The sequence below is a fragment of the Molothrus aeneus genome, chromosome 27 (genome assembly GCF_037042795.1).
Source record: "Molothrus aeneus isolate 106 chromosome 27, BPBGC_Maene_1.0, whole genome shotgun sequence".
In the NCBI taxonomy this organism is placed as follows: domain Eukaryota; kingdom Metazoa; phylum Chordata; class Aves; order Passeriformes; family Icteridae; genus Molothrus; species Molothrus aeneus.
The window spans coordinates 537,203-777,984 of record NC_089672.1 but is presented as its reverse complement, the minus strand read 5'-3'; the positions used below and the strand labels follow the sequence as shown (position 1 = coordinate 777,984).

The following is a 240,782-nucleotide window of genomic DNA, read 5'->3' as shown; positions in this document are numbered from 1 at the left end:
AGAGGAGGAGAAATTTGATTTTCTGGTATGTCACTCAACTAAGTAAAACTCAAATGATGAGTTGTATGTGAATGAAAAGGAACATTATGTATTGTAATGCAGAAGTATTCTGATTTTTCATCCCCAAAGTTGAGCACCTTAACGCAGCATTTACAGACCTGAAGCTTACATGTCACATACTAAGCATGCTGCTTTGTACTGGGGTATTGTTGCAGAGTAGTGTTGGCGATGACAAAAAGACTTCTTTTTCTGTAGAATAGTGGAATTTTGCTCTCACAGATATCTCCTGTGCAGGGAAAATAGGTGCAGATACAAAGAGATGCCCTTGGCTACGAAAAGTGAAAACAGAAGAGGGAAAACTGTTGGGCAGCTGGTCCCTTCAGGGCGCTGCAGAATTTCTCAGAGCTCAGTGAAGCGCTGGCCACCAGTTTCTCTGACAGATCATCATTTGCATCTCATTTACACAGGAAGCATTTAATCTCCTAACCGGCATTCCCGTGGGTTGTACCCGTGGAGATTCCCTGTGCCCGGGCTCCGGCTGCCACTGGCCCTCAGCCGAGGAGAGCCTCGGCTGCCGGGAGCGCTGCCCGCGGCCGCCAAGCCCAGGGCTGCCGTGCTCCATCTCCCACGCGAGCCTGGCTCCCCGGCACAGGGCACCACTCGCGTTTCTGCTGCTCCAAGAGCCTGGCCGGCCACAGGAGGCACGTTCTCCTCCGTCTCCTCTCCACAGAGCAGCTGGACCCGCGGCCGGGGCGCACGGGCCCTTCCCGAAGCCCCGGGCCGCCCCAGGGAGATCACTCTGTTTGCGCTGCCGGGCCCCTCCACCCCGGGCGCGTTCCCCTCTCCTGCTCCCCTCTCCCGCTCCCCTCCCCCCGGCGCGAGGTAGGCTCCGCCCCCGGCCGGCACTTGACGGACGGGCGGAGGAGCCAATGGCGCGCGGGGCACGTGCGCGCGGCAGCCAATGGGTGTCGGCGGGCGGCGCGGGGGCGGGGCCGTGGCGCTGGAGCGGCTCGTTGTGCGCTGCGGACCGATCGCCTCCCGCTGCCCGGGCCCGGCCGCCGCCGCCGCAGGTGAGGCCTGGCGCGGGGCCGCGGCGTCGCGCCTGAACAGCCCCGGCGGCACCCGCGGGGCCGGCGCAGGAAGGAACGGGCGACGAGGACCGGGCGCCCGGGCCGAGGCCTGGGCCTGGCAGGGTAGCCCGGCCTGTGGGGGGAGGGGCCGCAGGGCAGCGCGGGCCCGGGGCGGAGGGCGGGCGGCGGGGTCGCGGCCTGCGGGGCCCGCGGGGGCCGGATGGGGCACGGGCAGAGAGCGGGTCCCGAGGCCGCCGCGTTTGCGGCGGGAAGGCCGCAGGTCGCGGTGCCGCGATGCGCGGCGGGTCCGCGCCGCGGCTCAGGGCCTTTCTCCGTCCGGTTAATGGCCTCATCTTTCATGTTTATTTTTCCCGTGTCTGTGCGGACACAGCTTTTAAATCTCCCACGTTGGTTAGGACTGGCACGTCGTTGTTGACTGGCGGTACCCGAGGGTCCATGCCAGCGCGGTCAGCGCCGGTTGGCATCAGTGCCGGCCGCGCGTCCGGGGCTGGTGTGGCGAGTGCTCGGGGCCGCAGGAATCAGAACTAAAGCGGCAGCCGCTGCTGTTTGTGCTCCTGGGAGCAATTCAGTGCAGAGCGTTTGCTCGGTTTTAGCGGCTGGAGGAGGCAGGACTGTCCTGGGGGCACTTTCTCGGCAGTGGGACAGCCGTGGGGAGCCGTGCTCCTGCCGGGCTCTGCACTGCTGGGAGTGCGGGAGCCTTTGTCGGGCACTGAGTTGTATCCGAGACTTGCTGGGAAAGGAGGCACGGTTTCATGAGGACTTGCACTGGGATCCTGTGATCACTTAATGAGGCATCTGTGGAAAACAAAAGAGGAAAGAGTTGGGAAGGGTAGGGATTAATTCCTTTTGTTATATTGCCTGTTGTTGTTATATTTGATCACTTTTTGAGGTGTTTGTAGTTTTGTTCATTTTACTCCCTCATGGTGGGTGTTGACTGCTCGTGTTGCTCGACTCTCACCTCTTTACGAGTTGTTGTTTCCCTGTACTCCTGTTTTAACCACTTTTTTTTCTGGAGCTGTGTGAACCGTTCTGTGACTTGTTACATTACAACTAGGATGATGCACATGTTCCATAGTCTTTATCAAACCTGTAGAGTTGATGAGATTTCTTAGATTCCTGTTGACTCCTGGGATATGTCTATGTGTGTGATGAATAATAAAATCAAGAGTCCTGAGCCTGTAAGTCTGTGCTGCATGGGATGTTACTGTGAGTGTCCTGTGTTTTGTTCTGAAGCAGAGTAACTGTATATAATGATCCCAGTGCTCCTGTGGTTTCCATTATTCAAGGTGTTCAGCGGTCAGGAGTTACAGCTGTGGTTGCAGTAGGCTCTTTCCAGGCCTGACTGGAAGATGAACAGGAACATCTTAAGCTGGTGTGATTGTTAAATGTGTTGTGCAGTGAGTTTATAGCCCTGCTGTGGGTGGTTCTGCGGGACCAGATGAACTCCTTAGGGAGTTGTCTTGTGTGGTACCAAGTTTGTGAAAACAGCAGCAGCAGTAAACACAGTCTGAATGGAATTGTGAATGTTGTGTGTAGCAGCTCACTTATCTGTGTTTGTTGAACAGTGTTTGGTGCTGACATGAACCTAATAGGAAATGTGCTCTGTACTCTGAATTCAAGCACTATTTTCTTTCTGTTTCTTGAATGTTCTATCACTTTTTTTTCTTCTGGAAAAAGCCCTCCTTGTCTTGACCTGAGACATGCCATTTTACTTTCAGAATCCATCTCTTTCAGCTGTTGTACCAGCCTACTTTCTCTCTTGAAACTTTGGTCTCTGTCTTGTTTCTTGTTTATTTGTTGTGAGCTCCCTGAATTGATTCCCAAAGTTACTGGCTGTCACTTACCACATGTGGATAAGCTGCCTGTGAAGTTGGTAGACTTTTAGTCACCAAGTTTAGAAAGCTCAAACTTGCTATGTATTTAGACTTCAAGAAGAAGTTCAGAGAAGCTGTTCTTTCTGCACTTCCAGGTACTTTAGAAGCGGCCTGGAAGGCATTTAGGAGAATGACAAGAGAGGTGCTAAATTTTGTCTCGTGCTGAAAATGATCAGGGCACTTCTGTCTGATGAGCAGTTCTGTATTCAGGCACCTGCAAGCTTCAAACTGCTGGCCTAAATGAGCCATTTGAGTATACAACCTCGTTATATGTAGGTGATGTATGCAAAAATAGATTCTAATTTTTTTTTCTGAGGAGATAGGGTGGAAATAAGCTGTACTGAGAAGGCAGAGATGTTTTTCATGTGTGTGGGTTTGCTGCCTTCGGGGGGCTTTTTTGTTTGTTTTTAAAATTAGTAGCAGTAGTATAGTACTACAAAGGTATAATTTTCCTATCTCCTGCTGCTTCCATGGCCTCCATGTAGGAACACAGCAGCAAACTACAGTGTCTCACCAGGCCCTCAGAGATGGATTTCCAGCTAGTTGTTTTGTGCTGGTGAACAAGTTAGATGTTGTCTTTTCCTCCTGCTATTACTTGTCTTCCTGCCCCATCAAGGTGAAAGTATCTGAAGATGGGTCAATATTATCCAAGGTTGGATCAATGTGTGGAGCAGCTGTTGTCAGAAAGTGTCTGGAATCTACAGTTCTTATGTCCACTTCTTCTCATCTCCTGCCCTCTCCTTCAGAAAGGAATCATTGCCTCACAGCACAGTTGTCTCCAGATGTCTTTTGTGTAGGTGAAAAATTGCCAAAGGCAATTTATGGACAATCTGACACTGTCTAGAAAAAGGAAGATAATAAATTATTTCCTTTTTTTAAAAAATCTGTTTATCATAAATCTGTGTTTTTTTTAATACCAGTGCAGAAGGTGAGATAGTCCAGACTGTGCAAAGTTCTTTGCTGTCTCTTCCTTGAGTAGGAGTTTGCTGGTGTTAACTGGAGCATCTTTGACCCAGGGGCAGCAGCTGTGGAATCACAGAATGCCAGAGTGGCTGGAGTTGGGAGGGTCCTTAGAGACCATTTCTTTCCACCCTGTGTCACAGGCAGGGATGCTTTCCACCATCCCAGGCTGCTCCAAGCCCTGTCCAGCCTGGCCTTGGGCACTGCCAGGGATGCAGGGGCAGCCCCAGCTGCTCTGGGTACCCTGTGCCAGGGTCTGCCCACCCTCACAGGGAACAATTCCTGATTGCCAAGATCCCATCCAGCCCTGCCCTCTGGCACTGGGAGCCATTGCCTGGCTCCTGTCCCTGCAGGCCTTGTCCCCAGTCCCTCTGCAGCTCTCCTGGAGCCCCTTCAGGCCCTGCCAGGGGCTCTGGGCTCTCCCTGGAGCCTTCTCTTCTCCCAGGCTGGCTCCAGAGCAGAGGGGCTCCATCCCTTGCAGCATCTCCGTGGCTCCTCTGGTCTTACTCCTGCAGCTCCATGTCCTGCCTGTGCTGAGAAGTGTATTGTGATGTGAAACTCCGAGCAGAGCCTGGTATCCTCTATCTGTCAGGGCTGGCTGTTAACGTGGGGAGATGGGGAAATGTGGATCTGGCAGCAGATGTTCAGTGTCTCAGCCACAGGTTTCTGGTTGCCCTTGTTCCTACTGCTCAGGCTGAGAGGGGCCCCAGTCCCTGCTGGGTGTTGGACCAGCAGTGGATGGTGATTACGGCCAGTCTGTATCTGATTTCTGACAGCATCCCAATGATGATTAATTTTGTTCCTAGGAATTGAGTGCCGTTCATCAGACTGGTAAAGTAAGGTCATTGCTCTGAAGAAGGCAGCTTATTTTTGGCCTCAAATGCTTTTGTCTCTGAATGACAATACAGGCATTGACAAAAACACCTTGATGATGTTATTATATGAACATGAATAAAAACAACTAAGGGAGGCATTTAAAACCCTTCCAGACAAAGTGGATTGCTAAAACTGCTTTGCTGAAATATTAAAATTATGACAGTTGAGATTTGTTAGACCAAAAATGTGCTCAAAACTAAGTTTATGCCCAGTGTTTTTAAAACAACATTTAAAAAAATAAGCTTAAAATATGTTGTACTGAAATGAGTGATTCAGCATATGGAAATAGAATTTGTGGAAATGCAGCAGCAGATCTTAGTAATGGCCGCTTCTGGTGCTGAGCTATTTTTACTGGCAAAAGTGTTGGAATCTTAGGTGCAGTGAAGCTGAGGAGAACAAGGGTAGTGTCCTTGTTTCAGGTGTGCAAAGGGGAAAAGAATCAAAGAGATGAGATCTGTTATTACCTCTGGAAAACCCAAAGGATAGGCAAGTAGAAAGGGTTTCCTTTTTTTCCCTCATACACTGTATAAATGCTGTTCTTGAATTTAAAAGACAATCTGGATTTTGTGATTTCTCCTCCCCCCAAATGGCTTTTGATGTTTGGTCAAGATTTGAAGGGAATTTGAAGGAATAGTGCATGAATGTGTGGTGAATCAAATACCAGCAGGGCTTGCACTGCACTGTCCTTGTCCTGTGGTCTCTGTGTTCATGGAGAGGTCTGTGCTTGTGGGGTGCAATATGCAGAGCTATTGGGCTCATGAAGAGAGTTTGTATAAAGAATAAAAGGTATTTTCTTGTAGATTATGGGGAAAGGCTCTGTGATGTAGAGAGGTCTGGATTAAGTAATGGAGAGAGATGTGTTCTGAGATGTGGAGCACTAGGAACCTTTTTTTTCCTTGGGAGGCAGGTAGGCCTAGGGGAAGGTTTTCTGCTGGTGTGGCTCTTCAGTTAAAACCTATTCTGTTCCTTACACCAATTTCAGAGAAGACAATATCTTGCTTTTTCTTCCCTCAGTGTCTGTCCTACTCTGTTGTGATTAAACTCTTCCTCTCAATCCTGGTATGAAGCTGCCTGCAGAGCAAGTTTTTGCATGACAATACTGTGTTAGGTAGTTCTTGAAAACTGTTTTCCTGAAGCAGTTTAAATTTATAGAGGCTCTTGAGGCCCTTCTAGGTGTGGCATTGGTTTTGACATGTGTTCCAGCCTGGACATCTCAGCATCTCTGCACCTGCCTTCTGCATTGGTTTGGCACTTGCCTGAATGTAGTAGTGTTCTTTTTGTTCTGTTTCAGGTGTGCTCTCCAAGAAACAGCTCAGCAGCTTAAGACAAGATTGTTGCCTTGTAGTCAGCCATGGGGGGGAGGTGTGTCAACAAAAATCCTTGTGCTGGAGGAGCAGAAGGGCTCTCAACCCTAGCCTTGGGGTTCTGCTAGAAGCACCCCATTTAGATTTCTAAGTCCACAGGCAGAGCTCAAGAATAAGCCTATGAGACTGAAGTGCAAGGTGATGAAACAGCTCATGGGCAGAACTCTGCAGCATCACTGGTCTCAGGGCTCCTGATCATTTACCACTGACACCACCAACAAGGAGATTTCACCAGTTCAGGGACTCTGTCAGGCACTGTCCACTGGAGCCCTTCCTGTATAGAGTGTCCTGGGTGATCCTGACTTCCACTTCATGGCAAAGGAAGATGGAGATTTTGGGTGAGTAGCTGGGTCAGCAGCTTCAGGTCTGCATGGTTTAAGGACCATGCTGTGCTCACTGTGGCCCATTCCCAGTGCTCCAGTCAAGGTGCCATGAGCTCTGTGCCACACAAATCATTGATCCAGGAAGAATTTCCCATCTTAAGTTCTGCACTAGCTGATCCATCATCCATCCCACCTGAAGAGCTGCCTCCATCTCTGGAGACCCCAGCAGAAGAAAGACATGGACCTGTTGGAGTGAGACCAGAGGAGGCACGGAGATGCTGCAAGAGCTGGAGCCCCTCTGCTCTGGAGCCAGCCTGGCACAGCTGGGGGAGCTCACCTGGACAAGAGAAGGCTCCAGGGACACCCCAGAGCCCCTGGCAGGGCCTGAAGGGGCTCCAGGAGAGCTGCAGAGGGACTGGGGACAAGGCCTGCAGGGACAGGAGCCAGGCAATGGCTCCCAGTGCCAGAGGGCAGGGCTGGATGGGATCTTGGCAATCAGGAATTGTTCCCTGTGAGGGTGGGCAGGCCCTGGCACAGGGTGCCCAGAGCAGCTGGGGCTGCCCCTGCATCCCTGGCAGTGCCCAAGGCCAGGCTGGACAGGGCTGGGAGCAGCCTGGGACAGTGGGAGGTGTCCCTGCCATGGCAAGGGGTGGAAAGAAATGGTCTCTAAGGTTCCTTCCAACCCAGCTATCTTGGGATTCTTTAAGCATCTGTTTAAGTGTCTACATATGAATTTGTGACCTCAGTAGTGGTCTGGTGCCTTTTTAGTCCTGTGAACAAGGTGAAGGTGGACAAAGCCTCTCGCCTGATGTTGAAGACGGACAATTCTTGCCAGTGTTCTCATTTCACATGGTCTCCACAGCTCCTTACGGGTCTCCCTTCTTAGCAAACATCTTAGCAAACTTGTAGTGAAATAATTAATAGCAGTGATTCCTAGAATTCTGGATGGAGGTATAGAGTGTCATTGGGAAAAAGCTTTTATTGGTCTGTTGCCAGAACCATTAAACCTGTGTGATCTGGTGTGCTTTTGTGAGAAGGTGATTGTCATGGTCAGTGCAACATTTCTGCAAATAATGCTCATGAGAGCTTTTCAATCCTGTCCTGGGAATGCTGGCCTGGCTGAGGGTGCCTGAGCAGTCACTGGCACAGGTGGTGAAGTGTTAAGCTGTGTGGATTCGAGCATCTCCAGAATTAGTGGAAGATTCAGGCACAGCACACATGATTCCCTTTGTTGCTTTGTGCACCCTTGGCATTTTAATTTTGGGGCACCTTACCCAAGGAAGAAGGTGTCTGCTGCCTTTTCAAACAAGCTTCTGTAGCATTTGGTTATTTTAAAAAAATTGTCATTTTAGGAAGTGCAGTGCAGTGGAACATAGCCTTAAAGTTTTAGGTTTTGGGACGCAAAATGAAGGCCTGTTTTGGAAATGTTGCAAACTACCAGTCTCTATTCAGTCAGCCTTCCCAAATGGAGTTGTTGGGCCTTCTTGCCATCATCGACCTGTCCACTGGGAATATAAATGCATTCAGTCTTTTGATTTACATCGTTGTGGATTGACAAATGTCAGTTAACCAAGTTCTCACTTGCAAATAAGTGTATAGGCCTGATTCTCAAATCTGGAATATGTGCTGATAGAAGTGGATTGTTATCTCTTTGGTAGAGAAAGATCAGGGCATTTCCTCAGTGTATTTCAGTGAGAGCAGAATAAACTTGTTTTCCAGTGTAGCATTGCTTGTTTCATCCATCTTATCTTATAGCTCCTTTTCTTTTTGGAAATCTTTTCAGTATGCAGAGGTTACAGTTCTTCAGGGGCTCTTTTTAACTTTGCTGGCATGAGAACTGCTCACCTGTTGAGGAGTGCACCTGGTGCAGGTTGGCAGCAGCAGTGTGAGCTGCAGGTTGTTCTGGGAGGGGGTTCTTCAACTCTGACAGACTTGGGGCCGTGACCATTTCCCTGGGGAGCCTCTTCCAGAACCTTTTCCTAATATCCAACCTAAACCTCCCCTGACACATTGAGAAGACCCTGGACTAAACATCAGCATCAGGATGGGCACAGCCTGGGGGGGCTTTGTCCAGGGTCCCCCCCAGGGCACCAGCTCGAGCTGTTCTGTGTCCCTGCACCACAAAGGAACTGGAGTCTGGGACTGTGCTGTGGCAAACCTGGGGCCGAGCTGGTGAGAGGAGCTGCTCTGACTGGGGGACTGTGGGGTGTACAGGGACTCCCACGGGGCCTGTGGGGTCACTGGAGCCCCTGCTGCAAAGGGGCTGTGGTCCCAGCAGTGCCAGTCTGCTGACAGTGGGACCCCAGAGTGGCATCAGACCAGTGGAATGCTGGAGTTTGCTCAACACCTCACCAGCAGAGGAAGTGGTGCCCACTAACTTCCAGGCTGACTGGATGGTGTTAGTCCTGCAGCTGATTGTGGAAGTGCTCAGCAAGAGATTAGGAAGAAAGAAGCATCTTCTCTCTCAGTGCTCTGCTCCTCTAGCTCTTCACTGTGCCTTTATTGCTTCTGCATACTTGGTTCCTGGTATCCCATGGAAACCTTTGCCAGGCCTGTATGCAAGGGCTTCCTATGTTTGCTTTCTAAAAGCCTGAAGAAAAGCAGGTGGAAGCTTCCTTCCCACCTTCTGATGACTCTGAATCAGCACTGCCCCAGGCACTGCTTGAGTATCCTGAGAGGTGCAGACTGTGAGTATTGCAGATGGGTTAGAGGATGTGGGACAACGATGGAAAGTCAGCAGCCACTTGCCAAACTCTTGGCAATTCTGCTTTATGCCAGATATAAGTGTGGTAACTTGCCATCCTGGTGTGCTGGGAAGTTTTCTCTGCTTGGTATCTGACTGTGGTGCCTCCTTTTCAGGCAGCAGATATACCCTGGAGAATTAAAAAAACCCCAAAACCCCAATCTGTTCTTGAAATCAGTAGAATTTATAGCAATTTCTTAATCTCAGCAGCAGGAAGGATTTATATCATAAATAAATGGCAATAAAGGGCAAAGTTGGTTAAAATGAAGGAAATGTTAGCTTTTTCCTCTTATAGGTGGAAAAATCTCAACATTTCTTCCTTTGCTTACTAAATATTCTAATTGTGCCATACAACTTTCACTCATCAACATATTGGTGTGTTCTGCTTGTAGGGCTTGAGTTTTGTGGAGTGCAAAGGCAAGCAAAGCTGCCTTCTATTCAAATAATTCTGAAAATGTGTATTGCATGGTTTTATAACTTAGACATGGTGACCACAGATGGTTCAGCTGTTTGAGTGTTGTTTACCAGAACAGGAAACTTCTCTGAGATTGTGCTCAGCAAGTTCTGACACAGCCAGGAGGGAACGTGTGTTTAATAACAGAATTTGCAGTACAACTGAGATGACCTGGCAGCTTAAAAATTGTCTGCTGAGGGGAGTCTCTTCCCCTGCTTCCAGCTTTGCAGTGCCTCCTCCTGCTTTCCTGTCCTGTGGCAGTAGCTGGTGCTTATCTTGCTGCAAGGAAAGCAGATTAAAACTGCTGACACAACAGAAAGGGCTTCCCTCCTGTGAGGTTTTCCATTGCTTTCACAGTGTAGATTGGTTATCCCATGGGCAGAGGGTGCTGGAATAGGCTCGTATTGACACTTGAAACACAAAAATGAGGGTAGAAGCTGATCTGTGGGTGAAGGGGAACAAGAGCTGCCAGCTCTTAATGCTTCAAAACATACTGAAAAGATAAAGATTCCATTCAAATCCATACTGTGTTAAATCTCAAATTAGCATTAAGTCTTCTCATGGTTTATTCTATAATCATGTGCTCAAGGTATTTGTTTAAAAATTTGACCTTCACTGTCAGACATGAATTAACAGCAGCTGCTGGTGAGAGGCCTGGAAGTCCCTTCATGCAGGGAGCATTCCCTTTCTGGACTGAGGATTTCTGGTTGCTGTTTCTGACTTCTTCCATTATTCAACTTCTGGCTGTCAGTCATGATGCAGTCTCTGGAAAGGCTTATCCTTTAGCAGATCCAGATCTGTAGATCCTGTTGCAGAAACAGGATTTAGATATCTTGATTTTGACTATTTCAAAGTAGTTGAAGTGCTTTAAAAACTAGGATTTTGGCAAGCCATGAACAGCTTGAGTCTGGTGTGAGTTTTAGTTGTAGGTTGACTAAAACATCAGGATTCAGTCCCTGATGGTGAACTGAGGCAGAGTTTATCTTCCTGTGATAGGAATTCTCTGTTTTCTCAAGGCTTTCTTTAAAAAGCTGCAAAAGTAGAAACTGTCAAATACTCAATATGCTCCCAAGTCAGTGTGCAGCACAGACTCACCAGTTTCACACACACGGTAGAGCAGCACCAAAGGCAGCATTAAACAGCAAAAGGCCTTGAGGTGCAAGATGGACAACGTTTACAGGGGAAGACATTCAGAAAATTAATAGTCTCCAGTTGAAACACTGAACTGGATCAGATCTTGCTGCTTCTTGTTTTCCTGTCTGAAAAAGTTCTGGGTGTAAGGTTGGAATTCAGATTGAGGTGGCAGTTTGGTTGTGGCTGGTCAAGTACCTGGACATGGGGGACCTGATTTTTACTTTGGCTGTTGGGAATACTTTGGTGTTTACAGGAATGTCTTCAAAATCTATCTTGATGCTTTTTATTAATGTAAAAAAGTAGAAATCCTGAAGAGCTCTTTAATGGTACATAGTTCTGTAAAATGTCATGTCTGTGCTTTTGAAAGAATGAATTGTTCTGGAATTTTCAACAAACAGTGTTTTGTTTTCTGAGTTGAAAAAATGCATTGCTGAAGCAGTGGTTTGTTCTTAGTTTTTAAAATAAACTTTCAAACTTATTTCAGGTGGAGGAAGTTTGGTTTATGGAAATGTGAAGATCTGAACCTCACTGACGATTTTTTTCACTTTGCAGATTTATTGTAAAATGTCCAATGGTTATGAAGATCACATGGCTGAAGATTGCAGGGATGATATTGGTAGGACAAATTTAATTGTGAACTACCTTCCTCAGAACATGACACAGGATGAATTACGGAGTCTGTTCAGCAGCATCGGCGAAGTGGAATCTGCAAAACTTATTCGGGACAAAGTTGCAGGTATGATTGAGTGTTTCAGAAATTGTCACTTTGTGCTAGACTGGGTGAGCAAATACTTGATTGAATACAACTTAATCTAGAAATACGAAATATTTGTGTGTGTAATCAAACTATTGACACGTTTGCCTGGAGCTCCAGTAATGCCAGCACTGGGTATTGGGAGGATGGAATGCTCGAGGCTAAGTTAATGGCTATTGTGTGTATGGCTAAGAATTCTAGGAAGTACAGTTCCCATATTTGAACATTAATAGACAGGTCTCAAACTGGTTTGGATTTAGTTCCTGGCTAATTTATTCTTCCTACAGTCTGAGTGTTTTTGACTCCACCAGAGCTCTGAATATAAAAACAAACCTTTTGTTCTGATTTTGATCAGTAAAATAGAGGTGTGCTGGAGTTCTGAAGTGGCTGCAGGTCTTATCACTGTTGCAGAATTTAACTTGTAAGTTCCTTAAATAGGATTGGTAGTAGTAGCTTTAAAATATGAGAGGAATGAATTGTTCTGACTTGTGAAACTTAACGTTTCCTTGAAGCAAAACAAATGCTGACAGAGCAACTGCTTCCATATCTGTGTAGTTGCAGGAGGTTTTAGCTGCTCTCTGAAGAGGTTTTAATCCTTGCACTGTTAAAATACTTAATTTACAAGTTTTGGTTATTCTTGTTCAGAATTTGCAGAAATTTGGATTCAGTGAGAGCACTTGGTTGTTTCTGGAGGGGAAAAAAAGTGCTGTTAACCAGCTCTGTGCACTGGTATGTGCTGTTAACCAGCTCTGTGCCCTGGTGGGTGCTGTTAACCAGCTCTGTGCCCTGGTGGGTGCTGTTAACCAGCTCTGTGCACTGGTATGTGCTGTTAACCAGCTCTGTGCCCTGGTGGGTGCTGTTAACTAGCTCTGTGCCCTGGTGGGTGCTGTTAACCAGCTCTGTGCCCTGGTGGGTGCTGTTAACCAGCTCTGTGCACTGGTGGGTGCTGTTAACCAGCTCTGTGCCCTGGTGGGTGCTGTTAACTAGCTGTGTGCCCTGGTGGGTGCTGTTAACCAGCTCTGTGCCCTGGTGGGTGCTGTTAACCAGCTCTGTGCCCTGGTGGGTGCTGTTAACCAGCTCTGTGCCCTGGTGGGTGCTGTTAACCAGCTCTGTGCACTGGTGTTTGCTCCCAGCCTGCAGCTCAGTGGAATTCTCTGCTGCCCATGCTCAGTGTTGTATTTCAGAATCCAGCAGTACTGATCGTTATCTAATCCCTAACGGAGACTGCTCCCCAGTCTGTACAAGCTGCATGGGAGCTGCTGGAATGCATGAGAGCTCTTTGTGCGTCATCTTTAGTGCTTTATTTGCTTGAGAATACCCATGAGAACTGAATAATTAAAAACTTCAGAATTTCCCTTCTGAGTAGCCTCTCTGATTTCCATGCCTCTGGCTTTCCTGATATCTTACAGGTGAGGTATCTTGTGATGTCTCTGTCTGTATCTCTACTTAAGGGATGTATATGTTCAGTCATGGTGAAATAGTTACATAAATACTGATTTCTTTGAATGTTTTGGTAGGTGAGTGTTTGTCCTAGATGTTGTCATGTGCTTTGCAGCACTCAGAAGTTGAGGCTGGTTTTGCAAGGAATAAGATCCCTTGCTTAATGATAGCAGGTCATAGCTGACCCACACCTTAGACTGTAAAATAAGCACAGAATCACCTGTGTGTGGGGGAAAATATTTTCAGTGGGAAGCAAGAGACTTAATCAGTCTCTGAAGTTGAGACCCTGCTTCACAGGTACCTGTAGCATCAAACACTCTGGTAAAGTCTGGTTAACTTTAACTTGGAACTTGACAGTGCTGGGTAGTTTAAAGTCCAGAACATACACTTGTGTGCTCAAGGTTGTTCTTAACCTCAAGAATGAAAGGTAAAATTGCTGTTATTGTTGCAGAGAGCCCTTGAGTGCCTGTGGACAGAACATTGGCTTTTCTCTAAAGTGATTGCAGGTGCTGGATTCTGTGTGGCTGCTGTGGTCACGCCACTGAATTTTGTTGCTACCTAATTTTTCACGTGCTTGCAACACTATTAGGAGCAGTTACCAGTCATCTCCATGCTTACTGAGAGTTTGGAATATCAGTGCCAAAGAACTGGTCCTTCTGAGCATTTTTTCTTCCTCTTGATTTTGTTTCTGCCCGTTAATGTTCACATTATATTCTTTATTCTCAAACTCTCTGTTAAACACATGGATGTGCAGCAGTTCCTGAAGAGAAAAATCCTGTGGCACAGTTCTGCTTTTCTTGTGCCTCCACTTGAATTTCTTTGACCCTGTGGCAGACAGCAGGAAACTGGAGCTGCAGAAAAACCTGTTCAGCTCCCTGACCTTGGTTTCTGGTCAGATAAGTCATAATATTGGCATGTGAGGGAGAGTGGGTTGAGTGGCCTGGGCAGGAGGGAGGGAACCTTTTGCTTTTGTTTGAGTTAGACTTTTTGGATCAGTTTAGTTCTTTTCAATGAAGTCATAGCTTTTTGTGCCCCCATAAAGTTTTAATAATCAGAGTATTTTGTCTTTGAAGTCCCCTTTATTGTTTGTGTTTGCAGAGTTAAAATCCACGTTTAGTTGATAATGCTTGCTTTTTGTAATTGAGTGATACATACATTTCTTCTCAATTTATTGTCTCTTAATGAAATGTGGGGCAAAAAATACTTCTGCTTGGAATGCAGTTTTTCATGACTTACTGAACTGGCATAAGCTGTCTGGAAACTGATTACTGGGATTCAAGAACTGATTTGAAAGCCAAGTTTGGATTTGTTTGAGCAAAATATTTTATTATGATCATTCCATATGTTGTTGCATTTTGCTTCAAATGCAGCAGAGTATTGAGCAATCTGTGTTCCATGTGTTAGGTTGTGGTTATAAAATGCAGAGAAGCTCCTTGAAGCCTCCAGACTGATTACCCTTTATCTCACTACTGATGAGAATTACAGGAAGGTGAAAGTAGCAGCAAACCATAGTGTCAGTTCACATTCCTTACCAGGAACTTTTGGGCATTAATAAAGGTGTGACTGTGTGTCTGGTTTGTTGTTTGAGATGTGACAGCTTCTTTTTCTGGGTTTTTTTTGGGTTTTTTTTTTTTTCAGTACCTGTACAGAGAAACTTGTGCACAGTAGATGAGCATTAGAAGGATGCAGGGCTCCTCCTGATCATACTGGAGGAATAGAGTGCTGGGCTTTGCATTCCCCAGTTGGTGTAGTGCACTCCTCAGCACTTCCAGATATGGCTTTGCTTGACCTGTGATGAGTGAATCAGTACTGGGGTCAGCAGGCAATACTGGATTGTTACTGTGCTGCTCACTGTACTTGTGTTTATGGCGAGTTTATGTCTTGGACATCCAGGATTTTCATAAGAGAATTATAGCATTCATTGGACACTGTTCTTTCTGTCAGATCTTAACTGAGCCCCAGCCATGCCTTGGGGCTTTGAACCCTGGGGAAATGTTAGAAGGCTGATTCCCACTTCCCAATATAGTATGGCACAGTGTCCAGCCTGTGGTGTAACTTTTCACTGGTGCGTCTTCTGGCCTGTCATGATGATTGCTGAGGTCTGTGAGTAGCCATTGATCTGATTCCATCAATTAAATCCTCTCTTCCTGGGGCTCATGAGGCTGAGAGCAAGAAGTCTGGGGTTGGTCCAGTAGCCCTGCAGCACTGACTGCAGACACAGCAGGGCCAGACTTGTACTCAGCACTGATTCCCTGTCCAGGGATGTGTGTATGATGTTAAATGTCCACTTCCTTGGAGCAGCTGCCTTGTGCTGGAGGTGCTCCAACAGAAGAAATCTGTCTTGTGCTGTCTTTTGCGTGGTCAGTGTTTCACTTTGCTGCAGCATCCAGGTTCTGGGGTCTGGGTTTCCAGCCATTGTGCTGGGTTGGACTCATCTAACAGGTGAGTTTTTTAAAAACATTTCTCCTTCAGTACTTGTTAATGTAGGAATGCAGACCTCTGGGCCCCTCTGGGGTTGCTCAGTTTCTTGCAGCACAGATGCTGATGGCTTGTTGTATCAGAATGTCTGACTTTGTACAGCACAGATGCTTCTGCTCAATAGCTCTGCATTTTCCAAGAGAGCCTGGTCATCTCCAGCCTGCTGTCCATGCAGCTGGACACAGACTGTTAGTCCTTCTGGACCAAATGCTGAAGCTGAAAGTCATGTGTGTTTTAGTTTCTCTGTCTTCCCCTTACTCTGCTGAAGTATTTATAACTTTCAAACCTGACTGTCCTAAAGCTCTGAAAAGGTAGAGTTAAACTGCTTTTTTGTGGAATTATTAAAAACAAAAAGCTGCCAAACTCATGTACTATGGCAGCGCATGGTAATATTAAAAATAATATTCCTTATCGGAATAATTGTGTGAGCTATGGGGTGCTCCCACCTGTGATACTGTATGTAACTGTCCTCAGAGTGCAAGGGAAAAGAGTTCATCAAAACTACCACAAAGCTGTGTTGGGGAAGTTTAAACTGGGTATTAGAAAGAGTTTCTTCCCCAGAGGCTGCTGGGCACTGCCCAGGCTCCCCAGGGAATGGTCCTGGCCCAAGGCTGCCAGAGCTCCAGGAGCGCTCAGGGTGGGGATGTTGGGGTGGCTGTGCAGGGACAGGGGTTGGAAGGGCCCCACAAGGACCATCAATCCAACTGAGAATATTCTAGGGCTCTATTCTAGGATTCTATGAACCTTTTTCCCCATGTGTTTATGGTCTCAGACTTCTTTGGGGTCTGTTTATTGCTCCTGACACCATATCCCCGCTCGGAGTCCCTGGTGACAGGTTGCTGTGCACACCTCATTCTGTGAGGGTTCCTTCTCACAGTGATAGATTTTGGGAAGGAGGCATCCAACTTCCTGAGGGTTCCTGTTCCTTCCCTCACACCTTCTGTACTGCCTGAGCAGGGAGTGTTTTCCCTGTGGTACTCACGACTGCCTGCTCTAGGAAGTGTAGGGTATGATCCTTGACACTGTTCCAAAGGCTCTGTCTGTACCTGCCAGCTCCCCAGACATGGCCCCCTCTGTGCAGAGGCTGGGAGGGAGACCTGGCTTTCCTCTGCACTCTCTGCATTTGCAGTGTCAGTGTGAGCTCTGATGGAGGTCGCTCAGGTGATCAGCAGCTGTCGAGGTAAAGGGATCTCTCCACTGCTGCTGGTAAGTGTGGAGCAGAAAGGACATTTTGGGGTGACTTGTTAAGGTTTTATGCAGGAATTTGGGGTCCATCTCAAACATTGCTGTAGTGATGGCTCACTCTCTGCAGGTGTGCCTGGGACATGTTTCTTACCGGACCAAAAGAAGTCACCTTCAGATAGTTGCAATTCCTCAGGAATGGACATAAAATTTTACCCTTTCCCTGCCTTTTTCTTTTCATGTCTTCTCTCAGACATGAAGACTCGTTCTCAGAAATTACACAACTAAAAAAGAAATGAGTGTCCTTGTCCCTGTGAGCTTTTCAAGCAGAAAGGGGAGGCGGATTTTACTGCCCAGCTGTCAGGTGTTGCAGGGTGGTGAGTGGCTCAAGTTCATGTGTAACAACTACTACTCATTTCACCAATGCAGTGAACTCAGCCTAGAAATGGAATTCTGAAGTGTTCTTGTTTGGGGAAAATACTTTAGTATTCTCTTTGACTGAAATAGTTTCCTTTTGCATGAAAAACACCTATGAAATTGTTTATGCAGGTTTGCTGTTAACTGTGGAATTGGAATGCATCATTACCTCTGGATTTTTTTTTTCCTAGCTCTTTAATCACATTTGGTGGTATGTGATTTCTTTAAATGTACCTTCAAGAATGCCTTGTGGCAATGGTTAACTTAATGAGAAGTGCAAATGATTTGCAGACAAATTGCCCAAATACTGGAAATATGAACACCAGCTTTGCCAGCTCCACTTAATTCCTTTTGTCATAAAGGTGGCCACATAAACTGCCTCAGAGGTAGTAACTGAGTTCTCTCAAGGGTATAGGAATACAGTTAACCTAAATCAGAAAATTCTGGAATATCCTGAGCTGGAAGGGACCCACAGGGATGATCAGTACAGTCCTTGTCCCTGCACAGCCACCCCAAGAACCCCACCCTGAGCAGCCCTGGGAGCTCCTGGAGCTGTGGCAGCCTTGGCACCATTCCCTGGGGAGCCTGGGCAGTGCCCAGCAGCCTCGGGGGGCAGAACCTTGCCCTGAGCTCCATGCCAAGGCCTGGCCCAGCTCCAGCCCTTGCTGGGCTCCTGTCCCTGTCCCAGAGCAGAGCTCAGCCCCTGCCCCTGTGCCTGCCCTGGGCAGGAGCTGCAGCCCCCAGGAGCCTCCCCTCAGTCTCCTGGGCTCCAGCTGAACCAGCCAAGTGCCCTCAGCTGCTCCTCAGCCCCTTCGCCTCCAGACCCTTCCCCATCTTTCTAGCCCTAAAGCTTGCCTGGGTTCTTTCAGAAGGATCAGAGCACAACCAGTAGAAGCAACAGCTCTGGCAGCAGTTCTTGGGCTCTGCTTCTCAATATTTGGGGCAAATCTTGGGTTTTCAGTGGATTTCTGGTTCCCTTCTTATGACCCACAGTGCTGGCTGCTGTCAGGATGGGATAGCTGCAGGACACCTGGACTTTGGAGCTGGTTGCTCTGAGCTTTGTCAGGTGTACTTGACCTAAAGGAGATTTAAGTTTTTGTTCTGGTTGCCCCTGTTTGGGGACAGTCAAGCACTTGTTTAGCTGTTGCTGAAGCCAGGCCTGTGTACCAGTCTGGCCTAGGGCAGAGCTTCTGGAGCTCTGTGAGCAGGGACTGGGCACTCTGCTGTGTTTAGCCCATGTGCACTCAGGGCTGGTGATGATGTTCTGTGGTCTCCAGTAGTCATGGCAGCACCTATTCCTGGAACAGCAGAGGCCTTGGCAAAAGAAAAGCTGCCTTTGCTGAAAAGGATGGTGGAGCTGTGCAGGGAGTGCCTGGGGCCTCTCACTCAGGCTGGGCAGATGTGTTCTCAGTGAGGAGGACCTGTGTCACCAGGTGAAGGGCCTTTGAAAACCAGTCCTTGAGTTTGGGGTTCAGCAGCAGCTGGAGGGGAGCCTCTAGTGAAGTACCCCAAGGTTTGACATCAAGGGTTCTGTTAGAAATGTTGGTCAGTGAGCTGGCTGATGGTTCTGACTGCACACTGGGTGTGTGCAGTGATGCCAGACTGGGAACAGTGCCTGGTCACTGGCTGGTGGTGCTCCCACTCAGAGGGACCCTGAGAGTGTTCTCTGGAAGCTTTGAGGCAGGGCTGGCACAACAGGCAGTGACTCCCTGCAGTTTTGGGGTCATGGTTGTCCTTCCACTGTCTGGATACACTGAGAGGGTTAAATACAACCCTCCTTACCATACAAGTCAAAAAGGCCAAGAGAGCTGTACAGATCATTCCATGGCTCTGCTTCCTTTGCTTGTTTTTTTTTTTTTCCCTTATGAAGCCATGCAAATGAGCTATGTAGCAACATCTTTGGTTGTGTTTTAATAATTTTCAGCATGCTTTTAGTGGGAGTTATTTTTCTACATCTTAGAATATTTCATTCTCTTCCAGCAGGGCAGCTCCATTTCTGCAGTGTAAAAGTTGGGTTCAGCTCAGCCTGTCATTGGGGTGACTGAGCATTTGCTGAGGCTTTGGTACTGTAATGTTTGCAGCTAAAGAAGTGTTGTTATTTGAAAGTTGAAGTTTCTTCCTCAAGAGAAGGAAGAAGTGAATTTTTGAGTCCTCAGCATCTTGAACAGTCAGATTTTTTTGTTCCAACAACAGGTGAACAAATTTGGTTCTGTTTAAAGAGATGAGGTCTTGCAGTAAGTGGGCAGGCATTTTCCTCCCAGACTCCCTCCAAAAAAACAAGCCTGTGGTATTTCTATACAATTTTGGGCCTGGTGTTTTCTGTTTTCTTTTCACTTCACAGAATCTTGGATGCTGGCAGTTCATCTGGAAAAGGAGCCCTGGAGCAACTGAAAGTAAATCTCAATAGAGAAATGTTCTGGAACTAAGAGAAAGGAGAAAAAATTAGAAAAGAACATATAGAAATGATAATTATGCAGAGAGGCTTTGTGAAATAAAATTAATTACTAGAAAGCTCCGACCCTTTTCTTGTCAGGATTTAAAGCTGTTACTCTTATGGTTGAATTTTTGTAGTATTGTGGAGATGGTGAGATCCCTGTGAGCTCTCTGAACCGGGGTTGACAACAAACTTTTGTCAAGTTAGCTTTCTAGCTGTTGACTTTTTCCCAAAGAGGTGTCTGAGTTGTTTGTATTCATCTTTGTTTCAAGGCAAATATCACTGATTTTATGTAAGAAGGAGAGGAAGCTTTATTTGTAATTTGTAATGTTTTTCTGAGTTGTTTTGAAGGTCAGGCTTTCCAGACCAGCTAAATGTGCTTTTGCCCTTAAACTTCTATAAATGAGACTCTTCATTGTTGAGCCGTGAACCGAAACAGAGATTATGTCCTAAAGCCAGGGGAAGCAGTGGGGACACATTTTGGATTGGAAAGTCATTATCAATATAACTAGATATTTTCTTTGTTTCCTTGCTAGTTCCTTTCTGTTGCCATCAAGTGTCTGTTCAGTAAGATGTGCTGCTTTGAAGTCTTGAGCAGAAGTGGGAATTGGCTTAGTGTGCAGTCTGGGTCTCAGTCACAGGAACTGCCACAAAGCTGGGTTCGGGTCCTGTAGAAGGAAGATCCTGAGCTGCTGCACAGACTAACAGGAAAGGGTGAAACATCGTGGAAATGCTGACATATAAGCCTAAACTTTCAGCTCTGTACTCTGTGTAGGTGGAGCAGGTGCCCCTGAGGTGTTGGTGTGACTGACCCAGCCCTGCAGGAGCACAGTGCTCCCCAGGGCTCTCGAGGTTAGGCACAGCCCTGGGCTCTTTGCCCCCAGCCTGACTCAGACAGGACTCTGTGGGGTTTCTGTTGCTGTCTTGGTGTTTCAGGGACTAAATCGTGGGAACTGGAAAAACAGAAACTTCCACAGACACTGAAAGATTTGATCTGCAGCCTTGGGAGAAGCTGGGATTGATGTAAAAATAGAATACAAAAACATTAAGCAGAAAAATCATAAACTTATGTTTCTATAGCTGTAAGTAAGAGTATGCCTTAAGTAAGTGAGAAACTACTGGATAGTGAAGGGTTTATAATGTAGGGGTGTGGCTGTATAGAGTAAGCTAAGAGTTTAGAAGTTACAATAGAAGCATATGTGTGATAATAGCCCATTGGATAAAAGTATCCACAGTGCAGCAGAAGTAGGTAAAGGTGATAGGTTAGAAAAGCAAAAATAAACCCTGTGGCAACTGTCTATTGGTTTAAAAGGTTATATATTGTCTTGTAACAAAGAACTTGTGACTACTTTGAGCTATGGCAAACTGCCTGCCCCTCTAAAATCTCACAGCCTCTGAGATTGATGTTCATCTGAGCAATAAATTGTTCTTAGCCAAAAAATAGTCCCATCCCTTCATTAAAAGTAGCAAAAATGGTACTAAATGATCGTTTTGGGCAGCATTTATGACTTAACTGGAGATGAGGCAGATGAAAGAATTTCAGAATGATTAATTGTTGCTTCAACAAATTGTTTGGGTAAAAAAAAATATTTCCTTCCATTTGGCAGAATATTTTTGGTAGGCAAAGTAAAAGTGAAATTTACTTTTAACTGCTTCAGTACCTGCACTGAAGCCTCTGTACTCAGTTGTCTCCAGTAGTGTGTTTTCTGCAACCCACTGTGGTCACCACAGCACAAATGGTTGTGTCAGAGACAGCAGCTGCTCAGTGGTGGGGCAGATGAGAGGACATCCCTGAATTGTGGGCTAGGGGACTGGATAAGAGAAAATTTTTGGTTCAAACTGGGTTTTAGCTACAGCTTCATGTGTTTCCAGAGTAGCTGAGATGCATAATCTATACCATTAATGGAGGATTGAGTGCAAGGCTGGAGCCCCTCTGCTCTGGAGCCAGCCTGGCACAGCTGGGGCTGCTCACCTGGACAAGAGAAGGCTCCAGGGACACCCCAGAGCCCCTGGCAGGGCCTGAAGGGGCTCCAGGAGAGCTGCAGAGGGACTGGGGACAAGGCCTGCAGGGACAGGAGCCAGGCAATGGCTCCCAGTGCCAGAGGGCAGGGCTGGATGGGATCTTGGCAATCAGGAATTGTTCCCTGGCAGGGTGGGCAGGCCCTGGCACAGGGTGCCCAGAGCAGCTGGGGCTGCCCCTGGATCCCTGGCAGTGCCCAAGGCCAGGCTGGACAGGGCTGGGAGCAGCCTGGGATGGTGGAAGGTGTCCCTGCCATGGCAAGGGGTTGAATGAAATGGTCTCTAAGGTCCCTCCCAACCCAAACCATTCAATAATTCCACAATTTCCTGTATTTTAAGAAACATACTACGAATTATATGCTAGAAGTTATTCTACTTATTACTGTCTCTGTTGTGATGATGGAATTTGATCAACATAGACATGGAATGGAAAATCATGCCTTTAATTGTTAGTTTTGAAAATTGGTCATTAAATACTTCATATGTTTGTGTACAAATACAGAAATATGTTTTGACAAAAATCCTTCATGAGGCTGCTTTCTTTTTGATATAAGGACACCTTGCAGTATGAAAACAAAACCTGCTAAGGATGTACCAAATAGCAGGTCCTTGTCTCCAGAGCCAAGTGTTTCTGTCTTGTGGCTGTACAGGATGCTGTTACCCCTCTCCCTTGGGGCACTGCTGGCTCATGCTCCATACCCTGATCCCCAGCTCGTTTTCCCTAGAACAGTCTCCAGTCACTGAGTGTCCAGTCTGCTGTTGCCAGGCTGTCTTTCTCCTCATGATCAGGGCTCTGCATCTGTCCTTGCTGCATTCCATGAGGTGCTCTTGGCCTGTCCTCTTGGCAGCCTGACCCTTCAGTCTGTGCCAGGTCCCTCCCAGCCTGGTGGGATCTCCAGTCTCGGTGAGGGCACGTTCCCATCACCTCCTCCACAGCGTGGATCACGAGGTGAGCTGCAGATCCCAGCAGAGACCCTGCAAACTCCACCAGCTCCAGGCATACAATTGGGGCAGGGGTGGGGGATGTTTTTATCTCCTTTTGAAGATGGATGTGGTGCTTGCCTTCCTTCTTCCAATTTCCTGATCATTCAAATGAATGTTTTGGCAGTTTTGGCAGGGACATGAGTCTGAAGCAGTTTTGGCAGGGACATGAGTCTGGTGCCTCATCACCCTTACATAGAGCCCATTTCATTCCTCCATGGGTTTGACTGGGACCAGTTCACTCAACCAGTCAGTCCCTGGCTCAGTGTTCATCCACTGGCCTTTCTCTGGGAGCTCTTTCCAAAGTGAAGAGCCTGTTAGACTCTGCTGGTGAGGTGAGGCACAGAAAGCATCTACAGAAAGCAAATAATAAAGCCCCTCTGCTCAGATCACATATTAAATCTGCTGCCATACTTCCAGCCTTGTGCTGCTGGGACAGCAATAGAATATTTTCTTGTTACCCTTGATATTCTTTTGTTTCTTTCCATTCTTTTCAAGTCTGAACTGCATCTGAGCTCTGCCATTCCTCAGACACAGTGGACAGTGTTTCCTCCTGTTGTAGCTGTTACTCCTCCTATCTCCTGTGCTCTCTGTTTCCCTTGGAGCTCTGCCATGGCTCCCTGCTCAGCCAGGCTGCTCTGCTCCCACATCTGTGTGTTTTCCTGGCTGTTAGGAAACAGAGGATGCTGTATGTGTGCTGGGACTCGCTCAGCAGTCAGGGTGCAGTCTCTTGCTCACCTGCTCTGCCAGTCCTGCACTTCTCCCCTGTCATAGCCCTCGTGGGGAAGTTTGGTGCAGGATGGTTGTGGGCTGATGTGATTGTGGAGCCCTGGTTGTACAACAGTGTAACTGTGCTAAAGGAGCCCACACAAGGCTCATCTGAGCACTTTAATCTGTTCTTATCCTACAGCCACTGCTTTGAATTCTGCCGATGCCTGGTATTTTTGTGGTACTTCTCGATGCATTCACACCTATTTAGGCTCCCTGGTTATCACTCCTGGCACGGTTTCTAAAGCCAAACAAAAACTCAAAGCCAGCTCACGTCCTCCAAAAACTGATTCCCAGTTCAGAAAACAAGTTCTAAACTAAGTTGCCATCATGCTGAGGTGCACTGACTTAACAGGAGCCAGGTTTGATTTTGGGGTTTCTTGTGGAGGACAGGAGGGGGAGGATCTGAGTTGGCTGCTCTCAGTGAAGTGCTCTGGTGTGTATCAGACTCCTCAGTGAAGCTGGAGTTGTCAGCACTGGGCTGGGAATAAGGAAGAAGCTGGTGACTGAAGCTGTGTTTCTCAGGAGCTGGGAAAGGAAGCAGGGACATGGACAGAAACCCAAGTGATGCACGGAAAGAAAAGCAGCGCCCTCTCTCCTGAATGGGTCTTTTATCATGGAAACAAAACTTGATTCTTTCTGCTGAAGGAGTGTAGTATTTTGCTTAAAACTAGGTTTTGTAGTTACTTTGTTAATTATTTGTGCAGATAAGGACCTACTTGTTGCTCTTTTTTAGCTTTCTAGCTTGAGTAAATTTATATTTATGTACATGCAAACTTTTAAACTATCCACAAAAATATTTTGAAAACTGTTACAGCACCAATTTCTTTTGTGCTGCAGGTTTCTATAGCAGGTGGGGAACATTAGGAGAAAGCAAAATAACTTCTCTCCTTGCCTGGGGTAAACACTTGACAGCAGTCATAATATTGTGTAAATGCCAATTCCTTATATATTTCCTGTCATCCTTAGCACATAGGTAGATTGTACTGTTTTGGAGTAAAATGATGAAGCAAAGAGCATTCCTGCACAGGCACCTGTGAGGTGGACATGTCTCCTGCAGTGACAGCACTGGTGTGTGTTGGCCCAGCCTGTGTAGAGATGAACACTGGGCACTGAGTGGGAGGAGATGGCTGAGGCTGATGCTATGGGTATTTTAGAGCAAGATAAGTTAACACATGTTCTCAGTTTTGAATGGATTGGGTTTTTCTAGCACTTAAGGACTATAAGGTCATGTTATACTACTGTAGTTCAAAGGTGGTAAATAGAGATTAAAAGGGATGGTCTGCATTCTAGATGGTTGTAGAGAAATACAGGTAAGTGATAGTTCCTTAGCTATTGTCAGGTAAAAGCTAATAGAACTGTAATATTGGGGTTCAGTACAAACTTACTGTCAAATGCCTAGAGGGAATATGGGAATGAACCTCTGTGATCCTGCCACTTTTAGTCAGATCCTTCTTTTTTTAGTCAATGTCTGTTTGGGTAAACTGTGTTACGTCCCTGCCCCCTCATTTCCCAGGACATTCAAATTGTTGGAACCTGTATAAACTGAGGAACCTGTATAAAACTGGAAGTGAAAAAGATGCAGCATTTTGCTCTGACAGAAACAGTAAAGAAGGCCAGACAAAAACAGTAAAAAATGATACAGTTACTGTGTGATGGCACTTAGGGGACAGACACTTGGAAGGACGTGTGTGAGGTCCAGGATGGGACTTGTACAGGAACAAGTGGACACAGAATATGTACACCTGAGTTTATAAAAGGAAAGCCTTGGCTGGATGCTGTAGAATGTGCTTTCAGAGTGCCTGGCAGACTGCTTTTAATGTGGGCTTGTGTGTGTGTGTTAGGGCACAGTTTCTGATTCCAGGGACTGGGCCCAGGTCATGAGGTGCCTTTTTACTCCTGGGTGTCCATGGCTGTTGCAACTCAGGTCTGGTTTTATCCTGTATATAAGTAACTTAAAATTCCTTAGTCACTGATCTCAAACCGTGCATAAACTCATAACTTGTGTGATACTTTGGAAGGAAACAAAGGAGTGTGGGCAGCAGGGGAGGGTGGGATTCTGTCCCTCTGCTCCACTCTGGTGAGACCCCATCTGCAGAGCTGTCTCCAGCCCTGGAGACCCCAGCACAAGAAAGAATGGACCTGTTGGAGTGAGACCAGAGGACGCAGGGAGATGCTGCAAGGGCTGGAGCCCCTCTGCTCTGGAGCCAGCCTGGCACAGCTGGGGGAGCTCACCTGGACAAGAGAAGGCTCCAGGGACACCCCAGAGCCCCTGGCAGGGCCTGAAGGGGCTCCAGGAGAGCTGCAGAGGGACTGGGGACAAGGCCTGCAGGGACAGGAGCCAGGCAATGGCTCCCAGTGCCAGAGGGCAGGGCTGGATGGGATCTTGGCAATCAGGAATTGTTCCCTGGCAGGGTGGGCAGGCCCTGGCACAGGGTGCCCAGAGCAGCTGGGGCTGCCCCTGCATCCCTGGCAGTGCCCAAGGCCAGGCTGGACAGGGCTTGGAGTAACCTGCAGTAGTGGAAGGTGTCCCTGCCTGGGGCAGAGAGTGGAATAAAATGGTCTCTAAGGTCCTTTCAAACCCAGACCATGCCATGATCTACAATTCTGTGCCTGCCGTGTTCTCTGGGAACTTGTTGCAAGGGAAGGATACTCAGTGTACTCAAGACAACATAATAAATTTATAAGTGGAATCATTCTCTTCTTCACCCCAGTGAAGAAGTAGTCCCCCAGTCCTCCCCAGTGCAGCATCCATCCAGGCAGTGAGAGTCCTCCAGGGCTCACTGTGAGTCAAACTTAGAGCGATTATTCTTGTTTGGGGTATGTTTCCCTGGTCTTTAAAGGCCCATTTCCGTAATTTTTATTAGGACCTGGTTCTGTTCAGTAGTTTGCTGGAATATTCATGTTTATGTGACTTTTGGGACAGACTGAAAATATCCATAAAGCAGCTGTTGTTCTGAGCCTTCAGAGAAGAGCTGGACCTCTGAGAGATGTTGGATCCTTCCAATTCTTGCAAAAGTCATTGCCAACTCTCCGCCTGGTATCTTTTCCCTCTTAGCTTACTTTTGATTTCTTAGTCTGGAGAAATAAGGTAGGGTGCAGGTGCTCAACATTTTTCTAATTGCTCAATTACTCATTTTCTGGATCACAGGTAAATAATCTCAGTAGGTAAGTGGGTGGGAACCAACTGTTTTTGATGTCAATGACTGACCATAATGAAACAAAAGAAATGTTACAAAGGAATCAGAACAACCATGCTGTGGGAACATGTTAGAAACATTGATCAGAATTTTGCAGATGTTGTCTGTAGGTCTCCAGAGGATGGAGTTAAATCCTACTTGGCTGGCACAGAGCGGTTTGCTGTTGGCTGTGTTCTGTGTCTGGTGTCACGAGAGGCTGATTTGGAGCTGCTTTAACTCTGCCAGTCTCTAAGGGAACAGGATGTTGTTTCTGTGTGAGGCTTGAACACAGGGGATCTGGCTTCTCTAAGAGTTTTAGCAGACGGCAGAAATCACCTGTGAGTGTTTATACAGAGGGTGTATTAGACAGCAGGCTCTGACATTGTGTGGGTTCAGCTGAGTTACTGCTGGATTAGGTTTCACAAGGAAGCAGCCAAAGGCAGAGGCCGTGCCAGGAGCTGGTGCAGCTCTGCAGTCAGTCTGTTGGCATGAAAACACTGAGGGTTATTTGGGCCTTCCTTCCATTCCCCTGTGGATTTTACACTTGCAATCTCAATGTCTCAGCAGACTGGGCATCCTTTTTTTCTGTATCTGAAGTTAATCTACAGTTCTCTTGCAGCCTTTTTCTTCATTTCCTCTGACATTTGTGCCACGATATCATCACTGGACACCCGTGTCTGTTTTTGGTGTTCTGAAATGTCAGAAAAGCATATGGAAACTTCCTTGTCAGCTAAGACCATTGCAGAGCCAAGCAGTGTGATTAAAAAGGGCTCTTTCACCACAGAATCCTTTACCATAACAATTAGCTTTGTCTTCTAGTGTCCTTAAGCCTCACAATAGAACTTAATAACTTCAAAGTAGCATATTGTTAGAGGAAAATAGCACATTTTCCTATGCATGCTTGCAATTTTCTTTAGAAAATCCCACAGATCTGACAGAGACAAGGAGAAGCTGGCTAAAAGAGGTATGTCTTGGGTTGAATTGCAGCTTTTTTATTGTTCTGAGACAGTCTTGAAAGTATTTTAGTTATTTTTAGGCCTACACTGATAAGAACCTGTAGTTGTTAGGAAATTGCAACCCAAAATGATCTTAGTATGTAATGTTATAATTGATAGTAGCAATTGTGGAGATTGGAGGTAGAAGCAAAACACACAAGTATCCAAATAAATATCCTTTTTCTTAAATATTTTAAGGATTTTTTTATTAATATCAAATTATTCCTTTAAGAGTAAACTTAATTAAGGTAACAGTACATGGATTGTCTGCTTTAAAGATAATTTTTCACTCTTCACTATGATGCTGTGTTTGGAAAACTGGCTGCTTGTTAGCTGTATTAATGACAGATTGGAAACCTCTTTTTCCTTCTTTTCCCCAGGGATGGAGGTTGGAATAGCCAAAGAAATCATGAGGGTCTTCATTTCATACCTGACAGTTCATCCGTTGACATTTTCTCACTTTCTGCTCTCTATCCACAAGACTTTGTACTGATGAACTTGGTTAAGTCACTGCCTTTGTTCCACACCCATGAAGTTTGCAAGACTGGTCACAGTTGGTGTTTTAGCCCTAAATTTTTTCCTGTTAAAGGATGCTCTGTCCGGTGCCTGCTGTCTGTGAAGGCAGTGGGATGTCCAGAGTGGAAATAAAAGACCTTTGAATTACTCATGATGTGTGCCAGCCTTTGGAAACCTCCTTGGCTCACTGAAATATTTGCTGTGTGGATTGTGTATGTTAAGTTCACTTCTTGTTTGCATTTCCTTTCGATTTAGTAGCGATAACATAATTTTGTTGGATTAATTTTAAAAAATGTTCTTCCCTTTAGGACACAGCTTAGGCTATGGCTTCGTGAACTATGTAACTGCAAAAGATGCTGAAAGAGCAATAAACACACTGAATGGCCTCAGACTTCAGTCAAAAACTATCAAGGTAGGAGCTCTTCAGTTGTCTGTGAAAACAGCGTTGTAACAAACTTTATTCTGATGGTAAAGTTTGTGTGCTCCCAGCTGCAGCAAGCATGAATCTGGGAGGAGAATAGTGAAGTGTTTTGAAACAGCTTAGTATTTGAAGGTTTCTTTTCTTTATATTCCCACCATTTTACAGCAGTAGAGGGACCATTATAGATGGTTGCCAGGCGTTTAACTCATGCACATCTTGGAAGCTTTGTAATATTTATTGTAAATCTTGTTAGTCCACATGCAAACAACAGCCTGTGCTCTGTGTGTAGGACTCACTCCTGCTTAGGTGATTTATGCAGCTTTCTCCAGTGGTAGCAATTAGGACACAAAACTGCACCCTACTCATGCCATATTTTTATGAAGCTTTAGAAGATATACTGACAGGACAAGTTCCTGATGTGAGCTGTGGCAGGGCCAGTGGCTGAGTCAGAACTCAGGATTCTTGGTGTGGCAGAAGTGTTTGCTGGGAGCATTGGTATTGCTCTGTTGCTGTCTCCTTACAGCAATGCTAATATAGTTGTTATCACTTGGGTTAGCCCAAAATGAATGGCATTATGTAGGGACATGCCCTTTCTCCTGTTGTTTGGTTGATTTTCCCCTACTGTCTCGGTTCCATTTTTTTTAATTCCAGTAAAAATGCATGTGTTGGTAATGGGGGAGTTAGTTAAATTGGCTCATGACAATAAACTGATCTTCCCTGTTAATACCCTAAGATGTGTTTTTATTTCTTTTCAAGGTTTCCTATGCCCGCCCAAGTTCTGAAGTTATCAAGGATGCTAATTTATACATCAGTGGCCTGCCCCGCTCAATGACACAGAAGGATGTAGAAGATATGTTTTCCCGTTTTGGGCGCATCATCAACTCACGTGTGCTTGTGGATCAAACCACAGGTGAGTTCTGGGACCTTGGCTGTGGAAAACTGGAGTGTACAGCATGGATTTGGTGTTTTCTGAGACTGGCAGTACCTAAACTTCAGTAAATTAGACTTCCACAAGCTAATCATGACATCTGCTGTCAGCTGGTGATAGAATTTTGACAGGATATCCATGTTCAGTGATTTTTTTTTAAACACAGAATGACTCACACTGCCTTTTTCAGCTTACAGCCCAAACCTCAGACCTTATTAAAATAGGATTATTGTCATTTTTATCAGCTACTGATTTGCCAAATTACTTTCTTGCTCTGATGCTTGCTGGCACTGCAATGCACTGTATTTCTGGGCCTGGAGTGCTGACCTTACTTTGACTTTACACACGTGCAGCTCTTATCCACTGGTCAATTCCAGGCCATAGTTAGAGATTTAAAGCAAAACAAAAATGTATTTTGTACCAGCGTGAAACTCACTCAATTTTCTTATATTTCAAACCATGTGAGATGTCTTACAGGCTTCTGTGGTTACTCCTAAGCAAGGGAATTGATTTCCTACACTTAGTACTGCCCTGAAAGTTCTAAATATATTTTATGTATTAAAAAAGAAAAAAGAAAAGAAAAAAAAAAAAGAAAGGGGAGAAGTCACTTAGGCACTTGGCTCAGGGGAGACCAAAGTTAAGGTTTTCTTTGTGATGGTAGTTCTGACTCTGTTACAGTGTGTTTTCAGAGTTTTAAGTTCTTACCCTGTTATTTCAGACAGTATAACTGTCTGGCTTATCCTGTCACCCAGCTGTTCTGTGGTTTTACTGGTAGCCCATATGTCATGTATTAATCTGGAGAGAGCTTTTGCAAATACACTTTTTCATTGATTATGCATCTGGTGTATTAGAATAGAAGACAATCTAATTCTGGCAATTCCACATTTAACATTTATAACTGGGATGTGCATTTATACAATTCAGTTCAGAAGCAGCTTTCCTGCTCTGTGAGGAATCTGCTGTAGTTTGGAGTGGGCCACCAGCAGCTCCTTGTGGGCTCAGTCTGAGAGCAGGCTGAGATCTGCAGGGCTGTGTCCCCATCAGAGCCACCTCCTGGTCCAGGCACCATTTGCAGGTGTTTGGTCAGATGGTGCTGCAAATGTGACTGTGCATCAGAGAAACCTGAGGTGGCTTGCTGAGATCTGGGGACTGACTTGGCACACACTCCATGGCTGAGTGAGGAAAATCCCATCCTGCCTGGAGAATATTGTTTTGACCAACTCTGATACCTGTATGGCCCTGTCCCTAAGCTGGTTGTCTAGGATGCAGCTGTAATGAGAAGCAAGAAAAAGACTTGTGGAGCACAGCAAACTTAGTAATGCAAGTCTCAAAACTGTGGAGTCTCGAGAACATCTAGATTTGACAGAGCTGTAAAGTGACAGAAGTCTGATACAAATAAAATCTCCCCAAGAATAATATAGTTTTCATGGGTGTGCTGAGGCCTGATGCTGTGTAATTCAGCTCAGAACACACCACCTGCTTTCCCATAGCCTTAATAATGCATTGACTGAAGAGTGGGTTCTGTTGCATCTCACAGTTAATGCCTGCAGAGCCGGCCTTGCCGTCTCACCAGGAATGTGGCTATGCCTTGGCTTTAAGCCTGCCTTTCATATCTTGATCTGCTCCCAATGAAGACACATTTTAATTTGTATTAGCTGTACCTTCTCACAGAGATGGTACTCCAGCTTTTGGAAATTATTCTGTTTAAAAATACACTTTCTAAAATATTTACATTTTAAACGAATGCTTTGAGAAGCACTAGGATGAGCAGCATGAAAGTGGAGGAGTCCCAGTAAGCTGAGCTCTAAGATAGGCCTTGCTGAGTTCTGAGTGATGCTGCTGCCCTCAGCCTTCCCGGGGGAGCCATACCCTTCCCCTGGCACAGAGGCTGATCTCAGTGGCACCTGAGCACACAGGGCTGTCAGCTCTGCTCTGGTGAGCCCATGTGTTGTTATTTATCAAAAGGCAATCACGCCTTGTTTGCTTCAGGCCCAGGTCATGACATGTTGCATTTCCTTCTGTGAAACAGAGAAAATTATCCTCAACTATTACCAACAACAGTTTATGATTTTGTGGTTTATTATAAGATTAACTTCTGTATCTGGCTTTGAAGATGTTCCTGGATGTGAAGAAAACAAAGTATCTGATATGTCCCTTTCTGAAACAGAGCTAATGAAGTCCTACATTTACAGTCCTGGCCACAATACCTCCTTTGGAATGGCATTTAAACAAAATGTGCCCTTTTAGCTTCACTGTGATAAACCGTGTTTTCAGCCTACGGTCAAGTCACAGATAAGTAGCAAGGGGAGGAGAGGAGAGCTCACAAGGCATAACTTGTACCTCAGTCAGAAGGAAACAGCATCCAGGGACTGGGACTAGGAAAAAAATACACAAATTTTTAACAGCTGTGATATTGGTTCAGTACAGCTACCAAGAGGTAATTCTTCATTGATTTTAATGAATAAAAATAATCTATGTGCCAGCTGGAAATAGCCTATGTGAAATTCTGGTGAAATTCTGATCTCTCCATTAAAAAAGGTGGAAGTCCTTTATTATAGTCAGACATTTGTTCCCTCATCTCTGAGCCTGAATGTGTTTCTAGCATGGAAAAATGAAAACATTTGCAAAAATGTTTAAATTCTGTGTTTGCAGATGCTCTTTAGTGATAAAGTAATTGAAACTAAGGGGTTTGGGTTTGTTTTTAACCATCTGGAGTTAATTCTTTTTTTTTTTTTTACTTAATTTAAAATGTTGAGTTTTTTGTGAATGGAAATGTCAGTTGATGATGAGTATAATGGAATTTACCACATATTTTTTAAGTGTTTAGTCACTGTGGTTGTTACAGCTGAAATGAGTACGCTAATTTGTCTTTGGTTTCTTAATTTTGTACTTTATCCTCCAGCTGCCAAAGAAATATAAATGTAGAGAACTTGAAAGCTGTGACCATAGAAATACTGAACGTTTTTGGGTTTTGTTTTCAAAGTTATTTTGAGTTTATCCTGAACTTCAATTTTTTTGTTTGTTTGTTTGTTTGTTTTTTTATTGGTTTGGTTACAAGGTTTGTCCAGAGGGGTCGCATTTATCCGGTTTGACAAAAGGTCAGAAGCAGAAGAGGCAATTACAAATTTCAATGGTCACAAACCCCCAGGTTCCTCCGAGCCCATTACAGTGAAGTTTGCAGCCAACCCTAACCAGAACAAAAATGTGGCACTGTTGTCGCAGCTGTGTCATTCACCAGCTAGACGGTTTGGAGGGCCAGTGCATCACCAGGCACAGAGATTCAGGTAGGTTAGGAGGAATAAATGCATTTAAGGCTTGCTCCTGTTCCCGTGGTTGTGTGGGGAGCTGTGCCCCCGCAGCTGGGCAGTGATACCTTCACTGCAGCATGTGTGAATGAATACATAGTGCACTATGTGTCCTCAGTGTTATGTAAAGAAACTGTTGCATTAAAATACCATTAAAGAAAAATCTTACTTGTAAAATTTATATTGAAGTTAGTGTTTCAAGGTACCTGCAGTCTGGTGTCTGTTTCCACTACTGGATTACAGTGAGGGGACAGCAGCAGCAGGTTCCAGGTGGGTGTTGGTAGGTGCCTGTCTCAACAGATCCCTGTTCTGTGGTTTATATATCTGAACACAAATAGAATTTGGCAACTTTAATAAAGCTCTGAATGGTTGGTTCCAGCAGGGAGGTGTTAAAATAAGAGAGGAAAACCTTATTTCTGATGAGGAGGTTCTGTGGGATTCCTTCCTGCATTGCAGCCTGTGCAGGGTTCTGCCCTCTCTCGAGGCATCAAGAGTTTATTGATGAGAATATTGAGCAGTTGCAGCTTCCTGTCTGCTTCCAGGGCTATGGAAGACACTGTGCTTTGCCATAGAAAATTGCTTTGGTTGCTTTGAATATGAATTGCTTGAATTGGAAGTGCCTTGGGTGTTCATGGAGGAAGCTGATGGTTGGAGGGTGGTCTGGAAAATGCAATGTATTGACTGTCTTGCAGAGAAGCAATAGGCTTTGAGATGATACATGTTTCTGAGAGTAGTGGTTCCCTGTTGAGAATTTACTCCTTTTTTTTTAATGTTCTACTGTAAGGGATCCAATCAGCTCAGTAAAATTGGACTAAAGTCTCAGCCACCTTTTAGCTGTGCTGCTGTTCCAGTGTTGCTGTCTCCTGTCCACAGTGCTGTAGCTCAGTGTTTTGAGCACAGCTCTGTGTAATGGGTCTCCAGAGAAAATTCATACTTTGTAATCAGTTGTGGTTTTATACTGAGAGTGGTTGAACAGTTTGCCCAAGGAGACTGTGAAGTTTCTGTCCTTGGAGATGCTGAAACCTGGCTAGAATTGATACCAAAAGAGTTCATCTAATTTCTACTGTGCCTGTGTAGTTTTAGCAGGAAACAGAGTATGCAGGATCTGTTTTCTCAGCAAGGATGGTTGGAAGATAAGGGGAAGACATCTGGCTTAGGGATGCAGCCACAGCCAAAACAAGGACTGAACCTGGGAAACTGGGGAGAGCTTTATCGTAATGAGCAAAATATGCACGTGGTGACTGTGTATAAGCAAGACACTTGTAGAAGATCATGTGCACACAAGGTGGAGTTATCCCCTGTGCATCCAGGCCTGCAATGAGTAATGAATGCCCTTCTGAACACTACATTGGTGTTAAGGATGTTTATTTGACTGTTTTCTAGTGAGTGTCAGTGACAGGCTGAGCCCGAGCAACCTGTTCCAGGTGCCTTGCTTCAAGCAGGGGCTTTATTAGAAGATTTCCAAAGGTTCCTGCCAGCCTCAGTTGTTCCCCAGTTCTCTTCAGCTGTAGCCCAGGGAAGTCAGCTCAGGCAACTCCTCGTTTCGCTGAAGCAGTCACCCATAACTCCATACCAAACCTCCTGAGCCATGCTGAGGAATGCAATTCTGAATTGTTTGCATTTAGGTGAATTATTAAAAAATCAACACATCTGCCCTTTGTCTCAGCCAGGGCTTCAGTGTGTCCAGATCCTACTCAAATCTTTTTCATTCTTAATGTTCTTAATTTACTTGGACATTTTCATCATTGTTCTTCCCCATAAAATCAAAATGCATCAGAATAAGGAGTGCAAATAATATTCACATCCTTAATTAAGAGACCAAATACTTTTAATTCAATCCTGAAATGATCACTCAGAAACAATAAAAACTATTAATGTATTTATATTAAGAGTTGCTGGTGAAACGAAATTTTAATAACCAGTTAGTTCATTATTGTCTTAATGCACCATTTAGAGCAGCATTAATGTCAGTCGTGTGCATTTCATAGAATCATGGACTGGTTTGGGTTGGAAGGGACCTTAAAGCTCATCTCATCCCACCCTTGCCGTGGGCAGGGACATCTTCCACTATCCCAGGATGTTCCAAGCCCTGTGCAACCTGGCCTGGAACACTTTCAGGGATGGGGCAGACACACAGCGTGTTTCTGTAGGCTTGGGGTGTCACAGTGGGGGCTAAGGGAAAGAAATGTTGTGTGTCTGTTCCATTCCTGCTGCTCTGGGAGCTGTGTCCTGCTGGCTGGCTGTGCCCAGTGCTTGTTTGCCAGCACACCTTGGCTGGCTGCTGCTCCCAGTGGCAGACCTGCTGGTGGGGAAAGATTTTGGGGTCCCACAGCCTGGCAGAGGTGGGAGTAGAGTTGAGGTAAGGCTGTGCTTTCAGGAAGATGATGTGGACAAGAGCCCCCAGTTGACCTGCAGACACAAGCTCTTCATCTCTGCCTTGTCACAGACTTGTGAGAGCTCCAGCATTTACTGCAAAGCTTCCTTCCCTCAATCACTCGTGCAGGCACCTCTGTACACATATGCACAACACTTACACCATGGGGTCATGGAATTATTAAGGAAATAATTATTATTGGAAATTATTATTGGAATTATTATTGGAAAAGACGTCTAACATCAAGTCTGTCCCACAACCTTTTGTATTTTTCTTTAGTGTTAGCTGCAAGTTCTTGTAGTGAGTCTGTCTTCCTTGAAGAATGCTGAACTGAAGGAGTAGTGATTATTCATGCTGTGTTTAGGCTCAGGAACCTGAGTTTGGGCTGAGTCTTGTTTGTTTTGGTAGTGAACAAGACAGGATGAATGGATAAGCAGCTTCCACAGAGCCCACAGTCTGTATAAATGAAAATTGCGATCTCTGCTCCACAGAGGTTGAACACGTAACCTGATATTTTGATTACATTTCATCTCGTTTCATCATAATCCCTGTAAATCCAGGATTAAACCTTTAGTATCTAATTTGTAATTATTAATTTCCTACAGATATTTCTCCGACCCTTTGTTTAATGTTCTTTTAATCCTTTTGAGTTCCTGTGGGTTTGTGGCTCACATCAGGAGCTGGGCTTAGTGCTGTGTCCCACTGGATTCTGGACTAATTCAAAGACCCAGGCTCTCTGCTTCCATCCACAGGGAATGATGCCACAGCATGAGGTTGTGTCTGGAGGACAGATAAAATATCTGGGGTTTCTTTAGAGTGTAAGATTTGTTTACTTAAAGAAAATAGCAGATCTCCAGGTGCTGAACTGTGTTGAAATGGAGGGGTTTAGCTCCTGTAGCATGAGGAGGCTGCTCAGGGCCCCTGGAAGTCCTGTGCTTTTGCAGCTCACCAGAGGTTTATAGCAGAACAAAGCTGATACTGCTTTCAGACTTGTTCAGGGTTGGTGCCAGTTCCCAGTTCCTGTAATGGGCATAACTCTACCAGTATCAGCCCTTGAGTTCTGCCCTGAATGCCTGAAGGGAGCTATTTCTGATAGTTCTTTGGTCCATGGGGAAATGGCAGAAGACTGTTTAACCCTGTCAGTGATACAGTTGCTCAGACATCTTGTGTACACCTGCTTGGTATCACTCCAGTGAAATTGTTTAAATTTTCAGTTTTTAAACCAATACTTATATGTAATTTGGATGTAAGCTGTGTGTATTGAGTAGAAACCATGTATTGAGTAGAAACCATTTCATCCAGAGTAGTATTTCATCAAAGCTCTGGAAGAATATGGGAGTGAAACCCCAGTTGCTTCTCTTCTTCCTTACGTGGTTGTTTGACCCAACACCCTGATTTTTTTCAGGCTTAGAGCTTGTGTCACTGAGTTCTCAACAAGATTTGTGTTGGCCACAGCAGATCTTTTCTGTCTGTAACAAAGACAGCAGAAAAAGTTGCTTTTCAGAAGGACATTGTCAGTGTAGCTGAACTCCTGCTCTTTGTGGAACTATTAAAAAATAAAAAGCTGCCAAGCTCAAGTGCAATGGCAACACAGGCTGGGATTAAAACGAATGTTCCTGCTTATTGGCATCCCACTTGTGGTGCTGTATGGAACTGTCCTCAGAGTGCAGGCAAAAGAGTTCAGCAAAACCAGCACAAAGCTATGTTAGGGGAGGTTTAGGTTGGATATTAGGGCAAGGTTCTTCCCCCAGAGGCTGCTGGGCACTGCCCAGGCTCCCCAGGGAATGGTGCCAAGGCTGCCAGAGCTCCAGGAGCTCCCAGGGCTGCTCAGGGTGGGGGTGTTGGGGTGGCTCTGCAGGGACAGGGGCTGGATCAATGATCCCTGAGGGTCCCTTCCAGCTCAGGAGTTTCTGTGGTTCTATGAAAAGAATTTATAGGACTTACAGACCTAAAAAGAAACTGCTTTCATTTAGGAGTGTCATTTCTGAGATTACATCCTCCAGTGAGTTAATCTAATCTCAGGATCTGTTAAACAAAGCAGGCTGTCTGTCTAATGGCAGAGGGAGCAAAAGGTCATTGATAGAAACAAGAAGCTCATAAAGTAAAAAAGAGTTATGATGGAAAATACACTGTTGTTGATACCTAGTGTCCCAAGATGTTGGCGTATTAGGTTAGCGTGGCTAGAAAGAGCCATCCACAAATAACACTGGCTACAGACTCTTTGGGAGGGTTGAAAAAGCAGTGTGGAGGAGACAGCATAAAAATAATTTCAGCAGAAATGGGGACACCAGCTGTAAGTGTGCTAAGACTGAGATTGTTCAAATTACAGTATTAAAGGAATTTTAAAACCACTTTCTCTGAAGCATCCTGGATCTCTGTTGGTCTTTGTGTTTGTCATAGTAGGGCATTCTTTTAAACATCCTTAATAAGTGTAACTTCCTAAAGGTCATCTTAAATTGGCATGGCCACAAAAATCTGTCCTGGTAGGACAGAGAGCTGTGTGTCAGCTGCTCCAGCCCTGCTTATGCAGGCTGTCACCCTGAGCTGAGTGAGAGATCTGGGTCCCTCTTGTGCAGAGTGAGAACAGACATTCATCAGATTAGCTGAATAGTATTTCCTACAGGTTGGGTTTTTTTTCCAAATTACTTTTCTAATCTTTTAGGGGACTTCTTTGGTTTTACCCTGTTTTGTTTGGTTTGGGTATTTTAATAAACCTGTAACATTTTTTTGTGAGACATAACAGGAAGAGAGGACAATCTGTTTAAAGATAAGTGTTTCCAAAAGCAGAGGTACTTGCTATTTTAAATTATTTTGTCTTTAACAAGCATTTAGATTTGTTTTCTTGCATTTAACATCATTGCTCTTCTACAACTGATTGCATGGGATATGCAGTATCATGATATGGTGTTACCTGGGCTCCTGAGCAGAGCCTGAACCTTTAGAGCAGGCAGGGGCAGAGCTATACTGACTGCTGGAACCAACGTCAGGCAATTCTCAGCTCAGTGGTTTGAGAAGGGATTCAGGACTGGTGATCTGTTGAGATGGAAACTTGACAGATATTAAGATAAATTCATCCTACCAGATTATTACTCACTTGGAAAGAAGCTACAGAACTGAAGGTGTCTGTCAGAACAAGTAAGTCTATCAAGCATGCAAGCACAGGAACGTTTTTATACAAAGCCAAAAGAAATACCAGATGTGTCACCTCTTCATCAGATCACACGGGTTGGTATGTCTCATTCACCTTGTGGTACTTCTAACTGCTTTTTCAGTTTGGCTGTAGTACAAGGCTTCCCAAACTTGTTTTTTCTTAGGGCTGGCTGGCAGTGAGTTGCTGCAGCTCAGCAGTGTCCCACTGTGCTCTGGGAGCCCCCAGGGCTGCAGAGCAGCAGCAAGGGAGGGATGGAGTGACACTTGCTCTGGGGACAGGAGAGTCCAGGAGCTCAGGTGTCCAAGGCAGGGAGCTCTGGGCACCAGAGAGCCTGGGGGAGATGGGCACTGAGTGGTTCTTGTGTGTGAGTGCACAGTGTGTGTGTGTGTGTGAGTGAGTGTGCACTGCCATCCCTCTGCTCCCCTCCCTCCCCGTGCTCCTCGAGCCCTCCCTCCTCGAGAAAGGCAGCAGCAGCTCCTTGATGCAGGGCAAGAAAGAGTCAGAGGGGAAGCATTTGGCACTTACTGCAGCATTCACTGCCCAGACATCCCTTCCCTGTTTCCTCCAGGTCAGCAGAGAATCAGGATCTGCCACCGCCCTGCTCTTGGCAGAGAGCAGCTCGTGTACCGCTTTTAAGGGGTTTGCAAATCACCAGTGGTACACCTCAATTTGGGAACCCCTGGTATAGTATCATTATATTTCTATGATCACATGACCTCATATTTTTAAATAATAAATAAGCACAAGGGTTCAAAGTGAGTTTTTGACATTAACTTTCACATTTCCTGGCCTTTGAGTGCTTAGCTGTGCAACCCTAATATTGCACTAAAATATTCAGAAGCTTTGATTTTCTGGAGTTTAGGCCAGAAATAGAATAAAGGGGAATTAGAAATGTGGGTTTCAGGGAAAATAAATTAATACAAAACGAGACATAAAAAGGAGAAGATTTTTGCTTTTTGTTATGCATGAATCCTGCTGAGGTATTGTGAAGGAGGCAGGATTCAGGAAGAATGGGTAGGTGATTTAAAAAATCCAGTTCAATAAAGTCAGATCTGAGTTTTCCTGGAAAAATTATTAAAACCATCCATACACACTGGAATAATAAAACTGCACTGAGCCTGCTCATGTTGTGAGTGTTTGCCTGCACCTGCTGCCTTTGGGTGGAAAGGGAGTAGGTTTTGTTCTGCTTCACAAAAGAAGAAATTAATACATACAATCTCTACTCCTAAGAACCCAGAACACTCATCCCCTGCCCCAGCAAATCCAAAGAAACTCTTTGACTTAAAGAGTTTCGCAACATGTTCTTTTAGAGGCAAGAAAAGGAGCATGGGGTGAAAGAAAATCTCCTCTTGTGAAATAAGTGGGAGATGCCTGGGGGTGTCTGGGGCCTCTGGGAGGTGCTGCCTGTGCCCCTGAACTCAAGCAGTTCTGCAGCAATGCCCTGGACACTCGGAGCAGCCTGGCTGAGTTCAGGCATCCATCCAGGTCCCCTGGGAAGGTCATTATGTAATCTTGCCTTGCCTGTTCCTTGCCTATTTCTAAGGATAGTTCCCTGTTGATAAAGCAGTTGGAATACTTAACTTTTTTTTTTTCTGGCAGCTGTCAATTTGATTGTCAATTTGAATGGGGAAACATTTATGTGGCGGTTTTGATGTGCCATGTATAAAATATTCATTCTCAGTTGCTTCCCATTCAAGTTAATTTGCTTAATTGAACATGAAATATTGTGCTTTTTATTTGCTAGGTTCTCTCCTATGGGTGTAGATCACATGAGTGGGCTTTCTGGTGTAAATGTTCCAGGAAACGCATCTTCTGGCTGGTGTATCTTCATCTACAACCTTGGTCAAGATGCTGATGAGGGAATCCTCTGGCAGATGTTTGGCCCCTTTGGTGCAGTTACCAATGTGAAAGTTATTCGAGATTTCAACACCAACAAGTGCAAAGGTTTTGGTTTTGTGACCATGACAAACTATGAAGAAGCTGCAATGGCCATAGCAAGTCTTAATGGCTACCGCCTGGGGGACAAAATCTTACAGGTTTCCTTCAAAACCAACAAGTCCCACAAATAACTTGCTCGTGCTTTTTGTATGGAATAGATAATGGAGTGACAGAAGTTGAAACATTTTTGTTAGTGTAAAACTCATTTTGCGCCAATTTTCACAAGTGTTTGTCTTAGTCTAAATGAGAAGTGAAAAGGTTTTATATTCTGGGATGCAACTGACATGTTCAAATGTTTGAAATCCCACAATGTTAGACCAATTTTAAGTTCCTTTAAGTTATTTCATTTAAAACATGTTAAAAATCCCCTGAAATCTTAAGTAGATTGCATTAACTAGACCCTCTGGATGGTGGTAAAATTGAAGCATGCTTTCACTTATGAGACTAACATTTGTTTCATTGAATGTTGTCTGCAAAAACTGGAATTTTCTGAAAAATATCAGGCTGAATTCATTGATTTTCTTTGGTTTTATGTTGTTCTTCCTACCCATCCCCCTGTCCTTTTGTTCCCCCTCAGTTTCAGTAGTATGGAAGAAAAGTTGAGAAATACTAATGTTTTAGTTGACAGTAAATTGTTTGATAAATTAATATTCATTACTCTGTGTCTAGTTGAGGATCAGGCTTTTTAAAGTCAAGGTCTTGTAAGTAGTAGCATGCCAGCCTAACTTTAACACCATTGAGGAGGTAAGTTGCACACTGAGCAGTGGCCAAGCTGTCCAATTCACAGGTTTTAGAAACGTGACTTTTAAAACCCACTTTGAGAGGAATGGACCAAAGAGTTTCAAAGAAACTCCGGGAAGATTTCAGAGTCAAAATGAAACTCCAAAAAAGCGAGTGTGAATATATGTTGCTACTTTATCAGACTGAATCTCTTCTGTCCAAATATTTAATGCATGGTGCACTACTTACTGGTACATTATAATGCAGCAAGATACTTACTCATTTTCCAAGATCATTGTAGTTGGAATTCCTTTGGCAGTTCTATTTTGTAAAGAAAAACCAGTTATAAACATTTGAGCATTGTATTTCTCGCATCCCTTCTAATGAGTGCTAGTTTTTCTATTTTAATAGGATTTTGTTTTGACAACTAGCTTTACTTACTGAACACTCAGCAGAAAAGTACTTACAACTTGCAAGTTAGATATTAACCAAAAAACCCCTTTGATTTGTAGATTTAAAGATTAATCCCCCAGGTTTTCTGCAGACTGCCTTGAAACTTTGAGTTGTTCTGTTTCTGTTAATTTTCTTTTGCTTTTTTGTGTTTTTTGTTTGTTTTTACTTTTGCATTTAAGAACATTAAATTTGATTTTGTTTTGCTCAAATTTTGTTTTGTTTTTTATTTTCTGTTCTTTTTTTTGCTAAGTATTGCACAAAGTGTCCAGCTTTCAGAGTGCTGTTTAAGGAACTGTAGCTCCGCTTTAAGAGAATTTTAATTTACTGCTTTGACAGATGAGTAGAAGAAAAGAGTTTTGGAACAAGCACCACAATAAATCTGAAGCACATAGAAATGAGTGTCACAGACTGATGTAACCCTCAGGTGTGCTTGGGTAGGAAACTGGGAAGGCTGACCATGCCTGTACAGGTGTGTGAGCTGCTGTGCACAACTAGAGACTTGGCTCTGGTGTTTATGTAGGTAGGGCAGGTGTGGAAATGAGGTCTGTGGCAGTTTAATGCAGTCTCCTTGTTTTGCCTGATTCTCTACCAGCCCCAGAGTTCATTTCCAAACTCGAGAGGCCAGTCCATGCTGCCTGCTCGTCTCACTCCATCCCCAGCTGACCTTGCCTTCTGCTTGCCGCCATTTGTCCTCTCCTTGTCCTCTCCCTGCCATGGGATCTGCACAGCCTGAGGGCTCCCTCAGCCTCCACACGTGGCTGAGCTGGTGCCCTGCTCCAGGGAGGACCTGTGGCAGCTGCTGATGTTCCTGGACCTGCCCAGGACATATCTAAACCCTACAGATAAGCCTTGGCCCAGTGAGCAGCCTTCTGCTGAGTTTGAGCTTGTGTGCAGTGAATGCAGGTGGGATTTTCCTGTTAAAGCATCCAGCCTTGCTTCTCCTGCCAGTCTCTTCCCTCGCCACCTCTTGAGATGCTCGGTGGAACAGTGACTGTGACACAGCAGCCAGGCCATTCCCACCCCCCAGAGCTGCTCTTGGCTGTCACCAAGTTGATCACCATCCATTTATCACATCTATGATTATTTCCTTTCTGCATACAAGGAGAGCCTGGGAAGCGTTCTGGGCATCCTCCCAAGTTAAAGCTGTGTAGTACAGAGAAGTTCTCTTACATGTCCCATCATTGTTAAACCCTGCACTGTGCTGTTCCACAGGAGTGGGCTGTAGTCATTCCCAGTTCCTGTCATTCTCTTTTGTTTTATTCCATTTAAGATAAATTTGCTGCTAAACTGAAATGGGAGTTGCTGTTTATCACAATATTTAGTGGGGGTTCAGACTTCCAGCGAGTGCCCCCTAAACATGACTCTGTCAGTACTGGTTCCAAGCACACTGGCCATGGCAGCAGCACATTGCTGTGCTGCCATTTTTGAAGAACCCCCTTCTCTTGAATGCTTTCTGGCATCACTGTTCCTTTCTTTTTCCACTGCTTCCCTATTTTTCCATCTCTCATTCTTTGCTAAGTAAGAAGGAAATGCAGGATATGGTTTTGTACTGCTACTACAACAATTTCTTTTAGGAAAGGTCTGATTCCAGCTTTCTTTGATAGTTGCTCTGATAATAATTTTCAGGCAATTGGTATGACCAAAGCACTGCTGCTCAAGTCAGGAAAAGAGGAAAAACTCCTGCTAATATCCAGAGCTGAAACCAGAAGTAGTGTATGATTTGTGCTATTCTAACAGTCAAATCTTGGCATAAATAGCTGAAGTCCAGAAAAATTGTGTATTTATACTCGATGCTTTTGGTCCTAAACCAAAATGCTTGTGCATCCTACTAGTAAAGACCAAAAGGAAGCTTCTGGGGTTGGAAATTAAATTCTAACAAGACATCTACCAGGAGTTTTTCTGCCCAAAAGGTAGGAGCAACTGGTTTCCTCCTCACCCTGCTTTGAAGCTCTCACTTGAACAGACCTGTTTCAAGAGAGTTTTTGGCCTCTTAATTCTCAGAGTGCTCTGCTTTTTCATCCATCCATTTGGTGGAAGCCAGGTGTTTCTATCAGGTGATGCCTCTGTCAGTAAACACTTAAAGGATCTTAGTAGAACCAAAGGCTGTCTCAAAGCAGGGTTCTCACATTGCTTGTGAGATTCAGTGGTCTCATTGAGGTAGAGAGTTCTGGAAAGTCTTCATTGCTGGACTAGGATGTGATAATCAGATTCTAGAGACCTTAATTTTTTGGTCTGTACTGTGAGATGTGCTACAGGAACAGCTGAGATGGGAGTGTTTTGGGGTCCTTTAGAGTAGGTTAAGAGTCTCCTGGGACAGCCCCTGATGTAGGTTCTGAGGGACCAGGTGTAATTTCTGCTGAAAACACAGTTGTTCGTGCTGCTGTCTCAGGTCTCATGCGTAGATGCTGAGGGGAGTCACTGCATTTGCTTCCCAGATGTCCACATGAATGGAATTGACCCCAGTGCAGAACACTGGCCATGAGCCTCAGCACCTGTGAACCTCCTGTTAACCATTAGCAGATAGGGAAATCCCACATAAATATGGAAGAGGAATCTCTCTATGTGCTTGGTTGTGAGCTGGCAAAGGCACATGCAGATCCTTCAGGTGAGGGGATGGCAACACCAGAAATCCAGACGTGAGCAGAATCAGAGCAGGTCAGTGTGTTCAGTTCTCAGTGATTCCCTGTTAGATGGTGTCTGTGCACTGAAGTGTTGGATTTATTTTATTTTATTCTATTCTTCAAGCTGCATTATCATAAAATTTGGTTTACTTGAGCTGCTCCACTCTCCTGTTAGAGACTGGCCAGTGCAGTTACTGTTGCCTCCTGAGCCTTCCTCTGCCAGTCCCTGCATCTGTTCTAGCTCTGGGACTGGGAAAGGCTTCAGGATCCAGCTCTTAGGGTGAGGGGAGAAGTCACATCACCACAGTGGTGTGTGTGGCCACACAGCTTTTCCTTCCATTTGCTTGGATATGTTTTTTGTACATCTGTATCATGTGAGTATGAAAACCATGGAAAATCCAGAGACGAGTCACTGGAGCAGGATAAATTGTCACCACAGTGAACACTGGTTGGTCAGTGTTTGGTCACTTGCCCTTGTCCAGATGACCAAAGGGTGTTTGCATGGAGAGGACACCTATTTTTGTAGGGGGATTGAACATTGCAGTAACCTTATTTATAAAAAGCAGTTAAAAATCTTTTTTAAAAAAGTTTTTTTAAAAAACTTGGTATCATTTATAGAAAGAATATCCAGCAGTCAAAACCAAAATGATGAACTAACAGTAAAAGTGATCCATTATTTTAAGGCTGAGTTTGGAAAATGAATAGTCCTTAAGGTCCTTCAACATTTGTTACAATTCTATGTTGCTTTAATGTTCTGGGTAAGGTCAATAAAGTAGAAATTCTTCAAATATTTCAGGAGAGATTTTTTTTCAGTGCATTTTAAACGGCAATAACTCAAGTTCCTTTTTGGATAGTTTATCATTACATATGTGCTTTAAAAAAACAAACTTGGAGAATGTCCCCGCGTTTACTTTTCTAACACAATATACAGGTCATGTGATAAACTGTGTATTTAAAGTAGCTCCTCTGATAGCTCTGCCTGCAGAAGGTTAGAGTTTGTGGGAGATTTTTAACACACAGCTCTTGTGAGCTGCTGCTAGCCTGGTTCAATCACATAAACATGGAGCAGTTTGTCTGGAGGCTGCCTCTGTCAGAAGGTCACGGTATTTTTTATTTCCATATTGAAGAAATGTGTCCTTTTTAACTATCAATGAAGCACCTTATTGTTACATTTCTACGTTTAGGCATCTACAAATAGCTTTAGAGGGAAGGGACCAAATTCACCTTTAGCATAAAGAAACACCAACCCCTTGAGCTCTCTGAGTGGAGCTGCACTTGTGTTTTGGCTTTTTCTCATTTTGTTTTTATTTTCCAAGAGCTGAATTTGTCACCTGAGGTATTGTAATCTCTATTTGGAAGCAGGAGAGTCTTTTTGTGCCTTCGGCAAGTTCCTCTAACGTAGCTCTGCACTTCTCAAGGTTGGCTGCTCAGCACAGTAGGATGGATAAATCCAGAGCTCAAGAGGCCAGTGGCTATTTTCTCTGATTATTGTGTTTATTATTTCTGGGTTTCTCCTCACTAATATAAAAAATGAAAAATGTGGAGTTCATAAAAAGGGTCTCAGTTCCCTCCCTCTCGCTCGGAAGAGGCGGTGCCTCCATGACAAGCAGTGGATTGAAAATCGCCGGTCATTCCTGAGCGGCCGCTCGTAGGTTGATCAGGTACGGCGTCATTTCAGTGCTTGCTGTTTGTAGTAGTCTCATGTAGTCAAACAAAACCAAACTCACAGTGTTGCTTTCTCATCCTACATGATTTAAAACCAGTCCAAGTCTTTATGATCTCTAAAGCAGAACTCGCCACCCCATGGGTGGGTTTGACATTCAACTCTGGAGATTCCTTCTAGATCACACTCGATGCAACAGCAACAAAGGTTTAGAAATATTTTTCTGTTGAGTGGAGTTTTCAGCACTGAAATTCTCTTTTGTTGCTAATGATGGGAAAACAGTAATGGTAGAACTGCCACCTGAAACCTTGGAAAATTGCTTCTGTGTTCACATTTTAGAATCTCAATATTCTCCTACTGTTGTTCCTTATTTCTAAACATTTTTGAGCAAGTTTTTAGTGGTATGGCTGAACTTTTTCACTTGGTCATTGAGAAGAAAATGACTTGAGACATTTGAAACATAAGTTGGGATAAACCTTTATTTGATGAGTAATTTGAATAATACTGTACTTCTAGTCTTTTTATTGATTTCCTTTCCTTTAACTTATGTAATCTTTTGTTTATAAATTAATCTGTTTGTGGGACAGAAGGTTTTATCAATTGCTTTCCATACTGTACAGTATATGGTTACACATTTTGTATATTTAGTGTGTTTTTAAGTTATTGATTTGTTTTATATCAAATAATTTATTTTTCAGGTACCATTTTCATTTAAACTTTGTTTTTACATGGGTTTACTTTAAATAAAGTATGACACTGCTTTCCAAATGTCGAAAATGAAGTTGAATCCCATTGTGTTATTTTGAGATGATTTATGTAAATTAACTTATTTTAGAAATAGCTGCAAAAATGTACCAAGTTCATACTTTGGTTGTGCTTCAATTCAAGTGCTTGGAAATTCTCTGCAATGATTTTTGAGCAGTTTGAAAAAATTGAGTTTTCATATTGAAACAGTTCAAAGATTTGTTGATGAAGCAGCAGTTTTGTAGAATCCTGTGGATGGAGTTATGAACATTGTTTTCTATATGGATTTTCAAAATTAAATGAAACAACTCATAGATATTTTACACTGGTGTTAAGACTTAAATGACATTATCTATGTTAATAGTGCAAAGGAGTTTTTGTACTTTTGCCACATGTTCATGGCTGGTTTGTTGAGCACTTGTTTGGAACATACTTGGGATGCTTTTACTTGAGCCCTGTTGAAGGGTGATGTACTTCAAAATAGAATTAGGCTTTTACGTAATTGTTCATATTTTGTCTTTTTTTCCCTGCAGGAATTGGATTATTATTGTGCAGTTTGGAATTTGACATGTTTTCAGAAGAATCTGAACTGTGTTCAGGAATAGGCCAATCAAGGTTCCTCCACTAAAGATTCTGTAACTTGTGGCCTTGTTAGAAAGATGGAATTAAAAGAAGGGGCTTAGTTTCCTTTTTATTTTTCAGGGAAAAAATTGTTGTCTTTATCTTACATTTTTCTTCCTGATTAAACCAAACCCAAAGCCCAGCTATACTGTTACTCAGAAATGTGTGTGAAACTTCTTCAGGGAGCTCCTGGGGAAGCACCTCATGTTGGCCCATTGGAGGTTTAGATTGGATGAAGATTCTCTGCAGGTTGTGCCAGGGTTGTCAGGCCTGGCAGAGGCTGCCCAGGGGAGTGGGGAGCCACCATCCCTGAAGAGTCCAAAGCATGTGGCTGTGGCACAGGGGTCCTGGGCCAGTGCTGGACACGGTGCTGCTGCCAGCTTGGTGCTTGGGCTTCATTGCCTTAGAGGGTTTTTCCAGCCTGACAGCTGTGATTCCATGGGACGGGACCATCAGGGCAGGTCAGGCTCCCTGGTTCCTTGGGTGAGGCTGGGGCAGGACAGACACCCCAGGTCAAACCCTGGGGGAGGTTCTGTAAGGGGTGTTTTCCAGAAATACTTCTGAGACCACATCCTTTTGGTTGAAGGATCGCATATAACCCTGCTGGCTCTGCACAGACTGGGTTTCAGTCTTAGTCCTTTCTTCACCAAAACAAACTTTTAGTTTTGGTAAGCTGAAATCTGTCCTGCTGCTTTTCAGCAGGTGTCTCCTGTCCTTTAGTCACAGAAATAATCCCTCTGAGAGCTGGGCTAATTGTTGTACCCTTGACACATTGCCTCTGATTTTTCTCTTAAAGACTTACTCAGAAAAATGATGTAAAGTAAGAGATATAGATAATGTTTAATGTATGATGTCATGGAACGTGTGGCAGTGCTGCCTCAGCTCAGGATCTCTTCCAACTCAGGAGTTTTTAGATTTGCAGTTATTTTTTCTTTGATGGGAATTTCTCAGTTCAGCACTGTTCACCATATGGAATTATTTGTTGAGCTAAATTGGTAAAGAGCAGAATTGAGAATTTCTGTTCCTACCATTATATCAGTGGAATGTTGAATGTGCAGCATCTGGTGTATTCAGGAATGCTTCATCAAGACTTAGACCTTTCCTGGGTTTTCCTTTGCATGGAGCTGGAACACCTTCTCCACTTTTGCTCCCACCAGAGTTCATCCCATGTGGTTCACTTTGCTCATGTTCATTTTGACCACTATGGTATTTTCCATGTTTTTCTTCTATGAAAAATCATGAGGAAAAAATATATTAAATTCCAAAAAGCTTAATAACGGACATGGCCATGTGAAGTTCTAGCCCCTCAGAAATGGCTCTTTTTTTGAAAGAAAAACCAAAAAAGTTTGTGTAGACCCATTTACAGCCAGACAGGGACTCTGGTTCTAGCAGAATTCCTGGCAGACTCCCTGGCTTTTGACTGTTCCCCCGCCTTGCTCTGCTCTTGTGGTATCCTCCCTCCAAATGTCACCCCCTTCATTTCCAGAACAGTGAAAGAGGGAGGGGGGGAGAAAAACGGTGTTAAACTGAAATGTCCAAGAAAGATGTCGGAACCCTTTTCTCTGTATTTCCTATCCTTTAAAAAAAAGGGAAGAATCTGGCTGTAAGAAGTGTCCTGGGTCACGCTGCCAGTACACTTGCTCCGGATTCTGTCCCAGCAGTGGCAGTGAGCAGCTATTTAAGGAAAGCTTGGCTGCCTTCCCCCCCTCCCTTCATTCCCCTTGTGCTTCCCCAGCTCAGTGTCAGAGGGCCCCTAAATACCTCCTCTTCTTTAGAATCCTGATTTTTGACACTGCCTTTTTCCTTAAACTGTCCTCTGCTTCTTCCTGTACTGACAGCAGGAGGAGGGAGTGGAGCATTTGGGAGTGGTTTAACACATCTGTGTTATCTGAGCAGCTGAATGAAGGTGAATAAATCACAATGTTTTGCTCTTTGCACTGTGACACACTTCCTTTTTTTTGTCTTTTGTTTTTTGTGTTTATATATAGAAACAGTGATGAGCAAAATGAGACACTGAACCTAGTTTGTCAGAACATAACTTGTGCTAACATCTCATTAGCAAATAATGTTTCATTGCATCAAAATTAATTTAAACCAAATGTGGCACAGTTAAAATACAGATTTTCTTTGAATTTTAAGTGTGGTTTATAACATTCTGAAGGTTGACCTTTCCAGAATGAACTGACTTCTCCCTGCAGGGCTGGAGCTCCATGCTTACAAAGGAGCATGTGCTCAAGCTAGAGCTTACAAAGAACTGAGTTTAATACAAATAAGTTTGAGGCTTCCTGTGTTCTCGGTGTAGGGATCAGAGGACCTGTTAGACCTACTTTAACAAACCTGTTAAACCTACTGTTTGAATGTGTTGGAACAGATTCTGCCCCAAGAGAAGGCTCCTAGAGGAGAGCAGAGCAGGAGTGGTTTGGCTGGGGAGCAGATTTGGGGCAGTGTGAGCAGTGCTGAGCTGCTTCCTGCCGTGGGCTCCAGCTCTGCTGTCATGGGAGGAGGAGGCACTGGCAGGACTCCAAGGCTGTCCTGCAGCCCATGAACAGCTGTGGTAAGTAGCTTGTGCTTCTCAGTCTTGGCGCAGAGGGGTTTGGTCTTGGTCTAACCAGACTTGCAGAATTTGTGATTAAACACTTTTGTGACCATGTATCCTGCTTTACCTTGCTGTCCCAGCTTGTTCCTTCTGCTTTTCATCTTTCAAGAGACAGAGTGCATATATGTTTGTATGTGTGTCTACATACACATGTAATACCTGTGTGAAATAAAACGTGTAGACTGGAATGACACATTTAGAGTAGGTACCCATTGCTGTCAGTTGTGTGTCACTGTCTCTGCTGTATAGGTGCTATGTATAGCACATGTGGAATGGCACATCTGCACTGTCCCACATCCTGCACAGTGCAGAGATGTACATCCTTGAAAAAACAAGCTCATGTGAAGCTTTCTAAGGCATTGGTCACAACTCTACAGTGATGTGAGGAGCAAGCTGTGGAGGTTTAAGAAAATTAATGCCCATCTTAGAAAGAATTTAGCTTCCACATTTTTCTAATTCTGGAAAACTGCCCTACCTGTGTGTTGTGTCTCGGTGTTTTACAGCAGTGGTCCTGAACTGTACCATATCACTGCTGCTCAGGGAGCACCTCCCATTCCCTTCTCCCTGTGAGATACAGTGCTGTCACTGTGGGAGTCAGTGACTTCAGTAACTTTGTTTAAGCCACCTTTACTCTGTATTTTCCCCCTTTCTGTGTTTTCTATATTCCATGGGTCTTAATGTTTTAATCTTTTCTTACTGCAGGAATGGAGGAAGGAAGACAGTTCAGCTGCAAGAAGGACTGTGGCTCTAGAGGGATGGCAGTGCCTGAGCTGCGCCTGCCACGGCACAACAGCCTGGGCTGCATGGCCAGGCCCCCCTGCCCCCTGCACTGCATTCCCCGAGGGACATCAGGGCTGCTCGTGCTTTTTTAGATAAAACATGGCAAAGCTCTGTTCCAGTGTGTTCAGAGCTGCTTTTCTGAACAACACAAAGTTCAGGTTTGAGGTTTGACTCACTGTGATGTCTGTGCCTTGTTTAGTCACTCAGGTAGCTCATAAAGACTTGCACCAGGTGTTTTATTCCAGGGCAGTGGTGCCTCTAACACTGTCATAGTTTCTGGAAACATTCTGGCTGCCCTGATTTGCATCTGATCTTACTTCAACACAGTGATGCTCAAAGGCAGAACAAGAGCTGTGCAATGGATACTGGTTGAGAAGCTTTGTGCTTCTGTTTCCATCTTGGTGCTCTGTGCTCAGCTGTGCACATGAGAGCCTCATGTCCTGTTGGATTACTGGGGGCCTTGAAGAATGAATGTTTGCAATGGAATATTTGCTCTTATTTTAATCTTTCCACGTTCATATGACAAATCTTGATGTTACAGAAGAACATCTCTAACCTCCACTCCGTGGCATTGGATGTCCAGCTTCTTTGTCATTATCCATTCTGGGTTTGGGTGAGGGAATAATGAGAGCTGCTTGTATCCAAGAAGGAATAAAACAAGAAAAGGACAGACTTGTTGAATTGGTGAGATTAAGGCAGCCTGGTGTAATTTTTGAAACGTGACAGGAAGGATCCCTGTTGGGAGCGTTGGGGTCAGCACGGGGTAGGGAATTGATTGATAGGAACTGTGTCAGCCCTTTGCTCAGTGAGGATGGTGGACAGCCTCTAGTCCTAACAGAAGGTTTGCTTAATTTGCTGCACAAATGAAAGGAGGGAAAGAGGTGTGATGTCTTAAGGTGGGCAAGGATGAAGTGATTTTGCTCAGAAATACTTTGGCATTTGGTGCTACAGCTGGAAGGCAGTGGGGCCTGTGGGGCAGTGCTGCTGACTGAGGTGTCAGCTGGGCACTGTCCATCTGCTGTTCCTTATTGGAGATGGAGGAGGAGTTCCTTGCAATGGGTGCATTTTCAACCTGTGTGAAAGCTTAACAGGTTATTAAAATAATGTTACATGGTACAGCTTCATAAATGTTTTTGTATTAGAAGATTTTAGATATTGAGGTCCTAAAAAAAACCCCATAATTATAATAATCATCATCATCAAATGTCTTTGAAGATGTAAATAAGGCTCCAAAGGTGAGCTCTGGGTATGTTTTAGGTGCTGGTGTTGCTCTGGTGTCCAGAATCTTACACCAACCCTCCACCAGCATCTTACTTGTGCTGATAAAACTGTTGGTAGGCATTTCTTTAGTTAAATGTAAGTCTTGCCAGTGGTTCCTTTAAACCTGGACCAGTTCTTGGATCTGGTTCTCCTGTAGTCCCCATTCCAGCCATGCTAAAGGGGCAGTTAAAGGGTTGGGATCAGGCTGTGTAATTTGGCACTTTTATCAAAAGGTGCACTGGATTGCACTTGGGGTCAGCTGGGGGCTCAGGAAAACAATAGGAATTAATTATTTTGAAAAGCCAGCTAGACTAGAGTGTGGACTGTGGACGTGAAGGACAGTCCTTGGAGTCACTTCTTAGTCAAAACTGTTGGTGTCATCATCAGTCCATGTACCTGGCAAAAGCCAAAAATCCTCCACTGGCAAAAATCCAATTCAAGGTATTAAAATCACAGTAAATGCAGTAGTGGAGGACTGGTGAGAAAGCAAAGGTATTTTTCAAAGGTCAGGAAGGAGATGAGCTGTTTGTTAGCTGTGAAGTGGGGAAGGAAGCAGCTCCACGTTCAGCCAAAGGGAGAATGTGGCGTGTTGGTTACCGAAGGTTGGGCAGTGGAGCTGCAAGGACCTGCAAGGTGCAAGATAATGCCCACACTAAAACCAGGAGAGATGTGATCTTGAACAGAAGAGTTCTGGTAGGAAGTACATCAACTTGTCCCTCCTGGCAGTGTCTCCTGTGTGGAAGATCTCCCATCACAGGCAAATGTGTATTAGCAGTGAATGGCATGGGCTGGTACACCCCTGTCAAACTGATCCCTGTGCTGCACCATGTGTTTCCATAGACAGGACACTTACCCCTGCAAAGTGCTGAAGTAGGGAGTGAAGGCTGTGGCAGCTTCTTCCAAGGGGCTCTGAACTGAGGAGGCTCCATCTCACCAAGGCATGGTCAAAAAACTTCTCTAAAGCCATGTGCTTCAAATTCTGAATAACAGAATTTAAAGATACAGAGCTAAATGAAAATGTTCAGATACCTTTTGTCACAGAAGAATTAATTTGGTAAGTTACTTTGAGAATAGTAAGTAAATAGATTTTTAAAATTCAGTAACTCCCATTTACATGGACTTTTGTAAAGCATTTCACAAGGTGTTGCATACCACTAAATAAACTTTGGTAGTTACAAATACAGGAAATTTAGGGTGAGAGTTGCTTTAAAGAAGGAAGGCAGCATGGAAGGGTTAGCAGGAGGTTTTCAGCTGGTGGGATAGTACTAATTTCCCAGATCTTTGGGATGCATTTTCAGCATTTACCTATGTTGAAGTATCATGTATGTGCTATGGCATCCTCTGCTGGAAATTGTGGAGAGATGCTGTAGCTGTTCCCTGACTTGCCCATTCCCACTCTCCTGTATGAGGAGAGGTTTTGGAGAGGCAGGAGTGTAAATGCTCTGGCCCAGAGTGTGGGTTGGGCTTATGCAGAGTGCACAGACAGGTTCAGGAGCTACAACAGGGGTAACGGGTTGTGGGACACAGCTGTGAGAGGGAGCTTTGGGTGCAAATTGTTCAGGGCTTGTGGGAGTAGGAGAGTCCATGTGAGTCCTGTAGGCTCAGTCATGTGCTTTGTAGCAACTTGTGACACAGGACTGAAGCTCTCCAGAAGAGCTTCTTGCTGGGGTAGTTCATTTACAGCTGTGTGTGCTACCAGTCTGTATCCTTTGGCTGGGAGATGCTGGGAGTGGGGAAATCCTTCCAGGACAGGATCTGACAGTCCACTGGCAATATTGTCACTTGTTTATTTATGAAAATGCAGTGGATGGCTGTTGATGAGAAGTTCAAAATCTTGAGGCATCTGTTGTTCAGGGGTTGGTCACACAGGTGACATAGGAGTCTCACAATGGGCAGATAGTGAATTCTTTCTCCCAAAGAAGCTGGAGTAGAGAAGCTTTTTGGATGTCCTGTTCCCCCAGGTGCAGCATGTGGCACTGCTGTTGAGCTCTTTTTGCTTATGAGAAAATAGATGGAGAGGCCCAAACCTTGTGATATGTGTTTGTGCTGAACTGAGCCATCCTGCCTTGCTTATTGTGTGGTGGTGTTTGCAGGGGTCTTAGGATGAGGGAAGAGACAAGAATGTTGACTCTTACGTTTCAGAAGGTTTGATTTATTATTTTATGACATATATTATATTAAAACTATATTGAATAGAATAAAGGATTTCATCAGAAGGCTAGCTAAGAATAGAAGAGGAATGATAACAAAGCTTGTGAGTGACCGAGACAGTCTGGACAGCTGGACTGTGATTGGCCATTGATTAGAAACAACTACATGAGACCAATCACAGATGCACCTGTTGCATTCCACAGTAGCAGATAACCATTGTTTGCATTTTGTTCTTGAGGTTTCTCAGGAGAAAAACTCCTAAGGAAAGGATTTTTCATAAAACATGTCTGTGACACTTACTGTGACAGGGAACCAGCTGAGCAATTTGGTGGTTTTCCTCATGGGGGTGGGAGATGAGGGAAGTGTGTTGTGTAGGGTAGCGATGCAGTGATGAGAATGGATTGTGCACAGCAGAACCTGCTGGTGACAGCTTTGACCAGCTGAGCACATTTCTCAGGTGAAGCCAGTGCTGGCTCTGCAGTGATGATGGACACAGCTCTTTGCTGTCCAGAGCCAGCCAAGGACTTGTGGGGCTTGTCACTGAATCAAATCCTCCTCAGAGCAATCTTTGCAATCCTGGGTTAAAGCAGTGTGTTCCTGCTGGCTGCAGGTGAAATCCAGCTGAGGGGTGGTTTGGTGAGGAGGGCAGAGCTTACCTGCTGTGTGTGGCTGCCAGGAGCATCAGGGCTGTACAGCCAGGGTGGCCCCATGAGCTGCACACACAGGAGGGGATTGGCTCTGCCCTGGGCTCACTGCCACAGCTCTGTTGGTACAGGCACCCAGCCCTGGCTTCTTCCTTATGAAACAGGGTCTTGTTACCTGGCCATCTTCTTTGGGCACCAGGATGTGGTGGTCCTTGTCCCCAGCCCGACTCAGAGCAGGTGAAGTCATGTGGCTCTTGGTGCTGGCAGCAGTGGATGTTCCTGGTGGGTGCTTTTTCTTTTCAGCTGTGCTTGAGTGCTTGAGAGTGCAATGGACAAGGGAAAAGGAGTCCTGGTTGTTCATATCTGCCCATTTGCAGGGTTCTTGTGTCTCTGGTTGTTCTATATCTGCCAATTTTGGGGGGTTTAATGCCCCAGTAGAGCTGTTGGGGGGACGCGTGGTGTTCACCCTGAACAGTGGGACTCACCAGGTTTCTGTTCTCTGCTGCTTGGCTGTGTCACTGCTGAGACTTACCTTGGCTCCTGCCTTTGCTGGATCATGAGGGGACAGGCAGGTCTTATGATTGTGGCTTCAAAATGTGAAATAATTCAGGTCCATAGGTGAACCCAGAGCCTGAGTACTTCCCTGTGTGGTTTGTATCTGGTTGGGAAGGTAAGAGGGTGAATTAGAACAGAGTTCTTCTTTGGTAACTAGTTGTGAGCAAATGGGTAATTGCTGCTCTGGAAGGATACATATGAATGTTTTGTTTCCTACTTAAGGCTTCATGTCTAGGAAATGCAGATTGGTGCTCAGGTTAGAGGGAAGCATGGTTGGGAAGAGCAGCTCATAACTCTGAATAGCAACTGGGTGGATGCTGCATCCTGTGGGGAAGAATCACTTGATTCATGAGCAGTAAAACACAACAATTAAAGTTCAGGATTTGCATTTTGTTGGCATTAGGAGGAGAATTGTGAAGAAGTTAGCCTTGCTTGAGCTATGACACCACCAGCAGATGTCTGCCAGGCTGTAAGTGCAAAGAGCATGTGCTTTGTCTGTCTCTAGTGATTGCAGCCTGTCAAAGTAAGTAATTGCTGGGGATAGAGAAAGCAAGACAGAGAAATGGACTGAGATGTCTAGAGACAACACAGTGTTCTGAAGTTGGGGTCATGATGCTGCTCTTCTCAATGTTTTAGCACCAGAATCTGGTTTTAAATCCTGCTTTGCAGGTGGTTGAAGACTCCAGGAATATTGAAAGGGAAAGGAGGAGAATGGCCAAATACCCATTTTGTTGTGTTTCCAGGAAGGACAGTGTGTAGAAGATCTCTGAGGTGAAATGGCCAGGTAAGTGGAGCAGCAAGTTTTGTGTTGGGTGTAATGTTTCAGCCTTACTGTTCTTTCCTGTCTGTGTTGAGCTGTGGTTTGCCTAAGTCCATGGCTCAGGGTGAAAATTAAAATATGGCCTTTTGGAATTTGAAGGCTCAGGATTCTAAAAATAGGTCTCTTGCTCAGACATGTAATTTAGGGTGGGATTCACCTACTGACTCAAGCTATTAAAGTCTTAGCACCCAGTCCAAACCCATCAGTAAGAGCCTTCTGAAGACATCTACTCCTAAAGCCTGAGATGTACTGCTCAGGAAGGTGCCTGGCTCTCACTGTTGGCTACAGGGCACTTCATCTGTGTAGTTAAAATGAGAAATGAAGCTTCCAGATAACAAAGGTGAGTGCACATTGCACACCTGGGTGCCAGGACCTCTGCACCTGCAACAGTCTGTCCACTCGTGACATGGATGTTGGAGCATCTTACAGAGGGATGTTACAGCTTCCTCCACACGCTGAATCCTGTGAAGTTTTCATCTGGACAGCCTCCAACACGGTGAGGTGGAACACACTGCAGAATTGCCCAGGCTGGTGGAGGCCCAAGGTAAAGAGTCCATGGGGCACCTCTGCACCCTGTGCATGGCTGGGGGCTGATGGGGTCTGCAGCGCACTCAGGGGAGTCTAAACACCAGCCCTAAGGGCCCAGCAAAGGTGCAGATGCAACTTAGAGGGAACCTGCAAGAGACCCAGAGAGGGACTGGGGACAAGGGCCTGGAGTGCCAGGACAAGGGGCAGTGGCTTCCCACTGCCAGAGGGCAGGGTTAGATGGGATATTAGGAAGAAATTCTTGGCTGTGAGGTGGGGAGGCCCTGGCACAGGGTGCCCAGAGCAGCTGGGGCTGCCCCTGCATCCCTGGCAGTGCCCAAGGCCAGGCTGGACAGGGCTTGGAGCAGCCTGGGACGGTGGAAGGTGTCCCTGCCTGTGGTAGGGGGTGGGATGAGATTCTCTGCATGTGAGCATTGAATGGCAGTTTATGAGCTAGATCTGAACTGTTTACTCCTGTACAGTTTGCAAATGGTCCATGAACACAGGGCCTGATGTGCCTCGCTGTGCTCTCGTAGCACCACGTTCTGCCCTGACCTGGCTGTGCTGTGTGGAACTCTGGGTGATGGACTGAGCTACACCTGCCTGCAGGAGGGACTGAAATAATTCATTCAGATCTTCTAGAAAGTTTTATTATCATGTCAGACAAAATTAGGAGTTCCTCAAGGAAACAAATGCATGCAGTGAATTGGAAAAGGAGAGGCAGAATCCCCAGGGAGGCACTCACTCTTTAGAGGAGCATTGAGCTTTTAGTGGAGGTTATATGCTGTGATTGTCAAAAAAAAAACTTACTTGAGCCATATCTGTCGTTCAGAGATGCTTTGGAAATCTGGTTTTACAGAGAAACCTGGGGTTTTAACAGATTTAAATAATTACCTTCAAAAAATTTTGTGGAAGGGTCTTTTCAAATTTTTTCTAGAAAACTGGCAGACTAATTTTGAAATGGATAGTATTTTAAATTAAAAGAGAGCTTTGGGCTGGTTTTCACATCTGTTGTTTGGATTGTATTTTGCCACATGCTACAGCATTGAATTATTTTGGGGTTTTTTTCAGTTTTAGTAAAACACAAACCGAGGCACATTGTGATCCAAAGGAAGGCTGTCAGCAGTGCTCTGCTGACAGTGCCCTTCCAACTCCATTTATACATCCTAAAAAGGTGTGAAAATAATATAAAAGCGAAAGTCTCTGATCAAAACTCATCATTTTATAAATTCAGATATGTAAAAATAATTTGTTCTCTGGAAGACAGCTGATGCACAGAAAAGAACCAATCTGTAGGATTGAGGTAATTTATCCATGGGTTTGTAGGAGCCAATGTCTTTTGAATAAAGTATACACTCAAGTCATTCTGTTCCATGAAAATTCACTTATGCTTAATGTTTATGGCCAGTCACATCCTCAGATTCCCAAATATCATTGCAGAAATGTCATTCCCCAGCCAAGGCTCATGTGGCCAACAGGTGGGTTTTCTGTCCTGCTGTCTGGGAAGTGCCCCAAAGCCAAGGGCTGCTTCAACTTTTCCTTTTGCTTAATAACCACAGACCCCATAAATATCTTCCACATGGATTTTAGTTCAAAGTAGCTTTCCTTCAGTGTTTTTTTCCTTTTTTTTTCAGTAAAATAACATTGTGTAACAGCCAAATTCCTTCACCCAGTTGCTCTCCAACTTTATTACAATATTATACCCAGGGATCACCTATATCACCATAGCATCTGAGATTTTTGTTTGTGAGGAAAACAAGGATTTCCAAGGAAGAAATACAGGTTTGAGCTTGTGTGCTTTCTGTACACCATATTTTTGTGCTGTAGGGTGTATGCCTTGCACTGCCTGCACTTCTCTAATTGCATGGAAATAACACAGAGTTAGATTTTCAGTGCTAGAACAGAGAGAGGCACCTCTTCTTCTTACAGGTGCCTGGGAAAATAGTTTATACGACTTTGAAGGTGCAGTGTGTCAGTCAGTAGAATTTATTACAGAACCACAGGATATCCTGAGCTGGAAGGGACCCACAGGAATCATTGATCCAGCCCCTGTCCCTGCACAGCCACCCCAAGAACCCCACCCTGAGAGCTCCTGGAGCTCTGGCAGCCTTGGCACCATTCCCTGGGAGCCTGGGGCAGTGCCCAACTCCCCTGTTTTTACCTTTTTTGAGGCTGTATAGATGGGTTTCAGTTTGCCAAGCAAGACACCTCAGGTTTCCTGATGTGGGACACATGGAACTTCACCTCCCTCCCATCCTGGTCTCCTGAATACAGTTGCTACAGAATAAAACTCCTCCTGGTGGTGCCCAGTGACTTTGTCCAGAGCCTGCTACTTCCTCGTGTTCTAGAAATCTCTTGTTCCTTGCCCCTGGTGAGCTTGTGTTGCTCTCTACCAAAGCCCTGCTGGCATTCTCTGGTTCCATGGGTGTCACCAGCTCTCAGGGCTGGCACAGGTAGGCTGCTGTTCCCCCCTGAGCAGCAGATAAACACTGGTGTCAGTGCTTCCCCAGTGGCAGATTATTGAAAACACGGGCAGGGTTGGGATGGTGCCATCCCAAAGGCATAGCCTGGGACAGTGGGCCCCTCACCAGCTGAGCCATCCCATAAATCTGCTTCATTTACTTTTCTGCAATTTCCACCCTGTTAAAGGTGTTCAGGTGCCTCTCCTGTGCCTGTGTGCAGTGCTGAAGATGGATTGTCCTTGCTGCCTTTGGGTTTTCCCCATCAATAACAATGCCTTCCCTCTATACCAGACCACAAAGAGATTTTCAGAAGCACCTGAATTATTTTTTCCCCTTGTTTTATCCTGTTAGAAGGGCACAATGATGACAGCCCAGTCTTGAGGCTGCTGGACTCAAAGGTCTCCCTTGCTGTATTTTTCACAAGGACAAGGCTATGTATGGACTCCAGCATGACACTTGACCTTACTAGCACCAAAATACTTCCTGCTGATTTCCAAAATCAAAACATCTCACCAGATAGTAAGAGATGTTAGCAACACTTTCAAGGCCAGGTTGATCAGGGCTTGGAGCAGCCTGGTTTAGTGGATGGTGTCCCTGCCCATGGGAGATGAGCTTTAAGTTCCTTTCCAATGCAGCCATTCTGGGATTGATAAAGCACAGGACTTGCAGCTCCTGGGGTGAGTTGTACAGGTGGGATTAGCTTCACCAGCTCTAGATTTATTACTGAGATATAATATTCATTTTTTTCAGTAATTTTTTCTTTGTTGCAGTGAGCTCCAGGATGTGCTGTTGAAGTTGTTTTAGTATGACTTGCAGTTTCTGGGGCAGGGGATAAGGTGGTCTGGTCTGCAGCAGCCAGAGCCCAGTGATGGGAGTGACTGCCCAGAGGCTCATCCTGCAGCCCCAGCACTCACTCAAGGGCCTTTGCTGTGGTTGTTGCATCCTGCCTTTTGTGGTAGGGTTAATTGTGTGCTGTAATATCCAGAGCTCACTAATGAGACGAGAATGGATGTGAAAGTGGGGCTCGTCTCTGCTGCCTGTGCTGGTGTCTGTGCTGATTGGCCTGGACCCATCCAGTTAGGGATGTTTTAATTACTGTGTTGGAGCAGTCTGGAGCACTGGAGGTGTCTGTCCAGCTTTGTCTGCGGGGTGTGGGTATCTTGCACAGGACAGGGTGCTCGGGTCCTTGTCCAGAGCTGGGGCTGCCTGGAGCCTCCCCGGGGTTCACCAGCATCTCCCAGGGGAGCTTGGGTGCCTGAGCTCACTCCTGCTATAGAGGAACAACCACAAAGCCCTTCAGAGCCAGTGATGCTGAACCAGCGTGTGATGTATCAAGGTGATCATAAATGATATGGGAAGGAGGCAGGGATGTCTGGGGAAGCTGCAGAGATTCATTTGAAGTGTGGTTATTTTGGGTTTGTGAATGATGCGAGTGCTCCTTGAAGAGCAGTTGGGCTGTAATGTTTAAGAAGGTTTTAATTAACCTCACCAAGGAGAAAGGGTGCAAAAGGCCAAAGTTAGCAGCAGTGTCTCAAGCTTATGTTGCCCAGGATTCTAATTATGTGAAGGCTTTTGTAAGTTAAAAGAAGACAATTTTTGTGCAAAAGCTGGTTTATGATATTTAATAGTTCCTGCTTTTCATTTGGCAAAACTGGAATGAATATTTCTTCTAAATTAGAAAATTTTTTACAACCTCTGACTTCAGCTGGAAAGAATTCTGCACAGAAAATGTTTTATGTACAGTTGGAGAACGGTTCAGTGATGTGTGTGGGGGTCTGAGCTGTGTTACAATTCCCATTTCTATGTCAGGAAAGATCAAGAAGGAGAAAGAGAGACAAATTTTGAGAGACAAACTAATTCACTGACATGATTTGTTGATATAAAAGGCTTTTGTGTAGAAGGCTGCCCTGAGAAGCCTGGATTTTAAGGCTGTAATTGGAATTTGAGCTTGGTGACAGATCCTTAGCTGGGAAAATCAACACAGTTGCAATTGGGCCTGGTTAATTAGTTCTCTGTAATAAAACAGCTGTAGAAACAGGTGTACAGCTGGGCCTTCCTTCCCTCCAGCCAGTGGATCCCACTGTCCCTGAGAGTGCAACAGCTCAGCCGTCCTGTCTGTAACCTGACAGCTGGGAAATCCAGTTATGTCCAACTTGGATTTTAAGCTCTAGACAAAAAATCACTTAATCTTAGTTTTTATATCAGAACCCAGTAGTAAAATAAAAAGCATTGATTAAAAAAATAATCTCTATAATAAGGAAAACAAAAGCTTCTGGAGCACAGCCTGGCCTCCAGGGAAGAGCTGCTGGCCAGAGGGTTCAGTGTTATGTCCCATCCCTACTGCATTCCCACCAACTCCAGTCTGCTGACACCTGCTCACCTCCCTTGCTTTCAAAAACAGGTGAGCTTGGAAAAATGGGAGTTATAAATCCTTCAAACCCAGCCATTTAAGACAGGGCAGCGAGCTCCCAGCTGTGTCCTCAGGCGCAGGGAGGAGCTGGCTCCCTGCCCCAGTGGCAGAGCCATGCTCTTTGGGTGCCTGCTGGGAATCCCACGGCCTTCAAAGGGTAAGAGAGGAGGGGTTTCCCACTTCTTGTGCCAAGTAAGGCCTTTATCTTGCAGAGCATCCGCATGCGACACCCACAATGTCAGCGTTTAGCACCAAGATGCCATTTCTGGGAGCAGGAATGCTGTTACCTACACCTGGCAGATGTTATAGTGAACTCCCGTCTGATCCAACAGGGTTTCCTCAGTCATTTCAATCCCTTTGTCTTTGGGATGCAGGTGTGAGGTCTCTGCAGAAAGAAACTTGTCTGTGTTGCTCACTGGGTTTTGCTGCAAAAATCAGAGCAGAGTTTTGATTTCTGGAGTGAGCAGGTGCCTTGTGCCTGTCCTGCCCTGTCCCACGCCCCCCTGCCCTCCCACCACGCTGCACGTACCGGGGGGGGCTTTGGGGCAAAGTCCTTCTGGCAGACGTGCGCTATGATGCCGGCAGCCAGCGCGTCCCCGAGCACGTTGGTCATCGTGCGCAGCCGGTCCCTGCGGGGAGACAGTGCCAGGATGCAGGGGTGCACACAGCCAGGGTGCCCGGGGTGTTGATGGCCCTGGGACACATCAGCCCCCGTCCTGAATGTCCCTCCCACTGGTGTTGCCAAGTGCTGTGTTGGTTTTGGAGATGCAGAGAGAAGATGGTCCCTATGTGAGTCCCATGCTGGGGCAGCATCTGAGTGACCCTGCCTGTGCGAGCAGTGCAGGGACCTGCCAGTGCCACCTCCCAAACTGGGACAGGCACTGTTGTGCTAAGTGCAGGGAGAGCTGCCTCAGCAAGTCATACAACTCCTTGAGATGCTTCTCGAGGAGAAATCTTGTAGATCCAGCTACTGATAGTCTCTTGTCTACCCAGGCACCTCTCACATTAGTAGAAAGTGCCAGCAGTGCTAGGTACCCTATGGTGCTGAAAGGTTAAACTGCTGGTGTGTTAACCTTCCTTTGCTGGGGGAAAGAGAAAAGGAGGAGGGAAAGAGAAAAGCAGCCTTGATACTTGGCACTGTTCCCTCTTTTCCCTGGGGGCATGGAAAGTACAAACCAGCCACCCACATGTCACTTCCCTAACTCAGCATCTGCTCTGTGGTTTCTCACCTAATGACTCACGGTGTTTTTATCTGAGTACTTTAGAATGGCACATTTCACAAGCTGTGAGTTTATTTGTCTGTGACAAGTGTAATCCAGCATCAGTTTGTGTCTTGAGAGCAGTCTGGTTTCATCCATCAAGATGAAGATACAGCACCATGAATTGACACGGGGCACTGCCCACAGCAGTGGCCTGGAGAGCACTTACAGAGCCCAGTCGACGGCGATGATGAGGGTGATGTCCTCGGTGGGCAGCCCCACGGAGGTGAGCACGATGACCATAGTGACGAGCCCGGACTGTGGGATCCCAGCAGCCCCAATGCTGGCTGCTGAGGCCGTGATGCTGCAAAGAGAAGGTGGCTGTGCAACTCAGACATGCGTGTTTGCATGGCAGAGTAAGTTCTTGCTGTGGGGAAGGACTGGATTGGATCTGACTTCCTCCACCTTCCTGTTCCCAGGTGCTATCACTAATTCCTCTGTGCACAGCAGGGGCTGGCAGCCTGTGCCCTGGCTCTGTGCTCCCCCTTGCCTTCAGGGTAGGGACTTCCTCATTAAAATTACTAAATATTTGCAAACGTACTTAATTATTATTTAGTTACATGCTTTATTTCCCTGACTATAAAATGAGAATATCCCACTCCTGAAAGGGAGTATATGACACCTGCACAAATCCTTCTGTGCTCAGCCCTGCAGTGCTGACCTGCTCCAGCCACATGTCTGTGCACCTAGGCTTTTCCCTACAGGCAAAGTCCTTGACTTGCAGCACTTTCGGGGGCGCAGAGCCAGCCCAGCTTTCCCTGGCACACAGCACAGGGACTGGGAGATGCTGCTCCCCCCCTGCTGCTCAGCTCCCCAGCAAAGGTCACTCTGCATTAACCAGATCTCTGCAAACAGAAAAAATGCAAGAGGCTGTCCTAATGTCCATAAATAGGAATAGAGAGAACTAATCTAGCTGCTGCAAAGAAAGTTGTACCTGATAGTTATAATTTGTCCCAGGTCCAGTTCATACTCGTTGACCTGGGCGATGAAGATGGCAGCGACGGCCTCGTAGAGCGCGGTGCCGTCCATGTTGATGGTGGCCCCCACGGGGAGCACGAAGCGCGCCACGCGTCTGTCGATGCCATTGTTCTCCAGGAGACACTTGAGGGTGATGGGCAGGGTGGCTGAGCTGCAGGACAAGAAATGAGCAGGAATTGCTGTTTGTATTGAGCTTTGTAAGTCAGAGTCAGTGTGATGGGACAGAAATACCAGCCCTCCTGGGGGTGGATGCCACAATGTCACACAAATTGCTGCAGCAATGAAAATCTCTTCAGCTCTCACCACCCGGGGAAACAGAAGACATTATCAGCAAAGTGAGCTGCAGGCTGAGAGAGAAAATGTCAGAATGTCATTTCAGTGGCTGAAGGCACCACTTTAACCACCTGTGTGCCATGGCTGCAGCTCTCTTGACCATCCCTGGTGCCCACGTTAATCCTGCAGCACCTCCTGGAGCGTGAGACAGTGTGTGCCAGCACTGGCTGGGTTGGGGTCCAGCCAGACCCCCATCACCCTCACCTGTCTCCTCCATGAGGGATGCCTGCCTCAGCTTCTGCAACCCTGACCTCTCTCTCTTCTTTCTGTCTAGCATGAAGATGACAACTGTCCCACAGGAACTGGGATAAGGAATGGAGGAAGAACAGGTTGAAGAAAGGAAACCACAGAAAAGAAGTCCATGGATTACAACAGACTCTGGGAGGCGGGGACTGCATTTGAGAAGGGCTCTGGGTGCAGAGCAATGGCCCCAGCCCACAGACCATGGGGCTGGGACATGGAGCAGGGTGTTCTCTCTGTGGCTGGTCTCCCTCCCTTAGCTGGCTGCAGAGCAGAGGCAGGAGAAACCTGAAGGAGACAGAGCTGGAGATCCAGGTTCAGGATGAGACCAGGTATTAAGAGTTGCAGAAGCAACAGTTGCAGCAGTGGGCATTGGGGAAGGGAGGCACAGTCGAGGTGGTTTTATTGGGATTATGTGGAGAAGCAACAGAAAGGCCATAAAAACCCTTTGCCTGGTCAAATGTGCTCCAGGAAAATGTTTGGATTTGTGTCTCCTGGAAAGGATGCTAATTTATAGTGTGAAGTTTTTTTCATTGTTCTAAGGAATGTATTTCAATGAAAATAGAATAGGTAAATATAATCTAAAATGATTAAAATCTTTTCAAAGTAGGTAAGATTTTTCTGTGGATGAACTTGGGATACACTGTACTTGATTTTAGATTGTCAGTAAAGTGTTCAGAAGAGCTTTTGGTGTTTTCAATTAAACTCCAGGATCACAACCCCATGCAGTTTATAAAGCACTTACGACAGTCCTAGTTTGAATAATGGAAAGAAAACTGCAAGAATGGAATGAAGTGTGCACACACACACAAAAACATTGCTGGTTTGTCCTGGGAAAACCCTGGGAGAGGGTGAGTAGAAGAGCACCAGGAGCTGCCCAGGTTGGCTGACCCGGGCAGGGCTGAGCATCTGCTTCCTCCTAAAAGCAGGAGCATTCCCATTTCAAACAGTGCTGGAGCATAATTTTCTTTTGAGTTACACCTGTCCCCCCAGAGCTGACCTGGCCAGACACAGCCACATCTCCCTGGCTAAACCACATCCCTGCTCTGCAGTATCCACACGTTCCGGCCACGTTTTCCTACCTGGAGGATGTAGCTAAGGCGATCAGCAAGGCTTGCAGTATCCCCTGAATGAAAGCAAAGGGGTTTTTCTTGGTGATGAGCACAAAAAGCAGAGGTAAGAGGATGATTCCATGCACGGCAAGCCCTGACACTACTGTAATGACATACAGTCCCAGCTTCTGTCCAATAACCGATGGATCTTCCATCTCCAAGATCTTTCCAGCTATGAGAAATACAATGCCAAAGGGGAAGTACCTGCAAAGAAGAAGCATAAAAAATTATGAGGATGCAGCAATCACTATAGCACTGCAGATAGACATGGCAGTGTTTGGTACTGTGCAGTACAGTTGTACAAAAACAAATTCAGTGCTCACAACAGACACTTGCAGACGTGTGACTGGCACTGCCATTAGATAGAAGGAAAGAAAATCAATCATTCAATGAATCAATCAAAACCAGATTTACCAAACAGCCATCGAGACAATTTTCATAACTGCTTCATTCAGACACTGGCACACGTTTACCAGGGGGGCTCCTCGCTCGCCCATTTTCCCCAGGAGAAGTCCTGCAAGCAAGCACAGCACGTTACTTCACTTGGGAGCAGCACAGAGCAGCACCTGACAGGCCAAGTGTCTTGAGGGTCTGGTGGCCACAGAATGGGGGTCACCAGGCAAAACCTGATTTAGTCCCGTTGCCGTGTGCTCTTACAAATCGGAGCCATTCTCTGTCCCAAGCAAACACAACCATCTGGCCTTTTTTCACAAAGCCCCACCAGACCCAAATCCAGGATTTGGACTCTTCCTTGCACAGAAAACAGTTAAACTTCACTGCTGCTCAATGCTGGAAGAGTCATTTCCTGAGGTGGATAAACTGTGGATTAGCTGGATTTGTGGATATCTGGATTGCTATTTGGTAATACAAGAATAATGACCTCTGGAAATAAAAAGGGATTTCTTTTAAGGATAAGGTGTGGTAGGGCTCTCTGTAGCCGAGGATGTGATGCTGTCCTGCATCCCTGCCCTGCTGTGGAGTGAAAGGGGCCCCAGCAGTGCTCAGGCTCCATGCCTGGTTCCCTCCTGGGCTGGTCTGTTTGTTGGTGGCTCACAGGCTGTGCCATGGTGGTGACAACACACGTGGTGTACAGTGTGATGTCAGGAAGGATCTGAGTGAGTTGCTTAGATACAGGCATTAAGCCTTCTCTCCTAAATCTGTTTTTTTCCTTTGATGTTGCATTAACCTAATCCAGTCTCATTTTCTGTTGAAGGAATACTAGAGCAGAAATACAGGCTATGGTTTGAATGGTTGGAGAGGATATGGTGCTGTCCTGTCTGCCAGTGCTAAACCCCATTGCTTTTACTGGCTGGGAGGCTTTCCAGGAACCCATCAAGCAAAGGGAAAAGGAACCTTTGAGCATTTGCCCATCTTGTTTCCAGCTTGGGGCAAGTCCTTCTTCCTGTGTTGGCTAAAATTAATTTTGAAGCACTGTGCAGGTGTCTGTTTTATCTTGGAAAAGAAGAATATAGACAGGATCTTGTCCTGCTTATCCCTCCTCAGTCTTCAGGTTGAGGACTCCAAGAAGCCCTTGGTTGGTGGTTGGATCTCTTGCCTTGCTCAAAAGAAGATGTGAGGTGGCATTTGCCAGAAATGAGACAAGGCTTGGCATGTTTAAATCTCAGCTCTGTGGACAAATCCAGTATTTGGTAGCCACAACAACTGCTTTGGAAGAAATTTCTCTTCAGGTCCTGCAGAGCTGATTTGGGACACATGGCCTGAGTAATCAGAGAGATAAGGATCTCAAAAGCTCTGCCCCCTCATGGATTTCAAAAGCAACAGAGACGCCCTCAGTGACAGTGAAGAACTGTCAGAGCTGGGGTAGCTGTGTGGGGTCACCCCTCACAGCAAAGTCACTCTGGGTACCTGGTGGGTGCTGCATGGATGCCTTGGTCTGAGCCCCACCGGCTGCCTAGTTTTGGTGTTGGACACAAATACACTTTGCTGAGAGCTCAACCAGCTTCCACCTGTCCCCCACCGTGCTGCGTGGAGGTGATCCCTATTCCCAAGGCATGGCGCTGTGCCTGTCCCTCTCCTGTTTTCTGCCAGGCAAACTCTGTTCAGCCTCTCCTCATAAGGAAAGCCCCCTGTGGATGTATGAATGCCCTTTATCGAGCTGCCTGTGCCTGGTGCAGGTGATGCTGTGCCAGTCTGTGGCTTTGTGGAGCTCTAATCCTGGGCAAAACATGGGAAGTGCAGGTGGTGGCTGAGGCTGGCTCAGGTGATCCCCCACTGCCTCCTAACTCTGACTGATCCCACTCCCACGCTGGAGGGGTTGTGGAGTGTCATCTTAGAAGAGAAAAGCAGCTTCTCCTTGCAGGTTTGGCAGGGCTGGAGGGGGCACGTGTCCTGTGGGCAGGAGCTCAGCAGCTTTCCTGGGTGTCCAAGGTGTGCAAAGGCTGTTGGTTGCTGGGACAGGAGGTTGCCAGAGACACCTTCTGGCTGTAGGGATCTGTCAGTGGCTCTGGCTCTGCCCAGTTCCATTGTGGCCACCTCCTCTGAGGTCTCACATTTGGAGCTGGCTGCTCCCCGAGGCTCTCACAGCACTCCGGTGCTGTGCTGGCTGTGCTGCCTCCACACCTCAAATCCTCTAATTGGCTTTTTGGTTCCTTATACACAAAGTTCAAGCTCCTTGCCCTCACCTCCTAATCTACACATAATCCTACCACCATGCTCATCTCACTGCCTCCTACTCTTTTTCCTTTCTGATCCCTCCTTCTTCCCTTTCTCCCTCAGCCTTGCACCTGTGTCCTCTTATGCTTTGAGGCAGCTTCAATTCCTCCTTTCAATGACTTTCTCCCCTTTAAACCTCCTCTCTTACACGTGTCTCTCCACAACCCCTGCTCCTTCTTCCTTCCCAAAATTGCTGCCAAGCACCTTTTCCACACAGGACTGCAAGCTGTTCAATGCAGGATGCTGCCCTTCCTCCTTCAGAAAGTCCTGTTGGGAATCCCCATAACAGCCCCACATCTGACCCCGCTGTGACATCCTGCCCGCTCAGGGGCTGAACACTCAGCATGAAGAGTTTGGGGCTTTGTGGTGAGCTGTGTCCCAGGCAGCCTCTACAAAATTACACCTCACTTCAGACTTCATTAAAAGGAATCCCCAGCTGATGTAACTGTTTGAAAACCCTCAGGACCCGCACGTGTGCTGTGAGGGATAAAACCAGCCTTCCCCATGCCTCCAGCTTCAGTGAGCTCCAGCACAGTTGCTGCTGGCAGGGCCTTGGGACGAGCTCTGTGCTGGGCCCAGTTCCCAGGGGCTGGGGCAGTTGAAGCTAAAAGAACCTTGTCCCACATCTTTCTCTCTGTAAAGCGTGGTGATGCAGCAGTGGCACCCTGGGCTGCCCTGGCCGTGGAGGAGCAGGTACCTATGGTTGCTGAGAAGATGACAATGCCCAGGACATTCATCTCATTGCTGGTCCCAGCCAGGGTCCTGTAGGTCATCTCGGGTGATGGTGTCAGCTCAAGGAACACAGGCCGGTGGATTTCAGGGTTTTTGTCATCAGGTGCAAAGTAAATAAAATTGACAGGTTTTCCTGGGATCTTTGGAAAACCAGGAGATTTCACCACCGGGACAAGAACAGTTCGGTACTGGAAGAGAAGCAAAGGGGGAGGTCAGTGTGTGCTGGCATGAGCTCTGTCCTGCTCTCAGCACGGAGGCCAAGCCAGCCCTGGGCTGGTGCTCCTGGAGGTCAAGGTTGGGTTTCCAGGCACTGAAAGGCTGGTGGGAACAAGGACTGAGAGTCGGGCAGGGGGAGCTGTGGCTGTTGGCTGCAGACCATCCTCGGCAAAGGCTGCAGAGCAGACTCGTGGTGTTGGTGATGCCAGCACAGCGCTGGGGTCCCTCTGTCCCTCCATCCCTCCTCCCAGGAGCTTTACTGATGCTTTCGCAATGCCAGGAGTTTGTTTTCCCTGTCCCTCCAGCCAACCTGGCCCCTCTGGCTGTCCCCTTTGACCACTCTACCTTCCTTCAGGGGTCCCTTCTCTGTGTCCCTTTCCCTGCCTGTGCCCACCCCATGGCCGTCCCTCCCCTGCACAGGAGCAGGAACTGAGGGGTTTGTGCTGCTTCCTTGGAGAGCCAGGCAGGCAGAGGGCAGGCACGGGGGTCCCTGTGAGCTTGTGCCCCCCCGGCACCCTCCCACCTTCAGGGGCCTGCCCTGGGTGAGTGTGGGGGGATGCAGAGGAAGGGAAGGAGAAGTTCAGGGAGGGGAAGGGGCTCCTATCCAGGCTGTGGGTGGGCAGAGAGGCAGCCTCGTGTGGAGCTGAGCACCAGAGGGGTCAGGGGAACTCACCTGCTGGAACGAAGCTTCAACCAGGTTAGAAGGAAACATGTTTCTGTAAGAGACCAATGACACAGGGTTAAAGTGTTATGAGAGCACAGGGAGCATCCTGGGAAGCACTTCTGGTGGGCACAATGTCCAGAGGAGGACATGAAAGCCAACAACAGCTTATGACAGCCGTGCAAGCTGAGAGCAAAGAAAGGCTGGAAGGTGAATGCAAAGCAGGACTGAGAGTAAATGGGTTTGGTGGAGAGCCTGAGCCTGGGATGGACAAATGCCATCTGCAGCCCCCTGCTCAGAGCCTGGTCCAGTACCTCCAGAAATGGAGATTCTCCCCCAGCCCCTGGGTATTTGCTGCAACCCCTCCCCAGGTAACCCCATCCACTGCCTTAACCCAGCTCTGGGCTTGGCATGTCCCAGCTGGGGCTGCAGAGGAGAATCCAAACCTGGCTGGGAACACGACTCTGCCTGATCTCTGCTGCAGGGCATCTCCTTGCTGATGGCTTTGGGAGAGCAGCGGCAGTGCCAGAGTGGCCAGGGGCATGGCTGGGAGGAAATGAACCCTGTGTTGCTGGGCTTGGAGGTAACAGCACCTGGCCATTGGTTCTCCTGTTCCCCTTGAGATCTCAGGGTCTTCTGGGAACTCAGAACCTTCTGGGAAGATTTTGTTATCACAGCCTTGGCTCTGCTGAATTCCTGTGACACACCTGATTAAATCCAGTAACGCGTCGGCGGAGCTGAGCACCACTTTCCCCACAGAGTAGTTGTCCTTCTGGGCAGCTGCCCCAGGATGGATGCAGACCACGAGGATGATCCCCACGGTCACTGCCATGAAGGTTGTCCAAAGGTAGTAGGTGATGGTGATCACGCCCATCTTCCCACAGGCCTTGGAGTCCATGGTGGCCAGCCCAGACATGAGGCTGCAGCACAGAACAGAGTGGTCACTGTCTGCTCCCCAAACTGCACAAGATGCACCTGATGGGCAAAATCTCCAAGGTGGGAGGGGTTCCTGTAGGTTTTTTTAAACCAAAGCCTAAGGGCATCACTGAGCTCTTGCCCTTTCCTGTACCAGTACCCACAGGATCTCACACCCAGGATGAGATTGTGACAACCCAAGCTGAGCTGTGAAGGGCAGGAGACACCTCCAAGCCTCTTCTCAAGGTCTGGCTGTGTTTTCTGTGAGGGTTAAGAAGTTTATTTTCTTAGTCATTCTAAGTTGTTCTAATGTTGCTCCTTTTTTTATGATGCTGTTATCTTATTTCTCCATTGCCTCGTGCCACTGCTGTGTGTCATTGTGAAGAGCAAAGGAAGGTACCAGCAAGATTCATAAAATCCTTCTGGGGATGGACCCCATGCCCCCAGGAGAGACCTGCAGGTTCAGATTTCATGCACACATAAGCTTTCCTAAGAAGTAACCCATAAGCTACTTCTCAGCAAAACTGGGCTAAAAATAGAGAGGGCATTACAGGCTGCCCCAGCAGGGAGAGCAGTGCTGCTGGTGGGGACAAGTTGGGTGCAGGACGGGGTTTGGTGAGGCCACTCACTTGGGAGGAACTGCTGACATTCTCAAGGGCAGAGAGGCCACACAGAGAGACCCTGACAAATGTGAGGACTGGGAAATCCCCAGCCGTGTGGTGTTTAACAGGGCAAGTGTTGGATCCTGCCCTGGGATGGGGCAGCCCTGGCTGCAGGGACAGACTGGGAATGAGAGGCTGGAGAGCAGCGCCGTGGAAGGGCCCTGGGGGTCCTGGTCAGGGGCAAGTTGGATCTGAGTCACTGCTGGGCCCTGGCAGCCCCAAGGGCCACCCTGTGCTGGGGGCACCAGGCCCAGGGAGGGATTGTCCCACTCTGCTCTGCCCTGGGCAGCCTCACCTCCAGTGCTGGGGGCACTTTGGGCACCACGAGATCAGAAGGACCCAAAGCTGTTGGAGAGTGGCCAAAGGAGGGACACAGAGCTGGGGAAGGGCTGAGGAGCAGCTGAGGGCACTTGGCTGGTTCAGCTGGAGCCCAGGAGACTGAGGGGAGGCTCCTGGGGGCTGCAGCTCCTGCCCAGGGCAGACACAGGGGCAGGGGCTGAGCTCTGCTCTGGGACAGGGACAGGAGCCCAGCAAGGGCTGGAGCTGGGCCAGGCCTTGGCATGGAGCTCAGGGCAAGGTTCTGCCCCCCGAGGCTGCTGGGCACTGCCCAGGCTCCCCAGGGAATGGTGCCAAGGCTGCCACAGCTCCAGGAGCTCCCAGGGCTGCTCAGGGTGGGGTTCTTGGGGTGGTTGTGCAGGGACAGGGGCTGGGATCAATGATCCCTGTGGGTCCCTTCCAGCTCAGGATATTTCAGGATTCTCTGAAATGTGAGTATTTGGGGCTGCAGTGTGCCCCCCATGCACAGACCCACACTGAGCCCCTGCAGAACCCAGCCAAGCCCCAACCCTGAGGCAGGACATGATCGAAGGCTGCAAGGGTCAGTGCCAACCCTGGGGACACACAGGGGGGCTGAGGTGGTGGTCAGCCCATGGATCCCATTCAGCAGCCACACATCCAGGATGAGAAGGGCCTTGGAAACTCAAGAGAGTCCAGAAAAGCAACCCTGGCATAGGTGGTGCTTTCCAGCTTAAGGCTTGGGGATCTCCAGAGCTCCATCCCCAGAGCACCCCATCCCCTCTGGGATGGTGTATAGAGGGAAGACACCACTTTATAGCAGGCACAGGGACTGCAAAGGCCCCGTGGAGGGCAGAGGCCTAAAGATAGGAAATGCCAAGTCATGGTGAATAGCAAGAAGCCCCTCTTTCCTCCTTTCAGACCCCAGCTTATCTCTCTGTAAGCCCATAGGTCACTTCCCCTTAACCCCTGCTATTGGACAATTTCTGATCCCCCTATACCCTATATACTGGGCTGTTTTAGCCCGGTTCTGTAGAAGAGCTGTCACTGGAACCCTTCACAGAACACCCAGTAAAGACATCTCTGTGGAACACCAGGACAGCCTTCTCCTCTCTCGCCCTGTGTCTGCCTGCCTGCAGCACCAAGCAAGCAAAGAGCTGGAATCACAAAGAGCTGATATCCCTTAAGCTTGCTATGGTTGCCAGCCACTGAGAGCTGCCTGGGGACTCAGGCAGTCTGTCCCCTAAAGGACTGAGCTATCTGGCCCGTGCAGCCTGCTCAGGGCAAACCTGCACCCAGCAGGAGGCTGAATTACCACTTCACCATCATTCAGTAATTATAGAAAAATCCCTGGTTCAATCCAACATGAAAGAAAACTCCCAGGAGGCCTCTGCAGACCCTGCACCCACAGACAGCAGAGTGATCAGAGGAGAGCACTCAGCAACTGAGCTGCAGGGAGGGCTGAGAGCAAAGGGAAACCCCCAGGCACCTCAGGGAGGGATGTGAGGTACAGTCCTCCCTACAAGGGCTGGTCCTGAACACATCAAGTGTGGCCAGGGTAGAGACCACTGTTCTCAGAAATGAACCAGAGACAAATGGGACAACAAGCAAACTCTGACAAACAATAGAGAAAAGACACATCCTCGAGGGAACAAGGACTTGATCATTCATGTGTCTGATGAGCACATGCCAACATATTGTTTGCAATATGTTAATCCATACAAGGTTTTCAAGACTTTGCTTAGACCCCAGTAGGACTGCTGGCTCTGTTCCTTATTTCTAGGTCTGATGGGCCAATAAAATGGGAATTTGCAAACACAGACACAGCACTGGGGAATACTTATGATTTTTTTACCCAAACTTTCTCAAATCCCTCTAAGAGAATCTGCTTTGAGGTTAAGCAGCCCATCACAACTGCCCAGAGATGGTCCTGGCATCACCAGCTGCCCAAAAGAAGGGAAACACCCCAGCCAGTGCAGGTATCTGAGATGGGTGCAAGTGCCTACCAAATGCAGGTGAGGATTTGTCCTGGGCTGCTGCTGGGAAATCAGGGGATGGACACCAAGCCATTTGCTTGACTGCCAGCTGCCTGGAGCCAGGATTATTCTCACCCCATGCAGTTTTCGGGTAATCTCCTCACTGGGGGGTTGCAGGGTGATCTTTTCAACGTGATGGAAAGATGGTGCTTTAGAGCAGAGGACGATGTCTTACCTGGAGGTGATCAAGGGCAGGATCAGCATCTTCAGCATCCTCATGAGGAGCTCTCCAGGAAAGGAAAAATACTGCTTCTCCTGCACATAGAGCAGAGCATGTGTCAGGTAAATGATTTCAGGCTCAAACTTGATCAATTTGCCTTTTTTTCCCAACCAGACCCAGCTCTGAGCTTGGTTCTGAACTGGCAGCCCCTCCTTGAGGCCATTTCTCTGCTGTCCCTTACTGGGAGTTGGCTCAGGGATGGGGAATACTGGCCACATGGCAAACCTGCGATAAACAAGGGAGGAGCATGTGGGGGTTGGTCCCCTCCCAAAACCATTCTTGATTCTGTAGCCTTCTAGGGAATGGTCCACATGCCCCCACCACTGGCTCCTCCCAAAAGTCATTGCACTCATTACCAGGGAGCAGAGGCTTGGCTGCATCTGATTTGGGGCAAAAGTGCCCCAAAGCTGTTGGCAGCAACAAAAGGTGGGATTTATCTCATGGCTGCAGGTGGAAAAGACAAGTTCAGGGAGAGCCCAGGTGTCTGTCCCATCCATAGGACAACTTTGGTGCCATGGCATCTCTCCACCCCCTACACCCCTCACATGGACACAGGGAAGAGCTGCAGAGACATCCCCCAAAGTCTGGATCCCACAACCATGACCAAGGGGAGAGTGAGGGGTCTGTGGGACCAGCAGCCTGGCCAGCATCCATCCCTCCTTCCCTCTATCCCTATCTCTACCCACCATCCATCCATCCATCCATCCATCCATCCATCCATCCCTACATTCATCCATCCCCTATCCATCCATCCATCCATCCATCCATCCATCCATCCATCCATCCATCCATCCATCCATCCATCCATCCATCATCCATCCATCCCTGATCTCCCTATTTCACTGTGTCACTGTAGAGGTGTCAGGGAGGGATCTGAGTTGGCCTCGGGTACTTTTGGTTTCTACAAAGTAGCCACCACCTCTTGCTGGGGCTTTGAGGGGTCCCAAGGCAGCTGTTCAATTGTTCCCCTGTGCTGTCCCTGCACTGTCCCAGTGTGTGACCTGGACGTGGCTGATGTCCCCAGGGAGCTCAGGCAGAGCAGAGCTGCAATGGGCACAGCTGAGTGCAAGGGGTAATGCCAGAAATGAACAGCATCTCTTTGCCAGGGGGTCTCTCAGCTTTGTGACACTTTCCCATGGCAGGGAGGAAAGCAGGGACTGGCCACCCCTCCAGCTCTCCTCCAGATTTTGTGACAAAAGTCTTTACTAGGGACAGTCTCCAGTGGCTGCCAGGCCCACAGCAGAGCTGTGGCAACAGGGCAGGATGGTCTGGAGCAGAGGATGGATAAACTTGATGCATGGCAGGATGAGGGGCTGGAGCCCCAGGACTCTGCCAGCCTCATGCCCAGCACGGGTGTGTGCACTGGGAAGCAGGGAGATTACACCCAGCTTCAATTAAGTAATGAGATCATCCCTGCTGCGCTGATGCTGAAGGGCCTAATTGAAATGACAAGACTTTGCTAAATCCTAGTGGGCAACACAGGGATGTTCCAGCATCAGCTGAGCTCTCCCGAGCGGCATTCCCCCTCCTGGCTCAGCAGCCTGGCCCAGGATCAGGGCTGAGCCATGGCCCAGCTGCCCCCGGGCAGAGCTCTCAGCTCGGAGCCTTTCACAGCGCGATGCTCCTGGAAGGGGCTGAGCCAAATGTGCCTTTCTCTCTCGTGTGTTTTCTCCAGTGCATTTGTCTCCAAGGCTCCTCAAAGGAAGGTGACTCCTCAAAGCCCTCCAGGCTCCCCACCAGCCCTCTATTTATTTGCCGGGTCCTCTCCAGAGCATGGAAATGTGCTTTGATTATGCACAGCTGGGGAGAGTAATGGGAGGACCCCATCTCTTGGACCCCATCCCTCAAACCCCATCCCCTGGACCCCATCCCTCGAACCCCATCCCCTGGACCCCATCCCTCAGATCCCAGTGCTGCTGGTGGTGTTGGAGGGAGCCTGTTTACTGAGCATCTAGCCCCTGAGTAAACATTCCCCCCTTTCCCATCCTCATCCCACCTTGAGCTCCTGCAGCCCCATGAGGTCCAGCCCAGAGCTCCCCACTCTCATTGGAGGGAGGCAGGATTTGTCCTATAGCTTGGGCATTTGTTGGCACCTTCTTGGAAAAAAAGGAAAGAAAAAAGAGAAAAAAGCCATGGGCAGAAACCTGCCTTGAGGTGTTTTTCTTGGGCAGGTGCCCTTGCTTTTGGGGCTATGCCCATCTGGGACCCGTACTGGCACCAGGGCTTGCCCCCTGCCCCACTCCATCCCCCTCACTCCCATCACCATTCCAGCCAGGCTCACCAGGTCTGTCAGCTCCAGCGCCCGCAGCAGGAACCCCAGGAGGCATCCGGTGACAACCGAGAGCATGGAGAGAGTCAAGAGGCCATTTTTGTACCAGAAAGCCCGAAGCCACTTCCAGAGGCGCAGGAGGGCCGTGGACAGCGAGTGCAGCACAGCTCTTCTGACCCACTCCCACATGGTCACCCTCAGCTGCCCAGATGCTGCCCCTGGGAGCAGCTCCCAGCCCCGCTCATGGCCACGGCCCCGTAGCACCAATGGACCCTGCTCTGTGCCCGGAGCTGAGTGTGCTGCTGCTTAATCCCCAGAACCAAAAGCTTCAGGGATATTTGGGAGCCTTTCCCATAATGGAAAGTGACGTCTTCAACGGGTTAATCTGGGCTTGGCATCCCGCCGTGAGGTGCTGAACCCTCCCAGTTTAACCCTCCAGCCCCTGGGATGGGGGCCAGTGACTGAGAGCAGGGACTCAGCCCCAGAACTTCTCACTGTTCCTGATCCAAAAGGATCCACCAAAAGGTGCATCCTGCCACCAGATCTGGGTCCTGCACTAGATTTGTGCTCCCCACTGGCTGTGAGTGCACCCCAATCCTGCCCCCATCTGTGAGGGCTTCATGAGGGCAGGGTCAGCAAAAGGAAACTTTGTCAGTAAATGAGAGAACATCCCATGGCATCTGCAGACATAGCCCAAGGCACCAACAGGTGATGCTGAACATTCCCACACAAATATCTGCCCTGACAGATCCAACTTCCTGCCAGCTCTCCAGGGAAGCTGCCCCATGGCCATGAGATGCTGCTGGAGCACCTGTTCCATAATTCATCATATTTTAGAGTATTTCTGTGTCCAGTTTGCCTCTGGTTCAGGCCACGAGTGCCACTGCGGCCAGAGTGTGGTGCAGAACAAAAGGGCAGGTGGGTCTCAGGCTGAAGATGCTCTGGGAATGGGAAAATAATAAAACCTTTATGGGCCTGATTTTACCCCTCTCTCCCCACCTCATCCCCCCCCCCCCCAAAAAAAGGGCCATAAAACCCTCAACCAGCCATAAAACCCTCTTGAACTGGCCATAAAACCCTCTTCAACCATGGCTATATTTTACACAGGCAAAACAGAGCTACAGTGATGGTGTGACTTGGGGATCAGGGGCCCCCTGCCCCATGGGACAGGATCTGTGCAGCCCCACGTGCTGAGCAGCCATGCTACTGTTCTGTTCTGGCAGGGACACGGTGGTTTTGCAGTCAGTCTCAGAGGAAGCAGAGCTCCTTCCCAAAAGGAGCCTGGTGTCTGGTGCTGTTCATGTTTCAGCCCTTGGGGTCTCTGTGGTGCTGTCTTGTGCTTTGGCCTCAGCGTGGTTGGCTCAGCCTGCCAGGATTAAGCAAAGTGTGTGCTTGTGGGCAGAGCTGAAATACAGTTGTCTCTATTCAGCTCCATCTTCAGAGCCAACTGCCAGCCAGGGATGGAGTTTGCATGTCAGGAGAGAGCAACTGCTTGGGAAAGGGAAGTCTGAATTGTCTGGGGGATCAGGGACACCTGAAAGGACATTGAAGGAGCCATGGGGCTGGCAGCAAGTGGAGGGAGCAAGCTGAGAACAGGGTGCAGAGAAGTCCAAATAATTGGGAACAGAGGAACATGAAAACTTTTAGGGAACTGTGAGTAAGTAAAGGATACCTCAGGGAGAGGAAGAGGAATTACACAGAGGGAAGAGAGAGAGGGAAGGCAGCAAAACAGCAAAGGGTCAGGAGGAGGGGAATCCTGGTGCTTGGTGTGGTGGTAACTGTGGCCAGTGAAGGGGTATGGCAGCAGTTCTGTGCACCTACCATAAATCTCAACGTCATCATAGATGTCAGTATCCCTGCAAGGACAAAGACAGGGTGCTGTGGGCAGTGTGGTGTCCCATGTTCCACCATCTCCCAACCCCGAGGCAAGGGTCAGCTCCTGCTGCCTGGTCTGTCTCAGCTCCTCCTGACCTGTCTGTGGACTCTGGTGTCCACCTGCAGCCCTGTTTCCCCCTCCCAGTGCTGTGCTCTCCCTGCATGGCTGGGACCATCTGCAGTGGGGTTAAGATGACTCTGGCCCCTCTCAGGATGGTGGCTTCATCCCAGGCTGCCAGGAGCTGCAGACCCAGCTCTGCAGAGAGGCTCCTGTCCCAGCAGCAGCCTCTGAGCAGTGTCTGGGCAGGTCCCACACGAGGGACCACAGCCTGGGGAGTGCTTCCAGTGTCCCAGTGACAGAATCTCTCCTCACACCAGAAATGGCAGATTCCACCCCAGGGGAAACTGCTGGTGTTAGGCTTATGGTCACAGCCTGAGCTGGGTAGCTTTGAGTTGTCAGCCAGGGCTAGTTTGGTACTGGCCACTCATGGAGCAGCTGTTGTAGCTGATGGAGTGGAGATGAAGGGGCTGGGAAAGGATACTCACAGAGGCAGCATCACGGCCCGGGGCACGTAGCCATCTGCAACAGAGTGGAGAAAAACATGTCAGGTTGTGTTGGGAACCAGGGCATGAGCAGGAATCACCCCAGCACCTGCCCCTGCCCGGGGTTTAGCAACACCTCACATTCCCAGAAAGAGCAGGGACAAGGAGGAATCCAGCTCTGGGCAGCCCAGCTGGAGCCTCAGCAGGAACCTGCTCGGGGCAGAGTCAGGAAGGAGCCTGCCAGGCTGAATGGCAGCTGGCAGGGAAGAGCCTGAACCCTTCCCCTCTGCCTGAGTGATCTCCAGCCCATTCCACCTGGAGGCTTCAAGGACAGCAAAAGCTTTTAGCAGAGGGAAAGGACAAGCCCCGCTCACAGCAGAAATGCTGCTGCTGAGTGGAAGGAAGAGCAGGATATTTGTGCAGAGAAAAGTGGGAACCTTCTCGGGATAGCAGGGTACCTGTCAGATCTGTCTAACAGGTGGAGGAGATCTGTCAGAAGGTCTGTCAGGGGATGTTTGCACGAAGAAGCTTCTTCCCAAAACTGTGCTGTGCTCCCTGCTGTGGGCGAGCCCCATCCCCCTCCAGACTTACACCTCCTCTGGCTGTTCCGACAGAGGATTTGCTCCTGATTTGTGAACTGAATGACATCAAGGATTTCTCCCGGTCTCAGTGGCAGGTTCTTCGCTCCGCCCCTCTTCTCTGTCGCTGCAGGGTCGACCATCATCTGAGTCAGGACCTTGATGCTGCCTTCGAACTGAAACACAAACAGCAGCGCCCACGGGGAGTTGAGTCAGGCAGGTCTGACCGCTCTCCCTCCTTGAAAAAGAACAGATTCCTCTCTGGCCAAAGAGTCTGTAGGACTGGTCTGATCTGGGGAAATGGGGCAGGTGTGACCTGGGGGAACAAGCCAGGGTGTGATCTGGGTATCACTGGTCCCTGAGGAGCACAGCTCCTTTCTGCCATTGCACTGCACCCTTCCCAGAAGGGGAGAAGAAGCTCAAAGGGAAAAGTGATCATTCACTGCTGCTCACCTTGAATTTCTTCTGAAACCCCCTGTCCATCTTCTCTTCCTTCTTGCATGCCTTGAGTGTCATGGTCTTCATCTTCTGGGAGACCTGGGATTCTCTGCAGCCATTGAAAGCCACGGGAAGGTTCAGATTACCCCACCCCATGCTCTGCTCCCTCCCATCCCCCTCTCCCTGCTGGCTGCTCCCCATTGCATTTCCCTGCACCGGCCCTGGGGCTGTGGAGGCTCTCAGGCCAAGGTGTACAGCCTGCAGCTTGTGCTCTTCACCACAGACCTTCCTATTGCAAGCCCAGCAGAGACCATTAAAGCAGCAGCTTTGTCAGAGCAGCAAGGAGCCCTGGCCATTTTCGGACCCTTAGAAAGAGTAAAAAAGCCCCATTACCTCTGTGTAGCTGCCAGCAAGGTAACTCTGTTAGAGGCTCGGCCAGCATTTCCACCTGTAAAACCAAACCCGGGGAGAGGTGCTGCCATGAGGCTGCTGTGAGGTGAAAACACTTGCCAAAGCAGGATACAAAGAGCAGCAGGTCTCCTCCTGGGACCAAATCCTGAGTTTGCCCCCAAGTGTGGGGGGATCAGGGCTTCCTGTGCCCAATTCCAAGAGGAAGGCACTGCCCTGCTGTGTGGGGGAGCAGCAGGCTTAGAACAGACCCTGCTGCTGCCCACGGCTCACTGGGGCCTCGCAGCTCTCAGAGCTGCAGGTCTCACCCCAAACAGCATCCAAGCCCCTGCTGTACTCACCTCCTCTGGGGCAGGGACACACAGACAGCTGGGACACAGAAGGCAGCAGAAGGCCTGGGCTTCTCCTGGCCAGCTCAACAGGCTCAACATCATCGTATATCTCATCTTCATCCCTGCGGGGAGGCAGAGCACGGTTAGGAGGTGCTGCTGCAGTGGGGGCTGAGGGCAGAATTGGGGCTGCCAGGAGGAGGGTGGGCTGGCCATGGACTGGCCCTGGCTCTGGGCCAGAGCTGGAGAGCAGCTCCCGTGCCCGGCGCCAGCAGCTCCTCACACAGCTGATGTGGACAGGCAGCAGGGTGCAATGGCCACAGTGAGGTAACACAGCCCCAAGGGATGGCCATACTTCACACTGTGGGAGCTGCTTCCACACCCTGGGCTCCAGCAGCAGGCAGGAAAACCCAAACTTCTTCTTGCTGTCACATCTTGTGCCCTTCCCAGCGGCTTGGCACAGCCTGGAACAGCAGTGCTGCCTCAGTCCTTACCCCGTGCCACTCGGAGCATCCTGCAGTGGGAACCGTGCAGGCACTGATGCAGCACAGCCTGGTTGCAGGTGACCTGTGACAAACAACAGAGCAGGAGGGAGCAGGGAAGGATTATTTCATATTTTCTCCTCAGCTCTATCAGCCACCCTGAGGTCAGAGCCACTCTGGGCTGGATTTAGTGCAGGAGGAGGTGGGGAGATAAAACTGACTACACATCTTGATAGAGCAAGGAGTTTTTTACTCCATAGCTCATCCAGGGATTTTCTTCCAGCACACCAGTGCACAGCTCATCAGATTCATCACTGAGGAAGGACCCTGATTATGTATTTTCCTGTTTGCATATTTCTAATGTTACTTTCTTCCTGGACAAATGATAGAAGGAGAGGGGAAGAGGCCAAAACAGGTATCATGAATATGGAAAACCCCTAAATTTCAGATATGTACCAGAGTCAGGGCAAGTCCTGGATATGTCCACATGCTCAGGAGCATCATCAGTCAGAACATACTGCTGCCCCTTTTAGGATTGCCAGCATGACCACACCCCTGCTAACAAGCCCTTATTTGTGTCACAAGCCCTGTCTCCAGCCTGGTCGACCAGCCCAACCAAAAATGGGCACAAAGACTTGGGTACAACATCAAATCTCTGCTGGTTTACAGTACCAAGTAATACACAATCAGATACTTGGCCCTAAAAATCATAAGATTGCCCTAAAAATAAACAAAAATGATCAAATCAAGGCAAGTTGTGGTTCTAGATGTTGCAGCTTGCCACAGGACCCATGAGACAAATAAATACTTGTAGCCAGTCATGTGAGAATCTCCCAGCACAACAGCATGGCCAGCCCTGATAACACCTTATAATTAAAACATAGACCAGCTCAATTTTTCAGTTCTCTTAAGGAAAGGAAGGGAAGTCTACTCTCATGGTTAGAGAAACTGAGCAAGAAATGGTATTTGAAACAGCTTTCATCACCTGTGGTGTGGATTAGCAGAAGAGCAACTGTGAGAAACCACCACAGCAGCCTGGCTCTGGAAGGCCACTGTGGAGCGTGCTGGGGCAGTGTCTGACTGGCACCTCCCCTGCTGCTCCTGCCCATCACCCCAGGCCTGCCCTTGGGCACCTCTGGGAAGAGTCTGGCCCCATTTTCTCCCTCTTAGGTAGCTGTGGGCAGTGACATCTCCCCTTCTTCCCTCTCCTCCCAGCTGAACAAGTCTGGGTCTCAGCCCTTCTCTCTCCATGTGCTCCAGTCCCCAGCCATCTTGGGCTCACTCCAATTTGGCAATATCTCTCATGTTACATACTCCAACTTCCTACAAAGACTCCAGAGATGGAAACTTGTGCCCAGCCAGGGACAGGGCACTTTGTTTCTTCACCTGCCCTCCTTCTCTCTCATTCTCATCCTCATGTTATTGCCTATAAAGGCCCCCTTGGTAATAAAAACCCCCACCTCTCCATAAGCCCTCCCAGTATTTCCATCCCCCAAGAGCTGCAGGCTGTAACTGGGGAGATTTTCCTTCCTGAATGAGCAGTGCCCTTTCCTGAGGGGCTTTTCTGTGCCTGGCCATACCCAGCTGAGCACTCCTTGGTGGTTCTGTGGCAGGACAGATGGATGTCCCAGGACGTGCAGCTGCTCTGAACTTTGCCAAATCCACATCAGGAGGGCGCCGGGGCTTGCCTGGCTTCACTCCCAGTGCCCCAACATGTGGCAAAGGCTTCCTCCGGGGCAGAGCTGGGTGCTCCATCCTCTGGGGGCTTCCCACAGCGAGCAGGGGCGCTGCAGCAGCTGCACCTTTGGCAAGAACCACTGGAGCCCTCTTGTCTTTGCCAGGTGGCCGTGTCTGCTGGGCTGGCTTCCTATGGGGAGGATCAGAGCTGGCTTCCACCCTCTTGTTCAACACATCTCCTCCCGGCTTTGCAGGCACTGGGTGGAAGTTGGCACCTGGAGCCGTCCCCTTCTTCCGACACACCGTTGGCGCTGGGGTCTCGCAGGCAGAATGAGGTGAATGCTGTCCCAGACTCTGACCTGTACTGTCAGGTGGAGAGGCCCTGCTGCCGTCCCTCCTGCTCCAGGGGGCCTCCTGAGGAGGATGACCCTTGGAGGCCATGGCAGAGGTCTGTCCTGGCTCTGGTCCATGAGAGGCTGCAGGGTGACTCTCGGGCCAGCCACCCACCTTGGGAGGTTCTTTCCTGTTCTGTTGGAACTTTGCCCGAAGGTGCCTCACCACGGCATCTCTCCCCTCCAGAGGCATCTGCAACCATTAAGAAAAACAGTTCCAGTTGAAACACCATGGAGGAAAATGAGTCAAAATTCCCCCTGGGGAATGTGGTACTCCTTCAACATGGTCTCACACTAAGTCTTCTCCACAAAACAAGGTCTTTGCTGAAAAAGGTCTTGAATATATCTGAGTAAACAACATGGGGCTGCATCAAACTAGGACCAGGTAACCCCACAAGGGCATCCAGGAGACCTTTCATGGAGTCTTTTGGTCTGAGCCACCCTCTGTCCACAACCAAGGACCATCAAATCAGAGGGACTGTGTGGCATTCACATTCTCTGAACAGAGAGAGAGAGATCATTCTCTCTTGCAGGGTTTTCTCCTGGAGAAGCACAGAGAGAAGAAGAGCAAACAATTCTTATTTCTACTTGCTGCTCCTGTTGTTTTTACACATGTGGAATGTACTAGGAAGATTGTTTACCTGAAGGGATTTGTCAATTGATTCTGCTGAGGATTGTTATGTTTCCTTGGCCAATCACTCAAAGCTGTGTCCTGTCTACAGACAGTCACGGGTTTTTCTTTAATATTCTTTATAGTATATTATCTTTATTCTAGTATAGTATAATGTAATATAGTATAGTTTTAATAAAGCAATTATTCAGCATTCTGAATCAATGGAGTCAGGTGCCAATCATTCCTCACCTCAGGGGCGCCCTACAATACTACAAGTGGTGATCTCCGATGTTGGCTGAAGAACCAGGACCGGGATGGATTCGCAGCCGAGGCTGAACACGAGAAGGTTTGCTGCACACTCACGGGAGTGTGTCCGGTGGTCCTCTGGTGAGTCATGAGATGGGAAACACCCCTCAAACCTTGGCTTAGACCCCTCGGGACCCTGCACAACCCACTTGTAAGCTGACACTGGCTCCACCGAGAAGGTACTGTTAACCCTTCCCCTCCCAATGATAACAATTCCACAGGACTGGATGGTAGTAGCAAAGCTCCTCAGGGCAGAATCTGAGATCCAGAGATTCCCAGGGATCAGATGGGAGCAACCTGCCTTGCCCTGGTCCTGTTTTCCGGGATGAGTTGGTGGGAGAGACTGCCCAGGACCATTGGATCACTCCCTGGAGGAAAAGCAGGGATGGCACTGCTGGGACTCACCCACCAAAGGCTGCGTGCAGACAGAACAAGGCCAAGAGGCGGCAGACTGCCCTACTTCTCTGCCATGTGTCTTTCCTGTGTGGTTCACACTGTGCACACACAACCAGCACACATCTGCTCCAGCACAGAGCTGTCTTTAGCTTCCTCAGTGACCAAAATTCACCTTTCTCTAGAGCCTCCAGAGAAATGCTGCCAGGAGGAGGCTGTGAACGGCTCCTGCAAAAAGACTGCCAGGTTGGAGGTATGGCACAAAGCTACGGGATGGGGCTACATTTTTCCTGATCTTCTCAGATGGACGTTGTGAGAGGGGAGGGATCACCTTACCCTCTCCATCTTTCTCCCATGCCCCTGTCCCCACACCACAATGTCCCTTTGCACTGGAGCTGGCTGCCTCGCTGGAGCTGTACGCTTTGATTTGGGAGTTTTTATCCTTCTAGGATTTCAGTTTGGGTTTGTGATTGCATAATTTTTATTTTCAGGGAAAAAATTAAAAAAAGGGAAAGGCTGATTTGGAAAGAAGCTGATGCAATATTTTTAGACATAACTGATCAACTGTATATACACAGACTTACAAAAGTGCAAATTCCCCAGGCAAACACCCCAGTTTTCCTGGTAAATCCTCAAATGCAGCACTTGGTATAAGCAGTGCTGAAGCAGCATGAATATGTCATTTCCTGTATACCAGCACTGGGGCTTTCACTCAAATTAGTGAAAAATCAATGTTTTCCAGATTCCCAAACATGCTGTTGGGATTTTTGACACCTGAATGATTTGGTGGTTTGTAATGATCATTTTTGGGCCTGTTCCATGAGCTGGGACTTGTTCAAAGCCTTGGATGTACAGCACTGCCATCACTGTGATCAGTTCCAGGTTTTCCAATCCATTTTGTGCTCGTGGGGGCTCTCCTGGACTTGGTGGGAGTGTGGCCTCCTCCTTTCACAGATGTTTATATTCAGCCTAAGTTCACCCAGCAAACCTTCCTCTGAGCTCAGAAACTGCTCAGAGACCTTTGAAGCTCCATCCCGCTCAGACGTACAGAAGGACTTTGCCTTTCAGGAGGAGTGAGGTTTTTTTGTTGGCCAGATCCATCCCCAAAACCCTTACAACCAGGACGTATGGCTCCCAGTGTGCCATCCCCATCTCCATTCTAGCCCAGGTCTGGTTGTTACTCACCATCTTCCATCAGTGGATGCTTTCCTGTGTGCTCACCTCCTTGCTGAAGACCACCTGAAGCATTCTGGACAAGCCTCTCTGAGGTGCCCTCCCTTGAAACCAGCAGCTCTTTCCTAACAGCTGGTGAGGAGCTGTGTGCAATGCCAGGAAGTTGCTTTTGCTTGATGAGACCGCACAAGGAGGAGGAGAAAGAGGAGGAGGAGCAGCTCTTGGTACACTGCTAGTTTGGCTCTGCTGCTGTTTGACACTTGCATCCCACCAAGTCCTGCTGGCCATAAGAGGAGAGCCCCAGTTTTGGGAAGTGACTGTGGGATGTGAGGAGATGGGAGCAGGAGGGTGGGCAATGTCCTTGTCCGGTGGTGGCTCAGGATTCCTCTGCAGGTCAGGTCTCAAAGCTGCACAGGACTTGCAGGGCAGGGAGCTGCAGAGGGTGCACAGCTGAGCACAGAAAAGCTGGGTGAGGGCCTTGGCTTCCTGGAATTAGGCTCTTCATGGGGGACATGAGCTCGGCTGAAAAGCCTAATTCCTCTGGGAAGCAAGGGGAAGCTGTGCACTGCAGGGTGCTGTGTTGGGCCATCACAGGGTTGAACTGTCCTAGTGTCACCGTTTACTGCCTCTGAGGCAGGAACGGTCTGACACCCTGGCAGGGGTGCTTCGGCCTGCTGGTTGGTGCTGGTGTCCCTGCTCCAGATCTGTGCGTCCCTGCAGCCCTTTGGGACAGTGTCCCACCGGCAGTGCCCGAGGCGGCTCCTGCCTGCAGATGGTTTAAGGATAAAACACAGTTTGAGGACATGGGGAAGGCTGGGGCAGGCACCTGTTGGCCAAGGGAGGTGGTCCTGAGGGTCCTGTGGAGGGTGGTGGGTGCCCTGGGGAGCATTGAAGGGCTTGATCTCACCAGCTGGAGATGGGATGGAGTGGGGGTGCTGGGAGGCCCCACAGGGCACCCACGGGGAGCTGACTCTGGGGCACAGCACGGACAGACAGCAGTGAGGGCCACCCCCACCTGCCCCACTGCTCCTGCCGCTGTCACGGGGAGGGCACGTCCCTGTCCGTGCTGGGCCACGGGGACGGCAGGGAGGCACCGAGGGCCCTCAGTGGGGAGGGCCGGGATGGGGCTGTGCGGGCTGTGTTATGGGACATGGTGAAGGGGAGGATGAGGGGCCGTGTGTGGGGCTGGGATGAAGGGGAAGATGAGCCGCTGTTTGGCGCCGGCCCGAAGCGGAGGAGGAGGGGCCGCGCTCGGGGCCGCCAGCGCTGCGGGGCCCGGCCGAGGCTGCAGCGAGGCCCCGCCGAGCCCGGCCCGCGGCCCCGCGCAGGCGCAGCGCTCGGGCGGGATGGCAGCGGCGGCGGCCGTGCCGGGGCCAGGGCCGGGGCCGGGGCCGGGGCCCGCGGAGCCGGCGGCGCCCGGAGAGGAGGCGGCGGCCGCGGGGCAGCAGGGCCCGGGTCCGGCCCGCCTGGCCCGGCTGCCGCTGGCGCGGGTGAAGGCGCTGGTGAAGGCGGACCCGGACGTGACCCTGGCCAGCCAGGAGGCCGTGTTCGTGCTGGCGCGGGCCACGGTGAGGGGCGGCCCCGCGGGTCCTGGGCCCGGGTCGCTGAGGGGATGCTGCTCGGTCTTGCCCAGGAGGTTTTTCCTTCTCTCAGGGACCCGCGGGGCGGCTGCGGCCGGCCCGAGCTGGGAAAGGGTCTGGAGCTCCAGGAGCAGCTGAGGGGGCTGGAAAGGGGCTCAGCCTGGAGAAAAGGAGGCTCAGGGGGGCCCCTGTGGCTCTGCTCAACTCCCTGACAGGAGGAGGCAGCCGGGGTCGGTCGCTTCCCCCAAGCAGGAAGGCACAGGACAAGAGGAAATGGCCTCAGGCTGCGCCAGGGGAGGTTTAGGATATTGGGAAAATTCCTTCATGGAGAGAGGTGTCAAGCTCTGGCACAGGCTCCCCGGGGCCGTCACCGTCCCTGGAACTGTTCAAAAAATGTAGCACTTGGGGACATGGGATGGGGGTGAACGTGGAGGTGGTGCCGGGCTGATGGTTGGACACAATGATCTTAGAGGTATTTCTCCACCTGAAGGATTCCATGATTCATCTCCAGAGCACAGGACACCTTTCCCCCTTCAGAAGGTGCCCTGGGAGCCCCTGGTGTGGAGTGGGTCTCCCAGAGAATGTGGGAGCTTCCCAGCTTTCTCACTCACTGCTTGTCCTGTGCATCACTGTCCAGCCATTTCCTTTGGTATTTTCAGACCTGTTTACTAGGAATGGTAATGTTAGGATGAAGATTCTGATCTAATCCTGAAGCCTTGTAGGACCTTTCTTTCTCCTCAGGATATTCTCTTTCTCCTCTCCTGTGTGAACCTGTCCTGTTTTGCCTTCCAGGAGCTGTTTGTTGAAACCATAGCCAAAGATGCTTATGTGTATGCCCAGCAAGGAAAAAGGAAAACGCTGCAAAGAAAAGACCTGGGTATGGGAGCATATTCTGTGCTGTTCTTAGGAAAGGGTTGCTCCAATGGGGGATTTGTCCACCTGTCTGGAGGTGCTGAAGTAATTATGGATTTATTCTTTCTTTCCCTGAAGATGGGGGAGAAAAACTTCTACCAAAGACTACACTAATAATTTCAAATACCATCTCCAAAACAAATAAATCTCTTTGAAATTGGTCACTGTGCTCTTATGTAATTTCAAATGCTGTAGTTTGAAACAGATGCAAATATGGAGTTGGTTTATGTATTTTGATTGTTCTCAATTTGCTTTTCAGATAATGCCATTGAAGCTATTGATGAATTTGCTTTTTTGGAAGGTGAGTTTCTACTTGATTTCAGTATTTTGTGTAATAATCTACTTAGGGGAGAAAGAACTGAATAATTTGCGAAGCTCTCTGTTTCCACATCCTCAGTAATTCCTAGTGTGGCTTGCAGAGCCCCTCTGAGCACTGGAATGGCTCAGCTGGACCCTGAGGCATGTGTAGTAGTTGGGTGTTTTATTTTTGCTGGATTTGGTTTTACTCATGTGTGATTTGCTTAAACTTTAAAGTTACTGCATTTTCTTTTGCCAGTTTGTAAACAAGATTTATTTGTTCACAGAACTGCACTTCTAATTCTTGAGACTTTAATGTGTTTTTTCATTTTCAGGTACTTTGGACTGAGCTGGACAGAAACAGAGCTCTCCGGAGAGACTGCAGAGGTGGTGTGAGATGGAAAACAGGATGCTGAGAGTTCAAAAATAACTCCTAGAATTGAGACATGGCAACCATGATATTTTTTATAAAGTTGAAGTTGTTGTAAGTTCTTTATTTAAAATGGATATTTTTTCATAACTATTTTGTATGTCCCTTCCCATGTGGCTGCCGTGCAGCTCTCTGCTCTGGCCAGGTTACACAGCAGTTACTCCCAGTAGCAGTCCCAGCCTCTCTGGATACTCTGCAGCACCATGGAGCTGTGAACAGAGAGTGGCTTGGCTCAGGTGCCCAGGCACAAGGATTTTTTTTTATTTAAATGTGGATTTTGTTAATATGTTTGTCTCTTAACACAATTAAATTGTTGATGTTGTTGCTGTTGAGCAGCTGTGCTGATTCCTGCTCTGGGCTGTGGTTCCTGTAGCCTGGTGGGAAATGGTTTAGTTTTGATAGGATGCCTTCTCTAGCATTTTGGTTTTGCTAATTTTTTTCTCAAGGCATCCATTCCAGAGAAACCCAGCTGTCCTCCAGGAGCTGGGGATGAGCAGGGGAGCTCGGCTTGGCCCGAGGGCTGTGCAGCTTCTCTAAGCGTCTGTGACTGTTGCACTTGTAAGTAATTGTAGGAAAAAAACCCAACCCAACTCCCCAAACCTCATTTTGAATGCCAGGGGAGTGTCCATGCTGCCATCACTGTTCTCTTGTGTGCTCTCACTCCTGAGTCTGGCAAAACGTTTTCCCTGGGCCCTGGATCTGTTCCCTGCCCTGTGCCTGGAGGAGTTGGTGCAGAGACCCTGAGTTCTTGGTGAGGAGCTGAGTCCATCCTTGTTCAGGAGCGCTGCTGCCACCAGCCCTGTCTGAGAGGCCCTGGCAGCACATGGGCAGCAGCCCTGCCAGGACTCTGGTCACTGGAGCTTTCCCACTTTAACTGGAGCTTTCCTGCCTGGAGTTAACAGCAGAACTGTGTGGCTGTGGGGGACATGCTGCCATCACTGCTGGGACATGTCCTGCTGTGTTCCCAACGTTGCCCAAGTGCCAGCTCTGACTCTGCTTGGTGTGGGTTGTCCCCAGATAAAACCATTGAATGGGATGAAGGAGGATGAAGGATGCATGTTCTTTCCAATGAGGGTATTTGAGAGTGGCTCCCAGTCACCACAAACTTAAATTAGTTTGGAAGTGGTGATAAGAACAAGGACCCCTCAAGGGAGCTTCCCCAGGCTGTCAGCAAATCCAGTGGCTCTCAAGAAACACTTAGAAGTTTGCTAAGAGCCTGATCCAGGCTGGGAGCACAATCCTGATCATGTGGGAGAGATGCTCATTTCCCAGGGCCGAGGTGTTTGTTCAGATCACAATCGGGACATTGGCCAGGATGTGTGAGCCTGTGTGGCTCAGAGCTGTTCACCTTCTCACCTGCCAGGGAGGGCAGGTATATGTGTCAGAGGGACTGGAGACTTTCCTGTGCTTCCCAGGGTGCAGCACGGCAGGACCCACGAGCTGTGGGTCATCCTCACAGGGCTCTTGCAGGCTCCCATCTTTGCCTGTAAGTTCCTTTTCCCTTCTTGGCCTTGGCACTGCTTTGGCCTCTGGCTGGGAGGGCAGGGGCTGTGCTGTGGGGCTGTGGTGGGCTCTGCTCACACATGCTGCTGCTGTGGTTGGTCTGTGCTTTCCTCAGTGAGCAGCACAGAGGGGGGACTGCCCTTGGCAGGCAGTGTGGGGTTTGTGTCAGAAGCTGCTGTGCAGGAGTCTGCGGGTTTAGTGCCCATGAGCTCCTTTGTGCTGTGGGAGGGGACTCCTTTCACCCCAGTCTGCAGTAAGGTAGAAATAAAGAGAGCAGATGAACAGTGAGAGAAACAGTGCCAGAGTGTTTTCCTGGAGTAACTAAACAGGGTGTTCGGCCCACCCAGCCAGGGTCAGATGTGTCATGTCTGTAACAAAATTTCTTCTTTGTGCTGCAGCCATTTTGTTCAGGATAAGGAGCAGCTGGACCTGTGCTGGGCATTCAGTGCCTCATCCCAGCTCAGGCAGAAAAGAAGGAGAATTGTACCTGGGGTAATGCTGGGCTCAGTGGTTTGTGAGTGCAGGTGCAGGAGCTGTCAGCAGAGTGCAGGAACATGGGAATCTGTTTGCAGAGAGGGGCTGCTGCAGGAGGCAGAGCCATTTCCTCCATGTTGGGCACGGTGAGTTCCCAGAATCATGGAGTTGTTTGGATTGGAAGGGACATTAAAGCTCATCTTGTTCCACCCCTGTCACAGGCAGGGACACCTTCCACTATCCCAGGTTGCTCCCAGCCCTGTCCAACCTGGCCTTGGGCACTGCCAGGGATGTGACAGCTACAGCTCCTCTGAGTTCCCCTTCACCCTCCAGAAACCAAGGTTCTTGATGCTTCCACACTCACATCCTGCCCATCCCTTGGCTTTTTTATGTTGGAGTTTTCCAACTGGCTTTTCCCTTGGGGGATTAAGGACAGAAATGTGCTGGGGACCTGTTGCCCAGATAATCCAACACTTAAAACATCTTTTGTAGCACAGGAATTGATGAGTAGCCTGACCCCTGGGTCTGTTCCTTTGCACAAAGGGGCTCAGTTCCCTGGACCTGAGCTGCACCATGGTTGATCCTGTGTTTGAATTCCCTGTTTATTGCTGCATAAGTTCAGGGCAACTTCAGGCTTTTGCTTCCCAGGATTGATGTTGTAAGTGCTATCAGTAGGTAAACAACAAGCTGCCCTGTAAAAGTAGAGAAAGCAGATGAAGTAGAAGGGAGCTCCATTTGTTCATCAGAAAAAAGTCTGTGGTGTTCAGCAGCAGTCTGTGGGCCCTGTTCCCCTTTGCAGTGGCTGTAAGGACACAAGATTTACTCTCTGAGGTTTCTTAGGATTTTTCAGTACACAGGAGCACCACTTGCACAAATTTAACCTTTAGTGTTTGCCAAATACCAGCTCCTTGTGTACAATAGGAATGATAAAATTATCCAAATTAAGAGCTGTTACAAGCAGTGACAGCTTGTCAGCTCCAGAGACACCAACTTTAGAAGAATAAATAATGATGAAAATGTAATCATAGAATCACAGAATATGCTGAGTTGGAAGGGACCTGCAGAGATCATCAAGTGCAACTCCCTGCCCAGCACAGAGCCATCCCCAAGAGTCACATCATGTGCCCCAGAGCATTGTCCAAGTGCTCTGGAGCTCTGTCAGGTTTGGTGCTCTGACCATTCCCTGTTGCAGTGCCTGAGCACCGTCTGGAGGAAGAACCTTTTTCTAATACTCAGCCCCAAGCTCCCCAACATGCCTTCAGCCCATTCCCTTGGGGCCTGTCACTGTCACCACAGAGGAGACATCAGTGTCTGCCCCTCCTGTTCCCCTCACAAGGAAGGTGTAACTGCAATGAGGTCTCTCTTCAGTCTCCTGCAGGCTGAACAGACCCAGTGCCCTCAGCTGCTCCTCAAATGGCTCCTCCTCAAGCCCTTCACCATCTTTGTTGCTCTCCTTTGGGCACTCTCCAACAGCTTTGGCTCCTTCTGATCTCGTGGTGCCCAAAGTGCCCCCAGCACTGGAGGTGAGGCTGCCCCAGGGCAGAGCAGAGTGGGACAATCCCTCCCTGGGCCTGGTGCCCCCAGCACAGGGTGGCCCTTGGGGCTGCCAGGGCCCAGCAGTGACTCAGATCCAACTTGCCCCTGACCAGGACCCCCAGGGCCCTTCCCACGGCGCTGCTCTCCAGCCTCTCATTCCCAGTCTGTCCCTGCATCCAGGGCTGCCCCATCCCACTTGCAGGGTCTGGCATTTTCCCTTGTTGAGCTGCATATGGTTGGTGATGATCCAGCCCTCTGATTTCCTGAGGTCTCTCTGCGGTGTCTCCGTGCCTTTGAGGGAGTCAGCAGCTCCTCCCAGTTTTGCATCGTCTGTGAAAATGCTCAGTGTCCCTTCCAGTCCTGCATCCAAGACATTTATGAAGCTGTTGAAGAGCACAGGGAGGATGGAGCCCTGCAGAACCTCACTGGTGACTTGTGCCAGCCTGATGTCACCCCAGTCACTGTCACCCTTTGTGCCTGACCCATGAGCCCATTGCTCACCCATCCCATGATGTGTTTATCTGGCTCTGGGATGGACAGTTTGTCCAGAAGGATCCTGGGAGAGACAGTATCAAAAACTTTACTGAAATTAAAAAAGATTACATTAACTGGCTTTCCTGGGTCAACCACGTGGGGTCAACTTGTCATAAAAGGTATGCGAGCAGTTTTGATGTGGGTGTGTCCCCTGGCCCTGCCCTGTGCTGCAGAGGAGAGCCCAGTGTTCCTGCCCCGGGGGTGCTGTGAGCTGCACCTGGGTGGTGGCTCCAGTTCCTCGGAGGCCTGAGGGAGGTGGGGGTGGTAGAGGTCTGCCACTGCAGCACCTGCCCTGAGGGATGGCTTTGGCTCCTGGCCCTGAAAACCTTTCCAGACTCTCCTTGGGAGGTCACAATTAACCTGGGGAAATGCTCTGACCCAACCTACAGTGCGGGGAGAGCTCCTCTTCCTCCCTTGCTCCCTCCCTCCCTCTGGGAATATGGGAACAAGCCCTCTTGTGTGACCAGCACCAGTGTCCAAGCTCAGGGCACCCAGTCTGCTGAGCAGAGCCCCTGCCTTTGGGAGAATTGGGGTTGTGTTTTGGGGTTGAGTTTCCTGTTGCTGGGCCTTTACCACACAGGTCTGCAAGCACAGTGATAATTCTCTGCTGTGTGCATGGGTGAGGATGGGGATACAGGCACCTCATATACAGGGAAAGGTCCTCTAGCCAGAGAGCATGGAATCAGAGTAACCCAGGCTGGGAGGGACCTCGGGGGTCTCTGCTCCAACCCTCCCAATCAAAGCAAGGAAACCAACTTGATAATAAAAGCTCTGCTGGAAACAGTGCACTGGAAAATTCAATTTCCTTACTGACACTCTAAAATGCCCTTTTAGTACCAGTGAATTACACTGCTGGTTCAAAAATCACTTGGAAATGGAGATTCCAAAAGAAATCATTCCAGATGGGTCAAAACCTCCCCCTGGGACAAAGCTGAACTCATTCATTGTGAACTGGTGAGCTGTCTCGTGAGTTCACCCATAAAATAACCCAGACACGTCAGTGGAGATGAACTGATTTTCTCAGAATTGAAAGTGGTGTTGAAATGATTTACCACAATTGTTTGACAAATTCCACAGTCCTGGAATTTTCTGATGTAATTTTTTGGCATTTCTGAAAGCCAATCCGTTCAAAGCTCCCGGCAGCTGCTGCGGCCGGGCTGTGGCAGCGCCGCTAGGGAGGGACAGAGACCGCGGCAGTGCTGAGCTGAGCCCAGGGAGCGGCGCAGGGCCCGGGAATTCATTCCACGACTCCGGGAGCTGGAGGGGCCGGGAGTGGCTCTGCCTGAGGCCGGGTCCCCTCCTGGGCAGCGCAGGAGGCGGCACAGCTGCAGCAGCTGCTGCTTATCCCGCCGCAAGTGGAAAAGGCAATTAGGCAGCGTGAAGTGCTTTCTTCCAGAGCTGGGAGAATCAGCATTTACTTCCCAGACGTGTTAGTGGAAGGTGCTGGACAATTCTGTTGCCCCGGGGAGGGGAATTAATGGAGTGGGGAGGGAGAATCTCAGTCACAGTAATAGCTCAGGGCTGGCAAATGTGGACTGGCCACCAGCTTCGCCTCTGCCCTGGAGCAGTCTCTCCACTTTCCTTCTGCATCTTCCCGCATAAAGTCGGGCTGATACTTTCAGTGTCATGGTAAAAATTTGGAATCATCAGAGGAATGGGGCGGGGGTGGGGGGACGGGGCGGGAGGAGTATGCTAAAATCTCACCCAGAATCACTGACGTCCAGAAATCCATTGTCATTTTGTGTCCCACCCAGAGATACTTGCTTTCAGAAATCACTTTTCCTTCCCCTGGAAACAGCTCCATCCTGGAACAAAGAAATCCCCTCCAGCAGCTGCTGTAGTATTTGTGAGGGGGCAGGAAACTCTCAAAACCCGTTCAAAGCCAGGAGCCAAACAAACCCCGAAGGATGTACACCCAAGGGCTGGGGCAGGGCAGGACCAGGTCCTAGATAGAGCCCAAACTCACTTGGCCATCAGCTCAGCCATCCTTCTCCCCCTCCTCTAGCTCATGCAATGCAGATTTTTAACCCTAATTTACTTGGTGAAGGGAGAAAAGCCAGGAGATTTAGCACAGAAACAATATTGTTTCTTTCTGCAGAGAACATCAGCTCAAGGCTGAGCCACGCAGGACAGTCAGTGCCTCTGCCCTTCCAAGGAGATGTCGGTGCAGCTGGAGACCCTTGTCCCTTCTCTCCAGTTGCTGAGGCCCTGCCTGGGCCACCCTGCCACGGTGGCATGTCCTGGTGTGGTGGTGAGCACACAGATGTGGCTGTTGGTGTGTCCACCCAGAGCCCTCTTCCCCCCTCCTCCCCCAGCTGCCTGCAACCAAACCGGGAATGTCAAATCCAGACAGAACTGCTTTAGTGCCCTGGGAATTTTTCATTGAGTTAAAGCTGGAATAGGGAAAGAAAAGGCAAAGCAGGATTTTGTTCTGCACCCCCAGAGCTGGGGTCATTGTCCACCTCCCCCTTCCACCTCTCTGCTACCAGCCTTCCTTTATCCCACACCCAGAACTGGGGCATTCCATTCCCTTCCCTTCCCTTCCCTTCCCTTCCCTTCCCTTCCCTTCCCTTCCCTTCCCTTCCCTTCCCTTCCCTTCCCTTCCCTTCCCTTCCCTTCCCTTCCCTTCCCTTCCCTTCCCTTCCCTTCCCTTCCCTTCCCTTCCCTTCCCTTCCCCACAGTGGCAGATGCCACACCTGGAGCCCATTCAGAGCAAACCTGTGCAGATGCCTGGGGAATGTATCTCCAGGAGAGCCCCTGACCCTGGCTCCAGCATCTGAGAAGCCCATTCAGGGCACAGTCCCTGGCAAATCCAGAGGGAACTGCTGAATGAATTAATGCTAAATCCCATTCCCTCATCCCTGGTGTGAGAGTGTGGCTCTGAAAAAGTGCTGCCATCAATATTTTGTGTTCAAATACAGTTTTTCTCAGAGATAACGTGCTCACTCCCCACAGCTGGGGCTTTCACAGGATCAAGGACAGCAGTCACAACTTGCACCCACAATAACGTCCCTTTCCTCATGGTCTGAAACTGGTATGGAGGAACAAAACCTACCACTAAGGCCCTGAGCTGGTGAAGGAATGAGCCCCAAACTCCCAGCTGGGACCCTGACACAGAGAACAGCCTTTTGGCACCCAGAGGGTGCTGGATGCCTAAAGCTGGGCGGTCTGAGCTGCTGCCACAGGAAACTCGGGTGCAGCTCCAAGTTCATTTTCCATCTTGTTTCCTTGCAGATGGACTTTTCTGAGTGCCCACAAAATTCAGCACTGCTCTGGTCAAAAACCCACGTGGTGGGGAGATGGTTTAGACCCCGGAGAACTGCTAAATGAAGGAAAAATGCAATTGTGTCTCCCAGGTGGAATACTATGAAGTTGTCCAGAGCTCTGCAGGACACAGGGAGGAACGGCTCAAGGTGGCTTTCCAAGGGTTTGGCTCCTCTCTGGTGGGCTCAGCTGGGCCCTCATGTGGGGTTTGAGCTCCTAGGTGATGCTCTAACATCGGCAGCTTCACACTAGCATCAAACTAGAGTGGTAAAACCCTCACATTTGTATTCTCTTATGCTATAAAATGTATTGTGCTGCCACTAATTTGTGCATGTGTCAGGGCCATAAGGGAACAAATGGCTTTTTCTTTGGAGTGAGGATTTCTTTAAAAAAGTAACTAAGGAACAATACTATTTATTTTAAAAAATATTTATTTGTTAGGTATGTCTTCAGTTTAACAGAGACCCGACTGTCTAGTTGAGTATACCTTTGTGCACAGGGGTTTCTGACTCAAAAACCACTGCTATGCCCCCAAAATACTTCTTGACAGCTGTGCCTTGCTGCTGCCCTTCTTTGGGGATGAATGAAGAGCCTGAGGCTGGAGGGAGGGTGGAGGGTCCTGAGGTGTCCCTGCTGAGGTGCTGCAGGGGATTTTTGTGCCTTTGTTTTGCAAATCTTTGCAGGAAATCGATGTGGGAAGGTGCTTGGGCAGCTGCTCCTCGGGGGATCCCTGCTTGCTTAGGTAAGCACAGCTGCCGGGCTCCATCCGCTCTCCTCCCGCACATCCGCACCCGGGCCAGGTGGGAGCTGCTCCCGATCCTCTCACCCAACGCATCTGCGGCTCCCGGGTGGGGGAACACGGAGCAGGGTTTGGGGAGCACCCCCAGCTCACCCACCCCAGCAGGGTTTGGGGAGCACCCCCCACGCTGTGCTGTGCCAGGGGGAGAGCTGGACCTGCTGCGATGGGGCTGAGTTGGGCAGGTGGCTGCAGAGCCTGTGGTGTCCCGGGACAGCAGACACAGGTCCTGACAGTGGCTTCTGCAGCCTGGAATGTGCCACTTGTGTCCCCCACCTGCTGGCAAAGCTGTGGGGCAGGAAGAGCAGGGGGTTGCTGGGGCAGGGTGGGTCCAGGCAGGTGTTTCAGGCTGAAGAGGCAGGACTGTGTGTTGATTGTAGACATAAAAAATATGTGTCCCCAGCACAGGAAGGACATGGACCTGTTGGAGCCAGAGGAGGCCATGGAGATGCTCTGAGGGCTGGAGCCCCTCTGCTCTGGAGCCAGCCTGGCAGAGCTGGGGGTGCTCACCTGGACAAGAGAAGGCTCCAGGGACACCTCTGAGCCCCTGGCAGGGCCTGAAGGGGCTCCAGGAGAGCTGCAGAGGGACTGGGGACAAGGCCTGCAGGGACAGGAGCCAGGCAATGGCTCCCACTGGGAAAGGGGAGATTTGGAAGGAATTGTTCCCTGGCAGGGTGGGGAGGGGCTGGGATGGAATTCCCAGAGCAGCTGGGGCTGCCCCTGGATCCCTGGCAGTGCCCAAGGCCAGGCTGGACAGGGCTTGGAGCACCCTGGGACAGTGGAAGTTGTCCCTGCCCATGGCAGGAGTTGGGATGAGATGGGCTTTAAGGGCTTTAAGGTCCGTTCCAACCCAAACCATTCTGGGATTCTTTGCATGCAAAGGGAAGCAAATCAAACCATGCAGGAAGAAAGAGCTGCTCTGCTCAGCCAGGGGGAGGTGACAGTGGAGTTACTCCAGGAGTAAGGAACACATGCTGTAGGAAAAAGCTGCCTCCCTTCTCCCCCATCCTACTCCAGAGCATCTGCCCTTCTCCTGAGTGTGAACAGAAGGTCTGGGATGTGGGGGGCCGGGGGGTACTGGGGGGCTGTACTGGAGCTGTACTGGGGATGCATTGGGGCTGCACTGGGGCTGTACTGGGGATGCATTGGGGATGCACTGGGGATGCATTGGGGCTGCACTGGAGATGCATTGGGGCTGTACTGGGGATGCATTGGGGCTGCACTGGGGATGCATTGGGGCTGCACTGGGGATGCATTGGGGCTGTACTGGGGATCTGGGGATGCACTGGGGATGCATTGGGGCTGCACTGGGGATGCACTGGGACTGTACTGGGGCTGTACTGGAGCTGTACTGGGGCTGTACTGGGGATGCACTGTTTTTTCTCTAACTGCAGGGAGTTCCAAGACGGAGAGGAACGCCTGGTTTGGGCACAAGCTGCCCCGGGACGCGGTGCCTCTCACGGCTTTGACAGACACAGGTTCCGGACCGAGTCCGCACGGTCGGTGCCATCCGGGAGTGCCGGGGGTAGCGGGGCTGGAAGCTGCGGGTGGGGCTCCTGAGACCCCGCCAGACTGTCTGTAGGATATGTAAATGAGAGAAGGCTATTTTTTTTTTTTTTTTTAATAAAAGCTACTTTAACCAGCGGGTATAAATGAACCCTCTACAAAATGTTTTGCAGCTTGTAAAATAAACATCGTGGGCAATTTGCAGGTCCTTGGGGCTCCGCTGTGCAGCTCCACGGCCCCTCCGCATCCAGCATTCCCGGAGGATGCAGCCGTCTGACACGGGCTGGGGGTGCACGAGTTGGCTGCTCCCGGCTGCAAACTGTGGAGCCGGAGACAGGAGAGGGAACCGGGAGCTGAGCGTGTCGGGGCAGAGCTGTGTCCTCTGCAGGCACCCCCAGATATCCTGTGGGACATGCTGCTGGTGAGCTGGGAAGAGGAGGGATAGCATCTCGGGGATACAGATAGTTTCCTCTCGCCATTAACTCCAGCCAGTCGGTGCCGCCGTGCCTGTTCTGCATAATTAGCAGCCCTCTGGGTTGGAATAAACTGTGGGCACCGCTGGACATTAGCCTTCACCTTGTCTCCCATCAGGTGGTCCTAGCAGGGCTTCAGCCAGTTGATGAATTAGTTAATTAATGCTAATTTTTTCCGTTGATTCCCATGGCAGCTGTACCGTGTGTCATGTCCACCTGCACCAGCTTAGTTTCTCTGTGTGATTATGGAATAAGACTTAAAGAATTCGCTTTTATTCCACTACTCGGATATTCGTAAAGTTCAAGTATTCAGGAATTAGCAGCAAATGCCTTTTAATTCCCCGGAAGCCAATAGCCTCTTAAAAAAAAAAAAAAAAAAAAAAAGGAGCTGGCTTAGGGTGCTGCTGCTGCTGCTGTTGCTGCGGTGTGAGCCCACACAGAGCTCGGGGCCGCAGCACCGCCGGGTCCCCTGCTGGAACCTGCTCTGCCCCGTGGCCTCGGCTCCTGGCGGGACGCACAGCCTGGGCTGCCCCCACCCTGCACACTGACAGGGACATGGTGGGGGACACCAGGGTGGCACTGAGCCCCCGCCCCGATCCTCGCTCTCAGCACGGCTGCGAGAGGGGCAGGACCGGCCCGGGCAGGGGATGCTCATCTTGATGGGCTGCATTCCTCCACACAAAGGTCCTCCGATTTGTCCCATTAGTGCCATCATTAAAATCCAGTTAGTCTCCTACGGAGAGCAAATGCAGCCCAGCCAAGGCCCTGGCGAGGGGCTGGTGGCCCCAGAGCCCCGTTTGGCTGGCAGCCTTGGGAGTGCCTGGTGAGCCGTCCTGCCTCCCGCTTGTGTACTGGGGCTAATTGATGCAGGGGGCCCGGGAGCCGGGCTTCTCACCTTGTTAGCATGGCAATTAGCTCTCTTTACTCTCCTGATTGCTCCTGTGCATATTTCACTCCAGTCCAGCTTTCCAGTGAGTTATAAATGCAGCGCCGGGGAGGCCGGGGGAGTTGTGCAGGCACAGCGAGCACAGAGCCATGCTGCGGACTGTGCTGCTGCTGGCCCTGGCCCACACGGCGAGCCCGAGCCCAGCCAGCGTGGCCATCCGGCGGGCTGAGGCGCTGAAAAAACTCCTGGAAGTCTTTGGCATGGAAGACCCGCCAGCCCCTCCAACTCACTTCAAGCAGCCGCCCCAGTACATGGTGGATCTATTCAACACTGTCGCCAACGCGGATGGTGTCACCAAGAACCCTGACATCCTGGAGGGCAACACCGTCCGCAGCTTCCTGGAGAAAAGTAAGGACGGGGGTCGTCCCCCTGGTGCCGGGATGCGTCTGTGGGGAGGGGCTGAACGCGGCCGGTGGCGGTGCCGCCCCTGGTTCTCCTCTCCTCAGCACATCCTTCTTTCCAGCTCACAGCGAGGAGATGCGGTTCCTGTTCGTCCTCTCCAGCGTGGCCAAGAACGAGAAGATCCTGACGGCAGAGCTGCACCTCTTCCGCCTCTGGCCGAGGGTCACAGAGGGGCCCAAACGACACCACTTCTGCCAGGTGAGGAGAGGGATGGGGACCAGGTGGGGATGGGGATGGGGACAGGGATGGAGATGGAGATGGGGACAGGAATGGAGATGGAGATGGAGATGGAGATGGGGACAGGAATGGAGCTATTTCCCACCCTGTGCCCAGGGGTGCCACTGGCACACTGTGGTCACTTGCCTGCAGTGGGAACACAGCCTGGCTCTAGGATCACTTGAACAAATGTTTCACAGATAATCATGATGATTTAACTGTGGCAGGTTCTTAAATATCCTTCTGGCTTGTGCAAACATCAGCAAAGGCACACCAAGGTTGTTACAAATCCATGCTTACAACTCCCCATCTCCCGCCACGCTTCTGTCCAGGGTCAACCCCTCAGGCAGAATACACCGGGGTGACCACCTTTGCCTTTCCCAGGTCAATGTGTACCAGGTGCTGGAGAAAGACAAGCCAGACACCCCTGGAGGGAAGAAGCTGCTGGCAGCACGGCTTGTCTCACTGCAAACCTCGGGCTGGGAGGTCTTTGCCATCACGCCAGCTGTGAGTCACTTTTCCTCTGTTTTCACCTTTCAGGCTCCAGTGTAGTTCCCTGTCTGCAGTCTCTGCAGTGATATGGGGGATACATCCTCTGGGAGGGGGAGGAAATAGTCCTGCCAAGAGCCCCGGGGCTGCTTCATCCTTCCCTGAACTTGTCTCACTGCTCAGCAGGGTGTGCTGGTGCTGGCTCCTGCCACAGTGTCCCCTGTGTTGCAGCCCCAGAGCAATCCCTTCCCATGGCACACAGAGTGTGGCCTCAAGGGGTCCCGGTTCACTATGTCCTGCTGCTGGCCTGGGACCTGCCTGTGGGAACACCGGCGCAGTGCCTGTCCCGGTCCATGGTGACACTGGTTTGGCTCCCCAGGTTCGCGACTGGACCGAAGATGAAAGCAGCAACCAGGGTTTGCTGGTGACAGTCCAGAGCCTGGGGGGGGGCCCACTTGACCCCCCACCGCTGCAGTTTGCATCTGGCCGGGGCCACCACGAGAGCAAGAAGCCCATGTTGGTGCTTTTCACGGACGATGGGCGCCGCGGAGCGTCGCTGCCCACAGCCGGCTTCCCAGGTGGGTCCCACACGCCTGGCACGACTCCCTTGGTGCCAACATCCCTTCTCAGGAGGTGTTCACACATGTGGGCTCCTCAAATCCAAACCTCCTTCCCTGCTGTTAGGAGAGGCTCTTTCCTTTCTGGTGTAGCCTGCTCAGGGGTGTTGCCTGCTTGCAAATGTGAAGCTGGATTTGAGTTTGGCCGTGAGGCTGAGGCTGCCACCTCCTGCTGGCTCTGTCTGGGCTGGTGACAGGCTGTGACCAGAGGGTTGCAGACAAAACCTGTGGGGAGGGGTGGCTGAGGGGCCTGCAGTATCTTTTCCCTCCACCCAGGCTCACGCAGTGGCCAATGACATCGGATGCTCCTTTCTTACAGATTTAACGCCTCAGGCTCCCGATCTCCCTGCCAAGATGCCGGTGCCCCAGCTGGGCAGGTCACGCAGTACACGCTCGCTGGGCCGGCTCCAGCCCTGCCAGAGGCATCCCTTGTCCGTGGACTTTGAGGAGATTGGCTGGTCTGGCTGGATCATCTCACCACGGGGGTACAATGCCTTCCACTGCAAAGGCTCCTGCCCCTTCCCTCTGGGCGAGAACATGCGGCCGACCAACCATGCCACAGTGCAGTCCATCATCAATGCCCTGAAGCTGAGTGAGGGCGTCAGCAGCCCCTGCTGTGTGCCCGACAAGCTCTTCTCCATCAACCTCCTCTACTTCGACGATGACGAGAATGTGGTCCTCAAGCAGTACGATGACATGGTGGCCGGGAGCTGTGGCTGCCACTAAGGCAGGAGGAGCAGGGGCTGGAAACACCTGCAGGGGCTGCAGTGGGGCTGCACCCACTCCCTCCGGAGCATCAGTGGGGTCTCTGTCCCACAAACCCTCTAAAAGAGACTGGGACGAGCAAAGCAAGGGGGTGCTGGGCCTGCCCAGGACGGTGTCACCCCCTGACAGGGCCAGCCAAGGAAGGCTCAGGGCCAAGCTCTGATTAAGCCAACCCGAAGGAGCCCGTGTGAACCAGCAGCCCCAGGGCAGCAGCTCCATTTTGGGGTGCCCTGTGCAGGGCCATGAGTGTCTCTGCCCATGCAAAGGCTCCTGTGGGCTGTACTATATGTATATAACAAGAGCACTAATATATGACGGAAACTGCCTGTACAATGTCCTGTAAATGTCTGTACATTCCTGCATTGCTGTGACTTGTAAAATTAATTCAGAGCAACTATTTAAAGTGCTGTTCTCCAAAGGCTGCCTGTGGACTCTGAACTGCTGCCAGGAACAGGGCAAGGAGACATCTCTCAGGCACAGGGAAGGGGGTGCACATGGAGGGATGAAGATCCAGCTGCAGTGCAGTCTCCCGGGGCAAGGGGATGGGGTGGGTGTCCCCATTCCTTGAAAGCTGAACGATCTCAGGACCATCAGCCTGCAGCTGGGGGTGCAGGGAGATGAGCAGGCAATGGGGGTGCTTGGGGGAATGTGGTGACGGGATCTGGGGTGGGATAGGGGGATCTATAGAGGTGCCTGGAGATGATGCTGCGGGGGCGGGTGAGTGGTGGCTGTTGAGGTTTAACCCCAGGTGGCAACTAAGCACCATGCATTCACTGGCCTCCCCCTCCACCCTGGTGGGATGGGAGGAGAATCAGAAGAAAAGGTAAAACGTTTGGTTTGAGACACCCAATTGAAAATTCAATAATGGAAATAAAATACAGTAATATTTAACAATATTTGTAATGAAAAGGGAGACATCAAAAGGAGGGAGTCATAAACCCCAAGACAAATGATGCCCAATACCCAGTTGCTCAGCAGCCACTGATCTGTGCCCAGCCTGTCTCCTAGCAGCAATTGGCTGCTGAGAGACCAGTGTGTGATCAAGAATATTCTCACCCTGAATCTAAAATACAGCATTGTACCAGCCCCTGCCAAGAAAATGAACAATATTGCAGCTGAAACCAGGACAGTGGGGCAGGAGAGCTCTGGGGGGAGATGGTCAGAGGAAACTGCTGTGCCCAGAGAGAACGTTCCTCATAGAAGAGAAATGAGGTGGAACCAGAGCCGCCCAAGGCTGTGGGGTCAGGTCAGTGCTGGGGAGGTGTACAGAGGGTGGGATCAATGTGGGTTACTAGGGAGTGGATATAGGTGCTGGTGGTCAGCGCAGGGGTCCCCTCACACCTGGTGGCACAGCCCCCTTGTCCCCTGCAGTCCAGCTCTCAGTAGGAGTGTGGCTGTCCCTGCCAGAGCACTCAGCTCCTCCAAGTCTCTTTCCAAATTCCCAACATCAGCAGCCTAGCCACAGCCCCAGGTTGATACCAGGAGTCCCCTGGCACCTCTGCATCTCCAGCTCACTAGTGAGTGAACTGTACCCTGGCCTGGCTGGCACCAGTTTCCTCCCCCTGCTCACCTGGAGCAGCAGCAGCAGCTCTTGGCCCTTCCCCACACCAACCCTCCCCGCAGTCCGAGATCCCTCTCTCCATCTCACCCAAGGGAAGGGTATATCCCTTCAGGAAGCCCTTTCACTGGACATGGTCACACAGTGGAGGGCAAACCCTGCCCTGTGCCCCCCAGATATGTTCCCCACTGCCTCCCATGATGTGAATACAGGGCAGAGCCAATCAGTGTGTCCTGATCATATGCATATCCCAGCTCCAATTCCAATGCACCCAGGCCCAGGTACCTCATTCCAAAACTAATGTATAGACAAGCTCATCTGCATCCCTGAGAGCCCTGTCCTTGCACTGAGGGAGTTGTGAGCCCTGGGGAGATGTCCTCTCCTCAGCCCAAATGATGAGCAGTTTACTGAATCACACACAGTGGCTGGACAAGAATCCATGACAATGAAGGTTTGGGCCTGGTTTATTAAATCCTTTTCCTGGGGGTGCTCTGGCTACAAGCTCTGTGTGCCAATAGTGCCTGTGGATCCCATCACAGCAGCACCCCAAGTCAGGACCCAAACTCCAGGGCAGTGGGAAGAAGAGCAGATTTGGCTGGAAGGATGCATGGCTGCAAGCCTTTCCTCCGGGCCTTCACTCAAATCTGCACACTGGACTAGGCCTGGGCTGCTTGGCTGGGAGAGAGTCCCGGGGCCCTGGGCAGGGGGAGCCTCTGTGTGTCCCACTCAGCAGGGAATGGAGCAGCACCTGCACATGAGTCACACTGGGCTACCTGCCTCACACAGGTGACAGTTCAGTCCCATCCTCACTCCCTGTGATGTCAGGGTGCCCCTTGCCTCAGCCCAGGGCAGACAAAGAGCCCTGACTGACCGCTCTGCAGGACAGCATTGTCCAGCAGCAGCAGTGAGAGAGGTCCCAGCTGGGAGCAGCCCCTGTGCAGCAGCAGAGCCCCAGCACTGTTGTGACTCTGCCCATAGCTCGGAGCCTCCCTGGGGGACAGGACCTACATGGAGGATGGCCAGGACAGGGGATGTCTGGGGTGGGGAGCCTGTGGTCAGCGGTAATAGCGGGGGTCAGCTCTCCAGCACTCTGAGAACTTTCGCAGGACTCGCTGCTTCAGCTGGATCCTCCTGGAAAGCTGAAGTGACTGGCTCATCTCATGGGCCTTCAGCTTGGCATAGTAGTCAGAAAATTTGTTGTAGAGGATGGAGATGGGCATTCCATTGAGGATGATGCCGAAGGAGATGCAGACAAATGCCACCATCCTGCCGAGAATTGTGTCAGGCACAGTGTCTCCGTAGCCCACAGTGGAGAGGCTGACCTGTGCAGGGACAGGAAAGGATAAAATCCCATGGCAACAAGCCCAGCAGACCCCACCGGCTGGCGCTGGAACTCACTCCCTCCCACCCCTCTGTGGAGCCACCTGTCCCCTGTGACCTGTGCCACACCCTGACCCTGATGGCAGCCAGCTGAGCTGTCCCCTCTCCAGAACCTGCACGGCCAGGGCTCCACTGACCAGGCTGTGCTCAGCAGGCCTGCAGAGACGAAGGAAAGGGCTGGCTGAACCCAAGAAATACAGATCAGAGGCCACACCCTGCTCCCTCGCTGCTTTTCTGTGTGTGTCTCTTCAAAGGCAGCTGGACACCCCTGAGCTGAGCCTTCCCCAGCAGTCAGCATCTGCAGGAGCTTCCTTCCCCCTCAGAGCCGTGGCTCCAGAGCTTCCTGGCTGTGAGCTGCCTGGCCCCAGACAAACAAAGCTTCCTGGAGCCTCCCTCCAGGAGAAACAGAAGCATTGCCTGGGAATGAACCATGTTTAGTAAATGGGGAGCAGGGCTAGGGTGAGATCTGAGGCCAGAGAGTTTTGGGCTTGGCAGAGAGCTGTGCTCCCAGGGAAAGGCTCAGCCTGGGATGTTTAAATGCTTGAACCTGATGATGTTACTCTTCCTTGAGGAGGGATGAATTTGAAGCAGATAGCCTTCAGTGGCCAAAGGGGATTATAAGAGTAGAAGTGATCTGTGGGATCATTTAATCTGTAAATCAAAATGTCCTCATAACCTGTGGCTCTCAAGTGCTTTAGCTGCTCCCCATCTCAGAGGTAATGCCAGGTTTATAACAGCGCTCAGCTCTGCAGAGCTGCCAGCTCCTGGCACAAGCAGGGCAGTGAATGGGCAGCACACCCCAGTCTGTGTCCACTCTCATGACATGGGCTGAGGAACAGTGTGACTGTGGGTGCTACATGCAGCCATTGTCACACTGTGGCTATGGGTTCCCCATCTCAGACCCACAAGCTCTTGTACCCCTTGAGCTCAGTGGGGCTGCAATGCTGCCCAGGCCTTAGGCTGTCCAGGGTGGCTGTCCCCATACCCACAGGCTGCATCCACTCAGTGCTTGGGTCCCATGACAGATAAAGCTGAGTTACATCCCGCTTGTTCAACTCAGCCCTGGAGGTTCCCAAGACACCACCTCTGTCCCCCTATCCACCTCAGCACCAGCTTTTGAGCCTCTGGGCTCAGTCCAAACCTCTGACTCCTTTTCTCAGAACACCAGGGCACTCCCACCATTACTGAGCTGGTGGGAAGGCTGGGCCCTCCTGCCTCCTGCCCAGCAGCAGCGGTGAATCCCCTGAGCACTGGGGCAGCCCCCACCTGCAGAGCCTACCCCACCCCCTCTGCAAGAAGCTGCTCACACCTTACCGCTGCCCACCACCACGCGCAGGGGATGCTGGTGAAGTCAGTGCCAGGGACATCATGTTCCACCGAGTGTATGAGAGCAGAGAAGGTGAACACTCCCATGGCAATGAAGAGGAGGAGGCAGCAAACCTGCTGGTAGCACTGGCGCATGGTGAAGCTGAAGGCCCGGAGGCCAGTGGAGTGACGTGCCAGCTTGAGGATGCGGAAGATCCTCATGAGCTTGATGAGCTTGAGGACTTTGCCCAGCTTGCTCACATTTTCCACCTTGTGCAGCTCCTCATGGTATTGCATTTCTCCATCATCCAGATTTTCAAAGAGGATCTGGATGTAGAAGGGCAGGATGGCCACCAGGTCTATAGCATTAAATGCTGCCCGCAGAAAGTTCTTGAAGCTGGAGGCGGATATGAGCCGCATGAGGTATTCAGAGGTGAAGAAGATGGCACAGATCATCTCCATCTGCTCCATCCACATTTTCCCTGTCTTGTTTTTCAACTCCTCCACTGTGCTCAGTGTCATGCCCACAATGGAGATAAGCACAAAGAAGCTCGACATGACAGCGATGATCTTGGCTGGGACAGAAGAGTACGGGTTCTCAATGAGGTTCCAGACCATCTTCCGAAACTGGCCCAGAAACTTGCCATCAAACTGCGTCCCTGACTCCAGGGGCTCCAGTTCTGCCTCCAGTTCCTTCTCTATTTTCAGGTACTCACTGAGTTCATCTCGCTTTTCCTCTAACAGGATCCGGCAGCAGCGTTGGGAGTATTTTAAATGGATTCCCCAGTACTCGATTTCCTCCACAAAGTTACTGGGGCACATCTCATCCATCACCCACAGGACCCCACTGCGGTAGAAGTGGAAGATGTAGTGGAAAATTGAAGGATCTCTATCAAAGAAGTACTCGTTCTTCTGCACCAAGTAGTCATCACAGAGCTGCAGCTTCTTCGCGGGGTCTGTACAGAGTGCCAGCTTCCCAAGCCGGGTGATGGGATATTGGGCAAGTACCTTGTAAGCTATCTGGAACAATTTGCCACCCACATTAATATTGAGCAGATACTTGTTCCTTTGGATGGGAGTCTGGCCCTTCTCCTGGTTACCATCTGCCACGTTCTGCATGGAGTTCCATTGCCTTACCAGGCTATCCTGTGCAAATGGGATGTAGGATTCCTCTTCCTCCGGGTTCCGGCAGCGGCCCCGGTGATCCCCGATCTTCAGGCTGGCTGAGAGACTCGCGCGCCTGGTGCGCTGCTGCCTCATGGTGCCCAGCCTCCTGCAGCAGTGACTCCTGCTCCCGGCCACAGGACAGCAGCTTCATGGGAACGCTCCCATGGCCACACACTGACTGGGACAGTGCTGCAAGCCTGGGGCGGTCAGTGGCTGCCTGAGGGGCACAGCTGTGTCCCAGTGCCACGTGGCACCTGCCGGGGTCCCAAAGCCGATTGCTGATCTGATTGGGGTTTGCATCGGAGCAGTCGGAGGCGGCCAAGTGCCCGCTCCTTAAGACACTAATAAGATTGAGGCACTAGGCCTTTATGTAAGGAACTATTTCTAGCTCTGCACTTCTCTTTTCCCTTATTCTGTTCTTTATTAGCTGTTTGCATTTGCTGGATGCTGTTTCCTGGAAGGACATCCATGATAGCAAACTGGAAACAGCACAAACTTGTCTCAATTTACCCTCTGTTGATGGGACAGGAAGGTGCAGACATGCAGGATTTGTACTGGCTTTGTATCCCCACACCAGATGCTGCTCTTGGCACCAGCCCTTCGTTAAAGGCTAATGCAGCTGCCCTGGCTGTCAGCTGTCACAGCCAGGGAAGGGAGATGGTCATGACCTCTCAGCTCATCCCTCAAGTCCCACAGTGCAGATTTAGAGGGGATGAGGTGAAGGCACAACCTCCACCTCCACAGTGTCCGAGAAGATTCCCTGAGGGACAAGCTGCTGCTGTGACCCTGCCCTGTGCCGTCACATCAGCCTTCAGCCCCACAACTCACCCAGGCAGGGACAGGAACAGGGAACAGGACACTGGAAATGCAAGTAGGCAGTAAAAGTTCCTCTGAAGTATTGGAACTGAAAAGGAGGAAATAATCCTTTGGATTTGCAAGTAAAAGGGGAACAAAAATTCAACAGGCTGATCTTTGAGGTCTTATCCTGAAACATGATCCTACTTCAACATGTAAAACATCACATTGATCTCCATGAACTAGTCTAATTAAATACAGAGACACGGAGCACAAAGATGCTCCTGGCCTGAAAAGCAGCTCGGGCTCCACTACAATTGAAGTCTCTGAGCCTGGGGATTAGAACAACAAAAACAATTCCAGCACCGGACAGAGGAAGGGAAATTGCTGTCAGAAACACAGCCCCGAGTTTCGGCACAAATCCATAAAATGTTTTTCTTTCAACCCCGAAGCACTCAGCTCAGTGAGCAGAAAGCAAAACCTGCAATGTCTTGTGAGTTTGCCCCAGGGCCTCACTCCCCATGGCAGGGAGGAAGCGCTCTGCCTTGTACCACAGAACAGCCGGGCTCAGCTCAGCAGCTGCAGCTCAGAGCATGGTCTGGGACTGGCTGCTGACAGCTGACCTTGGCCACATGGCCCTGCCAGCACCAGCGCTTCAACTGGCCCCAGTCAGCCCTGTCCTGCCAGGACTCCTGGAGCCCTTCCTGCCCCGCAGTGCTCCCCACTTCATCTGCCAAAGAAGGGACAAGTTCAAGTATTTTTTTCACCTTGTTTTTGGCTGACCTCCCCACTTGTCCACGGTTCAGCAGTAGCAGCAGAGGTGCTACTGTGCCATCTGTTCTTCCTGTCCCCACCCTCTCTGCTTTGCTCCTGTATTTCATTTTCTCTGCTACAGCTGGTGTGTGCTGGAGTCACATCTGTCCCAGGCAGGCACAGCAGCACTGGCTTCCTCACAGCATCCCCATGCCAGCCCACCCACCCCAAGTCCTCTTTCCCAGGATGTGACAATCCAAAGGTTATGCAGCCCTTGGCTTCCCAAATACAGAATCCATGCAAATGCACATATCCAGGAAAAATAAAAACTCCAGAACTTGTTAATTTTACATTCTTTATTCTCCTGTGTCAGTCACCACAGCTATCTCTGTCTGTCCCTATGGAAACAGAAGGTTGTGTGTGCCCTTGCAAATGACTCCTTGGTACTAAAAATAGCAGCCCTGGAATAACTCAGGACTCCACACCACATATAGAAGTTACTCCCCTGGGGTATGGCAGCACTCACACACTATCCAGGAGTGGAAGACTCCTACTCCAAGGCTGGTGACTGGTGTCTGCTTGGCAAGCCAAGTTCCCATCCTCAAGGCACAGAGGTCAGCAGTCAAGGCAGCAGCTTGGCGCACTCAGTGATCACTTGTGCGAGGTACACGTGGCCAATGCTGAACCAGAGGCACTGGGCACTAATCTGCCCCTGCAGTCAGTTCTGAGAGATACACAGCACTCAGTCCTTGGGTCAGACACTGTCTGTGTGGCACGTGGAGCCCTGGCCAAAGACATGACTTACTTCCAGGGACACCTCCACTAGACCAAGACGCTCAGAGCCCTGTCCAGCTTGGTCCCAGGCAGTCGCAGCTGCTCTGGGCAACCTGAGCCAGGGCCTCACCATAAAACCCTCCTTCATGTCCTACCTAGGCCAGTTTGTCAGTTTGTACCTGCTGCCCCTTGTCCTTACAGGTCTTGGTGAAAAGCCCCTCTCCATCTTTCTTACAATCCCCCTTTAGACATGGACAAGACACAACAAGGCTCCCTGGAGCCATCTCTTCTCCAGGGTTTGCCCTAACAAAAGTGCAAACTGAAGGTCCCTCCGGATGACATCCCCCTCCCCAGCTGCACTCCTCAGCCTGGTCTCACCCTCAGACTGGCTGAGGGTCCACCTGATCTCACTCTACACACCGATGAAAACACGGAATAGCGCTGGTCCCAGTATGGACCCTCGAGGGACACCACTCATGTCAGAACAGTTTTAAGGAGATGCCATTAAGAGTGTTAAGAGAAGCCCCATGCAGCATTCAGCACTGGGGTGGGCAGAGCAGCTCTGCCAAGCATGGAGATGTAGTGGAAGGGAGTGTGAAAGGAGCTGCCAGCCCAGGGCCGAGGAGCTCCTTGCCCCACACGGGCTCAGGTGACTGCACAGCAAAGCCAGAGCAACTGTCACCCCCACAGTGGCACTGTGAGTAAAAGCCTCTTGTGCAGGGGACTGAGCAGCATCAAACAGTAGTGCAAACATGGAGTATTTGTCTGACCTGCGCAGCCAGTGAGTGCCTTTGGAAATAGGTGAGAAAGTTCCTGTTCCCTGACAAAATCCAGGGGGAAGAATGGGACAGATGAAAAAAGGCTCTTGGCTGGAAGTGGAAGGAGGCAGTTGAAGAGCACGTGGCATTTCAAGGAGAAAAACATCTTCAAGTCCAAGGCCACAGTGGTGGGCATAAGCAGTAACAACTGTCATGCAGAACAATGAAGGCATTTCTGACACCTTTGGGAGGGCTGATGGACAGTGCCAGGGAAGGCCTTGTGCTATTTCTGGAGCCAAGGCAGTCCTACAATCTAAGACCCATTTACAAAGGCAGCATCCTCTTGGTATTCCAGTGTAACAAACAGGATTTGAGAGCTGATGTCCAATTCAGTCAGGCTCTGTGGTGAGCAAGAGACAGACCAGGCTAGTCTCACCTTATCACCTTGGGATAAGGATCCCTGTTACAAAGCCAGAAAAACACCTGGTTATTGACAGTCCTTTGGGAAGAAACCTAGTTTGAATTCAATTTATGCAAAGTGGAGGAAAAAGTCCCACACTAGGAGATCAGTATCTCAGCAGGACTGCTCCATGTCCTTGGCAGCAGGGAGGAAAGGGGAGAGTTCTGCTGCTGCAGGGCAGACCAAAACCCCATGCCCCTGGTTGACAAGCATCAGGGAAGCTGGGAAAACCTACCCCTCTTCCAAGGGGAAAGCTCTAGAAGCCAGAAACACAAGGCAAGAACAAATTTCTCCCTTGGGCACTTGGAGCACATGGGATGCAAAACACTTACCCTTCAGGGCAAGGAGCCTTTCTGGCCCTTGCCAGGCATCAGCTGTTCCCTGGAGGCTTTTTCAAGACTGGAGGTGTCAGATCTGCGTTTTGCTTTGGACAGACCCCACACAGCCACAGAACTTGCCACCACCAGGATAATCAGGAGCCCTAGAGAGGAGAGTGCACAAGCAGAAACCCACTCACTGCTCTGGTGTTGGGACAGGGCACTGCTGCTCAACACCATGAGCCAACAAGCAGAGACAAGCAGTGTCCCTCGAGGGCAAGGGACAGACAGAGAGGAGGTAAGCTAGTGCCAGATTGCATGGAATGCCCTTTCCAAGGACACAACACACCCAAGGCATGGCAATAGCTAAGCTGTGGTGTCAGGCCTCCCTTAGTCCTCCCAGTGCAGCAAAAGCAGCTCCTGATAGAGGTCTGGAATTGATCCCATCAGGATACTCAATTTATAGCCCAAGGTAGGTAGGTCCAAGACCATGTAGCACCCTTGAGTCTCACATACCTACAACAATCAAGATCCATGTACTCCTCGATGGCACAGAGGCCTCAGGCGTAGCTGAAGGCTCTGTGAGGAAAGAGAAACAAGTCCATGAGGCTTACAACTCACCTTATGGTCAGCACTCAATGCAGTCTTCAATCTACACCTGCCTGAGTTCCCAGCTCACCTCAAGAGCACCAAAAGGCCTTTTTCAATTTAAGCAAAACCTTATCTGCCACTATTGGAGGAAAAAAGTTCTACAGGAAATGCATAGCAGGGAAAGGTGGGAAATTTCCCATCTGGAGCTGGAACTGCAGCATCTCAGCCTGTTCTCGTGGCACTGAGAAGACACAGGTACAACCAAAATGCAGCTCTTCACCTCACCTGCCAATTGAACAGGTGCAGACATCAAACCCAAACCCAGTCTCTCACACCTGCAGTAATCCCCCTCCTCTCCACAGCCTCGGAAGCCCCTGGGTGAGGGAAGCCAGAAATGCCTTCCCAAGCACCCCAGACAGCCAACGGGTCTGCCAAAGGATGCTCCAGGGCTCTGGTACCGACAGTACTGGGGTGCAGACACAGCTGGACACAAGCCCAGACACTGTGTCTGCAGCTCCTGGCCAGCCCTGATGGCCCAGACTTCCTCCTCATCCTCCTCCCTTCAGCCTGCCCATTCCCCAGAGGTCAGAGGAGCTCGGGAGGTGGAGAGATTCCAGTGTCTTCTCGAAGGAGTTGCTGGGAATTGCATGTTCTGGAAGAAGGAAGGATGTACTTCAAAGGCCCTTCCCGAGGGAGCCCTGAGGGGCGTCACTGCCGTTCCAAAGGAAGCTGAAGGTTCGCGTCCCCCACAGCGCTTCCTCCACTCACAGTGACCCGCGGTGACCGCAGCTGCCCGGATCGGCCAGAGACGGCGGGGAACAAAGGCTTCGGTCCGGCTTGCCGGCCCCCCCGCACCCCGGGGCCCGTACCTGCGCTGCCGGTGGGCGGCACCGCCGAGCTCCTCGGCAGGGTCACCGCGGGGCCGCCGGGACTCGGCTCCGCCGCGGTCGCGGTCCCGCAGCTCCACTCGTCTTCGCCGTCGTCACAGTCGGGGTGGCCGTCGCAGCGCCAGCCCAGGGGGAAGCAGGGGTCGCCGGGCGTGCACTGGAACTGGTCCGGGCCGCAGTGGGACGGGGCGGCTGCGGGGAACGCGAGCCTGAGGGGAGGCGGGGGGGGGCCCGGCGGGGAGAGCCCCCCCGCGCCCCGCAACCAGGGGAGCCCGCGCGCGTGGCGCACGAGGGCTCCAACCAATGAGAGCGAAGGGCGTGCGCGGGGAGCCAATGGGCACCGCCCGCCCGGCCGCTCCCCCAGCTCACCGTCGCCTGCAGGGAGAGGCAGCACCGGCAGCGCCAGCAGCAGCAGCAGCACCGGGAGGCCTGGCGGCAGCAATCGCGGACCAGCCATGCCGCAGGCCCGCACCGGAGGGACTGGCTGGGGTCGCCGCGCCGCTACAAACGCAATGTGCAGGAAAAGCGCGTGCGCTCCACCCCGATTTCCACCAATGGGGTGCTCGCGAGGGCGGGGCGTGGGCGCGCGCCCTTGAGGAAGCCCTCCCACCTCGGGTGCCCTTCGGGGCGGGGTCACGTGACGGGGGCGGGGCCCGACCATGCCGAGCGGCGTTGCCGCAGCACCGGCACCGGCCCCTCGGCACCGGTCTGCACTGCGCCCGTGCCAGCCCAGCCCCTTCCCAGCTCGAGCAACAGCTGGGCCCTCCCGCAGCTCCCTGGAAGTCCCTCAGCACCGGGGCCGGCAGTGACCCGCTGTCCCCGCGGAGGGCCGGACAGCGCTCTGCCGGACAGAGCAGGGGGCAGTCACGGCAGGACAGCGGCACTGGCGGTGGGGGCCGCTGCCCCACGGCGCTGAACTTTTCTCGCAGAACCTGGACCCAGAGGGAGCCCTGTGAGCGAGGCTGTGCTTTACTCAGCTCTGCTCTTCATTGACTGACTACAGCTTACAAACGCTCCTGTCCCATGTCACTATTCCAACCAAATACACTGGTATTAAAAGGCAGTAACTTGAATAAATCAAATAAAATACACAGAATAGGGGGGGTAATAATCACAGCTTTATATACATTTATTAATCAGACATCAGCACCCTCCAGCAGCTTAGAGCCACATCCAGCACAGCCTCCCCATCAGAGCTGCTCTGGAACCACCTGTGCCCATCATGCAGCCTCAGCTCACTCCCTGCTCACAAGTAGGGCTCGTCCCTGGAAATTTCCCACTTCCTCAGTGGTGGTCCTGGTGTCACTGGTTTCTTCCCTGTTGTTGTCACTGCAGCATCTGAACTGTGGTAGAGAAAGGAAGAGAGAGAAGAGGCTTTAGCAACACTCTGGAAATCACACTTGCATTTCATCAGAAGTTCAAGCTGCAAAGTAGTGCTGGAGGTGTTTGTTAATCAGAGTCCTAGAATGGTTTGGATTGAGTGGGACTTTAAAGCACATCTTGTTCTAGCCCCTGCCCTGGGCAGGGACACCTTCCACCATCCCGTGTGGCTTCAAGTTCCATCCAACCTTGAACACTTCCAGGGATGGGGCAGCCCCAGCTGCTCTGGGCACCCTGTGCCAGGGCCTGCCCACCCTGCCAGGGAACAATTCCTGATTGCCAAGATCCCATCCAGCCCTGCCCTCTGGCACTGGGAGCCATTGCCTGGCTCCTGTCCCTGCAGGCCTTGTCCCCAGTCCCTCTGCAGCTCTCCTGGAGCCCCTTCAGGCCCTGCCAGGGGCTCGGAGGTGTCCCTGGAGCCTTCTCTTGTCCAGGTGAGCACCCCCAGCTGTGTCAGGCTGGCTCCAGAGCAGAGAAGCTCCAGCCCTCAGAGGATCTTTGTGGCTTCCTCTGGACTCGTTGCAACGGGTCTGTTCTTGGAGGCCCCAGAGCTGGACACAGATGATGCAGGTGGGGTACTGCCAAAGGAGAGTGAACTCCCTCCCGCCTCACTTATTTGCAAGAAAATATAAACTCAAACAATCTGTTCCACAGTCTTCTGCCAATCTGGATAACTTCCCACTGCCGCTGGGCGCGTTCTGTGTTCCTGGTACAAATCAGGACCAAGGCTGACCCTGCTCCGCCCGCATCAGACCTACCTGCGGGCCTGTGCCCCCGCGGGCAGGGTTCTCTGCGCCGTCGCCACCACCACGGGCGGCAGCGACTCCCGGCGCCCATCGCGGCTGCAGTAATAGTTATCGGCGAGCTTGTGGCTGGGGCCCACCGGGAGCCGCGGCGGCGGCTGGGTCCTAGGCAGAGAACGACCCGAGCGTCAGCGGTGGACCCGGGGTGGGGGCGGCCCAGCGCCCCGCCCGCCGCCCGGCCCGGCCCGGCCCCGGCACCTCTTAGCGATCTCCTCATAGCGCAGCTGCAGCTTCGCCTGGAGATCCCGCTGCAAGGCAAGGCCAGAGCAGCTCAGGCAGAGCTGCCGCCCTGCGCCGGAGGCTCCGCGGAGCCGGAGGCGCAGCGCAGCGTCCCGCGGGGCAGAGGAGCCCCGAGCCTGGGGCTGTTCTTACCCCCGCCAGGAAGTTGCGGAGCCGCTGGATCAGACGAGTCGCCGTCGCCATCTTGGCCGCGGTGAAGGGCAGGGGCGCGGGGGGCGCCGGGAGCGCGCGCGCGGAACGCTGGGTCTCGCGAGACTCGGGGCTATATAAGGGGACGCGGGGGTTAGCCGCCCCTTTCCGCGCCCCGGAGCCGCCATGGATACGAGCCGCGTGCAGCCCATCAAGCTGGCCAGGGTGGGTACGGGGCCGGGGGGCCGCGGCAGCCGCGCCGGGCCGCAACACCGCGCTGACTCTCCGCTCTGTCCCCGCAGGTCACCAAGGTGCTGGGCCGGACCGGCTCTCAGGGGCAGTGCACTCAGGTGAGCGGGCGGGGCCGGGCGCGCGCGGTGCCGCGGGCCGGGCCTGGCCAGGCTGACGCGGGCCCGCCCCGCAGGTGCGTGTGGAGTTCATGGACGACACGAGCCGCTCCATCATCCGCAACGTGAAGGGGCCGGTGCGCGAGGGCGACGTTCTCACCCTGCTGGAGTCGGAGCGCGAAGCCCGGCGGCTGCGCTGAGCTGGAGCCGCCCCCCTGCTGCCGATCGTTCGTCGGGGATGGAGCCTGGCGCAGCTCGTTCGGCCGTGGGCGCGCGTGGGGAGGAGCGTGGCGACCGAGTCACTGCAATAAAGGGTTTTTCCAGTAGCCCCTTGCCCGGGTTTCACTCATCAAGCGCCACCCGACAACTCTGGTTTGTCTCACACCTGAGCACCTGCTGCTTTCCTCGGGTTCAGTAGCAACATGCCCTGCTTGTTACTGGGGTTACATATAGTGTCTGCATTGTAATATCACTGCTATTGCACCTTTATTGACCTGTCACAACAAAAATAATTCTGTTTTTATTACAGTAGTCTTAATCCTGACTTTCCTTTTAAACAATTTTCTGTATGTGATGCTGAAGTGGCATTAGAAGCTTACTGGACCTCAGTGGAATTAAATCGCAAGTTAAAAGTCAAGCTTGGTACCAGCTTTCAAAGCAACAGCCTGCTGCTTCTGTCTGTCTGTTCTCAGTAAACTGCTCAGTGAATGCTGCCATAAATAACACCTACTTGTTGTCCTTCCTGGCAGTCATCCACAGCAAGTGCTTGTCACCCCTGTTGACTACTGCATCTCCCTTTCTTTGGCTTTCCCTTCCACTACAAAGTCAGTTAGCAAGATGTGTTGTTTTAGGATATTACATAAATCAAAAGTAGGGCTGAAAAGTTTAGAATGAGCCATAAAACTGCTGGTTCAAGGGCAGGTTTTTAAGGCTTGGCATTTTTTATCTGCTTATAGAGTGGTCCAGGTTTGTGGTGTGTTTGGGCAGTCAGAGCTGCAGCCTCTCATGTTTGGTCTCTGATGGGAGTTTTGTCTACAGAGTCCTGAGCTTAACTGAGGCAGTTCAGTGGCAGGTGTGACTGAGGATTTGGGTGTCCTAAAGCTGAGCAGAGCACTGCTGGGACAGATGTGCATCATGTTGAACTGGAGCAGGCACTGGGGATTTTTATAGGGCTGATGTTAGAGTGTTTGTGGGATTTGTCTCTGCTGCCAGTTTTAGTTGTGCCCTGGGCAGCTCATGGGCAACATGAGGTGAAGAGCTTGTGCCATGGAGAAAGCCCTTGTGTTTGTGCTGTTGCTTGATGTAGTTTGTGATTCTTTGAGGGTTTCAGTTTCAGAGAATTAGCACAAGGCTCTGCTCCCTGGCTTGTGTGATGCACCAGAGCTCGGAACTGGGGGGGGTGCCTGAAGTCCTCTCAGAGTTCAGTTTTGTGGCTGCTGTTCATTCCCCCACTTCAGCTTCACCAGTGACCCAAGAGTGTTGGCTCTGGCCCCTGCCAGCCCTCAGTGCTGGGTCACTGGGACAGAGTGGCTTTGAGAGTTTTGGAATATCCCTGTGGGGTCAGCCTGGTCCCTGCCCACCTGAGGTGGGAGACAATTTGCATCTTCACACTTGGTCTGGTGAATGCCCTTTAAGGATGCAGTGTAATATCAGCACCACAGAGAACCAGGGGTGGTGCAGGGCTGCAGAAAGAAATGGGCAAAGACACTGCTGCAGCTGCTGGGACACTCCAGCAGGAAGAAAACCAGACAGGGATGTAGCCAGTGCATAAAGTTGCAGTGAATGACTTGAAACGTGGGGTCACCTGCTCAGGTCAGGGGCTGTGCCTCTGCTGCAGCTCTTGCAGGGTTTGTTGTGAGCCAGACAAGAATGCAGGAGACTGCAGATGTCACTGTAATATTTCAAAATAACTTTAAATTTTATTTATATCTTAAAAATAAACATCAGTATTAAAATACCGGTAAACAGAGTAGTGTATTAGGGAGTGGCAGCAAGCGCTGTATATGAACTCCAGTGCAAAGCTGAGAGCAAGTTTCTGGGGAGGGCTGTGGGGCTCCCCAGCTCAGAGCAAGTCAGGCAGGGGCAGAAGTGGGGAGGCTGGGCCAAAGAGCAGGGATGGGGCCACAACACTCTACCTTTGTGAAGAGCTCAGAGCAGAGTGGCATTGCCATGCAAAACCCTTCTTCTGGTCCTTGTCCTTACACTGTTCCCACCCCTCATGGTGCTCACACACTTGCACAGGCACGTTCTCTGACATACATGTTCTCCTTTGCAGCCTCCACGTGTGTGCTCTGAGCTCTTCTGGCCCATGTGTTTTTCCTGGTGTTGTCTTCAGCTGCTCTTCCTTTTGGGATGGAAAGTGGGCAGAGAGGGACTTTGCTGTAGGCTCTGGCTGTCTGCACAGTCTGTGGGACTGGCTAATTAGGGAAATGTTTAGGTGGTAATTGGTCTGTCTTCCTTTGGAGAAGGACCTGCTCCACTTGTGGGTTACAAGATAGGCAGATTTAGTCCCCAAATGCATCCTCAGCCCCTTTTGTCACTTGGCTGCAACCCTAACTGCTCAGGTTTTGCTCCCATTGAGCAAATCAAATCCCAAGTGATTTCATGTTGAACTTCATCCCTTGGCCAAGCAATATAATTTTTTTGCTTTGTATGCACGTGCTTGAAAAGAGGAAAAAAATCAGATTTCAGCCAGGAAAGGAAATGCCAGAAAAGAAGGGTAAGTATTTGAGTCTGGAAATACTCCCAGCCCCTGTCCAAGGCAGCATTCCCTCTCCCATTGCTGTACAGGATGTGCCTGCAGAGCACAGTGTCCCTGCTGGGGCCAGGACCTGTCGCTTGCCCTCCTGGCTCCATGTCACTGGCACTGCTGCCTTCTCAGAGCTGCCAGAGCACAAACTAGGTGCTGTTTCTGCTGGGTTGGTTCTCAGCTGTTCCTCCTTGCTGAGGGCTCAGAGGTGGCACAGCTCCAGTGGTTGTGGCAGGGAGCAGAGGGGATGGGGTGGCTTCTGCTCCCTGCATGTCCTGCCCCGAGGTCACTTGGCTCCAGTCCCTTGGTGGTGAGGTGGCCACGTGTGGGCTGCATCCAGTGGAGGAGACAGTGAGGGAGGCCCAGGGATGGTGCTTGTGACAGGACTAAAGCTGCAGAGAGTGGTTTGGCACAGAGAGGTGGCAGGTGGGGAGATGTGAATCACAGCCCAGTGCTGATGGTGGCCCCTGGCTGGATCCCAAGGTCACTCTAATTTGGTTTCTTCGGACTCCCAGGGCTCTTTGTGGCTGTTGGTGAAGTCCCCTGCTGCAAAGAGAGCAGTCGCCTGAGACCCCTCCCGTGACTCCTGGTCAGGGCCAGCAGGGCTGTTCTGAGCACGTGGCACCTGAACCGCTCTGCTCTTGCTCCTGCAGCCTCTTCTTGGAGACACCTGTCTGTGTCTCGGCCCTCTCCCCTCCCGTGGGGAGCAGTGTGGTACTCACGGGTACCTGTGCCTTTGTGCTGTTGAGGTGGGTGTGGAGGAGCGCAGCGATGTCACTGTGACCAGCCTCCAGCGCGATGGCAACAGCATTGTTACCATCCTAGAAAGTAAGGAGAGCATGCAGAAAGGGCTTTGGGCACAGGGGCTGCCCAGGCCCAGTGGCAGAACCTTACACTGTCCACGATGGAGACGTCGCAGGTGGGCTGAGCCAGCAGCAGCTTCACGGTCTCCAGGCGGCCGTGCTCGCAGGCACACATCAGCGCCGTGGAGCCCTCCTCGTCCTGCAGGTTCACATCGGCCCCGCAGGCCAGCAGGGCTTCCACCATCTCCTGCCGGCCGTGGCTGACAGCCAGCATCAGCGCCGTCTGGCCAGCCTGCAAGGAAGGGACACTGCCAGGCCACCCCCACCCCTCTGTGCTACCCACTTGTCCCCACACCACAGGACCACTGCTGGGACAGCCCTGCTGCCAGGCAGGAGGAGCTCCTAAGGTGATGCCCTCCCCATGCACTGACACCTCCAGGTTTTGGAGCCATTGTCCTGCCCTCAGAAGAGGTGAGCATGGCTCTGGCATCTGCCTGGGGGTGGGAGGATCAAGATGTGGTGGCCCTCAGACTGCACCAACCTGGCTGGCCTTGGCGTTGACATTGCCCATGCTGAAAAGCTTCCTGACCACATTCATGTCCTCCTCCTGCTCAACAGCTGCCAGTGCTGCCAGCATCAGGGCGGTGTACCCAGCTTTGTTCTGGTGGTCCACGTTACAGATACCTGTAGGAGTGGGCAGAGGGGGCTCAGGATGCTGCAGGGCTGGTGGGAGACATGGACCAAGCCATATGCCTGGCTCCCCCCCACAGTCCTGCCCAGGGTGCTGTGAACCTTCCCACAGGCACAGAACTGCTGATGGATCTCCCCCATGAAATCTGGGCTCCCAAACAGGCTGGGGTGACTTCTGACCCCCACAGCTATGAGCAGACACAGCCCAGGGTAGCTCTCCTCGCCCTCTGCTGCCAATGCCTTTCCCCTGTGCTGACAGGGCCAGGACATGTTTCTGGGGCTGGGGGGCACTGACCCGTATCCAGCAGCAGCCACACGATGTGGAAGTTGGAGTGGGAGACACTGTAGTGCAGGGCTGTGTTGCCATTCCCGTCTGCCAGGTTCACCACGTGGGCCAGGAGAGCCGGTGAGACCTCGGCAAAGGCCAGGAGGTGGTTGGCAACCGTGTCAGGGATGGACGACTTTTGGCTGGACAGACGGAACCACTCCTGAAGGACCAGGCTGCTGCTGGCGAGCTGTGGGCAGAGAGCTCCCCCTAAGCCTCTGCATGCCCTCGCACCCTGGCACCCACCCCCTGCTGCCAGCCCAGGTGGCAGGGAGCAGAATCCCTGCTCCAGAGGGGGTGGGTGAAGGCAGGACCCTGAACTGCCCAAACCCATGCTGGGCATAGCCTGAGCTGAGTCCACATGGGTTTTGGGGTTTCTGGACAAAACCTGGAGCAAATGGCTGTATTTTGGGTGAAGGTGCTGAGCCAGGCTTTGCTGGCCCCTCTCTGAGTAGGGCCAGCTCTGGGGGATGTTGGCAGGGGCTGGGCAAGCCATCCCACCCCAGCGCTCCACTCACCACCTCTTTGCTCTTGGCAGCACCTGGATGGCCCAGGTGGGTCTTGACAATGAGGCAGGCCTCCCTCATCCTGGGGCTAAGCTCGAACCTGTGGAGAGCATGAGGATGTCCCTGGTGTGGGGCTGCATCACCCCACCAAACCTGTGAGCTCCACAGTGCCTGTAACTCCCCACAAGGTCCCCAGAGTGCAACCTCCAGCCCGGTGGCTGCACCCTGGCTGCTTCAGCCTCTCCAAACTGCCATAGAACAGAGCCTTATATGGATGTGCTCAGGCACAATTCGCCCATTCTTGGGCCACATTTTTTCCTTTTGTTGAAAAATGCTATTGAAGGCTGTTGGTTATTTTGTCCTCCAAATTATTTTCTGCAGCAAAGAAGCATCTGGGGCCTCTCATCCTTTCCTTAGCAGACCCAAGAAACTGGAAGGATTGTTCCTGATGGTCTCTGCAGCTGAATGGGTTTTTCCCAGTGGCAGCACTGAAATTGGGGCAGATGGCTCGACCTGGCAGGGCCAGTGCCATGGCTCCCAGCTGACCAGGGAGCAGGGAGCCTTCTCCACTGGCACTTACTTTTCCTTCACCTCAGGGGGCTCCAGCAGGGTCACATCAGTCCCCTTGCACTCCAGTCTGGGCTCACACGTGCCTTCTCCAGCCTCCTCTTCTGAGGTTTCGGTGTCTCCCTGCTCTGAACTGTTGGAGCTGTCAGCCGAAGCCTTCTCAGAGGAGCTGTTGCCTTCTTCATCCTCCTCACTGGACGTGCTCTCATACCTGCACAGAGGGAGGATGCTCAGTGGCAACACAGCACCAGTCTGGCCCCCTTCAGGCCCTGCCACTGGCCCTAGCCCAGGACAGGGATGCAGGGGACCAGGATGGGCTCATGGGGGTGGCAGGAGCCCCTGAACACGTACTCCCCGTTCAGCACTCCCACAAACTGCAGGCTCTTCTTGCTGCCCTCTGCCTCGCTCCGGGGAGGACCATCCCGCTTCTTCATGATGGACTTCAGGGCTCCTACAGGGAAACAGATGGATGCCAGGAGCCAGTGAGCAAGAATCATAGAATTTTAGAATCATGGAATGGTCTGGGTTAGAGGGGACCTTAAAGATCATCTCATTTCAACTCCACTGCCATGGTCAGGGACACCTTCCATTAGACTAGGTTGCTCAGAGCTCCATCCAACCTGGCCTTAAACATTTCCAGGGATGGGACATCCACAACTTCTCTAAGTAACCTGTGCCAGGGCATCACCACTTCATAGTAAGGAATTTTTCCTAATATCTGATCTAAACCGACTGCCATTTTGATACCACTCCCCCTTGTCCTGTCACTACATGCTCATGTCAACAGTCTCTCCTGGAGCTAGCCAAGCATCCCAAACCCACCAGACCTCCATGCGGGCATGGAAGGGACTGCTGGAGCATGGGTAGCATTGGCCCTGCAGGCATTGTCCCCAACAAGGCCATCCTCTCCCTTCCTGCAGGAACATTCCAACCCAGACCCTGGCATCATCCCTGGTGACACTCACCGGCTGCAGGGCTTGGGGCAGCTCCACTGTCCTGTGCTGGGGCTGGGTCCCAGTTGCTGTCTGTTGTCTCCAGCACAGCTGGCCCAGGGCCTTTGCTCTCTGGGCACATCCCTGCCGTTGCTCCTGCACCCGGCACCGAGGGGCTGCTCAGGCCATCACCCAGGCCAGGCTCCATCACCTCACCTGCACCAGGCTCCTTCTCCTCTCCTGCCAGGACAACGCTGCCCACATCTGTCTGGCTGCCCTTGTCATCGCAGCTGGCAGCTGAATCGGGTCCGACTGCCACGTCCTGCCCGTCAGGGCGGCAGCCCACGGCAACACAGGAGGTTGGGGGGCAGCACTCCACACCTGCCTCCGCTGTCTTTGGGGGGTCACCAGCTGCCCGGCTCTGTGTCACTACCACAGCCTCCACCAGCGCCTCGGCCACCTGCGGCACGGCCATCACCTCCTTGTCCACCTGCCCGCGGGGCCGGCGGGCACACACCTCCAGCCGCAGCTCCTCCAGCTCCCGCGTGGCCTCCTGCAGGTGCCCCTCCATCAGGGTGATTACCTCCTTCTGGTGCCCTACCGTCTGCTGCAGCAGCTCCAGCTCCCGCTCTGCCTCAGTGGCCAGCCCCAGCGAGGACTCTATCACCCAGACAGCCACATCCCTGCGTCCCTGTGTGCCGCTGTCTGGCACGTCCCCACTCTCCTGCTGCGACCGGTAGTAGAAGACGGCATCTGTCATGGCCCGATCCTCACCCACTGCCACAGAGCGGCACGGCCTCTCAGCCACCCTGGGGCTCTTGCCTGGCCAAGCCCTGACGTTCCGCTCCGGCACAGCCAGCTTCTCTGTCAGCTTCCTCAGCTCTGCAATTTTGCTCGTTCGCCCCTTCACTGGCTCTGCTTCACTCTCTGGCCCTGTATGGGGCCCCTCCTCACCCCCTGCCCCTGCCTCAGAGCCAGAGGGGTGATACAATGCCTCGCCAGGCTCTGCCGACAGCTTCTCCAGCAACTTTGCCTTCTCCCTCTTCAACTCGCAGATCTGCATCTGCAGGAGTGGGATGGTTTTCACCTGCTCCTCCAGGTCCCGGAGCTGCCGCAGGGCTGCAGCCATCTGCTCCCGCACGTGCTGCAGCGGGGCCGTGCCGAGCCCTGCAGCAGGAGTGCTGCGCCCTGAGCTGCCAGGGCTCACCCGGCCCCAACCCGCCTGGCCCTCGGCGCCCACTGGCACCCAGTGGGGTGGCTGGCCCAGGGCACTCGGCAGGCCAACGTGGGAGGGACCACCAATATCCTGCAAACGGCCCTGCTCCTGCTCCAGCCTCCTGCTTGTCTCCAGCAAGGTTTTCTCCACCCGTGGGTTTGGCACGAGGCACTTGCGGGTGGGAGGTGGGAGCAGCCGCACTGGCGGTGGTGAGATGGGGTGGGAGGTTGGCTTGCTCGCAGGCTCCAGGGGTGCTCGCCCGTGCGGGGACAGCAGCAGTGCAGTCCTGCCCTCCTCGCTGGCCGTGGAGGTGAGGGACTCGGTGGAGGTCCAGGCGCTGGTGTGGCTGCTGGGGCTGCGCAGCGTGCTGGGCGGTGCACGGGACCCTTTCACCCTGCGAGGCAGTGGCACTTTCTTGAGTGTTTGGCCACTTTCAATATCATCAACATATTTCAGGAAATCAAGGTCCAGCAGGAAGCCATAAGGGGTTTCCACAGAATATGAACTCTTCTCTCCATCGTCCTGGTCCCGATACAAGAACGGGCCCCCAAGATCTGCAAGAGGAGAAGGGACGGTTAGTGGAGACAGGATGGCTTTTCTAACTGGGTTATACTGGAATTTACAGCCTCCAGACCCATCTCCTCCATGATGTGCAATGTGTCTGTCTCCAGCACCCTCAGTGCCATAGGGTATCACAGGGCACACAGTCCACGTCAGGGTTGGTGCTGGAGTGAGGAACTCCACTGGGATGGGATGGAACAGCTCACCCCTGCCACCCCCCTTGCACCCCTTCCACTGTCATTACCTGGTGACAACCCTGGTCTCTTTACCTGGGAGGTTCTGGTTCAGGGGTGCCGGCTGAGCCATCTTCTTCCCGGAATGCTGCTGACCAGAAGACCATCAACCTGCAACGAGACCATGTCCAGCCAAACCCTGTAACCACAGGGCTGGTGAGCCCCAGGCAGCCACACAGCCCTGACCCCCACCTGGGAGAATCCTGTGGCTGCCCCCTGCCATCTGCCAAGTCCCCTGGCCTCCCCCAGCCCAGGGGTGACGCTGGAGCTGGTGGCTGGGCGAGTGCGGTGCTGCCTGTGGTGCCAGGATTGTTTGTACATTTAAGGAATGCTCCACAGCTCAGCTGGGATGGCCATGCTGCCAGTTCTGAGGGTCACGAGTTGGAGCTTGGCCATACAGTGGGAGCACGCCAGGAAAGAAAAGAGGCTGAACCTGTATAGGTGCAATACTCAGTGCGAAGTTTGCTTTGGATAAAGGGAAACGATGCTTTGGCAAAGGCACGTGATGGCAGGGAGCAGCCAGCACCTGTCACTGCTGGGTGTGATGCCCATTCCTGCCACCCAGGGTGCCCCACAAGGCCTCAGGAGTCTCCTGAGGGGCCAATGACCCCCAGGAGGGACCTGACTGCTTTCCCCTGTCCATAATATGGGATAAGGCAGAGGGGAATAAAATGGGAGTCTGGTTTTCCCAGGAGCCAGGCACGGACACACTGGAGGAGGGCCAAGAGGATACGGCTGTGGTCCAGAAGTGAGCTTATGGCTGGGGGTGCAACCAGCTGTGAGCACTGAGCTAGGACCTGCTGCAACATCTGGCAGCATCTGGATGCTGAGGCCCAGGTGTGAAGTGCTCCTGGCAGGAGCAGGATGGGACGATAGCACCTTGGGAGCACCCACTGCTGCTGTGCATGGCACCAGAGTTCTGATGGCTGTGCCCATGGGGCACAGGTGCCCATGGGGCTGAGCAGCTGTTGGTGGGCAAAGCATTTGGCACTGGGCTATTTTCAGAAGAAAGCAGGGGAGGAGAAATGCCACAGAGGAAGGGTGGCTTGGGCACAGCCCTCAGGGAAGCTGAGGCTCAGAGCTGCCCAGGGAATGGCGCAGGATGTGGCCTTGGCTGCACAGAAACACCCTCGTCTGCCCCTCACGCCAGTGCTGCAGCCATGCCCCAGCCCTCAGCCCCCCTGGCCCCGTGGAGCAGCTGAGGCAGCACCAGGCCAGGCTCGGGCTGGGCACTGAGTTCAACTGGGCAGAGATAAAACACTTCCCACTAGGACAGATTCTGGGGCTCTCCCACTCCTCTGCCAACCCACCCACAGCTGATGCACATCCCAAATTCTACCTCCCTTGGAATCATCCCACCTTCGAGCAGGCACCCATTCCACCTCCCTGGTAACATCCCACTCCATGCCGGCATCCACCATTCCCAAGCTGCTGGCTTCATGCCCAAGAGGGCCCACACATCCCCCACCTCCTCTAATCCCTCCCACCCTGGGAAGAGTTTGGTTTCCTCCTCTGCATGGCCCTTGCTGCAGGTAATTAAACAGTGCTGGGGCCAGGACAAACTTCCCACTGGGCTCCACGCACGTTGTAAATCAAAGAGGAAGAGAGAGCAACAGGAGCCAGAGCCAGCGGGAGCGTTTCCTCGGGGGGAAGTGGCCGGCAGCTCCCTTCCGCCGCCCAGCCTGGGTATTGTCCTGCCTGGGGACAGGAAAAGCCTCCTCTGCCAAGGCCTGGAGACCTCCCACACCACTCCAGCTGCAAAGGGGCCCTTTGCACCAGCACTGCACTGGTGTCCCCTCCACTGAGCTGGGGACAGTCTGCTTGTCACCTGCCACCTCCTATGGCCCCTTCAGCCAATGTCTGCAGTGCATCCCAGCTGTGGGGGACATCCTCCCACTGCTTCCAGACCCCATTTCTTTTGGTCTGATAGGATGGGCTGGACCAGGGCACGAGTTTCTGTCTTCACCCAGCTCCAAAAATGGTGATGGGACCTGCCAGCTACCAACCATGTCCAAGTGGCCCCAGGAACTCCATTGACGTTCAAACCCTCCTGCAAGGAGCAAAAAACCCCCAGGTTCCTTGGGCTGTGCAAACTGTCCCTGGGCTGGGGAAGATGTGTGGGGCTGGACTGGACAAGTGGGGGCAGATGGTCCCAGTGTGCAGCAGGTTGAGCCCCCACACCTGTGGCCCAGCCACTGTCAGCACCAGTTGGACCTGGCTGCCACACCCATGGCACCACACAGGCAGCCACTCTCCACCCGGGCTGAAGTCTTGCTGGGGCCAATTATACCAGCCACTTTGGTGCCAAAGGCTGATTTTCAGCACCTTCAGCTGCTCCCTTGGGCACTGGTGCAGGTTGCTGAAGGGCATGGGGACATGGACACACTGTGGGGAGCCCTTACATGATCCCAGCTCTCTTTGGAAGCAATTAATGTTGTTTCTAGCGCTGGTGTTTCAACAGAAAAGCAGGATGGTACAAGCAAAGGACTGGTAGGGAGGCTTGGCAGTGAGGGGGAGAGGAGGAGGATGCGCAGGCACCCAACAACCCCCATAGAGGCAGGGCTATGTTTTGCCCTGGGCTCACACCTGTATTTCCCCCTCATGCTGTTGTACCACGGCCAACCATGCTGTTGTACCAATGGGAAAAATGGGGCCAAAACTGGAGCTGCTCTGCTCAGTTACAATCAGAAGTCATATCAGGGATGAGGGAGACTGGGCACCTTGGCACAGCCCAGGTACCACCCAGGCCTCGTGCCCCAGCCCCAGCTGCAGGCAGCACTGTGTGACCCTGGCCTCATGGGGCAATTTCCCCTTGGGGTTCCCAAGCCCTTGGACTGGCAGAGGAGAGGTCTGGGAGAGCTGATCCTAAAGCTTGAGACCTTTGTGCCCTTTTTCCTCCCCAGGGCCACAGCTGTAGCAGCCCTCAGCCCGGTTCAACCACCTGCTGCAGCACAGCCCAAGCTGCTCCACTGACGGGGCCAGGCCTGGACACAGAGAGGGCTCTCCCTGGCTCTCCTCCTGAGCCAAAATACTGAGGTCATGAGGAATGTGAGAAGAACAGAGTCCAGAGCAGCCCTGGCCAGCACAACTTGATTTATCTCAGCCAGGCATGCTTCCCTCGTAGCTGAGCAGGCGATAAGCCCTGAAGTTTGGAACTGAGGCTGTTCCAAAGTTAAGGGGAAACCACCGAGCAAGCACATGGCTTCTTCCACTGCCAGCAGCCTGCCAGGATTCAGGCTCCTCACACAGTCAGCTGCCACCTGTGCTTGTCACCTGCAGTGTTACCTGCCAGCACTTTGGCTGGGTGCAGCAGTAGGTATCCAGGGCTCAGGCCACCTTCGTGTCCCTGTCCCCTGCTACAGGGGCTGTATGGCAGAGCCTGTGCCTTTCTGCCCAGGCAACTGTGGCCAGCTGTCTGTACTGGAGCTGCTCCTGGAGGAGCTGGATCCAGGTGGGTGGGTGCACAATGCTGACACAGGGAGAGAAACGGAAATGATCATCTCAACAGCCTAATTTCAGGGTTGGACTGTTATTTCTGGAGTTGTCGTCATCGATGGCCCGGTTGGCTGGGAGGCCAAAGGGGCTGCCCAGGCTCTGCACCCACTCCAGCCCCTCAGGGACCTCCCTGAGCTCACACACAACAGGTGTAGAGTCCACACACAAACTTACCCACGTGGGATCAGCTCTACCAGCCCCCTCACACCGACAGCACTATAGGCTCCCTACAGCTTCACTAGAGAACATCAACCCCTTTCCTTGCTGCCCAGCAGCACCTTCCACCAACACCTCCCGATTCCCTCGGGGCTGCATCAGCAGCGATGGCCTGGGCTTGTCCTGCTGTGAGGAGGGGCTCAGAGATTAAACTAAATTTACACGCGGGAAGCCCAGGTACAGCCGGGGTACACCCAGAGCTCCGTGCACAACCCAGGGGTGGGATCTCCATGTGCTCCAGGAGCACCCCGAGCACTCCTGTGCCCTTCAGCACCCCAGAGGGGCCCGCAGCAGCCCGGGGTGCCATGTCCCACCACCGGGGAACCCACAGCACACCCAGCCTGAAGAGGTCCCCAGGACCCCAGGGTGTCCCCAGAGCTCCCAGCCCCGCAGTTCCCACCAGCATCCCCAACCTGAGGGGTTCCCGGCACCCCTGGGGGATCCCCAGCGCCCCGGGGCGCCAGCAGCACATTCCAGGCACCCGCACGTCGGGGCGACAGCCCGTGCCCAGCCCCGGGGTCTCCCCGCCGCCGCCACCGGAGGGGAGCAGTTCCAGCCGGGCCCCGGCCCCGGCCCGCTCCCCTCCCGCTCCCGCCGCCGGGGCCGCTGGGGCGGAGCCCCCGGGGCGGCGGATGCCGGGGCCGCCCCATCCCGCCGCGCTCCCGCCGCGTCTGCAGGGCTCCAGCGCGGCCCGTCCGGGGCCACGGGCGGCGGCGGCTGCGGGGCCCTGCGGGGGCCGCCACCGGGACGAGCCCGCGCCCCGCCGCCGCCGGGCCCGCCCGGCCGGTCCCGTCCCGCCCGGTCCCCGCTGTCCCTCACCGTGCCGCCGGGCTCCTGGGCTGCAGCCTGGACACAGCCCCGGGCCCGGGACTCTCGGGCTGCTCCGCGGCGCCCGGCAGCGCTGCCCGCCGCAGCCCCGGGCCGAGGGCGGGCGGGAGCGGGAGCGGGAGCGGCCGGGGCGGGGCGGGGGCGGGCGGGGACCGGCCCCGGGCCCGACGGGACGGGAACCGCCCCCGGCCGCTCGCCCCCGGCATCCCCGCCAGCTCCCTCTCCGCCTGGGGAGGGGACATCGCTGTCCCCGGGGCCGCCTGGGGTGCGATGTGCCCCGTTCCTGTCACCTGGGGGGAGGGGTGTCCCCTGCCCTTGTCACCCCCAGGCCCCCTGTCCTGATTACTCTGGGGATGGGGTGCTCCTACTGCAGTCACCCTGCGGACGGGATTCTCCCTAACCTGTCCCCGTCGGGGATGGTCACCCTGCAGAAAGGGGGATCTCCTGCTCACTTCGCCCCGATGCTGGGGTACCCTCTGCCCTGAGCTCAACCCCGCTGCTGGCGGGTGGCTGGGGTCCAGCTCCTGCACCACCGTGCTCCCCCAGCACAGCCACCCTCGCACGTCTTGCCCTCGTCCCACCCGCGGCCGGGAGCAATGTGCCTCTGGGCCTGGCTGGGCTCCCCGGGCCTGGCCCCGCTGGGTTCCTGGCAGCCCTCCCTGTCCCAGCAGCGGCTGTCTGTCTCCTTTTCTTGCCAGCTTTCTTCCCCGCCTGCTTCCCGTGCTGCTCGCTGAGCTGCGAGCTCTGGGCTCTCTCCCATCCTGTAAGGACCCCGGCCATTCCCCACCTTGGAGCTTGCCCTCACTAACTGCTGCGGACCTTTTCAGCGCTGAAACCCTCAGCAAAGATTTTTGCTTCTTTTTCCTTCCTTTTCAGCTCTGAACTTCACGGGTATTTTTCCATATCTGGCACTTCTGTAACACTACTCACGGGAAGAGCAGGAGAAACAAGATGTGCTTCCCGACGTCCCTCCCAGCTGCTGGCAGGCAGTTTGGGGACTTCCTGGGAAAGGGTTTGCATCCGGACGGAAGTACCTTAATAGCTCTAATGAATCTACCTCCACTGACAGACCTCGTCCCTCTCCAATTCATTTGCATACTTGGCCTCCCCAGCATCCTGTGGTAATGAACTTGGTGATTTCACGCCCTCAGTTGGTCTCCAAAGCAGGTCTGGAATAGCACGGCTCTTGCCGATTCACTGACTGCTTGGAGAAGAAATCACTTTGGTGCCCTGCACAGTGTGGCTTTACCTTCTCTGTCCAGGTCAGGAAAGGTGAAGTCTGGGGCGATGAGCCAGGTCCCAGCAGTGCCCAGCTGGACTGTGGAGGTCATGCCCTGCATCCCGGCTCAGAGTTCCATGATGGGCCCACATCCAGGTCCCTCACTTCTGCTCTTGGACATCCGACAAAAATGTCACCCACCTCCAGGCAGCAATTCTAGTTTCCTCCCTGCAAAGGGAAAAAAAACAGCAAAGGAGGAGTTGAGGAAACATGAGCTTGGGAAAGTGATGTCACTGCAGCTCTGTGGGTGCCAGACCCCCACGTGACTGCTGCCACCCCAGCACGAGGGCTGAGCTGTGGAAGAGTGAGGAGACTAAAAACAACCCAGCATCACCAAAGAAATACAGCCCTGGGGCTGCCTGAATGTGGTGCTGGAACACAAAACTGTGTGAGCTCAGAGATATTTCCAGGCTGAGACTCACCAGCAGCCTTTGAACAAGAGGGATGGCATTGTTCCCTGCAGGGATCAGACTCCTCTGGCTTTAAGTTCTGGTCACTGAGAAGAATCAAACCCAAGGGACAGCCCTTGTTTCTAATATTCATTGTTTTCTGCAGAAACTACATGGGACTCAAATATGAGGCCATGGTCAGAGAACTCACCTAGGCTGGTTGATGTTCACACCCCATGTAAATCCCATCTGCATCCAAGAGCAGATCACTTGGAGCAAAGTATTTCTGCAGCCTCAGCTGGCCACCAGGGTGGTGGCTTCACCCCACACCAGGGATGCCGAGCCAGGACCTGCCTGAGCTGTGGCACCAGCTGGCCCAGGCTGGTTCTGCCCAGCATGTGTGGCTGAACCCAGGCTTGGAGGCAAATGGCAGAGGCTGCAGCCACACCTTTGCCAAGGTCTGGGTTAACCAAAGTGTAGCTGTGAGGGTGTGGGTGTTAGGACTGGTGTCTGTGTGGGTGAAAGAAGCACAGATGCTCACTCTGGGAAAGGCTACAGGTAAGGACCAGGGGCTTCCACAATATGGGACCAAGCTCTTGCTTTCAGCATCTCTCCCATAACCCTGCATGGAGGGGTGGGGAGGACTAGGGCAGTTCTGCCAAAAAACCCTTGGTGGTTTCCTGGTGGTAGAGTGTTGTCATTCAGCTGTCTGGGCTCTGCTGACTTTCATGGCATCATTTTTGGGTCTGGCACAGCTGTTTCTTCACAATGGCCATTGATATCAGCCCTGACCCTCCTAAGAGTGTCCATCTGAACAAAAAGCTCAAGGAGCTGATGAATTTTCATAGATTCAGATCTACTGAAAAGCTTTTTTAGTTCAGAAGAAGGTCTCAAAAAATTACTTTCCTTGTGAATCCCAATCCTTTTCTCTCTGTCAGTCCCTACTGGGACTGTGAATGCGATCGTGCCTCTTTTCCCATCAGAGCAGTAGGAAATGTGTGTGCACCTGTGTGCATGTGTTGTGACTCACACCAGCACAGCTGGTGCTTCTCCACAGTGTGCTGGGAACAGAGCCCCTGGAGCTGGAGGTGACTGCAAACTGACAGAACAGGCTGCATCTCTGTCCCTCTGCACACAGCACAGGAATTGGGTGGTGCTGGCACATTAGAAAACACACAAAGCTTGTCCAGGCTTTTGGCAGGCTACAAGCAGGCATTTGCTGTCATTCTGTGTCATTCAGATGGCTCCTGGGTGGAGACACCCTGAGAAATGCCCTGGGGAAGGGCTGCAGCCCCATGTGCTGCAGCATGAGCCATTCCACTTGCTGCAGCTCTGGATGGCTCCGTTTGCTCCCTGGGTAGTGGGATCCTGACCCCTGGGCACCCTGGTCTCCCCCATGGGCAGCAGGAGCATTCTGGTCCTTTCTGAGGCACTGGGCTCCAAAGTCCTGGGTGTCCAGACTGGCCAGTGGTGGCCCATGGCAGGGAGGAGCAGTGTGTGCTCTGGGCACACCTGGGAAACAGATGATCAGATGTGTTCCAGCCATCTCCTGGCTGCCTGAGTTCATCTCTGCTTGCCCCAGCTGCACCAAGCCTGCCTGAGCCTGGCTCCTGGCTCCACCACCCCCTCCATGGCCCCCTGAACGAGCTGGCCAGGCTGGGCAGGGTGTGAGACCAGAGGCAAAAGCTGTGAGGCTCTGTCTGGCTCAGTCCCTGTAGGAAAGGGTGTTAATGCCAGCATTATCCCAGCCCAGCACGCTGCCCTCCCCACAGGCACAGCGTCCCTGCCCAGCCACCCCAGCAGGATGTCCTTGTTTTCTGCCTGCAGGTTTGGGAGTGAACAGAAAGCTTGTTTCCTCTCATCACCTCTCTGCTCAGATCCTTCCTCCCTGAGATGCTGCAGCAAAACAAACAGCCCAAGAGTGGAGCTGGGGCCACTTCCCCAGCAGTGTGGGATCTGGGGAAGGGTCCCTGAGAAGCTGTGGGTGCACACATGGTGCTCAGACCTGGCTGAGCTGGCAGGGAAGGGTTGCATGAGGGCTGAAGCCACTGGGGGAAGCCAAGCCCTGGCAGCAGGACAACCACCACACAGCCTCCTTGCCAAAAGCCTCCTGCCTGGCCATTTCCCAGCACTCATCACCTCCTGGAGACCCCTTCGAGCCCAGGGTAGAGCTGTGCTGAGGCACCTGCACCAAACACAGCCCACCCTCAGTGACACCCTCTCCCTGGAGCCCTCCTGCTCCATGCCACCTCTGCTACCTTCCACTGAGGTACGTGACCCTCTTGTCCCCAGCACAGCCCTGCAGGCCCAGCCCTGGTCCAGGTGCAGGGTGCCCTCATCTCCTGTCCCCAGCCCATGCCCCCTCTGATCTAGCCGGCCGCAGGTGACATTGTGTGCCTGTGGGCACAGCAGGCGTGGGCTTTTATCTCGGGCAATCCTTGATGTGCTTGGCATGGCACTTGGCCAGCCCGGGGAAGGCGGGGACAGCTTTTTTGTGGCTGCGATTGCAGCTCAGCCTTATCCGTGCTGAGGGAAATGCCGTGCGGGTTTCCGCAGCCGGGGTTTGCCTTGGCCCCGGGCCAGCCCCGCCGGAGCGCCCGGGGAGCTGCCCCAGCCCTGCTGAGTGTGGCCCTAACACACCCCAACGGCCAGGGACACCCGGCAGGGGGACCTCCCGCCGCTGGGACATTCCAGTACCAGGATCACGCTGTGCATGGAGGATTTGCAGCCTGGGTTGCCTTGAAGATCTGTAATCTTGGCTGAAACACTACACTCCTTCAAAATGGCCATTTTCCTTTAGGGCCTCTGGGCCCTCATGTCCTCCTGTAGCCAGCAGGCTGTAAAAATGGGGTTTGAAAATAGCTGCCCAAGCTGATTGTCCCCAAAAGGGGTGACTCCTGGAAAGGGGGACACCTGCCCCTGTAAATTCCTGTAACTTGGCTCCTGCAGTAGGGTGAGGTCCCAGCTGCAGCCCTGTCCTCTGTGGAAAATGCTCAGGGGCCGCAGCCCCAGCCCCTGGTGATCGGCAGGGACACCGGCCCGCGTGGGGACAAGGATGTCGCCATCACCTGGCGGGTGATGTGGTCTCAGCTCCACCCACGGATTTCCAGCTCGACCCTTCACCCTGCAGAGCAGGGTGGGCTGACCGTGAGCACAAACCAGCCCCCAAATCCCTTCTGCTTCTGTGCTCTCTGCCCTCTAGCACCCAGCAAAGTTGTCAGCGGAGTCCTTAGGACAAAGAGGGAATTTCCTACCCAGCAGATGCCTCTCTGCGCTGCACAGCCAAACTCAATTTTTCCCTGGGGAGTTATTTCCAGCTGCTTTCAGGTCTCCACTCTCCCTGCCCCAGCGTCACTCCCCCCGCCGCAGAGCCCTCGGGCTGACATTTCCAGCGGAACCGGGAGAGGCTCCACACAGAGCGCCCTTCTCCGGCCGGCGCCCCGCGGGTTCCCGGCTGCCGGGGATCTGGCGAGGGCCGGGGGGCGCAGCGGGACCTTCCCGACAGGAATGGCACAGATCTGTCATTGAGAAGAGCAGAAAAGCCCCTCTGTGCCGTCGCCCGAAGCCGCACATCTGGTGCCGGCAGACAATCGGCCCTTTGAGCTGGCACTGGAGCGGGGCCAGGCAGAGCGGCTGTGCCCTGCCCGCCTCCGGGGCGGGTCGGAGCCGGGATCCTCCTCCGGGCAGCCCTTCTGCCATCGCTTTCTGCTCTCGGATCTCCGCAGGGAACTTTCCACTCCATCTGCAGGACAGGAACACACTCCCCAAGTGTGGATCCGTCGCCACCCCTTCCAGGAGCGCCCTCCTGCCAGACTCTGTCCAGGAGCCCCAGCGTGTCCAGGCTGGCCCGGTGCCAACATCCAGCTGGTTCCTTCTTTGCCAGTGAGCAGTGAGAAGCTGGAAAGTGTCCGATTTACGGGAGTTTTTCTTGCAGATGCTGCACAGTGTAGGTGGTACCTCTGAACTTGCTGTTCTGAGCCCGCCTACCCTGCGGGGACAGGGACAGCCCCGTGGGAAACAGCCAGGCGTGTGGCACCTGCACCTTCTCCCTCGAGGAAGAAAAGAGGAACAGCGCGATGCGGTTCGGTCCGCCAGGCACTGGACATGCGGCAGGGAGCGCTCCTGGCACCTGGGGACATCGGGGCACCGTGGGTGGCAGAAGTGCTGCTCCGGCCCCCGGCACTGCTCCAGACACGTCTCCTCTGAGAGAAGGACAGACACCTGAAATGAGGGATAATTGTTTATGATTCAGTGTGTGTTTGAAGGCAGCACAGGCCCTGGGTGTCGAGGTCGGGCAGGGTGTGGGGGAGTGCAGAAGGAAGTGTCCCTGCAGACAGATGAGGATTCCGGAGGTGCTGAGCCAAAGCCCGAGCAGCTGGGCCGTGGCTGGTGCCCGTCGAGCTCTGAACAAGAAGTTGGTGTCGCAGGGGCGCCAAAGGAGCCCAAGACCCACCGGGCAGAGGGGAGTGGAGGCAGTGGTGGCTGGAGAACAGGGCACTGCGGCACAGCTTGGGCTGGGGGACAGCAGGAAGAGATGCGGGGCTCGCTGCTGAGGTGGGCAGCACATTGGAGTCTGCCCAGCGTGAACCTCTGAGGCTGGGCCTGGGGGAACTTTGGGAGCAAGTCACATCTACCTGCGGGAGCAGCCGTGATGGGGTGACAGGCTGACAACAGCCGTGGTGGGGTGGCAAGGTGAGGCACTGTCAGGGTGATGGGACTACAGAGTGACGGGATGAGGGGGTGACAGGGTGGCAGTGACCCCGAGCTGCACTCCCGAAGCTCCGTCCCAGCCCAGTCCCCAGCCCAGTCCCAGTCCAGTCCCAGCTCAGTCCCAGTCCAGTCCCAGCCCAGTCCCAGCTCAGTCCCAGCTCGGTCCCAGCTCGGTCCCAGCTCAGTCCCAGTCCAGTCCCAGCCCAGTCCCAGCTCAGTCCCAGCTCGGTCCCAGCTCAGTCCCAGTCCAGTCCCAGTCCAGTCCCAGCCCAGTCCCAGCTCAGTCCCAGCTCGGTCCCAGCCCGGTCCCAGCTCAGTCCCAGCTCAGTCCCAGCTCAGTCCCAGCTCAGTCCCAGTCCAGTCCCAGTCCAGTCCCAGCCCAGTCCCAGCTCAGTCCCAGCTCAGTCCCAGCCCGGTCCCAGCTCAGTCCCAGCTCAGTCCCAGCCCGGTCCCAGCCCGGTCCCAGCCCGGTCCCCCTCCAGTCCCAGCCCCGTGTCCCCGCCTGCCTGCCCTGCTCTGACCGGCAGGGGGCGCGTCCGCCCCGGGAACCGGGGAGAGCCCGGGATTGGTTTGGGATGGGTTTAGGGATGGGTATGGGATGGGTATGGGATGGGTTTAGGGATGGGTATGGGATGGGTTTAGGGATGGGTTTAGGGGATGCGTTTAGGAGGTCGGTGCTGGGGGTTCTTGCTGGAGGGTGTCAGGGCAGGTGCCCCTGAGGTGTGGGCATCAGCTGGGGGTAGGGAGCTGCAAGGCTCTGGGGAGGTGGGGGAAAAGCTTGTTACTGGTGGGGACAGTGACAGGACAGACAAGAGCTCACATGGCCCAGGTCAGCACAAAGGGTTTTTCTTCCCCCGATCCCCGCTGACCTATGCAGCCCCTCAATGGCTGCTCCCAATCATCTGCCATGCCTTTGGATGAGAGATGGAGTGATGGGAGGAGAGCACAGGAAGCCTCCACTGCAGCTCTCACTCAAGCCTGCAGCCCTCCCCTGTGCTGCTCAGGCTGGCAAACAGCTCCCCTGAGACCCTCCCAAGACACCACTCGAGAGTAGAGAGTCCTGTTCCCACTGGTGTTGGCCACAACAGGCACATCCCAGGGCCCTGGAGATGCTCCAGCACCTAAAACACCTTCAGCACACCACCAGCAGCTCTAGAGAGCTAATGGTGCCTTTTTGGGAGTCACTGCTGTGCTGGTTTTTCCCCCAAGATGACGCCCAGTGCAGCACTGGGGGTGGCTGGGACAAGGACATGCTGGTGGAAAGTGAAGCTGGAGCAGCCTGAGCTCTTCCTCGGGGTGCAGGGGGCCTCAGCCATCAATCATTTAGTGCTGTGAATTTTTAATGTGTAAAAATCTCTTTAAGTGAGGAGTGGAGCACAGAGTAAGGCTGATGATTAATTCAGGGAGTGGTGCAGGGAGGGGAGTGCTGGCCTGGCCACAACGGGTGAGGGTCCCACTGCTGGGGACCAGCCACCTTCAGGTCAGGGTGGTTGGGAAGGGATGGGCCTCCCAAGGGCTGCTGGCACAGGGCCATCAGCCAGCGATGCCACAGCGACAATTCCCACCCAGGACATTGCTGACACAGCCCCAGAGGAGTTGCATGCACCTCTCTGTTTGAGTGTTTTGGAGGGTTATGAAGCTGGGAGCTGCCCAGAGTGGGGTCCCCCTGCTCAGCTGATGCTGCTGGTGGTGCTGAGGCCGGGGTCTGGCAGCCCCTCACACCACTGTCCCCTTGGAGCCCCCACCCCATTTCCAGTCTGCAGCTGGGTACCAATGAATGCATAAACAAATAATAGCAACAGGAACAGTGCAGGGCTGGTGGAGGTGACCAGCTGTCCATGAGGGCCACACTGCACCTCCTCAGCCCTCTTGTCCCCTTCAGTGGGGTGAGAAAACCCCAATCCTCCCACAATGGCCTCAGGGAAGATGAGCCAAACCAAGAGACCCTTAGGGTACGAGATAAGGGTTAGGATGGCACACCAATAGCAGGATGGGGAAAAAGAGCAGTGGCCAGGGGTCTCTTGCTCCAGCAAATGTCCTCGTCACACTGCTCCCACTGAAGTACAGCACAGCATGGGCAGGGCTGCTGCAGGCACAAAGCCCTGGCTGTTGAGCACCCAGCAGGTTCAGGCATGGCAGGAGATGGAGATGTGTCAAAGCTGTCTGAGTCACCCCCTTCCCTGGCTCCTGTGTCCTGCCAGCACCCCCAGAGCTCCACCAGACCCTCCCTCTTCAGCAACATGGGGAGCAGGGAGCTGGGCCAGCAGGAAGAGACACGTGGTGATGCTCAAATGCAGCTGCCACCTTTCAAAAGTAGACAGAGAAGGTGTAAATGTGCATCTATTTTATTGAAAACTGCATTTCTCCAACAGTGTTTGAGCCACCAGGTTTTAACTTTGCGTATTTGGGGAGCTGGGCTGGTGTTCCTATGTTAAATGGCAATTAACTGAGCATGTCTCATTAGAGGGCCAGGGAGGGGCTCTGCCCTGCAGGGAGGTCTCAGAGGTGCTCTCAGCTTTGCTGAGGCTGGGCATGGAGCAGCAAGAGAGTTTTCCAGCTTGAGCCATGTCAATACAGCTGCAGTGCAGGGACATCTTGCCCTGCATGCTGCTCTGGGGGAGAACCACAAGAAGAGCCATGGAAATGATCAAAGGTGTGGGGGGAAGATCCTCAGCGTTCGGGACCCCAGTAAAAAGCTGCTTTACTCTGCCTTGGCTCTGAGGTTTCCATGGCTGAGGCCTCTGTGAGTGTGGCCTGGGGCCAGGCTGGAAGGGAGGGGGGGAGGGAGCCTGAGGAAACCTTCTGCTCTGCACGAATGTGGAGAAGTTGAGTGGATTTGCAAGTCCCCGAATTCCACATGCATTTCAGAGGAAGGAGTGATAATGGAAGGACTCTACTTTTGGGAAGGCGAGTTTAAATAATTAAGAGGAATAGTGAGGTGGAAATGAATGTGCAGAAGGTTTGGGGCTCCCTGGAAAGAAGCAGAGATGAAAGGAACGGCCTTGCTACAATATTCATAAAGCTCTGAAGGCAGCAGCACGAGTGCCTGGAAGAAGGGCTGTGCGTGAGCTCGGCTCCTCCGGAGACTCCGAGCAGCTGGCACAGGCGTGGGAGGAGGATGTGCTCAGCCTGTGTGTGTGTGCTCAGCCTGTGTGTGTGCTCAGCCTGTGTGTGTGCTCAGCCTGTGTGTGTGTGCTCAGCCCATGTGTGTGCTCAGCCCGTGTGTGTGCTCAGCCCATGTGTGTGTGCTCAGCCTGTGTGTGTGTGCTCATCCTGTGTGTGTGTGCTCATCCTGTGTGTGTGTGTGTGCTCAGCCTGTGTGTGTGTGCTCAGCCTGTGTGTGTGTGCTCATCCCGTGTGTGTGCTCATCCTGTGTGTGTGTGTGCTCATCCTGTGTGTGTGTGCTCACACTGTGTGTGTGCTCATCCTGTGTCTGTGCTCATCCCGTGTGTGTGTGCTCAGCCTGTGTGTGTGTGCTCATCCTGTGTGTGTGCTCACACTGTGTGTGTGCTCATCCTGTGTCTGTGCTCATCCCGTGTGTGTGTGCTCATCCTGTGTGTGTGTGCTCAGCCCGTGTGTGTGCTCATCCTGTGTGTGTGTGCTCACACTGTGTGTGTGCTCAGCCCGTGTGTGTGTGCTCAGCCCATGTGTGTGTGTGCTCATCCTGTGTGTGTGTGTGCTCATCCTGTGTGTGTGCTCAGCCCGTGTGTGTGCTCATCCCATGTGTGTGCTCAGCCTGTGTGTGTGTGCTCATCCCGTGTGTGTGCTCATCCCGTGTGTGTGCTCAGCCTGTGTGTGTGTGCTCAGCCTGTGTGTGTGTGCTCAGCCTGTGTGCTCAGCCCGTGTGTGTGCTCATCCTGTGTGCTCATCCTGTGTGTGTGCTCATCCCGTGTGTGTGCTCATCCCGTGTGTGTGTGCTCATCCCGTGTGTGTGCTCATCCTGTGTGTGTGCTCATCCTGTGTGTGTGCTCAGCCTGTGTGTGTGCTCAGCCTGTGTGCTCATCCCGTGTGTGTGCTCATCCTGTGTGTGTGCTCATCCTGTATGTGTGCTCATCCTGTGTGTGTCCTCATCCTGTGTGTGTGCTCATCCTGTGTGTGCATCCCATGTACTCATCCCATGTAGTCATCCCGTGTGCTCATCCCATGTGCTCAGCCTGCTGGGGGGAGCAGCTCTTGTTGCTCTTTGTGCCACGTGTAGGAGATGCCTTAGCCCTGCCCAGCCCCAGGCAATTGAGGGCCTCCTGTCCACCCCCAGCACCTTTCCCTTCCTTATGGATTTAACGAATTCCTTCTCCTTTGTCAGGGATGAGAAACTTGGAGTCTGTGCATGAATGGGTCACACCCTAAACTGCTTTAATTGGACCAAAATTTGGGGCACCAATGCCTCATGCACTGGTGCTGGTGCAGGGTCTTAGTTCTGTGCATGGTGTTGAACATCAGCACTTTTGTGCTGGGAGTCAGCATTGGGTGTGGGGGCTTGTACTGAGGGCTGGCACTGGGAGTGGCACTGGGTATTAATCCTAAATCCTGGTACCAGGGATGAGCAGTTGGTGTTGGTCCTGGCTGTGGGATGCTGGTCCTGGCTGTTGGTGGTTGCTCTGATGCCTTGTGCTTTCTAAGCCCTCAGCAGCATCCTGGTCTCCTGTTGGCCAGACCTGCCTGCACTGTGTGGGGAGCACTGTTCCACCATGCAGCCCCAAAATCCAGGTCCCCCATAGGCAGCTGTGAGTCCTGGGCAGTCAGGAATGTTACATGGGAAATGACACTTCATTTTAGTATTGTCCACCTTGGACTTTCCAGCAAGGTATTGCCAAGAACCAGGTGTGTTACAACCTCTGGTGCATCCCTGGTGTCCCAGTGTGAGCTGCTTGTCCCATCCCAGTGGGAAGAGGGGTCTTCAGCCCTGCCCCAGTGGTACCCCCTTTCTGATAGCCCCAAGGGAAGAGTCTCTCCCAAGACCAAAGGAACTGACCCCAACATGAGCCTTTTGATGTGGAAAGAGCAGAAATTTCCCCATTTAGCAGTGGGGAAGTGCTGCAGAAACTCCAGCTCTCCGTCTGGGACTCATGGAAGTGTCCTAAGGATCCAGGAGTGATTCATCAGCGAACAGCAGAAGGAAGGAGGGTGAAGGATGCTGACTCTTTGCTGGGACCTGGGGCAGGAGCTGGGATGCTCCCTGGAAGGTTGTGGGAAGCTCACAGAGGCCTCCTTGAGCACAGCCCCTTGCTGCCACCCCAGCTGAGGACAGCTTTGCGGATTTTCACTGCCCCTAACCAAACTCAGAATTTCCCTGGGCACCATTGACCTCACTCCCAAAATTCACTGATTTCCTGTCCAGACAGAGGGGTAGAAGCTTATGCAGACCACAAAGAGCTGCTCTCGCCTGCATTTCTCCTCCCTATGCATTCCTCAGGGAGGGAGGTTTGGCAGAGCACAACACAAAGCAGGGAGATATGAACATCTGGAACATTTCTTAGCTGGAAGAGCCTGATGTGCCTGGCTTGCTTGGCTGCTAACTCACCGGTGAGCCCAGGGTTTGGCTTCTGAGGGGTTTCCATTCCCAGCACTGCCATGGGATGCTGCACCCACAAATGGATGCTGGAGTTGCTACTTTGTGCTGACCATCCCCTCCTCATGGCCCTGGGTCAGACTGGAGCACCACAGCTGTTCCCATCTTACAGTGCATTGACACACGCTGGGTATGACAAAAGTGAGAGCTGTTCTCCTGATGGCTGGTGGCTGGGCATGGCTTTAACTGTGCTATCTTTGGCCCTAAATCTCAACGTGGCATTTGGGGACATGGTTTAGTGGTGAACCTCACAGGCCTGAGTTAATGGTTGGGCTCAATGATCTTAGAGGTCTTTTCCAACCTTAATGATTCCTTGATTTTTTGATAAAAAGCCTTGGGAACTGTGTGTTTTTCAAATGTGTCCTTGTCTGTAGTTGCATTATTTCAGAGGAAATCCAAATCAGCTGCTGCCTTTGCTTCCCAGTGGGCCAGGGAGGGGTTTTGTTGGTTTGATGTGCCTGCAGACATTTATCACTGTGTTAATGTGAAGTTTGGCACATTTCACAGTGGCCACTGGCTCAGAAAATCTCCCCAGTGGGTGCAAATTCACTCCCCACTCACAGGCTCTGCTCCACACCAGCCTGCTGGCCACTGGCCACCCCAGTTCATGTGAAACATCTGACTATTATTCAGATTATTCAGTGGCTGCTGCCATCCCAGAGCCCCAGGGAGTTTCTGCAGCAGAGGCTCAGCAGCCTGGCTGGCAGGGGGCTGGGGATGCAGCAGCCTGCTGGGGGGGGTCAGTGCTCCCCTCTCCCTTCCCAGGCCAAGCTTTGCTTCCTGGGGGGCTGTGGGTGGTTCAGGGCAGCAGAGACCTTCAGGGAAAGGATGGAATGCTGTCAGAGGTGGAGGGGCTGGGGCAGTGGGAGCTGCTGGCCCTGTATGACACATGGACATGTGAGAAGCACCAAGCTGCCAAAATCTTGCAGTATATTTCAGGGACCAGCAGCAAACTCTGGGCTAAAGGGGGATCCCTGCTGGGAGTGACTGGAAATGTGGAGAGAAGGAGGAGGGGAGAGCAAAGCAGCCACAACCCTGGGAGTGGGCAGTGAGATTAGTGATACCAGAGAGGAGAAGGGCTGTGGCATGAAGACAGCCCTGGTTTTCCTCAACCCCTGTGACTGCCCAGGCTGTGACCGAGCAGCATGCCCATGGAGATGGGCACTAGTGGGGCTCGGATGTTGGTGGGGTTCCCAGGCACCTGGGCACCCTCCTCCCACTGTGAGCCAGTGCAGAGGCCATGCTGTGCCTGGCAGCAGCCTCAGGGCTGCCCCTTCCTCACCCCATGTCCCAAAGCCCTTGGAAAGAGGAATCCCCAGAGCCCAAGGGTGCCCTGAGGGCAGACAGGAACCCTCTCTGCCACTGTGCCCTCAGCAAGGGAGGGGGTGATGCCAGGGGTCAAGGAGTGTCACACCAGGGGACAGAGGGCACTGTGCCACATCACCAGGGCACAGCCAAGGTGGACACCCCCAAATTCACACTCTTCTCCCCCAGATCTCCCAGCTGGGGACAGGACCTTGTGGAGGAATCCAGGAAGGAGTCCACACATGTCTGTGGTGTGGAGCCCTTTTCCCAGGCAGGGGTGAAGATCCCAGGGATCCAGTACCCACACCTGGGGCCACGCTCTCCCTTAAACCCCTGCTGAGGCCAACCCCGGGGCTGAGGGTCCTGCCAGACAGGGAGCCCTGGCAGCTGCCTCCTGCAGGTTTCTGTTCCCTGCCATAGCATCCCTCGTGCTGCCAGCAGTCTTTGGCTGGAAACAGCACACCCACAGTCTTTCCCTTCATCAAACCAGGAGGACAATCCTTCTCCTTGGGTTTACTGCCCTGGATGCTGGGCTCTTGAAGCTGTCCCTTGTCTTCCAGTGAGCTCTGCTCTTTAAACCATGACAGAGATTCCCAGGGGCATGTCATAAGGAAATCAACATGCAAAACTGAAATATAGTGGAAATAGCCTTAAAGTCCATGGTAATTAAGCAGAGAAATGGTGTCAGTCTATTTATAGAAGAGTCTTGCAGTGGAAACATGGCACTTACTCCTCAGCCCTGAGGAGTGCCTGATGCTGGGGGGACCAGCCTTAAACCCCAGTTCCCAGCAGGCCTCCTACCCTGGAGCAGAGGCTGAGCCCTGTGGCTTTGGGAAGGGAGACTCCAGGGGCACAGCTGAACTGGAGATGTTTAAGGGGGTGTCAGAGCCTTTACCAAAGCTCATGCCAGTCTTGGATGGTAGAAGCCCTTCATGCTGCTCTGCCCCAGCCCCAGCAGATGCTCAGTGACCAGGGTCGGGATGGAGCCAGCAGTGAAACCTCCAGCCAGGCTCGTGGGGCCTTCCCTCCAGGGGCTGGGTGTCCATGTCCCTGCTTCCTGCAGGCAAGGGGGTCCTTGATGATGTGATGCCAGTGCCAGTGTGCCCAGGGCCCTGCTGACGTGGGGGTTTCACAGACACTGTCCATGCCTGAGTGGGGCTGCCCGGGGGTCTCGGCAGTGAGGGGAATGAGGGATGGGGCTGCAAAAGCTGCTTAAGGGATTTGAACTCTTAATCCCCATTACAAATTAATGTCCAAATCCCTGGAGTGGGGGCAAATCCCACCCCAGAAATTCATTTTTCTTCAAAACAAAAAGAAACACAATTTGTAGTGTGTAAGATCAGCAGCCCAGGAGCGGGGCTGGCCAGGGTCACCCCCAGCCCAGGCCACCCATGGCCAGGCACTGTTTGGGCACAGCTGCCCTCAGCTCCCTCTGGGTGCTGGGACATTTTCTTCCTGGCTGGCTGTTTCAAAGCCTGGGAACACAGCTCGGGCTCATCGTAGTGACTGCTCTTCCCTCTGCCACCTAGCCATTACTGAATCCCCAGAACCCTCCTCCCACATTTTGGGAAAATATTTCCCCTCTTCTGCAAAGCAATAGCTGGTTTGAAAATGGTCCAGCTCCTGGGAGCCTGGGCAGGTTCCATTGCTTTGGAGTCAATTCCCATCTGAGGGCTAAGCTAATTTTACACATGACTTACTTTCACACCTTTAGCAAGAAGCAGTTTCTTTCTCGATGAACAGTGCATATGGCAGTTAAATTGATTATTCATTGGGCAAGTGAGAACATACAGCACAGAAACTGCATTGCATACCCAAGGTATTGGAAAGGGGCTACAGAGAGGCATGGAAAAGTGCAAAGATGAACATATCCAAACCCACTGAGTCTCACTGACAGGGATCACATTTTGTGCTAAAGCTGGTAAAAAAAGTCAAGGTGTAATTTAGTTTTAAAATCTGGCTCAGCTGGCCTTTCCCTGGCATTTCCTGCCCTTCAGCAGCAGTGTTCCATCTGCCCACAGCCACAGGAAGGGGCTGCACAGCTGTGGGGACAGGAGCACCATGGCAGGCTCAGAGCGCTGGGGCACACAGGCTCGATTCTGCTCATGCCTCAGCTTCCACTCATTCCACCTCCACTGGAAATCCCTGACACAGGGCACAGGGACTGCCACTGGCACCCCCCACACTGCTCCTGGTCTGGGAGCCCTCAGGGATTCTTGCTTGGAGGAGGACCTCTGCAAAATGCAGGACCCTCCACCATTTGGTCACTCACAGGGGCAAAAGGCTAAAAGCAATGCTCCTTGACCTGGCCACGCTCCTCTCTCCCACCAAAAGGATTCCTCTGTATTTCCACTCACCTTTAAGAAAAACCACATCTTAGGCAGGAGACAGTGGGTGCAGAGAGAGGGAAGGGTCCATCACAGCCCCATGAGCCCAGTGGCCATGGGATGTCCTTGCTAGTCAGAGGGGGCCAGCCCCAGCACCAGGTCAGGATGGCCACAGCATTGTGCAAACAGGTTTGGAAACCCCAGGCAGGGATGGAGATAGCCTGTGGCTCTGCAGCCCATCCCAGGGCTGTATTTCTTCCAAGGAAGGGGATTTTTGGTGGGTCCCACACAAACCCCATGCAGCTACTGCATCACAGACAGTTTTTCCCCATCATCCCTAGGCTGGATGGGGGTTAAATCCCCCTGGCACAGCCCCTTGCTCCTAGAGGATCAAGGGGTTTTGCATCTGCTCCTGTTTCCAGCAAGCTGCATGGGAATAAACTCTTTGCCATTATCCCAGCCCCATCCCAGGTTTGTGGGTCCTGCTGGTGGATCATTCCCAGACCTTGGCAGTGCAGGAATTTTCCTGTAATTTCCTTGCCCAGGTGGTAATCGTAATGAACATCCTTGCCGCAAGGAAGCCCAGCACTGTCAGCTCAAATGATGCTTTAATTCAGGTTAATTAATGGGTTCAGGCAAGAACAAACAAGCAGACAGGCTCCTGAGAGCAGGTGATGGAAGAGCTGAACCCGAGCTGACAGCCGCCCACGGGAGATGGCCACTCCGAGGGGTGCTGGGGAGGAGACTCCTGCTGGAGCTGCATGGGGCACAAACCCAACTTGTCAATGCAGGCACCCAGGTCACCATCACAAGACCCCAAATCACCCCAGCAAGCGGACAAAGGTCCCAGGTCAGTCCAGGACCTGGCAGGTGCCCAAAGCACTGAGCCAAGGAGGTGTTTCTGCAGGACAGGTCTTTGCAGGATGTCCCCCCAGTGCTGGGGCTGTGTGGGTTCACCCCACTCCACTGCATTTGTCTGGGGTGGGGGCCTGGACTGAGCCCCAGATTTTTAATGAGGCGTGAGGTGAATTTGCTCTGACGGGCCAGCAGCTGGGGCTCAGGACCAGACAAGCCTTCTAGGCTGAGACAACCTCCATGGAGCTGAGCTTTCTGTGTGCTCTCAGCACCCACCTCAACAGGGATGGCTTGTGCCAACCTGTCTGTGGACAAGCACAGGACAAGTCCTAACGGTTTGTCCTAAATTTTCTGAGAAAGCAGGATTCAGTGCCTGGGGAGGGTTTTCCTGTGCAGCAGTACAGGGCTCAGGCTGGGATGGAGGAGGCTGCTGGGCTCTGTGCAGAGTGTGCATTGCTCCTTCCTTTCACTGTAAAACTGCTGCTGAGGGACACACTCATGAAATATAAATGTGAGACCTGCTTTAAACGGGCAGAGCCCAGAGATGAGCAGCAGCTCTGAGCAGGCAGCAGCTCACAGCCTTTCTCTTCTTAGCTGCAATTAATAATTTATGCTTTTCATAACACGAGCTGTGATCTGAGAGCCCAAAAAGCCCTAGGGGCTGGCAGAGCTGACCCCACAGCTCACTGCCACCAGTGCTTCACCTTCACAGACAAGCACTGTCCCCCACAGCCTCCCATGCACTGCCACTCCCATGCAGGGTCGGGCCACACTTTGCCATCACCACAGGGGCTGTGTCTGCTGCCCAGTGAGGGTGGGTGGCACTGATTGGGAATGGGTGGGCAAGGGCCAGTGATGGTTTGGTGGATGGTGCTGGCTGGTGCTGGGTTAGTGAGGGATGGTGACTCCTTGGTGAGGGGTGGCAGTGGGTTAGTGGTGGGTGGTGATGTGTTGGGGTAATGGGGATGGATATGGGATGGGTGGCAACAGATGGTGAGGGGCTGGTTATGGGTGGCAATAGGCTGGTGATGGTTGATGACAGTACCATAAAACTTTACAGTTTGGGGGACCACAGGGGTGAGAAGAGGAGTAATAGCCTGCTGAGGGGCTGGGTAAATCTGAATGCAGGAGTAATAGCCTGCTGAGGGGCTGGGTAAATCTGAATGCAAACCTGTCTTCACAATCATCCCTGGGTGAGACCCTCATTTTTTTCAATGTCATTGTCTTCTGTGAGAAAGATGACCCAGAATAGTTAATTTTGAATGAGCTGACACTGTCCATGCCCAGGAGATACCAAGTGCTGGGCCAAGGTTCAGAGCATCGGGGATCAGCTTCTGCCCGTGTGAGGCCAGCACTGAGCCAAGCTAGGGTGAGGTCAGTGCCTTACAGAAGGGACTGTGACACAAGCGTGGCTCCTGCAGCAAGGGCACTGCCCTGCTGGAGGATCAGGACAGGGAGGGACTGTGAAGGGTCCAGGAGAGGAGATAGCTCCAGGCAGGTTGCCCAAAAGGCAGGGCACAGGTACAGGCAGTGTGTTGTCATACAGACCATGCTGGACCCGGAGCCTGGCTGAGCATCCTTTGCCACTCTTGGGGGAGCAGTGCTGCCGGGGCCACCATCACCCCCTGTGGCCAGGGACAGTGGCCTGAGTGTGTTCCCAGGCAGAGACTGGCTCTGGGCTAGGGTGGGGGTGGCACCAGGGCCAGCTGAGTTTTCCCAGCTCCCACATGCCCCTGTTTGGGCTGAACTTCCCCCTCCCGGCTTCTGCTCTATTTTCAGCTCAGCTAGCAAAAAGCCCTTTGGAGTTGTTGTTTTTTCCTTTGTTTCCTAATTTAGATGGTCTCAAGGCTCCACAGGCAGATAAAGACAAGTTTATTGCTTCTCTGTGTTTATGTCACTGCTGGAACACACTGCTCCCACAAATATTACATCAAGAGAGCGTGGGGAAGGCCCAGTGTCCCCAGCACGGCTCAACCCTCACCTCCATCTGCCCATCACTGCTCACCCTGCCGTGCCACTGCTGGCTCCCTCTGGGCTCCACAGCTGTGGCAGTCCCTGTGTCACCCTCGGGGACAGCCGGTGCCCTCACCTCCTGCTCTGAACCGTGCTGGTGCCTCGGCTCCTCCCGTGACTTGTGAGAGTCCCAGAGCCAGGATCACATGGACCCCATGGACCCCATGGCTTCATGTTGGCCTCAGGCCCTTCTCCCGTGCCTGCTGCGCCCACAGGGAGTTTAGGGGCAGCTCCAAAAGGCCCCTAGGGGATCAGCTGAGGGCCTCCATGTCCCCAACAGCCCTGCTCTGCCCTGGGGGCAGAGGAGAGACAGGGCAGAGCAGGTGCAGAGACTGGCAAGGATGGGACAGAGAGAAACAGGGCACAGCAGGTGCAGAGATCGGCAAGGCTGCCGGGACAGCACAGAACCCCAGCTGAGCTCATCCCGCTGTCAGGAACGGAGACTGATCAGGATGCAGGTTGCTTGTGTCCTTCCTTGGTCTTGGCAGCCACAGCACAGTCAAAGATCACCCCTGAGGGTGCAGGGACGGTGTTTGCACCAGAGGAGCTGCCCCTGCCAGCCCAGGCTGTGGCAGACACGGCGGGGCTGTCCCTGGCTGTGTGGGCTGTTGCAATGGCACCACAGGCTGGGCTGTGTTTGTTTGCTGGGACAGCGTGTCACCGCCACCAGCACAGCTTGCATCATGCCACTGCAGAGGGGAGAGCTGTGCCCAGCCTCCATCTGCTCCATGGCCACAGGCAGGTGCCATCCTGGGGGGCTGCAAGGGGAGGGCACAGGCAAGGAAGGGCCGAGGATGGCAGTGGAAGGGCAGGGGGGACAGCAGTGAACTTGGAGGGTTTCTAACCTGTATGAAAGGAGCTGGGGGTTCGGGGAACCCTGAAGCACTGGAGGGAAGGGCTCAGGGCTGGGGCTGGAGGTTTTAGGGGCTGTGCTTTAATGCAGCCAGAGTTACCCACACAATGCTGGTGAGAGAGGGATGCCTGTGAGACCTCTCCTGTCAACAAAAGTCCAGAGACAATGGCACTGGGGATGTCAGTGTTTTTCAGGGAGGAGGTGTGATGAGCCCCAAAGCTGCTGTCATAAGCACTGCCCTGGCATGCTGCCAGTGCCTTGCCTCTTTCCAGGGTCTGGCAGAAAAATGAACTCAAGATCCCTCTTTGTGGGATGGCCAGATAGGCAGAGATCTCTCCAGGCTGTGGTTGATGGGGCCCATTCTCCCTGTCTCTAGCCCTGAGACACGTTGGCTGTGGTGTAAAGCCAGTGGGGTCAGATCCCTTGGGTTGTTGGCACCTGGCACAGTGTCCTTACCACCAAGATCTGACTGCAATGCAAACCCTGCCCTGCTTGGTCTGGCTCTCCAGAGAGGTCCAAACCCCCTGGCCAGGCTCAGCACTTCCTCCCAAGCAAGCATGAGACACCAGACTGGCACTGCCTTACCCAAGCTGTGATGGTCACGCTGGGCACAGCGCTGACCACACAGGGCTGTGGATGTGTCCCAGGCAGGCTGCAAGGGGCAAAATTCAGGTTGTCTGTCACCATGGGAAGAGAGAGGGAACTCTGTCCCCTCCATGCTCTGGCTCCATGGAAAGGGACATTATTATACCCTGAAATCAGCCTGGAGGCTGGGGAACATGTCAGCAGTGAGGTCAGGGATACCTGGAGAGGAGCTGGACCTTGGGGAATGGTAGTGTGAGGACAGCAAAGGAAATCAGAGATAGGGACAGGAAATAACAAAAGTGAGTCAGCTGAGAAGCACACAGGCAAGGACAGCTTTGGGGAGCTAATCTGCAGGAGATAACACTGCCAGGATGGAGGAGCCTTGGAGACAAGCTCATGGAAAGGAAGAGTCAAGGCACAGAGGTGTCTGAGTCTCCAGTGGCCAACACAGTCCTGTGCACTTCACTCAGCCACTTCCCCGAGGAGCTGGGGGAAGTGTGGGATCCAGCACCCAGCCTTGGGCACTCAAGACAGCGTGTACCCTTTGGGATGTGTTTCAGCCTCCAAAGGTTTCCCTGAAATCCTGCACTGGGTGTTTATCCCCTGGCAGACAGGACTGGCTGTGGGTGCAGCCTGTCTGCTTTTAGTCTCATGGAGATTAAGCCCTCCAGGGCCTAATGGCAATTCTTTTGGCAACCGTTCAGCAGGCCTTAATCCATCTTATCTCTGCTCTGAAAGGATGAATTAGGCGCCTCTCCAAGCACTCCATGGGGAGCAGGAGCAGCAGGAGCTCTGGCAGTGAACAAGCTGCTGCAGGCACCCCGGGGCTGCCCTACATACAGCAAAGAGCACTGGAGCCACCAGCTCCCAGGCAGGAGCTGGGGCAGTCTGGGATGTGGGGAAGAGGCAGCACTGCAGGATGGGCAGCACTTCCCTGCACCCAGCAGAACCCTCTCACCTTGCTCCCCCTCCACACCCAGCTGCTGGCATCACCAGGAGTCTTGGCCTGAGTCATGAAGGTCCCAATTCCCTTGGGATTTGCCTGGGTACAAGCCAAGAGCAGTTTCTTGGCTCATGGGGAGAGACTGGCAACAACACGACCCCACTCATCCTGTGCAAAGCTCCCATGCCTGGCCCAGTGCCTGTGCAGCCCATCCAGCCCATCTGGCACCGGGGATGTCCTTGCTCCCACTGCTCAGATGCAGTCACAACTCCCAAGTGACAGAGAGGACACCAGTGTCATCTGGGATTTGCTCTCAGGCACAGGGACTCTGAACTTGCCTTTTTCAAACCTGTCCTGACATTGCTAATAATAACTGTGTTAATTAGGGAGCTCTTACAGCCCTGCATGATTTGTTCAGTCAGTTATGGGGAATATTGTCAGGGTAACACAAATGAGGGCTGGCAGTTGCCTCTCCAGCAGCCGTCTCAAGTGCTGCAGCCGTGTCTGAGACCCAAGGCACTCAGTGCACAGCAGGGTGACCCCCTTGGTGCCACGGGCAAGGACACAGCTCAGTCCCACGTGGCTGCTCGTGCCCATCTCCACACAGGGCACTCAAAGGTGGGGTTTGGGGTGAGCAGCTGTGCCCCATCTGCCCCAAGCTCACCAGCTGGCCCTGGCTCTTAGATCACTGCCCATCACAATGGCATCTTGCCTTCTCCAAGTCCCTTCCAAGTGAAATCAGAGAGTAGAGTGTCACTGTTCATGGGCCTTGCAGAACCTGAAATCTCCCATTTCTCTGCATTAAAGTGCTGCTGTAGTGGGTAACTGGGGGCTTAATTTCTTTTTGGCTGTGGTATCCCTCAGGTGACAGATGGCCTGGTGGCTCACTTGGTCACTTGTTGTCCACCCAGCAGGGTTTAGCGCCACAGCACGGCACTGGGACAGGGTCTCTCTGAGGCTGCCAGGACTGTGTTACCCGGAGATCAGCTGGGGACAGCTTGCAGGACTGTGAGAGAGCCCCTGTGACATCACCTGGTCTCATCCTGCCTACACTCCGCAGATGGGAAATGCCTTTAGAGGGGTGGTTTCCTTCTTTGCCACGCACAGTAAAGGTGGTGATGGGTTTGCTGCAGGGCTGCTGCCAGCTGGCACCCACTGGTGCTGCCAAGGGCCCCATGGCCCCTGGATCACCCTGTCAGGGGCGGCTGGTGGGTGGTGCCACCTCTCAGCAGCGCTGCCATCCGCTGTCCTTGCTCCTGACCTCAGCCTTGTTTGCTTTGGGCCAAGCTGTGCTGCCCATCAGTCCCTGCTCGAGGTGGCCAAGGTGGCTGTGGAAGCTCTCCAGGCACTGCCAGGGTGACAGCCTGGCCATCAAACCCAGCCCACCCCCACACTGCATCAGAGGCTCTGTGGGACCCTGGGCATCCCTCCTTCACTGGAGGGTCAGGAGGGTCTTTGCTGGAGGATTTAATCAATGTCTTGTTTCTCTCCTTGATTCTAAAGCTCCTTTTTGTCTCTGGAAGAGGATAAGAATTAATTGAGCAAGAATGAATCTAAAAGCAGAAAGATGCAAATTTTCAAACGAGACATCAGGTGCTGCAGGTCCTGCCCTCTCTGTACTTTGGTTCCAACCTCAGCTTGCTCTGCTCCAGCCACTGGCAGCCCTCGTGTCTATTCCTGGCCCCGAGCCCCACGCGAGCAGAAATCCCCTCTGCGTTGCGTCACTTGAACTCCAGTGCATGCTGTCTCCAGAGCAACAAGGAGCTAAAATTGGTAGAAAGTTTGATTTGAGCCTGAGCCAAGCTTAATGTTTAATTGGTTCTAATTTCACTCTCTGGGCTGGGTTTCCAAGCCAGGCAGAAAGGCCACAGGGGCAGGTGTGGGCCCGGTCACTTGCGGGCAACTCTCAGCTGCCTGGTCTGGGGCCCTCAGCTGCAGCAGTCTGAGGGTACTCAGGGCCCCCGACCCGGGGATCCAGCTCAGCTGCCTTGGCCTTGGCTCTCTGGGCCCCCAGATGGGCTCCCAGCTCCCCAGGAGACCCACTGGGTGCCCCCATGGCAGAGGAGATTGAGCCCTTGGACTGAACCAAGAAGGCAGTGGGACGGGTTTTCAGCTTTTGGTTTTGTGTGTTCAAAAGACTATCATGGGGTGAGGATTTGGTACTAAATCCCAAACACCCTGTGGCATTCCTGAGCCCATTCCCATTCCTGCAGCCTTTCCCATTCCATGTCTGCAGCCTTAGTTTTCCCATCCCCCCCTGAAGATTACCCCTTCCATTCCTTCCATCCCATTCTATCCTCTCCCATTCCATGGAGGGTCAACAAGTCAGGGGAGCGTTTCTGGCATGGAGACACCCAGGGAATCCTACAGTCAGCACTCACATTCCCTGGAAGGCACCTCCTCTCCCAGGTGTCTCCCTGAGCAGGGATTATGAGGCCACATTCCCGGTGTTATTCACGGCTGCCAAACAGAGAGGCAAAAATGTCCCGGCCCTGGCTCAGAGCTGCTGGAACTTTGCAAAAAACCCCCAAACACTCTGTGCCTGTGCTGACACAGCAAACAGTTATTCAAATGGCAAAGGTCACTTTCCCCTTTCTGACAGCTATTTTTGCTAAATGTCCTGAAGTCCAAGGATAAAGAAGATGCAGAGCCAGGCAGAGTTCCATCCCTCACACCAGCTTAGGGTGTTAGAAAGGTTTGGGAGAGAGGAAGAAACCATCCTGGGGAAGAAGCCAGGAGGACAGTGTCCCTCCTACCTGGTCCTGCTGATGTCCCACAAAATCATCCCAAGGAGCTCTGAGTGGGAGATGCAAACATCTACAGGATGTGGTTGTGCAGAGGAGCACTGCCTGGACTGGCTGCACAGCTGGGTTTCACCAAAGCCCTGAGGCTGTGCTGAGGCTCTTCCCCAGAAAGTCATCAGCACCCTGTGAGACCCATGGAATGGAGAGCAGCGAGTGCCAGCAGCTCCCAGCCCTGCCTGTGTCACCAGGGAGCACCTGGGATCTGCACCCAGGTGAGGCTGGGACTCCTCCAGCCCAGCTCCAGCTGTGAGGGCTGAGCCACAGCTGCTGGCACAACTCACAAACTGCCCCAGCTCGAGGGTGCTGAAGGCAGCCCTGAGCCACAGAAGGTCCAGCCTTGCTGCTGTAGCACTCTCCTGTTGATATCCACATTTCCTGCAGGGTCCTGGGGGAGGCTGGTGACAGGATGTTCCTGGGGAGCCTCACACCAGGAGAAGGAACCTATACCAGAAACTGCTGGTGGGCTTTCTCTGGTTGGTCCAGGGGGACTCTTGATGAAAGTCAGAAATGCATGGAAAGGCATCCGGGGGGACTTCCCTTCCCTGGGGCAACTCACACCTCATGGGCAAGGGCACTGGGGAGGCTGGGACCAGCCCTCTGCACCCTGGCCTTTCTCTCCCTAGAGAGTTTCTCCCAAGAGAGTTTCTGCCCAGTCGAGGGCACGGATCTGGTGGGTTTGGAAATGTCCATTTAGCAAGAGGGTACCACAAAACCACCATTAAAAGTGACACTCCACAACACAAATCCCACTTTCCAGCTGGAATGGAGGAGCCAGGATGCTCCATGCTCTCAGGTGATCACTGCCAGCTCATCATCATGGCAACCTCAGCCACTCTGACTGACAGGAAACTCCATATTTTGGACTCCTTTTTTATGATGGGAGGGTTTTCTTGGACTCAGAATTTGCCTTTTCTCTGCACTTTGCAATGGGGAAACAGTTTCCAGGCCCCCTGAGTGTGTAGCTGCATTCCTGTCAATCAGGACATTTTTCTCTAGGTATTTGAATTTTCTTGCATGGAGGATCACCAGATGTCAAACCTGAGCACCTCCCAAGGACACGTGCTCAGCTCTGGCTGAGTGAGGTGGTTCAACAACAGCATCCAAGCTCAAAGCTCAGGCACAGACTTGGACCTGCATCAGGATTCTTACAGTGCTGAGCAAAGTCCTGGCAATGGAAACACCTGTCTGCCAGTTAGAAACCACACAGCCTTTGTTTTTTTAAGAAACTCAAACTAAACAGATGCTGCCCTGTCCTTGCCCTGTCCCAGCAGAACCACTGCATGGCACATGCTCCTCTCTGACCTGAGGATGAGGAAAGCTGGGGGTAGGATGCCTCTGCAGAGGTTCTGGTGAGTGCTGGGTACTGGGTTCCAAGTGTGGGATGCCCCAGGCAGTGTCTGTGGGTGCTGTGTGCTGGGGTGGTTGGTTCTGTGTGTAGGATGCCCCAGGGGATGGATCTCAGTGCTGGGGATGGATTCTGGCTGTGGGATGCCTCGGAGGAAGTACCTGTGAGTACTGGGTGCTGGGCAGCCCCTCTTGGGAAGCCAAACCCTGCAGCAGGGACAGTGCTGCTGTTCTGGGGAGAGCTCAGAGACACCCTGTGGGCAGCAAAACACTCAGTTTAGGATCCAAGAATCAGCCAAAGTCCCTGTCAGAGCAGGGAAAGAGCCAGGGCTGGAAATGGGGCCGGCTCTTCTCTCCCAGCCCTGCTGGGGATCTGGAGCTTCCCCAGGCACTGTCGGTGTTTCACCAGTGAGGGGGGTGGGAAAGGGGCTGCTGGGGTTCTTGATGCTTTGGGGCGTTTTCATCTGTTTCTTTTCAAGTTTTCACAGGTTTTTTCTCCTCCTAATGCCTGTATGTGCTGTGAGGTAGGGTGTAAATATCTAGAAAAATCCAGAATCTGAGCATGAAAATGCAGGAAAATCTTGACTAAAGGTTAAGATATATTTCCGTTTGGAAAATGCATGCAACAGACAAGCCTCGTTTTCATCACTTTTTTTGGTCCCCATTTTGCGGATCCTTCCCTTTACTTTTACAGCAGGAAATAGCCCAAGTTCCCAGCCGCAGCCCGAGGCTGCTGTTCCCGGACAGGCTGTCAGGGAGCTGAGCACGCAGCTGGATGCAGCTGGCGGGGGTGGGGAGACATCACCGGTCCCTGCAGGCACGGCCCTGCCTCTCCCTGAGCTTCGGCCAGCAGAGCCAGCCCAGGAACCCGAGCACCACCGTGCCACAGCCACAAACCAGGCAGGGACACGAGTGGGAAGAGGTTTGATCCCCAGCTGGGGTTTTCAGGACGGTACCTCAAAATTTGTGTGCTTCTCTCATTGCTGCTGCATAAGGAACGTGCCCCCTGTCATCCTCCCGTATAAAGCTCTGCTGCACTTTCCCGCAAGTCTCTTCCCAGCAGGAAAAGCAGCTGTGGCCCCATGGGGACAGGCAGAGCTCTAGCAGAGCCCTTGTGGATGTGGCTGCTGCTGGCTGTGGGTGAGGAGGCCACAGAGCTCTTACCCATCCCAGCACAGTGTTGGACAGGAGGGAGCATCCCCAGGGGTTCTTGTGGACACCCATCCTGGATGTGCTGGGACAGCTGAAGCCTTTCCTGGGCAGCAGAAGTGACCTGGCGAGTGTTCACACAGTGCAGCCAAAAAAAGCGTTTGTGTTGCGTCAGGAGACGCAGCCTGGGAGGGGCTGTGCCAGAGCACACAGGGGTCACGGCCACCAGCAGATGCTGCCTGATAAATGCCAAGCAGTGCCAGAGCTGCCTCTGTCCCCATCACAGAGGAGGAGATGGGTGGCCAGGAGTGACAACAGGGCTGTGGATAAACTCTGTGGGCTTTGCTTGTACTTGCCACAGCAGCTCCCTCCTTCCAGTGGCTCTGGGCATCTCCTTTCAGAAACTATGAATGAAATGAAAGGATGTTCAGAAAATACAGGAGAAATCCCCTGTCATCCTCATGCCCACCAAAGGCTCTACCCAATCCATTTTCTGTCACTGGCCAAAGGCTGCTGATAAAATAGAAGCCACCATTGTCACACAAGGAGAGCAGAGCCCAGTCCTGGTCCTTGTGGTCCAGCCCTTCCCACATGGGCCTGTGAGCTAGATTGAGTATGTCAAGGGGCAACTTCATGCCCAGGAACCTGGGGCAGCCTCGTCCCCAGGAACCTGGAGCTCTCCGAGCCCTCAGCTGCAAGATCAGCCAGCCAGAGCCCCTAATGTGAAATGCATGTTGGTTAAACCAAGAGATGACTGTAAAAAATAAGGGTCAGATTTCCCTGGCTGCAAAGCCTCCCACGTTACCCCAAGCCCTCTGGTTTCCTGCCTTCTGGCATGTGTGACCTTCTACACAGTAACCCCAGTGCTCCCCACAGAGCCCAGGATGGCAGGAAGAATAAAGGGGAGTGAAGCCTTGCATAACATTCATCCAGGCTCGCCAGGAAAATAAGGAGACTGCTTGGAATGAGAGCATTGCTGGCCTTTTATGTCAGCTTTTCAAACATGAAAATGGGTCTCCCTGCTCTGGGCTAATGGGCCCCAGGACCTTCCCCAGGTGAGAGGAACCCCAGTGTGGCTGCAACCCTCACCCATCCTCTGTAACCTCTGAAGATACAGCCTGGGTAACAAAATCTTGCCTCACTTGGGCTGCCAGGGTTTACCCAGGGCTTCCCTGTGCGGGCAGGGAAAGCCAGGGGAGACAGGGTGGGGCTGGAGCCCAGGACATGGCTGAGCTCCCCATGGAGATGCTTCTCACTGGGATGGATGGCTGTGGCAAATTTTCCGTCTTTCTGACTGACCCTGCTTGGAAATTCACCTCTGCTCAAGAAGCAGCCAAGAGCAGAAGTTTTGGGTGTCCTCTGACAGAGTGAGGGGGTGCTCCCAACCCTGGGAAAGGATGAGGCTGTGCTCTGGCACGCTGTACCACCCTGCTGTCCCCTCGGGGCAGTGAGGGTTGGGGTACAACCAGCACTGTACTCCACAGTGGAGAGTGACAAAGCTTGAGGCAGCAAACTTGCTTGGGAAGAGGGGGAATAGGTGACCTTGGGGGTGGGGGTTTAGCAAGCTGGGCCAGACCAGGGTGGCAGTGGATGAATCCTTGCAGGACCAGGTGTGAGCAGAGACTGAGGGAGATGGGGTAACCCCTCTGCCCGGGAATGCTGCCAGTGCCTGTCTGGGTGAGATGTGCTGCTGTGCTCGGGGGGGCCAGTAGGAAATCCGTGCTGGATTTTTCCCATCCTCTGCTGAATCAGAATTAGGTTCCTCTGGAAAACCTAAATTTATCCTTGAAGCTGTGATGATGTATTTCACACATCCTACTCCCTTTCTCTGGAGTCTCCCTTACGTCTGCAATTTCTAACAACAAAGCAGCGCTGTGAGCAACCTTCCTGTAAATCATCCAGCCCTCCCTCCTGGTGATGAGATTTGGGGCTGAGCAGCTGCAGGAATTTGTGTGAGCTCAGACCAGGCTGAACTTTCACACAGTGACCTGCCAGGTCAGCCTGGGAAGGAGCGGGGTGGGGAAAGGCAGGGAACAAAGACACTGCCCACAGCCCACTGCTCCCAGCCTGACGTGCATGGGACGGGATGGGGATGGGGGGTGCCACCATGTCTGTGGGAGCTGTTTGAAGGAGCTACTTGTGAAGTGTGCTGGTGATGCTGCCTTTCCTGCATGTCTGAGCTGGTGGGACTGCATGGAAGAAGGGATAGGGATGGATATAGTGATAGGAATAAGGATAGGCATTGGAGGATGGGATTGGGAGCATCCCTTGGTTCCTGAGAGAATCTCCACAGAAAACAACCTCCTCTGGACTCTGCTGTTCCCTGCCCAAGGGCTGACCCAGACACCCACAGAGAGCTCTGAGAGCCATTGCTGTGCCCTGCTGGTCCCTGTGCTGCTCTGGGTCCCAAGGCACTGGGCTGGGGCAGTGTCCTCATGGGGTCCCTCCTGAGGACCTGCACAGGGGACAGAGTCCTTCATCCCCTGGGACCAAACCTCAATCCTTCCCTGGCCCCAAGCCAAGCTGGGCAGTTGGAACCCTACAGAGATTTTGACCACAGCCCTTTCCCACAGAGGACAGAGCAGGGCATGGAGAAATGCCCCAGGAGCTCACACTCTGCTGGCCAGGCCCTTGTAAGCTCCATTTAAACTCAAGAGCACCTGGCTCTGTGGAGAGCACCTTCCCATCAGCCTGTGGTCATTCCTAGCCTGAGGTAGCTCATGGCCCCTGGGGGCTTTGCACTGTGTACCTTAAAAATGTGTATTTCTCAGGGCAAATTTGAGAAGTTGCAATAGGAAAACAAAGCCAAAGGAAAACACATAAATCATGCGGCTTCTCAACAGGCCTTGGCTTCTCACATTCCCTCTCTGCTGCCACTGCAGAAAAGAACCAGTGGTAACATGTCTGCTGCAGCACTCGGAGTAACCCTGTGGTTTCCCAGGACAAGCTGCAGTGTTGGGTAATGGTGGGAGGGAGCAGAGCTCACACAGGATTCATTTCGCCTGACGTCTTAACCCACAGCAACAGCCAACACATGAAACTGTGCTTCCCTGTTTGTCCCAGTGACTCAAGGGTTGGTGTTTTCCAGTCCAGAGGGCTCTTGGGGTGCCAAGTGCTCCAGCTCCAGGCTCCACGGGCATGACTCCTGCCAGCTCGCTCCCTCCTGGGATGCCAAAACCCAGCAAGACAAGCTGAAAAGGAGAATTTTCATTTTTCAGATTCCATCTGGGAATTTTTGGCAGCCCTGACAGCACTCAGGGGTGGTGGGTATGGTGGCAGATCTGTCCTTGGCAGGGGGGCCATGACCTGAGGGCAAGGGGGCGCAGGCCAGCTGGAGGCCCCCAAAGAGCCTTGCAGGGACCCCAGGCGCAGCAGAGAAGGCTGTTGGAGGGGGGCAATGGAGCCCCCTCCCCACCACCACCACCTCTATGTCCCCAGATCCTCTCTAGCAACAGTGCCAGGGAGAGCACAAAGGGACAGCCCCGAAGCACAAAGATTTTGAAAGAAGTTGTTCACATTTTTATTGCTTCTTTTTCTCCTGCAGTGTTTCATACCTGGGGGTTTTTCCCTCTTTCCTCACTTGAAAAATTCCTTCTGACCATGAAATAAATGTGAAAACAGTGGCTGGGGAGGGGGCTTGGGACTCTCTGGAGTGTGTGCCTGCTGGAACTTCTGAAATTCCTCTTTAACCTCTGTGACTCCACCCTGAGCTGTTGCTGCTGAGTGCATTCTCTGAAGCCTCTCACTCACCCTTCGGACAGTATCAGCCTGGGAAATACTTGGAAACGGCGTGGGGACTCCTGGAAAGAGAAATCCTCCTGCCAGGCATTTTCGGCCAAGATGAAAAGCCTTTCCTCGGCGCCGTGCCTGAGCTCAGGGCTCTGAGCAGCAGCGCTGGGATGGAGGCAGAAGTGCCGAGGGCTGGAGTGGAGGAGCTCGGTCCGGGAACCGGGGCGCTGCAGCCCCGGGACTGGGGGCTCACATCGGCCAGACCCGAGAGCGAGGGGAAGCACGGATTTGGCTCCAAAACCCAGAGCGGGAGGAGAGGCAGCTCCCTGCTCGAGGCTGCGCGGTGCAGAGCAGGGATGGAGCGCTGGGGCAGCAGGAGGAAGCGCCCCGTGGGGAGGGAGCAGAAGGGCTCCATCTGCTCCAATCCGAGCAGAGCCGACAGCAGCTCCATCGCGGTGTGTGAATTCCTTCACGGAAGGAAAACACAGAGAATTGAAAATCCCTTTAAGCCAGCAGAAAAAGGCAGAACAAGAAGGAAGAACCAGAAACCAAGACATTGACAAATACAATAAGATGCGCATTTTTCAAGGGGGTGATCGAAACCTGTGGGGGGAGGGTAGTGAGAGATGGATCTATTCATCCTTGTTGCTCTTGGAGACCAGGAACGTTAAGAGGAGTGAACATTCTGCTTCCCTCAGGTGTACAGAGGAGCTGACCCTAAGCACGCCCCCTCCCCAGGACTGGCAGCACCCACCTGTGCCACAGGGTCCCCCAGCAGAGCTCTGGGCCACAGGGTCCCTCTGTGCCACAGGGTCCTCCCGCCCGGGGCCAGCGCGGCCTCGGAGGGTGACACGGGCGCATCCACGGGAGGGGGGGACCAGGCATCAGGGCTTGGTGCAGATCAGGGGCCCCAGGGCAGGATGAGGGGCAGGACAGTCAGCAGGGATGGGATAGGGATGGGCGTGGGGACAGGGATGGAACGGGGACCCCTAGGGATAGGAAAGCAGATAGGAATGGGGACAGAAATGGGAATGGGCACGGCATGAGGAGGGGAATGGGGACAGGGATGGAGACGAGGACAAGGACAGGAATGGAGACGGAGATAAGGATGAGAGCAGAGATGAGGACTGGGGCAGGTAGGGCTCAGCGACAGGGACCGAGGCTGCCCGGGGTGAGGGCGGACAAGACCGGGAGCAGGCGGCGGATACGGGGCCTGAGCCGTGGCCGCCGGAGAGGGCGAACAAAGCGGCGGGGCCGGGTGGGCGGGGAGGGGCCGGTGCGGGGCCCTCCCCGCCACGGGGGCATAAAAGCAGGGCGGCGGCGGCGGCACGGGGAGCGGAGCGGGCACGATGCAGCTCGGCGGTGCGGCGCTGCTGCTGTGCGCGGCGGGGCTGGCCGCGGCCCCCGCACCGGGAGCCGGGCCCGAGCGGCGGGCGGCGGCGGGAGCCGGGCGGGAGCGGCGGGCGCAGTTCGCCTCCTGGGACGAGGTGAACGTGCTGGCCCACGGGCTGCTGCAGCTGGGGCACGGCCTGAAGGAGCACGTGGAGCGCACCAAGGGCCAGCTGCGGGAGCTGGGCGGGCGGCTGAGCGCCCACAACAGCTCCCTGGGGCGGCTGCTGCGGCAGGCGCGGGAGGCGCAGGAGCGCGGCGAGCGGCTGCGGGGCAGCGTGCGGGAGCTGGAGGGCCGCGGCCGGCAGCTGCTCAACCTCTCCGAGGCGCTGCGGCAGCGGCTGGAGGAGGTGGCGGCTGACAAGGACGCGATCCAGGGCCGGCTGGAGCGGCTGGAGGGCCGGGTCCGTCTGGCGCTGCAGGCGCGGCCGGCCGGGAACCAGAGCGCTCGGGACCTGGGGGCGCTGCAGGTGAGCGCGGGGGGCACTTCGGGGGGAGCCGGGTGGAGAGGACTCGACAGGGGCCCTGTACCGGCACCAGCGGGGAACGTTGGTGGGGGGGACACACCCCAGACCCGCTAGAGAACACCGGGAACGACTGTGGGAAAGACCCGACTGTCCCGGGACAGCGTCAGGAGAGCAGAGGGGTCTGGGGGCACCGGGAGCGCCCTCCCGGGGGTCTCGCACAGCCAGAGCTCCCTGGAGCGATGGGGCTCACCTGGCTCTTCCCCCGCAGTCCCTGATGGATGCTCAGAACCTGCGTATCGAGGAGCTTCTGCAGAAAATCAAGCAGCAGCAGTACAAGCTGGACAAGCAGAACCTGCAGATTAAAAGCCTGCAGAGCAAGGTGAGCCCCTGTTCTGTGCTGCAGCCCCCAGCCTGGCCCTATATGCCGTGGGTACCCTGGTGTGACACCCCTGCCGTGCCAGCTCTGGTGGCTGTGCTGGTGCTCCCTGGCCTTGGGGACTCCAAAGGGGCCACGGCTCTGGTCCCCGTGCTGCAGGGGATCATCAGTGTGTGAGGGCAGCAGCCTGCATGCTTCCAGAGAGTTTGTATGGAGCAATAGCAGGAACTGGTGGGTGGGAATAGCCTCCCTGGGCTCTGCCTTTGCATTCATCTGCAGAATAAACTAGCTAGCATGGGTGTGAAAAACTACAATTGCTTCTGGCTTTGCCAGGACTGGGTATCTCCTGTTCCTCGAGGTTTCTAGGCAAGTTCAGCCACAGCTCTGGCCACGGGAGGTGACTGGTGTGTGGCTGATCTGCCCCCCTGAGTAATGGAATGGGAAACAAGCTGAGATAAAACCTTTCTGACTCGTGCATTTTTTTTTTTAGGTCAATCTACTAATTCCCCTACACCACAACAAAACACAGCCTCCAAAGTGGAAGATAAACCTGAAGAAGAGCCTCAACCTCACCAACCAGAGTCAGAATGGCAGTGGGGAGCCCCTGCAGACACAGAGTGAGTATCTGCTTGTGCTGCCCTGCTTGTCCATGCCAGAGCAAACCTGTAGCAGGTGCAAGCTTTTGGAAACAAAAGGTTCATTTGTCCTGAGCAGATTTGCTTGAAAAGCTGGAGCTTGGGAATATGGCCAGAGTGAGTGGATCTGGAGCACAGGCAGAATCCTTGTCTTCTGGGCCAGTGTTAGTCCAGCAGGAATTTAAGGATTAAAGAGGCTTTTTGCTGCCCGTTGTTAGGCATGCAGTGGGAAGCAGACAAAGCCTGAGACCAGGTATTTGTCAAAAAGGACTGGCAGGTGTGGGGTGAGGAGGGAAGGGTCTCAGCTCTTTTCAGTTAACTCTTGCTCACACCAGGCAGTGAAGTGTCTTTGCTGTCTGTGGGAGGAGGGTAGGGTTTAGGGAGGCCTGGCCTGAGAGCAGAGCTGTGTGCTTGTGTATCTCTCTCTCCCCCTTGGCTCATATTCAGACTCATGTATGAAACACAAGTGTCTCAGCTTGTACTATCCTTGGCTGAAGGTGCTGAGTTGCAGTGGGTGCTCACAGCGCTGGGAAATGTGCATTGGAGCAGGAGAGTGGATGCTGCCATCTGCAGCTCCTGGCTCTGCCTGGAGCATCTTCTGCCCTGGCAGCAGGACTGGAGGGGCTCCTGCAGAGCAGAGGGCAGCAGAGCAGGTGTCCCCAGTTGTGCCATGTCCTGCAGCCTTCCTGCAGACAGGAGTGATGTCCCTGCAGGGGTTGCTGGCCAGGAGCAGCTGCTGTCATGCTGTGTCAGCCGGACCACAGGGCTGCCTCTGCCGCTGTCTAGGGATCTTCACAGGAGCCAGGCAGGATGAGGAGGCATGAGGAATTCCTGCTCAGGGCCTGGCCTAGCAGGGATGGTTATGGGAAAACACATGATAACTTGTCTGCAGAGCCTGGAGCTGTCACTGGTGTGTCTGAAAGCTGGTTGGGCAGAACAAAAGGCTTGTCCACATGGACAAGAAGAGAAGTGGAATGTGGGGCTTCAAACTCTTCCAGGGTGCAGTTCAGTGGGACTGTGCAGGGTCAACCTTACTCAGAGCAGCACTTCTGAGCCAGAAAACTCTCTCAGAACTTCTCTCTCCTGGTTTTTTCCAAGCTCTGCTTTGTGACTTGCCTGCAGTAGTGTGTGTCATAGAATAGTTTGGGTGGGAAGGGACCTTTAGAGGTTATCTAGTATAACCCTTGATTCCACTCTTGGGTTATGCTGGGAGAAGGGCTGGGACCTTTGCTACTTGCTGATGCAGATGTAGGACATTCTGGCTGACACTGGCTACAGAAATGTTTGTAATGCATAGTGGAAGGCAGCAGGAGCTACAGCCCCCACGGATGCTGTGTGAGCTCAGCACCTTCCAGTGCTGCTCTGTCCCTGATGGAAAGACCCAGGACACGCCAATTCTGTCCCACCAGCTGTGAGCTTCCCCTTTCCTTGCCTAATCCCTGATGTTGGTATCACTGACAGAAAACAAATTGGCTTCCTTTCATTATCAAGTCAAGTGAGTTTTCTGGCAAATCTTAAAGCACACAGGCTGGCCCTGTGCCCTCTGCCCAGGGGGACCTGTGGCTGCTGTCAGAGCTGGGCAGAGCTGGCGAGGCTGTGCCTTTTCTGGCAAGTCTCAAAGCAGGCAGGCTGGCCCTGTGCCCGGGGGACCTGTGGCTGCTTTCAGAGTGGGGCAGAGCTGGCGAGGCCTCGCCGGCGGCTCCCGGCCATGGTCGGGCAGAGCCCGGTGCCGGCGCGGCCCTGGGGAGCGGCGATGAACTCCACCAGCAGCCCTTGCAGAAAGACCCTTTTATTTGCATCCAGTGAACACAAGTTTTTTCAGAGCAGAACTGGCATGGGGCCAAGCATGTGAAAGTTGAAGGCTCAAAGCTGCCTGGAGAGTGAGAGGTTTAATAGCTTGCAGAAAGAGGATCATGTCTTTGGGCAGAGCCTGTGCTTGCTGGCAGCCAGCCGAGTAGGGGAAAGGTGGAGCCCTGCTCACGCTCTCCCGGTGGCGCTGAGACTCCAAAATAATGGGGCTGGGTTGGGGCGGGAGAGGGGGAGGCAATGCAGGCAGCTCTAGGCATGCCCTGCCGTCCCTGAGGACGGTGTTTATACCAGGTTAGTGACCTCCCTTGTCTCATGGCTGGAAATCCTGTTGGGTGAACACGGAGCCTAAGGCAGATCCAGCCTTGTTGTGTTGCTTGGCTAAATAAAGGGGGAGGGAAAAGGAAACACAGGAGCAGCCAGGAGGGCTTGTTCTGCTGGTGCTGTTTGGATGTGCAACGTGAACTGGAACTAACAAAAAGATTGAGCAGAGGCTGTTCAAGCAGCTGCATCTTGTTCAGCTGCTGGAGAGTCCCTGTGGCACCAGGGGAACAGGGATTGAGTGCAGCCAGAGCCCAGAAATGAGAAGCAGGCAGGGATGGAGTTGACTTGTGCATGCTGGGACTACCAAACATCTGCCTGGCGCCATCCCACCAACGCTGGGAGATGCAGTGAGAAGAGGAGGTGAGGAGCTTGGCAAGCCCAGCACCTTCCTGCTGTGGCAATGTGAGCAGGGGCCTCTGGCTGTGGTGTTCCTTCCTCTGAGCCTGGTTTGCTTCCCTGCCTTTGCCCTTCCCCACCCAGAAGGTGGGGATATTCAGGATGCACTCAGCCCCTGCATTGCTGGGGGGGCTCTGTGTGGTTTTGATCCTTGATGCACAATGCCCTCAGTCCCTGTGTCATGGGTTTAGGGTAGGGCTGCGGCACAGCTTGTCCTGTGGTGCACTGATGGTGGCACCAGTCCTGCCCTGGCATTGCCCTGGGGATGTGCTGGCTGTGGGAGAGGGGCTGCCCCTGCTAAGGAGGGGAAATTTTGTGGGGAGAGAGGAAGGAAAAGAGAGGAATATGTTGGAAATGGGTGAAAGGTGATGGCAGGTGTCATTTTTCTGTCCCCTGGGTCCCCCCTGACCTTTCCTCCAGCTGGAGCTCTGCTCTTCACCCCAATGCAGCGTCAAGACTCCCCAGCACCCAGTGAGGATGGGATGGGGTGATGCTCTGCAAGGGCTGCTTTTACTCTTGGCAGTTCAAAGGCCCTTTTCCCCCCTTCCATCTGCCCCCAGGGAGCCCCTGGCTGTTGGAGGAAGCTCTTGTCCTTGCTGCTGCTCTGGATAGTGGTGTCAGCCCTGACCTTGGGGCAGCTACTGTGAGGAGACCCCCACAGCCAGCACCCCAGCACAGCCCAGGGCTTGTCTTGAGGTTTCTTGTCTGTCTCAGGGTCATGCCGGCAGCAGCTGTGAGCCAGGGTAGCCAAAGCTACAACCCATCCACCCTGGCCTGGGGAGAACAGGGCCCCTTTGTCTGGGGGTGACTGGGGCACCTGTCCCTGCTGACAAAGAGCCCCTTGACTGTGCAGCAGCCTGGGGCTGAAGTCCCTGCACATCCTTCTGTGGCCTTTTGACTCGGGTGTTGTAACAGGTTCCCTCTGCCTCATCTCTCCCAAGTGCTGGGAGTGGTGGTTCCTGGATGGCCTTTTATCAGAGCTGTTGAAATGGTGCTTTGCTGGCAGCTCTGGGCAAAGTCCCTGTGAGGCAGAAGGAGCAGTGGGAGCCCCTGGGGATGGAGGAGGATGAAGAAGGGTGTGGCTTCACCCTGGGCAATCCACTCCTGCAATGAGCTGGGGCTCCCAGAGTCCACCCCCCCTCCTTGCCTCAGTCAGTGTATCTTGGAAAAAAGGTCACCCCAGCCTGGCGCTGTGCCTGCTGGTGGCAGGCTGCCCAGCAGGATGTCTGTCTGCCACCACCACAGTTGCTGGGAGAAAGAGGTCATGTGCTGGATGCTCAGCCACCTTCCTGATGTCAGGACTTTGTCTTTGCCTCTGAGGCCCCTTGACCCTGCTTCAGCCTCGTGAGGGATGGAGATACTTGGCCCTGGCATTGCCCCACCCCAGACGGGCCACTCCTGTCTGTGAGTGTAGAGGGACCTGGGAACTCCTCTGTCCTTCCTTGATGGGGAGCCCTGCTCTCCAGCTGAGGTCACTCCAGCCTGGCCCAAAGCCTGGCTTCTGCCTTGGATGAAAGCCCAAGGAGCTCTGTTTGAATAAAAGGGAAGATGTGGGGTCACAGTGTTTAAAGATGCTGAAGTCAGGGGCCGTTGTCCCCAGCACGTGTCCAGAGCTGCAGCCATGCTGAGCACAGCTGGCTGGGCTCGTGGCCAGGGCTGCAAGTGCTGGGGCTGTGGTGGGAGCAACCTGCTGAGGAAGTGGGGCTCGTGGCCATCTCCTCAGTTGCTGTTTCCTTCCCCTGCAGAGCTTCCAGAGGGTTGCCACCAGCTCTTCCTGGCTGGGCAGCGGAGCAGTGGCATTTTCCAGGTACAGCCCACAGGATCTCAGCCCTTCAAAGTCTACTGTGACATGAGCGCAGGTAAAGCCGTGCAGCGTCCCGGGCACTTGGCAGGGTGGCCTGGTCAATGGCAGCCCCCCGTGACTGTGTTTTCCCTTCCCACAGAGGGTGGCTGGACAGTGATCCAGAGGCGCGTGGATGGCTCTGTGGACTTTGACCAGCTGTGGGATGCCTACAAGAATGGCTTTGGAGACCTTCGTGGTAGGTGGATGATGGTGTCTATGTTCTCACTGTGGGATAAGGGAAGCTCAGCAAAAGGTATTCCCCTTGCTGGTCTCTGGAGCTCTCTGTGCTGGAGCACAGTTGTGGACTGAAGGGTGGGTGGGACAGTGCTTGCAGAGCAGGGGTCCTTGATCTTCCTGATGTGTCCTGCAGGTGCCAGACAGTGACTCAAACACTGCAGTGTCCTAGGTTTTCCCTGTTTGTCTCTGGAGCTTGCTCATATCTCTGCTTTTCATGGCACGTTTGTGTCTCTGCAGCCAAAGTCATGAGTCTTATTTCAGGTGACTTCTGGCTGGGCCTGGAGAAGATACATCGCCTTGTCCAAGAGGGAAAATACAATCTCCTGATTGAGCTGGAAGACTGGGAGGGGAATTCCCAGGTGGTTCAGTTTGTCTTCAGTCTTGGTGGAGAGAGCACAGCCTACACACTCAACCTGCTGGGGCCTCTGTCTGGAGAGCTGGAAAATGCCATTGGGGAATTCAGGCAGCTGCCCTTCTCCACTCGGGATCGTGACCATGACCTTAAAGCTGACACAAACTGTGCCAAACACCTCTCAGGTCAGTCTGAGGTTTTCTATCCCAGTATGTACACTTCCCTTTCAGCCCTCCACTATCTGGTAGTGGTCCAGTGGGACCCAGACCCTTTGGCACTAGACCCCTTTGCTGTTGAGCTGGCCTTGTCCCCTGGGACAGCTGCTTCTTTGGGAAGAACTGTGCAGGGAACCAAGAGGGAAGCTGAAGCTGAGGGAGGGTTCATGATTCAGGTCTTGGCCCAAGCATCTGTCCTCATAGCAGCTTTGCTGTCTGCCACTTTGCATGGAACCTTTTCAAGCAGAGCAGAGGCCCCCCTCAGCCTGGCTGCTAAAGGGTTTTGCACACAAGGAGCAGCAGCCTGGATTTGCAGACACAGCCTGAAGTCATGTCAGACCTGTGAGAGGTTCCCCAGTACACGGGACTCCTTGGCTGTATATGAGGCGGTCTTTTAAGATCCTGAAGCTCTAGAAAAATAGGGGAAATAGGGGCATCAGCTGCATTGAACCTAGCTTTTTCTGTCTCGAATTTCGAGGAGTTAAAATTATCCCTTTGTTGCCCTCGTAGGTGGCTGGTGGTTCAGCACCTGTGGCCATGCCAACCTCAATGGGAAGTACTTCCGCTCCATCCCGCGGCAGAGGCACGAGCGCAAGCAGGGCATCTTCTGGAAGACATGGAAGGGCAGGTACTACCCCCTGAAGTCAACCATCATGAAAATCCAACCTGCAGCACTGGAAGCGGAGCCCTAAAGTTTCTACTTGAGACTTTCTCTGTGGAGCATGGACCTGAGCTCCATCACTCGGTGTTTACAGAAAACAACCTCCCCTTCCTAGGTTAGAAGCCCTTTGGAGGCACAACACTGCTCCTCACTAAAAGTAAAACAGCTCCATGTTGCCAGAACCTCTGGATGGGAGTTCCCAAACCTGAAGAGGAGTCCCAGGAGGGAGATCCACCTCCAGAGCATGCACAAGGGTTTTCTGACCTGCCATGTGCTGCTGCAGAAGTTGAAATTGTCCGGTGCTTTCCTGTCTTAACATTTCTGTACTGTGTTGATGAGCTGGGCCTGGGGCAGGAGGGGCACAGGAAGTGTCTCACTGCTCTGGACCACAGCACTGGGTATGGAGTCTTGCTATATGTCCTGTCTTTCACTGTTGTTGCCAAATGATGTCCCAGGTACCCCCTGTGAGAGCCCCTGGAGCCTCCTGTGCAGGGGCTGGGGGCAGTGAGCCTCAGGCAGCTCCATCTGTGCAGCCCCTGCCCCCTGAGGTGCAGGGCTTGGTGGGAAAGCTGAGAGTGACCTGTGCAGAAGGGGGGACCTCAGGCTCACTTGCCTTCCCTTTGAAGACCTGTATTTCTGGCTGTGCTGGAATTTGCTGGGAGCTGGGAGAACTGCTTCCAGCTCTAAGGTTGTTGGGTGAGATCCTGCAGCTGGTTGCCTGAGGGGCCAGGTCCTGGGGAGCTCTGCCTGCTGCCTGCCAGTGCTGCTGGGGGGTGGGTAGGACAAGCAGTGGGACAGCAGTGACTGTCCCTGGGTGGCACCAGCCTTGCTGTCACTGTCAGCACCCCAGAAGTAGGGGCTGCCTTCCTCCACCAGAGACCTCACACTTCACAGAGTGACTGGACCTGTCCTGTATGTGTATCCCAGTACTACAAAGCCAGGGGACAGCAGGGTTTCTCTGCAAGAAGCCACACTTCATTAGGTGTGTACCATGATGTATGGCACCACCTCTGCCTTTGGGGTGGGTGTCTGGGGAGAGGTGGCCAAAACAGGTCCCTGAAAACTTACAGGCCAAGCTACAGTCTTGGGGCTTCCCAAGCATCCTGCCCTATTGAAGTCATATTGACTACTGTGCTAGAGCTCCTAGCTGCTAAATACTGTACATAGTTGTTTGTAGGATGTTGGACTCGTTGATGAATTCTCTGTTTCAATTTGTTTTGATATTTAAATGCAGTGTTAATAACAATGTGGTGTAATTTATAAATGTCGATGCTGGAAAGGAAAGCAAGTGTAGTTTGTGTATTTTAAGCATTTTTTGTACTAAAATATCTTTTCTGAAGATGTCTTTTAATAAAAACAAGCCTTTAAGTGTCCTGCCTGGATTATTTTCCTGATGGTTTACCTGTGGCAGGTGTGTGGGAGCATTGTGATGAGTCTGCATTTGAAAACTTTATTGGAATTGTGACCTAAGCACTCAACTCCCTTCTGGCCTCCATGTTCAGCTGTAGCCTTATGAAGTTCTGATAAATTGCTGGTATAGGGCCCAGCAGCAGGTTTTAATCTGCTTGGAGTTTATGGGCTTCTAAATTTCTTCCCTTCCTGGAAATTAGACTGTGAGGCAGCAGCTTTTTAAGTGCTGATGTGTTGGGTTTCTGGCAGACCTTTGAAGGAAGGGGACATTCCTTGGAGGTGGCTGGAAAAGCCTGTGCCAACTCTTTGAAAATGAGCAGAGGCTGAAGTCTGGATAATCCAGGCCCAACAAAGTCAGCTGATCAGCGCAAGCCCCACTAAATAACAGCCTTTTAGCTGCTCATAACACATCTGTGTAGTCATCTCCAAAAGCATTTATTGTAACTTCTGTAGGGGTGATTATAGATGTGGGAATGAGATGAGCTGGGGATGGAGCAGGGATCTTTAAGGTGATGGGGGTAAATTCCAGCAGTGCTCCCAATCCTGTCTATATTTTTTCCTCCAGCTCCAATATACTAGAGCTGGAGAAAATCATAGGTTCTTGCTTGCTATACAAGGAAGGAAGAGGAAAAGCTGCTTGGAAGGAAGAAGAGATGAGACTGGTCTAGTCCCCTGAGCAGCTCTATAAATACCTAATGTACCTAAGTGTGGCCCCAGCTCCCACATCTGTCCTGCTTCCCTGGGGGAAATCCCAGGGTTGATGATAGCTCTAAGCACAACTGTGCAAACAGCTCATTATGCCCTGCTCTGTGCTCACTCCTGCATTCAGAAATGCATTTTTAATATTCTCTTTGCTTAATTCAAAACCTACTTAGTCCTTGAGTGCAGCAGCAGATACTGGAGTGCATGTTTTAGTCTGGATGCTAAAGTGATGAGACTGAGGTGGGATTTATGCATCAAATAGAAGCTGGAGAAGGAGCTCTTCTGTAGTTTGTTTTGCAGACTTGGGGTTTGCTCCCCAAGTCTTTGTGGTGCATTTGATCTACAGGAGGTGCCTGGTGGATGATACCAGCCAGTACCAGACACCATCCAGGGTTTAGTAAATGCCAAATGGGCAAATGCCAATTGCCCTAAATCTTGCCCATCCTAGGAATCACAGCTTTTCCTTTTCTGTGTGTCTCAGTCTTGCCTGTTCTGCTGCACAAGTCCCCGCATTCCATCAGCGTCGGTGCCACCCATGCCCCAGGGCCATCGGAGCCACACTTGAGCATGTGGCATCCTCGGGCCCCTTCAAGCTCCCTCTGCAAGAAGCCAGGTCTGGATCTGTTTTCATCTAAAATCCTCCACCTCTTTGCTGTTTAACAACCACTTCAGCTGCAGTTCGTGGAAACATCTCGGAGCTGCCTCAGGGCTCCCTCCAGCGCCAGCCCCGCACAGCGCTGCCCGAGCACAGCTCCGGCAGGAACGGCCCCGAGCGCAGCTCCCGCAGGAACGGCCCCGAGCGCAGCTCCGGCAGGAACGGCCCCGAGCGCAGCTCCGGCAGGAACGGCCCCGAGCGCAGCTCCGGCAGGAACGGCCCCGAGAGCAGCTACCGCAGGAACGGCCCCGAGCACAGCTCCCGCAGGAACGGCCCCGAGCGCAGCTCCGGCAGGAACGGCTCCGACGGCAGCTCCCGCAGGAACGGCCCCGAGGGCAGCTCCGGCAGGAACGGCCCCGAGCACAGCTCCGGCAGGAACGGCTCCGAGGGCAGCTCCCGCAGGAACGGCTCCGAGCGCAGCTCCGGCAGGAACGGCTCCGAGCGCAGCTCCGGCAGAAACGGCCCCGAGCACAGCTCCGGCAGGAACGGCTCCGAGGGCAGCTCCCGCAGGAACGGCTCCGAGCGCAGCTCCGGCAGGAACGGCTCCGAGCGCAGCTCCGGCAGGAACGGCTCCGAGGGCAGCTCCGGCAGGAACGGCTCCGAGCACAGCTCCCGCAGGAACGGCTCCGAGCACAGCTCCGGCAGGAACGGCCCCGAGGGCAGCTCCGGCAGGAACGGCCCCGAGCGCAGCTCCGGCAGGAACGGCCCCGAGCGCAGCTCCGGCAGGAACGGCCCCGAGCGCAGCTCCCGCAGGAACGGCTCCGAGCGCAGCTCCGGCAGGAACGGCTCCGAGGGCAGCTCCGGCAGGAACGGCCCCGAGCACAGCTCCCGCAGGAACGGCTCCGAGGGCAGCTCCGGCAGGAACGGCTCCGAGGGCAGCTCCGGCAGGAACGGCCCCGAGCGCAGCTCCCGCAGGAACGGCTCCGAGCGCAGCTCCGGCAGGAACGGCTCCGAGGGCAGCTCCGGCAGGAACGGCCCCGAGCACAGCTCCGGCAGGAACGGCCCTGAGCACAGCTCCGGCAGGAACGGCCCTGAGCACAGCTCCCGCAGGAACGGCCCCGAGCGCAGCTCCGGCAGGAACGGCCCTGAGCACAGCTCCGGCAGGAACGGCTCCGAGCACAGCTCCGGCAGGAACGGCTCCGAGGGCAGCTCCGGCAGGAACGGCCCCGAGGGCAGCTCCGGCAGGAACGGCTCCGAGGGCAGCTCCCGCAGGAACGGCTCCGAGGGCAGCTCCGGCAGGAAGGGCCCCGAGCGCAGCTCCGGCAGGAACGGCTCCGAGGGCAGCTCCTGCTGTTCCCAAAGCAGCCGTGCTCCTGCAGGGGCCGGGACCTGCTGTGCCACCCGGCACTTCACGAGCCCCCAGCAAAACCCCAGTGAGGGCTGCTGTAAGGGCTGCTTCTGAAGGTGGGGATGGTGTAAGACCAAAGGCTGCAGGGTCTGGACATGGTGGGATGGGGTTTTTGGGGCCAGCAGCACTGTGGGATAGGCTGGGGCTGTACTCCAATGGGTGGCACTGAGCTGGCGTGCCTGCCCCTCAGTGCCGAGCTTGGAGCCGTCAGTAGAAGAAGATTGTCCCGGGATTCTCACAAAGCATCATTAGATCAAGATGACGTTTTGCATCAGGCACCAATATCTCAAGCCAGCTGTGTTTGTGGCCCCAAAAAGTGAGGATAGGCTCAGCCTGCTGCACAGAGCTCCCTCTGAACAGTAACAACAGCCATCGAGAGAGGTGACAGCAGAGCCTCAAGCTCTTTTTCATTCTTCAGTGGAAACCAAATCGTTATTTGGCAAAAAGGGAAGGTGTTTGTGTGTACACAGCTGCACCAGCTTGGAAGGGCAGGCTGAACCCCTGCATCCATGGCACCAAGGTGCTGGAGTAAGCCAGAGGCATCACCCGAGGCCCCACCACCAGTGTAGCACCACAGCAGGGGTACAAACCCAAAAAAGGCAAAATGGCAAATCCCCAGTGAGAGCAGAAACCTGCCACACAGCCAAGGAAGAGCAAACTGGAAGCAAGAGAAAAGTTCCCCACCCACCAACACTCTCCAGACACCCCCAGCCCAGCACTCAGCCTCACCAGCACTAGCAAGGGTCACACTTTCAAAGTCATCCCCTGGCTCCCAATGCTTCAGGGTGCCTGGCAGATGCAGGGATGCCAGGAGCCTTCCAGTCCTCCCAGTAGCTTCAGCTCTTCTGCTGGAGCTCAGCAGCACTGAGCACAAATTGAGTTTCTTGTGGACGTGCCAGGCAGAGCTTTGCACCTGCACCTTTACCAGGGACACCTCTCAAGCAGAGTGTTCTGGGGTGGCTCCTTGAGGGTGCTCATGGACTCCTGGGGGTTCAGATCCCACTAAGAGGGTGGGAAAGGGAAATCCTGGCTCAAACATCCAAGCAGGTGTCTGTGTCTCTGGGACACTGCAGGGGTTGAGGCTCTCAGGACAAGCTTCAGCATCTCAGGTGATCATTTTGAGCAAGTTTCTATCATGTTCGAAAAAGAAGCAGATGGCATAGACAGCTCTTCAGGGTGTGTACCCCAGCAGAGTTTAACAAAATGTTTGGGGCTAGCAGGACCCCCGCTGGCTGTTGAGGAGCACAGGCAGTGCAGGTGGCTCAGTGGGATGCCCAGAGGGGCATTAGACTGGTCAGAAAGGTTTCCTTAATAGTTTGTCGATCCAGGTGGGACCCACAGGCCACTACCTTTGGAGTCTTCCTTCTCCAAGCACCCAAATGGTGCTACCAGGTGAGTTCGCCTGCATCTTTGGAGCAGGGAGGAGCCTGAGCATGGCTGTTCAAATCCCCTGAGCACATTCAATATAAACGCTAAGGGTGGACCTGGGCCCCTCTGTTGGGGCATCATTCTGTTCAGATTTGGTGTCACTCCTGCAGGGATTGGAGCCCCACGGGAGGCACACACAGAAGGTAGTAAAGTGTATTCTTTTTAGCGTGTAAAAAGGTGGTTCAAGTACCCTCTTAGTGCTTGAAAAGGCGGGACAAGAAGCGCTGACAAGAAGCCGCCCTTGGCCGAGGCTGTGCAGAACAGTCCCCACTGCGCCGGGAGCGCATCCGCGGCCTCGGGCAGCGCCGGGAGCGGCACCAGCGCGGTGGGGCCGGGGCCGGGTCCGCAGCCCTGCCCGGCCGGGGCCCTGCGGGCACTGAGGGCGCTCGGTGGGCTGTGCTGAGCTGGGCTCGGAGGAAAAAGGCTGAGGGAGAGTGGTTAAAGCATTTTAAAAGACACAGTGGGAACCTAGTAAAAATCGTATGCTAGGAACAGTATTTAGGTTTGGTGATTCCTTCAAGACATTTTAATCTAAGAGTTGATTTAAAAAAAAAAAAATTGTGGGCTTCTGGGAAGCTTTTGTTCCAGCTCCCAGGAGAACCTGTGTCTCTGGGGCACAAACATCCGCAGAGGGAGCTGCTCCCTCGGGGTCACTGTGCACATGGAGCCTCCTCAAAAAGGGAGATTTGGGTAGATCCGCAACCAGAGGTACCTCAGCTTCAAAATGTGTGCTGCTTGTGCCAGTTTTCCTGGAAAACTTAAAATTTTTGTGAATTCAGATTTAGTTGTAACTATTTGAATGAATTGTTGGGGTGTAAGCTAGAAATACCATGGAATATGTTCTCCAGGTGTGCGGCAGCTCAAACACCACTTTATTTTGTGTGTATATGAGATTCCCTGTGGACATGCACTTACTTATAACTCTGCTGTTTTGTATATTTCTAAAAGAACATTTATAAAAGCACATTTTTCTCCATGTACATTTATATTAGGTGAAGGGATGATAAACATACCATACAAGTAATATTTGAAGACTTCCCTCAGAATAAGGAGAACTGTTGTAGCTGTTCTTGAAGATCTGCTGTGTTCTATTCGTGAAGGGAGGGCATCACCTATGGCTGGGACTAGTGGCATGTGCAAAGCATCAGAAAACTTTCTTACACTAATATTATTTCTATTAACTTGGGAAAACTTTCATTTTCTTCCAGGACAGTGGGCAAAAAGTCCTGCCTGAGCAGGAAACTGGTTCCATTCAAAATGCTTTGTATTTTCCCTTCAGTGTAAAGGAAAAGATTTTTTGCTACTGAAAAAAATAATATATATACATATATGTGTGTGTGTGTGCATGTGTGCACATGAGCATAAAGAAATGGCCACTGGAGTAGTAACATAGGAAGTGGGACCCTACCAGACTGGTCGCACATTCCTCAGTTCATCTGGATCCAGTTGCAGGGGGAGCACCAGCCTGTCATCAGTCGGTGGTGGCAACAGCAACAACATTAGAGAAAAGCCACCCCCTCACCCTGGGACATCCTCCAACAGTCCATGTCCCACATGAGGTGGAGATAGTGTTGAAACAGTATCCAACCCCAGCTCTATCACAACAAATCCTCCTAACAGCAGATACTCTTAAAAAGATGCAACCCCTTGAATCCAGTGAGCCGAATGCCGCTACCTGACAGTGGAGAAGCCCATCTCCAGTCTGAGCAAGGGATGAGGATTTCCATTTACTGATGTTCCCTCACATAACCAATATCTAATTCTGGGCTCATCCTGCTACCTGCAAGGCCAGTGATGGTCTGGGTAGACCACCCGTGGGGATGCCAGGGACAGGTAACAGAAGCTGAACCACTCCTAGCAAGGAGGAGCACACAGGGAGCAGCCTTGGCTCATGCTGCATATCTGGGAAGAGGGAACTGAGTTAACAGCTATACATTTGATATTTGCTATGCTTTTGGTGTTTGTCATGCAGCAGGAATGTTATGGAAAGAGCAGGGATTTTTCACATCAGCAGAGTATCCAATGGAGCAGAAATACGCAGTTTGCCAGAAGCTGTACAATTCCCTGCAGAAACTGCTGGAGTGCCTTGCCCAGCCCACACTAGAGCATTACAATGGCCCAGCTGATGCAGCTGTGAAGGCACAGCTAGGCAGCCTCTGGGACGATGGGGCACTGTGACTCTGTCTAATGGTTGTTGAGAGTGAAAGGCCCAATTTGACAGAATTTCAAACTATCTAAGAAAAGGATGGCTCAACAGAAGGAAAGAGATGGGAAAAGTGGGAGGCAACTCAAAATGATGATGGAATATGGTCAGCTGGAGAAAAATTGGTCTGCCAAAGAAATGTTTAGTAACTGTGGTCAGATGGTTTCAGGGTAAAGCCCATGGAGGGACAAAAAGTGTGGGCAGCTCCAGGAATTTAGGCTGCTGCAAAATAAATTACTAATAGCTGTTCAGCTTGCCCAAAGCTCTCATGTAACAGACCAAGCTCAGAGGTGGAAGGGTTACCATGGGCCTGCTGCCCTTTCCAGTGGATGCACAGACCCTATGGACACTTCACCTCCAGCTGGGGACAGGAGCTGGCTGGTGAAGGTAGATCAGCTGCCAGGCTGGGCAGAGCCTTTCCAACATGAAGGGCTAACATGGGAGGAGTAGTAAATGCCTGCCTAAAGGAATTTATACCTGATACTCAGGGTTCCAGAGCTTATTGAAACAGACTGAGGTGCTCATTTTACAGCAAATATAATCCATCAGCTGTACAAATCTTTAGGGATAGAAAGAAAATTCCATATACCACATCACTCACAGTCTTCAGGAGAAGCAGAGAGAACTAACAGAACATTAAAAGAAAAGATAGTGAAAATATGTATGTACACTAATCTGAAATGTCCAGAAGCCTTACATTTGTCTCTGTGGGATACTCAGAATACTCTGTGATAAGCCATAGCCTGACACGAACAGAAATTCTCTTTGGAAGGCACTCAGCTATGCCAGGATCTTATATCCCAGCTATGGCCAGCTTATTGGATGGAGATTGACCCAGTGTGTTATATATATTCAGAAAGGGTTCAAAGAACAAAGTATGCTCAGTGTTATCAGCTCAATCCCCTGAAATACAGGTACATGATATACAGCCTGGAGATGGAATTTTAAATAAGGTATTCTCTAGAAAATCCAAACTAGTATCTAGATAAGAGGGGTCATGTGCTGTTTTACTGTGTTCCTATTTTGCTGTTAAAGTTATAGGTAAGAAAAATTGGATACACTCTTCTCACATCAAACAACCAGTAGATGATCTGTTCAATTATTTTCACTAGTAGAGACCAGTGATCAGTGTTGAGCCCAGTCCTGTTCAGTATATTTACTGATGATCTGAATAAGGGGATTGAGCCCACCCTGAGTAAAATCACAGATGACACCAAGATGGGTGGGAGTGTTGATCTGTTGGAGGGTAGGAAGACTTTGCAGAGGGATCTGCACAGGCTGGATTGATGGGCCAAGACCAACAGCATGAGGCTCAAAAAGACCAATTCCCAGGTCCTACACTTTGGCCACAATAATCCCCTGCAGTGGTGCAGGTTTGGGGCAGAGTGGCTGGAAAGCTCCCAGCAGAGAAGGGCCTGGGGGTGCTGGTCAACAGCGGCTGAACACGAGCCCAGGAGTGTTCAGGCCAAGGAGGCCAACAGCACCTGGCCTGTACCAGCCAAGGTGTGGCCAGCAGGACCAGGGAGGTGATTCTTCTCCTGAACTTAGCACTGGTAAGGCAGCACTTTGAGTTTTGTGTGCAGTTCTGGGCCACTCAACTCAGAAAGGACATTTTGGTGCTGAGTCCAGAGAAGAGCAACAAAGCTGGTGAAGGATCTGGAGCAAGTGTCTGATAAGGAGCAGATGAGGGGGCTGGGAGGGCTCAGCCTGGAGAAAATGAGGTTCAGAGGGGACCTTCTTGCTCTTCACGACTTCCTGACAAGATGGTAGAACCAGGTGGGAGTTTCTACCTGGCAGCCAGCAACAGGATAAGAGGACAGTCTCAAGCTGCACTAGGAGGAGTTTACGTTGGACATTAGGAAGAATTTCTTCACAGAAAAAGTGATTAGACACTGGAATGGGCTGTCCAGAGAGGTGTTGGAGTCACTGTTCCTGAAGGTGTTTAAGAAAAGACTGGATGTGGTGCTCAGTGCTCTGGTCTAGTGGACAAGGGGGTACCTGATCATAGGTTGGACTTGGTGGTCTCAGAGGTCTTTTTCAACCTTAATGATTCTGTGAATCTGTGATCAATGTGTTGATAAATAACTGACTTCTGAGAATCCTTTGTGATTTTGTGAAGCATTTGTGCACAGGAGTCTATGTTGTACTTCACCCTGTTGGCCTTAATTCTGTTATGTTTTTTACTTGTGATAATATTGTATATAGGGGCAGTACTCAAAAGCCTTGAAAGTTTTTTTCTTTTTCCTTTCAATATATTAGCAGGTGTGCTCCACTAAAACAAAGGGAGGTCTGTTGTGGGATGCTCCAGTGCCCAGCTCAGGGAGCTGCAGCATCTGCAGGTTGTGCTCAGAGTGGGGGGAATGGCCAGAGACCCCAGCAAGGGGCTGGGATCTGACACTGACCCTTTGCCTGACCAAGGGTTTGGGGCCCTAAGGAGCCACGTGAGGGCTCTGGGACTCTGCAGGAGCCAGGAATAGGAGCCAGGCTAAACATCAGCATCAGGATGGGCACAGCCTGGGGGGGCTTTGTCCAGGGTCCCCCCCAGGGCACCAGCTCGAGCTGTTCTGTGTCCCTGCACCACAAAGGAACTGGAGTCTGGGACTGTGCTGTGGGAAACCTGGGGCCGAGCTGGTGAGAGGAGCTGCTCTGACTGGGGGACTGTGGGGTGTACAGGGACTCCCACGGGGCCTGTGGGGTCACTGGAGCCCCTGCTGCAAAGGGGCTGTGGTCCCAGCAGTGCCAGTCTGCTGACAGTGGGACCCCAGAGCAGCATCTGAATGGTCTGACAGGGGAGTTTCCTTACCAGTTTGCTGACCAGGTGGGACCTCAGGCCACTGCCCTGGAAGCTTTATGGCCTGTGGCCAATTTGAGGACATGTGGAAGGTTCTGCAATTGCATTACCCCATCAGTTACACATATCTGGTTCTGGTGACATGACACTGCTTCTCCAATGCAAAACATACCACGAGCTGGGGGCACTCCAGGATATGAAGAACGTGGGGACTACGGGCTCATGCTTAATCCTACACAGCCCCAAGACAGCATCCCTCTTCTAACGCCAAATCATCATCTCCACTCCCTGCAGCCAATGTTAAAACCCTGTCCCAGGGGATTTTGGAGCTGAATGGCACTCACAATGGTACCACCATTATGTATTGCTCTTTAGAACTTATGGCAAGAACTCCCAGGCGTTAGAAGAAGAAAAGAAGAAAGTGATTTCCATCCAAACTGATAAAAAATAGCTTTAGTGGTTTTTTAGGCCTTCTTCCGTAAGTGTTCAGTTCAGAACTAAAAAAGTTACTTGTAATAATGAAAATAAGATGTTTTACTTCTACTGTGCAGAGCAAATCAGGGAAGTAAAGGCCCCCTCCACAGACCAGCAAGGAGTCACCCTCCTCTCCCTCCTGTCACATAGCCACTCACTGGTTGCAGCATTATCAGCAGTGAGAAACTCAGCATGGGATAATAGCCCTTCCTAAGAGATTCTGCACCCAACATGTTCCAGCTTTGCTCCTCCTGATGCTATTTAAGTGTTGATCATTGGATGCTTAGCACCCCTGGATGTGCTCTAGTCATCACCTGTCACGATCCGTCCTTACGAACGGGTTTTGTGATGATTCGTGGATTTGATCTCAGGGTGCAAAAGAACCAACACGGCACAGGGGATATGCAGTGATAAAGCAAATACACCTTTATTGAATGACCACAGCAAAATGCAATAGAGGGATTAAGGGAGAGAAAAAGACAGAGGAAGAGAGAGAAAAGAGGGAGGGAGAGAGAGAGAGAGAGAGAGAGAGAGAGAGAGAGGGATATAGCTACCAAACGTAGAGATGAAGTCCTTTGGTCCAGTCCAGTCGAGGATCCGCCTGTTACATTGGGGAGATCTCAGAGGCACAGTTCATCTGGACTCCAATTCTACTCTTTTTCGATGGGGGAAGGGGAGTAGATCTTGAAACCGAATCAAAGGTAGTATATTGTATCTTTGGGGGAAAGGATGGTATTTGGAAAGGGGTGCACACAATCTATGTTCTCAGTGGTAGGTGAGAGCCATTGTCTTCGTGGTCCAATGCTCACACCTGCGACATCCATCTCGCTCTGGTCAGCTTACCTCCCCCCACACACCACCCCCGGGTTGGGGGTTTCAGTCCCGGTCCTTGGAAGGAGCAGAGGGGCCTTTTCACAGGGGGGTTTCATTCTTGGTCTTTGAGGGAGAGGCTTCTCACATCTCAGTCTGTCTGTCACGGTGGTTGCAAACGAGTGAGAGGGGTCCTCTGCAGGGGACCACCCAGAACTCAGGAGAAGTCCAGCCAGGCTGAGAGGTGGGACAGCTTCCAAGGCTATTGTTGCAAAAAGGGCACAGTGCCCCCTTCTTCTTCTCGTTGGGCTCAGTGTAGCATATAGTAAATACACCTGTGAAAACAATAACTTACCAATGCTCTCAGGTCTCAGGCCTTATGGGATGTGACTTTCTCCTATGGAGCCAGAGATTTTAGACAGGGGGTCTTCTCTTCAGTGGTCCCCAAATGATGATTGTGAGGCAGATGAGGGAAAATTCGGACAGACTCTCACATCACCCACCAAGGCATTTCACTGGGGTCCTGCAAAAACAGGAACAGCATCAACAGGAGAAAGTAGTAACACCTTCCTGTAGATCCTGGTGTTAAAACTCCCTTTGGCATCGGAAGGATTAAAAGCCTGATGCTCCATGCTGCATGTGAACATCAAAACCCCTAAGAAAAGATTCCCTCCCCACTCCTTCAGCAATTGCTGCCTGTCACAGAGGAACAACTGGCCCAAACCATTGCCAGGCTGGAGCTGCATTTTTCCTAGACTGCAGGTTCCATGAAATTTTGGCTTTCCTTCCGTGCTGCTTCAATTGCCTGATATGCAACAGGGATACCTAGATACCTTGGCAGTGGGATTGTAGTGTGCTTGCAGCATGTTGGTTGTCACCCATTCTTAGAGCCTGGATCACTGATAGCCTGGGTGTCACCCAGCCAAGCTGTCAGAGGCTGCTGCCCCTTTGTCTGTCCCCACCAATTTATTAGCACTTATTTTTGGAAATGGAACCCCTTGGATACCATGGTCCTGCCTGTCTAAGGTGCTCACGTCTGGGGGAAGCTGAGAGCAGCTCAGAGCCACAGAGCCTGGAGGGTCTGAATCTGTCCCCACCCTGACATCACTCCCACTTTGAGCATAACCCAAAGCCAACAAAAATAAGTCCAAAGCCAGAGCTTTTTCCTCACCATTGTCTCAGTCTTGCTGCTGCTCCCTTTGTGATACTGCAGATGCACTAATCCTTTAGCTGGATAAACATTCCTCCAGGGAAGTAGGGCAGACCTGTCGTGAGGAGCACAGCACAGAGAGAAACGTGTGATGAGCAGAGCCACTTCCCTGCACATCACAGAGGCGGGGAGGGAGTCGGCAGTTTCCCTGCCAGGGTTTGTCCAACAACAACCAAAGGTGTCAGTCCAGTGATGGGACACAAGTGTGCATAGGTTGTATGGGGTTACGAGGAGGGGGCCACCAGGGCAGCAGGACACCCTTGGGCTCCCAAGTGGCTCCGTGAGGCTGGTCCTGCAGCCTGGACAGCGTTCCCAGGATGAGCTGCTGTAGCTCTGCCGTCGGGAAGGTGAAGGATGAAGGATGTCCCACTTGGAGCCCGCAAAGCCGAGGCGAAGGGCGTCCCGCCATCACTGCCCGAGTGGCCACAGCCTCTGCCTTTCGTCACTACTCCGCTCAGGAAACTGCCTAGAGCCGTGCCAGGAAAAAGAAGGGGAAATGTTTTCCTAGAGCAATTGTGTCCCTGTGAGGGCATGTATGTGCCAGAACAGCCTTTCAGCTGGTGTTGAGCAGGAAGGTGGGGCCGGGAGCGCTGAGCGGGGCACGGAGCAGCCCGAGGGGGAAGCAAGGCGGCTGGGGCGGGGGCTCTGGGCGGCAGCCGCGCGTCCTGGGGCGCTGCTGAAGGCCTCCCCCGCCGTGTTCCCCGGCTCCGCTGCTGCGCTGACCCCCGGGCCGGGCCGGTTCTCTCCCCCGCCCAGAGCTGACGCCATGCCCCAGCGATCGGGGGTCACTCTCAAACGGGGCGAAACCTCTCTCCCAGCGATCCCGCTCAAAACGGGAGGGTCCCCATAGCCCTGAGGGCCGCCTCCCACCCGGTGCAACCCCCGCCGCGAGCAGACTGCCCCCGCTCCGCGCCCCGGAGCCCCGCCCCGGCCCTTACACAAACCCCGCCCCTCCACCCGGCCCCGCCCCGTCTCTCAGGGTCCCCGCTCGGGCACCCAAGCACCGCCCCTCCCCAGCTGCCTCTCTTCGATTGGGCACCGTTCCCCGCCAGTCAGCGGAGTTCCCGTCATTTATTGGCTGTCGTTGATGGATCTGGCGCAGTGCCCGCCTCCTGCGGTCTCTGGCGGGCGCTGATTGGGCCGTGCGGGAGCGCCCCTCCCCGGCTGGGCCGCGGTCGGTGCCGGGCAGGCAGAGGGTCGGCGCCGCCATCGCCATGGGCACCCGCGACGACGAGTACGACTATCTGTTCAAAGGTACGTGCTCAGCAGGGCCACGGCCGCCGCACCGCGCCGCTCTCGGCCGGGACCAGCGAGCCGCGCGGGCCCAGGGCGTCCGCCGCGGCCTTGGTGCGCGGGACGGCCTTGTGGGCCCCCGGCCTGGTCTGGAGCCATGGCAGAGCCGGGGGAGCGGCGGGAGAGCCGCCAGGGCCTGCCCGCTCCGCCCCGTCCCGGCCCGGCCCGCGTGGGCTGTGCGCCAGCAGCTGGGCGGCTGCGATCCCCGGGGGCGACCGGAGCCTCGGCGGGGAGCGGCCGGGCCGCGGGCCGGGGCTGTGCCTGTGCCCGGCCGTGCCTGTGGTTGTCTGGAGATCGCCTGGTGTCGAGTCGGAGCTGCAAAACCGTCAGCTTCGGTGGAGGCTCCTTCGCAGGTCCCCGCTGAGCGCCGGTACTGGGAGCCTGGGACCGGAGCGGTGTTAACTGGCTGTGCTGATGGGTGTTTGCCGTGCCTGCCCTGCCCCTTCCTGTGGCATGTCGGGCTGGCCAGGGCTCTTGTGAGGGCTCGGTGCTGCTCCTCCTGCGCTGGCTCCGGGGACAGCCGGAGGATGTCATCCCGTGGGATGGCTTCGGGGTTTCTGTCCCGTGGGTGTTTCCCCAGGCCGGCCTCCTGCCTGTCCAGAGGGTCAAGCTGACCAATTTCCCGGAGCAGCCCACAGCTCTGCCTGTGAGGCCCGAGGAGCAGTGCAGGTGGGTGTAGCACCCTCGTCTTTGGTTTCCTAGCCCGTTTTGCACTAGATCTACTGTTGGTAGAGTGGCTGAAACCTGATTTCCATCCCAAGAGTTCACTCTTGGGAAGGGCAGTGCCAGCGGTGCTGTGGCGGTCTGTGAGGGCTCTGGGCGTCACTTGCTGCTGTGACAATTTCCCAGGCATTCCATGACTTTGTACCTGGATGCTCACAAGGGCAGCAGTGATTCTGAACTTGTGGAGCAAAGAAAAGAACAGTTACTCATCTGTGGGAAATATAAATGTATTTGCCAATTTGCTTTATTTGCTTTACAGTGGGTTGAATCTTGAAGACAATGGGGAAAAAAGCCCTTATTTCTTTTTTGCCTATAAAGCAGACAACCAGCCTGTAAAAATGTACTAAACTGTCTGAGTCTAAAGTAGTTTCCTTCTGAAGTCTGTTTCCCAGGTGGTTTAATAGCCAGGAACTTGAAAGCCTAAAAATTGTACTTATTTTTTTCTTTCTCTGAATATTCAATTAGCTAAGGAGAATGCATTCATCTTAAAAATACTTGCTTTGAAATGCGTTTTTAATGTTATTTGGAATGAGACTGAACCTAAAGCCATTTGATCAGGATCTGTGCTGTGGTGATGCTGGCAAACTTTGTAGCACTTAATAAAAATGGGTGAGAGAATTGTCCTTTTCTGTGCATCTTTTGGGAGGGGTTGTTGTGTGGATTTCTAAAAAAAAAAAAGTAGATAGAGAAGGGTTTCTTTGTGGGTTTGATTATTTATCTTTTCCTTCTTCTGAGGCTTTTTGGGACTAGACAAAAAATAATATAAATGGGACCAAGTGGGATGAGGGCTCTGCTGTGGGACCAACTCTCCTACTTTTCTTTTTGCCTCCTTCAATAGTAGAATTAAACCTCAAGGACAGTTGCTATAATGATGTCCAGGACTTTGTTTGGTTTGTGGTTTAGCCCCTTCTTAGCTACACAGATGACTTTTGAACTACGTTCTGTCAGTCTGTGTAGTAGTTAGAGGTAGAAATAATGATGTAGGAGGATCTTAAGTCTGGGACGGTTTATTTTTATTAAATTTAAGGCTTGACTGTTTCCCCTGCCACCTATTTCCAAAGGACAGCATGTGGCAGGCAATGACTAACTTAAGGTTTGGGAGCAGTCTGGGATTGTAAGTGATTATAGTCAGATCTGCTCTGCTGACCTAATGCTTCTTTGTTCCCAATTTCCCTTTTTTCTGTGTGCATCCCAACAGAACTGCTTATTTTATTGATTACAACAAAATATTACTCTTTACCAAAGTGCCTGAACCATTCTTTGGGGGAAGGAGCCAAGCTGTGTGTGCAGGGCTGCGTGGGGTGGTGAGGCTGCGAAGAGCTTGTGGCTGTGCTCAGTGATGTGACCCAAGTGAAGCCAGCAGTTCTGGCCTCTATTCCCAGTTAGTTTTGTAGCAGGAATGGTGAAAAAGCAGGGACTTTTCAGGATGTGTTTTGAGTGCGTTGATTTGGAATTGAATTCATGACATTTGAAGAGCCGTTAAAAATATTGGAAGTCTTGTACCTATTAAATGTGATCTGCACATTAATTTTGCTCCCAAGATTAGCTATTATCAGTGTTTATTTTAAAAATTAAATCTGAGGTTGTGCAGATGTGTGCTGGCTCATGAAAAAGGCAGGAAAAATCAGCCATAGGGCAAAAGAGCTTTCTTTTACTTTTGTGGGAATTTAGACTGCTCTGATTAGTCTCTGTGTAGCTAAGGCTGAGGTTTTTAAAAACAAATGTGTATCCTATTAGTCACCAATATCTGGCAACCTTATGTACTTCAGATTTATCACAAACTCTCATTAGATGGTCTCTGCTAGAGGGAGTCTTAATCTTCTTATATACTCAAAAGTATATATTCTTTTTCCCAGATTAATAAATGAATGTTTTTAGAATTCTGTCATAAACTTGATCTATTTATTTCCCCTTTCTTACTAGTGATGTATGGCACTGGAATTTTCATCCTGACTTTGGCTGGTTTTGTACAAGGATCTCAATATACAGGGCAGGTGTTCGGGGTGGGATTGTGCTGTAGTTCTGGATGTTGTAGACACAGGAAGCAGAGTGAGGGTGGTGACTGAGTTGATGGATGGATGGATAATGTGGTGGTGATGCATAACCCACACAGTGGCAGGGGGTGCTGGAGGAGAGAGAAAACCAGGAAATACTGAAGGAGCAGGATTCAGGATATAAACAGGGCACTATGCAAGGCTTGTCTGTGTGCTTAGGGCCAGCTGAAGGTGGCTGGTGCTGGTTATTGGTTCATGTCACTTCCAGGATCTTTTCATCACCAGTGTGGCCCTTAGGGGCATTTTGAGAGCGAGTTCCTTGGTTCTGGTGAGATGTGTTTAGAGAGTATTCAGACTCTTAAGCTGTCATTTGGAACTCTTTCCTTCTCTGTCATGACTTCTGAATTTGAACAGGCAATACTGTGTGGTGGTCTGTTACCAAATTTAGAAACTTTCCCAAGATCTAATCACTTAGTCCAGAATGCTGAAGGTATCTTCTTGCTCAGCTCCTGTAGAAAATAAATTTGTAGCTTCTCTCTGCATGTGGGGCCCCCACTCTTGGCATCTTTCTCCTGAAAGTGAAAATGCCCTTTTAGTGCTCAAGATTGGGTATTAATAAGAAGCACATGGAAACTCTAGGAATGCTCTTTATTGAATTGGGATCTGGTTGCCTTCCTTTGACTTCTGAAAAATGCTCTCCTAGAAGCTCTGCTGGAGTGTGGGGCAGCACGGTGAAGGGAGCCTGTGAATAACCAGCCAAAGGAGCACAGGACCCCTGGAATTTTCTTCCAGTGACAGATGGAGTTAATGACCTGAGAGCCATTTGCATGGTTTATGCCCCAAATTGATACTTTTAAAATGCCGGAGCCTGAGAGATGGCTAGAATGTGGAAAGGCTATGCTTTCTCCAGCTGCAAAATCATGGGAAGAGAGCTCCCTTCAGAAACAGTTGGAAGCCTCAGGGGTCTTCCAATCTGGTCTAGCTTGTGTGGTGGATATTCTTACTTTTGGTTCTGGCCAGGGCTTTGCTGTAGGATAGAGCCTACTCCAGCCCCAGGTCCCTGTGCAAGATGGGTGACCTCTGCCTGTTCTTGGAAGGTCCCATGGAATTAGTGATGAAAAACTGTTTGTCCGGAAAATAAAGCTGACAAAATCCTAGAGTTAGAACTTGGAATAAAATCTTTTTTTATCTATCTGTTCTCATACCCTAAAAAGTGGTTTAGGCTGTTTGCCAGGGAAAGCAGAGAGAGCACTGTGAGGAGCTGGTTTAAGTTCTCCCGGGTGGGGAGTTGTGGTGCCTTGCCACGATGTGCTGGCTGCCCATTCCTGCCTGTGTTGTGTTTTGCCTGTTCAGCTGTGCTAGCACAATTGTCTGTCTGTGCTCTCGGGCAGATGAGCTGCACAGGGGCTCTCCAGCGTTTCAACAATGGCCCTGTGCAGCTCGGGAGCTGTCGCAGCAGAGAGCCGGGTCCAGCACCAGCCTGGGAATGTGCTCCAGGGCTGGGATGGCAGCGAGCTGGAGCAGGGCACTGCCAGAGCTCCCTCCTCAAACAATGGCCTGAGCAGAGAAAACCTGTAGCACCACTAAAAGACAAGTATGATCCTTGGCCCTGAGAAAACACTGGTGAGCTCATTCTGGAAGTGTGCAATGAGAAGGTTCTTCTGTAGTTGCTGGGGGGAAATTGGGACTGTTTTTTGTCCGTATCTGCTTTTCTGTAGGAAAAGCAGACCAAATGAATGAGGAAGATCAGCAAATCTGTACTTAGAACTGGAGTAGGAAATATTCCCAAGGTTAAAGAAGCTCACAGAGGCTGGCTGCCTTTCTTCCTTTTTTGCTTGAGCCAGGACACTTGAATTCCAAAGGGTATGTGATAAGAGTGTTTGTGAGAGGAAGGGAGCTTGGCTCAGCTGTTTCAGCTGTTTCTCTCTGTTGTTTCTTGCTCTCATCTATAAGCAAAAAAGTAGAGGGAACCTCCTGCCTCAAGATGTGCCTTTGTTTTCACAATTCCTTTCAGGAAAGCTGGGTTTTGTGCGCTGAAGATCTCTCTGCACTTACATTTTTCTGTTATCATGGCAACACCATGTGTGGAGGCAGAGGTTTCTAGTTCATCTCTTACTTCTCATGCAGTCTACTACAACTTGTTTTGTTGGATGAAGTTCTGCTTTGCTTTGTATCTTTTTTGTAGTAGCAAATATCTCCTGTTTTCCCGTTTTTGTGGTGAACATATTTATTAATTAAATTATTGAATTACAACACCCTATATGACTCCAATAGGGACTGCAAATGATTGTTTACTTACCATGTCTTTTATTTTTTTAATAAAAATAGAGTACACTTACACTGTACAAAGGCTTTTGTTGGGCAGACAAGTGGCCTGTTGCCATGTTCTTGCCTGTAGTTTCTTAAAATGTGGGTTGCAGCCTTCCTGTGCCAAAGGTTGAGTGTGTGAGGGGCATGTCTTACCTCTGCCTGCTGCCGTGGTTGGGGCTTCCAAAGCGCTGTTTGACTTTGAGAGTCACTGTAGCAATTTCTCATTTTCACCTCTGAGGACCGGGCAGCTACTCACCACAAAACAGCTTGGGGCTCTTCTAGGGTTGGAGAAGCAAGGTGTGCATAGTAAAGACTGTGATGTTGTCTATGTTGTCTCTCCTGTGTTACCTGACTGCATTTCTGGTGGATGCTGCCTGCCAGGCCACACTGCAGCCTGGACTTGGAGCTGGTATGAGAAATTAATTGTGAAAATAATGTCTCTGCTTTCAGTTGTGTTGATTGGAGACTCTGGAGTTGGGAAAAGTAATCTTCTGTCACGTTTCACACGCAATGAGTTCAATCTGGAAAGTAAGAGCACCATTGGGGTGGAATTTGCCACCAGGAGCATCCAGGTGGATGGGAAGACGATAAAAGCCCAGATCTGGGATACCGCAGGCCAGGAGCGATACCGCGCCATTACCTCAGCGTGAGTACTCTGTCTTTGCTCAACAGAATTCCAGGAGAGATGCTGCAGATAAATGTATGGGTAGAGAGTGAAACATATTTGGCACACATGACAACGTCATTGTGACAGACTTCAGTGTAGATCCAAGTCATAATGTAGCAAATACTTTTGTGTTCCCTTGATTACTATAATGAAAGTACTTTTTAGGTTCTCATGTTACGGTTACGGAAACAAATGACAGCTTAAATCAAAACTGTGGGAAATTCTGTTTGAGTTTTGGGGTTTAGTTTTTTGTCTGTGCTGAATGTGCTGCATTCATTATGTGGAGTGAGTGTCATTTCAGAGGGAAGCTGGGCACTGTTGGTATCAAGTTTTGGTCTAGGTATGGTGGCTTACTGTAACACCCATGGCTTCTGTCTCAATTGCCTCCTCAGTCTTGAGATTGAGGGTATTTTTAGGAAAACCTGCAGCCACAAAGTCCTTTGAAATCTCAATGACTTTGAATTAGTCACAGCCCTGAAAATTAGGTACATGAGTGCAGACACTGAATAGCCAGGAAGTAGGAAGGCAACAATGATAGTGCTGGCTGTGCAACATTAGGCACAATCCCTGGAGGTGAGAAGCTTTTTCACCTGTGGCACCTTGGTAATCCACAGGGTGGTTTGAGCTGTACCTATTTCTATGGTGGCAAAAGTATCTGCAGAGGACAAAAAGCAAATCCTTTGGTCAGGCCTGGTTCTCCAGAGCATTTTTTGATCAGTGAGTTGATTTTTTTGTTATGTTACAGATGTGTATCAGTTTTTAAAGGTAAAAACATGTTTCTGAGTCACGAACAGATTGACCCATTAAACTCAAGGTAAAAGGAATTTTGTCAAGATGGGAGAAAACCAGGTGACCCTGAAGCCCAAAGGGAGCAGTCCATAGGGAAAGGGATGCAAAAGGAGATGTAAGTGACAATTTCAAATTGCATATTTTCTGGAATTGTTAGTGTGACTTCCAGAAATTTTTTTGTGACCCTTGCTCTTGCTGTAAAATCTTCTAGTCTAGTCTGGGTCAACAACAACAGGTTTTACTGCTGGGAGTTAGTGCAGCTGCCTCTCCTTTGTGCTGGCACTAACTGCTGCTTGACACATCACTCAGCCAGTTCAGCCTGCTCGGCCAGCAGAATGCCAAACATCAGGGAAAAGAGAATGATTTCTGCTGACTTGGTGCCCTGACTCAGTTCAACAACATGTCAGACAGGTGCTGGCAGAACTGAGGAGAAATGGTAGGATTGTGTGGAAGAGAGATAATGGATGTTAAAGGATTGCTGATACAGATTGGCTTGTGCTGAGCTGAGCCCTTGGCTTGTGTTGAAATGGGCCCAAACCTGTGCTGAGGAGGCAAACCCTGTTCCTGGATTAGAGCTGGTGGATAGTGACAATATAGTCCAGAGTCCCCTCTTTAATTTGTAGGAGGGACAGGAGATAGTTGAAGGATCAGGAACAAATACTGACATTTTATAAAGGGCTGTTTTCCTCGAGAAAGTTAGGTTGTAACTTCACAAAAACCTCCCAGCTGCACCGATTCTGCAATGGTGAGTTTTCCTATACACAGCTGGAGCAGACAGGACATTTTCAGTCCTGGTTTCTGGAGGCTCTCCAGCATTTTGGTACACATACTGGATTCTTTTAGAAATGCTATTAGAAAAAGGCCCTGCATTTGGAACTTGTCTCAGGCTTCAAAACCACTCCAACAACAGTATCTGCATCAGCACAACTTTTTCTGCCTGGGAGCGCATTATGGAGGAGCGGGATGGCCCGTGTGCTGGTGTGGCTGGGACAGAGCTGTTGTTGAAGGGCTGTGCCTCCTGCTTTCAGATATTACCGCGGTGCTGTCGGGGCTCTGCTCGTCTATGACATTGCCAAACACCTCACCTACGAGAATGTGGAGCGCTGGCTGAAGGAGCTGCGGGACCACGCCGACAACAACATCGTGATCATGCTGGTGGGCAACAAGAGCGACCTGCGCCACCTGCGGGCCGTGCCCACCGACGAGGCCCGGGCCTTCGCAGGTATGGATGGGTGGGGCTGCTGGGATCACACCCTTTGTCCAGGGCTCAACTCCCACCTCAACTCCCTTTTTTTAGTTTGGACCCTAAAAAAGGCATTTAAGATGTTTTGTTGTTTTTTGGTTTTTTATATTGAAATATCTTGACTTATTAACTAGCATGTGCGGTTGGTTTGGTTTTTTTGGAGAATTCTCTTTGCCATTTTTAGTTTGCGGTTTTCTGTTGTTTTTTAAATCTAGTGGTAGTACATGTTTTTGAAACACTGTCCTTGAGCTGCCTGATAGCTGAAGAATAAACACTTCTTCTAACAAGGCTAGAAACAGTAAGCAGTATTTAGAAGAGAGAATATCACAATAAAAATTTAAAAAATCACAATGTAAAATGTCCATCCCCCCTTCCTAGAGACCTGCTTCTGCTGAGTAGATATCAATGTGGACAGCTACAAATGAATGCTGAACCTTCTCTTAGATGGGGTGGTTGCTGCTCTAGAGCACTGATGCCTGTAATGTTGTCATCTAGTCTCACTTAAATGCAGCGATCATCAGGTTTGAAAATTATCATTTGTTGGGAGAAGTCAAGTGAGTTATGTAAGATGCTGCCACTGCATTCCTTCTCTCTTCCTTACCTGGCAGAGCACTGGTCAGATATTCTTTTGTCCGGAAAGGCCTGGGGACATTCAGCTTTTGTGTGGCTGTCAAGCTTGGAGGTGGAATGTAAATGTACAACTTCTAAAATACCTCTAGAAATATTACCAAGGCTTGCTTATACACACTTTCTGAAGTTTGCTGGTAAGCAAGTACCCTGAGGGTAATAAAGCCACTTTAAATTTTCAGATGGAGGAGAAGTGACATTTATGTAAAAGAAGCAAAACAAGTTGGTGGGTGCCCCAGACAGTCTATTACCTCGGTCACCTGGTTCAGCTTCTTACTTTTTAACCCTGGACTTCCTCCTAAGGCTGTTTTAAATTGCTAGTGATTCTCTGATTGTTGCTGTTTAAGCTCCATTACTGAAATTTGCCTGTTCCTGGGCAGGTGATACAGAACCATTCTAGGTATGATATTTGAGTGTTAATCACTTTCTTTTTTAAATAATAATTTTTTAAAAATTGCATTGTAAGAGGAAAGAATTAAAATAGACTGTTTCAGGGGGTCATTGTTACTTGGAAGTGGGGTCTGATTAGGAAAGTATAGGTCTTTTGATCTTGGCATTGCAGAGGAGAATTGTGTCTCTGTAGCAGCTGATGTGCTTTTGCTGGGGCTCTTGCTCAAGGTGCCTCTGGGTGTGATCTGTAGCCAGAAGAGAATGGTATTTTGTGCTGTTTGACTGAGCAAGGGCTGCAGTAGGGAAAATGTTCTTGCACTTTGGGCAAAGGAAATGTTGCTGAACTGCAGCACCAAGGTGTTCCTTGTGCAACAAGGAAAAGAAAAAAGATTACTGTGCCCTGGCTGGTTTGGCCTAAAATAAAAGTTAAAAAACCTCAAAGTAAATGTGACATAAAGTGTCATTAAATTTTTTAACTGAACCACTTCTTGTTTATTACAGAAAAAAATAACTTATCTTTTATTGAAACATCTGCTCTGGACTCTACAAATGTAGAAGAAGCCTTCAAGAACATCCTTACAGGTATGGTTTGTTATGGATTCAGAGGAGCAGCTGAGGTGGTGGATCCTCTTCATGGGCATACTCTGTAGTTTTCTGGAATGTTTTGGAAATGAGTGGTGGGAACAATCGTTGCTTTGCAAACTTTCTAATCTCACCTTTGTGTTATGCCTCCCACCCCATACACTCCTTTCTCTCCCAGGTGAGGGTTTCTGTCTCCTGATGTTCCATAAGTGCAAGCTATTGCAATAGCACTGTTGTAAAGGGACTAGTAACTGTACTTCTGTGCCTGCACAAAATCTCAGCAGTGAAGCCTCAGTCATACTGGAAGTTAAGTGTTGCAGTATCTTCTCTTGCACCAATGCAGGCTGGTACCATTTTCAGACTACTGAACTCTTATTCTCAGCTGATAGCAAAGGTGGTGACTGCACTGCACCAGCAGCATCTTCTGCAGAGATGGACCTGGGGATTCTGAAGGATATCAAGTTGACAGTGAGCCATGGGCAGGGACACCTCCCACTCTCCCAGTCTGCTCCAAGCCCTGTCCAGCCTGGCCTTGGGCACTTCCAGGGATCCAGGGGCAGCCACAGCTGCTCTGGGCAACCTGTGCCAGGGCCTCACCACCCTCACAGCCAAGAATTTCTTCCCACTATCCCATCTAACCCTGCCCTCTGGCAGTGGGAAGCCATTCCCCCTTGTTCTGTACCTCCAGGCCCTTGTCCAAAGTCCCTCTCCAGCTCTCTTTGGGGACTGTAATTGTTGGTAGTCTGCATTAAGATCTTCCCAGAGCCTTTTCTTCTCCAGACTGAGCAACCCCAATTCTGACTCCAAGGTGCCCAAGAAGAGGTGGACAGGAAATAAAGGGTAGCCAAGCTGCCTCTATAGGTAAAAGCCTGACAGATGAGGAATGGGCTGCATTTGGTGCCCAGCAGATCTGTGTTATTAAAGAGCCACTAGTGAAGCATCTGGAGTGTGAGGCAGAGCTGACTGCCCAGAGCTGGAGCTGGGCTGATCTCACACTGTGTAGCAGATTTGTGGCTGATCTGGGACATTTGGCTGGATTTGAAGCAACTTCCCTGGCACTTTGAGAGAGTATTTTTTATTTTAGTGTTCTGAGTGTAGCTCAGTGGTCACCATCCATCCTGCCTTCCCTTGCAGTGTTGTCCTGAGACTGACCCTGGTTAGAGATGCTGGCCTCAGGCCACTCTAGGAGAGCCACAGTGCTGTAACACCTCAAGCTGAGGTCAGGCCCAGGCAAACTGAACTCAAACCCCTCTCTCTCACAGCATCCTGGGCTCCCAAAAGTGTTGAGATTGTCTGGTCAGGTAGCATAGGCACATGGATAATAAGACTGAGAAGTCCTGAAAAGGCTATTCCTAAAGAAATTACACCTGGGGGAGAATCATCCTTCTAAGAGAGAAGGAACCTAGGAGAATGTGCTGTGTAGAGTAGTGAGTTGGGAACCACCACAGGGGACTCGGTGGAGGGAAGAGAATGGGAACAGCAGGACAGGAGTTTCGTTACTGGCCACTTGTTTGAGGAATCACTAACAACTGGAAGAAAAAAAACCCCACAAAACACCCCAAAGAGATGCTACCCCAAAGCAAAGGGGGCTTGGCAACCACTCTAAACAGCTGAAATTCAAATACAGTACTGAGCAGGAAAGAAAAAGGTGTGACAGCCTCTGAACAGCCCTCCTCCTCCCTTTAGCAAAGATCTGTAGGTAGCCAGTGGCAACAAGATTGGCCTTGAGTTAGAGGTTTTAATTTTAAACAACATAAATATATGTTGTGCAGATTCTTAAAAAAGCCCCAAAAAACCACCAAAGAAACCGAACCAAAAATCCCCATAAAAAAACCCTGCACAGTCCTCTGTGAATTTTAATCCTTACTAAAGGCTTTGGGTGTTGCTGTTTTGGGGTTGTGGCTGTATGAATGTGACCATAATATTTACCACAGACTTGCAGGGAAGTACTTGCCCTTTTCCTGTTTCACAATGGAGGGAAGTTGGAACAAGGGCTTATAGTCAATGAAATAATTTAACTTACAAACCTTTCCACTTACAAGACTTCTGCTAAGTATGCAGTTGAAACGGTTTGTGAAAGCTTTTGAGTTGGCAGTCTGTCTTCAGTGATTACAGCTTTGTGGATCTGTATGCTTTCAAACATTAAGTTAGTTTGAATCAAATAAATTCATTTGGAGAAGTCTGGGGCTTTATGGACCCATGCAGCTTTTTCTGTCATAGGTAGGAAAACTGATGTGTTGCAGAGAGGAGCATTGCTGTTACTTGGTGGCAGGAGGTTGCCAGGAGTGGAGGTGGGTGTCGGGTAACCTGTTGCTGCTGCAGAGGTTTCCAGCACCCTGGTGATTGGTGTTTCTAGAGTATGCTGCTCACTTTTTTTTTTAATCACAAAGATAATGATTCCCTGTTTTAGAAATGAGCATTCTTACTCCTTTCCCATTTAAAACCCCTTTAATAATCCCCATTTTCATGGAGTCATTGAAAAAGAACAGGATAGGAAGTGCTATTGTGGAAGGCAATGAGGACTCTCGTCTTAATAACTTTTCCAGACAGAGCTGGTGTATTCATTCCAGAACTGGAATGCCAGCCAGACGTTACACACCACATCTGATTAGCCTAGATTCCCTTTCAGAGCCCTCAAGTTAAAATCTTCTCCTTCTTGGGTTCTGGCATGTTCTTACCGTGTGCTGTCCTTGCAGAAATCTACCGCATCGTGTCGCAGAAGCAAATCGCCGACCGGTCTGCGCACGATGAGTCCCCTGGCAACAACGTCGTGGATATCAGCGTCCCGCCAACCACTGACGGACAGAAATCCAACAAACTCCAGTGCTGTCAGAACCTGTGACCTTCTCTAGATGACTCTTGTGCCCTCCACTTTGTCTGTGCTTCATTTAGAAACTTGTGTGCACTTCCTATCTCCTGTGATTCAGTGACTCCCTCCTCCCTCCTTTATTCCATTCCCAAATCTCCCCTGTCATATTAGAGCTTTAATTGTAGGGCTAACATCCTCCTGCCTCTGAAACCCCTTCCATGTGGTGACTTCTGGGCTTGAAATGTAGTCACTGATCTGATAGACATGTTTGTGTTGGAAAATCTGCTGCTGGATGTTATCCCATGAAACACTCTTATCAAATAGGCTTGTTTTGGTTTTGCTAGGATTTTTTCAGTTTGGTTTTGTTGTTGTTGTTATTTTCTGGGAGGGGAACAATGGGACTTGACTCTACCAGTTGAAGAAATAACTATATTTAGGTGACAAGGTTTTTTCCTCCCATAGTCAGATATCTCTTTTTCTTGTGTTTCTGTAAACATGGGGGAGAAATTAAACTAGCTATCCTGCCAAATGCTCTGTTTTCTGTCCTGATGAAGTCTCACAGTGAGGATTTTAGTGGCTGCACACACATAAGAAAGCTGTTGAAAATAACATTACTTATTCTGTAATTACCCCTAATACAGTTAGTCTAGCTGTGTAGTTTACTGTTTCCTGCTTGGGAAATCTTTCTCTATTCTTGTTTATTTGGGAACAATGAAATATGTCTGCATTGCTTTCTCTGCCACCATGAATGCCTGTGCAGGCTTTATGAAGTGGCGTAATATTTATTCATGGCTTATGTTAATCAGTTAACATTATTGTACAGTAAGTGCCAGCATATTGATTTCAGAAACCTTTTGCAGCCTGTACAAGTAGGCTTCTTTTTGTACTGTAGGTCAGTGTCTGAAAGCAGGATCTGCGCTAGTTCCAGGGTTTTTGTTTTGCATGCTGCTTTTTCTCTAGATCTCTCCTGCCCCTGTCTGAGTGAGTGAGGCAATATTTTCATGTCACATATATACCTGCACTTGTAAGGGTTTTGGTTGTTGTAGAGAAACACAATACTTTATACATTTTGTAAAACTTCTGCAGATCCATAGTATCTGGAACTTTCTCTTCATGATCTTTCACTATTGACCTCTACTAAAATGCATAATATTAGGATTTCACATAATAACTACTAATCTGTTGTTTTCTTCTTACCATTTTACTGAACTGCAGACTGTAATTCTTAAATGATTGTACTTCACTGATGTAACAGATTTGTCATCAGCAGGGCTAACTACTATAATTCTTCGCTGTGCTGAATGGGAAGAATGTTACCACAACTTTGTGTAGTCAGTCTCTTGCTTGCTCGTGCAAATCTCTGATGGCTTTTCATCACTCACTAGCTCTTGCACACTTGTATCCCCTCCGGTATCTGCTGAATGTTCTGATGGCAAATACTGGGTGAAATGATCTAAAGGAAGAGCTGGAAAGCACCTGCTGCTCCCTGAAGGCTTGTGGCGCCATTTGCAGTGAGTTTTTGCTCTGTATTCTGAGCCTGTACCTCACTGGATGAATCCCAGCTGCATATTAGTGAGTTGGTTTTTCTTTACTGATACAAAGCAAATATGAAACTGTGAATTGTGCTTGAAGAGGAAATCTGACATTCCAGTCTCAACTGTTCTGTCTGGTTACGTAATAAAATTAAGGGCAGTTAACTCTGATGGCTTTTCTTTTATAAGATTTCCAGACCAATGCCTTTAATTTTGTACTGTATGCACTGAGAGGGCTCCAGCTCACAGCACAGGATGCGCGTGGTGCTGGCACTTTCACTCTTCAGCTTTGTTTAGAGGTTCCATTCAAGGTTCAAGGGTGCATGCTTGCAGCCTGATCCCATTGAATGAGGGTATGAATTCCTTGGTAGGCATCACAGGGCTCTGTCCTAAGGGAGTTCCAGTTCAGGAAGCACTTTCCACACTTGGTATTTGCTTCACTAGCATTCTGTTGAGAGAAGGTAGGAACTGGGATATCTCCTTTTTGGTGGTCCAAGACCAGAACATGAAGTGCAGTCAGTGTTCAGACAGCTGGCATTGAGAGAATGGAAAATTCTGAAATACTGAAAATATTTCATTTGAGAACAAGTGGACACTAGTGGAGCTGGGCTCCTTAATTTTTGAACAAACTTTATATAAAGAAATCAGCTGGACAGCATGAGGAGAAATTGTACTGTTAAGACTTATTAGTTCAGCGTGATGTATTAACATGCTTACTCTGCAAGTCCTGCTCTTAACATGAAGTTTCTAGAATCAGTCTGGCCTGGTGTGAGAAGCCAAGAAACAGTTTAGTCACTTGCTTGTCTCTTCAAAGATTTTCCTTAGTCTTTGACTTTGTGGAAGGCTTTAAACTTTGCTGCAGAGTCCCAGTGAAAGGTCAGTGTCTAGGGCTTAAGCGCAGTTAAATTTATGGGTATTGAAGAGCTCTTGAACAACTCCATTGTCCAAGCCCCTCAGCACTGGTGGACCTTGGACCATTCTGTTGTGTTGTGACAGGGAGGGGCCTCCTGCCCTTTGCTGGGGCGTGCAGGGGGAGTTGGTGTGTGCACACGTGCACCCGTGTAGCTCCTGAGAGCACTGGGAATGGGCTGGGCGTTTTCATCTGCTGTGGTCCCTCGCTATGAGACAAGGCTTTTCTCCAGGCTGCTGTGCTGCTCTCCAGGCAGAGCCACAGCCCTTCTGTGGGTGTGAGGTGCTCCTGCCCAGACTAAGCAGAAGGCTGTTTGTGATAATAGAAAAAGGACATTGGATCAGTTCTGCCAGATTAGGCCATCTTCCTGTGCACAGACTGGGGACAAGGGTTGTGATCCGGGGTTCCTGGTGTCCCGATGAAGCATTGTGTGCTCCTTAGAAACTGCATCCACAACCCAGCCCACTCCTGTGCTGGAATTACTGAGGGGAAGACTTGGAGGAATCCTGAGGAAGCTGGAAGTGCTGGAAGAGCTGTTTGACATTCAGAGAAGCTCTGCAGTAGCCCAGACTCCTTAAGCATGCTTTCCTGATGTGGAAATTACAGACTACATGTAACCTCGACTGCTTCATCCCACAGCCTTGATGGCTGTGTGTCTCTCAGTATTACTGTCAGGAAAAAAAAAGGTTACAGCTCTCTTCCATCTGCCCCAAGGGATTTGAGGGCTAAGTTTGGCTTTTGTAAAATTCCTGATAACAGGAAAGCTGCCTGTGAGAAGAAGGAATGTGTGCTTTGCTTGTTTACTTGGATGTTGAAGCTGAGTTTCATTTAACTATTGAAAACACTACAAAGCCCTGAGTACTGCCACCTGTGTCATAACACAACCATCAGAGGCTCCTGTTGCTGTCTAGAACAGCTCCTTTAATGCAGAATTAGGCAGGAGTCTGTCGTGCTGCCTCTCCTCTTACTGATGGGGAGGGTGAAGGCCAAAATGCATACATAAAAGTGACTTGGTCCTGAGCACACAAACAGTGAATTGGTAAAATAAATTCCTTGGGTAGATCAGATCAATCCAGCCTCTTTTCCTGCAAAGTCAGTGCTTCCAGGCAGGGAAGTTAGTCTGGGATCTTCACTGGAGCCTGCACAGAACAAGGAGGTTTGGTTCCTAGGAAAGTTTTAAAGCTCCATATTTGTATAAAAGTAAAAATTCAGTTGTTGAGTTACTGCTTGCTACTTAGTTAAAAAGATTTCAGTGTGTGCTGTAGAGGCCACCTCTGTGGGGCCAGAGATGCCCCCATTTGGGTGCTGTTCTGTGACTCCCTGCTGACCTCTTGTGTGAACACAGAGCTCTTGGCTGGGCGTGGTATGGGTTGTGTTATTTGAACCAGTTACTTAACACGAGCTGTTGGAAAATTGTACAGGAGGTATTTTTGCTCCTGGTGCTTTGATCCCTGTGTGCTGTACTGCTCCACAAGGTGGGGGTGAGATCTGTTTCTGGTTGAGTCTTGCTGAGGCTTGGTGCTCATTCCCTTCCAAGCAGAAGGAAGAACTTGCTTAGAGGTTCTGGACTCCGTAGAAGAAAAGAAGATCCCAGTGAAGTGGCTCAGTCATCTAGGGAAGATTTTTTTCCTCCATAAAAAACTAGAACAGTGTTGAAGGTAGGGGCTTGAATTTCAGCTAAGGAAAATCAGACAATTGGAGGTTAAGACTAACTGCCCTTAAGTAAAGCACAGTAAGTGGGGACTGAAGGGTAGATTCTCTTTACTTGCAGACTCTTAAATGAAGTTGGTGATTTATGGAATGTTTCCATGGAATGAGTATCTCCAGCACTGCACTGTTTCAATAAATAACAGCAATTCCTATTTTACACTGATCAGATAATGCATGGTAGTGTTGACTATCAGGCTTTGTAGGCTATAAATAGTAGTGGGCCTTTATGCAACCCAGAAGAGAGGTTCCTTTCATTTACTTTTATTCCTGGTTCATGTGTTAAGTGCAATTCACTTTTGTAAATAAACACACCACTCGATTTTTGTGCATGGTTGTGATGTATTGTGGATATAAAGATTGCCAAATCATACCGTCTGTGTTAAGTTCTGTTCCAGACACAACTGTAGAATAAGCTGGGCGGGGGGTCCGGAGCCAGAGCGCGGGGTGGGGCGGGGATGCCCCTGCCAGCGCCCCCGGGAGCGGCAAGACGGCGTTCCCGCTATCCCCGGGGCTTTGCACTGCCGCAGGGCGCCGCGCCGGGCGGTGTCCCGCGGTCCCGGTGTCCCTCTGTCCCGCGGTCCCGGTGTCCCTCTGTTCCGGTGCTGGGGGCGGGGGCAGCGCGGGGCGGGCCCTGGGCTGGGGGCGGGGCAAGAGGCGGAGGGCGGGAGGCCGGGGTCCGGGTGTCGGGGCGGGGCTGAGGAAGGGCGGGGCTTGGCCGCAGGGCCGCTATTGGCCGCCGGCCGTTGCCAGCGGGGTCGCGTTGCGACGCTGGCGGGTTACCCGCAGTCCATTGGACGCTCGGGAGCTGCGTCAGCGCGGTACGGGCGGGGATTGGCGGGCGGGCGCTGGGGGGCGGGGCCCGGCGGCCGCCGCAGCCGGCGCTGGGGCGGCTCGCGCCGCGCTGAGGGGCCGCGGGCGCCGGGAGCGCAGGTACCGGACGGGGGGGGCGGCGGCCGGGCCGGCCCCACGCCCCGCGCCGCGCCCACCGGCCCGGGCAGCGCTCCGGCGCGGGGCTGCGGCCTCGGGAGCGGCGTCCCGGCGGGGCCGGGCCGAGGCGGGCGGGCCCGGGAGCCCTGACAGCCCTCCCGGTGTCCCCGCCGAGGGGTGGCCCCGGTGTGCGGCGCCGCTCGTGCTTGGGAGCCGGAGCCGCGCTGCAGATCTCGGGGCCTCTCCCCCGGAGCGGCTGCCGCCGGCCCCGCTGCCCGCACGGGCCCCGTGCGAGACGCTGCCGCCGGTACGGACCGCGCCGTTTTCGCTGTGCGGGGCCCCCGCGCCTGAGCCGCGGCTCTGCCGGGCCGGGCCGGGCCGGGCCGGGCCGGGCTGGGCTGGGCTGGGCGGGGCGGGCCTGGGCCGGGCTGCAACTGTCCCCCAGGAGCGCCGGGGCTGTGGCGTACAAACATCACCAGGGACAGAAGTGCCGGAGGTTTGAGAAGCGGTGTTTATTCGTTAGATTCTTCTTCCCTGAGTATAAGCAGTGATTAGGAAAAGTTTCCTTTGCCTCTGGGCTCCCGGACCTTTTTTTTTCACATGTTTGGGAGCGTTCTGGTGCCTGTTTTGCCTCCCGAGCACACAGACACGCTGCCTCGCGTGCAGAGATTTCCCAAGAGAATGAGCTCGGTGTCACAGCGCAGCTGAAGAAGTTGCTGCAGTCCTGTGCTGGAGCAGCAGCTGCTTTCCGCCGTGATGTAAGCTTAGGGTTTGTGATGGACTTTTCATAAACTGGCAGTCTTTAACTTTCTGTCTCGTTTAAACTCAGGTTTCTTGAGCTGACTGTGACAGACCAGAACTGCTGGTTTGTGGGATTTATCCAAGGGACAAGCCTGTGGCTCTTGTACAGGAAGGTGATTGTGACATGGGAGGTGTTTTTGTTGCAGTCTCAAACACTTGTTCTTGTTGTATCTAGATCTGGTGGGGGGACCAAGATTACAAACCGAAACGCCATGCAGTGGTCTTGGAGGCTTCTGGAGTGTGAAGTTGCTTGCATGTAGTGCCCTCAGAAATGGTGCCACCACGGCATGGGGTGATATCTGTGCACTGCATGGTGCTGCTGGACCATGGAAAGTTTAGGCTGTTGTCCTGTTGGAGGGAGCTGTGCAGAGCTTGAATTTTGCAGGCAGGCAAGTGAGGTGTTGCATGCTGGGGATGATGATGGTGAGCTGGAAGTGTCAGGGTTATCCAAAGCAGCTCTGACTTTTTATTCTGCTTGTTTGTATTCAGTGTTCTGTCCCTGCCCTGATGTGTGTGATGAAGATCTGTCAGTGGGGATGTGATTCTCATCCCACCCTGTGCCCTTTATTTGCTCATCCCTAAGGGACTGTTTCTGTTTCTCTCTTAACCCTCTCTATTACCAGCCGTTCATTTTCCTTGGCACTCTCATTCTCTTGCTCAACTCTCCTTCCAACAAGCATTTATCTCTGTGTCTTTCCCTTCTGATGCAGTTTCTAGCACTTTCTTGACCTTTTTCCAGGTTCTTGTTGAGAATGCCTGTGATGTCACTGTGGTTGGCCAGCTGCTTTGGCTGTGGCTGGTCCTGCTCGTGGGGACATAAAACCCTGCTTGGCTGCCACTCACATGTGCACAGTATAATCCTCTGAACAGCTGGACGTTAGTCTTGGCTTTCCAAAGCTAAAGTGTTTGAACACTTTTCTGCATCTCCAAAGGATTATGCAGGGGAGTGCTTGGAGGCTGGAAGTGCCCTGGTTTTTCAGGTGTGTTTGAAGCTGTGATGGTGTGTCATCCATCAGAAACAGAGGCTCAAAGGGAAGGGAGCTGGGACTCTAAAATCCCTTTGTCATATGCCCTGTGACAGTGAATTTAATAATTCTAGTTGAGGACAGAAGGTCTAATTCCCCCCAAGCACACACAGGGGAGCGTTGCAGGCAGCCTGCATCAGTAGGGAAGTCTGAACTGCCAAGAGCAGAGCAGGTGGCACAGGGAATGGCCAAGTGTGAACCTAATGTGTTGTTCATGGACACTCTCTACCAGCTATATAGCTGGGGGTGTCTGTGTGTGGTTAGCTGATCAGCACCACTGCCTAAGTGGAAACAGAAAATGGCATCAGAACTAATGTTCCTCGTTTTGGATGTGTTTGCTGTTTTTTGCTGTGGATTGCACAGGCTGCAGGGTGAGGTCACGCTGTGGTGGACGCCAAGGGGCCCGTGCAGATGAGCAGAGCTAGAATGTACTGACTGTGAGCAGCTTCCCACAGAGTTCTTGCCTTCGTGGATGCTGGGAGAGGGCCTTTCCTCTTCCAGCTGATTGATGCTGGCCTGCATCAAGCAAGTGTAGCACACCATGTTTCTCTGGGAGGAAGTAAGCACTGTTTTCTTGAAACAGCATGACCAAGTCAAAATGCATCCATGGCAAGCTGAGCCTGGGTATGGGCTCTGAGACTCTGTGAGTCTGAGGGACTGTTGCAAGTCCTCAGGACAGGACTTTGTAGTACTTCTGCAGGTAGAGGCACAAAGCAAAATGAGCACTTGGGGACTTGTTTCACTATTGTTTAAAATATCTTGGTTTTTCACACTAAGACCACAGAAGCTTTTATTAGAAAATGAAGGGAGGAATCCAGTATTGTGAACTATAAACTACATGGTAAGTTTATTTTTTCTCCACTTGCCTTTGACTTAGCTTTGGATATTCGGAGATTTCAGAGTTTCTCTTTCCAAACTAGGTTTTTTTTCCCCCTTCTAGACTGAAGTTTGAGCTGGTGTGTCTCTTCTCCCTCCCAGTCTAATTCACTCTGGTTAACTTATGCCTGCTCTTAGCTCCAGCCTTTCCCACAATAGAGAAATGGTCTCAGTTACTGACTCTTGTCCTCTTGGAAGCACTCTGGGCACGTCTCAGTGGGTGACACCTGGGCACACAAGCCATGAGGTGAACTAAGCCCTGGACTCCTTTGTGTGAAGGAAACGAGTGCAGCACCAAGCCAGGGTAGGCGAGTGGGTCTCCATGAAGTCGGTACGGCAGCTTTCCTGGCTGCTGAAGTGACGCATTAATCTGTGCTCAGGCTTATCAAGGGTGGCTTATCAAATTCATGGCTTATCAGCACAGTTCATGTCATGCACGTAAACAGCAGGATCTCCACCCCTCCAGTCCTGGTCTTGTTCTCTCTCCAGCTCCAACTGTAGCAGCTGTTCCCTGGAACCTGTGTCTTTGTGCCATCTTTGTTGTAAGTAGACCAGCTTAGCAGCAGCTCAGCTGGGATATGGGGCTCCCCACTGCAGCTGGTTTGGGAGAGCTTTTGGTGGCTCATCTTACTGGGTGAAAGTAGGGAAGTCACTACTGAGTGCCTCAGGGTCTTGTGTAGCTTTCCTGGGGATGGAATGTGCCTCTCCTGCTGTGCAGTTACAGCCTGTGAGAGCCCTAAGCACTGAAGGTAAAGTGCAGAATGACAACATCCTGAAAGCAGGGACTGCTAGCATGTCCTGGGGCAGGGACTGAACCCTGTGCATCCTCCAGTGAAGGGAGCAGCCCAACAGGAGCTGTACTGACCTGCAGCTCTTCCTACCCATCTGCCTTGCAAATACTTTTCCTGGCCCAGGCCTCTCTTGAACAGTGTTACAGTTTGGAATCTGTCATTTGCCCCCATTTCAAATAGATAGGCATCTGTAAGTTTTATTCCAGATTTTTTGTAGCAATTCTAACTAAACTTTTCAATTCCTGATAGAACCTGACATGATTTTGTGTGGTTAACCTCAAGGACAGAAGTGCTGTAAGTGCAGTTGCAATTTTAATCAGTTGTCACAAAATTAGTGATCAAAGCTGAAGGAAACATTCTCCTCTAGTTCCTAAAAAGAGGAAACAAGGGACAGGGAGCAGCACTGGCTCAGGAAATAAAAGTACAAACAAATCAAACTTATCTTCTAAAGCACTTTTCTGCAAAAAGGGGAACACACCAAGCTCATGTAGTCTTGGCTTGAACAGGAGGATTTCTTTGTTCAAAGCTTTGAGGGCTTTAGTTCTGTTTCAGCTGAAAGCTTTTTGGGGTTAGATTTGAGAGTGGTGGGAGGGAAAAGGTAAACTTCATTTCTGGACTGTTTTCAATTTATTTCCTCCCTGTTTTTCTTGTACTTCCCTGCAGACAAATCAGACAAGGCCTGTGTCCAGAAAAACTAAAAATGCAGCCTAAGCAAAACATTGCAAACTGAACTGAGAGAGTTTTGCAGCACAGATACCAATTCTGAAGTTTCACCTGAGGATTGAGGAGGGAATCTGTAGCAGTAAGGAGTGGGCAGAAGGGAGGCACTGGTGCCATTGCCTGGGATCAGTGACTCCTTCTCTCTGGCTGACCATGGCCATGCTCTCAGTGGGTGTCTGCTCTGGAGCTCTCCAGAGCGGGGTGGTGAGTCATAGGCTGCCCCTGGTGGTGCCTTTTCTGGAAAGCTCTTTGAAAGCTGAACGTTCTGAAGAGATTTGTGATACAGCTAGGTTGAAAAATATAAATAGTGAAGTTAAATTCCAGATCAAATGTCTCCTGGGAGCTAAGTGTGCTGCCTGGCTTCGTGCAGTGGCTGCGCACCGGCCGCGCTCTGAGCATCAGGGCAGGCAGGGCTGCACTGGGCTTTGCTGATGGTTTGTTCCAGCTCAGTTCGTCTCCAAGCAGAGTGTTGTTATTTGTACAGCAGTGTAAATGGTGCTTTATAAACCAAGAAGGAAAACACTGGGGAGAATGCAAGTTCTTTCTGACCTGGGCTTCCCAGTCCTGAAATAATGTGTTGCATCCTCCTGAGTCGTGCCCTTCGAGGGACTTACCAGTTCTGTGGTGTGGCACTGCAGTCTTGATCTGGTGCATGTGTTACTGCTACACTAAAATTCTTTTTCTGAGGTATTACGCACAGCTGGAAAATCCATTTGTTCTGAACAACCTGCAGCTGCCTGGCAAGTGACTGTGCAGGACCTGGGGAGCACTTGAGCTTTGACCTTGCTGCAGAGGCTGCCTCTGTTTAAAGAGGAGCTCACTGAAGCAGTAAAGCTGGGAAGCAGAAGTGTCTGCTGCTGGTGTTTTGTAAAGCACGTGGGTGCAGAGAGATGTGAGAGGCCACACAGCTCCGGTCCCTTCAGCAGGGCAGGGCTGTGCTTGTGTCTGGTGGGCTGGCTGTGATGGACAGCACTCTGCAAGAATAGTTTTGTAGGCATGATAATACATTTTTTCCACCCTGGTTCATGGTTTCAGTTTCAAGTCTTTCTAATGCATCTTTCTTTCCCTGGAAAGAGTGATAAAATGCAGAGGGATGTGGGTGCAGAGACTCTACAGTTGCATTATGTAGTGAGTTGTGCTGCTGTTCATCTTTAAAAGCTGATGTCTTTTGAATCCTCAGAGGAGTCACAGGTGTTCCTCATGCCCCAGCTGGTTTTTAGTTGTTCCCTTATGAAACTTGTTATTAAAATGACTGAATTTTGATTGGAGATACCCTCTGCAAAGAATTTTCTTCTAATGTTGCAATTCGTTTTTCCAGATGTTGGTAATTAAAGTGCAGTAAACTTTCCTTTCATATGGCCTTGTGGCAGATAGCAAGTCTCAAAAGAGCTGAGATAACTTTGTTCATTTTGGCATTCCAGCTGTAGCATACAGCCTAATTGTTCCCAAGCACAGCAAGAAAAAAATCATCCTTTAGGCTTCTTCTTTTTATACTGATTTTTTTTCTCAACATCTAAGCTTGAACCTTTTGCTTCTTTTTGAATATTGAGTAACTTTATTAGGCAATGAAGAAAACTTGTTTGAAAAACAGTGGGTGAACAACATGACAGGTACCCTGAAATGAAGGGAGCTCTGCTGTGTTGCAGTTCTGCTGTGTCCACGTGAGACCCATGCCTTTGGCCTTGTTTAAAACTTGGGGTTCTCACCTGCTGGGAGCCCCACCAAGACCCACAGGAGCTGTGCCTCAGGACCTTCATCTTTGCCAGCCAATAGTTTTCCATTGCTTCAAGACATGGAGATGAAGTGAAACTACTCCAGATATTAATCCAATATACTGATGTTTTGAAGAGGAGGGATGTATGTGGATGTTGGCTTTGGAAAACAGCAATTATTGATCACCAAGGCTTGCTGCAGGATTTTGCTTGGGGAATAGAACTCAGATGCTGGCGTGTCTCCTCAGAAAAAATGGAAGTGGAAGACCATCTCTTCATCTGTGTCTGCAAACTAATTTGCCATAATCTAAATAATCAAGACTTCAGAGAGCTTCTAGAATATGTCTAAATAGTTTCTGGATATAGAGAAGTTATGATTGTTTGTCCCCAGCAGCAGCAGCCAGTGAGTGAAGCCTTGAGTTACCACTGACTGGTGCTGAGCTGTGTGTTTGAAATAGTGGAGAGGCAGCCCAGCCAGTGCAGCTGTGGTCATGTACAAATGTGACAAACACAGGAGTCTAGAAAGGCTATGTCCTCTAAGCTTCTGACCTCCTCCTGAGTGTTACAGGGTTAGACTTGGAGCATTTGTTTTTAAACTCTGCCCCAGGGATGAGGCAGGTGAGCCTCTGGAGTCAGCCCAAAGCTTTTGCTGTTAGAGGTGCAGGAGAAGTTTCCTGGTGTGAAGTTTTATTAGAAGGTTCTCAAGCTCCCAGAACCTTGTGCCTTGCTTATTATTTTCCCTTGCTTTTTGGGATTTGTTTTGAGCCCAGGGTCAGGGTTATCCCCTGGCTCTGACTCACAGCATTGCTCCACTGGCATCCTCTGAAGAGCAAGTTATGGCTGAAGTTTTTACAGCATCTCCTTTAGTTGAAACTGACAACCAAATGTTGCAGGTGGGGCAGAAATAGAGAAGCTCCTGGGGAGTGAAATGCTTTCCCCTCTGTTATTTACCAAATTTTAAGATGTTTTAGAAGCTGTTGCTTCAGATGGCATCAGATCTTTTATTGAATATTGAGGCATATGCCATAAAATGCTGTGTCACTTCTCTCACTGGACAGGGCTCCTTGCACCCTGACTTTAGGGCTGTTGTATTCAGGTGACTTCTGAGCACAGGACTAATGAGATTTCTTCCCAGGCCCTGAGCAATGGGAAGAGTTGCTGATGGCTCAGCTGGGGGCAGATCCTGAGCTGGTTTTTGGGTACTTTTAAGGTGTTACATAGGAGACCTGCAGGGTAGCTTTGGGGAGTCAGTTGATGTATAAAATAGTGTATTTTTAATAAAGAACAAAATAATGCTGTGACTTTCAACCCTCAGCAGAAAGTACGTTTAAACAAACAAAACTGAAAACAAAGCCCAGTGTGGGACTGGTTCTTGCAGGGGGGCAGGGGGAGATGGTTTGGGGATTTTCTGTTTTGTTTTGTTTTTGGGCTTTGTTGTTGTTGTTGGTTGGTTTTGTTTGTTTTGATTTGGTTTTCTTTAGATTAATCCACTTATACAACCTTTTAACAGTAGCAGGGAGCACTTCAGGCCACTCATCCCATCTGTGTGTATCTCTGGTGGCAGTCCTAGGTGTGTGATCACTTGAGTGTGAGGGTGTAGAGGCCAGATGTGGAGAAGGGGATACTCTGCCACTAACCCAGAGCACAGAGGCTACAGGTACACTGGTGAGGCTGGTGCCTCAGTAGGCAGAACTGGTACTGGAGGATGTGCTGCACACCTGGGACTGAACCTGGGCCATGGGGAGATGTGCATTAGCTGTATGAGATGGGGTGTGTGAGAGCAGGTGCTTAGATGTGTGCAGCAAGCAGTTCTTTGTATGGTCTCCCTCGAAATGGAGAGAGATGTTCAGATAGTTGTAGGGCCCAGGATTTGGGAAATCCAGTTTTAGTGGTGAAAAGGAAAGCACTAATGTTAGGAAATGCCCTTTAGCAACTGAAAATCTTCAGTTCACTGGTGACATTTGCAGGATCATATGATTAGAAAACTCAGTGTCTGTGTGCCCAAAGTGGCTAAAAGGGCTTTGGAAAGCAGGCTGGGAAGCTTTGCACCCAGGCTTAAACATCAGCTCATGTGAGCAGGGGTCAGAGTTCTGATTTGCCATCAGTGAATGGGTTACCTGCTAAAAATAAAAAAAGTCCTTGTGTACAGATGGGTGGGTTATGTTGGCTGCATGACTTGGTTATCTCTGGGATACCATGGGTGAGGGGCCAGGTCTCAGTTCCAGCAGTCAGGGAAATGGGTTGCTCAGTGAGAGGAACAGACCCGGCTGCTGGCAGCCTCACGTGTTGGGTGTTCCTTGGTGGAGATGTCCCAGGGAAGCCAGTCTGTTCAGGAGCTGGTGTGTACACTCTGCACCCAAAGAGGGGGAGCTGGCTCTGGTTCCAGTTTGCTCTGGATCCTATCAAAGCCACAGGATTGCTCCAAGGCTTTACACTGGTTGGGATATTCATTAGTGGACAGGCCACAACCTGCACCTGACAGTCCCCATTACTGCCATCATTTGGCTGAACCTTTCTTGTTGTCATTCTCATCTTGACTGTGCTTTTCCCTTTGTGGCTTTGATCCAGAGGTTCATCTGTGTGCTGTGGTTTCCCTGTCTGGGAGAAATAACTGTTTTGTCCATCTTCAAAGTCCAAATATGGAGAGCAGAGCTGGGGGGCGTTTTAGCTCCTTGACTCCTGCTTACTTCTGCTGGGCACATCTCCTGTATGGAGAGCACTGGTCCAACCAGATCTCTGCAATCTTTTGAGGGGATTTTGTTCACCTCATTGCCCTTTGGATGATATAGACTGGATTACATATCTCATATATTGCAGTGCATGAGGACTGACAAGGGAGAGTGTCTTGCAGGCGTGTTTCACTTAAGCCATGGAGCAGGATCCTGGTCTCTGCCTTGGGGCAGTGACAGAGCACAAGCTGCTCTTCAAGGAACTGACTCATTTTGCCACACGTGTTAGAGTTTTGGAATTCTAGTGCAGAATTCACTCCTCTGAGACAGCTTTCCACAGACAGGGTTTGGGTTTTTTTCAGTTTGAGTAATTATCTACAAACTCAGCCCTTTATATTCTGGATCTGCTCAGAAGCTGAGGATGCAAAATGTTGCTGAGAAGAGCCTTCCCATTTATTTGCTAATGTCTAACTGTGGCAGCAGAAGGGATGTTGATAATAAACCTAGTGTCTTTGAGAGTTTTTTAAAAAAATGTGTGCAAGAAATGTATCCCCAAGGAATGGGCTCAGAAAACACAGGTGCTTAGAAAAAAAACAATGTGTGGTTCAAACCAGCTGGTTGGGTCTTGTTTCTCACACTGAGATTTTGATGTTTCTGCTGTAAACAGAGCTGGGGAAAGGGCTGGAGCACAAATCTGATGATGAGTGGCTGAGGGAGCTGACTGTTCAGAAAAGGAAGTTCGGGAGGACCGTCTTGCTCACTAAAACTCCCTGAAAGGAGAGTTCAGCCAGGTGGGGGTCATTCACTTCTCCCAGGAAATGAGTGACAGGAAGAGAGGAAACAACCTCAAATTGTACTGGGGAGGTTTAGGCTGAAAAAATTCCATCATGGAATGGGTGGTCAGGCACTGGAACAGGCTGCCCAGGGCAGTGGTGGAATCACCATCCCTGCAGGGATTTAAAAACTGTGGATGTGGCACTTGGGGACATGGGTTCGTGTTGGGCTTGGCAGTGCTGGGGGAGCAGTTGGACGAGGTGATTTCAAAGGCTGTTTCCAACCTGAATGATTCTGTGAACACTGGGTTTGGGTTGGATGAGCTGTTGACAATTGTGAGAGAAGGCTGTGTGTTGATGTGCTGATCCTTGAGGGATCAGGGAAGGGACTGACATGGCTGTACACCATCGTTCATGTTCCACTGGGTATGGGACTGGGACCCGAGTGCACTGCAGATGTTGTCTTTGGATTTCACTTACTTCTTTACTAACCATGAAAATCTTGCTGCTTTTCCTTCATATTTGCTGAATGGCATGAGTCAGATTTTAAAGCAGTGACTTCAGGTTCCACCCTGGGCTGGACCCTGACAAGGAAACACCAAATAACTTGTAACAGAAACCTGTGCATTTCCTGAAGAACGGCAGGGTGGCCATTCCCTTCCAGCCCCAACAGAGCCCTGGGGCAAGGCCATGGGGCTGCCTGTGTCTGTCAGATGTGGAGCACAAAGAGCCTCAGTATAAATATCCCAGGACACAGTCAGTGAGGGCAGTTTTATTCCAGTATGCAGAATGGACTTTTTCCTCTGAACTTTAAAATAAACAACATTTTGGCCAAACAAATGGAACTGACCTTTTTATTAAAAGCATATATCTTCTCATGCTTGTTTCAGTAAGAGGTTGTTAATTTTATAGAACTCCTTAATTTGCGGAAGAGCTGACTTAAGTAATTCCAATAGCATTTATCATCTTACTTTTTGCTCCTTGCAGCTGGAGAGTTTGTAGCCTTTTCATTGAGGAGGAGAAATAAGAAAAGTAGCTCTAACTCTGTTCTTTGCACAGGTGGAGAGAGAGGCTGAGTCTATCAAGTTAATTTTTAAGTTGATGAAAAATTCAGGTTCATGCTGAAGAGGATTGACCTGCCCACAAGCTCAAGCTTATTCCTGCTCAGATGTGAAGGAAGGATTACAAATAGTTATCAAGAGCAGCTTTGAAAAAGAGATTAGAAAGTCTTCTATTAGAAATTAGAAACTATTCTGTAAAGTGAGGGAATGCTACCAAAGTTGGCATCTGGTTCTGAGACACCAGTGAAGGGCTCTCTCCCTCTTGAATGCGTGTATGTGAAGGAAGCTGTCCTGACACATGAAGCCCTTGGTTGTATGAGTTGCTTAATTTCCAAGACATGAAAAAGCACTCGTGCTTACCCAAATCAGTGTTTCCAGGGCTTCAAGGATCATGTTCTTGTACTGGCTTTTTGGCCTTTTTCCTCTGTAGTGTGGCCAAGCCTCCAAACCATGAACAAGCCCTTATTTTCTTTAGTTATTTTTGTTAGATTTTGGCTTAGTTGAACCTGACAGAACTGCAGTTTCATGAGAATGTTTGACTCCTGTTGTGCTCAGAGATCTCAAAACAAAAACCTTTCCTTGGATGGGATGATGAAGGTTTGTTTGCCTGCTCCTACCCCCAGGAGGCAAGGATTGCCGATTCTCCCCACTCCCCCAAAATGTAACAAACCTAATTGTTTTCATATATCTTATTTGGGGCTGTGGTTGTTTTACTTCCTTTTATTCCTCCCCTTTTTTCCTTTTTATTGCTTTCATTTGAACTTCTTTTATGGATTTATTTCATCTTGAAATCCAGCCACCAGGATGAGGCAGCATTCCAGCTCTGATCCCAGCAGTGCTGGTGCGCAGGGATTACTGTGCGTGCCTTACATAAGGCAGTCCTGTTTACAGACACAGGGATTTTGGTTTTACCAGCAGTACAATGTTGTTGGATTGTGTTCAGTGTGACTCACTGTAATCTCAGCTCTTTATTTCTGCACAGCTGCCTCTCCGGGCCAGGTTAAAGGCGATTGGCAAAACCAGGATTTTTCTAAATCTGCAGAGCATACCCTATTTTGGGGATGAGATACCCCCTGCCAGGGAGGAACATGGCTGTTTCTGGCAGCTTGGGTGAGCTGCTGCCTGACCTCAAAGGCAGAGAGCTCTCCTTTCCACATGTGGCTCATCAGAGCCAGCTCCTGGTTTGCTGTGTTGGGGTTTTCTCTACACCTTCTCTCCATTTCTTGCATTTGCTGTTTGTTCAGTGTCTTCTCTTTGCTGGGTGAATGTTGAAAATGTGCTGGTGTGCTTTGCTGTTTGCAAGTGGCTCTTGTAAAAGTCATGGTTGGTCTGAACAGTTGAAAGGGAAAGGAGTCAGGCTGGCCTGCTGCCCTTCCCAAGGAGGATTTTTGATGGGTTTGGGATGTCCATGTCCACACATTTACTGCTGGGATATACCACAGCGCATATAGAAATGGGAGCATGTGTATTTCTTCAATGAAATAAAGAGAAAAAACATCAAAGATGGGATGGGAGAGCCTTTTGGGCTTGGACAGTCTTTCAAGTGCTCAGGAAGCTTCTGAAGGCAGCTGAGAAGGGCCTCCTGAACCCAGCCACCTAAACTGGTTTAGGTGCCCTGTTCAGGTGAAACTTTGCTGTATTTATGGAGAGTATGAATGTAAGTTTTCAGGATGGCTCTAGCCAGAACAGCACAGGCCCATGGGGCTTCTGGTTGCCTTCCCCATCTCTGTATCAGCACACTCAGTTTGAAAAGACTTCATCAGGTTAAAGGGTGGTTACCAGGAATTCTCTCTGGGAAAGGCAGATTTGCAATTCTGATGGTAAGTTATGTAAGTAGAACACTTGGAGCCTTGATGTTATGGCAAGGCAGCCTCACAAAGCCTATTAAAGGGGACAGAAGACTCACAAAACGCACGTGTGTTGGGGCCCTGGGGTGCTCCTAGTGCGAGTGGGGCTGGAGGATCGTGAGGGGTTGGGGATTCCAGGGTTCTGGATCTGACTGTGGTGCTGTTCCTGCAGGTCTCCCGGGTGCCGGGCCCGGGACAGCGGGGCCCAGAGCTGCCATGACGACAGGCGACTGCTGCCACCTCCCCGGCTCCCTCTGCGACTGCCCGGGAAGTGCTGCCCTGTCCAAGTCTGTGGAGGAGTCGGACATGGGCCGCCCTCAGTACATCACCCAGGTCACGGCCAAGGACGGCCGGCTCCTCTCCACCGTGATCAAGGCGCTGGGCGCCCAGAGGTGAGGCTGCTGCCGGGACGGGGCTCGGAGCCGCAGCCGGGCCCTTCCCCTGGCTCGGGTGCAGGGAGACAACCAAGTCTCGTTCTGTGAAGGAGTTTGCCGGGGCGCTGATGGCGGGCGGGACTGCTGGCGGGCCGGCCGCTCCCAGGGCCCTCAGCCGGGCTCCTGCAGCCCTCAGGGCACGGGCAGCGCCTCCGCTGCGCTGCTCTCCCGGCCTCGGGGGTGAACCTGGGCCGTGCTCGCCGGGCACTGTGCTGTTCATGGGGACGTCTGAGGGGCTGCAAGGGAGCACAGCCCTTGTTCCAGGAACGTCCGTGGAGTGAAGGCGTGGTGTTGATCTTCAGCCGCAGGGAGGGGACGGTGTTTGTGTTGCAGCAACTACCGCATCCAGCTATTGCTAGAGGCGACACGTGGCAGCTTCACTAGCTCAGACTCCTCCTGATGCGACTTCTTGTCATTTATTTTGAGTCGCTTCCAGAGTAGAGGACATTTGGCAGCATTGTTCAGTCCATCTACTGAGAGCTGTCACATTTTGTGTTCAGAAATCCTGTCTGAACAGCTGTTGCTTGTTTCAATGAGTTTGGTCAAACATTTGTGTGATACAAAAGCAGTGATTGCAGACATGGGGGAGGGATGCAGGGAAGCTGGATGAGAATAGAAGCAAACATAATTGTTGCATCCAGCAAACCTGGAGCAGGTCAATAAAAATGTGAAAGTAACTGGGCTTGCTCTCTGGCAGTAGATAGTCAGGGTGAGGAGTTGTTTAACCCTTTAGAACTGGGCGTGTGATAACTGTGTGGGAAAACTGCCTGGAAACAGGTTTAAAAACCCTAATGTTTTTAGGATTTAATGTTTAGGGTCAACCCATAATGATTCCTTGTGTTTCTACATGGACACCAGTTTGTTTCTTGTGGTCGTGGGTTTCAGTGTCTTCCTTGTCAGCAGCACTTAGCACAGCAAAGCCAAGAGCAGCATGACTGCACTGGAATGTTGAATTACCAATATGGTGTCTTCAGCCTGCTGGAAAACTGTGTCTGAGTCTGCATCATGTGGGAGTGTGAGCGGGTCCCCACCCGGCAGGGTAAAGGAAGGAAGAAAAATGAAGTCTGATAAGAATTCTTCTCACACACTGTCAGCAATTTTTTTCATTTTGGGTTGTTTGTTGATAGCCAAGGTTATAGTAATGTTCTGGAAATATGAAACTTCACAAACAGGAAGAGAACGGGTGAAATAACTTACAGATGCTTTTCTTAGGAAATGACAGATGCATGAGAACACTGGAGGCTGTAGGGGATTGTGTGTCTGGGTCACTAGGGCTCTGTGTGCACGCTGTTCTGGTACAGCATTTTATGGCAATAAATGTTGCACAATCATCAAATAATTCAAATTGGAAGGGAATTCCATAGGATGTCTGGTCCAGCTTCCTTTTAGAGCAAACCTGCTCAGAGTCTTGTCTGATGTAGTTTCCAGGATCTTTGAGGATGAAGTTTCCACCACCTTCCCAGACTCCTGTTGCACCTTTTGCAGGGATTGTCTTGGCTGAAGAAATCCCCTCAATAAAAGGCATGTAAAAAGGAGGAGAGAACATGGATCAGTGGTTCACCAGTGATGTTTAGCAGAGAGAAGGGGATGGTGTACATTGGGTGTAATTTGCTTTGCAGCCCTAAATATGAATAAAAGTCCAATTGGGATGAAACCAGCTAAATAGTGAATTGAAAGTAGTAGAGATATCCTGTGGGAGAGATCTCCTGAGGAATCTTGCTTCTCCTTTAGTGAGCTGACATGCACTTACTTCCTTGCTGGCTCTTCTCTTTCCTTTATGTCCCACCAGCCTTTTTCCCCAGTGTGCTCCTTTTCCTTGAACTGTGCTTCCATGCCTCACTCTTGCTTTCTGTGCAAACTAATGGAGGTGGTGCTGCTGGTTTTCATGATTGCTTTGGCTGTTGTGTTGCAATCCCACAAACTTCTGTAGTCAGGTGGGGTTTTTTGAAGTCAGAATAGCAGTTGAGTGTGAACTATTATATGGGTTCAGTGTGGCTTTTTTTGTTCTGTCAGCAGTATCTAGGAAAAGGTGATACTTGATACCACTCACCTGGATTTCAAGAGGACCTACAATAGGGTCGTTGAAACAAAGATGTTCCTTTTTCACCCCCTCTTGCACCCCCAAATCTGGGCAGCTGTGGATGTAAGAGGAAAACTGTGTGAAAGAAATGCCTGTTTGGAAGGTGGAAATGAGATACTAGTGAGGGCCTGGTTTCCATGGTCCAGGGAAGGCAGTCCTGCCCTGGGCCTCTGCTGTCCAGCATTTTGTTCCTAAATTATCTCAGTGCTTGGTGAATGCTGAAGAAATTACCTGAACTGCTGAGAACAGCAAACTGTGGTGCCTACAGCCATCTGGGGCTTCCCAGGGAGTCCAGAACATCCTCATCATGGGGCTGGCATGTGTGGCACAGGGCTGCTAGGAAACCTGTGCCATGGGATGCCAGCTGGGATGCCCCATCTCTGTAAGTGTTCCAGGCCAGGTTGGCTGGGGCCTTGAGCAAGTTGGTCTAGTGAAAGGTCTAGTGAAAGGTGTAGCACTAATTGTTCAGTCAGTGGTGCCAGCTGAAGGTGTGAGGAATATCGTGGGAACAGATGGATACTTTGAGTGTGATGAGCAGCTCAGGCCTCCTGTGGGGAAGGTTGCAAGTGTCTCTGAAAATATTTGTTAGTTGCTTTGCTAGATATCTCTGGTTCTGTGAGGTTCTGTGTGATTCTGTAGTTGGAACTCGTGGCCAAGGAAGTGTTGTTCCTGAAGCACCAAAGCATTTCTGCAGGGCAGTTGTTGTCTGGGGAGGGTGTGCCCACAGGATGCTGGAGAGTTACTGTGCAATGATGGGCAGAGGGTTTGGAGACCTTGCTCTGGGTGCACACCTGCTGTGAAATATATTGTATTCTTGGGGAGTAGAGCTTCCAGGGTCAATTCAGTTGTCTCTTGAAATACTGCTGTTCCTTTTGCAGTTCCTGCTCAGCCCAGGCTGCAGAGCTGAGGTTGGCTGAGAGTGGGTAGGTGATCTGGTAAATGTGACCTGATTGCCAACCTCTTGAGTAGCTGCAGGTGGCTGGGGCGTGCTGTGACTACTGTGGGTCATTTGGCTTTGCTTTGAGTGTCTGGATTTGCATGAGTGCTTCAGGCTTGGTGTTGGGTCTGGTATAAGCCCCTGCCTGTGGGCAGAGCTGAAGACCACAGGACGTGCACTGCAGTCACTTGTGGGGCCAGCTGAGCTGGCCAGGCTGATGTGCCATCTTCTCTTGTTGTTATGGGTCTTCCAGATTTTAAATTATCTAAAATGTCCTGAGCACCTCCATTGTCCCCTGAGACTGGTTTCTTGCTGCAGCAGGCTCCTGGCATGCTGTGCCACACACTGCCTGCTGTTCATGTGCCTTTCTGGGGCTTGGTGGGACCAGACCCTATGGCAGTGCTGTTCTGCCTGCTCTGACTGTGATTTCATTTTGTTTGTCTCCCATTCTGCCTCTTTAGTGATGGTCCCATCTGTCGAATCTGTCATGAAGGTGGAAATGGGGAGGGACTGCTTTCCCCATGTGACTGCACAGGAACACTGGGCACCGTGCACAAGAGCTGCCTGGAAAAATGGTTATCCTCCTCCAACACAAGTTACTGTGAGCTCTGCCACACAGAATTTGTTGTAGAAAGAAGACCAAGACCCTTGACAGAGGTACCATTTTCTTCCTGCTTCATTTTTATTTCCATATCATTTGAGAGAAAATGACTGATTGCCCTACTGTTCTTGTAGTTCTTGGTGTCTCCTCCTCCTTGCAGTACCTTTGTATTCACAAAGAAGAGTCTGTTTGAAGAGATCAAGTCCCTTGTCAGACCAAGTGAGGTAGTTGCAAACATGCAGTAGTGGTGTTTGGGGCAGCTCTCACCTGTGACCTGCCCACATGGCACCTGCCAGTGGCAAGCACGGTGCTTTTTTGGCTGTGCTTTACTGCCTGAGCATCAAATTGCAGGTGTCACAGCATGACTGACTGAATTATGAAGTTCTCATAAATATTCTTTTTTTTTGCTCCCGGTTTTAATCTTATCTCAGTGTTAGATTAGTGCAGCTCTCTTGCATGTGCCTTCCTTGCCATATTCTGCTCTGAAAAGTGAGATGTGGTGATTGCTGATACTGTTTGTAAAAGACCTGTCTTCCCATGACTAATATTGATGTGTGCTCCTTCAGGCTTTGATCCTTCCTGCTGCTCTGTGCTCCTCCCAGTTGAAGGAGAAAACAAGACAGGGCTCAGCTGGTCCTCATGTTCCTCTCTGTGGTGACCACAGGGGATCAGTCAGTCCCTCAGCCTCCCAGAGCTGGAACATACAACACAGGCTCTGGCTGGTGCGTTGGGTTTTTTTGTTTTGGGAACAAAGGCAGCATGGACCAGGCCATTGTCTGACCTCAGGGTTCAAGTGTACATCCCCAAAAGAGGAATAAGTAAACCGGTGAGGTACAATACAGAAGGCTTAAGGATTTGTGTTAGAGATGGTGTAATATGTCTGCAGTTGAGTGAGCTCTCCTGTGTCAGTGGCTCGGGGGTTCCTTCAGCACCCTGTGCAAGTGCAGAGAAGTGTCACTCTGCAGCTGGGCATTTACACCTAACAATTTTGGGAGTCCCAGGTTCTGCAGCCATCAGCCAGTGGGAGCTCTGGGAGCTGGTTCTTAGCATCAGACTCCCATTACCTGGCAGCTGTCAGGGATTTGTCACTACCTGCTACCAGAGCGTGTGTGGAGGCAGGGTTATTTCGGATTTGTAATGGTGGCTGCTCTTGTCCACGCTCTCCTGCCCCTTGCCCCATCAGTTAGGTCAAAACTGAGTCACAACTGGAATTCTAAGTTGCTTTCCACGTTTCTGTTTCCATTCCTATTAATTCCAGAGGTTGCTTCTTTTCTCTTCCCACCTCCATCTGGAAACAATATTTGTCCCCTCTTCCTTTCCAGAGTCCCCAGATCTATTTCTCATACTCCCATCTCCTCCTAGTGAACCTTTGAGTAGAAAAGAGTCCACCAACTGGGGAAGCATTCAAGCTTCAGTTTGCAAAGTAGATACTAAGTTTTAATGACTGTTTAACTTACAACTGATTGTCATGGACTTGACAGCCCCAGACAGGAGGAGGCTTTAGCCTGCAGTGCTAACCCAAGCCATGTATCTAGCACAGTAATTTGTATGAGCATTACCTCAGTGGTTACTGCTGTTAGGGTCTTACTGCTTCTCTCCTAGCTGCTCAGACATATAAATTGGTGCTTTGGCCAATATCTCTCAAACAGTTATTTCAGAGGTTGCAAAACACTGCTTTAAAACATTTAGGAAGGGCTGTACCTTGTCTTTGAGTACACAGTGCAGGCAAGCCCAGGGGCAGTGATCTTGCTAGGGCTTATGCAGGCCAAGTTGTGAGTGCAGGTCTCAGATGTTTTAGCTTAAGAACTGGTTAATAAATATTAAATATTCCTAGCCAGAAACAAACACGTGGGAGTGCGTTCAGCCATCTTTCACGATGCTGTGGCACCTCATAACAAGCATAGGCTTGGAAAACTGCACACTCAAATAAAAGCTGAAAGGCTAGTGTGTATTGGAGGAGTTTTTCCTGTGACACCAACTCTGTGCCTCCATCTGGCATGAGGAGCTTGCTGGGAGAGTGGGACAGAAAAGTTTTGTCTGTATTTCAGTGTGGGTGAATGAGCATTCCAGGACAATCAATTTTAGTTCCTGTTGAAATTTGTGAAAAGCCCCTCTGGACTAGAGCCTATAAGGGTATGGTGATCAACAAACAAACTGTGGGTGCTGAGAGGTGATGGGTGGGCAGTATTTAATGAACTCAAACACAGGAGAACTGCCACTGTGTTTTCAGAGAGGAATGGACTTCTTGAGCCATCACTGCCAGCTGGCAAAGGCTTTGGGATTCCAGTGGTTTACTACTTCTAGTGTATTTGGACTGTCTGTGAGCACAGTGAAGGAGATGATCTACTCTGTTGAGGTGTCTGCTGGGGAGCAGCTTGCCTGAAGTGCCTTGTGAGCCTGGAGGCTGGTAAGCATGTGATGAAAGTCACCGGGTAGCTGGTGAGAGTGATCCCTGCTGCAGAGCAGAGCCTAGCATGCTACAGCCCCAGAGCAGTTCCCTTGCCAGCAGCTCAGTGGCAGAAAGGTTTTCCCTGGCTTGGAAAGCAGCATATAGCCTGGTTTGACACAGCCCATGGTAGCAGGCTGCTCTTGCCCCTCTTCCAGGGCTGGCAGCACACCCCAAGGCAGCGGAGTGCAGTGGGGGGGTACAGCAGTGTGCTGTGGCTGCAGCACTCAGGTGTGCTGGGGCCCTGCACAGCCCCCTGTGCTCATCAGCACGTGTGCTCTGTGCCTGGCACACCATGGCTGGATGGCTCCTGCTAGAGCAAAATGGCTCACCTGGCTTGAAAGGCCACCTGGTTTTGTTGTATTACTTCCACCATGCTATAAACCCTCTGACCCTTGCCTGGAGCCTGGGGAAAGTGACCTGGAGTTCAATTTCTCATTTTCATTGGGAGCTCTTACAGCCACTCTGAGCTCCTGCACCACTGCAGTCTGCTGTGCAGAGGCAATGACAGTGAGTGTGCTTCATCCCTTGGGGTTTGCTGGCGTTAGAGGCCAACTGACCAAGTGTGAGCACTTTGGGAAGCTCCCGCTGGTAGCAGAGGTTCTGCCCTTTGGCAGGAGCTGATAACCCTTGGCCAGCTGGCTAGCACTTGCCATTAATACTCTGCCTGCAGTCTGGTGCAATCTCATCCCCATACCAAACCAAATACTTTTGGGAAGTGTCATCTCTAAGTTGTTCATCTGTTTCTGAGAAGAGGGCTTGGGAAAGAGGCTGCTTAGTCGTTTAAAAATGCCACAGTTCCACCAGCCACCTTATCTGGGAAGTTCTCTGCCTCTTGGTTGTTTGAGGGGAGGGGTGGGGAGTGTTTTGAAACTTTGGGGGAAGTGATGTTTGTGGTGAGTGTGCTGTTGAGGAGCCCTGATAAAAATCCACTGCTCACCAAGTAAAGCTGTGAAATCAAAATAGAAATTAAGAGCAGAGGATAAATGGCTGGAGACTAGGATTAGGAATGATGCAGGGGCATGCTGCATGGCAGAAGGGTCTGCCCCATGTGTGAAAGGCTGCCCCAAGCATTCTAGCTCTCTTTTGCTGTCACCTGGCCACAAAGGAATTTGGTAGCATGGTACCTGCTGCTGCTGGGCCTCTGAGGAGAAAGCAGCTCTTGCTCTTGGTTCTGCCATGTTCTGCCTTTCCAGCCTGGGGAAACTTAGAGCTGGTCTTAGTGGCAGCAGCAGTCACTGGTCAGCTCATCTCTGGGAAGGGACCATCTGCTTCATTAAGAACTGGCTTTGTCATGTGGTTTTGAGATCCTTCAGAAGGAAAGGGTCTGAGGCTGATTTTGGGATGCAGGAGACATTTTGGTGAGTACTGGGGAGAAGCTACATGGCCAAGTTGAAATTCTTCTGTGTAAACTTCCTGATTTCTTAGAAGTCAGGAAATGCCATGACCAAAATTGCCTTAGTTTTTACTTCAGGCCTCTTGTCTATCTGTGTTACAGTGTGGTCTTCATGGTCACAGGCTGTGTCTTCCAGAAGGAGTGCATGGATGGAAGACGCTCACTAGCTAACTGTATTAATCCTGCTATGTCCTTGTTCACCAAGACCAAACTTCATTTTCTCACAAGCTTCTCTGGGGTTCTTATTGCTGTGACATCCAAGCACTTCACAAACAGTAATTGAATTTTACAGCCTCTTTTACAGAGGACAGGTGTCAACTTTGTCCAGTATGGATTAAAGATAATTTGTTAATAGAATTATATTTTTGTTTTCTTTAAGCAGCCATTGATTTATGTTGTGGTCTGTTCAATGTAAAAACAGTGACAGTGTTGACTGCCAGCATGCCTGATCTCTGAACCCAGAGTGAGGAACTCATCTGAGCCCAAAGCCGGCTCGGGCAACCACAGGCTGGCCATGGGTGTGGGGGAAATACCTCCTGCAGTTCAGCCTAGCTCAGCTATTTTTTAACTAAGAAGCAGGTTGAAAGCTAAAAAAAAAAAAAAAGAAAGGCTTTGGAAAACTGTCCAGCAGTGAGATCACTGGGCTGAGTGGGGGCATGTTTTGGGGGACATGTTTTGAACATGCAGGTGTAGATGGAGAATTCACCTGATGCCCTGAGTGGAGAGTTTTGTAGCCAGAGGTGCAGGACACTGGTGCCTGTGCTGTGAGAGGACAGAAAGGCTTCTCTGCTCAGCTCTCAAGTGGTCTCCAGCACAGGACAGTTGTGGACCAGGGTTCTTGAGTGAGGAGCATGTCTCCAGCAGAGAACAAAATGGCCAAGCCTCAGAGAGGGGTGGTTTTCCTGTATGATTGTTAATTTAATGGACCTCCATATGCTTACAGAAAAGTGATCTCACTCCAGGACACTCTAGCCAACAGGGCTGGCATAGTCAAAAAAGGCAAAATGCTTTCTGTGTTCCCTGGAAGATTTTGTCATTTGATACTTAGATGAAGTATTTGAAGTGTAAGTTACACCAGACACAGTTTTCCTGGAGGAACTACTTTCCTCTTTGTTCTAATAATATCATGCACAGGAAATTCCCACTTACTGCCTAGGATTCTTCTTCAGGGAGTATCTGTATCTTTGCTGTCCAGAGCATGGCAGAAGGAGGAGTGCAGGCCTTTGGACCTGAAGGATTGCTGCAGCCTAGACAGCTCTTTCTCCCAGGCCACAGGTGATCATACAATTCTCTAGGCATGATTGAGTTTATTTGTCCTAACATTTCATGCCTTAAATGTGCCTCAGCCAGCCCTTGTTCTTTAAAGTCCTATATAGTGGATGGAGAAGGGAATACCTCTTGTGATCAATTAATTCCTGCCTCCTTAGAAGGCTAAGTTAGGATATGTCACCTTGTCTGGAGGAGTCTGCCTCTTCATGTAGGAGAACCAGGCAACTTGTGTAGGAGTGAAAATATTGCCTCCCCTGCCTCTGTCCTTAATGTTTTCCCTTGCACATAACTCTTCTCTTTGGTCTGGGGCAAAAACCATCACAAACCTATTTTCTCTACAAAGTCTTCCTGCTGGGGATACTTTGCCCTTTGGGATTTCAGGCAGAGCTGTGTGGGTGGAGGTATTTGGGACTGTATTGGATATGTTGTGTATTTCCAGAAAGCATTACCAAGGGTGACAGTGTGGCTGTGTTTGTACAGCCACAAGCCCTTCTGCACAGCTCCTGGCCTTCCCCCTGGCTGCAGCCCATTGCCCACAGAGGGACAGGGCTGTGTGGGTTGGTCTGTATTGGTGTACCTGAGCCCACTCTTGCCCATTTTTACTTTCCCAGATTACCAGCAAAGGTGTTCCTCTCCATGGCTGCCTTGTTTTGTGTGTTTTGCTGTGGCACCTACCCTCTCATTTCTCTCTTCAGTTCATTAACCACTTGTAAAGTGTTAAAGTTTCAAGCTGTTGTTAATTTTGTCCCCTCTAAGTGTTTCTGATTGGGCTGAAGAGAAGCACCACCTCAGCAGCCCAAAGACTCCTGTTTGGGGCCATGTGCCTCTGCTGTGAACCAGCTGTGGTTTCTGAGGCCAGTCCTGGCATGGGGAGGGGCTGGGTCAGGTCTGTGCTGCCAGCCCAGGTCTCTGCAGAAATGTCCTGGGCTTGCAGGTCAGGCAGGTGTCAGAGCAGCAGCTGCTGGGTCCCAGCAAAAATCACTCCATACTCCACAGGAAGGGTGTGTTTTTGTTCACACATAATGTAAATACCAGGCAGAGGAGCCAGGAGTTTCAGGTCTCTGCTCTGAGAGGACACAAACTGCTGGTGCAGAGGCCAAAGACTCTGGCTTTGCTTTGCTAAAATTACTGGGAGGTTGAAAGTCAGCATAACCTCATGGTGAAAGCTAACAAGTACAATGCAGGACTTGATCATAATGCTTCTGCAAGCATTTAATTCCTTTGCTAAGGCAAAAATCATTTAAGACATCTCACTAATTACAAAAAAGATTTCTCTGGTGAACCAGTCACTGTTGGAGCAGTCCAGCTACATCTTTTGTTTCCCTATTTCTGTCCTTGCAAGCAAATCTCATCATGGAGTCCCAAGAAAATTCTGCTTCTGTATTTCAATTCTGCTGGTGTTTTCCAGCAGTGTGTGTTTTAATAACTTTATTTATAAATGGGCTGCTTTAGTGATTCTGGTGAGCTCCTTTGCCTCCTCAAAACAGCTCCTCCTTCCAAGAGGGCTGTGCTGTACAGGACCCTGGCAGTTTTTTGCTCCTGTTGTTCTTCTTGGAGTTTATGGTGCAATTTTGATTAAAGATGATTACTTTTCAATGACTGCTAACACTTTTGGTTCATTTAGACTGGATATTTTATGTAGGTCAGTGGATTATTTTTTTGTCTCTTGAAAGTACAATTTTCAAACACACTGTCACAACGAAATGTGTTTGAAATTCTCTGAGGAGTTGCTTGACTGCAGGTTACGCTAGAGTAGGGGACGCCTCCCGTGGGTTGTGCAGTCCTTCTGCTTCGTCTCCTGAGTCTCCTGCACCTCTGTGGCTGTGGGAGGTGCTGCAGAGATGTCCCTGGAACACGAAAAGGGAGGTTGGCACGCAGGAATTGTGATGTTCCTCCTGCTTGCGTTACTAGGGAAAGGAGTTTTGCCTCTGGGCGCAGCACTCACTGTCCTCCCTCCAGTTCGGAGAACTGAGCTGTGATATGAGCTCTGCCCCACCCTTCCTCCAGCCTTATCTTCCTTGCAGACAGACTTTTCTCTTTGCTTTCCTCGAACTCTTCTGCTGAACTCACTGCAGTGTTGTCTGATCCGTGCTCCTCTGCCCTTCCCCAGCCCACCTCTCTTCTTGCTCAATGCACACCTCTTTTACACTCGTGAATCTAGTGAAAAACAAATCCTTCTTGGTTCCATCTGAGTTCCCACTGTTCTAATCTTTTCCTTTCTCTCTTTACTTAAGTTTGCTGTCTGGAGATGCTGGTCACAGGTCCAACATGAGATCCTCTTGGCACTTCTCTGTGCAGTCCTGGGCACTGCTCTGCATAAAGCAATGGCCTGTTTGGGGCCAAAACAGGAAATACCCTTGCACTCTTGATATTCACCAGCACTAGTCTTCCTTACCTGTCCTTCTTCACCACTTTGTCCAGCCCAGTCTGTGCTGTGCTAATCCAGAAGACCAGTGAGCTTTCTCTGAGGTGCTGTGATCCTGTACTGGCACATGTCATGGTGTGGCATTTGCCATGGTGCCACCAACCATGGGAGCTCGTGCTGCTCTCTCTGGAGGAAAGTGTCCCAGTGACCTGCAGCACTGCTTGGGTCTGTTCCTCTCCTGTCCACCCTTTCTAGTGCTCCTAAATCCCTTGGGTCAGCCCAGAGCCCTGTGCTTCCCAGCAGCTGAGGGTGTAGGGAAGGCTTTCATGCCTATTCAAGGAGAGATTTGGGTTGTGGAGGTCTATGGGGCATTGTTGGCAGGTAGCTGGGGGAAGGAGGATGGGGAGGGGCAGCTTTGTGCAGCATTTAACTGCTCTGCTTGCAGGGCTAGGGGCATTTCTGGGTCTTGGCTTCCTGAATTCTGGGTACTCTGTCAGAAAACATCCCTTCCCACCTTGGTGAAGGAGACAGGACCATTCTGCTGGGGCTGCCCATGGAGCTCAATGCCTGCAGAAGGGTTTTGGTGCAGGCCCAGAGAAGGGATATGAGAGTCCTTCATCTGAAGCTGTACTGTTTGATTCAACATGTTTCTCAGTACAGGTACAGGACTAGTAGTGCTGCTGTGATCAAGTTAATGTGATTTTTTTTCTGGCTTTTATAGCCAGGCACCAGGTCAGCAGTGAAAGAAAAATCAGCAGGCACCTGAGAAGCCAGAGGGTAACTGTCTGGTGGGCAGAAAGCATGTGGGATGTTTTGTAATGCAGCCAAATGCTTGTGTGGTGCTGTGGCTTGCCATTGTGCTGTAGCTGTGAAGCACGTGGGGAACTCTGGCAGGGTTGGTGGTGAGGCTGGCAGCTCACACTGCTCCTGACTCATGGCCCCCAGAGCGAGGGGGCCGGTGCAGGGCAGGGAGAGATGTGAGCACATGCTGGTCCCTCCAGTGCTGTGCTGCACTGAGTGCTGCATGGGATGTGTTCATGAAACAGCTGACAGCTCACATTCAGCCACTCAATGAGTGAGTCAGCTCTAAGAATCAATGAAAGCTAATTTTTAAAGCACCCATTTTTAATCCCCCAGACAGACTGCAAGGTGCTGAGTGCTGCTGGGAGAGTCCCTCTTCTCTCCACTCCCCTTGGTCCCAAGGGGCAGAATGCAGCCCAGCCTTGAGATACATGGAGCAGCAGGTGCTGGGATGGATGAGAGACTGCTCCGATATGCTTTGAGTTCTGCTCTTGGCTTCCAGAGGAGCTGATGATGTCCTGGTGCCTTTTACTGCCTGCTCTCCTCCTGCCTCCCATCACCTTGGGCTCACCCAAGCTTCATGGGCACTGCAGCAACCAAAGGTCAGCTTCTCATCATCCCACAGCCCCGCTGTGGCTCTAAGAAATGAGTTCTCTTCCATAACCCTGCTGATCCCAGTATCTGGAAAAGCCTCATGATCATGCTGGAGGACAAAGAAATATGGTTATACCCAGAATTCTGTCACACAAGCAGAGAGAAGTTGTTGCAAGCAGGATCTGGGACTCAGCTCATAGCCCAAATGGCAGCAAGCAGCCACCTCTGCCTCTTTCCTTTCAGTCTCAGACATGATTGCAGTGTGGAAGCTGCTAGAAGAAGACCAAGTTGTACTTTTGTTGCTTTCCCATGCTCACTTGATAGTTTTCCCTACAAAAATGGTTTAATCTGCCTGACCATTTTATGGATTGTTGGCAAAGTTTATTTAAAGTCCCGTATGCACCAAAGTGTTGCTGTGCCAGAAATGCTGCACCCTTAGAGTGACTTATTGTTTTCCATTTTGTTACTGTGTCAGTGCATATTGGCAAAGTAAATCAACTGCTTCAAAAGGAAATTAATTTGCTTCCTGCCTTTATATGTTTGTCTCCCATCTGGGGGGGGAGGAAGGAATTTCAAAAGTCACAAGGAATATAAATAGAATTAAGATGCAGTGAAATACCTATCTGCCTGAGCTTCTTACTGTACAAGGGTCAGAAGTGCCCCAACATGTCCTGTTGCATAGAATGGGGTGCTCTGGGCTTGCTGCTAGAGGGAACTTGGTCCAGACTGGGTGATTTGGCACTCGCCTGAGTGCTGTGTCACCAGGCAGCCCTGTCCTGGCCCTGGACTGGAGAGAGTCTGACACAAGGCTGGGTTTGAGTACTGTGTATGGGGACAGCTTTCCTGTGCCAATGAGTTGCTGTCCACCCTCACTTCCTCCCAGGACTGCTCAAACTGCATGTGTGGTGTTTATTGTCCCCATGCAGCTCATCACACTGATTCCTCTGCAGAGCCATACAAGGGGGGAGCTGCAGGTCTGCCTCCCTTCTCCCAGTCCGGTCCAAATGACAGTTCTGCCTGCTCTGAAAGCTGCCCACTGGAGACCTGGTAGTGCTGGTCAGCAGTGGTTGAATGTGAGCCAGATGGCCAAGAAGGCCAATGGCACCTGGCCTGTACCAGCCAAAGTGTGGCCAGCAGGACCAGGGCTGTGGCCATCTGCCTGTGCTGGGCACTGCTGAGGCCCCACCTCAAATCCCGGGGTGGCTGCCTCATCCAAGAAAGACACTGAGGCACTGGAGTATGTCCAGAGAAGGGCAACAGAGCTGGGGAAGGGTCTGGAGTACCAGGAGCAGCTGGGGGGCTCGGCCTGGAGAAAAGGAGGCTCAGGGGAGACCTTCTGTTATCTCTCCCTGACAGGAAGATGCTGCCAGGTGGGGGTCCAGCTCTGCTCCCAGGGAAGAAGCGACAGGATGAGAGTGAACAGCCTCAAGGTGTGCCAGAAGAGGTTTAGGTTGGATATTGGGAACATTTCTTCATGGAAAGGGTTGTCAGGCATTGGAACTGGCTGCCAGGACAGTGGTGGAGCCACCATCCCTTGAAGTGTTGAAAAAGTATGTGGATGACTTGAGGACATGGTTTGGAGGTGGCTCTGGGTTGATGGTTGGACTTGATGATCTTGAAGTCTTTTCCAACCTTAGTGATTCTGTGAGGTTTTCTTCTGGCTGTCTGCCCATCAAGTCATGCTCCAAATGGCTTTAGAATCAATGAAAGTTCCTTGACTGTTACCACTGAAGCGTTCAGATGATTCAGGTCACATCCCTAAAATACTGTGGTTATGAGTCCTCCCAGCTGGAATTCTGGGCCAGGCTCATTCCTGTCACTGCAGCCTCCTCTCCTCTGCTCATGGCCAGCTCAGTGCTGCAGAACCTGCTGTTCCTGTGGCTCTAACCAGCCTAGCTACCCCCCTATTCCATGCCCAGGTTTGCCAGCTGCCCCTTCTCTTTCCCATTTCCACAACAGTTGGCTGTGCTTCCAGTCCCATTCTTGCCCTTTTGCTCTGTCTCACTGAACGTCCCTGCTGCAGTTAAATCTGCAGCCACCTCTGTGCCCCCTGCCTTGCTTCCCTCTTGACCTGCATGCCTCTGGCCAGCCATGTCCTCAGGTTACCTTTGCTGAGGTCTCATGGTTTCTTGCATACCTGTCACCACCACTTGTGTATTGCTCCTTAAAGGGTGGATTCTGAGTAGGAAAGGAGCTTTGTGTGCAAGTTCCCAGATGAGTCCCTTCCCAAGCTGTCTGTTCCAAAGCAGGTACCATACAGGAGGATTGGCCGGACAGCCCAGACCCTGATAGTCTCTTCCCTGCTCTGCCTGTGCCTTTTCAATAATATTCTCCAAGTCTTATCTAAAAATAAAATTCAAAAAATCTTGAATGAGGCAGTCATCTTTGTGAGGAGAAGAAGGAAGAATCTGCAGGCCAGCACACACAGATCCCAGTAAAGATGTGCTGTAACAATTTGGTATCTGTAGGAACCACATCTTCTTGCTATTCTAAAAAAGGAAAGGAAAGGCTTAAAATAGCATAATTCTAGGAAAATAGAACAATTGCTGTTACTGAAGTATCTAAAATGAACCCACACTGGAAGCAAGTCAGGACTCCCAAAAGAAAGAAACATTTGAAGATTGCCTGTGAAACTCTAAAATGCTGTGATTCTCCCACAGGAACCCAAGGGCTAGATTTGGGACAGATGCTGTTATAGTTTGGCCTTGCTGCAGACCCCAGTGCCCCTGTTTCCCACAGCCTCCTTCACCAGTTAGAGTCCTGGGTCTGTTTCTGTTGAAGTTTAGTCCAAGACCTGTCAGATTCATATTAAGCCAGGCTTTACTGAACTGATGCCCTGCAGTGCCTGCTCCTCACTACTCCAGAGGAGAGTCCAGGAGCTTCTGTATTCATGACTGCCTTTCCCTGTACAGGTTCATTAACTGTTTCTTCCATTTCCCTTGTTAATTGTTGAAACTAGACTTGCCACTCTCTGGTTCCCTTTAGGAGAAGGTTGGTGTGAGTCAGACTGCACAGTGCAGGCCAGAGGTCCCCAGCTCTCCTGCCTGTCCCAGGCTGATCCCTTCTCTGTCCTTCCCGCAGTGGCTGAAGGACCCCGGGCCCCGCAATGAGAAGAGGACGCTGTTCTGTGACATGGTGTGTTTCCTGTTCATCACTCCCCTGGCGGCCATCTCGGGCTGGCTGTGTCTGCGAGGCGCCCAGGACCACCTGCAGTTCAACAGCCGCCTGGAGGCCATCGGACTCATAGCACTCACTATAGCACTTTTCACCATCTACGTCCTCTGGACACTGGTAAGTGCCAGCTGCCAGGGTCCTGCTCCAGCAGGAGCTGGGAGCACTGGCTCACACCTCATCAGTGGCACCTGCTATTTCTGCCTCCCCGTGTGAGAACACCTTGGGCTCTTCCACTTGAATGTCCATTTAGTTATCTTCATGTGCAAGCTGAGAATGGAAAATCACCTCCTGGTCATCTGCTTTCCAGACTGTGTTCCCCAAGTGTCAGAACCCAACCAGCCACAGACGTGCTGGAGCTGGGATGGGGCTGGGGCTGGGTCAGGCAGTGGCCCATCTGTGGTTCAAGAAAAAACACAAACTTAGTACCTGGGCAGTGCAGGGGACAAGTAAAATATGGAACACATTTGACACCTAAATAATTTACCACCATGTCCCTCTGTGCTTTTGCTGCTGAGAACAGACTGGCTGTGCCCAGCTGGGGTGCAGACTGGCCTTGGGGGTCTCTGGCCACAACTAAACAAACTCCTATGCAGTATTTTTAAGGTGTGTGGAAGGAACTCTCTGGCCCTGGGGAAACCTGTGGCCTCTCTGATGCTGGGTTGTGTGGTCGGCCCCAAGTCAAGGCTTGGTAGCCGGTGTGCCCTGGCCCACTGCTGCATGGGGGCACTGGGCATTGCTGGGAACCTGCACTTGAGCCAGTCTGGGTGCTGAACTGATCCCTGCTGGGAGAGAGCTTCATGCAGATGCCTTTTCTGGATGTGCTGAATTAGGGGGCGAGGAGCTTGTATCTTGCTGAGAGATAGGGAGCTGAGAAGAGCAGGACAGCGAATGCAGGTTTGCCTGTGGCACAAGTGGAGGCTCAGTGGGGCTGCCTGGTCCCTCCCCAGGGCTGCTCTCTCTAGGGGCTGCTAGGCCAGGGACTTCCCTCTGTTTCCCATTCACTTCTTTTGTCTTGTGTTGCTGGGTGGACTTTTGGGTTTGGATCTTGATTTTGGCTCTCCTATTCCAAGCAAGCCCTTTGTGTGCTCATGCCCTGCCAATGCCCTTTTCCAACTCCTTGCAGGGAAACATCATTTTGGGAAGGGAAAAAGTGCACTTGATGCAGGAGAAATAGTGGGACCCCAAAAAGCTGGGAGTCCTGTGGGCAATAGAAATTCCCCAGTCCATTTCCTTGTTGTCTCGTTTTCCAGTTTCACAGAGTAACCCCTTCCACTGGGGCTGGACACTCCTTACAATCTCCCTCACAGACCTGGGAACCAGGGCAGGATGAGCTGGTGCTGCAGCAGCCCCTGCTCTGGGGGCGAGAGTGCCTGGGGGCAAAGCTGGAGGCACCCCTTGCATGGGAGCCATGGAGGAAAGTTTCCATGCTGCATGTTCCTGCATGAAGCTTGTTTCCGTAGAGAGCTAAGCTAAAATTGGAACCTTAAGAGGAAGTCTCCGTCTTCTCTATCTCAGGACTGGTGGGGAGGAGCTGGAAACCTGGAGGAAATGGAAAAATGTTTGTGCAGTAACAAGTCCTGACTAAAGTGGCTCTAATTCTGCTGTGTTTCACATTTCCTTGAGCGGGGGAGGACATTAGGTGAAGCCCCTTTATTTATATTCAGCTCATTGAACCCTGGGCTGTGCAGTCCAAGGGGACAATATGTGGGAGGGAGTTCATGGCTGTGAGGGTTGTGAGAGAGGCCATAGCCAAGGCTGCAGCTCCTTTGTGAGGAACAGGAGCCTTCTTTGAGGTTCCCATCATTAACTCCCCATTCTCTGAAAACTGGGACATGAATTTGTCAGCAAAAAGTCTTATTGCCACAATCCCTCAGCAACAGGAAGGAGGGGTGTGCACAGATCAATAAGCTCAGTTACCTCAGTGCCACAGTGGCACAGCTTCATTTCTCATAAGATGTCTCGTAAACCCATCCAGAAGTAACAGGTTTACTGAGTTTTCTGTGTCAGATGCACTTCCTGGTACATCCCAGTTGCCAGCTAAATGCTTCCGTAAGAAGGCCTGGTTTAGATCAGTGGCTGACTGCATTCGGTATTTCAGCCAAGCTCAAAGCTCCCCTCTCAGGGCTGCTCTGAAACTGCAGGGCCATCTCGGGCCTTGCTGGGCTGCTCTGGGTGCCTCCAGCCTTTGCATCCTCCCCGTCTCCCTCCGGGTAGACAAGTCTGCCAGGCCACGGTGTTGACAGGAAAAAATGAGCCCAGCTGCTGTCCTGTTGTTGCAGACAAAGGAGGGAAGGTTTTTGTGCAGGACGAAGAAGGTCCCCTGGGGTCTGTGAGAAGGAGGAGGCTGGTTGGGTTCAGGCCTTTGTTTTGCTCACCGAAGGTGCTGCTGAAGCCTGGGGCTGGATGAAGGGGCGAGTTGCAGCTCATCCCCACCACACTGCACCAGCCTGGACCCAAACCCAGCTGAGCAAACCCCATCCCGCTCTGCTGGTGCTGCCCAGAAGGCCCCTTTGGCTGTGCCCCACTCAGCCTGGTGTCCCCAGGAAGGGATTGATTGCTTGTCAGGCTGGGGACATGGAGTGCCCCAAACCGTGCCGGGGTCAGTGCGTGTCCCTTGCTCAGGATAAAGGGTCCCAGAGGCAGAGGAGTACGGGCATTGGGCCATCCCTACGTGTGCTCTGGGGCCGGGACGGGGTTGGTGACAGCGCGGGCAGGGTTGGTGACAGCGCAGGCAGGGTTGGTGACAGTGCAGGCAGGGTTGGTGACAGCATGGGCGGGGTTGGTGACAGTGCAGGCAGGGTTGGTGACAGTGCAGGCAGGGTTGGTGACAGCATGGGCGGGGTTGGTGACAGTGCAGGCAGGGTTGGTGACAGCGCTGCTGGGGTTGTGACAGCGTGGCCGGGGTTGGTGACAGTGCAGGCGGGGTTGGTGACAGTGCAGGCAGGGTTGGTGACAGCCTGGCCGAGGTTGGTGACAGCGCAGGCAGGGTTGGTGACAGTCTGCCGGGGTTGTGACAACGTGGCTGGGGTTGGTGACAGCGCAGGCAGGGTTGGTGACAGTCTGCCGGGGTTGTGACAGCGTGGCCGGGGTTGGTGACAGCGCAGGCAGGGTTGGTGACAGCGTGGCCGGGGTTGGTGACAGCGTGGCCGGGGTTGTGACAGCGTGGCCGGGGTTGGTGACAGCGTGGCCGGGGTTGGTGACAGCGCTGCGTTCTCCCCCGCCAGGTCTCGTTCCGCTACCACTGCCAGCTGTACTCGGAGTGGCGAAGGACCAACCAGAAGGTCCGGCTGATGATCCCGGCCTCGCGGAGCCCTCACCCCGTGCCCCACTCCCTGCTCTCCGCCAAGCTCATGAAGAAGGCCGCGGATGAGACCACGGTCTGAGCCGTCCCGCAGGCGGCCACGGCGGAGGGTCGGGGCATCCTCACAGGCCCAGGGACCGTGGCAGCTGTGGGGGGACTGGAAAACAATCATCCCACCCAAAGGCACTCTGTGCTCAGCACGTGCTTTAGACCTTGGCAAAGAGACACATAATCAACATCTGTGGGGGAAATGGCCCAAAAGAGCCTGATGGCAGAAAATGCCTGTCTGCAGGGACACTTTCCTATAATGAAATACCATACATGGAAAACATCTCCCTCTCTCTCTATATATATATATCTATATATAATATTATTTTTTAATGGCCATGCATATTGTGTTACAGTCCTTTTGTGTTGATGTTCTAAAGCTTCAGGATAGAAGCTGGCAATCTGATCTCATTCAGAGGTTAAATCAATGCCTTTTCTCCAAATGAGCATATGAGGAACACTTTCCATCAACCATTCTTGAAAGTCCCCTTCTCCTTTGCACTAAATTGGTTTTGATATACTACAGCAGCCTTCCCGTTACTCTTTGGTCTCTTTTGTGGTGTTCTGTCCTTTCTAGAAAGTTAAGTGTTTTTAATAATTATTATAATCCCAGAAGGAGTAAAATGACATAATACTGAATGGAGACATTTTGTATTGTAAAGTACTGTAATTTTGAGAATTTCAAAATCAGTTTCAGAATGAGAGAATCTTTTCCGGCGCAGACATGATCTCACAAAATGCTTTCCTTGAGATCTGGCTTATCCCCAGGACTCGGATGCACTCAGCCCTCGGTCTGTCTGGCAAAGGTAGATGGAGGATCCGAGGGTGGGAAGAGATGGCTCCATACTAGCTAAACCCACCATTGCCTTTTGCTTTGCAAAAATTGAGAAAGGAGCTTTCCTGACCCCAGAAGGTGGGAGTTGGAGTCTCTGTTTGCTGATGTCCTTTTGCCAGCTTGAGGCTGGACCTCCTGTAGCATCAGTTTCACACGTACCTTAGGGGACAGGCCATGCCCTGCGGCGCTGGCAGGACGCAGGTGCTCTTGGCTGTCTCTGCGCTTTATTTGCACATTCCAGAGGAGCTGCTGGCGTTGGGTTCATCCCTGGTAGCGCTGCCTGCCTGTTGTGTCCTCTAGTGAAACCTCCCAGTTTGCTGGTCCCAGAGAAGAGGCTCTGGGTCCCTTGTCCAGTGGGGCCAGTGTTCTTCCTTCTCCTCCTCCTTTTACCTGTGTTTCCAGCACATGCAGTTCTCAAAGCCCTCTGTCTCAGAATGCCCCCTTTGCCAAGAGTCCCCCTGGTTTGGCTTTGGTCCTTGTCTCTGCCACCTCACCCTGCCAGACGTGCCTGGTGCTGAGCTCTCCTGAGCCTTCTGAGTGGCACAGGCTGTGAGGACACTGGCGGTGATGCTGCCCTGCCAGGTGCTCCAGAGGTGTGTGCAGCTGCTTTGCTGGAGCCTGAGCTCTGGCTCCGTGGTGGTGAGGGTAGAGAGCAGGCAAGAGGCAGGCTCTGAGGGGCCTGTGTCCTTGCAGTGGGTGGTGGTGGTCATGCACTATGTCCCTCTGCCCCTTTGCTGAAAGCAAGTGGGTCAGTGCAATGCTCTGTGAGATGGACATCTGTAATTTCCTGAATTCAAAGCACCATGTGCACTTCCTCCTCCTCCTCCTCCTCCTCCTCCTCTCTAGCTGCAAAGCAGGATGTGTTTCCTTGTGTGTTCCCTCAGCCCGATCTGGAAGTTTCTGGTGGCCTGAGCAGCAGGGACCAGTGTGCCATCTTGCCCTACAGGATTGCTCCAGCCCTTGGCCCTGGTGTCTGCCTGCTCTCCTCTGTCCCCTCTCCCAGGTACAGCTGGGGGATACCCTGACACATCTTGCAGCAGCCTCTTTGTGCCCTGAGGGCTGCTCTGAACTGGTCTCCCTTCCAAGCATCAGGGGCTGGTGTGACTGTGGGTGAATGTCCTCTGCTACAGCCAGGCTGCACATCTCTGCTCCCCTCTCTCGGCCACCCCCCGACTGTCCCCTCCCTTCTTCCACATAACTTGGGTGTCTGCCCTTTTCCCAGTCATGCACTCATGCAGGGATTATTACTCTGCTTCTGGTACTCATGGTGGAGAGGCTGCTGCAGCCCTCTCCAGTCACAGTCCCTTCTCCAGTCCCATCCCATTCCCACGCAGGCGCTCCCGCCCTGCACACCCCTTCCATGGCAGCAGGCTCTGTACCACTGCTCTGTGCCTTGTCCTGGGTGCCCCTTCCTTCAGCCCCTTCCCAACAACCCCCTTGTCACCAGGACATCACCAGTGAAGAGAAATGGAGGGAGGGGTTTAACCTTCCAAGCCCTGGCTGCCTCCCAGGAGCTTGGCCCCACAAGGCACTGAGTTCTGGCAGATGATGAGGGATGCTCTCTCCCATAGCATGTCCCCAGGGAAAGGACTTCATGGAGCCAGTGTTCCAGTTAAGAAACCCACCATCAATCCAAATATGCAGCTGTGGAAGCCAGAAGCCCTTGGCTGGGGCAGTGGGGGCCCGGTCCCGTGTGTGGCCGTGGCTGCACTCAGCATCCTTGGCTTTGTTGTCATTGCCAATAATTGGAGTTGTTGCATGTGCCCCCACAAGACCCAGTAGTGACTCTTTGAGTCTTGTCCTCCTTCCCAGAGATGTTCAGCTCGTGGATGTGGGCAATCGGTGTCTGACCCACCATGTTCCAGCGCATTCTGGGGAAATGGGCTGTGCAATGATGTAAATAAAAGTGAGACAAACTTTGGGCTGTTGTGTTGTTATTGGAGGGGGCCAGGGCTGCAGAGCCCTGGCTGCCTCCCTGAGAGCACCCTGCTACCTCCTGCCTGCAGCAGCTGCCCTGGCCAGCCCCCAGGGCCCCAGCAGAAGGTTTCCAAGTTGGACAAAACCCAGGGCTTTTCTCATTTCTGGGTAGTTTCTCTGTCAGTGTAGAGAAGCCTGCCTGGCATGGGCCAAGTCAAGAGTCCTTTGGCCCTGGTTGGGCCAGGGGTGTGTATGGGGCTGCATGGAGCGACCCTGATGCTGCATGATGCTACCCCACAGAGGCTTCTGTGAGCTGCCTGACCCAGGCCTGCCCACGGCCCTGAGCCCAGCCTCTCACTCCAGGGCTGTGGGAGACACTGGACACGGCTGCGAGCCCTGGTGAGGTCATGGTGGGCAGTGCCCAGCTGTGCCCGACTGTGTCTGAGCTGTGTCTGAGCTGTGCCCAAGTGTGCAAGAGCTGCAGGGCAGGAGCCTTGCTCTCTGTGCTTGCTACCAGCTGGCTCTGAGAGTCATCCAGGGCCAGCAGGGCATGGAACCTCAGGGCAGAGACTTGGGCAGCCATCATTCCCTGTTCTGTGAAGCAATGAGGAGACCCAACATCCCCTGCAGCCTTGGCCCCTGGCACTGGACCTGTGCTGCAAATTTGGTCACACCACACTTGCAGCAGGGGGTTGGAAATTGTGAAGCTGCCCATTTAAAGTGCCACTCAAAGCACTGCAACACCAATGTTGGATGCATTTCTGAGGTCCTGGACAAGGCTTGAGCCTTGGGCAAGACCTTGAATGAGTTGCTTGGCCAAGCTCTCAAATCAAGGGTTTTCTGGGTTTGTTTACATTAAAAGAAAAAAAAGGTTTAAAAAAAGAGAGTGCCGTGGTTGGCTCAGCCAGACCTTTAAAATAAAACTCTGATGCCACACAGCAATCTGGCAGGGTGGGGAGAAGACAAAGTGGCATCTGCAACAACAAGAACAGTGTAAAAGGAGCAGAAGTGCCAGAGAAAGGGCTCACCAGGAAAAAGGAAAGTTTCATGGGAAGGGCGTTCAGTCACAGTTGCTTGGCTGATGTGCCAAATCCAGGCAGGCTTTGTTTGGAGCATGTCTGACAGACCAATGCTGAGAAGAGCGTGTTTGTTGAGGTGCTTCCACTGTCCACTGCTGCAGCCTTTTTCCCTGGCAGCAGGAGGGTCCCAGGGGTCTGATCCCACCCCGCTGTGGACCAAGGGCTTCAGGAGTGCCCTGTGGCCTCTGTGTCCAGGCAGGGTTGAGGAGGCAGCAGTCACTGCTGCCATGTGCTGCTGTGCCCACGCTGGCTGTGGCACAAACCTCCTGGCCCCAATTGTCTCCCCAGAACCACTCAGAGCCCACGTGGGTCCAGCCTTGCTCAAGGACCCCAGTGTTCCTTACCCTTCTTACCCATTGTGGCTTCAACATCTCTTAACACATGAGAGCTGAATTTAAGCTCCCCTGAGTCTTTGTGGTGCAATTCTACATGAAATTGTGTATTTCTCACACAAATGCTGCAATTACGTAATTCAGCTCCCAGAGAGATGATTTTTTAAAATTTAATTTTTGGGAGACACATCAAAAAGGAAACCAGAGCAAAATATTTACTTCCTCCAGACCACAAAATTCCAGTGAAGAAGTTCCCAGACACCAATCTGTTGAAAAACCCAACTTTTCTCCAGTCTGAGGGACTTCGCTGGCTTTCAGAAAGGAATTTCTTCTTGATTGAGGTAGGTGCCCCTAAATGCACAGCACAGCTCTTTTGGGATGTTTTGCATGACAAAGGACAAAAATACAGAACTAACAATCTGCCATCTCCATAACCAACCTTCTGCTGTGGACCTCTGTCACAGTGTAACCCCAGCTGACAACTAAACACCACACAGCCACTCAGTCACACAGCACTCTCCAAGGGGGATGGGGGGAAAAAACTTTGAGGTAAAAACACTTTAATAATTGAGATAAAAGTAATATATAATAATACTAATGATAATAATAATTGTAATGAAAAAAATATAAACCCCAAGTAGAACAAGTGATGCCCAGTGTAGGTGCTCAGCACCCGCTGATCTGTGCCCAGCTTGTCTCCCAGCAGCCAGCAGCCCCTCACCAGCAGCTCCTCCAGTTTACACACTAGGGAGGATGTTTTATGGTGTGGAATATCTCCCTGGCCAGTTCGGGTCAGCTGTCCTGGCTGTGTTCCGTCCTGCCCCAGCTTCTTGTGCAACTCCTCGCTGGCAGAGCATGAGACACAGAGAAGGCCATGTAAACACCACATGACTGATGGTTGGATTGTTGCTCCCGATATTATTCTCATCCTAAATCCCAAACCCAGCACTGTGCTGGCCACTGAGAGGAAAATTAACTCTATCCCAAGCAAAACTAGGACAGTCTCAGAGGCTCCGGCCCATGGAGAGTAGGAAGTGCCTCACTGGGAGCAGAGAACCCTGGGTTTCCCCAGTCTTGATACTACCACAGTGGAAGAGGCTTAGGGCAGAGCTCTGGGGGCAGATACCCAGCACTGGCTTGACCCAGTGCTGCAACTCTGCAGCCCCTGGAGTAGAGCAGGGAGACCAATATTGTTGTCTGTGCCCAGATGCCACCACAACAATGACAACTGAAGTGGCAGTAAAGAAGGTCCAACCAGAAAAGTGTTCAGAGATGAAATCTAGGCTGGACCCAGGCAATGTCCCTCTTCACCTACATCCACCTTCTCCTCTCCTATGGACAGGATTTAGCAGGATCCTGTGAGGTGGGACCTTGAGAATGGCAGATCTGTGGCCATTCTTGTGGATTCCTGCCTCTCCTGTGGGTTTCAGACACAGCTCAGCATTGTGCTTTCCTTCCTGGGCTGCCCCTGCTGCTGCCCCTGCACTGCTACCAGTGCTCTGCTGCACAAAATGTGTTTGGTGCACATCAGGCAAGGACAGGCTCTGGATGTGTGGGGAAGATAAGTGTTATCATGAGTATCCAGCTATGTTTGGGGTTTTTTAACTTAATTGAAAAAAGCCAGAGGCACTACACCAGCACCCTTGGAGGAGCTGGACCCTGCTGTATTTTCCACGGCCTCGTACAGAGCAGCTCTGCAGTGCCCTGGCACTCAGTGAAGGTCTCTGCCATGGGACCACCAGGCACCAAGCTCCTCCCTGCACCCCGTCTCTGTGCTTCCTGTTGTCCCTGCAGTCCCAGCTGAGGGGTGGGGGGATAAAGGAGGCTCTGTTGTGGCATCCACCTCCATGACCTGCCAGGCCTCTCCTTGGGGGCCAGAGGATCCACATGAGGAGGAGCCAGCAGGATGCAGGACCCTCCCAGTTCCCAGCACCAAGACCCAAGGTGATGGAGTTTGCCTTTCCAGCCTCTCCCCTGCCCCTCATGTTCCCTCCCTGTCAGGGGCACAGCTTGAGCCACGAGTCCATCCCCACCCAGAGCCACGGGCGCAGCCTCTCCCCAGCACACGAGGCCAGGCAGAAAGCAAAGATTGGGGCTTCACTCTCAGCATCAGCAAAAGTCACCTGCTTGTCTGTGAAGTCCAGGCAGACCTGGATGGCCCTGGGGAGGCAGGTAAGGTGCAGTGGGGTCCAGTCAGGCTCACTGAAAGCATGGTACTGTCCAAACCACTGGCCCACGGCCCAGATCCCCTCCTGGGGCATAAAATTGAGGACCCCCTTCCTCCTGACAGACTCCTGGGCCACTCCCACTGCCCACCAGTCCCCTGCCTCGGCCACCTCCACCTCCCAGCAGTGTCTCCCTGCAGCAAAGGCCTGGCTGCCCAGCACACAGGGTTCCGTGTCAAACCGCTCGGGGTTGTTGGGCAGCAAGGTCCACTCGTGCCCCCGTCCCACCCCTCGCTGGTCACTGGCCAGAATGAGGAAGGGGTTGGCGGTGTCTGGATCCAGAGTCACATCAGCTGGGGACAGAGGAGGAGAAGCTGCTCAGAAAACAGGCAGCCCTGGGGCTGCATTCACCCCAGCAAGAGAAGAGACAGGGTGAGTTCCTTTTCCCTGCAGTGGGAAAACCACCCCTAGCTGGACTGTACTGGCTCCCTGCTGCCCCATCCCTGTCCCTACCCCAGGGGCCTGCACACATCCTGGACAAGGGGACCTCAGTTTCCTGGAGGAGGAGGCAGCACCTGAGTGGGTGGGTGCACACCTGCAGTGCAGCCACCTGGACCTGAGCCTGGGTGTCTCTGGTGCTGTGAGAGGAGAACAGGCAGGTCAGGGCACAAACCAGTGCCGACCACAGCAGAGGTTACCCCAAGACCCATAACCCATGGCCCCAGATTCACATCTCTTTCTATGAACAGTGGAGGGGGCCAAGGATGTCAGCTCAGGAGCCTTTGGTGCTGGAGCTGGGTCTACAGGTGAGCACCAAGAGTTCAGCTGGGAGTGTTGCAGCCACCAAGTCCCCAACCCATGAAAATCCTAGTCTGGGGACAAACCCCAGGGATTTGACCTTCAATAGTTGTCCCACAGCAGAAGCAGGATGCATTTGTCCTCAATAGAGGACAGTTCCCCCTCCTGTTCCCTTCTGGAAACTCACCTCTTCCACTCATCTCCTCCACCTCAACAATCAGGGTCTCACTTTCTACTGTCTCCATCTTGGATGCCAGCATATCCACAGTCAATCAACAGGGAGGGAGACAGGATTCACTGCTGAAAGTGGGAATTACAAGACTCGAGGACTGCCTGAAGATGATAAAGCAGAGAAGGAGTAATGGAAAGGTCACAGTATTCAGCATTTTTACACAGCCAGTAGTTACCTGCTGAGCCTGCAGGCTGACTCCAGGAAAGCAGCTTTGAGATGGGTTGAAAGGTCTTCAGTCTGCTTCCCACTCCTCTGATCCTCTCATCTGCTCATGGCTGGACTGAGCTTGCCCGGCACTTCCAGCCTGTTTGAGTGAGCAGGGCACAGTCCAGAGGGGCTGGATGGCCTGGAGAGCAGACCTGGGAGTCTGTCTGGGTACCACCCCACCAAGCTTCCCCCTCCCATCCTCTCGGCAATGACCTCCCATGCCCTGAAGCTGCCAGCCCATGTGGGACCTCATCCAACACTTGATTTGGCAATTCCTCCTGTTCCTGCAGTGCCCAGTCCTGTTTACATGACAGGGTCTGCTGCATCTCCCCTCCCTGAGCCCAGCTGCAGGTGGCTGATAAGAGCCCCCGAGTGCTGGAGGAGTCTGTATCTCCCTGTGCAGGATGCTCAGAGCCCTCTTGGGCCATGGCCCCACAGGCACCTCCAGCCCCTGGGGATGGCACCTGGGGACACCACCCGCAGAGCAGTGGCCCTGCTCTGGGTGTCCAGGCTCATTCTGGGAAAAGGAAGGGGAGGTCTGGCTCCTGCCCTGGCTGTTTGCCCAGTTCTGTCCTGCTGCATGGGTTCATGGTGGAGATGTGTGCAGGGCATGCGCCACCTCAATTGCCCAACTGGTAAATGGGGAACAGCATGTGCTGGGCTTTGCTCCCACCTGTCTGTTCTCCAGGCAGCTCCTCCTGTGTTGAGGGGTGATGGCGTTATTCCCAGGCACAGGGAACACAAGGCACAACTCTGCTGTGTCACATCACTCTGGAAGGCCCCAGCTGAGCACAAATAAAGCAGGATGCAAGGGCAGCTGCTGCCAGGTGGCTTTGCAGACACCACCTGAACCCTCTGCCTGCCTGAACCCCGGCCTGGCAGGCAGCCAAGCTCACTGACTGGTTCCACTTTACCCATGACCAGTTCCTCTTGCACTCTTTTGGCATGTCTGACACCTTGTCCTCCCCAAATCCTTTCACTCCACACGGCTTTAGTGCTCACATCCTTCCCTTGGCACGTGGAGTTGTCTGGGACACGCAGCTTTGATCCCCAGCTTTGCATACCTATGCAGGCTGGGTGCTAGGAAAACTAATTCACAAACACCAGAGGTTTATGGCCAAAAAGGAGACAGAGGAGTCCTTTCTGGCTTTATTAGAATAAAGGGAGAGGCCATGGGCCATTCCCCTGGGATCTCTTGAATTTTTGGAGGATGCAGCCTCCTTTTTATCCTAATTTCCCAGCCACATTTCCCTTCTCTCTTTCTTTCCTCATCGGTTGAGGTACTTGAGAGGTACAGACTCCCCAATACACCTGATACCAAAGATTTCCCAAAGATTTCCCTCTAATGTATAATCCTCCCTTTTAATTTTTAATTCTTACAGAATTTAGGGGTTTTTCTTCCCCATTGTTTCTTTCATCTTTCAGTGTCTAATTTCGTTTATCAGCAAACCTAAAGTTTATTTGTATAAGCAAATATCTTTTTCCATTCATCAATCAGTGCAATCCTTCCCATTGTTTCTTTTATCTCTCAGTGCTAGTTTTATTTACCAGCAGACCCACAGCTTGTTTGTAAAGACAAATCCGCTATTCCTCTCATGGGTTTCCCTGGAATTGTGATCCCATCGTTAAATTACGAGGTTCGATTATTACACTTTCTTTGCTATCATTTGTTGTTGTTGGGGGTTAGGACTTTTCCTTTTGTTTCTTTCTCTCAGGCAATTTTCTCCCATTTGTTGCTAAGAGCCAATAGCAACCGATACTGAAGAGACAAGATATGGCCAAGGAGAAGGGGGAGGAGTGGAGCTGGCTGCACTATGGCAGCTGAGGGGCATTCTCCTGGCAAGGGCAGAGATGCCGGGAGATGTGGGCAGGCATGAGGGGCTGAGCTCTCTGTCGCTCTGGACATCAGAGGGGAGACTCAGAGGCTGCGCTCACTGCGAGGATAATTCAGCACCTCTGCGGGATGAGTCTCCTCCTGCCTTCTCCTACCGAGTGCGAAACTCTGCTCATGAGAGTGGCCGTGTCACTGGGACCTTATTAACCCCTACCTCACTCGAAAGGACCCTCCCCATCTACTCGGGTGCCTCAGGGGAAACCCCGGGATCCCCGAGTCCCCTCCCGCTCCGAGGGAGCCTCTCCCGGCGGTGCTCGGGAGCCGAGCGGCCCCTGCCCAGCCCCGCCGCTTCTCTGCCACTGCTCCGGGTTTTTCACTGCCCTGTAACTCAGCAGCCCTGCCTGCCGGGACACCCCTCGGCCCCTGCGACAGCTGCGGAGTTTCTGTTACATTTCGTTTGCTACTCCGGAGTCTGCTCGTCCCTGCGGTTCCAGCCACCGCTCCGAGGCTCCTGCTGCAGCCCCTTGCCGCCATCCAGCCCGCCCGCCATTGCCGTGTGGAGAGGCGGCCGGGCTGGCGCCACAGCGCCCCCTGCAGCCGCGGGGGAATCATCGCACCTGCCCCGCCCGGCCGGGAGCCGCCGGCGCCCCTGCCGGCTGTGCCCGGAACTGCACCAAAGGGGAAAGTGCCGAGAGAGGCCGGGACTGGGGCTGGGGCTGGGGCTGGGACTGGGACTGTGACTGTGCTCGGGGCTGGGGCTGGGGCTGGGGCTGGGGCTGTGCTCGGGGCTGGGGCTGGGGCTGGGGCTGGGGCTGGGGCTGGGACTGTGCTCGGGGCTGGGGCTGGGGCTGGGGCTGGGACTGGGGCTGGGACTGGGGCTGTGCTTGGGGCTGGGGCTGGGGCTGGGGCTGGGGCTGGGGCTGGGACTGTGCTTGGGGCTGGGGCTGGGGCTGGGGCTGTGCTCGGGGCTGGGGCTGGGGCTGGGGCTGGGGCTGGGGCTGTGCTCGGGGCTGGGGCTGTGCTCGGGGCTGGGGCTGGGTCTGTGCTTGGGGCTGGGGCTGTGCTCGGGGCTGGGGCTGGGGCTGTGCCTGGGGCTGGGACTGTGCTTGGGGCTGGGGCTGTGCCTGGGGCTGG

General features: G+C 51.5%; 15 protein-coding genes and 2 long non-coding RNA genes across 28 annotated transcripts; 8 read left to right on the top strand and 9 right to left on the bottom strand.

Annotated features, from left to right (window-relative positions):
- The first annotated feature begins 991 nt into the window (after window positions 1–991).
- On the top strand, window positions 992–46,623 carry ELAVL1 (ELAV like RNA binding protein 1). Of its 2 annotated transcripts, XM_066566637.1 has the most exons (7): window positions 992–1,070; window positions 11,372–11,555; window positions 28,291–28,394; window positions 29,160–29,313; window positions 32,390–32,615; window positions 38,730–38,843; window positions 39,906–46,623. In XM_066566637.1, exons 2-7 carry the CDS (start codon window positions 11,384–11,386, stop codon window positions 40,228–40,230), a joined length of 1,095 nt encoding a protein of 364 aa, XP_066422734.1. In that variant the 5' UTR covers window positions 992–1,070; window positions 11,372–11,383; the 3' UTR covers window positions 40,231–46,623. The 2 variants fall into 2 exon arrangements, with proteins under 2 accessions (XP_066422734.1, XP_066422735.1); XM_066566638.1 differs by lacking the exon at window positions 38,730–38,843.
- An 8,279-nt stretch (window positions 46,624–54,902) lies between these two features.
- On the top strand, window positions 54,903–64,617 carry LOC136567130 (uncharacterized). Its single transcript, XR_010785106.1, has 2 exons — window positions 54,903–62,739; window positions 63,969–64,617. It is a non-coding gene; the product is annotated as an uncharacterized lncRNA (long non-coding RNA).
- On the bottom strand, window positions 60,328–75,913 carry LOC136567129 (excitatory amino acid transporter 5-like). Its single transcript, XM_066566639.1, has 11 exons — window positions 75,737–75,913; window positions 73,411–73,490; window positions 70,036–70,248; window positions 69,341–69,383; window positions 68,417–68,639; window positions 65,461–65,560; window positions 65,017–65,250; window positions 63,318–63,512; window positions 62,553–62,687; window positions 61,654–61,753; window positions 60,328–61,549 (listed from the first exon to the last, which is right to left on the bottom strand). The coding sequence occupies exons 1-11, from the start codon at window positions 75,911–75,913 to the stop codon at window positions 61,412–61,414; spliced, it is 1,638 nt and encodes a 545-aa protein (XP_066422736.1). The 3' UTR covers window positions 60,328–61,411.
- Window positions 75,914–76,858: 945 nt separating this feature from the next.
- On the bottom strand, window positions 76,859–82,495 carry PRAM1 (PML-RARA regulated adaptor molecule 1). The gene is made up of 9 exons (XM_066566613.1): window positions 81,958–82,495; window positions 80,390–80,462; window positions 79,908–80,020; window positions 79,552–79,606; window positions 79,174–79,267; window positions 78,734–78,896; window positions 78,146–78,179; window positions 77,546–77,580; window positions 76,859–77,090 (listed from the first exon to the last, which is right to left on the bottom strand). The coding sequence occupies exons 1-9, from the start codon at window positions 82,493–82,495 to the stop codon at window positions 77,086–77,088; spliced, it is 1,110 nt and encodes a 369-aa protein (XP_066422710.1). The 3' UTR covers window positions 76,859–77,085.
- Window positions 82,496–86,277: 3,782 nt separating this feature from the next.
- POLE4 (DNA polymerase epsilon 4, accessory subunit) lies at window positions 86,278–88,482 on the top strand. The gene is made up of 4 exons (XM_066566515.1): window positions 86,278–86,499; window positions 87,304–87,388; window positions 87,683–87,724; window positions 88,056–88,482. Exons 1-4 carry the CDS (start codon window positions 86,278–86,280, stop codon window positions 88,067–88,069), a joined length of 363 nt encoding a protein of 120 aa, XP_066422612.1. The 3' UTR covers window positions 88,070–88,482.
- LOC136567057 (bone morphogenetic protein 2-like) lies at window positions 88,113–102,025 on the top strand. Its single transcript, XM_066566514.1, has 9 exons — window positions 88,113–88,204; window positions 95,432–96,203; window positions 96,661–97,307; window positions 97,652–98,184; window positions 99,196–99,530; window positions 99,646–99,782; window positions 100,185–100,307; window positions 100,669–100,867; window positions 101,226–102,025. The coding sequence occupies exons 5-9, from the start codon at window positions 99,272–99,274 to the stop codon at window positions 101,630–101,632; spliced, it is 1,125 nt and encodes a 374-aa protein (XP_066422611.1). The 5' UTR covers window positions 88,113–88,204; window positions 95,432–96,203; window positions 96,661–97,307; window positions 97,652–98,184; window positions 99,196–99,271; the 3' UTR covers window positions 101,633–102,025.
- A 1,640-nt stretch (window positions 102,026–103,665) lies between these two features.
- On the bottom strand, window positions 103,666–107,492 carry LOC136566923 (potassium voltage-gated channel subfamily V member 2-like). The gene is made up of 2 exons (XM_066566303.1): window positions 105,924–107,492; window positions 103,666–104,551 (listed from the first exon to the last, which is right to left on the bottom strand). The coding sequence occupies exons 1-2, from the start codon at window positions 107,172–107,174 to the stop codon at window positions 104,285–104,287; spliced, it is 1,518 nt and encodes a 505-aa protein (XP_066422400.1). The 5' UTR covers window positions 107,175–107,492; the 3' UTR covers window positions 103,666–104,284.
- Window positions 107,493–108,967: 1,475 nt separating this feature from the next.
- Window positions 108,968–112,947, bottom strand: CD320 (CD320 molecule). The gene is made up of 5 exons (XM_066566304.1): window positions 112,786–112,947; window positions 112,399–112,608; window positions 111,455–111,517; window positions 110,954–111,102; window positions 108,968–110,621 (listed from the first exon to the last, which is right to left on the bottom strand). The coding sequence occupies exons 1-4, from the start codon at window positions 112,871–112,873 to the stop codon at window positions 110,957–110,959; spliced, it is 507 nt and encodes a 168-aa protein (XP_066422401.1). The 5' UTR covers window positions 112,874–112,947; the 3' UTR covers window positions 108,968–110,621; window positions 110,954–110,956.
- A 565-nt stretch (window positions 112,948–113,512) lies between these two features.
- NDUFA7 (NADH:ubiquinone oxidoreductase subunit A7) lies at window positions 113,513–115,058 on the bottom strand. The gene is made up of 4 exons (XM_066566189.1): window positions 114,972–115,058; window positions 114,798–114,847; window positions 114,555–114,704; window positions 113,513–113,759 (listed from the first exon to the last, which is right to left on the bottom strand). The coding sequence occupies exons 1-4, from the start codon at window positions 115,020–115,022 to the stop codon at window positions 113,663–113,665; spliced, it is 348 nt and encodes a 115-aa protein (XP_066422286.1). The 5' UTR covers window positions 115,023–115,058; the 3' UTR covers window positions 113,513–113,662.
- A 50-nt stretch (window positions 115,059–115,108) lies between these two features.
- On the top strand, window positions 115,109–115,952 carry RPS28 (ribosomal protein S28). The gene is made up of 3 exons (XM_066566190.1): window positions 115,109–115,193; window positions 115,271–115,318; window positions 115,393–115,952. Exons 1-3 carry the CDS (start codon window positions 115,155–115,157, stop codon window positions 115,513–115,515), a joined length of 210 nt encoding a protein of 69 aa, XP_066422287.1. The 5' UTR covers window positions 115,109–115,154; the 3' UTR covers window positions 115,516–115,952.
- Window positions 115,953–117,214: 1,262 nt separating this feature from the next.
- On the bottom strand, window positions 117,215–129,448 carry KANK3 (KN motif and ankyrin repeat domains 3). Of its 6 annotated transcripts, none has more exons than XM_066566185.1 (11): window positions 128,428–128,532; window positions 123,934–124,008; window positions 121,921–123,657; window positions 121,307–121,406; window positions 120,969–121,166; window positions 120,401–120,488; window positions 119,853–120,072; window positions 119,409–119,551; window positions 118,959–119,159; window positions 118,787–118,885; window positions 117,215–118,610 (listed from the first exon to the last, which is right to left on the bottom strand). In XM_066566185.1, exons 2-11 carry the CDS (start codon window positions 123,968–123,970, stop codon window positions 118,554–118,556), a joined length of 2,880 nt encoding a protein of 959 aa, XP_066422282.1. In that variant the 5' UTR covers window positions 123,971–124,008; window positions 128,428–128,532; the 3' UTR covers window positions 117,215–118,553. The 6 variants fall into 6 exon arrangements, with proteins under 6 accessions (XP_066422282.1, XP_066422283.1, XP_066422284.1 ...); XM_066566186.1 differs by having other exon boundaries at window positions 117,215–118,607; XM_066566187.1 differs by having other exon boundaries at window positions 118,793–118,885.
- A 30,191-nt stretch (window positions 129,449–159,639) lies between these two features.
- Window positions 159,640–168,359, top strand: ANGPTL4 (angiopoietin like 4). Its single transcript, XM_066566267.1, has 7 exons — window positions 159,640–160,149; window positions 160,415–160,525; window positions 161,013–161,139; window positions 165,429–165,542; window positions 165,627–165,722; window positions 166,025–166,300; window positions 166,841–168,359. The coding sequence occupies exons 1-7, from the start codon at window positions 159,640–159,642 to the stop codon at window positions 167,020–167,022; spliced, it is 1,416 nt and encodes a 471-aa protein (XP_066422364.1). The 3' UTR covers window positions 167,023–168,359.
- Window positions 168,360–169,989: 1,630 nt separating this feature from the next.
- Window positions 169,990–173,958, bottom strand: LOC136567105 (uncharacterized). Its single transcript, XM_066566612.1, has 4 exons — window positions 173,943–173,958; window positions 172,764–172,938; window positions 172,456–172,514; window positions 169,990–171,071 (listed from the first exon to the last, which is right to left on the bottom strand). The coding sequence occupies exons 1-4, from the start codon at window positions 173,956–173,958 to the stop codon at window positions 169,990–169,992; spliced, it is 1,332 nt and encodes a 443-aa protein (XP_066422709.1).
- Window positions 173,959–178,405: 4,447 nt separating this feature from the next.
- LOC136566969 (uncharacterized) lies at window positions 178,406–180,649 on the bottom strand. 2 transcript variants are annotated; one of them, XR_010785091.1, is made up of 3 exons: window positions 179,984–180,649; window positions 179,168–179,335; window positions 178,406–179,074 (listed from the first exon to the last, which is right to left on the bottom strand). It is a non-coding gene; the product is annotated as an uncharacterized lncRNA (long non-coding RNA). The 2 variants fall into 2 exon arrangements; XR_010785090.1 differs by having other exon boundaries at window positions 178,406–179,335.
- A 522-nt stretch (window positions 180,650–181,171) lies between these two features.
- Window positions 181,172–197,971, top strand: RAB11B (RAB11B, member RAS oncogene family). The gene is made up of 5 exons (XM_066566529.1): window positions 181,172–181,276; window positions 186,793–186,988; window positions 188,827–189,020; window positions 190,560–190,640; window positions 193,337–197,971. The coding sequence occupies exons 1-5, from the start codon at window positions 181,237–181,239 to the stop codon at window positions 193,480–193,482; spliced, it is 657 nt and encodes a 218-aa protein (XP_066422626.1). The 5' UTR covers window positions 181,172–181,236; the 3' UTR covers window positions 193,483–197,971.
- A 498-nt stretch (window positions 197,972–198,469) lies between these two features.
- On the top strand, window positions 198,470–233,001 carry MARCHF2 (membrane associated ring-CH-type finger 2). 3 transcript variants are annotated; one of them, XM_066566343.1, is made up of 5 exons: window positions 198,470–198,531; window positions 210,976–211,195; window positions 214,716–214,911; window positions 226,808–227,017; window positions 230,125–233,001. In XM_066566343.1, exons 2-5 carry the CDS (start codon window positions 211,020–211,022, stop codon window positions 230,281–230,283), a joined length of 741 nt encoding a protein of 246 aa, XP_066422440.1. In that variant the 5' UTR covers window positions 198,470–198,531; window positions 210,976–211,019; the 3' UTR covers window positions 230,284–233,001. The 3 variants fall into 3 exon arrangements, with proteins under 3 accessions (XP_066422440.1, XP_066422441.1, XP_066422442.1); XM_066566344.1 differs by lacking the exon at window positions 198,470–198,531 and adding an exon at window positions 198,749–198,835; XM_066566345.1 differs by lacking the exon at window positions 198,470–198,531 and adding an exon at window positions 199,265–199,286.
- A 2,035-nt stretch (window positions 233,002–235,036) lies between these two features.
- Window positions 235,037–237,958, bottom strand: LOC136567064 (E3 ubiquitin-protein ligase TRIM7-like). 3 transcript variants are annotated; one of them, XR_010785100.1, is made up of 3 exons: window positions 237,783–237,958; window positions 237,563–237,675; window positions 235,037–235,257 (listed from the first exon to the last, which is right to left on the bottom strand). XR_010785100.1 is itself a non-coding variant. In XM_066566526.1 (3 exons), exons 2-3 carry the CDS (start codon window positions 237,633–237,635, stop codon window positions 236,410–236,412), a joined length of 594 nt encoding a protein of 197 aa, XP_066422623.1. In that variant the 5' UTR covers window positions 237,636–237,708; window positions 237,783–237,958. The 3 variants fall into 3 exon arrangements, 2 of the variants coding, with proteins under 2 accessions (XP_066422623.1, XP_066422624.1); XM_066566526.1 differs by lacking the exon at window positions 235,037–235,257 and adding an exon at window positions 236,410–236,930 and having other exon boundaries at window positions 237,563–237,708; XM_066566527.1 differs by lacking the exon at window positions 235,037–235,257 and adding an exon at window positions 236,410–236,930.
- Window positions 237,959–240,782: the final 2,824 nt, after the last annotated feature.

Bases quoted from the DNA above. Each gene is read 5' to 3' on its own strand.
- MARCHF2 (XM_066566343.1), top strand. From the start codon at position 211,020: ATGACGACAGGCGACTGCTGCCACCTCCCCGGCTCCCTCTGCGACTGC. The intron at 214,912-226,807 runs GTACCATTTTCT...TCCTTCCCGCAG, and splicing joins GACCAAGACCCTTGACAGAG to TGGCTGAAGGACCCCGGGCC. The intron at 227,018-230,124 runs GTAAGTGCCAGC...CTCCCCCGCCAG, and splicing joins TCTACGTCCTCTGGACACTG to GTCTCGTTCCGCTACCACTG.
- RAB11B (XM_066566529.1), top strand. From the start codon at position 181,237: ATGGGCACCCGCGACGACGAGTACGACTATCTGTTCAAAG. The intron at 186,989-188,826 runs GTGAGTACTCTG...TCCTGCTTTCAG, and splicing joins TACCGCGCCATTACCTCAGC to ATATTACCGCGGTGCTGTCG. The intron at 190,641-193,336 runs GTATGGTTTGTT...CTGTCCTTGCAG, and splicing joins CTTCAAGAACATCCTTACAG to AAATCTACCGCATCGTGTCG.
- RPS28 (XM_066566190.1), top strand. From the start codon at position 115,155: ATGGATACGAGCCGCGTGCAGCCCATCAAGCTGGCCAGG. The intron at 115,194-115,270 runs GTGGGTACGGGG...CTGTCCCCGCAG, and splicing joins AGCCCATCAAGCTGGCCAGG to GTCACCAAGGTGCTGGGCCG. The intron at 115,319-115,392 runs GTGAGCGGGCGG...CCCGCCCCGCAG, and splicing joins CTCAGGGGCAGTGCACTCAG to GTGCGTGTGGAGTTCATGGA.
- CD320 (XM_066566304.1), bottom strand. From the start codon at position 112,873: ATGGCTGGTCCGCGATTGCTGCCGCCAGGCCTCCCGGTGCTGCTGCTG. The intron at 111,518-112,398 runs GTACGGGCCCCG...CTTTCCTCACAG, and splicing joins GCCGCCCACCGGCAGCGCAG to AGCCTTCAGCTACGCCTGAG. The intron at 111,103-111,454 runs GTATGTGAGACT...TCTCCTCTCTAG, and splicing joins ATGGATCTTGATTGTTGTAG to GGCTCCTGATTATCCTGGTG.
- LOC136566923 (XM_066566303.1), bottom strand. From the start codon at position 107,174: ATGAGGCAGCAGCGCACCAGGCGCGCGAGTCTCTCAGCCAGCCTGAAG. The intron at 104,552-105,923 runs GTAAGGTGTGAG...GTCCCTGCACAG, and splicing joins GCGCGTGGTGGTGGGCAGCG to GTCAGCCTCTCCACTGTGGG.
- POLE4 (XM_066566515.1), top strand. From the start codon at position 86,278: ATGGCAGCGGCGGCGGCCGTGCCGGGGCCAGGGCCGGGGCCGGGGCCG. The intron at 86,500-87,303 runs GTGAGGGGCGGC...TTTGCCTTCCAG, and splicing joins TCGTGCTGGCGCGGGCCACG to GAGCTGTTTGTTGAAACCAT. The intron at 87,389-87,682 runs GTATGGGAGCAT...TTTGCTTTTCAG, and splicing joins GCTGCAAAGAAAAGACCTGG to ATAATGCCATTGAAGCTATT.
- NDUFA7 (XM_066566189.1), bottom strand. From the start codon at position 115,022: ATGGCGACGGCGACTCGTCTGATCCAGCGGCTCCGCAACTTCCTGGCG. The intron at 114,848-114,971 runs GTAAGAACAGCC...CTTGCCTTGCAG, and splicing joins TCCGCAACTTCCTGGCGGGG to CGGGATCTCCAGGCGAAGCT. The intron at 113,760-114,554 runs GTAGGTCTGATG...TCTCTACCACAG, and splicing joins GCGGGGGCACAGGCCCGCAG to TTCAGATGCTGCAGTGACAA.
- LOC136567105 (XM_066566612.1), bottom strand. The intron at 172,515-172,763 runs GTCAGCGCTTCT...CCTGCTCCAAAG, and splicing joins TCGGCCAAGGGCGGCTTCTT to ATGCAGGCGAACTCACCTGG. The intron at 171,072-172,455 runs GTAGTGGCCTGT...CGGCCCCTGCAG, and splicing joins GGAGAAGGAAGACTCCAAAG to GAGCACGGCTGCTTTGGGAA.
- LOC136567064 (XM_066566526.1), bottom strand. From the start codon at position 237,635: ATGCTGGCATCCAAGATGGAGACAGTAGAAAGTGAGACCCTGATTGTT. The intron at 236,931-237,562 runs GTGAGTTTCCAG...CTCTGTCCCCAG, and splicing joins GGAGGAGATGAGTGGAAGAG to CTGATGTGACTCTGGATCCA.
- LOC136567057 (XM_066566514.1), top strand. From the start codon at position 99,272: ATGCTGCGGACTGTGCTGCTGCTGGCCCTGGCCCACACGGCGAGCCCG. The intron at 99,531-99,645 runs GTAAGGACGGGG...CCTTCTTTCCAG, and splicing joins CCGCAGCTTCCTGGAGAAAA to CTCACAGCGAGGAGATGCGG. The intron at 99,783-100,184 runs GTGAGGAGAGGG...TGCCTTTCCCAG, and splicing joins AACGACACCACTTCTGCCAG to GTCAATGTGTACCAGGTGCT.
- ELAVL1 (XM_066566637.1), top strand. From the start codon at position 11,384: ATGTCCAATGGTTATGAAGATCACATGGCTGAAGATTGCAGGGATGAT. The intron at 11,556-28,290 runs GTATGATTGAGT...TCTTCCCTTTAG, and splicing joins TATTCGGGACAAAGTTGCAG to GACACAGCTTAGGCTATGGC. The intron at 38,844-39,905 runs GTATAGTATCAT...TTTATTTGCTAG, and splicing joins CCTCAATTTGGGAACCCCTG to GTTCTCTCCTATGGGTGTAG.
- ANGPTL4 (XM_066566267.1), top strand. From the start codon at position 159,640: ATGCAGCTCGGCGGTGCGGCGCTGCTGCTGTGCGCGGCGGGGCTGGCC. The intron at 165,543-165,626 runs GTAAAGCCGTGC...CCCTTCCCACAG, and splicing joins CTACTGTGACATGAGCGCAG to AGGGTGGCTGGACAGTGATC. The intron at 166,301-166,840 runs GTCAGTCTGAGG...TTGCCCTCGTAG, and splicing joins CTGTGCCAAACACCTCTCAG to GTGGCTGGTGGTTCAGCACC.
- PRAM1 (XM_066566613.1), bottom strand. From the start codon at position 82,495: ATGGCCTCCAAGGGTCATCCTCCTCAGGAGGCCCCCTGGAGCAGGAGG. The intron at 80,463-81,957 runs GTATGGCCAGGC...TGTTTGTCACAG, and splicing joins ACCAAGGAGTGCTCAGCTGG to GTCACCTGCAACCAGGCTGT. The intron at 79,268-79,551 runs GTAATGGGGCTT...CAATGGCTGCAG, and splicing joins TTGCTGGCAGCTACACAGAG to AGAATCCCAGGTCTCCCAGA.
- KANK3 (XM_066566184.1), bottom strand. From the start codon at position 123,970: ATGGCTCAGCCGGCACCCCTGAACCAGAACCTCCCAG. The intron at 119,160-119,408 runs GTTGGTGCAGTC...CCTTCCTTGCAG, and splicing joins TCAACGCCAAGGCCAGCCAG to GCTGGCCAGACGGCGCTGAT. The intron at 118,886-118,958 runs GTAAGGTTCTGC...CTTACTTTCTAG, and splicing joins ACGTCTCCATCGTGGACAGT to GATGGTAACAATGCTGTTGC.
- LOC136567129 (XM_066566639.1), bottom strand. From the start codon at position 75,913: ATGTGGGAGTGGGTCAGAAGAGCTGTGCTGCACTCGCTGTCCACGGCC. The intron at 73,491-75,736 runs GTGAGCCTGGCT...CTCTATGTGCAG, and splicing joins CGCTGGAGCTGACAGACCTG to GAGAAGCAGTATTTTTCCTT. The intron at 69,384-70,035 runs GTGTGTCACAGG...GGTCTCTTACAG, and splicing joins GCGTTACTGGATTTAATCAG to AAACATGTTTCCTTCTAACC.